Raw genomic sequence first — 288,358 nt, forward strand, 5'->3', positions numbered from 1 at the left:
CGGCAGGAGCCGGGTTCTTCTTTGTCAAAAAGAAAGATGCCTCTCTTCGTCCTTGTATCGACTACCGAGGTCTCAACCAGATCATGGTGAAGAATAAATATCTGTTGCCACTGATCTCTGAACGGTTTGATCATATACGTGGTGTCAAGATTTTTTCTAAACTAGACCTGCATGGGGCTTACAACCTAGTCCGGATTCGCCAGGGTGATGAATGGAAGACTGCATTTAACACCCGTGATGGACACTATGAGTATCTAGTAATGCCCTTTGGCCTGTGCAATACTCTTGCGGTCTTCCAGAAGTTTGTCTGTCAAGGTCTGCTATGTTTAAGGGAGAATCGTCTGTACGCCAAGTTGGAGAAGTGCGTGTTTGACAGAGATGCTCTACCCTTCCTGGGCTACATCATCTTGAATCGAGGTCTCGAGATGGATCCTGAGAAGGTAATGTCTGTTCTGGAATGGCCACGTCCTCAAGGCTTGAGGGCCATACAGCGCTTTTTGGGATTCGCAAATTTTTACAGGCAGTTTATTCCAAACTTCTCCTTACTGACTTCTCCCATCTCTAACCTCACTAAGAAGGGTATGAACGTCAAGGTGTGGACTCCCGAGGCAGAGTCCGCATTCTGTAGCCTGAAGAGTGCCTTCACGTCAGCCTCTATTCTCCATCATTCGGATGTCTCGCTGCAGTTCTCGTTGGAGGTGGACGCATCCTCTGTCGGTGCTGGTGCACTCCTGTTCCAGAGAGGTCCCAAGGGCAAGTCAAGGGTATGTGAATATTTCTCTAAGCTCTTTTCTTCAGCAGAATGCAACTACTTGATTGGGGATCGGGGGTTACTGGCCATCAAATTGGCCCTGGAAGAGTGGAGACATCTACTACAGGGCGCTGAACCCTCGTCAGGCCAGGTGGTCACTGTTCTTTACAAGGTTCCAGTTTGAGCTCCATTATCGCCCAGCCGACAAGAATGTGAGGGCCGAGGCCTTGTCCAGGTCTTTCGAGACGGAAGACACCTTGGAGAGTCCACAGAATATTATTGATCCGTCTTGCATTATCTCTGTCAATCCCCTGCAAGTTGGGGACATTCCTCCAGGGAGGACTTTTGTGCGCCTAGCTGATCGGGGACGAATCCTCCGCTGGTGACACTCCTTTAGACTGGCAGGTCACGCGTGTTTCTGTAAGACCCGGGATCTGATTACTCATCATTTCTGGTGGCCCACGCTGCCCAAGGACATTATGGACTTAGTTTCTTCCTGTTCTGTATGTGCAGCCAACAAGGCCGCTCACTCCAGACCTGCTGGTTTGCTCCAGCCATTGCCTGTGCCCAATGCTCCCTGGCAGCATATAGCTATGGACTTTATTACGGACCTGCCTCTCTCTGCTTAATGCAGTGCTGTCTGGGTGGTGGTGGATCGATTTTCGAAGATTGCCCACTTCGTTCCTCTGACCGGTCTTCCTTCTGCTCCTCAGGTGGCCAAGCTGTTCATCCAACACATCTTTCGCCTGCACGACTAGCCGCAGCATATTGTGTCTGACCGGGGGGTTCAGTTTACCTCGAAGTTCTGGAGAGCCCTCTGCGGACTCCTCGGTGTGAAGTTGGACTTTTCATCAGCCTACCATCCTCAGTCCAATGGTCAGGTCGAGAGGATCAATCAGATCTTGGAGAACTACCTACGCCACTTCATTTCTAAGCAGCATGATGACTGGGTGCAGTTGCTCCCATGGGCTGAATTCTCCTACAATAATCACACCAGCAAGGAATACACCGTTCTTCATTGTTTACGGCCAGCACCCACGAATTTCTCTCCCGGTGCCCGATACTTCTGAGGTTCCAGCGGCTGACTCCACTTTTAGAGACTTCCTACAGATCTGGCAGCAGACTCGATCCTCCATCCTAATGGCAGTCGACCGCATGAAATGGAAGGCTGACACAAGGAGAAGAGAACCTCCTCAGTTTCTTCCTGGCACAAGGGTCTGGCTGTCTTCCAGGAATATCCGACTAAAGGTGCCATCGTGAAAATTTGCACCCAGGTTCCTCGGACCCTTCGAGATCCTACAGCAGATCAACCCTGTCGCCTACAAGCTTCGGCGGCCTCCTACCATCAAGATCCCCAACTGCTTCCATGTCTCCCTCCTGGGTTTGGTCCTGAAGAAAGGTCTTGGGAGCCAGAGGTGAACCTCAATGCTCCTACTCTGCTGAAGAAGTTTCTCTCTCGCTCTGGTCCCAAGAAGAGGGGGCGTAAGAGGGGGGATACTGTAATGTCTGTGGCTGCGGGCTGTCAGCTCCAATCCCCTCCTGACAGCCGCAGCCACGAGTCGGCAAGCGCTGGCCCCAGTCTCCTCCTTAGGAGACACCAGCGCCCGCTTCAACTCACCTCAACCGGATCCCGTAGGGTGCGCGCACACGCTCATGCCCGCTCTTAAAGGGGCAGCGTGCGTTCCGGACTTTTGATTAACATTGACCCGTGAGTACCCTGGACTATAAGAGGGGTCCAGACCCCTGCTTCTATGCCTGAGTGTTGTTGTTTCCTAGTTTGTCTATGTGATGGCCTCCTAGTGTGTTCCTGTTTCTTGTTCCTTGCATTCCATACCATCCTGGTCGAGCACTGTGCTGTGCCAAAGTCGTGTCATGCTGTATTCCACGTCTGACCTGCTTCACCTTGCCTGACGTCTACCTGCTGCATAGTCCAAGCCGAGCCTGCCTTGCTGCTGTCTGAGCTGCCACAGGTACCTATACGAACTATAGACTTTCACCTGCGCCCTGTTGGCCAGCTGCCTTACCGCCAAGGCGGTACGGCCCAGTGGGTCCACAGACTCTTCGTGACAAGCACTAGATACAGCTGCTCTGTATAGAGAATACAGAGCAGCTGTATCTAAAAAAGTAAAAATCTATTATTTTTAATAAAAAGTTTTTACGTTACACAAAACACATTGATACACCTTTTTATTGAAAAAAAAAATGTTTTGCTGCCTTTCACACGTTTACATAGCCTTTAACTAATCAGTCAGTGGTTCTAGAGGAGGCCAAGTGCTGAGCAGAAAAAGCTTCTTCCTCCTCTTCTAAAGCCGTGACTACACAGTCAGTATGGACAGATCCCAATTAGAAGTAATGCATTGATATAGAAAAAGTGATTGTGGAGGGGGTGGGGCGACTGTCCGGTTACACTCTGAACCTGGATAAGACAGAAGCAATGTTACTGAAAGTCCCCTCTGCACCCCTGTGGTCACGCAAATTCCCATTTAAATGGAACTCTCAGGCCCTCACATATCTAGGAGTTCGAATCACGAAACGCCCGTCCGCACTCTATAGCACCAACATATCGCACTATATAACGGAACTGGAGAAGACGCTCCTCTCCTGGAAACACTTTACACTCTCTTATCTGGGCAGGGCTAACCTACTCAAAATGACAGAATTCCCACGCCTCCTGTACCTCTTCCACACTCTCCCAATTTACCTCACACCCAAAGACGAGCGCAGAATCAACTATCTCTATAGAACCTTTATCTGGGGCAGGAAAAGATCCAGAATAGCCTATATCATCCTGCAGCAGCCCAGGGGTAATGGGGGTATCAACTTCCCCAATATTAAGCACTACAATCTGGCAGCTTTATATCGGTATATCTCTGATTGGATCCACAACACCTCCGTATACACCTCCTCACCTCTAGACTCGGCATTGTTCATGGGGAACGCTTTATCAGGACTCCTGCATCTTCCTTATGGGAGCCTGACGAGGGAAACAAGGGCCAACCCCTTACTATTTACTACATGGAAAGCATGGCAGAAGATAAGATCTCTCTTTCATCTTTCTCCTCTGCTATCTCTTCATATGCCCTTGGTATGTAACCCTGACTTTCAGAGTGGTAACCCTGCTGCCGTATTCCACAGATGGTACAGGCTGGGGCTCACTTCTGTGGGGCAATTTGTGAACATAGAAGAGCGTAGGATGTTCTCCTTTACAGAGCTATGTTCTAAGTTTCCGGATCACCCGATTGATCTCTTTAGCTATATGCAAGTCAAAAGCTACTTAACAAAGATACTACCACTGCTACCTGACCAAGAATGGAACCCATGCCTGCGACATCATTTTTCAAAACAAAACTACCTCAGGGGTCAAATCACTTGTAATTATCAATTTATGCACGTTCCCTTAGATTATTCTCAAACCCAAACCCCCCTAACCAAATGGCAAACAGACGACCACACGCTCACCTACACAACCATTTTAGCGGCCCTGACACAGGCACATAGGTTTCTCCCTTCGGCTCGTTTCCTGGAGATGAGATTGAAGGTCTCCCATAGGTCATACCTAACACCGCATATAGGGCACAAAATAGGTGTCTATCCCACCTCGCATTGCTTCAAATGCCACACACCGGAGGCTAACCTCTATCATTGTCTATGGTCCTGCCCAAATATCCAAACTTTCTGGTCCAGAATACAAGTATTCACCTCTGAACACCTCACAAACTTTGTTCCTAACACAGCGTTATGGGCAATCTTTGGGTACCTGGACCCTGATACACACCACTGTTCCCCTGGGGCGCACAGACTATTGCACTACGTGGCGGCAGCGGGGGTAAAGGCCATCCTACAAACCTGGCTTCATGATCAGGCCCCGCCGCTCAAAATGTTTCTTGACAAGCTTTCCTATCTGATGAAGATGGATTGGATGGAGGCATCTCTCCACAAAGAGCAAAAGGTCAAGCAATTTTTCAATACTTTGGAATCCTTTATCTCACTCCTCCCGCGGAATGTGCAAATGAAAATAAAACACTGCTTTGACTCCACTATATGGTTTAACGAACAGCTACTTATGGGGGACGCACCTATAATGTAACGTGTGTTCACTGCGAGATGATGAGTTGTCGGGGATTCAGATTCTTATGATGCCTGCGGGGGTCACGCCTCTGATCTGCTTATTGGCGATCTCGCTTCTCGGAGAAAGCTTTTGGATAACATATCGGTGAGACTGGCACAGGGTATTTGGCTGGTTCCATACCCATGCTATCGTCACGCTGGGGTTGAAAACCCGACGAGAAGGGGAGAGCCTGCATTTGCTTGATATGTAGATCCCCTCACCTGACTTATTGGAATTATGGATATAATGAGCTTAATAGTAACGGTTATGACTGTTATGTTTTTGTTCACCTCCTATTTTTGTTTACTTCTCTTTAATTTTATTTAATATATATATTTTTTTATTTTTATTTTTTTTTATTTTTATTTTTCTCCTTTTTTTATTTTTTTATTTATTGTTTTATCCCATTATTTGATCTTTTTCAATGTCTTGTATATTTCTCAGCCCCCATCCTCCCCTTTCTACTTTTTGTACCCCTTATTGGAAAATGTTAACAAAAACAATTTTGAAAAAAAAAAGAAAAAGTGATTGGCACTACACATTGCAGTCCACAATCATAATAGGTCACCCTTCATACCCTTCGGAGGCCTTTTTAGAAAAAATATCAGCGAAGTCCTGAATAAACTCATGTAGAGTCTTCACCTCAGGGAGAGAGATAAAATTAACAGAAAAACATGACGTCATGCATTCATTACCCCATTTGGTAAGATCCCCAGTGTAACGTCTATGGCCACGGCCCGTCGATCGGTCGTTAACCCCGACGGCCGTGGCCATGGACAGCTTACCTGCCTGCAGCGTCGTCCCCCAGTCAGGCGCCAGCACTCTCTTCCGGATTTCGAGTGTCTCCTTGGGTGCGCGTGCCCCCGCGTGCACAGCCTTAAAGGGCCAGCGCGCGCGTTTTTGAAAAAACTGTAATCTGGCCCAGGATGCCCTGGGCTATAAAAAGGGCTCTGCCCTCTTGCCCTTTGCCAGAGCGTTGTTAGTTTTCCCATTGTTAGTCTTGCTTATGGTCTCCCAGTGTCTTCCAGCCTCCCAGTGTACCTTGCTCCTGTATTCCGTATCCTGTTTCCGTGCTACCTAGTGCTATTGCCGTGCTGTGCTACCTGCCTTGCTGTGCTACAGTCTACGCTACCCTGCTACGCCTCACCGAACGACTTCCCACCGCCTGGTTCTGGACGTGTCCGCCTCGCCACTGCCTACGATTGCCTCAGGTACTCTCGCTGAACCATTGAACTGTGTACCTTCCGGTTTGGCCAGCTGCCATCCCCGCTACGCGGTACGGCCCAGTGGGTCCACACCCCGCATTGTGACATCCACACCCCGCAGCGTGACACCCAGTATTCCAGTTAAACGTGGGATTATGTATCTGCAACCAGGGAAGGCCTAAAACCAAATCAGACGATAATCCCTGCATCACCAGTACAGAGCACTGCTCCAAATGCATGGAGCCAACAAGGAGTTCAAAAACAGGGGTATGCTGTGTAAAATAACTATTAGCAAGAGGAGTGGAGTCGATACCCACTACCGGGACAGGTTTAGGCAAGTCAATCAATGGCATAGCTAGAGACATAGCAAATTCCACAGACATAATATTAGCAGAAGACCCTGAATCCACGAAGGCACTGCCGGTGGCAGACCTACCCTCAAAAGAGACCTGAAAGGGAAGCAAGATCTTATTAGGTTTCATATATACGGGAAATACCTGTGTGCCCAAATGACCTCCCTGATGGTCACTTAGGCGCGGAAGTTCTTCCGGCTGCTTATTCTTACGCCTAGGACAGTTGTTCACTTGATGCTTGTCATCCCCACAGTAGAAGCAGAGACCATTCTTCCTGCGGAACTCTCTACGTTGTTGGGGAGAGACGGAGGCTCCGAGTTGCATAGGTTCATCCGAGTTTTCCGTGGAAGAATGAAGCAACGGAACCTCGGGAGCCATCATGGGGGGGTCAGAGGGGAAGGCACAAAGACGTTCCAGTCGTCGTTCCCTGAGACGTCGGTCAAGACGTACCGCTAAAGCCATAACCTGTTCTAGGGAGTCAGAAGAGGGATAGCTAACTAACAGGTCTTTCAGGGCGTTCGACAGACCCAATCTAAACTGGCACCTCAAGGCAGGGTCATTCCACCGAGAAGCTACACACCACTTCCTAAAGTCAGAACAGTACTCCTCAACGGGTCTCTTACCCTGACGTAAGGTCACCAGCTGACTCTCGGCAAAGGCAGTCTTGTCAGTCTCGTCATATAGGAGCCCGAGAGCGAAAAAAAAAAGATCAACAGAGGAAAGTTCAGGGGCGTCAGGAGCCAAGGAAAAGGCCCATTCTTGGGGCCCGTCCTGGAGCCGGGACATAATTATACCCACTCGCTGGCTCTCAGAACCTGAGGAGTGGGGCTTTAAACGGAAATAGAGCATACAACTCTCCCGAAAGGAGAAAAAAGTCTTCCGGTCCCCTGAGAACCGGTCAGGCAACTTGAGGTGGGGTTCAAGAGGTGAGGTGGGGGGCACTACCAGGGTAGCATCATGCTGGTTGCCCTTCTGAGCCAGTGCTTGGACCTGTAGGGAGAGGCCCTGCATTTGCTGAGCCAGGGTCTCAAGGGGGTCCATAGTTGTGTCAGGAACCAGGGTAGAAAAGGTATATGGGCCTGTGATTATGTAATGACGGGGTAGGGAGACAGACAGGTGAGCCCTAATCTACCCGCCACTCAGTCCCTTCCTACTTGCAACGGTCCGTCCTAGGCGACGGCGTACAACTGGGCAACGGTCCCTACTCTCAATAAGTGCACGACAGACAAACAGACAAGGGTACACAGAAGCTAAGGGAAATGGGGCAGTTGCCCACGGCAACACAGTGAGCAACAAGAGTAGTGAACGAGCCGAGTCAAACCAGGAGTGCACGAGGTACAAATCGCAGAGCAGGAGCGTAGTCAGTAAAGCCAGGGTAAAAAATGAAGCAAGGTCAATAATCATAGCAGGAGCAGCAGAGCCAGGAAACAGAAAAGAATCACAGGCAAAGGAGGAGCAGGAAATGCAGGTATAAATAGACAGAGGGCGGGAGCTAGCTCTGTCTGGCCAGGCTGTGATAGGCTCTCCCACTCCTCAGCCTCCCAGCCTGACTGGTAGAAGATCGTGTCACTCTCTCAGACTTAGGAGCAGGTGCAGACTGATTACCCACGGGCGTTGATACAGAAGCGGTGTCTGGCAGATCCTTTACAGCCCCCCTTGTAGATAGTGCCACACACAGCCCGCTTCCCGACCTAGTAGATAGCGGCACCCTCCCCAACCCCTTGTAGTTAGTGCCACACACAGCCCGCTTCACCCCCTAGTAGATAGCGGCACACTCCCCCCTTGTAGATGGTGCCACACACAGCCCGCTGCCCCTTTGTAAATAGCACAACACTCCCCCACCCCTTGTAAATAGCGCCACATTCCCCCGTTTTAAATAGCGCCACACTCCCACACCTTGTACTTAGCGCCACACTGTGAAAAGAGCGGTGAGCGGTAGCCTACCTACCACTCTCCGCTCTGCCTGGTGTGACTTACCGGAGGAGCCGAGGAGGTCATGCGGCGCAGGCAGCGGCGGAGTTCCTTCTGACTAGGGTTGGTGACAGCCAGGGCCGGCCTTAGCTTGGATGGCGCCCTCTGTGGGACTCTATTGCCGCCCCCTACACAAACCAAAACGTAACCACATATATGGACACACTAGAACATATATACTGTACATACAAAAATACAGATATTTAGACATACAGGCAAATATACATGCACATATTCTGGAATACATACATACATACATACAGGTAAATATATAGCCGTACAAACACATATACACACACACACGCACACACACACACACACACACACACACACACACAGAGATAAATACACAGACAGGAACATATACAAATACATAAAAAGCACATATATACAAGCACAAAAACACATTCACAAACAGACCCATATATACGCACACAGGCACATATGTACACAGCAGATAATGTAGTAGATGTTACCTGCAGTCCTATGTAACACCACAGATAACACAGTTATAACTCTCTGAGTACAGATAATGTAGTTGTGTCCCCTGCAGTCCTATGTAACACCACAGATAACACATTGTGCTAAATTACAATCTCAGCTCTGCTACACAGTACAGATAATGTAGTAGATGTTACCTGCGGTCCTATGTAACACCACAGATAGCACAGTGATAACTCTCTGAGTACAGATAATGTAGTAGATATAAGAGACAAACACATGCAGAGACACAGACAGACAGAGACACACACACACACACACACAGTAAGGTATGATTTACACGAGCGTGTGCATTTTGCGCACGCAAAAAAACACGGCGTTTTGCGTGCGCAAAAGACACTTAACAGCTGCGTGTGTCATCAGTGTAAGATGCGCGGCTGCGAGATTTTCTCGCAGCCGCCATCATTTTGACGCTCCGTTTGGATGTTTGTAAACAGAAAAGCACGTGGTGCTTTTCTGTTTACATTCAGAGTTTGACAGCTGTTGCGCGAACCACGCAGTTCGCACGGAAGTGCTTCTGTGCGACCTGCGTGGTTTTCACGCACCCATTGACTGCAATGGGTGCGTGATGCGCGAACAGTCCACAAAGAAAGGACATGTCGTGAGTTTTACGCAGCGCAAGAGCGCTGCGCAAAATTCACGCACTGTCTGCACTGCCCCATGGCCTAATATAGGTGCGCACGACACGTGTGAAAAGCACGCGCGTATATTACGCTCGTGTAAATGATGCCTAACATCTACACATACAAACACAGAGACACACACTGTATTCACATGTCTCCTTGCTGACAGCATCACAGGTCAGGACGGGCTGTGGGCGGAGCTTCCTCTCTGCTTCTCGGCGTGTGTAGCACAGAGTAGAGGCAGAGCTGGAAGGCTGCAGCACGGGAGTGGACCTGTCCCCTGACCTGAGTCATCTGACCTCATGTCACTGATGTGAGGTCAGGCGACAGGTAAGGTGACTGGACTGGTCAGTCAGAACGCCCTAATTTCCTGGCTCTTCCCAAGCTGCTGCAGGTGTCCGACATACGGGGCACCTGTCAGCAGCGATCAGCTGCTCTTCGGCGCCCCCCCCTTCCCTACCACCAGGTTGAGCCCGGGGCACATGCCCCGCCTGCCCCCCCTAGCTACGCCCCTGCCATATGTACTTATGTATTTCACTGTGTATGTGTACCTGTGTATTATGAGATTTGGTTGATTGCCTGTATATACTTACCCCTGTTGGGATGCATTTACAAAATATGTCCTTATATGCCCTATATGAAGGACCTTGACACCGTCCTTATACCCATCTTTACCCACTCGTTCTTTCTCCTTTTTTGGGATGGTTGTACACTTCATTTTACTTTTTTCTATTTTGTTTTATTTTGTAATAAAGTACATTTTTTACCTTTATGCCAAAAAGTCGTGCAGTTCCTCATTAGGTTTTCTTGGTTTTGTTGTACACTGACTAGTTATACTTATGGGTCATTTATCAGAAGATATACATTGTAAAATAACTGAATCTCCTGCAATGGACAGTTTTTTCCTTTTTTTTATTTTTTATTTATTTATTTGCAGAGAATATATGATCATGCAAGATCATAACATTTAGTTACCCATCAAATAAAGCTCTTTTACTTACAACAGCATAGACTATACAGCCTTTACAGTTGCGAAACAGAAAACATATTTGGAGAGATTTATCAAAACTAGTGCTCTGCGGAGGAATTGCCCACATGAACCAATCAGGTTGCAGCTTTTACTTTCCATGGCACTTGAAAAATGAGCTAGATCTTTTTTGTTGCTTTTTGCAACTCCTCTACCTTTCCCATGTACTACTTTTGATAAATCTCCTCCATTTTGTCTACCACATTCTTCTATGTGAATAAAGTTTTTAAGCTTGAACAACTCCTTATTTTTATTTTCTTAAACACCAAGAATTACACTAAAAAGAAGAATGAAACAGGACAATCTTCTCATATGCTATGCATCATCAATCAGTTTCTCTCCTTTCTCCTCTTCTTTCATTTTCTCCAAGTCTTCCTCTTCATCTATGAATAAATCATTTTGGCCATAAGCAAGAGTGGTGTGGGCCAGGTCCACTTCAATTGGGAAAATATCTGCCTCCTTCAGGACCTCATAGCACTGGTCATCATATTTAGACATGGCCGATACGAAACGCTGAAGCTGGAACACTATATCTTGAACTGAGGAGAAGAGGCATTGTAAGAACCGATTCTAAAATGAATACAAGTACAGAGCCCAAGAATATCCACAATTATATTATTCAAATGAAAATAAACCGTGCACATAGCCATATATTTAGAGCAAAGTAAGTGATTGCATCCAGTCCTGTGTGATTAGAAAAGCCTTTCGCAAAGCAAGATTTAATCCTCTCCATTAGCACGAACCGTAAGACTCCCATGGAGCTGCAATATGGCATTGGTACACTTTCCCTAGCAACCAGCTCTTATTGCCAGGTTCTTCACCACTTATTCACAAAGTTTTAAAGAGTTTAAAGAGTGTTAATACTTCGTGGGGCCACCTTTTGCCCATAGGTTGTACAGTGTACTGTACATTAAAGTATGACTTGCCCTATAATTCAGATTATGTGAGAAACTGCTACACGTCTGTTTGTTCGGTACCTGGGAACTCTGAAAAACTGCTGCCCTAAAAAAAAAAAAAAAATTCATATGCTGGGGTTTTGATTTTTTTCAAACAAGTCTTACACCCACAGTCATTCTACTTTCTAAATCTGTAAGATAACTTAATACATTTCAGATCAGGGACCTATACATTTCAGATCAGGGCCATTTTAATCATACGTGCACTGGGCCTCCTTTAGTGTTAGTAGCCCTGGGACCTGTGTTGCTAGACCACATTTTCTCTCCACCTCCTGCTCACTAAAAGGACTGCAGACAGGACCTGTGAAGGATCTGAACACTACACAGCAGAGCAACTCAGGCAATGATGGCTATAACCTCTAGAGTTTGTGTGTTTTTAATGTGTGTAGTGTGTTTTATACGTGTGTGTATATATGTGGTATGTGTGTATGTGCTGTATACACCAATCAGCCATAAAATTAAAACCACCTGCCTGATATGGTTTAGGTCCCCCTCATACCGTCAAAACAGCTCTGAGCCATCAAGGCATGGACTCCACAAAACCTTTTTAAGTTACGAGGTAGGGCCTCAATGTATCAGACTTGTTTTTCCAGCACATCCCTCAATCGACCAGGACATATTCTTCCATTGCTCCATGGTCCAGTTCTGATACTAACATGCCTACTGTAGGCACTTTTGGTGGTGGACAAGTGGTCACAATGGGCACTCTGACCGGTCTGTGTCTATGGAGCCCCAAACGTAGCAACCTGCAATGAACTGTGTGTTCTGACACCTTTCTATTATAGCCAGCATTAACTTTTCCAGAAACTCGTGCTACTGTAGCTCTTCTGTGAGATCAGACTGGATAGGTTAGCCTTTGCTCCCCACGCACATAATGAGCCTTGGGCCTCCATGACCCTGTCACTGATTCTCTTTCCTTGGACCACTTTTGGTAGGTACTAACAACTGAATACCGGGAACACCCCAGAATAAAAGGCTTTACTGATAATACATGACTGGATCTGATCCCATTCTTGGCGTACAGCATTGTCAGGCCTCATGCACATGAAAGTATTTTTTTCCTCCCGTAAATACTGGCGTAAATACGGGTCCTTGGTCACATGTATTCGACCCGTATTGCACCAGTATTTACGGACCCGTGCCTGTAAATACGGGTCCGGTGTCACCAGTATTCCACCCGTATTTACGGGAACGTTTTCGCTGCAAAATTGCACTGCACTAATCGGCCGCCCCTTCTCTCTATCAGTGCAGGATAGAGAGAAGGGGCAGCCCTTTCCGCAGTAAAAGTAAAAGAAATTCATACTTACCCGGCCGTTGTCTTGGTGACGCGTCCCTTTCGACATCCAGTCCAACCTCCCTGGATGATGCGGCAGTCCATGTGATCGCTGCAGCCTGTGATTAGCCTGTGATTGGCTGCAGCAGTCACATGGTCTGAATCGTCATCCCAGGAGGCCGGACTGGAGGAAGAAGCAGGGAGTTCTGGGTAATGGCCTGAAATAGGACATGTTCTATATTTTTCAACGGCACGGGCACCTTCCCGTAAGCATACGGGGAGGTACCCGTGGCCAATAGAAGTCTATGGGCCCGTAATTACGGGCCGTTATTACGGCCCGTAATTATGGGCGTTTTTACGTTCGTGTGCATGAGGTCTAACAGTATTATGTCCATCTGACCGTAGCCTTTAACATAACTCTGCTGTCACTAACACCAGACTCATTGTTGACACTTTTTTTTACCATAACCTTGTCAGTCTTGGAGCCTCAATAACAGTCTATAAGAGAAGCTTTATTTATTCATTATCCTTACCATGTTTCTGATCCAGAAGTTCTATCTTTTCTAGGACATCTTTCCTCATCTTAGCAAACCGTGCACGTGCTTCTTGTCGACATCTTAATATCAAGCGATATTCATAATTTCCTGTACTAACACGATACAAAGGTTCTCCTAATGCCTAGAAAAGAAAACTTTTTTCTTTTACAGTGAGCAATACATTGTATTACATGTGCTTCTGAAAAATGTACTGCATTTCATGTTGAACTATATAATTTAAAGGGGGTTTTCCAGCCCGTAAAATTTGATGGCCTATCCTCAGGAGAGGCCATCAATATCGATCAGGGTCCGACTCCAGGGACCCCCGCCTATCAGCTGTTTTGAAGGGGGTGCAGTGCTGGTATGAAGTGAATGGGAGAAAAGGCTGCAAAACCTGTGAATCACAACTACATGTGTGACAACAATTCACAGTAAGCAAGTACAAATGAAGGAGAAGCAGCGCTCGTAAGAGTGCTGCACCCCCTTCAAAACAGCTGATCGGCAGGGATCCCGGGAGTCGGACCCCGACCAATCAGCTATTAATGGCCTATCCTCAAGGATAGGCCATCAATTTTCAGTGGTTGGAAAACCTCCCTTAAGTATAACATAATAAGAATACTGAGAAAAATTTGAGAAAAAGGAGCCATAACGCCACAAATGTTTGAGAAAAAATTACAAAACTTTATTTATTTAGGACGCACAATATAAAATGACATGATTTAAAAATGAATGGATCTAAAATACCAGTGTGGTTACTTGAAACAAGGTAAATTAACCACGGGTATCCTGCATTAGAACGTCCCAATAAATATATATGCCCACAAAAGGAAACAAAGACCAGTATAAGTATTACGTCGTTCAAGCGTCGATGTGTCCCATAATGGTGAAAGTGGCAAAAGAAGTTAAGGACACACAAACTTGTGGTCCTAATGCCAGGAGTAAGAAAGATATTGGAAAAGACGCTAAATAGGAGACATAAACTTGTGACTGGTTCAAGTTCAAGGTAAAGTGCATAAGGGAAAAATATCCCGACATGTATGGTGCTATTGAAACGAACAAAAATCTGCCTCAAGTGGCAGGTATTAATGTAGGCTTACCCATGGAGATGAATGGTCAAATGACCCACACTGTATAGCCTGGTTGTACAGCGGTAAAATATCTTTTTTTGTTCTCACGGAAATTGGTCCTGAAAAAACTTCACGGTAGGGGTGATATTGATGTGGGTCTGAATAGCTCAATGGAACAAGAAACCTTGTCAGCTCTGGAAGAACTTTTGCAGGAGCAAATTCCCTCAGAACAAGGTGGGTTCCCAAACTCTATTGTTCCCAAATCTAGGAGGTTCCCCCCTTGTCCCTATGCCCACAAGTAGAAATCTTCACTAAACTAGTGATGGAGGATTTTAAACAAATCTCCATCAACAAAAAATATGATAATTTCACAGCTACACAGCGAGCAGCACTGAAGGTACTACAATCATTTGACGATGTGGTATATAAAGTAGCGGACAAGGGGGTAACATCGTGATTTGGCCAACCAAATTATATGAAAGGGAAGCATTCCGCCAGTTGCGAGACAGGGAGACATATCAAAAACTGAGCTATAATCCAATAGGTCCCTTTTCTTTGGAGCTAGAAAAAATCTTAAATATGGCCTTTGAAAAGGGGATTATCCCTAAAAAAGTGTTTGAGGGTCTCATAGTCAAATACCCCAAAATCCCCACTTTTTACCTTCTTCCGAACGTCCATAAAAATGTAAGGGATCCACCAGGTCGACCGATTGTGTCAGGGATTGGGGGACTGTGTGAACCAGCATGCAGGTTCATCGATTTCTATTTGAAACCTCTCGTGGAGTGCCTACCTTCACATGTGAGAGACACCACCGAGGTACTCAAAAGGATCGATGGAATATTCTTGGAGACGGATATGCTTTTAGTCACAGCGGACGTAGAGTCTCTTTACACGAGCATTAGACATCGGGATGGAAATAATGCGGTCCACTTCTTCCTGGGAATGAGATACCGGGACAGCCAGTTGTGCGATCTGGTGATTGAACTCTTGGAATACATCCTTACTCACAATTTGTTTGCTTTTAAGGACGCTTTTTATGTTCAGAAGCAAGGCACTGCCATGGGGGCGGCGTGCCGCGCCGTCATAAGCCAACTGGTTTCTTGGATTTTGGGAGAGGCAGGTTGTGCACGGTGACGGCGCCCGCGCCGCTGACCGTGTGCAGTGCTGGCTACGTTACATTGATGATGTGTTCATCATCTGGCAAGGTACAGAGATGCAACTCACCAGTTTTATGTAAGATCTGAACATCAATACTTGGAACATAAAACTCACGTGTGTCCATAACAAACAAAGGGTGGATTTTTTGGATATGTCCATTGAGGCGGATGCGGAGGGGAGATTACAGACCGACGTCTTTAGGAAAGAGACGTCGGTCAACTCTCTCTTGCACGCAAAATCAGCACATACTTATTCTACTGTCAAAGCTGTCCTGGTGGGTCAATTCCTGAGGATGAAGCGGATTTGCTCTTCAGACATCAAATTTGAGAGTAAAGCAGAGGACTTGAAAGAACGATTTAGGGAGAGAGGCTATAGTCAGAGATGCATAAAACAGGGATACAGTCGGGCCAAGAAATTTGAACGCAAACAATTATTAAATCCGTTAATAACCAATAAGAAGGATGAGACTAATGGTAAGATCAGGTTTATATCTACATATAATAATGAGTGGCAGACAATGACGGACATACTGCAAAAACATTGGCCCATTTTGCAATTAGAGCCAACCCTGACTCTAGCCCTACCACCTAACCCTCAAATGACGGCGAGAAGAAGTAGAAATCTAAGGGATATGTTAGTTAAAAGCCACTACATACCTAAACAACAAAATCCCTTCTCAACTAGAGGTCCTGTCCAGGGCTGCTTCCCCTGTGGGGACTGCGTGGCATGTCCGAATATTTTGCGTACGACATTCTTTGATTCCATCAAGAACGAAAGACGTTTCAAAATTTTGCAATACATCTCCTCTAGCACAACTCATGTCATCTATTATGCTACATGTGGATGCCCTAAGGTCTACGTAGGCCTAACCTCTAGGCAACTGAGAATGCGTGTTCGGGAACACGTACGGGATATATCCGCCGCAAAGGATATAGATGATCTGACGACCCTGAAAACAATCCCTAAACATTTCAAATTGTACCATGGATGTGATCCTAAAACGTTCCTAGTACGGGGCATAGATCGGATACATTGTGGTGTCAGAGGTGGAGATGTGAAGATGACACTTGCACAAAAAGAGTGCAGGTGGATTGTCAGATTGGGCACCATGACTCCACATGGTCTCAATGAGAATCTAAGCTTTGCTCCTTTTCTATAGAGCTATCTCTAATTTTGAGTATTGCCTAATAGTGGTTACGAACCCTCTCTCTTTTTTAAATGTCTTCCGCATTTTTAAATGTTGATAGTTGTTATTAATTGCCTGTTTTTATATTCATGTTTAGATATTGCTGGACACACCCTGCTTTCACTCTTTGATGTATCTTTGGATATATACTGGATAGAATGATCATCTAGCAATATCGAGAAGTATCCTGCTATATCCGAGATCCCGGTTACTTCAGTTCTGAATGATATATATGTTTTTACTACTTTTATTAGGATTGAATAAGTTGTCATCTTTCTCCCGGTCTATATAAAAAACAACATTTTTATATATATATATTTTTTGGGTTTGTGTTCACATTCGCAATTTTTTCATTGCGTCTTCCTTACATGTTTTTCATGTTCTTCTTTCACTTTTGTTTTTATTATCCCTTATTTGAGTTTTCTATTACACAATATTTCTTGACATGCTTTGTATTATATTCACTTGTGTTATTTTTTCGAACATTGTTATATTGTTCTTCTTTCACTTTATCACTTGTTCTACCCTTGATACATTAGAAGATATGAACAATAACTTTCACTATTAATGAATAATATTTCTTATTTTTCTTTTTCAATTCCCCTCTTTTTCTTTTTTGTTTTTTATCGTTTTCACTATGAAGCAAATGGGAGAGATAAATTGACATCTGCTAGCCATTAATTAACTACATTGTTCTATTGATTGATTACAGATATACTTACATTGATATCCTCCGTTCCGGGGCCCCGCCCCGTTCTCCTCTCTTCTATACGCTGGGACTGCGCTTGCTTTGTCTCCTTGGACACGAGTCCTTGGGGGCACGCAGGCGCGGTGTGAGCGTGACGACAGGCGACGGGGATCTCGCGGCTCAGGACAAACTTCCGCGCATGCGCCAGAGACCGGACCAGGAGAACACACCGGTACATCATTTTCTGCATATTGATCCTGACCCAGCTATATAAACATGATAATTTCACTTCTCGCACATTACCCCCTGAGGAAGCTACGTTAGCGAAATGCGCATCAAGGGGCGCCACTCAACCAGGCTATACAGTGTGGGTCATTTGACCATTCATCTCCATGGGTAAGCCTACGCTAATACCTGCCACTTGAGGCAGATTTTTGTTCGTTTCAATAGCACCATACATGTCGGGATATTTTTCCCTTATGCACTTTACCTTGAACTTGAACCAGTCACAAGTTTATGTCTCCTAGCGTCTTTTCCAATATCTTTCTTACTCCTGGCATTAGGACCACAAGTTTGTGTGTCCTTAACTTCTTTTGCCACTTTCACCATTATGGGACACATTGACGCTTGAAGGACGTAATACTTATACTGGTCTTTGTTTCCTTTTGTGGGCATATATGTTTATTGGGACGTTCTAATGCAGGATACCCGTGGTTAATTTACCTTGTTTCAAGTAACCACACTGGTATTTTAGATCCATTCATTTTTAAATCATGTCATTTTATATTGTGTGTCCTAAATAAATAAAGTTTTGTAATTTTTTCTCAAACATTTGTGGCGTTATGGCTCCTTTTTCTCTAATTTTTCTCATGATGTATCGGAGTTTTGCTACATTGTAACCTTATATTGGAGGTACCTTGACACTTGTTATCGGCACCTAACCTATGACTTGACCTGCGGAGTTTATATATTTAAATAATTAGAATACTATATTACTTTCCGCAAAAAATGTCTGAACTGTAAAAACCGACAGGAACAGGATCTGTTCTATAATTTGCGGGACAGACACACGGATCCGTGAAAATAACGAAAGAGTGCATGACCCCATAGAAATTAATGGGTCAGTGTGCTATCCGTAAAAAAAACAGATAGCACAATGAAGAAAATCAATGAAGTGTGCTTGAGGCCAAAGGATAGGCCATCTGTTTTAAAATCCGGGATAAACCTTTGAGCCATAAGCCTTTGGATCAAAAGGTCTATGAATCAAAAGAAACAAACATTCAGTCAGGTGTGTCCAAACTTTTGACTTGTACTGTATATATACATACACACATCTATCTATCCATCCATCTTGAAAGTTTGTGAACCCTGCAGAATTTTCTATACACCGCATTCCAAATTATTATGCAAATGTTATTTTTCGCTGATTTTCCTAAATAGTCGATGCAAATGACAGTCAGTATAATCTTCAAGCCATCAACCGTTGGAGTATAATGCAAATTTTATTGAACAAATCACCTAATTATAACAGATTTTTTTTTAGAAGTAAAAAACTCAAAATGCACTGTTTCAAATTATTATGCACAACAGAGATCAAAACATTTTAAAGGTTGTAAAGAGAACTAAAATGGTAATTTGTTGAATTTGCAACATCAGGAGGTCATATTTACAGAAATCAAAAGCTCTTTCAATAAAAAAAAACTTAGCAGGCCAAGTTACATGTTAACATAGGACCCCTTCTTTGATATCACCTTCACAATTCTTGCATCCATTGAATTTGTGAGTATTTGGACAGTTTCTGCTTGAATATCTTTGCAGGATGTCAGAATAGCCTCCCAGAGCTTCTGTTTTGATGTGAACTGCCTCCCACCCTCATAGATATTTTGCTTGAGGATGCTCCAAAGGTTCTCAATAGGGTTGAGGTCAGGAGAACATGGGGGCCACACCATGAGTTTCTCTCCTTTTATGCCCATAGCAGCCAATGATACAGAGGTATTCTTTGCAGCATGAGATGGTGCATTGTCATGCATGAAGATAATTTTGCTACGGAAAGCAGTTCTTTTTGTACCACGGAAGAAAGTGGTCAGTCATAAACTCTACGTACTTTGCAGAGGTCATTTTCACACCGTCAGGGACCCTAAAGGGGCCTACCAGCTCTCTCCCCATGATTTCAGCCCAAAACATGACTCCGTCACCTCCTTGCAGACGTCTCAGCCTTGTTGGGACTTGGTGGCCATTCACCCACCATCCACTACTCCATCCAGGGTTGCACGGCACTCATCAGTAAACAACACAGTTTGAAATTTAGTCTTCATGTATTTATGAGCCCACTGCAACCATTTCTGCTTGTGAGCATTGTTTAGGGGTGGCCGAATAATAGCTTTTTGCACACTTGCAAACCTCTGGAGGAACCTACACCTTGAGGTTCGCGGGACTCCAGCGGATTCGAATACCTGTTTGCTGCTTTGCAATGGCATTTTAGCAGCTGCTCTCCTATTCCTATTAATTTGTCTGGCAGAAACCTTCCTCATTATGCCTTTATCTGAAGGAACCCGTCTGTGCTCTGAATCAGCCACAAATCTTTTCACAATACGCCTAAATTTTCTTGAAATATCCAATGTTTTCATACCTTGTCCAAGGTATTGCACTATTTCACGCTTTTCGGCAGCAGAGAGATCCTTTTTCTTTCCCATATTGCTTGAATCCTGTGGCCTGCTTAATAATGTGGAACGTCCTTCTTTTTTTTTTGAAATTCTTTATTTTTGTTGACCTATGAGGTCCTTTTTATAACATAAAGGAAAACATACAACAAGGTAATGTACCTTTAGAATACATAATCCAAAGGCAAATGTACAGAAAGAACAATAAGTACATTGTTATCTAATGGCATACTGAATGAAAAAGAGGGAATAACGACAAGGGAACACGAATCAAGAAAGTGTGGATGGAGCAAAGCTCCCAGACCAGAGAATGAAGAAAGAAGGGGAGAGCGGAAAGAAGCAGGAGAGGGGGGGAGGGAATCCCCCACAGCACCCCACAGACCAGGATGCTATTGCGGCCGTCTTAGATGATGTCTTTATAGGAGTCCGAATCCTGAAAAACCATCCATTGGGCCCAAGTTTGGCAGAACCTGGAGCTTGAGTCATTGATAACGGATGTCAAGTCCTCCATATGCATGATGTCGTTAACCTGTGAAACCCAGAGGGATAGTGTTGGGGGAGATGGATCCTTCCATCTTAGTGGGATGCAATGACGAGCTGCCATCACTAGAAAGTGAAGCAGGGAACGCTTATACTTGTTCGCTGGGATGTCGCAATGATGAAGAAGAAAAAGGGCCGCATCCATGGTTACATTTGTGTTTGTAACTTCCATTATCACCCTCTTTACACCTTCCCAAAATGGGGTAAGGAGAGGACATGACCAGAAGGTGTGGAAGAGGGTACCACTGTCTTGCCCACATCTCCAGCACATAGGGGACACTGTGGGGAAGATGTTATGTAGGCGGACTGGGGTTCTATACCAACGTGAGAGTAGTTTGAAGCTTGCCTCTTGGTATCTTGAGCAGATGGAGGTTTTTTGAGCCATAAGGAATATACGCTGCCCCTGTGCGGGGGAGAAGGATATTCCCAGGTCCTCTTCCCATTTTGACATGTATATAGGATTGGGCATATCTGGGGGGTCCATGAGAATTCTGTAAATAGCGGACAATGTATGTCTAATCAGGTCAGAGCCTGTGCAGAGGGTCTCTAGTGGAGTTTTTCCCTCCTGGTAGGACCTAGGGGCTGGGATAGACGTCAAAAAGTGTCGCAGTTGCAGCGAACGCCATTGCCCCAACGTAGGGAGATCAGCAATCTGGGCCAGGTCTGCAACAGAAAGCCAGTCACCATCCTTTAAGAACCGATCTGCACGATAACATCCCAAGGATTGCCATATACGGAAAACTGGGTCCGTCAAGCCAGTGGGAAAGGATGGATTGCCCAGTATCGGAAACATAGAGGAAGGGACTGGCAAGCACGATGCCCTTACCGAGGGGAGGGAACAGCATACTAATGTTGGGCCTATAGTAGGGTGATGATGGAGATGTCTGAGTTGGCTACGGTGCAGCCATGGAAGGGCCGATATTGGAATAGAGTAAAAACTCTGCTCCAAAGACACCCAAGCCTTAACGGTCGCATGTCTGCACCAATCAACTACCCGAGCAAGATGAGATGCAATGTAGTAAGTGCGGACATCAGGTAATGATAGACCCCCCGATGCCCTAGATCGGCATAATAACGTTCGGGACAGACGTGGAGTCTTACCATTCCATATAAACTTAATCTGAAGAGAATTGACCGTTTTAAAGAACTGTGTTGGGATGGCTATGGGAAGGGTTTGAAATAAATATAGTAGCCTAGGGAGAGCATTCATTTTAAAGATGTTACAGCGGCCCAACCAAGTAAAGGTACCTTTGGCCCATCTGGCACAATCTGCCTTAAGCTCAGCAAGGAGTGGAGGAAAATTTAGATGGAAGAGATCTCTCAGGTCTGCTGTTAAGCGAACTCCAAGATATTTCAACGCTGTTGGGTTCCATTTAAAACTGAAAGATTGTTTTAAGGTTGTGGAAAGATGAGGTGAAAGAGAAATGTTCAGGGCCTCGGACTTAGTGAAATTAATTTTAAAGTTGGATAAGCTTGAAAACCGTTGGAATTCCCGCATGAGATTAGGAAGGGAGACAGTTGGATTCGTCAGGAAGAATAGCAGATCATCTGCATAGGCCGCCACCTTGTTAGTTGAGTTATTCGTTTCTAGTCCCTTCACATCCGCGTTTGCACGTATATGGCGTAAAAGGGGTTCTAGTGTCAATATAAATATCAAGGGTGAGAGGGGGCAACCCTGTCTAGTGCCGTTGTGTATAGCAAATTCGTCTGATAGAAGGCCGTTTACTCGAACTCGGGCGGATGGGCATGAATAAAGCGACATTATCCATCCCAGCATATGTGATCCAAGGCCCAGACGTGAGAGGGTTTCTTCCATAAAGGTCCAATTAACTCTATCAAATGCTTTTTCCGCATCTGTAGATAGAAGCATAAGAGGTATATTGGAGATTTTGGCCTTGTGGATCAGATTGATGGCTCTGGTTGTGTTGTCTCGTGCCTCTCTACCTGCCATGAACCCTGCCTGGTCATTATGTACGATTCCTCCCATCAGTGGAGCGAGACGTTCCGCTAGAATTTTAGCAAACAACTTGATATCTGTATTGAGGAGGGATATGGGTCTGTAACTGGCACATTGTGTGGGGTCTTTACCCGGTTTGGGGATCACCGCGATATGCGCCCTGAGGGCGTCAGGAGGGATAGGGGAGGAGGCCGAATATGAGTTAAAGGAGGCTAGAAAATGTGGACCTAGAGACGTCATAAACTTTTTATAATATTGAATTGTAAACCCGTCTGGGCCAGGTGCCTTGCCTGTTCTAGAATGTTTTAAAGCGTATGCGAGTTCTTGTGTGGTAAGTGGTTCTTCCAGGCTATTGATGTGATCTTCCGATAGGGCAGGTAGACCAGAATCCGCGATATATTTAGAAATTTTAGACCTGAATTCACTGGATGACACAGACGGATTGGTAGAGTCAGTATTATATAGGGCAGCGTAGAAATCCCGGCATGCGGAAGCTATGTCCAACGGCAAACGATGCCGCGTTTGTGAGGGGGATACTATGGAGGGTATGTAATTCTGGGTCTGTTGGGTCCGCAATGCTCTAGCCAGAGACCTACTACTCTTGTTGCCATATTCGTAATAATGACGTTTACATCTAGAAAGCGTAGCCTTGGCTCGAGCCATCAATAAGGTACGCAGTTCCTCTCTTTTACGTAGGAGGGCAATCCTACACTCCGGGTCATGGGAACGTTTATGTGAGATCTCAAGCACTTCAATTTCAGACAGCAAGCAGGCCGTGGCCACCGCCCTTTCTTTTTTCCGACGTGCACCATGTTTAATAAATATACCTCTGATTACGCATTTATGCGCCTCCCAGATAATGCGAGGGTTAATGGTCTCTGTGGCATTAGTTACGAAGTAGTCAGTGATATTACGTTGGATATCAGCAGTAACCACTGAATCCGAGAGAAGCGTTGGGTTCAGTTTCCACTGAGATTGACGGTATAGAGGGGAATGCAGAGAGAGGGTCAAGGTGACTAATGCATGATCTGAAAAGGAAATCGAGTCAATGTCGGCCGCACGTATAGAATGTAGCGAGTGATGCTTGACGAAAAAAAGATCAATTCTGGAATATTTGTCGTGTACTGCGGAGTAGAATGAAAAGTCCTTATCTGCTGGGTGTAGGAGACGCCATGTGTCCACTAATTGGTGTTCGTGAAATGATTTCATAATGCGGCGCAGATGTGCCCTCGAGAATGAAGAAGAACCTACGGACGTGTCTAGTGCAGGGTCTAACGCAACATTGAAATCCCCTCCCAGGACAATGGTACCCTCCCCAAACTCCTCCAGGGCATTCAGAAAGCCAACAAGGGCTGTGCATTGACCAGAGTTGGGTAGGTAAAAAGAGGCAAAAGTATATACTTGAGAGTCAATAACTCCTATGATCAAGAGCATTCGTCCCACTTCATCACTGCGAGACCCCCTGAACTCCCAAGGAAGAGATCTAGAGATCAAAATGCTTGTCCCCCTGGATTTCGTGTCCGGAGAAAGACTATGATATGCATTGGGGAACCATGCATTAGAGAGTTTAAAAGGTTTTTGCTGACATAGGTGCGTCTCCTGAAGGAACGCCACCTGTATATTTTTGCCTTTCAGCAAATTGAAAAGTATGGATCGCTTTCCAGGACTGTGTAACCCCTTGACATTTAATGAGCCAATAATCAGGTCCGTTTGTGTATGCTGTGACATATCTGTCCTGGGCTGTGGTGGAGGGGGAGGGGGAGGGGAAAGCAAAGTAAAGGGCAAGAGGAGGACAGATAAAGATGGGAGAGAAAGAGAATAAGACGATACCCAAGAAAGAGGCCCGCAGGCCGACTCCTATACGGTGTAAAAACCTGTAAAGGAAGGTTGTTAAATTTGTGGGGACCTGGAAAACCACGGGGGGGGAACCCCGCACCGCACACATAATCATCAACCAGTAAACCATTTCTTCCATCGCCTACCATTGGGGAGGCGACGGAGGCACAATCATGAATAGAACCGACGTGTATCTCTCAGTTACTACTAGGCAAGGGAGGTTAACCCAAAACCTGTGCTAATAGCCATGGCCTCTGATGGACAACCTATAGCGACGCCACATCCTTTTATTTAAGTATACTAGGCTGCTGTAAACGGCTATCAACCAGAAATTCGACCTCTTAGCTGCTAAGTGGATTTGGAATTTAACGCGCAACTAGTGTATGCCCGGCAAACATCGCATTTTAAAATTATCAGATATACCGACTAACAGAGTCATATGAAACTCCCCATAGCCCGCAACACAAACCTTTGTCTAATATATTTAACCAGCAAAAGGGTGCGGTTGGGGGAGGTATCAGTATGCTAAATGCCACCAGCGCTGCAGGTGATAATACAGCCTCTAAACAACCTCGGACCCAGACACCTCATGTGGCGATCTTCCATTAACTTTTAAACTAATACGGTATAAGCAGCACATATTTCCTGAGGACTAAGTGAAGGCCCCTTGCGGCCATTCTATCTATACACGAAACCTGAGTATCCTGTGAAAGAACTAGGCAAAACACTTATTTACAAAAAAGCCCTGCTAGATAACCATCAAAACATTATGTGAGCAAAATAACATTTGACGACCTCAAGTCCCTTGAGCAGCAATGCTACCGGCGGCCCAGCAACATATTGACAAATAAAAGGATATTAGCCGGAAAGTCCTCTTTAAGCCTCAGGCGGGACCCGGCGGGAGAGGTCGATTAACGGCAAATGTGGTACACCCGGGATGGATCTGCTTCGTATGGGCTGGTTAGTCCTGTTGAGGCGACGACGTTGAGGTTGTTCAATTCTGTCCAGGGCTAGCCAATCCGGGACTGGGAACGGCTCGATCTGAAGAAATCGAAATAGGCCCTCAAGATCCGAGGAGTGGCGCAGGAGATAGAAGCCAGAGTTGTTCTTCACAACAACATGGAACAGGTGTCCCCATCTATAAGTGGCGCCTGCGGCCTTGATTTTTTCAAGCAGAGGATGAAGGAGCCGTCTCATATAGAGTGTCCGTGGGGAGACATCAGGGTATATAGTAACCGTACTTCCTTCAACTGAGATCGGACCATGTGACCATGCTCCCCGGATAATTGCATCTTTATCGGTATAATAGTGAAGGCGACATAACACGTCGCGGGGAGAGGACAAATCAAGCGGGCCTGGGCGCGAAACTCTATGAATGCGATCTAGGAGAAAAGTCGCTTCTGATGGTCGGTTAGTGAGCTTGTTAAATATAATAGATACTCTAGACATCAGCTCATCTCGTGGGCCGAGGTCCGGAAGGCCCTTCAGACGCACATTGTTTCTGCGTCCTCTGTTCTCCTGATCATCTAATTGAAGCGCCAGGGACTGTAAATGTGTTCTAGTATCCGTGGCAGCTTTTTCCAACGCAGTTACTCTAGAGTCAATGGCCGACACAATATTCTCAGATGTAAGCGCCCTAGAGTCTAGTCTGACCACATCCTGACGCAGGTCAGTTATATCTTGCTGATGTGCCTGCTCAACCCTGGACACCAAAGAGTCAAGATCCTGTCGGGTGGGGAGGGCTTGTATCATCTCCCTCAGTAGTTGTAGGTCAGCATGTAAGCCCGATGGGCCAGCCTGAACTTCAGGGGCATATGTGTGTGGTATAATGGCGGGCAAATCTCTCACTAATGGCATGTTGAGGGGAGAGACAAGGCTTACCGCGTCCTGAGAGCTGCAGCAGGGAAGGCTCGTATCAGCAGACGTGGCCGCTTGTGTTGCCTGCAACAGGGGAGCAGGAAGAGAAGGAGCCAGAGTGTCTGAGGCCGGATGTGGCGGCAATGCGTCCGCCATTACTGCTCGTTCGCCCGCGGCCGCTTGTGAAGAGGAAAGAAAGCGCTCCATGCTCTTGCAACGGCCAGAGGAGCGAGGTAAGGACCGGGAAGTTCCAGGGCAGGGTCCCCTTCGTTTTCCTGGCATCGCCTGCCGGATTTACCCGGGAAAGATGGCTGTTATTCAGCTGCTAGTGCGGAGCTCCCCCAAAACGCGTGCTCACAGCTCCATAGCTAAGCCACGCCCCCCGGAACGTCCTTCTTAAGTAGTTTTCCTTTGATTGGGCACACCTGGCAAACAAATTATCACAGGTGTCTGAGATTGATTACAATGATCCAAAGAGCCCTAAGACACAATACCATCCATGAGTTTAATTGAAAAACTAATAAGTAAATGTTTATGACACTTAAATCCAATGTGCATAATAATTTGGAACACAGTGTATTTCTGCATAAATTTGACCTAAAACTACATCAGATTTTCACACAAGTCCTAAAAGTAGATAAAGAGAACCAAATCAAACAAATGAGTCAAATATATTAGACTTGGTCATTTATTTATTGAGGAAAATTATCCAATATCACAGATCTGGGAGTGGCAAAAGTATGTGAACCTTTGCTTTTAGTATCTGGTGTGACCCCCTTGTGAAGCAATAACTACATCTAAACAATTCCGGTAATTGTTGATCACTCATGCACATCGGCTTAGAGGAATTTTAGAACATTCTACTGTACAAAACAGCTTCAACTCTTATGTTGGTCGGTTTCCTCCCATGAACTGCTCCCTTCGGGTCCTCCCACAACATTTCTATTGGATTAAGGTCAGGACTTTGACTTGGCTATTCCAAAACTTTGACTTCATTCTTCTTTAACCGCTCTTTGTTAGAACGACTGTCACGTTGGGTTTGTGAACCCACTGGACCGTACTGCCTTGGCGGTATGGCAGCTGGCCAACAGGGCGCAGGTCACAGTCCACAGTTCGTATAAGTTACCTGTGGCAGCTCGGACAGTAGCAAGGCAGGCTCGGCTGGGATTAGGCAGCCGGTAGATGTCAGGCGTGGAGCAACAGGACAGGCGTAGATACAGCAGAGCACGACTACAGCACAGCACGGGATACAGGAACAGGAAAACACTAGGAGACCATTTGCTTAGACAAACTAGGATATGGCAAACAACGCTTAGGCAAGGATGAGACGGGCAGAGGCCTTCCTATAGTCCAGGAAATCATGTGAGTTGATGATTGTTTTCATGTGCGCGCATTTGCCCTTTAAGAGCAGGCACGAGCATGCGCGCGCACCCTATGGGGCACAGCGGACCGGAGCGGAAGTGAACACTGGCGTCTCCAAGGAAGGAGATGGGGACAAGCGCTCACAGATCCATGGCTGCGGGCGTCGGGAGGTAAGTAAACCGGACGGCCCGCGGCCATGGATGTTACAACGACTTGTGTGCTTAGGGTCGTTGTCTTGCTGCATGACCCACGTTTTCTTGAGATTCAGCTCACGGACAGATGTCCTGACATTTTAGAATTTGCTGGTATAATTCAGAATTCATTGTTCCGTCAATGATTGCAAGCCATCCTGGCCCAGATGCAGCAAAACAGGCCCAACCAGTATACTAACACCACCATGTTTCACAGATAGTATCATGTTTTTATGCTGGAATGCAGCGTTTTCCTTTCTCCAAACATAACACTTCTCATTTAAACGAAAAAGCTCTATTTTTGTCTCATCCGTCCACAAAACATTGTTCCAAAAGCCTTCTGGTTTGTCCAGGTGATCTTTAGCAAACTGCAGACCGGCAGCAATGTTCTTTTTGGAGAGCAGTGGCTTTTTAGTTGCAATCTGTAACCGCTGACCACCGGCATCCCCGTCTTACCGGCAGCCACGACCACAGGACTGTGCATCTCCGCCGGCATCTCCCTTCCCTGGGACGCCGGCCTGCTCTGCTCTCTGCCTCCTCTCCAGGACTGTCCCGTAGGGTGTGCGCTCATGCCAGTTCTTAAAGGGCCAGTGTGCGCACCAGTTAAAATGCCCCCAGCCTATTCCTACACACCCTGGTCCTTATAAGTGACCGTGCCCCTTTCCCCAGTGCTTGAGAAAAGTTGGACAAACCTAGTGTTATCCTGTCTTTTACCTATTGGTATCCTGATTCTGTTACCTGTCGGTATCCAGGGCCCTCTGGGTGCTTCCTGCAATCCGGCACCAGGGTGCTTCCAGCAATTCGACACCAGTCTGCTTCCAGTAATCTGTTTCCGGTCTACTACTACCAAGCTACCACTTGCCTGTCTCTACCTAGCTTCTGTTTGGCCAGCAACTACTTCACCAGGACCACCTCAAGTGGTAGCGACCTGGCAGTCTCCCCACAGTGAAGACCAGATCCCTGTAGAGGGGTTAAAGGGTGAAGACCGGTGAGGCTACATAGACAATACCCTTAGAGGTGGCCCTACGCGAATCCGGCGGAGTAGCCCAGTGGATCCACAAACCTGCTGGTCGTTACAGAATCCTGCCATGCACACTATTGTTGTTCGGTGTCATCCATTAACGCCTTCCCGCTACTTGACGTACTATTAGGTCATGATGAGCGCATCGTTCGTGCTCAGTGACGGAATAGTACGTCATGGGAGGAACGGCCATTCTGGCCCGCTCCCGGCACACCAGGAGCTGTCACAACTGCTGTCTCGTAAAGCAATTGCTGCATCTCCTTCAGAAGGGACCTATCGAGGTGGTCCCCGCTGATTAACCCCTTAGAAGCCGCGTTCAATAGCGATCGCAGCTTCCTAGGGGTTCAACCACCATCGACGTCCCACAACATGATCGCTGGCGCCGATGGTTGCTATAGCAATCTGAGGCCTAACAATGGCCTCCGGCTACGCCATCTACAGAAGCCTAGTGAGTCCTTACAGGACCCACTATGCTTGCTGTCAGTAAAACGCATGTAGTGCAGTGTATTAGAATAGCGATCAGGGCCTCCTGCCTTCAAGTCCCCTAGGGGACAAAAAAAAAAGATAATAGAAAGTTGTATAAAAATAAAACTTTAAAAGTAATAAAAGTAAAAATCCCCCTTTTTCCCTGATCAGTCCTTTATTATGAAAAAAATAAATAAATGAATAAACTATACATAATTTGTATCGACGGGTCCGTAACAGCCTAAACTACAAAAGTATTTCGTTATTTATCCCGCGCGGTGAACGCCGTAAAAGAAAATAATAAACCATACCAGAACCATAATTTTTGGTCACTTCACCTCCCAAAATATGAAATAAAAAGAACAAAACGGAGCATGTACCCAAAAATGGTACTGATCGAAACTAAAGTTGGTTACGCAAAAAACAAGCCCTCACACGGCTTTCTTGATGGAAAAATAAAAAGGCTATGGCTCTTAGAATAAGGCAACACAAAAAGTAAATGATTTTTTTATAAAAAGTATTTTATTGTGCAAACTCCATAAGACATAAAAAAAAACTATAAACATATGGTATCCCCGTAATCGTATCGCCCCGCAGAATAAAGTGAATATGTAATTTATAGCGCACGGTGAACGCTGTAAAAATAAAAAAATTAAAAAAAAGGGATAGAAAACAATAGTAGATTTGCGTTTTTTTAGTCCCCACGCCTCTTAAAAAATAGAATAAAAAATTATCAAAATGTCACATGCATCCCATGAAAACTACAATGAATTCCTCAAGGGGTCTAGTTTCGAAAATGTGGTCACTTTCAAGGTATTTCCCCTGTACTGGTACCTCAGAAGCTCTGCAAATGCGACATGGCACCCACAAACCAATCCAGCAAAATCTACATGCCAAATAGCGTTCCTGCCTTTCTGAGCCCTGCCGTTTGTCCAACCAGAAGTTTATGACCACATATGGGGTATTGCCGTAATCAGAAGAAATTGCTTTTCAAATTTTGGGGTGCTTTTTCTCCTTTATTCCTTGAAATATTAAAAATTTGCATGTTTTATCAGAAAAAATAAATGATTTTCAATTTCACAGCCCAATTCCACAAAATGCAGCAAAAAACCTGTGGGGTCTAAATGCTCACTATACCCCTCAATACATTCCTTGAGGGGTTTGGTTTGCCAAATGGGGTCACTTTTGGAGAGATTCTACTGTTTTGGCACCACAAGACCGCATCATATGTCAGCATCATATGTCAGCATCATACACTTCTATTCGCAACGCCCAGTTAGTAAAACAAGTAAACACGCCCAGATGTTACAAACACAATACACGGCCAGTTGGAAATAAGAGAAAACACACTCCCAGTTGTCCATTAGAAAGGCTCATTTGCATAAATATAAAATTGCTCATAACTTGGCCAAAAATGATCGTTTTTCAAAAAAAAAAACAAACGTTACTGTTATCTACATTGCAGTGCCGATCACATGCAATAGGAGATAGGGATTTGATAATATGGTGACAGAGCCTCTTTAATTAGTAACTATTTTGTGTGGTATTACTATCTGTTTTACAAGCAAATACGTTTAAATTTAGAAAAATGCTAATTTTGGCAAATTTTCTCTAAATTTTGATGTTTTTCAGAAATAAATACCAAATTTATCGACCAAATTTTTTCACTAACATAAAGTACAATTTTTCACAAGAAAACAATCTCAGAATCGCTTGGATAGGTAAAAGCATTCCGGAGTTATTACTACATAAAGTAACACGTTAGATTTGAAAATATCGGCTGCGTCCTGAAGGCCAAAACATGCTGGGTCCTGAAAGGGTTAAAGGGACGTCCTTATGACATTCATGACAGCAGCTGCAGCTTTGTCCCTGTACGTAGATCCACCACCCAAGTCCCCAAACCATTTTGTGTACAGGAGTACAATAAATACTTGGGTGGCATTGACCTGTCTGATCAGGTAATAAAACCATACAGTGCCATGCGCAAGACAAAGGTATGGTATAAAAAGCTTTCTGTCCATCTACACAGATTGCTTTATACAATGTCTTTGTTTTCTACAGATTTGCTGGCAGCAGGGAAACGTTCTTGCAATTTCAGGAAAAAGTCATTAAGGCCTGATATTTGCGGACCAGGAAGAGGAGGGCAGTTCATCTGGTCCTTCCGTCAGCAGGATAAGTCCCAGCCAGCATTTCCCCACAGAAATCCCCGCCCACTGAAAAAAACAGAATCCCCGAAAAAAATGCCGGGTGTGCGCTGAGCGAGGCATTCGGAAGGCCACCACATACCAATGCGAAACGTGTCCCACAAATCCCAGCCTGTGCATGAAACAATGTTTCAAATTATATCACACCCCCTTGGATTTTTTATTTTATTTATTCTTTATCCACCTTTTCTGTCTTCCTTATTGGCCATGGCAAATTTTTTTATTTTTTTTACTGACCATCCCCATTGCTCATTTAAAATTTGTAAAAAGAAAACCCTAGGTTGGTAGTGGGACCCGCCATTCCCTTTCCCTCCATTGTGGGTTTTCCAGGTAGTCTTCAGTTACTGTACAAATTAAATTCTTACTATACCCCTAAATGAATACCTAGAGGAGTGCCACTTCACAAATGTAAAATTCTCACTATACCCCGAGATGAATACCTAGAGGGCTGTCACTTCACAAATTAAATTTTTGCTATACCATTAGATGAATACCTTGAAGGGTGTTACTTCACAATCTAAAATTTCTCACTATACCTCTAGATTAATTATTTTAGGGGTTTTGTTTCCAAAATGGGCTCACTTTTCTGGGGTTTCTAATATTTTGACATCCCAAAGCCTGTTTTCACGACACAGGGCAGTAAATACTACCATAGTAGGCCTCAAATGTTGAATGGTGCTGTTTATGTTCTGAGCCTTGCCTCATAAACAGCAGTTTATGACCACATATGGGGTATTGTTGTACTTGGGAGAAACTACTCTACAAATGTTGGGGTGCTTTTTCTCCTTTAGTTCTTGTGGAAAGAAAAAAAAATGAGCTAAACCTACATTTTATCGAAAAGAATTTAGATTTTAATTTTCACGGCCCACTTCCAAAAATTTCCCCAAAAAACCTGTGGGGTCAAAATGCTCATTATACCCCTAAATAACTTCCTTGAGGGGTGTAGTTGCCCAAATGGGGTCTTTGTGGGGTGGTTTCCATTTTTTAGCCCCCAAAAGGCGCTTTGCAAATGCGACATGGCCTCTGCAAACTATCCCAGCTAAATTTGAACTCCAAAAGTCAAATGGCGCTCCTTCCATTCTGAGCCCTGCCATGTGTCCAAACAGACGTTTATGACCACATATGAAGTATTGTTGTACTCAGGAGAAATTGCTTTACAAATGTTGCGGTGCTTTTTCTCCTTTAGCCCTTATGAACAAAAACAACTGTGTTTTATTGGAAAAACTTAAATTTTTCATTTTCACGGCCCAATTCTAATAAAATCTTTGACACACCTGTGGGGTCAAAATGCTCACTACACACTTAGATTTATTTCTTGAGGGGTGTCGTTTCCAAAATGTGGTCACTTTTGGGGTGTTTCCTTTGTTTTAGTACCACAAGACTTCTTCAAACCTGACATGGCGCCTAAAATATAATCTAATAAAAAGAAGGCCCCAAAATCCACTAGTTGCTCCTTTGCTTCTGAGGCCTGTGCTTCAGTCCACTAGGACCACATGTGGGATATTTCTAAAAACTGCAGAATCTGTGCAATAAATATTAAGTTGCGTTTCTCTGGTAAAACCTTCTGTGTTATAGAAAAAAATTGATTAAAAATGAATTTCTGCAAAAAAAAAAAAAAATTTGTAAAATTCGCCTCTATATTGCTTTAATTCTTGTGAAACGCCTAAAGGGTTAAGAAACTTTTTAAATGCTGTTTTAAATACTATGAGGGGTGCAGTTTTTAAAATGGGGTGATTTTTGGGGGTTTGTATTGTATGGGCCCCTTAAAGCCACTTCAAAACTGAACTGGTCCCTGTAAAAATAGCTTTTGAAATTTTCTTGAAAATGTGAGAAATTGCTCCTAAATTTCAAAGCCTTGCAACATCCTAGAAAAATAAAAGGATGTTCAAAAAAACTATGCCAATCTAAAGTAGAAATGGGAAATGGTAATTAGCATTTATTTTGTGTGGTATAAATATCTGTCTTACAAGCAGATACATTAAAATTTATAAAAATGCTAATTTTTTAAATTTTTCGCTAAATTTTGGTGTTTTTCACAATTAAATACTGAATGTGTCAACCAAATTTTACCACTGAAATAAAGTCCAATGTCCCACGAGAAAACAATCTCAGAATCAATTGGATTCGGGAAAGCATTCCAAAGTTATTACCAGATAAAGTGACATATGTCAGATTGTAAAAATGGAGCTCTGTCATTTGGTCCAAAAGTGGCTGTGGTGGAAAAGGGTTAAGCAGTAGGTCATTTTCTCATAACACAAAATTACTTTTAAATACCTGAATGGGCATGAGTCTACAACGTATGAATGGATTTTTAGAAGCCCCTTTCTCATGTCGCAGTTGTAGATATTTCTGCACCAAACAGGTCAGGTTTGAACATACCATAAGCATAGTGACCCTTTAAAATTTACTGTAGCATTGCAGAGTATTCATCATAAGTGTTTTAAACTTCCACTAGTGCAACGGTAAACTCTGCAAAAAGAGCTTGCTGATGATTATCATCAACGTTAAGCTTTATTCAGATGAACGTGTGTGAAATCGGCCGATTTGCCGATGCGGGACCCGTTTTCACGGATCCCTCATAGATTTGAGTCTATTGAGAGATCCGTGAAGTCGGACAAAAATAGGACGTCCTATTTTTTCATGGGACCTTCATTCCATATAAGTGAACCAGTGGCATTAAATTAAAATAATAATTATGTACCTGCAGGTAAAGCAATCAATTATAATAGTTTTCAGTCAAAACTCAATGTGGAATAAGGTGGGTTCTGTGGTTGGAGTGAACTGTGTAGTGCACAATGATCATAATTAGAAGTGTCCATCTTCTCTCAACTTCACGTATAATTAAAGTAGCAAACAATGCACATGCCTTAAATTGGATAAGAAAGCACCCCTCCAAAGAGTGTTTGATTATCAGACTTTTAGGCTGTATTTGCATTAAAGGAACAGTGTCATCACAAATTATTTTTTTATATGTTAAAGATGTTAGTGCTTTATTAAAAACGTTTATATTTATTTGTGTGTTTGTGTTTTACTTTTTCTTATTTTTACACTTTTTCTTCCCTATGGGGGCTGCCATTTTTTGTTCCATTTCTGTATGTGTCGATTAACGACACATACAGACATGGAATACGGCAGCCACAGTCCCATAGGGACTGCGAACGGCTCCCGTCCCATTCACTTGTGTGTACGGCGTCTGTGTGGGAACTGCGCATGCGCCGCTCCAACACAGTCCAATTTGAAATTGGCGCCGTCCGGCGCCATTTTCCTGTGGACCGGAAGTCGCGGCCGGACAGTAATATTACTACTTCCGGTCGCGGCTTCCGGACTTGTGCACTTGGACCAGCGGCAGCAGACGGAGCGGACGGGCCGGAGGGAGCCGCGGCGGCAGGAGCAGGTAAGAGATTTCAATGTATGTTCGTGTTTGTGTGTGTTTACTACTGTATGTAAACCTACTACACTGTGTGTTAGCTCAAAAAATGGCGACACACAGTGTAGGAGGTTACACCGTTCAAACCCCTCGTTTATCCCGGCACTAGCCAGGATAAAGGAGGGGGGGATGCTGAGAGCTCACTAGAGCGAGGGCTTTTTACCCAATTTTGCAATGCTGCAATTTTGGGAATAGCTCCATCTAGTGACCAGAAATGGGAAATTTTATAAATTAGAATTAATTTATAATATTTCCTGACTCGTGAAAAAAATAAAAAAAATTTGAACAATGTTTAATCACCCACACACTAAATGTTTAATTTAAAAAAAAAACAACATGTTTTTCTGGCAACACATTGCCTTTAAACATTTTTTGGGCATTTTACCCACTGCAGTTGTTAATTTTTTTAACCCCTTAATGACCAGGCCTGAAAAGGCCTTAATGACCAGCTCCATTTTTGCCTCTCTGCCTTTCAGCAGCCATAACTTTGTTATTTTTTCATTGACGTGGCTGTATGAGGCCTTGTTTTATGCGGGAGACATTGTATTTTTTTCTGCATCATGAGTCATATCATTTATTTTTAAGGCGGGAATATAGGAAAAAAGCGATTCTCTGCATTGTTTTTTTTTGTTTATTTATTATCCTGTTCACGTTTCACGCTAAATAACCTGTTAAATAAAATGTGAAGGTTATTACGGTCATGTAGATACCTAGTAAGTGTAGGATTTTTTTAATGTAATGGATGGGCAATAAAATATATTCTATGCAAAATAATGACTTTTTTGCTACATTTTTTTAAAATCCCATTAAAGGATAACTTTACTTACAACTTTATTATTTTTTACTTAAAATGTATTAGCATACTCTTGTTTGCTAATACATTACACTGTGGCACAGGCTGCTGTTAGGGCAGCACAGTATTCTGGAAATGTAAGTTTGAGCGATTTTTCCAAGGCTGCTGGAGTCTGCCAGGAGAGAGCGTGCACGTAAAACCGCAACTTCAAATCCGTAATTATTCTGTTCGATAGAATCTAAGGCTACACTAAGGTGTTCGCCAGAGCCGGCCGCAAGGTGGGATGGTCTTTGCTGCTTAGAACCCAGGTTGTCTTAGCAGAGTACTGTGTTGGATTAGAGGTGCAATGCAGGCAAACCTGAGCTGGAAACCAGACAGCCAGAGGGTTAAATGAAAGTCCAAAACTAGAGCAAGGGATAATTAGGCAAAGCAAAAAGGTCAGAAATAGCCGGGAGCAGCAGATAATCAGAATCGGTAAGCAGAGGGTAAACGAGAGAGAAGCCGAGGTCAGTATTCACGAGGTCCAGAAGTCAGAAGTGCAGGAAATGTCAGGAGCTTGATCAAAACACCAGAAGATAGAAGAATCACAAGCAAGGGAGAGATGTAAGGTGGGATTAAATACTAATCCACACCTGACAGGTAGGAGGACAGACAAAAGAGGTAGGCTCAAGGTAAAACAGATACGCCCAGAAGCCAGAACCGCAGTCATGGTAATCTTAAGGGAACAGGCGTTTCCTAACACACAGAGTGCCATAGCAGCAGGCAAACTGAACAGACAGCTTTGGGGTCCTTTCTAGGTCCCCAGGGCTGACTGCAGAGGGATTACCCATCTTCGATCGTGTCACCAGGTTTCTGGTGACGCTATCAAAGACTGGAGTCCCCTTTGATCATGTTACAGCGCCTGCTTAGAGGATGAGCAGTCACAGGAGCGCACATCAGCCTCTTCTACAGCGACACCAAAAAAAGTCGCTGTAGACGAAGGACCTGCACCGCCTGACTTCAAAAGACTGTGGGGGGGGGGGGTGTTAAAGAAGTTAACTGAGACCATAGTGGGGGAATTTTACAAAATCCAGCTTTCACTGCATTTTAGGACCTGCTGCTTCTCCTCAGCATGTCCTATCCCTATTGTTTGGTGGCTTTCCCCCAACAGACTTCAATAGGGAAAATAAAGGTTTTAGGAACATCGGCTCTGCAAAGCATAAAACCATATGGCTTAAATCGGACCTCTAAAATGAATAAATAATATTTAATATTTGCATGGTTTACCAAATGTAGTCTTTTCATAATATACATATTTATCTAATGTCAGTGCACAGATTGTCCAGTGCCTTCGGTATGTTGCACATATAATGGAGAAAGTGAGCCTCTCTTAAGCTTCCGTAGGCAGTATAGGAAGAGTCTGATCATAGCTACTATTGTTAAGGAACCAGAATGTGGTCTTAGTACTGCACTCAGTAGCCATTTCTACCCATCTTCATAATATAAATTCATACCTCCCAACTGTCCCGGATTCAGCGACAGAGACCCGGATTCTGGGCAGTGTCCCACTGTCCTGGACGGCTGGTGGTTTTTCCCAGTTTTAACTGCATCTGTACTCTCAGGATGAAGACACGGTTGAAACCAATGCTGAAGCAGGGAACCGTCACCTACTTGCCTCAGCATTCACTATGTGACGTGGCCGTGGGCGTCTCGGCACAGACAGGTGCGATGCAGTGATGTCATATCGAGCCTATCTGCGTCGAGCCACTCATAGCAGAGCGGAGGAGCAGAGGGATCTCCTCCACTCGTCGTGGGAACAGGGATAGGAAAGTATATATATATATTTTTTTATTAGGAACTATAGGGCATTATACTGTATGGTGGCACCTGCTACGGGGGAATTATACTGTATGGGGGCTACCTGCTAAAGGGGCATTATACAGCATGGGGCACCTGCTAAGCAGGCACTATACTGTATGGGGGCACCTGCTAAAGGGTCATTATACTGTATAGGGGCACCTGCTAAGGGGACATTATACTGTATGGTGGCACCTGCTAAGGGGACATTATACTGTATGGTGGCATACTGTATGGGGCAGAATACTGTATGGAGGCAGCTATTAGGCATTATACTGTATGGGGGCATCTGTGTGGGCATTATACTGTATGGGGGGCATCTATAAATGCTTAATACTGTGTGGGGTCAGCTTCGGGGGCATTATACTCTGTGGGGGCAGCTATTTGCATTATACTGTGTGGGAGGCACTATGGGGTAATATACTGTGTGGGGGCAGCTATAGGGACATTATACTGTGTGTGGGGGCAGCTATACGGGCATTATACTGCGTGGAGCACTATGGGAGCATGATACTTTGTGTGCTGAACTGGGTGTGTATGGGAAGGAATTTAGTGGGGTTAGAGGTGTGGCTTAACTGGGAAAAATTTGCCATGGCACGCCACGCGAGCTGCAACGATTGTTCCTCTTGGCAATACTTGAAAGTTGGGTGGTATGTAAACGACACTCAGGACACTGGGCTACCTGTACTATAATATCACAGGAATTGCGGACAATTATGGTATTATATATTTATACATACAGAGTAAAATTAACATCCAGATGGCTGATGATCCTGCACACAACTGCAAAATTATGTGGAATTTGACATGACCAGAAGCAGGTGACTGAGCCGATATAACCAATTAGCAGCATAGATTGTCTAAAAGTTTGGGATCTCTTCCTGAAGATTATCTTCACTTATGAGTTTTAAATACTTTCCGATAATCGTCCGATTATGCAAATTTCCACGGTTCAGAGGCATACATTAAATGTCATATACCTATCTATCATACTTACTATGCTGCTGTACTCTTCATCATCCATTTCTTTTACTTTCAGACAGTATGACTGGAAAATATTAAATTGAATAAAATATATTATAACGGTTACGAACAGCAAATTCTATGTAAATTTTAGCAACAGACAATCCACAGATTACATGAAATGACAAACCCACAAAATAATGTTGATAACTTTCTGAATCACCTGAAAGCTGGTGTTAATACATAGGCAACAAGGCATTATTAGGGATTACAGTATATTAATAAGTGTGTAGAAAATGTATCATCGGTTCCAAAATTCAATCCACATTGGGGATTTTGGGAAACAGACTTTCAAGATTGGCTAGGCATGAACTGCTAGATTTTCTCTTCGTATAGAAACTAGATGCAATATTTTTAGGGAGAGGCTAAAAGCAGCAAAGGCAGTTTGGCCAAAAACTGCAACAGCATGCAGTTTAACAGCAACCTGTAAAAACGAAATGGCTAAAATCGACCCTTGTAAAACAGAGCGAATTTGTGAAAAAACGGCATAGTGTAGTAATTTTTTAAATATAGTGTGGCCGCACATGAGCTGAACCACTGCGCGTAGTCTCAACCTCAGTAGAGACATTTTTAGAGAAATTTCCTGCACAGTTCTACATTTCTCTCAGCTGTAGGGCAAGTTCACACATAGCATAAATACTGCAGGTTTTCCGCAACGTATTTTGTTGCGGAAAATCCGCAGAATAATACAGTAGCAGCAGAGTCAATGAGATTTTCTCATCCACACGCTGCGTAAATGATGAGCGGAAAAAACGCTCAGAAATTGACCTGCGGTGCGGTTTTTTAATCCACAGCATATCAATTATATTTGTGCAATCGCTGCCTTTATGTTGCAGGGTCTCCCCATTGAAATTAATGGGGAGGTAAAACTCGCAACAAATAGCAGATGTTACGTTTTCGGCATCGGAAAAGCTGCGATTCCGCCGCTAAAAACACATGTCAGTAAAAAAAAAAAACTTCTACTTTTTTTTTTTTTTTCAGGGCAGGATTTCAGCAAAACTACACCACAATTTGGTGTGGATTTTCTGCCTGAATTTCCCTGCGACGACCAGGGCGGATACCTTGTGTGCTTTTACACAGCGTATCCACACTGTGTGAAAATAGGCGTATAGTTACCATTTCAAATTTTTTTCTAGGGACACTTTGGTTATGCAGGTGGATTGAGGGGAAACTTGACAGGGGCGTGGCTTTGACAGGGCGTGGTATGTCAGAATACACATTTTTTTGCACATTTTCCCTGTATATTGCCATAACTATAAGGACCTTACAGTGAGGATAGTATAGAAGGAGGGGATTGCCTGCAGCGTTTGCTTTTAAAATTACACAGTTTTTATAAAGCCTGGATTATTAACCTTTTTTATCCAGACCAGATCCCAAAAATTCAGGCTCTCCTGACTCCTCTTCTGCTCCAGACACTGCCGAACACAATGTTCTGAAGATGACCAGCGTCAGAACCCTGTGGAACCGGAGCTGCGTGAACAGGAGCCAGGATCGGTGAATCAAATAGAACATTATGTGTTGGAATAATCGAATATAGAATAACCGATTTAAAAAATATATACAAAAATAAAAGGTGTAGACTTAGGGGCGGGCGAACCCCACATAATCCCCCCCTAAATCAACACCTCCATTTGCAGGGCAGCGTCCAGGACAAACAAAATCCAGGATTCAACCTAAAAAATAGGGACAGTCTCGGCGAATTACAGATTGTTGGCAACTTTCCTCCAAACCCACAGACTACAATATGCCACTTAATTATTTCTAAATGACATTACATGGTTTTAAAAGTCTTGCAGCAAATTTCAATAACAGACAATTATCAAAACATGAGATAGAAAGCGGGGTACACAATAAATGGACTAAAAATACATAACTCTTTCACTGCATGCAAATTACTATATACAACTACAGCATACATTATAGAGGTTCCCCAAATAAATGTAAATAAACCTTAAAAAATGATTCCCATCTTAGACATTTATGGGATGTCTGATAAATGAGGATCCCATCTATAGGATCGGCAACTAAATCAAGAACGGGGGTCACCCGACCCGTTTAGTTTCACCTGGTGCGGCTGCTGTAAAGTGCCAATTCCAGAAGGGGACTAGTGCTGCTCGGCTGTTTCCATACCTCCCATTGAACAAAGTGGGGAGACCAATCCCCACCTGGAATCGGCAGCTTGCGGCCGCCGCTCTCAATATAGGTGCGGGCCCCAGAGCTGGGACCCGCATCTATGAGATGTTCATGCGATATTCTGGGGATATGCCAAAAATGTCTAAGATGGGAACACGCCTTTAATTATTTTATAATGAAAAGTTCTGCAACTTTCTAATACACTATCAGCAGTAAGACACACATTGGGAGGAGATTAATAAAAAATGCGCTGGAGTAAGACTAATTTAATAAATTTGTCGGATCTCACACAATGCCCCCTGTAGACTGCGCCACACAATGCCCCATGTAGATCAAGCAACAGTGCCCCCATGTAGATCGTGCCACACCGCCCGCCCTTGTAGATAGTGCCAAACAGCCCGTCCTCGCAGATAGTGCCACACAGCCCGTCCTTGTAGATAGTGCCACACAACTCCCCCTGTAGATAGTGCCACACAGCCCCCCTTGTAGATAGTTCCCCCGAAACAAATTAAAAACCTGTACTGACCTAGCCCCTTTCCCACGATGAACGAAGATGTTCCACGGCCTACTCAGCCATGTTAGGTCTGCTGCCTGTGAGACGCCGTGATGGGACCCTTGTGTAGGTCAATGCGATGCAGTGATGTCATTGCGTTGGCCTGTGCAGGGATTCTGTCCCAGCATCTTACAGGCTATAGGAATAACGTGGCCTGTAGCCTAGTTGATGGCAGAGAAGGGAGCTTTGTATTCAATTGTGTCTGCGTCCTGAGGACGCAGATACAATTGAATAAGGCAGTCGCCCATGGATCTACCTGGCAACGCCACTGGTCCAGACAACTGGTGTCTGCGGTCCACCAGTTGAGGATCCCTGCCCTAATGAACATGGGAGTATAAATATGAGTACAGTGTATTCTTTTACAACTCCTATTAGCCCTTAGCCAATAGTGCTGTTTGAGCTAACGGGAGAGCAGATCTGTACTCACACAATATTTGCCCGTACATAGGGAAGCGATGATGAGACCACCGGCGTTCAGATATAATCTGTAAACTGTAAGATGTTACCTACCATTTCCCTGTAATTTCAGCATCACATGGTGCTTTATTTAAATAAATTTTTCTGTCCATGTAATGCACAGGTCCTTCACAAAAATTAATTACTGGAGTTTTCTTTCAAAACATAACTTTTACTGCAGAAAATTCATAAAAAATATGTTCGAACAATATATATACAAATCAGATTTTTCGTTGTGAAAACATTGCAACATTCCCTTTTCACAAGCAATTCCAACTGTAAAAGACTTTAGGTTCCATTTCTTATATTTATATAGTTCCCATCTCATGTATATTATTACATACACATATATATATATATATATACACACACACACACACACACACACACACGCACACACACACACACACACACACACACACACTACCGTTCAAAAGTTTACGGCACTTAGAAATTTCCTTATTTTTGCAAGAAAAGCACAGTTTTTTTCAATGAAGATAACATTAAATTAATCAGAAATACACTCTATACATTGTTAATGTGCTAAATGACTATTCTAGCTGCAAACGTCTGGTTTTTAATGCAATATCTACATAGTTGTATAGAGGCCCATTTCCAGCAACCATCACTCCAGTGTTCTAATGGTACATTGTGTTTGCTAACTGTGTTAGAAGGCTAATGGATGATTAGAAAACACTTGAAAACCCTTGTGCAATTATGTTAGCACCGCTGTAAACAGTTTTGCTGTTTAGAGGAGCTATAAAACTGACCTTCCTTTGAGCTAGTTGAGAATCTGGAGCATTACATTTGCGGGTTCGATTAAACTCTCAAAATGGCTAGAAAAAGAGAGCTTTCATTTGAAACTCGACAGTCTATTCTTGTTCTCAGAAATGAAGGCTATTCCATGCGAGAAATTGCCAAGAAACTGAAGATTTCCTACAACGGTGTGTACTGCTCCCTTCAGAGGACAGCACAAACAGGCTCTAACCAGAGTAGAAAGAGAAGTGGGAGGCCCCACTGCACAACTGAGCAACAAGACAAGTACATTAGAGTCTCTAGTTTGAGAAATAGACGCCTCACAGGTCCTCAACTGGCAGCTTCATTAAATAGTACCCGCAAAACGCCAGTGTCAACGTCTACAGTGAAGAGGCGACTCCGGGATGCTGGCCTCCAGGGCAGAGTGGCAAAGAAAAAGCCATATCTGAGACTGGCTAATAAAAGGAAAAGATTAATATAGGCAAAAGCACACAGACATTGGACCGAGCAAGATTGGAAAAAAGTATTATAGACAGATGAATCGAAGTTTGAGGTGTTTGGATAACACAGAAGAACATTTGTGAGACGCAGAACAACTGAAAAGATGCTGGAAGAGTGCCTGACGCCATCTGTCAAGCATGGTAGAGGTAATGTGATGGTCTGGGGTTGCTTTGGTGCTGGTAAAGTGGGATATTTGTACAAGGTAAAAGGGATTTTGAATAAGGAAGGCTATCACTCCATTTTGCAACGCCATGCCATACCCTGTGGACAGCGCTTGATTGGAGCCAATTTCATCCTACAACAGGACAATGACCCAAAACACACCTCCAAATTATGCAAGAACTATTTAGGGAAGAATCAGGCAGCTGGTATTCTATCTGTAATGGAGTGGCCAGCGCAGTCACCAGATCTCAACCCCATAGAGCTGTTGTGGGAGCAGCTTGACCGTATGGTACGCAAGAAGTGCCCATCAAGCCAATCCAACTTGTGGGAGGGGCTTCTGGAAGAATGGGGTGAAATTTCTCCCGATTATCTCAGCAAATTAACAGCTAGAATGCCAAATGGAGCATTTTCTGGGATTTTATTTACCCCGCTTGTATCGGCGCCTGGCAGAACGTGGGCAATGAACTCTGCCATGGACCTTCCCTTGCCACTTCAAGTTTGCTGATTTGGGAGCCACAGCTCAAATTTGGAACAACAAATCTTCCCTACGATGGAAGAGTTTAATGGTTTAAAGAGGCTCTGTCACCAGATTTTGCAACCCCTATCTGCTATTGCAGCAGATAAGCGCTGCAATGTAGATGACAGTAACGTTTTTATTTTTAAAAAACGAGCATTTTTGGCCAAGTTATGACCATTTTTGTATTTATGCAAATGAGGCTTGCAAAAGTCCAAGTGGGCGTGTATTATGTGCGTACATCGGGGCGTTTTTACTACTTTTACTAGCTGGGCGTTCTGACGAGAAGTATCATCCACTTCTCTTCAGAACGCCTAGCTTCTGGCAGTGCAGACACAGCCGTGTTCTCGAGAGATCACGCTGTGACGTCACTCACTTCCTGCCCCAGGTCCTGCATCGTGTCAGCCACATCGGCACCAGAGGCTACAGTTGATTCTGCAGCAGCATCAGCGTTTGCAGGTAAGTAGCTACATCGACTTACCTGCAAACGCCGATGCTGCTGCAAAATCAACTGTAGCCTCTGGTGCCGATGTGTCCTCGCTCGTCCGACACGATGCAGGACCTGTGAGTGATGTCACAGCGTGATCTCTCGAGAACACGCTGTGTGTCTGCACTGCCAGAAGCTGGGCGTTCTGAAGAGAAGTGGATGATACTTCTCGTCAGAACGCCCAGCTAGTAAAAGTAGTAAAAACACCACGATGTACGCACATAATACACGCTCACTTGGACTTTTACTTTAAACACGTCCACTTGGACTTTTGCAAGCCTCATTTGCATAAATACAAAAATGGTCAGAACTTGACCAAAAATGCTCGTTTTTTAAAAATAAAAACATTACTGTAATCTACATTGCAGCGCCTATCTGCTGCAATAGCAGATAGGGGTTGCAAAATCTGGTGACAGAGCCTCTTTAATCTCCCTTGATGAATCCAGGCCACGAGGAAAGGTGTCGGGAGAATAACAGTTAAATAGTGGTTCCGTTAAGTCCCCTGTTCTATTGCATTAGGAGCAACCTACAACAGGACGGGTAGGGGGGTAAATAAACCCACAGAAAAAGCTTTATTTTCTATATATGTAATACTATACATGAGATGGGAACTATATAAAATATAAGAAGTGCTTCCTCAGGCTTCCTGTTCCAGAGTTCTTGAGTCATGTGATGCGGCGTCAGTGAGGCGCGACCGTGCTCCAGTGTCCACCACTCTGAGCTCTTGCGGAGTCCCCTCCTCTTCAAGCACCTTCATAAACTGTGGTGCGCTGAGCTTGATCCTTGGTCTCCCTGCCTTCAATCTCCACCTTTATCTTCCATTTAAGTCGTGCTCTATCTGGTCTCTAGTCCCTGATGGCTACCTGACTAGCAGGGTCCGCTATTTCCCCAGAGTGCCTGTGGTCTCCCTGTTGCCGCTCAGCCCTACAGGCTCACTCGGTTCACTTGCTGTTTATCTGCTGCTACACTGTTGCTCCACAGTGACCACAGCACCTGGGGTCCCCCTGCTGTCCCAACAGGCTCACCTGCGGGTTCATCTGTTGCTGCAGTACTACTGTTACATTACTATTGGACTATTAGACTCACCGACCCAGTTGCTGCTGCTTCACTTTGCAGGCTAACCTGCTATTGCTGTGCTACTCTGCCAAACAGGTGCACCTGCTACAGGCCAACTCTACTACATTACAGGTCCAACTCCTGTCCTTTGGGCACCATAGGATCACATATTGCTGTCGCGGCTGCAGGATGATTGTGTAATAACCCTATTGGGTAATGCGGGGCAGAAGCTTTGAATGTAAATCTTCTACTGTGACATCAACTTTGAAAAAGCAACTGGAGAATCTAAGGCCTCATGCACACGACCGTAGCCATGTGCACGCCCGTGATTTTCGGGTCGGCCGGCAGCGAACTGTCAGCCTCAAGCCGCACGCAAATCGCGGGCAATGCACATGGCCGAGGCCATTATTTTCAATGTGCCTGGACCGCAGAAGACGGCCGTAATAAGACATGTCCGTTCTTTCTGCGGTGTGGGCTCCCGGGCCATGCACAGACCGTAAAAACTACGGTCGTGTGCATGGCCCCATAGAAATGAATGAGGCCGCAATTCTCCTGTGGATTTTCAGGGGAATTGCAGTCGCAAAAGCACAATCGTGTGCATGGGGCCTAAGAAGGCTATATACCAGATCGTATGAACTTTATGCTATTCTAATTGCTTCAACTTCTGAATTATATCTGGGCATATTATATATGACAAACTAGGTTAGTTTGTAATATTTTTTTATAGAATTAGGAATTTATATTATGACGATTTATGATAAAACGATAAAATTCAAGTACTCAAGTATTTCTCTCATCAATTATTTAAGTAACCTATGTCATTTAAGCCAAATACTATATTAAAATGCTGAGGGGTGGACAACCTTCTAGGGTTCCTAGAACAGCATAGCAGCGGAGAGAATCAGGCAAACTAGCCTCTATTGGGATGCGTCCTTATACAACAACAAACAATAATGCCTCTACCTCCGATAATGATACTCCAGAATGGCCACAGTGTAACACAAAACAAATAGCTGAAATGGTAGCACAGGAAATATTGCCAAAACTAATGGAAATAATAAATAATTCCATAACCAAAGGGCTTAGAGATGTAAAAAAGGCGTTAAATACCCATATTGGACCAACTAGAGCACAAACTCCTTACCATGGAAGAAGAATTAGAAGATATACACATTAAATGCAGAAGCCTAACAATAGAAAATGAAACGGACTGAAAAATTAAGTGACCTAGAAAATCATAATAGACACAATAAAATTTGACGTACTGGTATACCAGAGTCTATGTCCAATATGCAGTTACACAATTTTGTTATGGAATATATTCCGGCAGTACTTGGCATTCAAAACCAGACTAAGGCGGAAAGAGCCCATAGGATAGGCAGAGTATTGGAAACTTTAGATAATAAACGTCCCCATCCAGTCATTGCAAAAATCATTGACTACAATGACAAAGTTGAAATCATGAAGATGTACAGATTTAAATGGGGTCTGGAAATCAATGGGGCACGTATATTGGTGTTCCAGGACTTCTTCACTGAGCTGAGCAGTAACAGACGCCTGTTCGTTCCTATTTGTGTGAGAATAACGGAAATGAAACAATCCTTCAGACTCATTTATCCGGCAGTCTTGAAAATCTTTGAAGAAAGTGGAGACACATTTACATTTCCAGATCTGGAGGAATTTAGGAAGAAATATAAAATATGACTTTTCTATTTTTTTTTATGCGTTAGGGCACCCAACATTTGTCATTTATAAGGGAGTGACATTGTTTAATTGCTCTTTTTTTTTATTCTACTCTTTTTATGTGGTGGCATTATTCTACTCTTTTTTTTTTTTTCCTACGAGCATTGTGTGGGAAGATAAGGTTCATTGGTGCGCATTACTGTGTACTAGGTACTCTAAAATGTTGTTAGGGGTATTTGGGTGGGATCCGGAGCACATGAAATGTGTTGTTTTTTTGGGGGTTTATATCTTCTCAGTGCTTTTCCCTTTTTTAATTACGTGGCCTGGAGCGGATAGGACGCAGCCTGTTTTGGCCATGTGGACACAGATGATTTTTTCAAATCTGACATGCGTCACTTTATGTGCGAATAACTTTGGATTGCTTTAAAGGGTTATTCCCAACTTCATAAATGTAGCTAGGAAGCTCACCCATGTAAAGTTAAGAATTTTTATAATTACCTTTCTGTAGCTCAGCTATGTCGTTTTCTTGCGATTGTTGATTGAAGTCCATGTCAGTCCCTCTTTGTTTCTTGTTCGTTGTCTAGGTTCCCGGCCACCGCTATTTACCTTTACAGAAGAGCAAGCGTAATCTCGCTGTAACCTGTCATTTACAGCGTGATCTCGCGAGATTACGCTTGCTCTGCTGTAAGTACCACAGAAACGTTACCGAAGTGTCGGGATTGTGAATAGACATCCCGTCCTGGCTGGAAGGAATGTCTATTCACTGTCTAAACACTTCAGTAATGTTAATGTGTTAGTATAAGACAGCACATACTGATCTAGCAGGATCCCTATGCGCTGAGGAAATGAATGGAGAGAAGTGTATGACGCTGATTGGTCACTGATTGGTCAGTATCATACACTCCTCTGTACAACGCCCACTTGGTCTAAAGTAAAAACACTCCCAGTTGTCCATTAAGAAAGTAATTAGAATAAACCTAAAATCGCTAATGATGTGGTAAAAATAGTTTGTTTTTCTAAATAAAAAGCACTGCTGTCACCTACATTATAGCGCCCATCTCCTTATGTAGGAGATAGGGCACTTATAATGTGGTGACAGAGTCTCTTTAAGATAAATTTGTGGCCTGGTCCTAACCCAATCCTGAACTGCCAAGATTTTCCTTATATTTCTAACCCCATTCCTTCCCTTTATGAACCCATTTTGAGCATATTAAGCAGATTACTTTCGCTAACCTAGTCACCATTACCTTAGAATATATTTTAATGTCAGTGTTAATAAGGGAAATCGGGCGATATGATATAGGATCTGAAAGATCCTTATCTTTCTTTGGTATTAATTTTATATTGGCCACAGTTTAGTAAAGCATCTTTTATATTTGAGATGGAGAATTTAAAAAATTCATTTGTAAACTCGTCTGGTCCTGGACTTTTATCGTTAGCCAAACCAGCAATTGTTTCCTGAAGTTCTTGAAGGGTTATTAGTTTATTAATACTTGACCGTTGCTCTTCACTAAGTTTAGTTATTTTAAGTGAGTCTACACAAGATGCAAATTTTAAATGAATCTCTTCCCCTTTATATATAATTCCGAATAGCAGGTGGTCAGAATCTCTGAGATTTTGTGTATGTTATGGTGCATTGATCCATCTTTCTCTCTTAATAACTTTATATGATTATTTTTATGCATGCCTTTAGTTAACCCCCTCCCGACATCCGCTGTATATATATGGCGCTGTTAGGCAGGGGTTCCCGCAAACCGCAGTTCATTTACGTCGCAGTGCTAGTGCGAGCTCAGTCCGCACTATCACCACCGGGTGCCAGCTGTGTTACAGCTGACACCCTGCTATAACGGCTAGGCCGATTAACCCCATTCAATAGAGATCGCAGCATCTGAGGAGTTTTTAGCCACTGCACCCCAGCAACATGATTGCTGGGTTGCTGGTGGCTGCAATGGCAACCGGAGGCCTAATGTTGGCCTCCCGGTCTGCCAGATACGGAAGCCTCCTATGCCCCGCTCGGAGGCGGGGGCTTCAAAGGCTACCGGTACCAATGGCAAGATGGTGTCGGCTCAGCTTCCGGCTCAGAAGCATCATCAGCAGATATGCATAGGTTCACAGGATTTAGCGCCAAGTTGTTTCATTTATAAACTCCGTATTAGATCAACCGATAACTTTAAACCCACAAATTCTTGTCTTTAATGTAAACTTAGAACTACAGCAAATTGAAACCAAGAGGATTATTTCTTTATTAACATTGGCAGCTAAGGGGGGCGTGGCCAAGCGGTGAATGTGAGAGGACGTGTGTGTGACCGGAGCTCCTGCTGTCCCATCCTGTAAGCCCCTTATAACCCACGAAATTCAGGGAAAAACCTATTCCCAGTACTTTCCTTAGAGCTGGAGGTGGTGGTGCCAGAGTGCCCGGCTGTGATGACCCGCTCCAAAAAGCAGAAATCGCCGCCGGCGAGTCCCGGGTCCCGCTCCCAAGATGGCGCCGGCAAGAAGGACGGCCGGACCAGAGGCCTCAGGCAGGACGCAGCAGAGAAGCTGGAGCGCTAGGGGGTGCGGCTGCACTACAGGGAACATCGGCAAGGGATCAGGCTGCTGGCGGCTCCTCATATGGATCAAGGTATTCTCCCCTGGCAGGGGACACGAGGAGTGAGGATGAGGAAGAGGAGGAGGAGGGGAGCGGTGCCATGCGGGATCAGCCAGGTGTTGGAGGGCAGGATGGAGAGAGGAGGGGGGAACCCTCATTGAAGGACATATTTGCTGCAGTAAAACAGAATTCCATGGTTCTCACTGCCTTATCGTGTCAGATGGGTGGATTGAAGGAGGACATTTTGTTGCTTAGAAATGACCTGCAAAAAGTCGCAGAACGCACCACTACTGTAGAGGGGAGAGTCCCAGAGATGGAGGATGCTATACCTAATATACGGAGATATACCTATATATGGAGAATCGGCTGAGACGGAACAATGTCCGCCTTGTGGGGGTTCCAGAACGTGTGGAGGGGTCGAATCCAGACGATTTCTTCGAAAAATGGCTGATCGACACATTTGGCAGAGAAGAATTGACACCCCTATTTGCAGTGGAGAGAGCGCACAGGGTGCCGACCAGACCCGGTCCTCCGGGGCGACCGCCAAGACCTGTTCTCATCAAAATTCTACATTACAAGGATAGAGATAAGATCCTGAGGAAAGCGAGAGAACGTCAAGATATCTCCTTTAATGGGGTGAAAGTATCCTTTTTTCCTGATTTCTCTATGGAAGTGCAACGGAAAAGATCGCAATTTATGGATATAAAAAGGCGCCTCCGGGCGTTGCAAGTGCAATACTCCATGATGTATCCTGCTTGGCTTTGGGTGGTGGCCCTGGGCACGATGTCATTTTTTGAAACACCGAGAGAAGCGGTTAGATGGTTGGAGAGCCATGAGAGTCAATTGAGACCGGAGGATGCGGCGGGACGGCGCTGAGGTGGAGTGGACGGGCTGACATGGCCGGTGATCCGAGAATATGGAAGGTGCTGTAGCCTACTGCAAGAACTGGCACTGATGGCCCATGGCTGTGTTTGGCATCCTGGGTGCCTTTGCAGGCCTTTTTGAAGTTACTGCTGAGGACTGGGGGTGGGGGGGATTGTCTATGGACATTGAAGGGAATGCATATGTTGACGGGATGGTTGTGTATTTGCAAAGGGCAGTGCGAGGAATGGCCAGTTGAACCTGGAAAGTGAAATGCAGAGTATGGTTTCACTGATTGCGCGGTGGGCAGTGTTGGCCAGCCGTTGTTTGCTGCTCTGGGCTAGGACAGAAGATATCTGTCGCCCCAAACCTTTGACGGGGGTAGGTTTATTGGGTTGGTTAAAGGGGGAGGGAGGGACGGGGTGGGGGGGAGTTTGACCCAGCTGGTCAGTTATGCACAATTACAGTTACAGGGTACGGCGTATCAAGATATGTTTAGGGATGATGGGATCACTTAATTGCTTGTCTTGGAATGTTCGGGGCCAGCGAGACTCAAGGAAACGGCAGGCGGTGTTTGCACTTCTCAAGCAACAGGAGGCACGGGTGATTGGTCTACAGGAAACACATATGACGAGGGACTCTGTCTCCATGCTGCATAGGGCATGGATAGGTCAGAGTTTTCATTCTTACCACACTACCTATTCCAGGGGGTGAGCCTTCTCATACACAGAGCAGTACCGTTTATGTGTCACTCTTCTTTCCGAGATGGGGAGGGACGGTATGTTGGAGTGCACTGTACTCTTTACCATTGGGAATGTGTGTTGGTGGTGCTGTATGTTCCTCCTCCCTTTTCAAGTGGGTGTATTAGGAAAGTGGTGGAAGAACTGTCTAGATTCCCGGAGGTGCCTTTACTTTTGATGGGGAATTTTAATGCTGTGATGAATACTGATATGGATAAATTTGGCACGGTGGGGGGAGGGAGCACAGCGTTTGGGCGTCTTATTGCGGAGATGGGTTGGCGGTATATATGGCGGGATAAACATCCGAGTCAGCATCAATACTCTTGTGCCTCCACAACGTACCAGTCTCTCTCCAGGATCGACTTAGTTTTGTGCTCGCAGACAGCGGTGCAGTTTGTTGCCCAGATAGAGTACCTACCGAGAGCTCTATCGGACCATTCCCCCTTGTTAATGAAGGTAGTGACGGAGGGGAGGACAGGACGGGGTCAGGGGTGCTGGAAGCTAAATGCATTTTGGCTGAAGTTGTTAGACAATAAAAAGATTCTAGACTTAATACAGGAATATTTTCAATTCAACTCGGGCACAGTGCCACAGGAGATATTATGGGACGCAATGAAGGCATGGTTGCGAGGGGTGTTCATTCAGCACATTGCGGATGTAAAAACCAGGTCTAGACAGTTGGGAGACACATTATTGGAAAGGGTGGCGGAGACAGAGCGGCTACATGTTGCGAATAATACACCGGATACTTTGAGGCATTGGGTGGAGGCGCAGAGGTTATTAAAGCAACATCAGTTGGAAAGGGCAGACAACAAAAGGATGTTTCCGAGTCGCCAATATTATGAGGAGGGGGAAACTACGGGATGGTTGCTAGCCAGCATGGCACAGGCCCAGAGGGAGAACAATTATATCCATACCATAAGGGGGGCAGATTGGAAACAGACACGGGACGGCAGTCTTCAAGCGATTTTACTCAGATTTGTATGCCTCAAGAGCAAGCACACGACTCAATAGTTGGAGGGGTATCTAGGGGAAATTGGTCTTCCCAGGTTGGAAGGGGAGGAGAGAACGACTCTGGAGGAAGCTGTCTCTTTGGAGGAGATACAGGCGGCCATAGGAGCACTGGCTAACGAAAAGGCTCCGGGGCCGGACGGCATCCCGGTGGAGGTCTTTAAAGGGAATGTGTTGCGAGTTTTTTTTTTGTTTTTTTTAATTGAACAGTTAGTGTAAAAATGATTAAACATTGTTCTAATTTTTAACTTTTTTTCACTAGTCAGGAAATATTATAAATTAGATTCTAATTTATAATATTTCCCAGCGCTGGTCACTAGATGGAGCAATTCCCAAAATTGCAGCATTGCATGTGGTAAAGCAACCACATTGCTTTATGCTGCAAAATTTGGGAAAACTCACTCGCTCTAGTGATCCCCACCTCCTTTATCCTGGCTAGTACCGGTAGAAACGAGGGGATTGAACGGTCAAACCTCCTACACTGTGTGTCGCCATTTTTTGAGCTAACACACAGTGTAGTAGGTTAACATACACTAGTAAACACACAGTAAAACACGAACATACATAGAAATAACTTACCTGCTCCAGTCGCCGCCACTCCCTCCGGTCCGTCCGCTCCGTCTGCTACCGCCGCTCCAAGTGCACAAGTCCGGAAGTCGCGACCGGAAGTAGTAATCTTACTGTCCGGCCGCGACTTCCGGTATACAGGAAAATGGACTATGTGGGAGCGGCGCATGCGCCATTCCCACACAGACGGCGTACAGCATAGTGAATGGAACGGGCCCCGTTCGCATTCACTACGGGACTGTAGCTGCCGTATTCCATGTCTGTATGTGTCGTTAATCGACACATACAGAAATGGAAAAAAAAATGGCAGCCCCCATAGGGAAGAAAAAGTGAAAAAATAAAAAACAGTAAAACACAAACACACAAATAAATATAAAAGTTTTTAATAAAACACTAAAATCAAACTGATGTAAAAAAAATTTTTTTCGTGACACTGTTCCTTTAAGGAATATGGGGAGGAGCTAGCGCCTCAATTACTAAGTACGTTGCTGGATAGTTTTGAAAGGGGGCGGCTCCCGGATTCAATGTACGAAGCTACTATTGTGGTTCTGCCTAAGGAGGGGAAGGATATTCAGCTGCCAGAATCCTATAGACCAGTGTCCCTGCTGACCGCGGATATTAGAATCATAGCGAAGGTATTAGCGCTTAGACGTTCTAGAGTAGTGGCCGGGGTGGTACATGGAGACCAGGCCGGCTTTATGCCATCTAAGACAGCAGTGAATCTGAGACGGCTGTTCTTGAATTTGCAGGTACTTCTGGATAATCCTAGGGGGAGAGCCATTCTTTCATTAGGTGCGGCCAAAGCGTTCGATTGCTTGGAGTGGGATTACTTATGGTCAGTATTAGATAAAATGGGATTTGGTCCTAACTTTATCAAATGGGTAAGGCTGTTATACGTAGCCCCAATGGCAAAAATACGGGTGAATGGGGCCTACTCAGATCGGTTTGCACTGGCGTGGGGAACTCGCCAGGGTTGTCCCTTGTCCCCACTGTTATTTGCGCTGGTGGTGGAACCATTGGCATGTGCGGTCCGACAACATGCGGACATACGTTAAAATATGGGGGAGTAGAGTAGCGAATCGCACTGTACGCGGACGATATGCTGTTGTTCTTGGCGGATACCGAGCACACCCTGCCGATAGTTATGGCCCTGATCAAACGCTTTGGGAAATACTCTGGATTACTTATTAACTGGTCGAAATCGGCTCTTCTGTTCTTGGATCCGGGAGCTGTCCAGCCTAGGGAGGGAGAAGTGGTAGTACCGGTGGTCGCGCAGTTTAAGTATCTCGGGGTTCAGGTGACGGCACAAGTGCAGGACTATATGTCTCTAAATGTGGTTCCAATGCTGGCAAAGCTAAAGGCCAAAGTGGAGGCTTGGAATAAGCTCCCGCTATCTGCTCTGGGTAGGACAAATCTGATTAAAATGATCCTAATGACACAGGTGCTGTACGTCGTACATAACTCCCCGGTATCCCAAATATTGGTTCAGAAGGCTGCATAAACTTTTTAGAAACCTAGTGTGGAAAAGGGGGGTGCCCAGGATTAAACTAGAGAAGCTGCAATTGCCTAAGGAGGAGGGGGGTCTGGCCCTACCCAATGCATGGGTGTATTACTTGGCTGCTCAGTGCCAGCACTTCTGGGGGTGGGAGCGGGAGGAAACCTGGGGGTCAAGTGCACGTATTTTAGCATATCTGGTGGGTGGGGAAAATCCGCTGGCAGGACTGGAAGCACACAGTTATAAGAGGCTGGCGAGTAATCGACCCACCCTGCTTCTAATACATAAGATATGGTGGCAATGTAAGCAATTGTTGGAGATAGGGGAATGCAATAAATATACCCCACTTTGGCAGAACCCCTATCTGTGGGAATTGTACTCGTTGAAAGGGATGCAGGGATGGGAACAGCGAGGCATTATTAGATTGTGTCAGTTGTACGAGGGGGACACATTCAAATCCTTTCAACGACTAAGGGAGGGGTTTCAGCTGGACTCCCACATGTTTTATCAGTATCTGCAGATTCGGCATGCGGTACAAACTAGGGATGTCACGATACCAGAATTTGGACTTCGATACCGATACTTAGTTTAGTATTGCGATTTCGATACCAATTTCGATACTTTGCCAACAGTAATAAAAAAAAAATTCTTCCGTTTTCTGATGTGAGGCGCGACGTGTGATGAATTTTGAATGCGCCTCACATTAATAGCAATTAATCCCATCATGTTTCTCAGTCATAATGGGTTAATGTGCGAGGTACATGATGGGGTTAATTACTATTAATGTGAGGAACATGGAGGTTAAATTCATCGCACCTAGCGCCTCACATTAATAAGTGAATGAAAGCCGTGTTTATTTAATTTTTTTACAGCGTACACATCATAAATGATGCAAAAAAATTGTTGTGCGCGCCCTTACTGAATGTGTTAATATTTTATGTATTGAGACTTATTTTAATGCTTATTGTAAAAAAGGTGAATGTGTATTTTTTTTTTTAAATTTAACAATACTTTGTTTTTACTTTATTTTTAAACTTTCATGTACTGACATATATCAGATATGTGCCAGTACATTAGCCTGTGGACGGATAGCACACAGGCAGTTGTTAGGACATACTTGGGTATGTCCTAACAACATGAAATATGGTAAGACAGCCCTGGGGTCCGTCAATAGACCCTGGGCTGTCTGCCCATATATGGTATGGCCCTCGATCGCGTCACAGGAATTCCCTGTGACGCGATCCAGGGGCATCCCCCCTCCTCATTTTCTCCTGAATGCTGCAGTCAGCTTTGATCGCAGCATTCAGGGGAATAGCGGCGGAGAGGAGAGGTTTCTCTGATCTCCACCGTTATAGAGCGGGGCTGCGGCTGTGTAATACAGCCATTGCCCCGCTCCTGACAGGAAGTGCGCGCGCGGTCAGCATGAGGTGATGCGGCCGGCGCTGCACTAATTAGCGGCAGTTCGGGCACTGACGACAGAACATGGGGGGGTTTTGTAGAGCGCTCGCCATGTTCTGTCTTCAGTGCCGCCGCTCATTAGTGCAGCGCTGGCCGTATCGCATCATCCTGACCCCGCGAACTTATCATGACTCAGGAGCGGCTGAATTACACAGCCGCAGCCCCGCTCTCATACATTCATGTATTACTATACTGAGCTGTGCGGCTGCGCAGCGAAGTATCGAAATACAGGAAATAGCGGTATCGAACCGTTTAGGGATGCACAGTATCGAAACAGTATCGAAGTTTCGATGCACCATGCATCCCTAGTACAAACGCAAGCTGCAAGGGTAGACTTGATGATTCATGCAACGGGAGTGTTGGAACATGTCGCAAAAGCGGTTACATCACGTGGGTTGATTTCGTTGGTCTATCGCAGGCTACTGCCAGAACATCTGGGGGATCTTATGGCACCAGTCAAGGCTAAGTGGGAAAGAGATGTGGGCCCTATTCCCGAGGAACGCTGGGAGGCTGTCTTGGCGTCATCATATACTCTGTCTCTTAATGTAGCGCACAGGAGGTCCCAATTATTTTTTATACCTAGGGTATATAGGACCCCCTGGGTTCTGAAAAGCATGTAATTAAGGGCGGATGCCAGATGCCCTCGGTGCCCAGAGGAAAAAGCGGACTTCTTTCACATGTTCTGGTCATGTGGGATCTTGAGGAATCTATGGGCAGAAATGTCGGAGTTACTGGGGCGAGTGTTTCAGGTACAGATTCCGTTGGATCCCATGGTAATGTTGCTAGGGTATGTTGGAGATGCGGAACCACCCTCGAAACAGGAAATTATAAGTGCAATAAACCATCAGGTCCTGATGGAGTACAGGATATACTCCAAAAGGGGGTCCAAGAATAAATTTGAAAAGCAAAGGGCTAGGTGGATAGATCACTCTGGGTGTGCTTCCTCGGAACTCCTGACAATCCGCGCGACTATTCTAGGCTAAGCTGGCAAGAGGGTCAAGGGGACTACACTGACACATGGGGTACTGTAGAGGTCTAATGGGGGAGGAGGGGCTCCACACTAGGGTCTTGAAGTACGGAGGGAGGGGAGATAATAGGGAGTGGGAGAGAGGAGGGGATTGGAAATTTGCAAGAGTGGGGGATAGGGCATGGAAACCTGTAGCGAAAAGGACGGCTGGGGGTTGGGGGGGGGGGGGGAGTTGGGGGTAGGGAGTATTGTTATGAGGGAAATACATTCTTGGGTCTGTAAAGTACTGATGTATTAATTTGGTTGATTGCATAATGACCTGTAATGATATGGTTATTTGTTTAATAAACTTGAACTGATTAAAAAAACAAAAACATTGACAGCTAAGAAGACTAATTTTGAATGCATGGTTAAAATCGTACACACCAAGCTACAGAGAGTTTCTAAATGCACTTAAGTTTTTACTACTCTAGAATGGTCACATATATATCGGAAAGAAAGAGCTCAGAGAAAACACTTGGAAAAATTGATGAATCCGCCTGTTTTACAAACAGGACATTTACAAGTTTTTGGATTAAACAAAGGGCTTTTCCACATGTGCTCAGGAAGGGGTGGGGGTGATTTAATGTTATAATGCCGGGGAACCGAGGTTATTTATTTTCGGGACCCTGATACTGATATTTCTTGTTTTGAATTCTATAATAATAAAAAAAAGGAGGAAACTCCAGTTCAATCATCAAAAAACTAACAAACCCTGTTCATATATCCTGCAAAGATTTGGAGGAAATACGAAATTGCCATTAATTAGTGCTTCTGACAACGGAATGTTGCAATATATGCAGAACGAAAAATTTGTATATATATTGTTCGTACATATTTTTTATGAATTTTCTACAGTAAGGCTGAATTCACACGAGCACATTACGTCCGTAATGGACGGACGTATTTCGGCCGGAAGTCCAGGACCGAACACACTGCAGGGAGCCGGGCTCCTAGCATCATAGTTATGTACGATGCTAGGAGTCCCTGCCGGACAACTGTTCCGTACTAAAAACATGATTACAGTACGGGACAGATGTCCGGCAGCGAGGCAGGGACTCCTAGCATCGTACATCACTATGATGCTAGGAGCCCGGCTCCCTGCAGTGTGTTCGGTCCGGGACTCGCGGCCGAAATACGTCCGTCCATTACGGACGTAATGTGCTCGTGTGAATCCAGCCTAAAAGTTATGTTTTAAGATAGAACTCCAGTTCTACTCCAGTGATTACGTTTTCCAATTAATTGTGGACGATACTTTTTGGAATCAATCCCTATAGTGAAGGATCGTCACAATTTTTGATACAGGTCCTTCAGAGCAAGAGACACTTTGGAGCCGCTCTCCAATTTGGATTATAGATGTGGGTGCCGGAGAGAGAACATCTTTTTTAATGAGAAATCTCTCATGGTTTGTGAACACAACACATTTTCAAGTGGAAAAACCCAACGTGGATTTGCAAGAGAAATTTGAAGTTTCATCTGCTGCAGATCCACCGCAGATTATCCACATTCAATGAGGCTAATCCGGATGTGGCTACCTGACCCGTTTTTCGCACGTAAACCGCTTCAAGAAGTTACATGCCACTTTTTTTTTTTGCTATGCGGTTTTCAATTCCACGCCATATGATCAACACTACGATTTGCCATTGAAATCAATGAGATGCTATTTGTGGGTCATTTTCACGCGGGATTCATAGCAGAATACGCGTCAAAGTCTGTTGTGTGAACAGAGCATTTTATTGTGATTTTTCTAAATGGTCTACTTACCAAATATTCAAACTTAACATCAAGATATTTTTTGATTGTTAATTTCGTGTCGGGAATGGCTTTATTAAGGTAAGTATTTAAGTCATTCAGCATCTGTTGAAAGAAGGTTCATATCAGTATTGCAATCTCAATTAGTCTATTAACAGTAAGCACAGGAAAAAATGTCATCGATTGGATATTACTAGGATGAATTGGCCTCTAAGATTTTCTCTGAGATAGCCGGAGATATCTCCAGCCATATAACATCATTGTCTATGCTGGAATAAAACACTTTCTATGCTTTCTCTTAATAAAGATGTAAATTTAAAATTATAAGCTGCATTAACAGTGGTGTAAAAAGGAGAGGTACTTCTACAACAGGAGCTGTGCCAGTGCCACCCTCAGTGGGTTCCAGTTGTAATATACAGCCGACGTCGAACTGCAATTTCCATGATTGAAGTGAACTCCAAAACCGCTTCGGTTCACCATTAAAAATAAACATTTTTCCCATGAAAAGTGGATTTAAATTTGCAAAAGTGTAAGAGACTAAAAAAAAAAAAAAAAAAGATTTTATTTAAACAACATGGCGAACAGCTAAAAAGATCAACAACTTTTTTCCACCCCCAATAAAAATAAAATAATAAAAAGGTAATCAATAATTTATATGTACCCCAAAATGGTTCTATTAAAAAAAACAAAACAAGATTGTTGTACTCAATGTAAAATCTATTTCCAGTTGAATCTCTTGGGGGACAAGCAACAAGGTTATATGCTCCTGCCACTAGGAGGCGACTCTAGGTAGGGCCTTAAAACACTAAAAAGGAAAAAGTTCTGGCTCCACCCAGGCAGACTGTACCCTTCCCACAGACACTGACTAATTTAGTTTGTACAAAAGCAGCAGAAAAAAAAGAATACAAACAAGTCCACAGCCCCAACTAAAAAGAACTACAGGACCCGCACCTAGAATAAACAACAAAGAATAAGAGGGCGGGATCTGTGTCCCCCAACTGATTCAACGAGAGAGAAAGGGGAGTACAAAAGTCTTATTTTCTCGTTAATCATTGGGGGACACAGACCCATTGCACATTTTGAAGAAGTCCCAAAGGGTGGGAATAAACTCATTTAGAGTATAGCCATGCCACACAGCTGTGGAGGCCAAAGTATACATTTAGTAAAACGTGGTATGCACAGAAGCCCAGGAAGCAGACTTGCAGACCTGAGAAACTGAAGTTTGATGCCTGACCACCCAGGAGGCACTGACAGCCCTTGTAGAATGGACTGTAACCCGAAGGGGAGCAACTTTACCCTTGGACTGTTTCTAAAATCATAGCCCGCATCCAACACACAATACTGGCTTTGTATGTTGCCAAACTCTTGTGTTGGCCTTCAAGAGCAACAAAAAAAATAAGAAATCGGTGTACCGAGACAACTCCGTCCGCAGACAAATTCAGAGTGCTCTTACAAAATCAATGTAAAGCCCATTCCCTCGGATGAGATTGGGAGGAGCAAAAAGGGGAGCAAATAATGTCTTCATTAGTATGGAAAATAGAGACTACCTTCAGTAGAAATAACAGAACAGCTCAGAGAACCCCCTTATACTTATGAATGAACAAAAAAGGTGACTTGCAGGACAAGGCAGCAAGTTCCAAAACCCGCCTGTGATAGCCACCACAAAAACACATTACGCTTGCTCTGCTGTAACTACCACAGAAACATTAACGAAGTGCAGGGATTGTGAATAGACATCCCGTGAAATGTCTATTCACTGTCTAAACACTTCAGTATCGTTAATGTGTTCGTATAAGATAGAACATACTGATCTAAAAGGATCCCTATGCGCTGACTAAATGAATGGAGAGAAGTGTATGACGCTGATTGGTCAGGGTCATACACTCCTCTGTACAACGCCCACTTGGTCAATAGTAAAACACGCCCAGTTGTCCATTGAGAAACTCATTAGCATAAAGCTAAAATCGCTAATAAAGTGGTGAAAATAGATCGTTTTTAAAAAATAAAAAGCACTGCTGTCACCTACATTATAGCGCCGATCTCCTTATGTAGGAGATAGGACACTTATAATGTGGTGACAGAGCCTCTTTATAGGCTCGATTGCAGGATTGACAGGATTCTAGGTGTGAAACATTTCAAAGAATGGAAATTAGCCTTCCAGCGGAAATAAGCCTTCCACGTATGGTGGTACACCTTGGCTGATTAAGGTTTTCTGGCCTTCAACATTGTTTGGATGACTGGCTCGGAGAAGCCTAATCCCTCAGAACCTCGGCTTCAACAGCCAAGCCGTTAAATACATCGGAAGTAAAGTGGGGGGGAATAGTGGACCTTGGGAAAGGAGGTCGGGAAGAAGTGGAAGATGAGAAGGTAGATTATATCTGCGTACCAGGACCGACGAGGCCAGTCTGGATTCACAAGAATCTCTCCCTTTTGAGTCATTAGAGCGCTCTGGGCAAGAGTGAAAGTGGAGGGAAGAGATACAGGAGAAAGAACTCTCTCCATGGAGTGACCAGCACGTTGACTGTGATGGCCATGGGATCGTGTATCCTGGCCACGTAGGTCGGAACCTTGTGGTTGAGACATGACACAAAAAGATCCACATCTGGGTAGCCCTGGCACAGTTGATGCAATATCAAAACCCACATAGAAGGATATAACACCCAACAGATATATAAATTATATCTTTTTTACATATATTATCAAATAACAATCTTATCAAAAACACAGTTAAAAATATGTGAGGGAGCAATAGGGACAAGATGGAAACAGACTGTCCAAGGACACAGAAAAAAGTACATTTAACCATATATTCCAGAGACAATATCCCAATGTATATGCACATCTACGCCACATAATAGCAGTTATAACATATCTGGACACCAGCCCAACAGTACAAAATTTGCATAAAAAATCTATCTATAAAGAGCAACAGCTGCCCTACCAATGATCAGGGATACCCGACTAAGTGCATGCAAAGAGGCATCAATGAGGAATCTATATGTAAATGGACGTCATGTAACAAAAAGTAATAAAAGTCCCTATGATGACCTACATATGAGTAAAAGCTAATGTACCACAGTAAAAGGGAACAGACAAAAAATAATTTGCCCTAAAAGATCTAACTAAATTTAATAGCCCACCTGGTCTGTGATGCCAAGTCATTAGTGTGCTAGAAAAGACTATAAGTAATGCTCACATATAGAGCAAAGATAGGAATTGCCCAAGGACACTGAATAAATGCCACCCAAGCAATGCACACGTTAACAAGAATGTATGCCAGATGCCTATAAGTAATGAAAAATGGTCATAGAAACTGACAACATACCATTGGCCATAGTGTGAAGGTTCTAGAAAAAAATGGAGGGTGTACAAAAAGCACGACACGTGTTTCCTCTGTGGCTTCATCAGGAGCCTGAGAAAAATCTGCAGCCCAGCTGTCCATTGCTGGTATGTCTGGTGCTCACAGCGCTGGAATATGTTGCCTTACCCACAGTAACATCCAGGAGGCTTCCAACAGATTCACCCATCTACTGGTGCTGCCCTAGTGGTTCAGAGAAGCAACCATCGTGGAGTTGTCTGGATTATGACCGGCCGACCCTGAAGAAGAGTAGTCCAGTTCTAGAGGGCTAGGAAGATTGTCTCCAATTCCAACCAGTTAATCTGCAAGGACCTTTCTTCCTGCAACCAAGTACCATGAACTATTTGAGGAAAGACAAACTGCACCCCACCTGGACAGACTGGAATCCGTTGAGATGACCAGACACTGGAGGGGGAGAAAAGACGGACATATTGAGATGTTCGCTGAGGTCTACCACCATCGCAACTCCTGACGGGCAGAATTTGTCCAGCGAGTCCTGAGACTTGTCCCAGCATGAAAGGATGCCCACTGGAGGGACCTTAAGGCCCCATTCACACGAAACACACAGCAAAAAGCCCCATTGATTTCAATGGGCTATTCACACATGCGTGAGTTTTCACGCAGCTAGAGTCCGTTGCGTGAAACTCACTGCAGGCCCTATATTGGTGTTTTCACGCACCTACGCGGCCATTGAAGTCAATGGGTGCGTGAAAACCCACGCACAGCACACAAATGCACATTGTTGCATGATTTGCGCATCAATTCCATTGAAAAAAAAGTACTTTGCGTGTGCGTGAAAAATGCATGCCACTCGCAAAGCACACTGATGCAATAACATATACAGACAGATTTACACATGTTGTTTACGTGCGTAAATCTCTCACACTCGCGTGAATGTAGCGCCTAAGTGGAACGGTGCATACAGAACCACTTGCAGGCCCACACCATTCTGCCTAGCACTTCCATACAAAAACTGATAGATAAGGAGTGTGCTGGTGGAGAAGAACCACCTCGGTTCGAATGGAGGCCACTATATCAACTGGAAGAAAGACACTTGCTAAGACATGCGCTAAGTTGGGACATATAAGGAATTTTCCTAGTTTATGATCCATCCGAACTAAGTGTCCGAAAACATCTGGAGACTATGAAGATTGTACTCTTTGGAGGGTGCCCTCATCAAGTGGTCATCCAAATAAGGTATGACAGCGACTACCCTGGCCCGCAAAAGCGCCAAATGAATCTTTACAACCTTGGTAAAGAACCGAAAAGACGTGGCGAGACCAAAAAGGAGAGCAATAAATTGGATATGTAGAGAACCCACCCCGAAACTGAGGAAACGTTGATGGGTCCTTGCGATGGGGATATGGAGGTATACATCGCAAATCCCAATAGAAGAGAGGAATTCCCAGTTTCAGCAATGCGATGATTGACCATTAAGTATTCCATGAGAAACCGTCAAACGTGAATGAAGCAATACAACATCTTCAATTCCAGGATTGAACAAAGAGACCTATTCTTCTTGGGAATTGCAAAAAGATTTGAGGAGAACAGTTGAAATCGTTCAAGCTGAGGAACGGAGACAATAACTTTCCGTAGGAGAAGGGAACAAACTGCTTGGAAAAAAGCGACAGTTCGATTGTTTCAATTTCTGTCAAATGCCGATGGATCATTGGTACAGGGGGGAATTGCTCACCACAATGGATGATTGATTGAGCCTGCATGAATCGAATGCTACATCGCTTATGAATATATATGCCCCCTTTTATTCCTGATGGGACTAGTGACCTATAGAAGGTAATAGATGCAATACATAACATACATGATCGTGGTCACATCAGTGCTTGATATAGGGCGACTTTGGGACGTTGCCGGTCAGTTGAGGAATGCACTGATTATATTTCTACCTATTATAGGTGGCACGTATTTCGAGCGCAACCTTGTGCACTGGTGACACACCTCATATGAAGGGGAGGAGTGACACAGTGATCTGCTTTTCTCCCTCTGACCCGAATCTCTGAAAGTCAACTTTCAAAAGCATTATGTGACATTTGGCTAAGTCTAGTGTGTACAACTAGTTGCTAAGCGACCTGAACCTCCTTGAATATTGATATGTGCACTAGGGTCACGTGATACATGACACAATGACTGGTTTGCTAGGTCATAGCGTCTACAATTTGGAGAGCTGTAGTATTACAAAGTACAAAGATCTCCATAGTTATATATGTCCTGAATGTCCGTAGTGCCCACGTCTTTACCTGTATTTAAGGTTTTGACAGCCGAAGTGATGCAGGATGGATCAGGACATGGACAAGTTTGAAATGTATTTTAAATATGTTGCACTTTATAGTTATAGTATTTTTTTTGTACATAGGTTTAACTTTACTGGTTTGTCTAATTGACATGCATTTCATGTATCTGCGAGTTAACTGTTGCTAAACTTTTGACACAGTTGGTGATTCCGAGTCACATGATAATTCCCATTCACATATTTAAGAGGGTTTATTTAGACATAGTTTTAGGCATCAGAAAGACCCTATATGCATGATGGGTCGAAACATTGCTGTTCTGCTTATGCTTGACGAATAAATACCACTTTTTGTATATCATAGGAGATGTGTGCTGTTGTCCGAGCGCTGGTAAAACTATTGTAGTCGATAGGTAGGGGTTTATCCTGGCTAGGCCGACGTGATACCATCCCATATCCTGGGACCTCTGCTGCTTCACTCCTTTTTTTACTTTGAAGTAAACTTTATATTACAACTGCCACAGGCATAAAAAGTAGCCTTGCCCACCTGTATAGGCTCTTTGCTAACATCCTCCTGAGAAGAAGACACATAAAAAAAAACAAGCAGCAATATCTAAGGAAGAAACCGAACCGCTGGGGAAGTACAAGACACAGACAATAGAGAAAAAATGCTGGCCTGCCAGACCCTTAAAGCTATGTACTCCTGTGATGAGGACGGCAGTAGGATGGCACTAGAAAATAAGTTGCAGCAGAGCTGAAGTTCTCAAGTCATTTTTGAAAATGGCACCTGCATTCTAAAGACCTAAGCCCCGCCCCAAACTCAGTCTCCCGAAAAGGTCTTCCTCCAATCAAATTCAGGAAAAAGGAACACCTGAACGGCTTGGAGCAGAGCCAAAACGGAGGAAACAACCACGGCCTGGGCCAGACACAAGCTTAGAAAGCCCGGCCGCAACGGCTGGGGCGACCATACTGCAAAGTGCCAGAAACTCCAGAAGTAAGTAGGGACTAAACCCCTAGAAACGCCCCTAAAGGAGGATTTACTTCCCAGTAAAAAACAGGGAAGGCACAGAGAAGGGACTCACAGTACTTCCCTAAAAATAGAGGGGAATAGAAACATCAGACTTCTTCGGGTGCACGCAGGGGCACCTGCTCAGTAATCTTGCACAAACAGTGGGGCACTGGCACTCAGTCCGCAGAAAATAAACGTTAAGTGACCGGCGGAAAGTGAGAAAAAGAGCAGATGACTGCCTGGTTTCCCAACAACCGCAGGGAGCTGTAAATAGGCTGTAAACTCACCTGCTGCTAAGGTAAGAAAAGCATAAATAAAACTAAAATAAAAAATACCATCAGACCTGAGTATCAGGTCATGTCTGTCTCCTACGACACTAGGCTAAAACCTGAATTAGCCAATGTTTATAAGAAGAATATTGCCACCAAAAAACATTCCTGCTGCTCTAAGAGATAAAATAGGTTCGATGCTGAAGGGGTCAAAGGGGTTCCGCAGTAAACAAGTAAATTACTCTTTGTGGCTTCCTAGTTTCAGAAGCTTACTAAAAGGCTGTTAAAGAGGCTCTGTCATCACATTATAAGTGACCTATCTTCTACATAATGTGATCGGCGTTGTAATGTAGATAACAGCAGTGTTTTTTATTTAGAAAAACAATAAATTTTGACCAAGTTATGGTTTTACCTTTTGACCAAGTGGGCGTCATACACTTCTCTCTATTCATGTATTCAGCACATCGTGATCTTGCGAGATCACGATGTGCTGTCACTTACTCACACATTAACGTTACCGAAGTGTCTTGAGAGTGAATAGACATCACTACCAGCCAGGACGCGATGTCTAACACTCCCGACACTTCAGTAATGTTTGTGTGGGAGTTAATGACAGCAAGCATGATCTCGATGTGCTGTGTGAGTAATGACACACACAAACGTTACCGAAAGACAGCACAGCGTGATCTCGATGTGCTGTGTGAGTAAGTCACACACAAACGTTACCGAAGTGTCGGGATTGTGAATAGACATCGCGCCCTGGCTGGAGGTGATGTCTATTCACTCTCAAGACACTTCAGTAAAGTTAATGTGTGAGTAAGTGACAGCACATCGTGATCTCACATGATCACGATGTGCGGAGTACATGAATGGAGAGAAGTGTATGATGCGGAATGGTCAGTGTCATATACTTCTCTTTACAACGCCCACTTGGTCAAAAGGTAAAAACACGCCCAGTTGTTAAGAAAGTCATTAGCATAAATCTAAAATTGGTCATAACTTGGTCACAATTTATCGTTTTTCTAAATAAAAACCACTGCTGTTATCTGCATTACAGCGCCGATCACATTATGTAGGAGATAGGGCACTTATAATGTGGTGACAGAGCCTCTTTAAAGAGACTCTGTCACCACATTATCCTACATAAGGAGATCGGCGCTATAATGTAGGTGACAGTAATGCTTTTTATTTAAAAAAAACGATCTTTTTTCACAACGTTAGGAGCGATTTTAGTTTATGCTAATGAGCTTTCTTAATGCCCAAGTGGGCGTACTTTTACTTTCGACCAAGTGGGCGTTGTACAGAGGAGTGTATGATGCTGACCAATCGGCATCATGCACTCCTCTCCATTCATTTACACTGCACTAGCGATATAGATTAGAAACCATGAGAAAAAGGAGTCATAGACTATAAGTACACAAAGAAAAATAATTTTATTGTTACATTCGAAAATACACAAATATAAAAACACAAGTACACAACGAGGTGTTAAAAATTGAAAGTAGATAGGTGGATCAGGTATCAAAAACCCTCAACACGGGCATGCCATAAGTACAAAAACGTGAGAGGTTCCGTTAGTATATAAATGTATGGGGTAGAGAAAGCGGACGTTAAGCGGACGTTTGGTTCCCCTTCACACTAGGCTATAGTGGGCCGGCTCCTTTTCCCTTCATCTACTTCTGGGACCATGCATTTGAAGAGTTAGACGTAACTCTCTTGTTACTAGTTTGTAGACGTTATTTCATCTACTGCTTATGTGCATGTACTATTTGGTGGTGAGATGGCACAGATTCCGTTGCAGTGAACCAGCATTGTCTGTATGTGACGGCGATGTGCTTTCTCTCCCCCATACATTTATATACTAACGGAACCTCTCACGTTTTTGTACTTATGGCATGCCCGTGTTGAGGGTTTTTGATACCTGATCCACCTATCTACTTTCAATTTTTAACACCTCGTTGTGTACTTGTGTTTTTATATTTGTGTATTTTCGAATGTAACAATAAAATTATTTTTCTTTGTGTACTTATATGACTCCTTTTTCTCATGGTTTCTAATGTAATTGTGGAGTTTTCGCTAGTTTATAGTGACATTTTTGGAGGTAGAACATTTCGCCTTGCGGGTGATACCTAGCCAAATTACCATACCTGTGAGACTTTTTGGTTGTTAATTACTAGCGATATAGATATATCGCTATGTGCAGCCTCATACACAAACCCTAACATTACTAGTGTCCTGATAATGAATACACATGAAATCCAGCCTGGACGTCATGTGTACTCAGAATCCTGACACTTCTGAATCTTTTTTTGTGAGATTCCGGCAAGTGAAACCAAATCTCGTTTAGCTCCGTGATCTCGCGAGATTTCGTATCTGTTGCTGGAATCTCATAGAAAAGATTCAGAAGTGTCAGGATTCTGAGTACACATGACGTCCAGGCTGGATTTCATGTGTATTCATTATCAGGACACTGTAGTAATGTTAGGGTTTGTGTATGAGGCTGCACATAGCGATAGATCTATATCGCTAGTGCAGTGTAAATGAATGGAGAGGAGTGAATGATGGCGATTGGTCAGCGTCATGCACTCCTCTGTACAACGCCCACTTGGTCGAAAGTAAAAGTACGCCCACTTGGGGATTAAGAAAGCTCATTAGCATAAACCAAAATCGCTCCTAACGTTGTGAAAAAAGATCGTTTTTTTAAATAAAAAGCATTACTGTCACCTACATTGCAGCGCCGATCACATTATGTAGTTGATAGGGCACTTATAATGTGGTGACAAAGTCTCTTTAAATAATAAAATGGCTACTGCTAAGAAACCAAAATACTAATATCTAACTTAAAGGGGTATTCCCAAATTAGACATTTTTGGCATATCCACTGATATGCCATAAAAGTCTGATTGATGAAAAGAACATTTCTTATGTTGCTGCATTCCAAAAGCCATAACTTTTTTATTCTTCCATTAATGTAGCCATATATGGGCTTGTTTTTTGCGTGACGAGTGATATTTTTTATTAGAATCATTTTGGGTTATATACAAATTAACTTTATTATTTTTATGGGGGCGATGGAAAAAAGCAACACCGTTTAACACCATTCACCATGCGGTTAAAATAACATGTTAACTTTATTATACCTGTCATTACAATTATGGTAATACCACTTATGTGTATTGGTTTTTCTTTTAGTTTTTTTACACTTTTAAAAATTAAAACCACTTTTTATGAAAAAAATGTTTTTCATCTATTTTTAAAAATCACAAGATCTGTTAAGAAAACCACAGCAGCAACTCTTGCCTTACAGCCAAGTAGGAAATAGTAAAAAACCTTTAGGGTCCATTGATAAGTTGCGGTAAGGTTTGTATCGCATCGAAAAACAGCATCTAAAAACTGCATGTGGTTTCACTGCATTTTTGTGCGTCTTTTGTTGCAGTTGCGGTAAAAAAAACTAAAGGTCCATTCACACGTTACAGTTGAGGGCACTTAAAACCACATCGAAAACCGTATTCGAAAACCGAATGCGTTTTTACCGCAATTTGATGTGTTTTTGTAAAGGGTTCCGCAACCGCATTGAAATACGCACCAAATAATTGTAAAAATGCGGCGGGTTTTTGGATGCAGTTTTAACCACAACTCAAATGCAACATCTGAATGGGCCATAAAGAAGGCCTTCTTTTTTTTTTTTTTAAAGCTGCAGATACACGATTTGATTATTTCAAAAAGAAGTCTGGAATAGTATATGTACTAAATTCCATTCAGCTTTCTGCTTTTAAGATTGCATTCGGACTAGAAACAAAACTTCGGTATGCACCTGTGACTGTGGAACCTGCCCATTACTTCTAAGTCAACTCCAGGTCTCTTGCTTTAGTTTTTCTTTCAAAACACAACTCTAGAAACATATTCAAGATTTCAGTTTCATGACACAATGTCCTCCTAATATGATCACTTACTGGTTTAATTGTTTTCAAAAGACTAATTCCAAACTTTTCAATGTTTCGATGTGCATCAGCAAACTTGACGAAAGCTTCACTTGCCGCAGGCTGAGGCTCCCGGACACCAATCACCGAGAACACATCTCCAAATGCTAGGAAAGTAATTCTAAGTTTAGTATCAATATAACAAGTTTATTTTATTTTTGGTAGGACAGAAGCAGCAAGTGATAGCCAGCAAGGGTGATAAAATAAAATTGGAATGACCCGTGACATTGCCTTTCTTCTGTCTATGCCCCCTCTAACCAATGTAACAATGCACAATGAAAAAAGTTGTACTCACCTAATATTTTTCTCTCGAGCACTGGATACAGGCAGTCACTTCCCAATGTTTAAGCAGTAAATATTGTTTTTATTGATTTGCCTTCATTTGCACAACTTGAGTTCAAAAAATATTGAATACTAAGGCTGGAGCTAGACCTAGACTTTTTGTTTTGTAGTGAGCTATAAATCGCTGGCCATAGGAATGCATTAGACTAGTCTAGAAAGCAGTGTTTGGCCTTCCATATAATACATTGATGGGCCAAGCCTGACAGGGAATATAGACAGGAGTTGTTGTGATGAGACAACCCCTTTAACCATGAGTATATTAGTTTGTTTTATTATATAATTTCTTACAGGTTTGTACTCTTTATTAATTCGGAAATGACATAACTCAAACAACCCTACATTTTGTTTAAAAATCAGAGGCTATTCTTTGTGAAAAAATATGCAATACTAGATCATTTAGAAGGGGTCAAATACTTTTTCACAACACTTACGACAATCCATATGTTGGGGTAGCTGATACCAAGCTTGTACACATTCTTAACTACATATTAGGTACTGAATTAATTATTACCTCTGTGTGTCTGAGAGAGTTCAAAAAATGCTCTTAAGAGACGTTTGGTGTGTTCCATCATACCTTCAAAAAATAACAGGGAAAAGTCTGGGTACAATATTTTATTATTTTGAAATAGAATTATCTTGTAAGAAACATTGGCATATAGTGTCCATAGCAAAATATTTACCCCTTTGGACTATGGAATATTTGACACTTTTGATATCTCTATTCAAATCTCATCCACTGCTAATGTAATACGCTGCAGAATTCTGCAACATTTACACAACGTGTGCAGGAGCCCTACTAGGTGTGTCAAATCTATACCACCTGCCTCCTATTGTGCTGTTTTAGAAGGCATTATAGGTCACTTGGAATTTCATTAAAGGCTATGAAAACCTTTGAATGGCATTTTTTTTAAAATAAAAAGGTCAGTATGATTGGTGCAACTTTATATATAATTTTTATTCAAAATAATTTTTACTTTTTGAGCTACAGCTGTTCTGTATTCTCTAAACAGAGCGGCTGTATTATTCGCTATGACCTGAACCTGTCAGTCCCGCGGTCCTGATGGGTTCAGTGTCAGCGTGTCCTGCGAGTCTCTGACCCACCTGTAATCTTATCACATATAAGTTATGAACTTAGATGTGATAGATTACAGGTGGATACTCCGTGTCAGGGACACCCAGAACCCGCTTTCACTGAACCCGTCAGTCCCACGGACCTGACTGGAGCAGGATTTAGCGAACAATACAGCTGCTCTGTATAAAGAATACAGAACAGTTGTATCTCAAAAAGTAAACATTTTTTAAAATAAAAACTGTACATAAAGTTTCACTCACACCGACTTATTTAAAAAAAAGAAAAAAAAATGCAATTAAAAAAGTTTACATTTAATTACATTACTTTAATCAATTTATGAGCGACATATAATGTCTAAACCAGCACAATAATATTTAGGAGACAAGTTGTATAGATTTGACACATCTAGTAGGGCTCCTGCACACGTTGCGTAAATGGTGCAATATTCTGCAGAGTATTACATTAGCAGCAAAGTGGATGAGATTTGAACAAATCTTATCCACACGCTGTGGAAAAAATCAGCAAAAAACTTGTGTGGAAATTGATTTCTGGTGCGGATTCTCAATCTGGGTTGTCAATTTATCTTGCGTAAATGCTGCAGATTTTCACATGGAAATTCCGGATGAATATTCGACAGCATTACGCTGTGCGTGCAGGGGGCTGTACACACAGCATACTATCAGGAAATCGATTGAAATCAAACATTAATAAATATTAACAATTACTTGGTCCCAAAATCTAGAGAGAATGCATTAAGCCTTAGGGTCCATTCACATGTTGCGGTTGAGGGGAGTGCAGTTAGAACCACATCGGAAAAACGCATCGGAAAAACACACTAAATCGCGGTAACAGCGCATGCGGTTTTTGGATGCAGTTTTAACCGTACCTCAACGTGTGAATGGACCATTAAAGCGAACCTGTTGTTTCAGAATAAGCAATCATATGTGTGTACACGAGGAATAACTCAATTTCTGGCCAATATATGACTTGTATTCTGCATTTATTTTTAGCAGTTTTTCCCTCTGCAGGCTCTATCTCTAATATTCTGTTACCCCGAAGCTAGTGGGTGGAGATTAATTGCTTTCATGTCTGCCATACACAGCACACAAAAAAGGGGAGAAACCTGCTCTCCTATCACATATATAAAGCTGAGGCAGTATGGAAGAGATTATACAGCAGTAATGAGCAGTGTAGCTGTAAATCCAGAATTGGGGTGAGATAGAACACTCACTAGGGAGCTGCAGTAGCATCTGTGAATCTGTCTCTCTCTCTCTCTCACTTTGCTCCTGCTCCCCCCTCCCATCTATATAGACTCCTATGGGCAGCTGTTACCCTGATCCCTCAGTGAGCTGATAGTCCATCTTGTCTTGTAGCGATGGGTATAGCAGTAAATTCAGAATGCGTGAACAGTTAGGAGGAGGGTGGAAAGAAAGGAGCCTGATAAGTCGAGACAGAGGCACTATTCTCTAATAAGATATATTGCAAAGTTTCTTATATTTGCTTTACTATTGATTTATGCAAAGTTTGTGAAAAGTGAAGTGCCTATTTAACCCGTTAGTGACCGCCAATACGCCTTTTCACGGCGGCCACTAACAGGCTTTATTCTGATGCATATGCCTTTTTACAGCACTGCATCAGAATAAAGTAAACAGAGCAGGGAGCTGTCAAATCTCCCTGCTCTCAGCTGCCAGAGGTAGCTGAAAGCTGGGGGCGTCCCTGCTCGACTGGGTGAGATCGATATTAGTATCGATCTCACCCGTTTAACCCTTCAGATGCGGTGCGCAATAGCGTGCACCGCATCTGAGTGGTTTTTGGAGAGAGGGAGGGAGCTCCCTCTGATCCCACCGACACCCGGCGATCTTATTGCCGAGTGTCTATGTCTCCGATGGCAGCCGGGGGCCTAATAAAGGCCCCCAGGTCTGCCTGTAGCGAATGCCTGCTAGATCATGCCGCAGGCATGACCTAGCAGATGCCTGTCCGTGTTAAACGGACAGGCAGTAATACACTGCAATACAAAAGTATTCAAGTGTATTATAATAGCGATCGGAGAATCGCATGTTAAAGTCCCCTAGTGGGACCAGTAAAAAAGTTTAAAAAAAAGTTTAATAAAGTTAATGAAAATAAAATGTGAAAAAAATGAAAACCCAACTTTTTCCCCTTACAAACTGCTTTAGTATTAAAAAAACAAAATAAAGTAAAAAAGTTACACATATTTGGTATCGCCGCGTCCGTAACGACCCCGACTATAAAGATATTACATTACTTAACCCGCACGGTGAACGCCGTAAAAAATTAAATAAAAAAAGACGAAAAAATTGCTGTTTTCTGTGAATTTTGACTTTAAAAAAATTTGATTAAAAAGAGATCAAAAAGTCGCATCTACTCCAAAATGGTACCAATAAAAACTACATGTCTTCCCGCAAAAAAAAACCCTCATACAACTGCATCGGCAAAAAAATAAAAACGTTACGGCTCTTCAAATATGGAGACACAAAAACAAATAATTTTGAAAAAAAAGAGTTTTTACTGTGTAAAAGTAGTAAAACATACAAAATCTATACAAATTTGGTATCGTTGCAATCGTAACAACCCGCTGAATAAAGTTATTGTGTTATTTATACCACACGGTAAACAGCGTAGATTTAGGAAGCAAAAAAGTGTGGCAAAATGTCAGATTTTTTTCTATTCCCCCCCAAAAAAAGTTAATAAAAGTTCATCAATAAATATTATGTACCTCAAAATGGTGCTATTAAAAAATACAACTTGTCCTGCAAAAAACAAGGCCTTATACAGCTATGTCGACGCAAAAATAAAAAAAAGTTATAGCTCTTGGAATGCGACGATGGAAAAACGTAAAAAATAGCTTGGTCATTAAGGTCTAAAATAGGCTGGTCATTAAGAGGTTAAACATTTTGAACATTTAGTAGCGTCCCTATATTTTATTCTTAGGCTTTGTTCACATCTGCGTCAGGGTTCCGTCCATGGGTTCCATCAGACCTTTCCGTTAGGGGAACCCATAAACGGAAACCAACACTTTCCGTTTGCATTACCATTGATTTCAATGGTAACGATTCTGTTGCTAATGGTTTCCATTTTTCTCCGTTCCGTAAGGTTTCTGGATTTTTTTTTCAGCGGAATCAATAGCGTATAGTCAACTACGCTATTCAATCCGCAAAAAGAATGGAAACCTTATGGAACGGAGACAAACGAAAACCATTAGCAACGGAAGTGTTACCATTGAAATCAATGGTAATGCAACCGGAAAGCTATGGTTCCTGTTTATGTGTTCCCCTGACGGAACCCATGAATGAAACCCCGACACAGATGTGAACAAAGCTTTACCAACATCTTTGGAGTCAGATATAATCTATGGGTAATAAAAAGTTGTGCTTACTGATAGGTCAAACTAGATGAAAGTTTTAGAATTGTACGCAGAGAACTAGACCATACTTGAGCTGAAAGATTTCTCATATCATCTCTCCATTTCATATGTAGGAATCTAATCAAGAATAGATTACTAAAATTGGGTTATTATTTAGTCTTAAAAAAAATAAAAAAAAAAGACAGCTTAGAGGTGACCTATGTATTAAATCAAAGGTTAATACAGAGATCTCTGTCATGATCTATTTGAACCAGGTCTGTAACTATAACAAGGGGGTATCTACTACATCTATGAAGAATTCTACATCACAGAAGGGCAGCGAGACTACTGAACTCTCCGCCAAGAGATGTGGCGTTAGTGAGATATTTAAAGGGGTTTAATGCCTTTCTTAAAATAAATAAAATTACAAGTTGTTTGTATATGGGTATGTTCAGACAGGGCAGATACGCTGCACAGCATATCCACTCTGATCACCGCATGGAACTCCGGCCATAAAAACGTACCAAATTTTGGCGGTTTTTCAGCCGGAATGTCCACTGCAGAAAACTGAACGATAAAAGAAAACTGTTTTATACTTACCTGTAACCATGGCGACGCGTCTTTCTGTCGTCTTGCAGCATGGCCTCCTGAGATGACTTTTCATCCCATGTGACCGCTGCAGCAGTCACATAGGATGAGATGGGAAAGGCTACGGGAACAAAAGAGAGACACAGAGCGCTCCTCTAAAGTGATACCGTAGATTCAAAAACAGATGGCACAAACAAAGGTGTTTTAGGTAATAATTCTGTGGTTGTGAAAGAAGGTCGGCACAACACGATCATCTAGCATGTGCAGACCTTTGGCTCCATACATGGGCAGTCTGCTAGCCTTCGGAGTGGGCACTGGTGGCTGAAAAATCAGTGGGATCCGATGGAGGAAAACAGTCCAAAAAAACTTGAAAAAAGGATCACTCTTTACTGAAGGCGCTCCTGCACATGCGTTGAAAGTCGGCCGCGTCCCCAATGACGGAAGGACCTCTCAGTGAATGAAGTAAAAAACAGCTTTATTGCTTAAAAAGACGTGTATTGGAATAGCATATGTCTCTATAAATGGAACTAGAAGCTACAAGTTTCGACCTAGTACTTAGGTCTTCATCAGGCTTCATCATAAGCCTGATGAAGACCGAATTCTTCACAAGATCCTGTATTTTAACAGTGAACAAAAATAATCCGTTCCCTGTGACTAAATGCCTCTGAACACAGCGCTCATTTTGAGTGCTTCTGCATTCGGGCAGCTGTTAAAAAAGCCATTAATGACATCACAGGAATTTACAGTGCAGGGGGGCTCGCAGGCATGCAGAGAAGACGTGTTCTGCTTTTCTGCATATCACTGTTACCATTACATAACTATCATCATTATATATGGGGACAGAAGAAAAAGAGAGATAATTTATTCCCTGCTAACCTGTGCCCCCATAGTAAAAAAATTTCAAATAAAAAGTAAAATATAGCCCCTCTCCACCCAAAAATGTACACACATCTCCGAATCCACACACTCCTGAACCCAGGCGTCGTGCACATGAGCAAATGATGTCTGCTGAAGGGACGAACACCCACTAATCGGACAGCCGACACGAGTGGGGAGACCCTTTAGGCCAAGATGTCCTGGATGAGGGGGACCTCTGGGGCCTTGGGGCGATGTTGCTAAGTCTAATCTTTGAGGAGATAAGCTCTGGTAAGGAGTTTAGAAAAGACCGAAAACTCTGAGAACAGAGAGAAGAAAGACTGATGAGTGCTTTCTTAGAAACCTGTTTGGCCTCCCAGGTTACAGCCAAGCAGAATGCCGGAAGACCTCAAACTAGCCTATGTATGAGAATTGAAGCAGGTTGATTGCATGGAAGTCTCAAAAAGAAATTGAAATATTGATCACCTGAGACGCGAGAGCAGTCATATCCTGCTGCGGTGCTCCTTTTAAAAAACCACTGTGCAGCTGTTTACTCGAAACTGAACAAGTCTTACTCAACCAGGGGATGTGATGCACACAAAGAAGAACCTGCTGCCGTGGAATGAAGGCTTGGTCTGAAAATCAAACATCTTGTTAAGAGGGTCACCGAGTTAGACCACAAATCGACAGCTGCAGCGGTCACATATGACAAAAATGTCCTCCCAGGAGGCTGGCTGTACAGAAAGCAGCTGAGAGACCTGTGACACGTTGCTACCAAAGCACCAGTGGAGGGAAGTCTAGTCATTTTTTTCTTTTAAACTAAGAGAATAGTTGCATTGAACTCAATGGGGAATATATGCAACAAATCTGCAACCATTCCACAGCAGAAAGTGACAAGCTGTGGATTCAACCACTTCCCACTGCAGCCAGTTTTGACCTTTCAGACAGAACCTAATTTTTCAAATCGGACATGTCTCAATTTATACGGTCATAAATTTGGAATGCTTTCACCTATCCAAGCGATTCTCAGACTGTTTTCTCGTAACACAATGTACTTTATGTTAGAGGTAAAATTTGGTCGATACATTCAGTGTTATTTGGGAAAAACGCCTCAATTTTCTAGTATTTACACTCAAGCACAAAGTTCTTTATTGGAATTCATTTCTTGGCATGCTTCTTTTATGAACTGAATCATGTTATCAACCATCTGTGGTTTTCTTGACTATACTGAATTTACCTTATCTTTGATAACTCCCCAAAAGAAAAAAATTAATTGGGTAAAGTCTAGTGATCGTGGTGGCCATTCAACCTGGCCTCATCTACCTATCCACCTATTGGATAATTTTTTGTCAAGAAAATCATGCACCGCTAAAGCATAGTGAGAAGGGGCTCCATCTTGCTGAAAATATAAGTCTTCATATTCATGCTCCAACTGAAATTGTGGTATTGTAGAAGATAGGTCCAATTACCCCTTTACATGAAAGAGCCGCCCAAACTGTAACCCCAGGTTGATTTTACTGTTCTTCAATTGTTGTAAGGGGGATTTCTGTTGAGTAGTAAACACAGTTGTGCCTATTAACACCACCTGAAAGTTTGAAGTTGGCTTCATCAGAACAAGTTACTTTTCTAATAAAGCCGTCTCCCTGAGTTTAATAATTTAAAATTGCCTCACAAAATTGTAAATGCCGATATGGATCATCCTCTAATAATCCATGTATTAATATTGGCCGATAAATTTTCAGCCCTAAGCATTGCTGTAATGCCCATGGCCGCAGGCTGTCGGGTTCACTCACCTCCTGATGGCCGCAGCCATAGATCAGTGAGCGCTGGCCCGCATCTCCTCCTCAGGAGATGCCAGTGCTCACTTCCGCTTCACTCGGCCGGGTCCCGTAGGGCCAGCGAGCGCACCTGAGTTAAAGTACCAAATTAGCCCATGAGCACCCTGGACTATAAGAAGGGCCCAGCCCCTTCCTGCATTGCCTGAGCGTTGTTGTCGTTTAACTATGTTTGTCTCTGCAAATGGTCCCTTAGTGTTTCCTAGTTCCCAGTGTTCCCGTTCCTGCTACCTGTATCCTGTGTTTGAAAGAAATGCTCTACTCTTCCTAGGCTACATCATCTCATATCAAGGCCTCAAGATGGATCCTGAGATGGTAAAAGGCTGTCCTGGAATGGCCACGCCCTCAATGCTTGAGGTCCATACAGCGTTTCCTGGGATTCACCAATTTCTACAGACAGTTCATTCCAAACTTCTCCTCACTGACATCTCCTATCTCTACCCCACCAAGAAAGGCATGAACGCCAAAGTGTGGACTCCAGAAGCGGAATCCGCATTTAATAGCCTGAAGAGTGCCTTCACGTCAGCCTCTATTCTCCATCATCCAGATGTATCTCGACAGTTTTCGTTGGAGGTGGACGCCACTGTTGGTGCTGATGGACTCCTGTACAAGAGAGGTCCCAAGGGCAAGACAATGGTATGTGGCTATTACGCTAAACTCTTTTCTTCCGCAGAATGCAACTACTCGATTGGGGGATCGGGAGTTACTGGACATCAAATTGGCCCTGGAGGAGTGGAGACATCTGCTAGAGGGCGCAGTTCATCCCATCTTGATATTCACTGACCACAAGAATATTACTTATCTCCAGACAGCCCAACGACTGAACCCCCGTCAAGCCAGGTGGTCGCTGTTCTTTGCACGGTTCCAGTTTGAGGTCCTCTACCGCCCGGCCGACAAGAATGTGAGGGCCGATGCCTTGTCCAGGTTGTTCAAGACAGAGAACACTATGGAGTCTCCACAAAGTATTATTGACCCGTCTTGCATTGTCTCGTTCAACCCTCTGCAAGTTAGAGACATCCCTCCGGGGAGGACATTTGTGCGCCTGGCAGACCGAGGGAGAATCCTCCACTGGGGACACAGCTCCAGACTGGCAGGTCATGCGGGCACCAGTAAGACCCGAGACCTGTTTGCCCATCATTTCTGGTGACCCACACTGCCCAAAGACATCATGGACTGTTTCATCCTGCTCAGTGTGCGCAGCTAACAAGGTTGCTCACTCCAAACCTGCTGGCCTGCTCCAGCCGCTGCCTGTGCCCAATGCTCCCTGGAAGCATATAGTAATGGACATGGTTACGGACCTGCCCCCCTTTTCGGGATACAGTTCAGTCTGGGTGGTGGATTAATTTTTGAAGATGGCTCACTTCGTTCCGCTGACCAGTCTAACTTCTGCTTCTCGATTGGCCACCCTCTTCATCCAACACATCTTCCGCCTGCACGGCTTGCCTCAGCATATCGTGTCTGATCGGGGGGTTCAGTTCACCTCAAGGTCCTGGAGAGCCCTCTGTAAACTCCTCAATGTAAAGTTGGACTTTTCCTCAGCCTACTATCCTCAGTCCAATGGTCAAGTTGAGAGGATCAACCAAATCATGGAGATCTACCTAGGACACTTCATCTCCAAGCAGAATGATGACTGGGTGCAGCTTCTTCCTTGTGCCGAGTTCTCGTACAATAATCATACTAGCGAGTCCACAAGAAATACACCGTTCTTCATAGTCTACGGCCAACACCCACGAATTCCTCTCCCGGTGCCCGTTATGTCTGAAGTACCGCAGCTGATTCTGCTTTTAGGGACTTCCTGCAGATCTGGCAGCAGACCCGATCTTCCATTCTGCTGGCGGTGGACCACATGAAACGTAAGGCAGACACAATGAGAAGAGAGCCTCCCCAGTTTTCTCCAGGTACCAAGGTCTGGCTGTCCTCCAGAAATATCCAGCTGAGGGTGCCATCATACAAGTTTGCTCCCAGTTTCCTCGGACCTCTTGCTACAGATCAACCCGGTCTCCTACAAGCTTCAATTAATAATTTAGGAAAAACGGGAATAAGTGCGGCGCTGCTTCATCATATAGCTATATGGCCTGAGGAAGATGCCGGTGCGGCATTGAAACGCGTAGCCTGGATTGTTCAATAAACTTCATCATTCTACATCATTTGTACTTTTATTTTGAAGCAGCGCTGCACTTATTCCCGTTTTTCCGAAATTATTAATGGTCTTCATTGCGGTGGCCAATGGGCCTGACCGGTTGGGAATTCGGCAGCAGCACTCACTCCTACTAACAATTTCAACGCGATTGTTCTACGGCCCTGTGGTGAGCATTCATTTGTATTTTACTGACTGCTACTTCTGGGCTTACTTACACTATGTGGCGCCGTGCTTTTTCCTTTTATTTCTCCTCCTACAAGCTTCGGCTGCCTCCTACCCTCAAGATCCCCAACTCCTTCCATGTCTCCCTACTGAAGCCTGTGATCCTGAACCGCTACTCCAAAATTCCTACTCCTGCAGTGGCTCCCAGCATTTCATCAGATACTTTTGAGTTTAAGGAGATACTGGACACCAAGAGAGTGGGTGGGAAAAACTTTTATTTGGTGGAGGGGGTTTGGTCCTGAAGAGAGGTGCTGAGAGCCAGAGGAGGACCTCAATGCTCCTACTCTCCTGAAGAAGTTTCTCTCTCGCTCTGGCCCCAAGAGGAGGGGGCGTAAGCGGAGGGATACTGTAATGTCCATAACAGCGGGCCGTCAGGTGCACTCAACTCCTGACGGCCATAGCCATGGATCAGTGAGCGCTGGCCCGCATCTCCTCCTCAGGAGATGCCAGCGCTCACTTCCGCTTCACTCAGCCGAGTCCTGTAGGGTGCGCGCGCGCGCACGCTCGTGCCTACTCTGAAAGGGCCAGTGCATGCACCTGAGTTAAAGTACCAAGTTAGTCCATGAGCACCCTGGACTATAAGAAGTGCCCAGCCTCTTTCTGCATTGTCTGAGCGTTGTTGCCATTTACCTATGTTTGTCTCTGCAAATGGACCCTTAGTGTTTCCTAGTTCCCAGTGTTCCACCTGTATTCTGTATCCCATGCTATCCAGAACCAAGTGGCGTATAGAGTTGGAGTCGAGCTGCGCTAAGTACTATGCCTGTCCTGTTACACCGCGCCTGGTGTCTGCCTGCTGCCAAAGTCTCATCCGAGCCTGTCTTGCTGCAGTCCGAAGTTGCCATAGGTACACTTATTTGAACTATAGACTTTTACCTGTGTCCTGTTGGCCAGCTGCCATACCGTTAAGGCGGTACGGCCCAGTGGATCCACGCACCCAACGTGACAACTGCTTTAGACGACCCAAAGATCTATAGGGAAATGTCCAACTCTTTAGAAGCTCTTTTTAGGTTTTTTGGGGCTTTGAGTAATTGCCAGTGCAACTAACAATTCATTTTCATCAGTAGCAACACTCACTGGGCGACCACTATTTGGTGCATTACAAATGGATCCAGGTCTGTCAAATTTGTCACATATACAGTATATTGATAGTCTAGTTGGTGGAGGTGTTGCAAATTCTTCTTCCCATTTTTCTTGAACCTTTTTAGCATTCTCTCTCTTCCAATATTGTTAGATTATCCACTTTCATTGTTCATCTCTAAATTACCAGCCATACATCATTATCTGAATAATGGAATAGAAATGTTGGGGAAGATTTAGAATCAGAGCACAGCTTTCACTTCTGATTGTGATCTTCAGAAATTAAATAATTTTATAAAACTGTCCCCCTGTATATTACATTCCCCCATAAAACACCCCATCTTAAAAACTGCACCACTCAAAAGCATTCAAAACAGAAAGTTTCTCAACCCTGTAGGCGTTTCACAGGATTTAAAGCAAAGGAGGTGAAATTTACTAAATTTAAAATTCATTTTTTTTTACAGAAATTCAATTCGAATCTATTTTTGTTCTGTAACACAGAAGGTTTTACCTGAGAAACACAACTAAATATGTGTTGCTCGGATTCTGCAGTTTTTGGAAATGTGGCCCTGGTGTGCTACTGGACTCAAACAAAGTCCTCAGAAGCACCTAGTGGAATTTGGGGCCTTGCTTTTATTAGATTACTAGCCATGTCAGGTTTAAAGCACCCCTGCATTTGTAAAGCAATTTCTTCCGAGTACGACAATACACCATAATGCTGTTTGGGCACACCGTAGGGTTCAGAAGCGAAGGAACGCTATTTGGATTTTGGAGCGCAGATTTTGCTGTATTAGTTCCTTGGCACCATGTCGCGTGACAGGTATTTCTGGCCCACATACAGCCAAGATGTCCACCCCCCCCTCCATTACCGGGGGTGGGCAACGGAAAGTCTGGATTTTGATCTGTTTAGCCAAAACGTATCCGACTGTATGGCATACTGTGGGATACGTCGCCCGGGGAATAGCCCAGGGGAAACTACTGAAGTCACTGTCCATGAACAGGGCTGGAGTCTTCTACTAGCGCTCTGCCCAGGGACTATGGCGCTGTTCCCGATGTCCATATACATAAAGTGACGTCCGAAGCTTTGCAAAGCCTGAGTACACGGCCAGAGCGTCGGCAACGCTCTGGCCAGGGATTTCGGCCCGGGAGAATCCGTGACGTCACTTTACATATATGGACAGTGATGTCAGGAGCTTTCCCAGGGACATAGTCCACAGGTAGAGCACTTGTGATGCTCTGCCTGGGGACTCCGGAATAGCAAAGTCTACTACGCTATTCCATTCTTCAAAAATAAGGTATACCAACGTCTACCAGCCCGACGTAGGCTAAAAAGACTTAATGGAGCCCTGTGAATTATCGTCGATGAAGTTTATAGTGTACGTTAGGAGATTTCCTGGCCTACACGATAAACTTAGGGCAACAACATGATGTGAAGGGGGCGTTAATGGAGGGGGAAGCGCTTGTGAGGGTGTAAGGAGCTTTGTTCTTACGTTGCCATAAATGTGTTTTTTCCAGAGCAAAAATCTGAGGTTTACCCTTTGATTTCTGACGCAGATGTGCCACAAGCGTGTAGCAGATCCGCAAAAGAATAAGGCCCTGTTCACACAGTGTTTTGTCGCATTATTTGCAGTGGAAACAGCGTTGAAATCTGCGTAAAAAAAACAGCCGAAATTGGTTCTTATTGATTTCAATGGGAGGCGAAGGCGTTTTTTTCCCGCGAGCGGAAAGAAACCCTCGCGAGAAAAAGAAGCGACATGCCCTTTCTTCTGCCATTTCCGTCTCTCAATGGGAGGCAGACAAAGCCTGAAGGATTGTCGAGGCAGATTTTTCTGCCTGCAAAAATCTGTGTGAACAAGGCCTAAGTCTCATTGTCATTCAAAGTTGCTTATCCTCGGCTTTTCCATGCAAAATAATTAGCATGCTACTTATTGCTGTGGTGGATTTCTTTTCATGATGCGGACAAAAATAAGAGTGGAAAATTTTTCGTAGCATGTGAACTGGGTTGCGGAAACCTCATATGCATGGGCTGAAGAATCATTGGCATGTCATCGGAATCGGTATCAAATCCAACATGTGTGAACGGGGTCTTAGGGCAAGTTAAAAAAAACTCTGTTAGGCCAAATGCACACGATACTTATTACGTGCAAATTTGTCACGGGTATTTTTGTGCGGCAAATCCGCAGTGTATTACAGTACCAGCAAAGTAAATATGAAGAAATCTCATCTACATGTCACATTTTCTGCACAAAAATTGACATGCGGTGCGTATTTCAAAATATGATACATGTCAATTTATCTTGCGTTTCCGTTTTGGACTAGTTTAAAAAAAAATTAAAAAAATCTGCAGCATAAAACCTGCACCTATTTCCGCATAAAAATGTAAAATCCACACCTAAAAACTAATTAGGTGCAGATTTTACCTGCGGAATTACCTGCGGTTTTGATGCGGATTTTGTGCACCGAATTCCTCAATGTGTGCGTTACAGAATTTGCTAGGGATTTACAGCAAATTAACCCTTTAAATTGTAAAGGATGAAATACGTTACAATTTTGCAACATAATAGGCATGCAGCTGATTTAACCCATTCCCTCCTTAGCCATTTTTCAGATTTTCCCTTTTGTTTTTTCCTCCCCACCTTCCAAAAGCTATAATTTTTTTATTTTTCCGTTTATATACCCATATGATGGTTTGTTTTTTGCGGGACAAGTTGTAGTTTTTCATGGCACCATTTATTGTACCGCATAATGTACTGGGAAGCTGAAAAAAGATTATTTGTGGGGTGAAATGGGCAAAAAACAGCGATCACGCCATTTTTTTGGGGTTATGATTTTACGGCATCCATCAGGCGGTAAAAACGACATATTTACCTTATTCTACAGGTTAATGCGATTACGGCGATACCAAATTTATATGTTTTGTTTCATGTTTTACCACTTTTAAAAAAATAAAACAATTTGCTAAATTAAAAAAATGTTTTGTGTCTCCTGTCCTGAGAGCCATAACTTTTTCATTTTTCCATCAATTTAGCGATGTGAGGGCTTAAATTTTGCAGGACGAGCTGTAGTTTTCACTGATAGCATTTTGGGGTATATGCGACTTTTTTATCACTTTTTTGAGCGCTAAGGTGGCCAAAAACAAGCAATTTACGTGTTTTTTGTATATATTTTTTTACGCCATTCATCCAGAGGGTTAAACAACGCTATATTGTGATAGTTCAGACTTTTAAAGGGAATGTGTTGTTAGTAAAAAATGTATTTTTTTTTTTAGTTAAACAATTAGTGTGTGGGTGATTAAACATTGTTCTAATGTTTTTAATTTTTTTCACGAGTCAGGAAATATTATAAATTGGATTCAATTTATAATATTTCCCATTGCTGGTCACTAGATGGAGCAATTCCCAAAATTGCAGCATTGCATGTGGTAAAGCAACCACATTGCTTTATGCTGCAAAATTGGGAAAAAATCCCTCGCTCTAGTGAGCTCTCAGAATCCCCCCCTCCTTTATCCTGGCTAGTGCCGGGAGAAACGAGGGGATTGAACGGTCTAACCTCCTACAATGTATGTCGCCATTTTTTGAGCTAACACACAGTGTAGTAGGTTTACATACACTAGTAAACACACAGTAAAACACGAACATACATAGAAATCACTTACCTGCTCCAGTCGCCGCCGCTCCTTCCGGTCCGTCCGCTCCGTCTGCTGCCGCTGCTCCATGTGCACAAGTCCGGAAGCCGCGACCGGAAGTAGTAATCTTACTGTCCGGCCGCGACTTCCGGTCCACAGGAAAATGGCGCCGGACGGCGCGCATTTCAAATTGGACTGTGTGGGAGCGGCGCATGCGCCGTTCCCACACAGACGACGTACACCATAGTGGATGGAACGGGCCCCGTTTGCAGTCCCTATGGGACTGGAGCTGCCGTATTCCATGTCTGTATGTGTCGTTAATCGACACATACAGAAATGGAAAAAAAAATGGCAGCCCCCATAGGGAAGAAAAAGTGTAAAAATAAAAAAAAGTAACACACAAACACACAAATAAATACAAACGTTTTTAATAAAACACTAACATCAAACTGATATAAAAAAAAAAAATGTGGCGACACTGTTCCTTTAAAGGCAATGTGTTGCCAGAAAAACATGTTTTGTTTTTTTAAATTAAACATTTAGTGTGTGGGTGATTAAACATTGTTCAAATTTTTTTTATTTTTTTCACGAGTCAGGAAATATTATAAATTGGATTCAATTGGATTCAAATTTATAGTATTTACCATTTCTGGTCACTAGATGGAGCCATTCCCAAAAGCATGTGGTAAAGCAACCACATAGCTTTTCTGCTGCAAAATTGGGTAAAAAGCCCTCGCTCTAGTGAGCTCTCAGCATCCCCCCCTCCTTTATCCTGGCTAGTGCCGGGATAAACGAGGGGTTTGAACGGTGTAACCTCCTACACTGTGTGTCGCCATTTTTTGAGCTAACACACAGTGTAGTAGGTTTACATACAGTAGTAAACACACACAAACACGAACATACATTGAAATCTCTTACCTGCTCCTGCCGCCGCGGCTCCCTCCGGCCCGTCCGCTCCGTCTGCTGCCGCTGGTCCAAGTGCACAAGTCCGGAAGCCGCGACCGGAAGTAGTAATATTACTGTCCGGCCGCGACTTCCGGTCCACAGGAAAATGGCGCCGGACGGCGCCAATTTCAAATTGGACTGTGTGGGAGCCGCGCATGCGCAGTTCCCACACAGACGCCGTACACACAAGTGAATGGGACGGGAGCCGTTCGCAGTCCCTATGGGACTGTGGCTGCCGTATTCCATGTCTGTATGTGTCGTTAATCGACACACACAGAAATGGAACAAAAAATGGCAGCCCCCATAGGGAAGAAAAAGTGTAAAAATAAGAAAAAGTAAAACACAAACACACAAATAAATATAAACGTTTTTAATAAAGCACTAACATCTTGAACATATGAAAAAAAAATTTGTGATGACACTGTTCCTTTAAGGACGCGGCGATACCAGTTATGTTAACTTATTTTGTTTAACATTGATTTAGGGAAAAAATGTGAAAAGGTTTATTGTTTTTTTTTTTACTTTTAATACTTTATTTTTTTTGGAACATAAAAAAACCCCTTTTATTTAAATGTTTCTTACTTTTTTATTAGTCCCCCTAGGGAACTTGAAGCAGCGATCCACTGCATGATATACTGCAATACTAATGTATTGCAGTATATGGTGATTCTGACAGTCTCCCTTGAAGCCCTGCCGGAGGCAGAGCTCCAAAGGAGTACAAAGATGGCAGACCTGGGGGCTTTCATTAGGCCCCCAGGCTGCTATAACAACCGTTGTTAACAGTCGATTGTTCCGCGGGGGGGGGGGGGCACGATGGCTTGTTTCAGGGGATGCCCCCCGAGCTTCTAACACTTTAAATGCCGCAGTCACGATTGACCTTGGCATTTAAGCTGTTAAACGGGCGGAATGAAAGTGATCTTTGATGCCGCCCGTTGCAATGAGGTGTCGGCTGCGTAACACAGCAGTCACCCACTGTGTATGGAGCGACCTCAGCCCGTGAGCTCGCTCTATACTTCACATACATACGTAGCCCTTATCACGTAACGTTACGTGATATTGCGTTAAGGGGTTATAAATCAGCAGCACGTCCTAAATTCCATGCAGATTTTTTTCTGCTGCACGTACATGGGGTTTTGACAAACCCCATTCACGAGTTAGGGCTTATTCAGACTAACGTGTTAATCGTTCGTGTGAAGGACGTTTTTTTTTAATGGCCGTCACACGGCTGCATGTATTTCTATGGGGTTATTCACATGGTCGTTGCTTTAACGGACCGTGTGAAGGGCCTGTAAAAAAATAGGACATGTCCTATTTTTGTGCATTGTCACGGATCCCTCAATAGACTCAAGTCTATGAGGGATCTGTGAAAACAGGTCCTGCACGGGTGCAAATCGGCCGTGAAAAACGGAAGTTATTTACGGCTGATTTCACACACGTTCGTCTGAATATCGCCTTAATTGTAATTTGTAGTCAATTTTCAGTGCGCAATCCGCACCAAAAATAGGAGACAAGTGGCTTTATTCAGATGTCCATGTTCGTTTTGTGATATACGAACCGTGTATCGGCCATATTTCCCGGACCGACCACAGTTCAGGGAGCCGGTTTCTAGCATCACTGTTCTCTATAATCATAGGGGCCCCTCCCTTCCTGTGGGAATACGGTCTCCGGTACTGTACTGAAAACATCATTACAGTATGGGGCAGTAATCCCGCGGAGAGGCAGGGACTCCTATCATTATTGATAACTGTGATGCTAGGAGTCTGGCTCCATGAATTGTGGTCGGAATGGGAAATACGACCGATACACGCTCCGTATATCACGGACCAAACAGGGCTGTCTGAATAAGGCCTTAGGCTGGGTTCACACGAGCATGTTACCTCCGTAAAGGACGGAACGTATTTCGGCCGGAAGTCCCGGACTGAACACACTGCAGGGAGCCGGGCTCCTAGTATCATAGTTATGTACGACGCTAGGAGTCCCTGCCTCTCCGTTGAACTACTGTCCCGTACTGTAATCATGTTTTCAGTACGGGACAGTAGTTCCACGGAGAGGCAGGGACTCCTAGCATCATACATAACTATGATGCTAGAAGCCCGGCTCCCTGAAGTGTGTTCGGTCCGGGACTTGCGGCAGAAATACGTTCCGTCCTTTACGGACATAACATGCTCGTGTGAACCCAGCCTTAATCTAGTTACATAGCGTGGTCAAATCCCATGTTTTTGCCAGAATTTTTTTCAAAATCGCGGCAAAGATGTGAGAATATAGCCTAACAGCACAATTTTTTCATGTTTTGTATCCTTCTTGTTATGAAATTTTCGTAATCGCGGCACAAATCACGCGGTTTCACGGCGATTTTTATATAATAGCGGCAAAACTGCACCATTTTTGCCGGGATTGCGAAGATCACGGCAAAAAAACCTAGGAAAACGAAAAACAATTTAACATGCTTTATATATTCTACAAGTGGGGTCAAGAGGAATGGGAAGCAGGATGGAGAGGGGGGACACTCACCAGCCTGCAGGTCCAGTCGGCTGTGTAGAGAAGGAGCTGGCGTGAGAAGGGGGCGCCATGATAATACATAGAGCGGGCTGCCCTGCTTGCTATGCCAGACCGCAACACACCATGCTCTCCCAGCATTGAAGACCTGGCTGCGTCCAAAAAGTAGTCAAATATAAATTTTGCGTTCTTTTGGCTGAAATTAATACCAATAAATACCCCATGTATTTTCCATGTTTACTTGTATTATATTTACTACTTTTTGGACGCAGCCAGGTCTTCAATGCTGGGAGAGCATGGTGTGTTGCGGTCTGGCATTGCAAGCAGGGCAGCCCGCTCTATGATTTATCATGGCATTACAAATAGGCTGCTACCAGGCTGTATAGGCTGTGCATCATGATTTACGCATTATCCCTCCATGTTTTACACACTGCACCCACACTTCATGCATCACTCACATTCCTGACCCTTTCAGTACTGCCCCCCGATATTTTACACGTTATTCACCACTCACTATACTCAGTACTGCCCCCTATATTTCACACATATTATTACTCCTTGCACATTACACACAATTTATTTATATTTACTACTTATCCCATGCACCACACGCCACTCCCCTCAAGGCTAGTGGGAGTGGCTATTATTATTTAACACACATGAGCACTTTCCTTCAGCAGCATTGTTGACCTGGCTGCGTCCTGTTGGGATTATTCCTGCCCAATTTGTGAGTATGGCCATTTTTTGTGTTTTTAGTTCTGTATAGATGTTAAAGAGGCTCTGTCACCACATTATAAGTGCCTTATATTGTACATGATGTGATCGGCGCTGTAATGTAGATTACAGCAGTGTTTTTTATTTAGAAAAACGATCATTTTTGACAATTATGACCTATATTCGCTTTATGCTAATGAGTTTCTTAATGACCAACTGGGCGTGTTTTACTTTTTGACCAAGTGGGCGTTGTGGAGAGTAGTGTATGACGCTGACCAATCATCGTTATACACTTCTCTCCATTAATTTACTCTGCACATAGCGATATAGCTATATCGCTATGTGCAGCCACATACACAAACACGAACATAACTGCAGTGTCCTGACAATGAATATACATTATCTCCAGCCGGGACGGGATATGTATTCAGAATCCTGACCACTTCTCTGTGATTTACAGCACAGCGAGATCTCGCTGTAAATGACAGCTTACAGCGTAATCTCGCGAGACTACGCCTGCTTTGCTGTAAATCACAGAGAAGTGCAGAGAAGTGGTCAGGATTCTGAATACACATCACGTCCTGGCTGGAGGTAATGTATATTCATTGTCAGGACACTGCAGTAACGTTAGTGTTTGTGTATGTGGTATAATGAACATATAATAGCAGCAGGCATTACCAGAGTGGGTTGGGCCATGGTTGTTGGGCTTTCCCAGCCTAATAATACCAGCCTGTGGCCGCCCCAGTGCCCAACCATCACTACAGATGGTCGGATACTGGATCGTACCCGGCTCTTCCCGGTACCTCTGGTGGCGGTGGGTACTAGGGTAATAATGGGGGGGGGGGGTTAGTGTTAGCCTTTTCACCAGCTAACACTAAGCCCCTCCTTAGTAATGGACGCAAACGCCCCCTATAAATTCCAGAAGTTACGTAAACAGTGTAGCTCATTGAAATTGCGGCTAGGTAAGGTAAGTATAATAATCTCTTTGCTTTTTTATTCGTTACTAGTTTTTCTTTGTGTTTGTGTTTTTTTATAGGTTCGGTTGTTGGGCTACTTTGGATTCAAGGACTACTTTAATGACGGGTTTTTTTTAATTCTCAATAAAATGGCTGACAAGGGTTGTGTGTGGGGGTTTTTTAATTTAAAAATAAAAATCATTTTTTTTTTAGATTTCTTTTTAACTTTATTACTACCGCCTTAGTAATGAACGCTGACTGATTCACAGTGTCCATTACTAAGGAGGAGCTTAGTGTTAGCTGGTGAAAAGGCTAACACAAACCCCCCCATTATTACCCCAGTATCTACCGCCACCAGTGGTACCGAGAAGAACCAGGTACGATCCAGTATCCAACCATCTGTAGTGATGGTTGGGCACTGGGGCGGCCACAGGCTGGTATTATTAGGCTGGGAAAGCCCAAGAACCATGGCCCTACCCACTCTGGTAATGCCTGCTGCTATTATATGTTCATTATACCATAATACATAGTCAGCCTTATCACCAGCTAACACTAAGCCCCACCTTAGTAATGGAAGCTGTCAATCAGAAAGCGGCCATTACTAAGGCAGCAGTAATATAGTTTAAAAAAAAAAACAGATCCGTAGAAAAAATATTTTATTGAAATAAAAACCCACACAACCCTAGTAAACCATTTTATTAAAAATATTTGGAAAAAACGCCGTCATCAAAGTAGTCCTCAAATCCTCAACCAAACCTCTAAAAACCACAAACAAACACAATAAAGCAAAACAACTATTTTACGTCACTTTCCTGGTTCCAGCCCTGTAGCGATAGGAAACGGGTAGAGCGCTAGTAGGGGCTCTGCCCTGGGACTCTAGTCCAGGGAAAGATCCTGATGTCACTGTCCACATATGGACAGTGATGTCAGGGGCTTTTCTAGTGTTGAAATCCCCAGGCAGAGCTTCAGTAAAGACACTGCCCCTGAATTCCGGCCCTGGAAAAACTCCTTATGTCACATACCATATTTGGACGGTGACGTCAGGAGCATTACACGAGTCCCTGGGCAGAGTGCAAGCTGATACTCTGTTCGGGAACTCCAGTGAAAGGAAACTCCTGACGTCACTGTCCATATATGGACAGTGAATTCAGGAGCTTCCGTAGTGCTGGAACCACAGGGCAGAGAACTAGCTGATGCTCTGCTCAGGGACTCCAGGGCCAGGAAACTCAGGACGTCACGGTCCATATATGTACATAGTGCCACACAGCCCCCTGTAGATAATGCCACACAGTCCCCTTACCAACGTCAAAGATGTACTCACTACGACGATGGCCAAATCTCCTCCTCACATACACTTCGCTCTGTGAGTAGGATGAGAGAATGAGGGAGAGGGAAAAACCACGGCCATCACTCGGATGAAAGAAAAAAAATCGGCAGTGTGAATAGCCCCCTTGGAGTTAACAGATTTAAATGCAGCCGTGTGACGGCCATTAAAAAAAACGCAGTCAGACGGCCGTTAAAACTTGTTGTGTGAATAGGGCCTTAGTATTGATAAGTAAGTAACATTCAGCAAAATAATTCTTATTGGGAAACAATCAATACTAATTCATAAATACCTCTGTAGAATTCTGCGTTTTTTTCAAGCTCTTCCAGTTTCTTCACCAATCCATCTAAAAATATGAATATTAGTTTAGTTTTTATTTACCATTATTGCTAAAACCTCTTCAACATAGGTTGAATGATAAAACAGGCCTGCATTTATTCCATGTAACACCTTCAAACTACACAATCTACTAACTACTGCATTTAGAAGACAGCATTCAGTAGGGGAATATGAACTCTTGGTTTCTCCCCTGTCTCTCTATACACGGACAAATTGAAGGGTCTGTAGTTTCCAGTTTGTATAAGACAGCTAAATATATTCAACACTAGGTTACCGATAAAAAGGACTTATTACTTCATGAGGTTTCCCAAGAAGTGATAAGAGATCAAAAGTATGTGTGTATATTTAGAAAAATTTAAAAAATTATTCCTCTAATTTTAGTGATAAAAGCAGAGTTTCACCAGATTTTGATGCTCTGGAGATTTAGAAGCTAGGAGAGTCAACTGCGAGAGGGCAGACTAAGGGCTTGTTTACACGAGCGTGTTATTAGTCCGTACGACGCGCGTGATTTTCACGCGTGTCGTACGGACCTATAATAGTCTATGGGGCCGTGCAGACAGTCCGTGAATTTTGTGCAACCTGAGTCCTTTGCAAAAAATTCACGACCTGTTCTATATTTGTGCGCTGTTCGCGCATCACGCACCCATTGAAGTCAATGGGTGCGTGAAAACCACGCATGTCACACGGAAGCACTTCCGTGCGAACAGCGTGATTCGCGCAACAGCAGTGAAAAGGATGAATGAAAACAGAAAAGCAACACGTGCTTTTCTGTTTACAAACATCCAAACGGAGTGTCATAATGATGCCGGCTGCGCGAAAATCATCCACATAGCCAAGTATACATACACAAGGCAATAGTGTAAGATTAGCAGAATACACCACATTAACAATATTCACCACCTCCTGCCAGAAGACTTCAAGTTGCGAACATGACCACATCATATGCAAGAGATCTGCATTTTGAGCTTTACATCGGTTGTTTATGGTTTCTTGTTTCTTTAACACCAAGAGGAGATTTGGAATGTTCTTTGTCCAACAGATATTTATATACTAATGAAATAAGCCCTTTAGATTTTTCTGTGTTACCGACAATAGTAACAATAGGATTCGTGGTACATGTGAAGGCATCTCCAGGGGCGTAGCTAAGGGCTCATGGGCCCCGATGCAAAAGTTCTTATTGCCCCCCCCCGCAGACTTCTCATGGCCGATGGTCCGCAGCTTTCAGCTGCATCGCTGGGTCTCCTAACTGACCCAACAATGAAGCACTAGCAGCCAGGGGTGTCACTAAGGACTTAAAATGTCAGGGGAAATAGCAGCAATACATATGTGTCCGCCCCCAAAAAATGTGTGTGTGTATATGTGTGTATAGGAGGCAGCGTAGCATATCTATAGCACTACGACCCTATAAACTATTGATAGGATTACATACATTGGCTCAGCAGACAGTATCACACATGATAGGATTAGATAGTGGCCCAGCAGACAGTATCACACATGATAGGATTAGATACAGCAGCTCAGCAGACAGTATCACACATGATAGGATTAGATACAGTGGCTCAGCAGACAGTATCATAAATGATAGGATTAGATACAGTGGCTCAGCAGACAGTATCACACATGATTGGATTAGATACAGTGGCTCAGCAGACAGTATCACACACGATAGGATTAGATACAGTGGCTCAGCAGACAGTATCACACACGATAGGATTAGATACAGTGGCTCAGCAGACAGTATCACACATGATAGGATTAGATACAGTGGCTCAGCAGACAGTATCACACATGATAGGATTAGATACAGCAGCTCAGCAGACTGTATCACACATGATAGGATTAGATCCAGTGGCTCAGCAGACAGAATCACACATGATAGGATTAGATACAGTGGCTCAGCAGACAGTATCACACATGATTGGATTAAATATAGGGCCCAGCTCGCTGACATTGCGGCTCCAGCGCTGGACCCAGGAAAGGTAAGAATAATAATTGTTTGCTTTTTTGTGTGTTGCTAATTATTTTTGTGTTTGTTTTTTTCACAGGTTCGGTTGTTGGACTACGTCGGATTCGAGGACTTCAATGACAGCGTTTTTTTATTCTCAATAAAATGGTTAATGGGGGTGGTGTTTTTTTATTTCAATACTTTTTTAAACTTTATTACAACCTCCATTACTAAGGCGGGGCTTAATGTTAGCCGGTGCAGAAGCTAACACTAACCCCCATTATTACCCCGGTACCCACCGCCACCAGGAGTACTGGGAAGAGCCGGGTACGAACCAGTACCTGACCATCTGCAGTGACGGTCAGGCACCGGGGCGGCCGCAGGCTAGAAGTATTAGGCTGGGGAAGGCCAAAAACAGTGGCACCTACCACCCTGGTAATGCTGCCTGCTGCTGCTGTGTTGTATCTGGCTGGATATGAAAGTTGGGGAGGACCCCACATCGTTCTTTCCAATCATTTTTATTTTTTTTAAATTATGTGGGGTCCCCCCCATTTTTCATAACCAGCCAGATACAATAAAGCAGCAGCAGCCTAGCATTACCAGGGTGGGAAGGGCCACTGTATCTGGCCTTTCCCAGCCTGTTAATACCAGCCTGCGGCTGCCCCATTGCCCGACCATCACTACAGATGGTCAAGTACTGAATCGTACCCGGCTCTTCCCAGCACCCCTGGTGGCGGTGGGTACCGGGGTAAAAAAGGGGTTAGTGTTAGCCTCTGCACCGGCTAACACTAAGCCCCGCCTTAGCAATGGACGCTGTCAATCAGCCGGCGGCCATTACAAAGGCGGTAGTAATAAAGTTTAAAAAAGAAAACAAAGACATAGAAAATATATTTTATTGAAATTAAAAAAAAACCCACACAACCCTCATTGACCATTTTATTAATAAAAAAAGCCGTCATCGAAGTAGTCCTGGAATCTGACGTAGTCCAACGACCGAACCTGTAAGAAAACACACAAAACACAATTAGTAACACATGTGTTAGGCTTAGATACAGGGCCCATGTGTGATACTATCTGTGGGACCCCAATTTTCATAACCAGCCAGATACAACACGGCAGCAGCAGGCATCTGTTTTATAATGCTATGTAATTAATCTTTCACTAAGGCTTGGTTCACATCTGCACCAGGGTCCCGTTCCGTCGGAGCTTCCCGTCAGAACGGGACCCTGACTGAAACAAACGGAAACCACAGGTTTCCGTTTGCATCACCACCGATTTCAATGGTGACAGATCTGGTGCCAATGGTTTCCGTTTGTCTCAGTTGGGCAAGGGCTCCGTCGTTTTGTCAGAATCAATAGCGTAGTCGACGGAATCCTTACACAACTGAGACAAACGGAAACCATTGGCACCGGATCCGTCACCATTAAAATAGATGGTGATGCAAACGGAAACCTATGGTTTCCGTTTGTTTTAGTCTGGTTCCGTTCTGAAATCGCATCCCTTCTTTTTCACAGTAACCAAGCATAAATATTTTTGTTTTCTTTCTAGCTATATATCTTATATATTAATATTACACAGAGAAATGGAAAAAAACCGACAGAGAATGGGCAAAGAACCTTGGAAGCATTTATGCTATGCCACACCCCATCTCATTATAGTGAATAAACTAAAAATAAAATTAGGCAAGTTGCCCCATTTGAACCCATGAGGACGCTGCGGATGCAGCGAAACATGTCGGGGGGCTTCTCTTTACCTTTTAATATCATTGTCTCACTGACTGTTAGATACGGACACCACTGATCCGTGTGTCGCGGCGCTCTGCAGACACTGTGGGAGACGCAAAGTTAGACAGACTCCACTGTGTATTGATTGCGTCTGTTTGATGCAAAATATATTCCGGTCAGTGAGCTTTGGCTAATTTTTAAACATTGTTCGTCTTGTCTAGTTACCCTTGTATTTAATCATAATTAATAAAAGTTATATTTTAACATACACATACTCCTATAGCCGGCTGGGAATAAAGGCACTTTCCTTCTTTTGCTTAACCGCAAATTAGCATTCTCTTGTGAACTGGAGTCTGGCGCAACTGGAGCAGCTGCATAGGGGATGTACCCATTACTGTGTATGGTAAGAAAGGCACAATGGAGGCATAGTTGATGGGTTCTATAGCTTAGTTCTGTCCAGGCGGAGTAGTGTGTTATCCTCAGGATAGGCCATCAACATGTGATCGCTTGGAGGCCGACTCTCAGCACCCCCACCGATCAGCTGTTTTAAATGGGCCGTGTCACTCATACAGCTCATGAAGCGGCATTTCACAGTATTACAGCCTTTTACTATTCACTTTAATGAGAGAAGGCTGTAATACTGTGAACTGCTGGAACCGCTGGCAGGTTATACATTTGTTGCATCTTCGGCTGTCCGTGCATCACTGGATAAAATCAACGCTATAATTTAGGCCAGTTTCTAGTCATTTGCGGTTCCCAAAGTTTTATGATATAATTAGCAACCAATCATAAAGGCATAATGTTTGCAAGAATAAGTCACATCGAAGTTTGTGTCCTCCAGATGTTGTGTCATTAGAAAATTCAGAGAACAAAATAATTCACTAGGGGTGCCTAAGGTTCTAATACTATATTACTATAATACTATATATATAATACTGTATATGGCACTTTTATATTCCAAAAATAGTGGAAGACCTTTAAAAAAAAAAATAACAAAAATTTACATAATCATTTGACTTCCAGTAACTAGAAGAGATGGCTTCTTGCATGTTTCCTTATGATTAAGTAGATACTTTAAAGAGAAAATTACCATTGCACAGGATGGCACGGCTTAAGCCAAGAGCATCTGCTGTGCCTGAACTCATATTTTCTACCAGACGATGCTTTACTTTCTTCAGCACTGAAAAATATACAAAGATAAAAGTTAGGACAGAAACAGAACCACCTACCAAAGCAAGGCTGGCATATTTCTGCAATGGAAAAAACGCAATACTAGAGGTTACATGTAAGTGAATGGGATTTCTTTAAATTTTATTTACGTCTTGCATTTGAAAACCACAGCGCTGTGAAAAAAAAAAAAACAACACACCATGCCCCATTTGTTGCATTTTTACTCTGTTAACTTTAATGGGGGGGGGGGACAAAGACCATACCCGAATTGAAAAACAAATGTAAAAAATTTTTTTTAAATGAGATACAGGGAAATGTGGTTTTGCCTTGTTTTTTCCCTCAGCAGTTATCTGTACCACAATGTTAGGTGTAAACATGGCCTAAATTTTTTTTCTATTTCAGGGGGGGGGGGGGGGGTGGACAAATAACCTCTTACCAATATCAAGTGTTTTTCCCTGCTTAGGATCAGCCTGCAACTTGTTGTAGTGAATAGTCACTTCTCCCTAGTCAAGAAGAAAGGGATTTCTGTTAACTTAAAAACATGACAACAGTTTTAATTGCATAAGAAGCAAAAAGATGAGTGAGTTTATGTCTGCGTATAACAAAAAATGATGATTCTCAAGTCTGATGGCTACAAGCCGTGTTCTTTGAACACCACTGTGCCATACAAAAGGCTTGTTGTATCAGAAAAAAATGGTCCATCATATTGCTGTCCCACCGATGTGCTCTTAGTGTAAACACTGTGGACATCCAATAGTATATTTGGCTACAAATGCAGTTTTATTACGTTAACCTCGAATATAATATGTTTCATAAATGTTAAAGGGGTAATCCCATAAATAATTTTCATACCAAAATTCCTGTGATTCTAGAATAAAAACAAACCCAAAAAAAAATAATCTTTTTCTTCCATGTGTCCAGTGGCATAGCTGTAGGGGTCACAGCGGTCGCAATTGTGACCGAGCCCTGAAGCCAGGGGGCCTGCGGCCCATGTCTATCCACGGTTACTGTAGTAACTAGGGTCTATGTAATAAACTACGTGGTCCCCTATTACTACAGTAACTGTATACTTACCCTCCTTGCTCCTGAGAATTGTCTGTTCGCAGGAGCAAGGATCCAGGTTAGGAGCGAGGAGCATAAGCATACTGTCTGCTGGGGCCCACAATCTAAGCCGTTCATGTGGTAGGCTTAGATACAGGGCCCAGCAGACAGTATCACACCTGATGTGTGATACTACCTGCAGGGCCCTGTATCTAAGCCTAATGTGTCATCCTGTAGACTGTGCCCTGTATCCAAGCCTATCATGTGTGATACTGCAGCTGGACTGCTGTGTATAATCCTATCACGGGTGATACTGTCTGCTGAGCCACTGTATCTAATCCTATCCAGTGGCGGAGCTATAGGGATCATAGTCTTATAGATATGCGGTCTCCTTGGCTGCTAGTGCTGCATTAAAGGGTTAGTCCCAAATTGAGTCAAATTGAGTCATTAGCTCCAGACGTTGCTAGCTAATATAGCAATAGCAGCCTCGGGAGAACGATCGTCTCAACCAGGAATGGTAAGCGTGGTTGAGACTAACCCCACCCAATTCCCTAGATTGTTTTATACTAACACCTTGAATTTCAAGGCACCCACGCCACTCCTCACTGCAACCCCCCGCCACCCTTCTCTGTAACCCACTTCACCCCCTAGTGGAAAGCCACTTCCCCCTCGCGATAAGCTGCATACCCCCCCCCCCACCTCGTGGCAACACTTCCCCCATGCAGTACCTGGAGCCGACCACTGATGTGTCCACACGAGAGGTGGCTGGGCCGGCATCTAATGCGCATGCGCTGATATGCGCGTTCACTATAATGACATCCTCTCCTACGGACAAAGAGGATATCATTGCGCAAGCGCAGCCACCGCTATCAGAAAACAGTGGTGGCCGGATCCCTAGACAACGAGCAAACAAAGAGGGACTGACCGCGACATGGAGCACGGATATCAAGAAAACGACATTGTTTGGATAAAGAAAGGTATTTACAAAAATGTATAAAATTAACAGGTTGAGCTTAATAGCTACATTTATGAAGGTGGGAATAACCCTTTAATGAGTCACATAAGAGACCCAGCAACGCAGCTGAAAGCTGGGGGCCATCGGCCATGAAGAAAAGCTGGAGGGGGCACCAAGAACTATTGCACCGGGGTCCATAAGCTTTTAGCTACGCCCCTGCAGGTGTCTCCCTTGGTGCTGCTGCTGACGGAGGGGCTCTGAGCAGAATCAATCTCCTTCCCCCTCTAGCAGCTGACAATATAGTCCCTTCTTACTTTACAATTCAACTTTACAATTGTAACATGCTGAGATGGAGTCTTTTCAGCTTTACTGACATGCTACTGCAGAGGCTCTGCTCCTTCCCCGGCAAGCAGGGAACAAAGCAATTTTTTGGGGCTGCTCTGCAGTGAACAGAGGATCACTACACAGAGACCTCACTGTGAGGAGGGGGACTGAGAATGCGTGTACAGTAGGTAGACGTGCACATTGTTATACACTTTTAACACCAGGTGGCTCCATACTATGTAAGTAAATGTCATAACTCTACACTGAAACGTTTGTTTTAGGAGTCTAAAATAAGTTTTTAATTTGGTGCTTTATTTAAATAAACGTAATATTCTACATGGGAATACCCCTTTAAAAAAGTGATCAATAATCTAGAATACTAAACAATTTATCCATTATTTTTAGCATCCTCTATGTAGTAATCAATAGACCCATCACACGAATATGTAAAAATGTCATGTGATTATTTAAACTGGACCAGGATCATTTCAAGCAGTAACAAACGGAAAAAAAACTAAAGAAATTTTAATATTTACTGCATATCATTAAGTATTTTAAAGAGGACCTATCAATTCTGAGAAAATCTCAGTGACACTAAATTATAAGTTATTTTAAATACCTATCATTAGCAAAACAGAATTCCTCTCAATATATAGACAAGAGTTCTACTTCCTCATTTAAGCACAGTGAAGTCCAAATCTCATGAGATTCTGACTGCACTGACAGACAGAAGCAGAGAACGTCCCTGTGTACGCATGCTGCACACTAAGGCCCTGTTCACACAGAGTTTTCTTGCAGGCAGAAAAATCGGCCACAAAATTCCTGAAGTCCTGCCTGCACTTTCTTACCGCGGTTTTTGTGGCGTTTTTCACTGCATTTTTCGGCCGCGGCCATTGAGCGCCACGGGCAAAAAACGCAGCATAAAACGCTCTCTGCGTCTTGTTGATTTTAACGTGTGGCAGGAGGCGGATTGTGGCAAGAAAGAGCATGTCACGTATTTATCCCCTCCGGGAAAAAAACGCCTCCGCCTCCCATTTAAATCAACGGGAGGCGGTTTCGGCCGCTTTTCGGCACAGATTCTGACACGGTTTCTGCGTAATATTCATCGCAAAAAACGCAGTTTGAACTGACCCCAATAGGCACCCGCCCCTAACAGCAGGCTCCCGCAATTTAGAAGCAGGAAGCCTCAAAGCTTTTGTAAGAAAATATTATATATATATCTATATATAATGAGGAAAAGAGTAAAACAGCACAGCGACAGCAGTGGGTGCAGGCATCCTAGGTTGAGGCTAGGAACCCTTGTTAGTGGAATCCGAAAAAATGAAGAGGCAGCACTCCATATATATATATATAATTACATTTTTTCCCCCATATAAGTTTTATTTGTTGGTGTCCAATTACTCCATGAGGTTTCCCAGAAAGTGATGTCTTCTTTAACCAGTTCAGGACCGGGCTATTTTGCGCCTTCAGGACCAGACACCGTTTAGCCCTTTTTAGCACGCGTTCGTTAAATGGCTATAACTTTTTTAATTGTTGGGCTAATGACGTGATTTTTGCGTTTTTTTTTTTCCGTAGACAATGCAGGTTTCATTTTTTATCGTTTTTATACACACCTTTTTGCTATTTTAGAATTTTTATTCATAAAGTTTGAAAATAATAGTAAAAAAATAAGCTTTTTTACGTTTCAGCTATTTTTTTTTGGTAATAGTTGTACCCTAAAATAGACCTTTTATTTGTGATCGTCATTGTCTACCGTAAATTGTAATATATTACATGTCTATATTAGAGTAATTGGGTCAGCGCTAGCGTTACAACAATGATTGGCGGGGGGGAACTGTTTTTTTGGGGGTGGGTATTTTATGTGTATTTATTATTTAAATTTTTTTTGCACTTTACTTTATTATTTTTTTATTACTATGGTCTGTCCCTCAAAGGTCAGAAATGACCTTTGGGGAACTTTATATATTTTTTTTCTTTCCTTTACACCATGTTTTTCCACTGTAACTGGAGCTGCACAGCAGCCCCAGTTACAGGGGAAATCAGCCCTCTCATAGTGACGATTGTCACTAATAGGGCTGTGCTGGGTCTAGTTAGACCCAGCAGCAGTCTGTAAGTAACGGCACCCGGCGATCATGTGACCAGTCACATGATCACCGGGAGGAATAGAGACAGCGGCGCAGCCGCTGCCTCTATTCCTATACACAGCGTTCATTGAGCGCTGTGTAAAAAGACATCGGAGAAGACAGAAGCAGCTAAAGCTGCTTCTATCCTCTCCTCAGGGTCCCCGGCAGTCACTGACAGCCGGAGACCCGACATTCAGCTGCCCGATCGCGGGGGCAGCAAGTTAAAACCCGAGCCGTGAAAAGTCTATGGCTCGGGTTTTAAGGACCCTGACCGCAGGCCGTAAAAATACAGCCAGCGGTCGGGAACCAGTTAAGTCCAGTTAAAATCAATCGGGCACCTAATGGCTTAAACATTCAGGGTCAGTTCACACGTTGCGTAAATACTGCCGATTTTCCGCAACAGAATTTGAATTATCGAATTGCGGGTTTTCTCCATTGAATTCAATGCGAAGTTAAAACCCGCAACAAATAGCAGTTGTTGCCGCAAAAAACGCAACGCGAAAATAATGAATAGTCATAATTACCCAGAAGACTGTGTTTCTTCCTCCAGGCTGGCCACCTGGGATGACGTTTCATCCCATGTGACTGCTGCTGCAGCAAATCATCCTAGGAGGCCGGCCTGCTAGCAGGACGGCTAAATACTGCAGTTTTTCCGCAGCGGATATTTCGGGTAAAAAACTGCACCACAGTTTGATGTAGTTTTTCGCCTGGATTTCCCAAAACCACATTTTAATCAGAAAGTCACTTGATGGCTTGAAATTATCTCCTATATGCACAATTTTATTTGTGGAAAGGGTTCAGTCATGATGTCAAGCAAAAAATCATAACATTGTTTGTTGATTTTCTTGGATGCTAGAAGCTCCTAATAAAAATAAAAAATAGTTTAGCAACTTGCTGGCCAATATTCAAAATGTCCCTCTTTATAGATAATGATAGTAAAAAGTGCAATATAATCAAGGAGCAAGTTATTAATTTCGGGAAAACGCATCACATCCATCACATATCCCAAAAACAAGAGGTTTAACCCCTTCCCGACATCCACCCTGTATGTACGATAAAAGAAAGAGGGAAAGTATGGAGCGGGCTCACAGGTTGAGCCCGCTCCATACAATGCGGGTGTCAGTTGCAGGGGACTAATTAAAATGAAAAAAGTAGCTAAATAGGTTATTTTCTACATATCCCCAAAAAAATAAAAAAAAATCTTAAAGTAAGAAAAAACAAAAAATGCCTTTTCCTCCTAAAGCAATGTAAAAAATAAAATTATAAAAAATAAGCTTTAGGCTGGATTCACACAAGCACATTATGTCCGTAATGGACGGAACGTATTTCGGCTGCAAGTCCCGGACTGAACACACTGCAGGGAGCCGGGCTCCTAGCATCATACTTATGTACGATACTAGGAGTCCCTGCCTCTCCATGGAACTACTGTCCCGTACTGAAAACATGATTACAGTACGGGACAGTTGTCCCGCAGCGAGGCAGGGACTCCTAGCATCGTACATAACTATGATGGCCCGGCTCCCTGCAGTGTGTTCGGTCCGGGACTTGCGGCCCGAATACGTTCCGTCCATTACGAACGTAATGTGCTCGTGTGAATCCAGCCTTACTGGTATTGCCGCATTCGTAAAATTCAGAACTATTACAATATAACATTATTTAACCTGCACAGTGAACGTTGTAAAAAAAAAAAAAATACAAGACGCCAGAATTGCTGTTATTTTGATCACCTCATCTCCCACAAAAAATGTAATAAAAAGTGATCAAAAAAGTTCTATGTACCCCAAAATTGCCTTGCAAAAATCAAGCCATCACACTGCTCAATCGATGGTAAAATAAAGTTAAGGCTCTAAGAATATAGCGACACAAAACAAATAATTTTTTTAACAATACGTTTTTTCCTCGGAAAAGTATTAAAACATAAGAAAACTATATAAATTTGGTATCGCCATAATCACATTGACCCCCAGAATATAGTTAACATGTCGTTTTTACTGCACAGTGAACGCTGTAAAATTGAAACCCAAAAAACAATGGAGGAATCACTGTTTTCCCGGGGTATTAGGAAGGTGCAGGGGACACAGAAGATGATTAAGCTCTTTGAGTGTTGTAGGGGCACAAATGGTGGCAGAGGCTCTGTGGGGGGAGTGGCAAAGGGGCAAAAAGGTGGCAGAGGTTCTATGGAGGGCCAGAAGGGAGATAGACAAATGGGCCTGAGGGTGCCGGCAGGCAGGTAGACTCCCTACCTGAGACTCTTTTCTGCTCCACAGGCTGTCCTCACTGCTGTGCTCTGCTCTTATATTGGCAGGTCCAGGTACTCAATACTCCTGCTGCCCAAAAGAAAACTCCGTCTAACTCAGTCTCCTCACATTGATGCAGACGGACTTCGCAACACTGTGAGGAGGAGAGAAGGATAGGAGGAGAGAAGGATAGGGACCGGAGGAGCCGTGAGGAAACGAGGGCGGCCCTAACTGTTGCTTGGGGCACGTACAGTTTTACCAAGGTTAAAGGAACGAGAACCATAACGTTAGACACTATATGGGCCCCATCGATTCTGGTTTGCAGTGGCAGGGCCCTTTTCGTAAAAGTTGTGGCTGGGCCTCATATGGCAATACCACTGACTGCCCTACATTTGCATTCTGAATTGTACATCAAATCCTCTCCCCGATAGCGTGTCTAACATCATCACCCTATCCCGTTGGACACACACATGCACAGCTAGTAATTCTATAATGTTCTTCTGATGTTTAACATATGCCCCACCGGCAAAAATACAAAATGGATGCTGATCCGTCCTTAAGTAGCATCTGTCACCACCTTTTTCCTGCCATCACTGAGGGCAGCATAAGGTAGCAACAAAGACGCTGATTTCAGCATTTTGAGTGTTATGTCTCTGTGTGTTGTGTTTTTGTATAGCTTAAAGTTTAATCGTTGCATCACACTATGAGGAAGAGTCCTTTGTGTTCATGAGATGCCACTGATCATGCCCTCCCGCCGCTGATTAAAAGCTTTCTCGCTATGCACAGTAATAGAGAGAAAACTGTCAATCAATTTTAGGAGGGCGGGGTTAGCGGCAGCTTATGAATACGGAGGAGTCCTCCTCACATTGTGATGCAAGCGCTTCAAAGATTAAACTAATATTTTCAAACAATACAGCACAAGGAGACATAACACTCAAAATGCTGAATTCAGAGTATTTCACTACCTTATGCTGTCATCAGTGACGGCAACAAAAAGGTGGTGGTGACTGATGCTTTTTTTTTTTAAACTCGGTTTATTGTAAAAGTACATACAAAAATCATCAGCAAATGGAAACAAAATAATGACATTAACATTAACGTTCCTGCATACCATGAATACACATTAGAAACAAGAGTTTGCAATTTACATTTATACATGAAGGCGAGTCACATGAGACTCCAAATATTCACTGCACGCAGGCAGTTCAGTGTCTCACTTATTTGTGATTCTGTAGACATACAGGTCGCAGTTATTTACCAGATCCAAGCTCCATTCTCACACCTAGGGCATTAAATACCTGGTCAAGTAGATCTCAGATCCCTCCTACTTGAAGTGGTAAGGATTCTCTAAGGTCGCCCACGCTGAAGGAGGCAAGAGGTGAGGAGCACCACTCTCCCCAGATTTTCAAGAATTTATATTGACATCCTCTATGTTTATATACTATATTTTCATATGGGAGAATAGCATTGACCAGACTTTTCCATTGTGACGTATCCGGAAAAGTGTCCCCCATCCATCGGATGGCTATCGCTTTTCTGGCTAAGAACAGGGCTTCTCGCAGGAAGATACCCTCATAGTGTGTCCGGGTCCTCTCTCCCAACAGCCCCAATAAGCAGAGACCTGGTTCACATGGAATCGGGTTAGTCATAATTGAGGACAGTATTTGCGTCACTTCTTTCCAGAAGTTGGCTATGACTGGGCATAACCACATCATGTGGTCAAAGCCAGCCTGATCTTGAGAGCATCTAGGACATCGTGTGCTAGGTGCCCTTCCCATCCGATATAATCTGATAGGGGTAATATAACATCTGTGTATGATGTACAATTGCGTCAATTTATTGTTCGCTGCAGGCGAGACCAAGAGATGTGATCCCATGGCCTCCCCCCAGTCCTCACTGGATAGTGTGGGAATAAGACCCCTCCATCCAACCTCAACCGACATCTCAGCGTGAGCGACCCTCTGCGACAGGAGGTAAGTATAAAGGGCAGATACCATCCCCCTTGGTCCCTGTGTTCTCAGAATACCAATGAGTGGAAGTGAAGAAATGGATCTCTGATCTTCCCTGAACTGGGATTGTAAAGCATGCCTAATCTGTACACAACGGAATGCATCTTTCTCAGGGACCCGGAATGTATCCTGTATCTCTCTGGCTGATATCATATGTCCCTCGTCATCTATCAGGTTTTGCACCTGCGTTATACCTACTTCAATTCAAAAATCAGAATCCTGCATCCCCCTAAAATGAGACAGACCCTGATGAGACCAAAGTGGCAGCTCTGCAACTATGTCCTCCCATTCCAGAACTTTCTTAACATGTGACCAGACCTGTCTGGCTAGTTTAATTATTGGCAAGGAATGCCTAGGGCTATATCCATGCGGCTCAAGTATGGGCCACAGAGAGGGGATCCTAAGAAAATGGGCCAAGTGGAGTTCTGCATTAGGCATGCCACCCATGTCTTAATATATCTTAATTGGCCTGCCAAGTAATACAAGAACACGTCAGGTAGAGCAGCCCCCGCCTGTTCCTTGGGGCGTTGGAGCGTGCTAAGTTTAAGCTTGGGGCGACTCTCCCCCCATACAAATGAGGAAAATAAGGAGCTTACCAGGTTGAAAAATCGTTTAAGGGACCAGGGTGTCCGCATGTTCTAGGAGATATAACATTTTGGGCAGCACTATCATCTTAATTAAATTTATTCTTCCTGCTGTCGATATAGGGAGCGCCTTCCAGACAGCAAATTTATCTCTCAGATATGTTAACAGGGGATATATATTTAGATCATATGAAGCGCCACTATCCCTAACTATATGGACCCCTAAGTATTTAAAACAGGAAACCACCTGCAGGCCCTGGAATTCCGTATCCCACCCACAGTTATCGGGTCTAAGGGGCATAAGAAATGACTTACTCCAATTGATATATAGTCCTGAGAACCGTCCAAACTCTTCCAGTATTGTCATTGCTCTTGGTAAGGAGGCGTTTGGATTAGCCATATACAAGATCATGTCATCGGCATAAAGACCGATCCGATCCTCCCGTGGTCCTATGCGGATACCCTGAAAAGCCGCATCTAGACGGATGCGGATAGTCAGGGGCTCAATGGCCACTGCAAACAGAAGAGGGGACAGGGGGCATCCCTGCCTCGTGCCTCTATGGAGACAAAAGGAGGGAGACAAAATCCCATTGACCAACACCGATGCTTTCGGATCTTTGTATAGGATGTTAATCCATTTAAGGAATCTCTCGCCAAAACCAAATCTGCGAAGGACCTCAAACAAATAAGGCCACTCTACTGAATCAAAGGCCTTAGCCGCGTCCAACGAGGCCATTGCCCAGTCCTGCTGCTCCCACCACCCTATCTGGGTCACCACCTGAGCTCTGCGGATTTTATCCGATGTTGATTTGCCTGGGATAAAACCAGATTGGTCCGGATGAATAATATCTGTGATAGCGCCACGAAGTCTATTAGCTAAAAGTTTGGTTAGGATTTTATAATCCACATTGGAGTAGGGATATCGGGCGGTACGACTCACATTCCTCTGAATTTTTTCCTGGTTTCAAAATGACAACTATAGTGGCATCTTTCATCGAGACTGGTAATTCACCCTTCTGAAAGGCGTCCTCAAATACAGTTAATAACTGGGGATTTAGAGTATCTGCATATTTAATATACACCTCTAGAGGGAGACCATCCGGACCAGACGCCTTCCCTTTTGTCATGGAGAATAAGCATTCTTCAATCTCCTGTACCGAGAAAGGGGCCTCTAACTTGATTCTATTCTCCTCTGACAACCCTGGGAAGTTTGCCCCATCTAAATAGGAGTTCAACTCCTCCATCGAATACTGTGCCTGCGAAGTGTAGAGTTCCGCATAAAAATCTGCAAATCTATTCAGTATGTCTAATGGCGTAGTAGCCGTACCCTGGTTTGGTTGGGATATACGTAGCACTGGAGGGGACATGGTATTCTGCTTCGCTATTTGTGCAAGCAGCTTACTCGACTGATTACCGTGCTCAAAAAAGGATTGTTTAGAGAAGAATATCCTTCTTGCTGCCTTTTCCTTGACTAGAAGCAAGTATTGTCTGCTCGCTGCCAGCCACGCTTCTCTGTTAACCTGGGATGGGTCCCGTACGAAAGTATCCTCTAAACCCCTGCATTGTTGTGCTAAATCCATTTCTTGTCTGGCTGAGGAGCGTTTAACATAGGAAATAGAGGATCTCAAGCAAATACGCTTTTAATGTATCCCACACCAGTGCACTATTTTGTTCTTGTGAATGCGCTCCTAAAAAGACATCTAGTTGATCAGGTATTCTGTCACTTCCCGTAAACAATTGCAACCAAAATGGGTGTATCTTAAGAGCTCCCCTCCGCCTGTTGATGTAACTGTAAAAGAATCGGGCTATGATCCGACACCCCTCTGGGCAAGTGCTCTATAGAAGCCATGCTTGAGAAAATGGCGGGAGATCCCAACACATAGTCAATGCGAGACAGAGCGTTAAACTGCGGAGTATGGCACGTGTATTCCCTTATTCCCGGGTGGCTCACTCTCCATAGATCCAACCATCCTATCTCCTCTATCATAGATGCTAGCGGAGTGGGGCTCATGGGGTCCCGGGGGCCCGACCTAACAGTAAAGCGATCCAACAGAGGGTCTATGGTGAGGTTCAGGTCCCCCATTAGTATAACTCGCGCCTCCTGATAAGTGGATGCGAATGTGATGGCCTCTCTGAGTATACTCATTGAGCCGGGGGCGGGTTGTAGATACCAATTATGACATAAGGGACAGAGTTTACATTAGCATGAACCAGCACATATCTACCATCAGTATCTATTCTTGTATGTAACGCCTCCCAGCGTAAATTCCTATGTACTAGCAGTGATACTCCCCGCGATGCTGAGGATCTAGTAGCATGCCGCCCCCATTGAATCCAAGATTTACTCAGCATATGCACCTTATATGCCGTAAGATGCGTTTCCTGAAGGCATATAATATGAGGCATGTGCCTCCGTAGTATAGAAAAGATCACATTTCTCTTACCCGGCGTTCCCATCCCCCTCACATTCCAGGACATAAATTTAAGTGTCGCCATATTCCACTCTACACCATATCTCTATGTGAAGGCACCATCCCCCCACAATCAGCGAGCAGTGATAATGGGACCCTGTTCCCATGTCATCATGTAGCAGGCATGCAAAACCGTTTTGAACCTTAACCCCTTCCCGCTCCTTGACGTACTATTACGTCATGGCAGCTGTATCGTTCGCGCTCCATGCCGTAATAGTACGTCTCGGGAGTAACGGCCGTTTCGGCCGTCCTCCCGACACATACAGGAGCTGTGACGCTGCTGTCTTGTTCAGCAGCTGTCACAGCTCCTACAGCGGGGACCGATCGCTGTGTCCCCGCTGATTAACCCCTTAAAAGCCGCGTTCTATAGAGATCGCGGCTTTTTAGGGGTTAAGCTGCCATCGCCGGCCTGCTACGCGATAGCGGCCGGCGATGGTGACTATGGCAACCGGACACCAAACAATGGCGTCCGGCTATGCCATAGACGGAAGCCTAGTGGGTCCTGACAACGTCAGGACCCACTATGCTTGCTGTCAGTGAGTAGCTGACAGTTCTAATACACTGCACTACGCATGTAGTGCAGTGTATTAGAATAGCGATCAGGGCCTCCTGCCCTCAAGTCCCCTAGTGGGACAAAGTAATAAAGTAAAAAAAAAGTTAAAAAAAGATGTGTAAAAATAAGAAAATAAAAGTTTTAAAAGTAATAAAAGTAAAAGTCCCACTTTTTCCCTTATCAGTCCTTTATTATTAATAAAAATATATAAACAAACAAATAAACTATACATAATTGGTATCGCCGCGTCCGTAACGGCCTGAACTACAAAATTATTTTGTTATTTATCCCGCACGGTGAACGCCGTAAAAAAAAATATTAATAAACCGTACCACAATCACAATTGTTTGGTCACTTCACCTCCCAAAAAATGGAATAAAAAGAGATCAAAAAGTCGCATGTACCTAAAAATGGTACTGATGGAAAATACAGTTCGTTACGCAAAAAATAAGTCCTCGCACGGCTTTATTGATTGAAAAATAAAAACGTTCTGGCTCTTAGAATAAGGTAACACAAAAAGTGAATGATTGTTTACAAAACGTATTTTATTGTGCAAACGCCATAAGACATAAAAAAAAACTATAAACATCTGGTATCGCCGTGATCGTATCGCCCCGCAGAATAAAGTTAATATATCATTTATAGCGCACGGTGAACGCTGTAAAAAAAAAAGTATACAAAAACAATAGTAGAATTGCTGTTTATTAGTCACCACGCCACCTAAAAATGGAATAAAAACTGATCAAAAAGCCGCATGCACCCCATGAAAACTACAATGGATTCCTCAAGGGGTCTAGTTTCCAAATTGGGGTCACTTTTGGGGGGTTTCCAATGTTTTGGCACCACAAGACCTCTTCAAACCGGACATGGTGCCTAATAAAAAAGAGGGCTCAAAATCCGCTAGGTGCTCCTTTGCTTCGGAGGCCGGTGCTTCAGTCCATTACCGCCCGAGGGCCACATGTGGGATATTTCTCAAAACTGCAGAATCTGGGCAATAAGTATTAAGTTGCGTTTCTCTGATAAATCCTTTTGTGTTATAAAAAAAATGGTATAAAAAGAGTAAATTTCACCTCTACTTTGCTCTAAATTTCAGTGAAACACCTAAAGGGTTCATAAACTTTCTAAATGCTGTTGTGAATACTTTGAGGGGTCTAGTTTCTAAAATGGGGTGTTTGATAGGGGTTTCTAATATATGGGCCCCTCAAAGCAACTTCTGAACTGAACTGGAACCTAAAAAAATAAATAAATGAGGCAATACTTCGCTTCTTACATTATACTGATAATGAGCCGTGCCCACTCCGAGATGACCCCAGTTTTGACCGTTTGTATAAACGGAGACCCCTATTAGACCGTTCCAGTGCCCGGTTTTCCCAAGCATACACCCCTGAGAAGTGTATTTCTATTGATGAGTCCCTGGTACATTTTAAAGGGAGGGTTCAATTCCGCCAGTACCTGCCAGGTAAGAGGGCAAGGTATGGCGTGAAGATGTATGAGCTGTGCGAGAGTGCATCAGGGTATACCTACAGGTTTAGGATATATGAAGGAAAGGCCACCCCCAAACCAGACTGCATCCTGGACTACAATAGGTACATGGGAGGGATGGACTTGTCAAATCAAGTCCTGAAGCCCTACAGCGCCATGCGGTGTGGTATAAGAAGCTGGCCGGGCACATCATACAGAGGGCTTTGTACAATGCGTATGTGCTACGTCGATGTGCAGGCCAGAGGGGAACTTTCCTGGAATTTCAAGATCTAATCTTTAGGGACCAGGAAGGGGGGGCACCCAGTACTTCTGGAAGCGAGGCCACACGCATCGTACCAGGGCAACACTTTCCAGGAGAAGGTCCCCAAACCGGTGGAAAGGGAAAGAGTCAAAAGAGGTGCAGAGTCTGCTATAAGAGGGGGATAAGGAAGAACACAATATACCAATGTGACACGTGTCCCGAAAAACCAGGGCTCTGTATAAAAGATTGTTTTAAAATGTATCATACATCCCTTGATTTTTAAGTTACCCTGATGCACTCCGCACAGCTTACCCCCCTCATCTTTCCCTTCTGAGCCCTGCCGTATGCCCAGGCAGCTGATAACAGCCACATGTAGGGTATTGTCGTACCCAGGAGAACCCACATTACAATTTAAGGGGTGTATATCTCCGGTGGCGCATGCTGGGCACACTATATTGGACACTGAAATGGCATATACATATATAAAATTGCAAATCTCACACTGCACCATCTGCTGCGCATTATCTTTTACACAGTACCTGTGGGGTCAAAATGCTCACTACACCTCTAGATGAATGTCTTAAGGGGTGTAGTTTTTAAAATGGGGTCACTTCTCGGGGGTTTCAACTGTACTGGTACCTCAGGGGCTTCTGCACCAGAAAAGCTCCAGTAGGCCAAATGGTGGTCCTTTCCTTCTGAGCCCTCCCATGGGCCCAAAGGGCAGTTTATCACCACAAATGGGGTATTGCCGCACTAAGGACAAATTGGGCAACAAAATGGGGTATGTTGTTCCCTGTGAAAATAAGAAATTTTGATCAAAAATGACATTTTATTGGAAAAAATATAATTTTTTTCATTTCACAGCCCAATTCAAATAGGTGCTGTGAAAAAACTGTGCGGTCAAAATGATAACAAAAACCATAAATGAATTCCTTGAGGGGTGTAGTTTCCAAAATGGGGTCACTTCTGGTGGGTTTCCATTGCTTTGATACCTCTGGGGCTCTGCAAATGCGACATGGCACCCGAAAACCAATCCAGCAAAATCTGGACTCCAACAAACACATAGCGCTCCTTTCCTTCTGAGCCCTCCCATGGGCCCAAACGGCAGTTTATCACCACAAATGGGGTATTGCCGCACTAAGGACAAATTGGGCAACAAAATGGGGTATGTTGTTCCCTGTGAAAATAAGAAAATTTGATCAAAAATGACATTTTATTGGAAAAAATATCATTTTTTTCATTTCACAGCCCAATTCAAATAGGTGCTGTGAAAAAACTGTGCGGTCAAAATGATAACAAAAACCATAAATGAATTCCTTGAGGGGTGTAATTTCCAAAATGGGGTCACTTCAGGTGGGTTTCCATTGTTTTGATACCTCAACGCCTCTTCAAACCTGGCATGCTGCCTAAAATATATTCTAATAAAAAAGAGGCCTCAAAATGCACTAGGTGCTTCTTTGCTTCTAGGGCTTGTGTTTTAGTCCACGAGCGCAGTAGGGCCACATGTGGGACATTTCTAAAAACTGCAGAATCTGGACAATACATATTTAGTAGTATTTCTCTGGTAAAACCTTCTCTGTTACTAAAAAAAAATTGAATAAAATTGAAATTCAGCAGAAAAAATGAAATTTGCAAATTTCATTTCCACTTTGCTTTAATTCCTGTGAAATGCCTGAAGGGTTAAAAAACTTTCTATATGCTGTTTTGAATACTTTGAGGGGTCTAGTTTTTAAAATGGGGTGTTTTATGGGGGTTTCTAATACATAGGCCCCTCAAATCCACTTCAGAACTGAACTGGCACCTTCAAAAAAAGGCTTTTGAAATTTTCTTAAGAATATGAGAAATTGCTGTTTATGTTCTAAACCTTGTAACGTCCAAGAAAAATAAAATAATGTTCAAAAAACGATGCCAATCTAAAGTAGACATATGGGAAATGTGAACTAGTAACTATTTTGGGTGGTATAACCGTCTGTTTTTCAAGCAGATGCATTTAAATTCTGAAAAATGCTTTTTTTTGTAAATTTTCTCTAAATTTTGCAATTTTTCACAAATAAAGACTGAATATATCGACCAAATTTTACCACGAACATGAAGCCCAAAGTGTCACGAGAAAACAATCTCAGAATCGCTTGGATAGGTTTAAGCATTCCGACGTTATTACCACATAAAGTGAAATATGTCAGATTTGAAAAATGGGCGCTGAGCCTTAAGGCCCAAACTAGGCTGCGTCCTTAAGGGGTTAAACCAATAACTTTGAACAATTAAGCTCATCAGGAGCTGCTTAAGCCTACAAGGCATAAAAAATGCAAAGTGTATAAAAACGGGGGAAGTTTCCACTGCTTAGGTTGGTAACACAGAGGAATCAAGATAAGCAATAGTACCTTTTTCAATGGCTTCACCCTTTGTTAAGCTGTATTTCAGCCATATAAGATTCCATGTTTCCTTCCTTATAACTTAGATAAACGTGAGGGTAATTAATCCAGTTATTTAAACTATAACATTTTCCTCCTATGCCGCCTCCATATATCTGCCCCTCTCCCCTTATCTTCTTCAAGGTTTAGTACATACATATACTCAGTACATCAAGAACACTTCCATGTATATAACCCAAGTGTGTGCGAGATCAAACATCCACTGCATAGGGACCCCTCATAAAATACATATTGCAATCATGTAAACTCACTGTCCCCTTCATATAAAACATGGTCCTCAAGTCAGCGTCGAGGAGATCGTCCATGTCTGGTGAGCCACTCATCTGCCGCCTCAGGGGTAGTGAAAAACACGGATCTCTCTCCATCCACAACTCTCAGTCGCGCAGGGTACGCCATAGAATATGGGATCTGACGCTCCCGAAGTCGTCTCTTGACGTGCATGTACGAGGCCCTCTGTCGTTGTAGCTCCGGGGAAAAATCCGGGAAAATGGACACCGTCGTGTTCTCCACTCTGATCTCTCCTTTGCGCCTTGCTGCCTGCAGCACCAAATCTCGGTCCTTGCAATTTAGCAATCTCGCCAGCAATAGTCTGGGATTCGCCCCGGGTGGTGGTGGTTTCGCTGGCACTCTGTGCGCCCTTTCAACTGCAAAGGCCATTGAAAATACTGTATCCGGAAATAGGTCTTTCAGCCACTTCTCCACAAATTCATCTGGTCTGGGTCCCTCCGACCTTTCAGGGAGGCCTATTATCCTCAGATTATTTCTTCTCAGTCGATTCTCGAGATCATCTGCTTTTTGGCGCCACAACTCCACTTTCCCCGACAGGTCTCTCAGCGTGCGCGGTACTGCTGCCGTTACATCTTCCAGGTCCGAAACCCTTGTCTCAACTTGAGTTACCGGTCTCTCAGATTATGGAGGTCCTGCCGCATCAGACCGACATCCACCTTCACCTCCTCCACTTTCGTTGTTACCGAGGTACGTGTCTCCAGAATCGCCGCCAGGAGCGTCTCCGTCACCTGCTTCAACGTTAACTCGGGGGGCACCGCTTCCCCTGCCTCGGCGAGTGCAGCAGGCCGTCTCTCCTGAACATGTGCCGACGAGGACTGCTCCCCCCGGGCGCCATCTTGTCCCGAGTTCCTGGCGAACTCTTTCAGTTTTTCCACCGCTCCCGATGTCTTGGAGGGTCCCATATTGTGCCAAGTGGGTTTCCTACCCTTCTTTCTCAACAGGTAAGGAATTTTGGCTGAAATACTTTCTCCACAGGATGAAATACAGGGTTCAGCACACGGAGCTAAGGTTCAGTGCGACCGCTCACATCCGTGCCTGGCCACGCCCCCCGACTGATGCTTTTTAAAGTATACATGCAATGCCAGATTAAAATTGCAAGCAGGGAGATATTGTATTAGTAAATATGCGATATTTCGACCCGTTTAATCACAGAAGCAGTGTCTATGCAAATATTCAGACTGTGTGCTCCTTCAAGGAGTTCACTGAGGGGGTTCCTATTGACTTAAATGGACACTAACTTTCAACAAACAGAGAGACAGAAGAGACATAGATGCTGCAGCTGCTCCTAATAAGAGTTATGTATCACCACAGTGCTGGATTCATAGATACACTGCTCATTACTGCTCTATAATCTCCTGCATGTTGCTGCTGTAGCTTCTATATATGCAATAGATAAAGCTAGAAGAGCAGGACTCTCCTCCTCTCTGTGTGCAGTGCATAGAAAACATGATAGCAGTTAGATTCCACCCACTAGCTCAGAGAAAACTAAGAATTAGAGATAGAGCCTGCTGAGGGGAAAACTGCCTAATGTACACACATTCCTCATGTACACACATATGACATCTTAGGCTTTGTTCACATCTGCGCCAGGGTCCCGTTGTGTCGGAGCGTTCCGTCGGAACGGGACCCTGACTGACACAAACGGAAACCAAAGGTTTCCATCACCATTGATTTCAATGGTGACGGATCCGGTGCCAATGGTTTACGTTTGTCTCCGTTGTGCAAGGGTTCTGTCGTTTTGACAGAATCAATAGCGTAGTCGACTATGCTATTGATTCCGTCAAAATGACAGAACCCTTGCACAACCGAGACAAACGGAAATCATTGGAACCGGATTCGTCACCATTGAAATCAATGGTGATGGAAACGTCTGTGTCTGTCAGGGCTCCGTTCCGACGGAACATCGGAATGGAGCCCTAGCGCAGATGTGAATGAAGCCTTAGTCTAAAAAATCACCTGAAAGGTTAGGTACGCTTTAAACTATTTGCTTGCCATAAGGAGCCTTTAAAGTGAATACAGATTCTGATAAATTCTGATAATTCTAATAAGTTAATTTCTGTAATAATCGCCTTCCACATTTAACCAGAAGATGTGGGGATCTAAAAGCTTTGTTGAAGCTCATAGACCCTCACCAATGAAAACCTCTCAATAGTCTCTGACTCTTAAGAAGTTCTTTACTTGGAGGTACATTTCAAAGTCTCACCTTAACAGTCTGGATCACTTTGGCCACCTCTACTTTTGTTTTCCCCTTAACGGATTTTCCACTCACACCAGTAATTTCATCTCCTGATGCAATGGTTCCATCATGAGCAGCAGGGGTGTTGTCAAATACCTGCAGAAGAAGATCATAGATTACATGCAGCATAACAATATAAATTTAAACAAATGAAGCAACTTTTGCAAACAGTCTTAATTAATAATCTCCTACCACTTATTATCTACAGCTCAAAAGCAAACCTATGCATCTCCATTGTAAACAGATGGGAGGGAGTATGAGAGCAGGATCAGACTACACAGGGTTTGTTTGTAGTCTAACAATATAGACAGAAAGATCTGCATAGGAGCTGTAGACACAAAAAGCAAGAGATTTTGAATTAACAAAATTTGCAAGGCTGCTTCATTTTCTATTTTAGATACATTGGATCAAGGTTTAACCTCTTGCCGCGCTGCTCCGCAATAGTACGTCCTGCAGAGGGGTTAGTTCCCGCATCCAGACGTACTATTGCGGAGTAGTTCCCGGAGCACACTGTCCGGGAACCGGGAGGTCAGCTGTCCCTGACAGCTGACACTCCAGCCTTGCCGGTCAGCGGACCATCGCCGCTGATTTCGGTAATTAACCCCATAAATGCGGCGACGGATTGCCGTCGCTGCATTTAAGTGGTTTGAAGCGCATCGGCAGCCCCCACGAAGTGATCGTGGGGGCTACCGATGCTTGTCGTGGCAATCGGAGGTCAGACAATGACCTCCGGGTTGCCATGTACGGAAGCCTTGGAGGAGCAGCCTCCTGCCGCTCCTCCGAGACTTCCTGTCAGTGTGACTGTCACGTCACAATGACAGTACATTACACTACGTGTATAGTGTAATGTACTCTGCCATTGAGCGCCGCGGGCATAAAACAGCGAGATATACGCTTTCTCCTGCCTCCCATTGAAGTCAATGGGAGGTCGGAGGCGGAAGCGCCCGAAGATAGGGCATGTCGCTTCTTTTTCCCGCGAGGCATGCCGTTTCTGCCGAGTTTTGCGACGCGGTTTCCGCGTCAAAAAACTCGGCAAAATACCCCGTGTGAACATAGCCTAAGTGTCCCCTAGTGGGACAAGTGAAAAAAGTAAAAAAAAGATAATAAAAATGTTTTAAAAAAGTGTAAAAATAAAAGTTATAAGTTATATAAACAAACACTGCATTTTTTTCCTATAATAAGTCTTTCATTATAGGAAAAAAATGAACACGTTAAAAAAAGTACACATATCTGGCAACACCGCGTTTGTAACGACCCCAACTATAAAACTATAATGTTGTTTTTCCCGCATGATGAACACCCCAAAAAAAATCAATAAAAAACGACACCAGAATGGCTATTTTTTGGTCACCACCCCTCCAAAAATAGAGAATAAAAAGTGATCAAAAAGTCGCATGTACCCGAAAATAATACCGATAAAAACTACAACCCGTCCCGCAAAAAACAAGCCCTTACACCGCTTTTTTGACTGAAAAATAAAAAAGTTACGGCTCTCAGAATATGGGGACACAGAAAATAAATTATTTTATAAAAAAGTGATTTTATTGCGCAAACGCTGTAAAACATAAAAAAACCCTATATACATCTGGTATCGCCGTAATCGTACCGACCCGCAGAATAAAATATAATTGTCATTTATAGTGCACGGTGAACGCCGCAAAAAATAAACTAAAAAACATTGTCAGAATTGCTTGTTTTTGGTCACCCGGCTTGCAAAAAAATGTAATAAAAAGTGATTAAAAAAAAATAAAAAATCGCATGTATCCCAAAATGGTACCAATGAAAAGTACAGATTGTCCCGCAACAAATAAGCCCTCACGCAGCTCTGGTGGTGAAAAAATAAAGAAGTTCTGGCTCTCAGAATATGGCGATGCAAAATGTGCAGAGCGTTCTAAAAGTGGATAAGATCCGACACCATTTATCAGTGTGACACCGGCCACACATCTATGAATTATTATTTATTTACCGCATTATTATACCCTCTTATTATGCCCTGATGTTCTCCGCACAGATTACATATACCCTGATGTACTCCGCACAGCTTACATATACCCCCACATTATAAACTGAAATACCAGCAAAACCCAAAACAGAAAAACTACCAAGCAAAATCTGCGCTCCAAAGGCAAAATGGCGCTCCCTCCCTTCAGAGCCTTGCAGCGTCCCCAAACAGCAGTTTGCGCCCACATATATGGCATCGCCATACCCGGGAGAACCCGCTTAACGTTTTATGAGGTATTTGTCTTCAGTGGCACAAACTGGGCACGACATTATGGACTAAAATGGCACATCAGTGCAAAATTGTAATATTCACACCATCCGCTGCGCATTAACCCCTTTGAGCACTATGACTTAATAGCACGTCATGGTGCAGGGGTGATGTATGGAGCGGGCTCACGTGCTGAGCCCGCTCCATACGCTGCGGGCGTCGGCTGTGTATTAGAGCTGACACCCAGGACTAACGGACAGGAACAGCGATCGTGCGGTTACAGAAGCCTGTAAAAATAACAAAATATTGCAATACATTAGTATCGCAGCATACTATACCCACGATCCAATGATCGCTGGTACAAGTCCCCTAAAGGGACTAATAAAATGTGTAAAAGAATTAAAGTTATTAGTAGTGAGAAAGAAAAAAAAATTTAAAAAACAAACCTTTTCCCATTTTTCTTCAAAAGTAATGTAAAAAAATAAACAGAATTGATATCGCTACATCCGTAATAGGCCGAACTATTACAATATACCATTATTTAACTCGCACGGTGAACACCGTAAAAAACTTAAATAATTTAAACCGCCAAAATCGCTGTAGTTTTCGTTTTTACCGCACGGCGAAAGCTGTAAAAACGAAAACCCCAAAAAATGGAATCAGATTTTTTTCCTATATTCCTATATTTTCCAGTTTTTTTTACAGTTTCCCAGTACTTTTTATGGCACTTTAAATGGTATCAATAGAAACTACAATTCCTCCCGCAAGAAATAAGCTCTCACATCACTCTACTGACGGAAAAAGTTATGGCTCTTGGAAGGCGGGTAGTGAAAAACGAAAATAAGAAAGCAAAAAATGGATCAGTCCTGAAAGGGTTAATTCATTTCTAATGAAAAAAAACGTATGACCACATGTGGGGTATTTCCGTACCCGGGAGAAATTGCTTTATAAAAATTGGTTGTTTATTTCTCCTTTATCCCTTGTGAAAATGAGAAAATGCAACATTTTAGTGGAAAAAAATTGTGATATTAATTTTCTCCGCCTAATTCTAATAAATTCTGCAAAAGACCCGTGGAGTCTAAATGCTCACTATACCCCTAGAAAAATTCCTTGAGGGGTGTTTCCAAAATGGGGTAACATGGGGGGCTTCCACTGTTTTGGTCTCTCCAGGGCGTTGCAAAGGCGGCATGGCACCGAAAAACAATCCATCAAAATCCGTGCTCCAAAATCCAAATGGCGCTACTTCCCTTCTGAGCGCTGCCATAGGTCCAATCAGCAGTTTATTACCACATATGGGGTATTGCCGTAATCAGGAGAAAATGCTTTACAAATGTTGTGGTTCTTTTTTTCCTTTATTCCTTGTAAAAATGTTAAATTTCTATGCTTTTTCAGAAAAAAAGTTGATTTTCATTTTCACTGCCTAATTCCACTAAATTCTGCAAAAAACCTGTGTGGTCAAAATGCTAACTATACCCCTAGATAAATTACTTGAGAGGTATCGTTTCCAAAATGGGGTCACTTTTGGGGGGTTTCCCCTGTTTTGGTCTCTCCAGGGCGTTGCAAATGCGACATGGCGCCGAAAACCAATCCAGCAAAATCCGTGCTCCAAAATCCAAATGGCGCTCCTTCCCTTCTGAGCCTTGCTGTGGGTCCAATCAGCAGTTTATTACCACATATGGGATATTGCTGTAATCAGGAGACATTGCTTTACAAATGTTGGGGTGATTTTCTACATTATTCCTCGTAAATATTAAAAATTTCTATGTTTTTTCGGAAAAAAGTAGATTTTCATTTGTACAGACTAATTCTAATAAATTTAGCGAAAAACCTGTGCGGTCAAAATGCTAACTATACACCTAGATAAATTCCTTGAGGGGTGTAGTTTCCAAAATGGGGTAACTTTTGGGGTGTTTCCACTGTTTTGGCACCACAAGACCTCTTCAAACCTGACAAGGTGCCTAAAATATATTCTAAAAAAAAGGAGGCCCAAAATCCACTGGGTGCTCCTTTGCTTCTGAGGCCGGTGCTTCAGTCCATTATCACACTAGGGCCACATGTGGGATATTTCTAAAAACTGCAGAATCTGTGCAATAAATATTGAGTTGCATTTCTCTGGTAAAACCTTCTGTGTTACATAAAAAAATGTATTAGAAATTAATTTCTGCAAAAAAAATAAAATTTGTAAATTTCTCCTCTACTTTGCTTTAATTCCTGTGAAACGTCTAAAGGGTTAAAACACTTTGTGAATGCTGATTCGAATACCTTGAGGGGTGCAGTTTTCAAAATGGTGTGACTTCTGGCGATTTTCTAATATATAAGGCCCTCAAAGCCACCTCAGACTGAACTGGTCCCTGAAAAAATAGCCTTTTGAAATTTTCTTTCAAATATGAGAAATTGCTGCTAAAGTTCTAAGCCTTGTAACGTCCTAGAAAAATAAAAGGACGTTCAAAAAACGATGCAAACATAAAGTAGACATATGGGAAATGTTAACTAGTAACTATTTTGTGTGGTATTACTATCTGTTTTACAAGCAGATACGTTTAGATTTAGAAAAATGCAAATTTTTGCTAATTTTTTCTAAATTGTGGTGTTTTTCAGAAATAAATACCAAAATTATCGACAAAATTTTTTCACTAACATAAAGTACAACATGTCACGAGAAAACAATCTCAGAATCGCTTGGATAGGTAAAAGCATTCCAACGTTATTACCACATAAAGTAACACGTCAGATTTGAAAAAATCGGCTGGGTCCTGAAGGCCAAAACAGGCTGGGTCCTGAAGGGGTTAATGAACAAAAATTAAGTCAATGTAATAAATAAGTAAAATAGGAAAGTAGAAAGAGAGTGAAGTAGTAAAAACAATCAAATCCTATGTTTAACCTCTTCCCGCCCAATCACGTACAGTTGCGTAGTCAGCGCTAATGTGTTAGCGCCTTCTCACGTAACTGTACGTGATGGTGATGGAGAGGGCTCAGAGGCTGAGCCAGCGCCATCACCAGCAGGTGTCAGCTGTATATTACAACTGACATCTCGCTGTAACGGCCAGGACTGGAGCACTTTGCCGATCCTGCTGATTAACCCCTTTAAAGCAGCGATCAAGCAATCGCTGCATCTAGGTGGATTCCAGCCTGTTGGCATCCCTTTGTCACGGTCGCCGGGATGCCGGGGCAACCGGAGGCCTAACAATGGCCTCTTGGTCTGCCAAGCACGGATGCCTTTTACTATCAGGGACAAGAAGATGGCGCATGCTCAGAAGCTGAGCCTACGCCATCATACGCGGGTGTCAGCTGTATATTACAGCGGACATCCCGCTGTAACGGCCAGGAACAGAGCTAGCCTCCGATCCGGATGATTAACCCCTTCAATGCAGCAATCAAAAGAGATCCCTGCATCTAGGTAGTTAGATTGCACCCGAAGGTTGCTATGGCAACGATCGTGATCCGCGGAGGTGCCGATGGTTGCTATGGAACAATTGCCTCCTGGTCTGCCTAGTACGGATTGCTGTCAGTGAATAACTGACAACTCTAATACACTGCACTATGTACGTACTGCAGTGTATTAGAATAGCGATCAGGGCTTCATGCCTTCAAGTCCCCTAGTGGGACAAAAAAAAACAAAAGTTAAAAGAACGTTAATAAAAATGTTAAAAAGTTAAAAAGTTTAAAGTTAAAAAACAATAGCTGCCTTTCTTTCCATAATAAGTCTTTTATTATAGGAAAAAACTGAAAACATTAAAAAAAGTACACATATTTGGTATCGCCGCGTCCATAACAATCCAAACTATAAACATATCACATTATTTTCCCTGCACAATGAATACCGTAAAAAAATTTAAATAAAAAACAATTCCAGAATCGCTGTTTTTTGTTCACCACCCCTCTAAAAACATGGAATATAAAGTGATCAAAATGTTGCATGGTTCCAAAATTGTACCAATAAAAACTAAAGCCCGTCCCGCAAAAAGGAAGCCCTCCCACAGCTTTTTTGACGGAAAAATAAAAAACATATGCAGGGGCGTAACTAGGAAAGACTGGGCCCCATAGCAAACTGTGGGGGCTGTATGGCGTTCTCTACAGTGGGGGCTGTATGGCGTTCTCTACAGGGGGGGCTGTATGGCGCTCTCTACAGGGGGGGCTGTATGGCGTTCTCTACAGGGGGGGCTGTATGGCGTTCTCTACAGGGGGGGCTGTATGGCGTTCTCTACAGGGGGGGCTGTATGGCGTTCTCTACAGGGGGGCTGTATGGCGTTCTCTACAGGGGGGGCTGTATGGCGTTCTCTACAGGGGGGCTGTATGGCGTTCTCTACAGGGGGCTGTACGGCGTTCTCTACAGAGGGGGCTGTACGGCGTTCTCTACAGAGGGGGCTGTACGGCGTTCTCTACAGTGGGGGCTCTACGGCGTTCTCTACAGTGGGGGCTGTTCGGCGTTCTCTACAGTGGGGGCTGTACGGCGTTCTCTACAGGGGGGGCTGTACGGCGCTATCTACAGGGGGGGCTGTACGGCGCTATCTACAGGGGGGGCTGTATGGCGCTATCTACAGGGGGGGCTGTATGGCGCTATCTACAGGGGGGGCTGTATGGCGCTATCTACAGGGGGGCTGTATGGCGCTATCTACAGGGGGGGGCTGTATGGCGTTCTCTACAGGGGGGGCTGTATGCCATTATCTACAGAGGGGGCTGTATGGTGTTCCCTTCAGGGGGGGCTGTATGGCGTTCTCTACATGGGGGGGCTGTATGGTGTTCTCTACAGAGAGGGCTGTATGGCGTTCTCTACAGGGGGGGCTGTATGGCGTTATCTATAGAGGGGGCTGTATGGCGCTAACGCCATACAGCCCCCCTGTAGAGAACGCCATACAGCCCCCCCTGTAGGGAACGCCATACAGCCCCCCCCTGTAGAGAACGCCATACAGCCCCCCCTGTAGGGAACGCCACAAAGCCCCCCCCCCTGTAGGGAACGCCATACAGCCCCCCCCTGTAGGGAACGCCAAACAGCCCCCCCCCTGTAGGGAACGCTATACAGCCCCCCTGTAGGGAACGCCATACTGCCCCCCCCTGTAGGGAACGCCATACAGCCCCCCTTGTAGTGAACGCCATACAGCCCCCCCTCCCAAAAAAGTCTGACCTACAGTGTGTCCTACTAAAAGACATGTATCCCCTCTCCACAGGATAGGGGATACATGTGTGATCGCTGGCAGCGATAGGGAGAACGGGGGACCGAAAGTCCCCTGAAGTTCTCCATGACTAACCTCTGACTTCCGGCGTCTGCGCAGCTCAATAAAAATGAAAGGAGCGCTGGTCACGCATGCGCACAAGCGCGACCGGCGCTCCATTCATTTCTACGGTGCTGCCGACACAGCCCCGGAAGTCCGAGGTTTGTGATGGAGAACTTCAGGGGACTTTCAGTCCCCCGTTCTCCCTATCGCTGCCAGCGATCACACATGTATCCCCTATCCTGTGGATAGGGGATACATGTCTTTTGTTTAATGGCAGAGCGGGGAGATAACTCCCTGCTCTGCCATAGTGTTAAGTGGCGTCGTGCTGTAGCAGCCATAGCGGTTGCTATCGGAGCCTCCGGCCATGGTGGGGGCCTGTGCCGGCGGGCGACATGGGCCCCCTCATGCCGCGGGCCCCGTAGCAGCTGCTACGGCTGGTATAGTGGTAGTTATGCCACTGAACATATGGCTCTCAGAATATGGTGATACAAAAAAAAACGGTTTGTTTTTTTTTAAATGGCGATTTTATTGTGCAAACGCTGTATAATACAAAAACTATATACATTTGGTATCGCCTTAATCGTATCGACCCGCAGTATAAAGTAAATATGTCATTTATAGCGCACGGTAAACGTCGTAATAAAAATCATTGTCCGAATTTTTGGTCACCTTGCTTGCCAAAATTTTTTATAAAAAGTGCTAAAAAAAAATAAAAATATTGCATGTACCACAAAATGGTACCAATGAAAACTGGATTGTCCTGCAACAAATAAGCGCTCACACAACTCTGATGGAGAAAAAATAAAAAAAGATCTGGCTAATGTGCAGAGCGATCCAAAAGCAGATAAGATTGGGCACCATTTATCAGTGCGACACTGGCCACCCATCTATGAATTATTATTTATTTACAGCATTATTATACCTTATTATTATGCCCTGATGTACTCCGCACAGATTACATATTCCCCCACATTATAAACTGAAATACCAGCAATACCCCAAACAGAACAAAAACCGAGCTAAATCGGCACTCCAAAAGCCAAGTGCCGCTCCCTCCCTTCTGAGCTCTACAGAGTGACCAAACAGCAGTTTACGTCCACAAATATGGCATTGCCATACCCGGAAGAACCCGCTTAACAGTTTATGAGATATTTGTCTGCAGTGGCACAAATTGAGCACCACATATTGGGCACTAAAACGGCATATCAGTGGAAAATTGCAATTTTCACTTTGCACTATCTGCCGAGTGCTCATTTCTAATGAATTTAGAAAAAACACTGTGGGGTCAAAATGCTCACTACACACCTTAAAAAATGCCTTGAGGGGTTCAGTTTCCAAAATAGAGGTCACTACTTGGGGGTTTGCTTTACTATTTGATCTCAGAGCCCTGCAATTGTGGGTCAATGCTGTGAAAATCTGCAAAATAAACCTCAAATGCACATGGTGCTCTTCACTTCTGAGCCCTGTCATATGTCCAGGCAAATGATAAATGCCTTGAGGGGTGTAATTTCCAAAATTGGGTCACTTCTCAGGGGTTTCTACTGTACTCTGGTACCTCAGGGGCTCTGCAAACATGGCATGGCACCCGTACACCAATCAAGCAAAATCCAAGTTCTAAAAGCCAAATGTCGCTCCTTCCATTTTGAGCTCTGCCATGTGCCCAAACTGCAGTTTAGGGCCACAAATGGGGTATTGGCACACTCGGGAGAAATTGATTAACAAATTGTGTGGTGTTTTTTCTATTACACTTCGTAAAAATACAAAATTGGGAGCGAAAACGACAATTTAAAAAAAAACTAAAATTTTGTTTTCATTTTCACTGGCTATTTCTAATAAAATCTATGAAACACCTGTGGGGTCAAAATGCTCAGTACACCCCTAGGTGAATGCCCTGAGATGTGTACTTTCCAAAATGGAGTCACTCCTCAGGGGTTTCTACTGTACTGGTACCTCAGGGGCTCTGCAAATTCGACATGGCGCCCAAAAACAAATCAAGCAAAGTCTGCATGCCAAGTAGCGCTCCTGCCATTCTGAGCCCTGCCATGTGTCCAAACAGAAGAAGTTTATGACCACACATGCGGTATTGCCATACTCGGGAGAAATTGCTTTACAAATGTTGGGGTGCTTTTCGCCTTTATTCCTTGAAATTTTTTTTAAATAAATAGATTTTCATCTTCATAGACTAATTCAAATAAATTCAGCAAAAAACCTGTGGGGTCAAAATGCTAAATATACCCCTAGAAAAATTCCTTGAGGGGTGTAAATTCCAAAATGGGATCACGTTGAAAAGGCGACATGGCACCAAACACCATTCCAGCAAAATCTGTGCTCCAAAATCCAAATTGCGCTCCTTCCCTTCTGAGCTCTGCCGTGAGTCCAAACAACAGTTTATGATCACACATAGAGTATTCCAGTAATCAGGAGAAATTGCTTTATAAATATCTTTTTCTCCTTTATTCCTTTTTCAGAAAACAAATACATTTTAATTTTTACAGACTAATTCAAATAAATTTAGCAAAAAAACTGTGGGTTCAAAATACTAACTATACCCATAGATACATTCCTTGAGGGGTGTAGTTTCCAAAATGGTGTCACTTTTGGGGGGTTTCCACTGTTTTCACACCACAAGACCTCTTCAAACTGGACATGGTGCCTAAAATATATTCTAGAAAAATAAGGAGGCCCCAAAATCCACTAGGTGGTCCTTTGCTTTTGAGGCCTGTGTTTCAGTCCAGTAGCACACTAGGACCACATGTGGGATATTTCTAAAAATTGCAGAATCTGGGCAATCAATATTGAGTTGCGTTTCTCTGGTAAAACTTTGTGTTACAAAAAAATGGATTTAAAATGAATTTCTGCAACAACAAAAAAAGAAGTTTGTAAATTTCACCTCTACATTGCTTTAATTCCTCTGAAACGCCTGAAGGGTTAAAACACTGTCTGAATGCGGTTTTAAATACTTTGAGGGGTGCAGTATTTAAAATGGTGTGTTTTAGAAGAGTATCAAATATATGGGCCCCTCAAAGTCACTTCAGAACTGAACTGGTCCCTGAAAAAAATTGCCTTTTGAAATTTTCTTGAAAATGTGAGAAATTGCTAAATTGGTAAAGTTCTAAGCCTTGTAACATCCTAGAAAAATAAAAGAAATGTACTAAAAATTATGCAAACATAAAGTAGACATATGGGAAATGTTAATTAGTAACTATTTTGGGTGGTATTACTATCTGTTTTACAAGCAGATACATTTAAATTTAGAAAAATCATAATTTTTGCAAATTTTCTCAAAATTTTGGAGTTTCTCACAAATAAACAATGAATTTATCGACCACATTTTTTCACTAACATAAAGTCCAATATGTCACAAGAAAACAATCTCAGAATCGCTTGGATAAGTAAAAGCATACCAAAGTTATTACCACATAAATTGACACAGGTCAGATTTGAAAAAATGGGGCTGGTCCTGAGGGCCAAAATGAGCTTGGTCCTGAAGGGGTTAACCCCTTAGTGACCACCAATACGCCTTTTCACGGCAGTCACTAAGGGGCCTTAGGCTAGGCCGCCGCTTTTTCACGGCGGCCCAGTCTAAGCCCTGCATGGGTGTCCCGTGCAGGCTGGAGCTCCACTGTCTGATGACAGCCGGGCTCCTGCTCCAACGCCCGGATTGCGGCCGTTTAACCCGTTAAATGCCGCCGTCAATAGCGACCGCGGCATTTAACTTGTTTACAGACGGAGTGAGCTCCCTCTGTCACCCATCGGCGGCCCACAAATGCAATCGCAGGTCTCCGATTGGGTGTCATGGCAGCCGGGGGCCTAATAAAGGCCCCCAACTATGCCCTGGGCATATGCCTATTAGGACGTGACTAAGTATACCAAAGCATTATAGCAGCGATCTGAAGATCGCCTAGTAAAGTCCCCTAGTGGGACTAATAAAATAAGTAATAAATGTGAAATAAAGATTATTAATAAAAATGACAGTAAAAAAATAAAACCATTTTTTTTCCATAAAGTCTAAAGTGTAAAAAGTAAATAAAAAGTACACATATTTGGTATCGCCGCAACCATAATGACTCAATAAAGTTAATACGTAATTTGAACCGCAAGGTGAACGTAAAAAAAAATGCAGAAAACAATGGCAAATTTTTTTTCCATTGCCCCCCAAAAAAGTCATAAGAAAAATCAATCAATAAGTCCCATGTACCCCAAAATAATACCAATCAAAACTATGTCTTGTCCAGCAAACAACAAGCCCAAAAAATCACTACATTGACAGAAAAATAAAAAAAATTACGGCTCTTGGAAAGAGACGATGCAAAAACAAATAATTTTAGTTCAAATGTGTTTTTATTGTGCGAAAGTCATAAAACATAAAAAAACCTCTACATACAGTATGTGGCATCGTCGTAATCATACCGACCCATAGAATAAAGGCAATGTGTTATTTATGCCGCACAGTGAACGGCGCCAATTTAAAACGCATAGAACTGTGGTGGAATTTCAGTTTTTTTTTCAAATCCCCCCAAAAAAAGTTAATAAAAGTTAATCAAAAAATGATATGTACCATAAAATGGTGCCATTAAAAAGTACAACCAAACCTGCAAAAAACAAGTCCTCATACAGCTATGTCGACGAAAATATAAAAAAGTTATAGCTCTTTGAATGCGACTATAGAAAACAAATAAAATAGCTTGGTCATTAGGGCCTAAAATAGGCTGGTCACTAAGGGGTTAAAGGGAGTCTGTCACCTCTGCAGGAGGCATTTGTTTTTCTAGGGACAGCAGCGATACCGGTTTCTGACTTGACTATACCTGGAACAGCAGCTCATCCCTTATTTGAAAGAAGAAGAATCGTTTGGAATATAGGTTCTGTCACCCTTGTAGGGGGTAGCCAATAGAATTCGTTGACATCGCCTTAACATGAACTGTAGCTAGTTTAACCCTACAACAAGCGGGGATTGGCTTTAAATGATCGGTTGTGAGTAATAGTGTGCATATCTGTGAAGTTATTTTATAAATCTAAAATTGTATATGTAAACATAGACAGAAGGTAAAGAAATTACAGGGGACGAGGGTAAAATAACATCGGCATTTATATTAGGTGAGAAAGGACGACAAATGTGGAAGACAGAGTGATTAGGGAGAAAAAGGGGAAGAACAGGAAGGGAGAGCAGGAAAAAGAGAAGGGTGAAAGGTAGAAAAGATGATAAAAAAAATGGAAAATTAAAAAAAAACACCAAAAGAAAAAAAAAAAGGAAGAAAAGGGAAGGGGGCGATCGTTATCAAACTTAATTGAGAAAACGGCATCTAAAAATTAGCAGATTACTTATGATAACATTTACTTTGTTGTCTGTGTTGCTCCGTAATGCCCTAGAATTTTAATCAAAGATCTGCTCTGCGGAATTTATGCTGGTACACTTAGAATTTATATGGGTACGCCTAAAGTGTTTTTCAATGTCTGCCGTTGCTACTTCTGTAAGAGAGTGTTTAGACTGGTAGTGAATCAACCTATCACAGAGAGAAAATTCATTATCCGTCTATGACGCTCATTAGTATGTCACTATGGTAGAGGATATAGTCTCTTAGTGGGATATGGGGAAGTAAAGTGATGGAGGGGTATTTGGTTTTCCTATTATAATCGGCATACTGCTGGCGCTTATAAGGGTTGCAGTTTGCGATAATAGATATGAATTATGGGAACTGTGTAAATATAATTAGTTTCTCTTTTTTTTTTTTTTCCTTTCTGGATAGGTTTACCCTCCCCTACAGGTTATGTTGGGGGGTGGTTGCTATTGCGGTCTTCGTTGCCGGCCCTTTGGACCGGAGCTAGGGGTGGATCTAACAGGAAGGGGTTGAATAAGTCCATAATTTTAAATTTTCTATCTTTTCCTGGACAATGGTCACTACTGTGAAGTCACAATCATCACTGTTATGTCACACTGGTTACTGTTGTGATGTCACAATAATCACTATTCTGATGATAAAATAAGTTTCTATGTTTTCCGGGTCCACCCCGGGCTTTGGGTCTAAGTGCTGCATCAGAGACTACTGGGGGTGTTTCTCAGAGGTTATTGTGAGTGAAATATCCCCAAGAAGGTAACAATCATATGCCAATAGGATATTACTGATCTTTTGTCTCAGTAAAATGTTGCTGCCTGTATGTTCCAGTAATCTAGGCTGTAGGATCGTACCATATTGTGGATACAGTCTTGGGGAATATGGGACATAAAAATATGGGTTTACCATGAAGATGAGATGGCCGCATAGAACTTACAGATAAGAAACCGCTTTGCTGGAGTTCAACAGGAGGCTCTCGCAAACTCTGGAGTTTTTTTTTTTGAACCCCTGAAGGATCTATTAACCCCTTAATGACCACCGATACGCCTTTTCACGGCGGTCATTAGTGGGCTTTATTCTGATGCAATAGCCTTTTCACGGTGCTGCATCAGAATAAATAAACAGAGCAGGGAGCCGTTAAATCTCCCTGCTCTCAGAGGTAACTGAGGGCTGGGGGAATCCCTGCTCGAACGAGTGAGATCGATATTAGTATCGATCTCACCCGTTTAACCTCTCAGATGGGGCGCTCAATAGCGAGCGCCGCATCCGAGTGGTTTTGGAGAGGGAGGGAGCTCACTCTCATCCCACCGACACCTGGCGATAAGATCGCCGAGTGTCTGTGTCTCCGATGGTAGCCGGGGACTAATAAAGGCCCCCAGGTCTGCCTGTAGTGAATGCCTGCTAGGCTATGCCTGTCCGTTTTAAACGGACAGGAAGTAATACACTGCAATACAAAAGTATTGCAGTGTAATATGAGATCATCCGATCGCTTTTATAATAAAGTCCCCTAGTAGGACTAGTAAAAAAGTAAAAAAAATAGTTTAATAAAGTTAATTTAAAAAAAATGAAAAACCCACCTTTTCCCCTTACAAAATACTTTACTATTAAAAAAAACAAAATAAAGCAAAAAAGTTATACGTATTTGGTATCGCCACGTCCGTAACGACCCAAACTATAAAGCTATTATATTATTTAACCCGCACAGTGAATGCCGTAAAAAAAGAAAATAAAAAACAATGGAAAAATTGCTGTTTTCTGTGAATCCTGAAATTGTACCAATAAAACTACAAGTCGTCACGCAAAAAAAAAAGCCCTCATACAACTACATCGGCGAAAAAATTTAAAAAAAGTTATGGCTCTTCAAATATGGGGACACAAAAACAAATAATTTTGAACAAAAAGTGTTTTTACTGTGTAAGTAGTAAAACATACAAAATCTATACACATTTGGTATCGTTGCAATCACAACAAACCGTTGAATAAAGTAATTGTGTTATTTATACTACATGGTAAACGGCGTAGATTTAGGATGCAAAAAAGAGTGGCGAAATTTCCGTTTTTTTCTTTACCCCCGCAAAAAAGTTAATAAAAGTTAATCAATAAATAATATGTACCCCAAAATGGTGCTATTAAAAAATACAACTTGTCCCGCACAAAACAAGACCTTATATAGCTATGTCGACGCAAAAATAAAAAAAGTTATAGCTCTTCGAAAGGGACGATGAAAAAAAACGTAAAAAATGCCTTGGTCATTAGGGCCCAGAATGCAAGAAGGGGGAAGGGGTTAAGAGTAGAAACTTATCCGCCAGTTTGGGGTTTATTGGTGGGTCTCTTCTAACATAGGTAAAATTACCTTGTGGGGATTTATTTTGTCCTCTGCCACCCTCCCCACTTTAACCCTCTTTCTACGACGCTTGGACCATTTGAGAAATTACTAGGGTCTCCCTGAATGTACAGGAATTAGACGTCCCTGAGAAAAGATCCTCCCTGCTTCAGCCTATCTGGACAAAGACCGTCAATCGCTTTTTTACAAGAAACAAATTTTGGTAGGGACCAAATCCCCAAACTTACTAATAAAAGGTTTTCCGATATGTAGCACAGTTGCTCACGAATTTGAAAAGAGTCTCAATTTTGATTGCTCAGTCATTACAATCGGAATACTTAGACAGTCAGATAGACGAACAGGGGCAAAATATATTAGTAAAAGGAAAGGTGGAAGATACACTCTGTACATTAGGGACAATATACATTGCATTCGGAAAGTTTTCAGACCCTTTCAATTTTTTCACATTTTGCTATGTTGAGGCCTTGTGCTAAAATAAAATAAAAATTACGATTGTCCCCCATCATTCTGCATTCAATACCTCATAATGACAAAGTGAAAACAGAATGTTAGTAATCTTTGATAATTTATTGAAAAGGAAAAACTAAAATATTGCATTGATCCAAGTATTCAGACCCTTTACGCAGTACTTAGTTGAAGCACCTTTGGCAGTGAGAATAGCCTCCAGTCTCCTTAGGTATGATGCCACAAAGTTTGCACACCAGGATTTCGGGATATTCTGTCATTCTTCTCTGCAGATCCTCTCAAGCTCTCTCAGGTCGGATGAGGACCGTCGGTGGACAGTTATTTTGAGGTTTCCCCAATAGGGATAGCAGCTGGCCAAACAGGTACAATACAATGTCTATAGTCCAGAAAGGGTACCTAAGGCAATGTAGACCGTAGCGGTGATTCAGGCTTAGGGCGGATTTACACGAACGCGATATACGTCCGTGCCACCCGCGTGTTTTTCACGCGGGTCGCACGGACCTATGCAAGTCTATGGGGCAGTGCAGACTGTCCGTGATTTTTGTGCAGCGTGAGTACGCTGCGTAAAACTCATGACAGGTCCTATTTTTCTGCGTTGTTCGCGCATCACGCACCCATTGAAGTCAATGGGTGCGTGAAAATCACGCGCACCACACGGAAGCACTTCCATGGGACGCGCGTTATTCTCGCAACAGCAGTCAAAAGTATGTTTTCTGTTTACAAACATCCAAACGGAGTGTCATAATGATGGCGGCTGCGCGAAAATCATGCAGCCGCACATCCTATGTGATGACACACGGAGCTGTTAAGTGCCTTTTGCGCACGTCAAACGCAGCGTTTTTTGCGTGCGCAAAAACGCACACGCTCGTGTAAACCCGCCCTAAAGATGAGGCTCCGGGAGTAGACAGACACCCGGCGGGGTGTGACACAGTAGTTGCAGCGGAAGACACAACTCGACTCGACTCGACACTAGGAGACCATTTGCAAGACAAACTATAGGTAACACAACGCTCAGGCAATGATCAAGAGGGCAGAGCCCTTTTTATAGTCCAACAGCATTCTGGGCTAATTGCAATTTGTCCTGAGTGCGGCAATACCCTATTTGTGGTGATATACTGCCGTTTGGGCCCATGGGAGGGATCAGAAGGAAAGGAGCGCTATGTGTTCTTTGGAGCCCAGATTTTGCTGGATTGGTTTTCGGGTGCCATGTCGCATTTGCAGAGCCCCAGAAGTATCAAAGCAATGGAAACCCACCAGAAGTGACCCCATTTTACACCACTCAAGGAATTCATTTATGGGTGTTGTGACCATTTAGACCCCACAGTTTTTTCACAGAACTTATTTGAATTGGCCTGTGAATTCAAAAAAATTTAATTTTTTTCCAATAATATGTAGTTTTTGCTAAAAAGTTCTTATTTTCACAAGGAATAAAATACCTAACTTTATTGCGCAATTTCTCCTGAATGCAGCAATATCCCATTTGTGGTGATAAACTGCTGTTTGGCCTCATGGAGGGCTCAGAAGGGAAGGAGCGCTATGTGTTCTTTGGAGTCCAGATTTTGCTGGATTCGTTTTCGGTTGCCACGTCGATTTGCAGAGCCCCAGAGGTATCAGTACAGTTGAAACCCCCGAGAAGTGACCCCATTTTAAAAACTACACCCATTAGGGCATTTATCTAGAGGTGTAGTGTGCATTTTGATCCACAGGTATTGTGTAAGAGGCATTGCGCAGCACATGGTGCAGAGTGAGAATTGCAATTTTCTATACATTTATGCCAATTCAGTGTCCGATATATTGTGCCCACCATGTGCCATCGGAGACATACACCCCATAAATTGTAATGTGGGTTCTCTTGGGTATGGCAATACCCTACATGTGGCTGTTATCTGCTGCCTGGGCACATGGCAGGGCTCAGAAGGGAAAGATTAGGGGGATAAGTTGTGCAGAGTGCATCAGGGTAAGTAAAACTGGGGAAATATTAAAAATGAAGGTTTTTTCGGGACACATGTCGTATTGGTATATTGTGTCCTTCTTTGTCCCCCTCTTATAGCAGACTCTGCACCTCTTTCCCTTCCCACTAGTTTTGGAACTTCTCCTGGAACGTGTTGCCCTGGTACTATGCGTGTGGCCTTGCTTCCAGAAGCACTGGGTGCCACCCCTTCCTGGTCCCTAAACATTAGGTTCTTGATAACCATTTTGGAACCTAACCAGACTTTGACTCTGGGAAGATAATGAGGAGGAAATCTTCTCTTCCGATCAGCATATTTCTTCATGCGATCCACTGCCTTCAGGATCGCAGACTTGGTTTGCTGCCAGATGTGAATAAAGCTTCCAAAAGAAGAATTGGCTGCAGGCACTTGAGATGTAGCTGGTACAGGAAGAGTAACACGTGGAAGTTGGCTGTAAACAAGAATGGAGAAGAAGCAGTCACAGTCAGAAGCATCTCACTCGTGTGATTGTTATAAGAGAATTCGGTCCATGGAAGAAGATGCACCCAATTGTCATGTTAAACAGATATAAAATGACAAAGATAATTCTCTAGTACTTGATTAATCCTTTCAACTTGGCCGTTAGATTGTGGGTGACAAGTAGAAGAAAAGTCCAATTTCACATCCAAAATTTTACATAGGGCCCTCCAGAATTTAGATGGAAATTGTATACCCTGATCAGACACGATATGGAGGGGTAGTCCATGCAGACGAAAGATATGTTGAACAAACAAATTTACTAAACGAGAAATAGAAGGGAGGAGTTATGAAATGTCCATCCCTTTAAGATTACCATGACTACTAGTCTAGCTTCTGGGCGGTTCTGGTTTTAGTTGTTGAGCCTATTCCACTCCTCTGTCTTTCTTCCTATCAGATTGAAGGGTAGAGTATTTAAAGCTGGGTTGGTTCAGTTTTCTTTGCTTGTGACATTCCTTGTTTCCATGTGTTTGATCAAGCTACTGACTATACCCTGTACCTTTGACTATTTGCACTTTTTGGAACTGGACCTCGGTTTGTCTCTGGATTACCCTTTGCTTACTGATTTGGACTTCCTGCTCCCGGCTGGTTTTTTACCTCTGCAATCTCCGTTATCCACTAGCTTTGTGATTTGGACTGTTTACCCTCGGGCTGTCTTGTTATCTGCTCTGGTATTTCCTGCATTGCACCTCTTATCCAACACCGAACTCTGTTAAAATAACTTGGGTTCAATGCTGCAAAGTCCAACCTGCCTTGTAGTGGGCCCTGGCGAAAACCCATAGAGAAGCCTTAAATTCTGTTCATCAGAGTTGTGACGGATTTGGGGTTGAGTGTTTTTTTGCACGCTCATTCCTGACAGTATCCAGCAGCTCCCTAGCAATTCCATAAACTTCCACCCTGGGAATTTCTGAACTTATGATTCAATAACAGGAGGCCAGACAGAAGAAGGAAATGTGCCATTTTAGAAAAAAAGATACACCACAACTCAGACAGTGGTACATACAGCAGAAGGAGGAAGGTCGGTAATAAAATCCATGGCAATATGTTGCCATGGACCACCAGGAACAGGCAGAGGTTGAAGCAGACCAGCAGGCTTGGAATAGGTAGCCTTGTTTTGGGCACAGTTGGTACAAGAGACATAGTCCACAACGTCTTTAGGCAGCGTGGGCCATCAGTAATGATGAGACAAAGTCCGGAGTCTTATGGACAACAGAGTACACAGCCAACTTGGAATTATGAGACGAGAATTTTTTTTCTGTCAGCAGGACGAACAAAACTTTTTCCAGGAGGAATGTTTTTAATCTGCAGGGGGTTAACAGAAATAATTCTAGACGGATCAATGATATGTTGAGGGTCCTCTTCTGAGTCATCTGTCTCAAACGACCGAGACAGGGCATCCATCATTATATTTTATCTGCAGAACGGAAGTGAAGTAGAAACTGGAATCTGGCAAAGAACAGTGACCATCTGGCTTGATGAGGGTTCAGTCGTTGTGCAGACTGTAAATAACTGAGATTCCGATGATTGGTGTAGATGATAATAGGATGAGAAGCCCCCTCTAGCAGGTGCCTCCACTCTTTTAAGGCTAAGTTGACAGCCAGTAACTCACGGTCCCCAATGGAGTAGTTGCGTCCTGCAGGAGAGAAGAGTTTAGAGAAACCACAGGATACTGCCTTACCCTTGGAGTTTCTTTGAAACAGAAGCACTGCAGAACTAATAAAAGAAGCGTCAATCTCGAACGAGAGCTGCCGAGACACATCAGGATGGTGAAAAACGGAAGCTGAAGTGAAGGCTCTCTTGAGGTTGGTGAATGCAGACTTTGCCTCAGGGGTCCAGACCTTAGCGTTCGCTCCCTCCTTGGTGAGAGCTTAGATTGGAGCAGTAAGAGACGAGAAGTTTGGGATGGATGGACTATAGAAATTTGCAATACCAAGAAATCTCTGTATGGCTCGGAGACCTTGAAGACATGTCCACTCTAAGACAAACTTCACTTTCTCTGGATCCATCTGGAGTCCACAATATGAAATTATATAGCCCAGAATGGACAAGGATTTTTTTTCGAATACGCACTTTGAGTTTGGCATAGAGGCTATTCCTCCTTAACAGCGACAGGACTTGGCGGACATCCTTCCGATGCGTTGTCAGATCTGGTGATTAAATCATTATGTTGTCCAGATATACCACCACACAGACATACAGTAGTTCCGGAAGACGTCGTTCACAAATTCCTGGAACACAGCTGGAGCGTTACACAAGATATTCGCAGTGACCTATGGTGTCGAATGTGGTTTTCCATTCGTCACCTTTGCGGATACGGATCAAGTTATAAGACAGCTTTGTGAAAATCTTGGCACCGCAAATTCTGTCGAAGAGCTCCGAGATTAGCGGCAAGGAGTATTTGTTCTTGACAGTGATTTGGTTTAAACCACGGTAGTCAATACATGGCTGGAAAGATACATCTTTCTGGTCTACGAAGAAGAATCCCGCTCTGGCTGGAAAAGTAGACCACCTGATAGACCCCCACTCGAGGTTCTCCTTGACATATGACGACAGGGCCTGGGTTTCAGGCAAGGAGAGAGGATAAACCCGTCCACAAGGAGGTGAATCTTCAGGGAGCAATTCAATTGGACAATCGTAGGGACGATGGGGAGGAAGGATCTCAGCCTCCTTCTTGCTGAAGAAATCCTCAAAACCGGCATACTGTGGAGGCAGTCCGGAGAGTGACCAAGGCATCGGGGACAGGACGAACCTGAGGCAGGTAGCGGTGAAGACATCGGGATCCCCACTGGAGGACCGCTCTGGAATTCCAGTCAAGGACAGGAGCATGTTGGCGAAGCCATGGTAGTCCCAGCAGGATAGGGTTAATAGATTTTGGCAGAACATAAAAAGCTATTTGTTCCGATTGACTAGCTCCCACTTGGAACTTTCAGTGATGGAAAGAACTGGATCTGCCAGAGGTTAACTATTCAGAGAAGTGACCGCCAGAGGTTTCTCTAGAGGAATTGTGGGCAAGTGGAGACGGTCTACTAAGGTCTCTTGGATGAAATTCTCAGCCGCTCTAGAATCCAGATAAGCAGAAATAGACTGCAATTCTTCACCAGTGGAGGTAGTCACAGGAATTTATCGTTTGGGAGAGAATTTTGCAGTTGGCGTCGATCCACTTAGGGTAGTCTCTCCTATCGACCCTAGTTGCTGGAGTTTGCCGGCTTTTGAGGACATTGACGCAAAAAATGACCCTTGCGGCCACAGTACAAACATATTCCTGCTGAATGTCTCCGCTGCTGCTCATGGTCAGACAGTCTGACTCTGTCCACCTGAATAGGCTCTTCAGGGGGAACCACCGAAGGAAGCAGTAGGTGTCTCTGGAACTTGAACGCCAGTCTGTAGGATCTTTTTTCCCTGAAAATCTTCCAGGGTGTGTTCTTGGAACCTCATGTCGATCCATGTAGCCAGAAGAATTAGGGTATCCAAGGTAGACAGAAGATCATGAGACGCCAGCTCATCTTTTATTTGAAGAGCTAATCCTTGCCAAAAGGTTGCCACCAAGGCCTCAATATTCCAGGCAAGCTCTGCTGCCAAAGTACAGAACTGGATGGTGTACTCCCCTACCATTGATTCCCCTTAACGGAGAGTCAGAAGTGAGGCAGCTGCAGAGGACGTTCGACCCGGTTCTACAAATACAGTACGAAAAGTCTCCAAAAATAATTGCAGGTCTGATATCTCCCAGATATGGTTCGCCCATGCTATGGCTTTGCCAGAGAGCAGCTAGACAATAAAGGTAACCTTGATCAAATCGGAGGGGAAGAGATGTGCGTGCAACTGGAATTTGATCTTGCACTGGTTGATAAAGCCTCTACAGGTTTTTGTACCTCCACTGTAACTAGGTGAAATTCCGGACCCAGAAAAGACTGGAGTGATATTGGATGGAGGAGTAAATGGAACAGCAACAGAATAAAAATCCAAACGAGTGGCAATAAAATTAACTGCTTGCAGAAGATGATCGTTTTGTGCTCGGAGGTCACGCATGTCCGCTTGCATGAATTGGACCGGCGTCTTGAATTGACCGGCGGGATCCATGGCCTGAGCAAACTGTCACGGCTATGGGGTATGTGGACCTACTGGGCCGTTCCGCTGGAACGGAGTAGAAGCTGGTCAAACGGAAAGTCAATGGCAGACACTAGGATGAGAGGTTCCTTGTTTGTACCGGACTATCGGAAGCAGGCTTGTGCTGGATTATCGGAAGCAGGCTTGTGCCGGACTATCGGAAGCAGGCTTGTGCCGGACTATCGGAAGCAGGCTTTGCTGGATAACTGGATTTGAACACAGAAGTCATCTCGGACATTTGACTAGGCACAGGCACCGGATACAGATACTGGTTACATCTAGGGAACCATTTGCATGACAAACACTGGGAAGAAACAAAATTGCTCAGGCAATGAGTAAAGGGGCAGGATTTCTTTTAAGGGCCAGGGTGCTCACTGATAGGTTGGGGATAATTTTACTGGTGCGTGCGCTGGCCCTTTAAGGCTTGGCGCGAGCATGCACCCTATGCAACAGCAGGTGAGAGAAAGCAGAGAGCACAGTGTGCTAGCGTCTCTGGGAAGGGGGATGCCGGTGAAGGGACACAGTCCTGCGGTCACGACCGTTAGTAAGAGGGGGGTGCCGGCGGTCAGTGGCCGCTACAAGAGGCATTGAATCGCGGGACAGGGATATGATATTACCACTTTACAAAGTATTAGTGCAGCCTCATCTAGACTATGTAATTCAGTTCTGGGCACCAGTTCATGGAAAGGATGCCGTGGAGTTGGAAAACATACAAAGAAGAGTAACTAAACTACTAAGGGGCATGGAGAATCTTAGTTATGAGGAAAGATTAAAACAATTAAACCTATTTAGCTTTATCCACACTCCCCAGACATGTATTTTGTGTATTATAAATGAGGTTGTAAAGGGCTACTATGACAAAATCTTCTTTAGATTTGTTATTTTCTGTGCTAGGAAAATTCTGATTATGGCTTGGAAGGCCACTGGGTGTCCAAGTCTATTACAGTGGATGCAGCTGGTAAATAAATATGTCCCTATGTATCAGAAATTGTATCTCAACAGAAACTGTCCTGATCAATTTGGAAAGATATGGTCCAGGTGGTTGGAGATCTCAGAAACAGCGCTTTAATCATGTTTATATTATTAGGTTGTGGTGTGAATAACTCGGGATATTGGAGCATTTGGATGAATGGAGGGTGAATGTGTGTTTCTATGTTGGGTAATGGATGTTGGCACCGTAATACTCCTGTTTAACAGTGTCTTATACCAATGGGTTGCTATTAAGTAGCTATATCCTACTGAGGACTGTCATTGTAATAGAGGTATCAGTGCCTTATTTGTTACCTGTACTTTGTGGATTGTTTCTTTATACTTGTTTTTGTACTACTAAAATTTAAAGTAAAGCCTTTTTTAAAAAACAAAACTATTTAGCCTTAACCCCTTCAGGACTGAACCACTTTTGGACCAAATGACAGAGCCTCATTTTTTAAATCTGACGTGTGTTACTTTATGTGGTAATAACTCGGAAATACTTTTACCTATCCAAGCAATTCTGAGATTGTTTTCTCGTGACATATTGTACTTTATGTTAGTGAAAAAAACTGGTCGATATATTCAATATTTTTGTGTGAAAAGCACCAAAATTTAGAGAAAATTTGCAAAAAATTAGCATTTTCTAAATTCAAATGTATCTGCTTGTAAGACAGATAGTTATACCACACAAAATAGTTACTAGCTAACTTTTACAATATGTCTACTTTAGATTGGCATCATTTTTTGAACATGCTTTTATTTTTCTAGGACGTTACAAGGCTTATAAGTTTAGCAGCAATTTCTCACATTTTCAAGAAAATTTCAAAAACCCATTTTTTTAGGGAACAGTTCAGTTGTCAAGTGGCTTTGAGGGCCTTATATATTAGAAACCCCCACAAATCACCCCACTTTAAAAACTGCACCCCTCAAAGTATTCAAAACAGCATTCAGAAAGGTTTTTTTAACCCTTTAGGCGTTTCACAGGAATTAAAGCAAAGTAGCGGGGAAATTTACAAATTTCATTTTTTTTGCAGAAATTCCATTTTAATCAATTTTTCCTGTAATACTGAAGGTTTTTACTGGAGAAGCACAACTGAATATTTATTGCCCTGATTCTGCAGTTTTTAGATATATTCCACATGTGGCCCTAGTGCACTACTGGACTGAAATACCGGCCTCAGAAGCAAAGGAGCACATAGAGGATTTTAGGGCCTTCCTTTTCTTAGATTATATTTCAGGCACCATGTCAGGTTAGAAGAGGTCTTATGGTGCCGAAACAAAGGAAACACCCCAAAAAATACCCCATTTTGGAAACTACACGCCTTGAGGAATTCATCTAGGGGTGTAGTGAGCATTTTGACCCCACAGGTGTTTCATAGATTTCATTAGAATTGGGCAGTGAAAATGAAAAATTACATTATTTTCCAATACCATGTAGCTTTACCTCAAAATTTTAAATTTTTTTCAACAAATAAATGATGAAAAGCACCCCAACATTTGTAAAGCAACTTCTTCAGAGTACGGAAATACCCAACATGTGGTCATAAACGGCTGATTGGGGAAGCGGCAGGACTCGGAAGGGAAGGCACGCCATTTAGCTTTTGGAGCGCTGATTTTGCTGGTTTGATTTCTCGGCACCATGTCGCATTTGTAAAGCTCCTAAGGTACCAGTACAGTGGAAACCCCCCAAAAGTGACTCCATTTAGGAAACTACACCCCTTGAGGAATTCAACTAGGGGTGTAGTGAGCATTTTGACCCCCCAGGTGTTTCATAGATTTCATTAGAATTGGGCAGTAAACATGAAAAATGTAATTTTTTTCCACTAAGACGTAGCTTTAGGTAAAAATGTTTCATTTTATCATCAAATAGAGAAAAATCACCATAACATTTGTAAAGCAACTTCTCCAGAGTACGGAAATACCCCATATGTGGTAATAAAGTACTGTATGAATACACATCAGGGCTCAGAAGGGAAGGAGCGCCATTTGGCTTTTGGAGAGCAGATTTTGCTGGATTGGTTTTTCTGCGCCATGTCGCTTTTGCAAAGCCCCTTAGGTAGCAGTACAGTGGAAGCTACCCAAAAGTGACTCCATTTGGCAAACTACACCCATTGAGGAATTCATCTAGGGGTGTAGTGAGCATTTTGACCCCACAGGTGTCTCATAGATTTTATTAGAAATGGGCAGTGAAAATGAAAAATTACATTATTTTCCAATAAGACGTAGCATTAGTTAAAAAAATTTCATTTTCTCAACAAATAAAGGAGAAAAAGCACCATAACATTTGTAAAGCAACATCTTCAGAGTATGGAAATACCCCACATGTGGTCATAAACTGCTATTTGGACACACAGCAAAGCTCTAAAGGGAAGGAGCGCCATTTAGTATTTGAAGTGGAGATTTTATAAGATTTGTTTTTTGACACCATGTTGCATTGAGCTATAGTACCAGTACAGTGGTACCCCCGAAAAATTACCCCATTTTGGAAACTAGATCCCTCAAAGAATTGATCTAGGGGTGTAGTGAGCATTTTGACCGCACAAGTGTTTTGCAAAAATGAGTAAACAATAGATGTTGCAGATTGAAAATGGCGGTTTTCAACAAATATGCCATTTCAGTGCCCAATGTGATGTGCCCAGCTTGTACCACCGTAGACACACATCCCATAAATTGTTAAGCGGGTTCTCCAGAATACCCCATATGTGGTCATAAATTGCCGTTTGGGTACACTGCCAGGCTCAGTTGGACCACCATTTGGCTTTTGAAGCGCAGATTTTGCTTGGTGTATTAGTGGTATTTCAGCTTATAATGTGGGGGCATATGTGAGCTGGGCGGAGTACATCAAGGGTATATGTAAGCTGAGCGGAGTACATCAGGGTATATGTAAGCTGGTTCATTTTACAACAGCTTGACTCTCCTAGCTACCTTCTTTCATGGGTAAGTTACTTTAGGAGTGGGCGGATAAGTGGTTTACTTAGGTCTTAGACCGACCACTTACCTTTTTGCATAGGACTTATGCTTTACTCATTTTCAAGGTCTCTGTGTTAGTACTTGGTTTTCTATCGTCACCCGATTCCATGCCATTAACTTCTATAGGCTTTAGCTGTACCTTTACCGCGGTATGGTATCGGGTGTATTCTACCTTTCTTACCACCCCTATAGTCCATCCACTGCCTCTATTAACCCTATATTACCCTGTATTATGTAGAGAGTCTTTCAGCTATGTTACATTGAAATTTTATAGAGTCCTCTTGTCCAGCTTTGTACCTTCTTAATATCCCTTGTGTATGTCTCTATATGTTTAATAAAGCTATTCCTTTTTACCTTTGGCTATTATGCTCCATTTTTCTCCAGTGTATATAAGTATATATAGGAGTTGCCTTTTTCTAGTACCAGGGTAGTATGCTATACTTCAAGCACCTAGCCCCACACTTGCTGTACGAGTTGTTTTGTGTATTCATATATGTAAGCTGTGTGGAGTACATCAGGGTATATGTAATATGTGCGTGTACATCAGGCTATATGTAAGCTGGGCGGAGTGCAACAGGGTATATGTAATCTGTGCGGAGTACATCAGGGTATATGTAAACTGGGCGGAGTACATCAGGGTATATGTAATATGTGCGGGTACATCAGGCTATATGTAAGCTGGGCGGAGTGCAACAGGGTCTATGTAATCTGTGTGGAGTACATCAGGGTATATGTAAGCTGGGCGGAGTACATCAGGGTATATGTAAACTAGGCGGAGTACATCAGGGTATATGTAAACTAGGCGGAGTACATCAGGGTATATGTAAGCTGGGCGGAGTACATCAGGGTATATGTATGCTGGGCGGAGTACATCAGATCATAATAGGATGATGTAATAATGGGGAGAATGAATAATCCATGGATTGGTGTGGTCGCTTTGAACCAATCCTTTATACACAGGCCGGGTTTATTGGGTATTATACAGAATATCTGCGCTCCAGTGTTGCCTTATATTTGACTTCTTCACTAGCCCTATAAGCTGCACAAGGCTCTAAAGTTTCCTCATCTCCGCTGCGTCTACGGGGTCCACCTGTGGGGTCCAGCAGATGACGATGTGGGGTATTTAGTGATCTACTGGACCTAAAAATGAGTCTGGGCCGTCATTTAGAATCATTTTGCATCATTGCGTTTTGAGAGTCATAACGTGTTATTTTTCCGTTGACGGAGCTGTGTGAGGACGCGCTTTGTGTGGAACGAGCTGTCATTTTTATTGGTTCCATTTTGGGGTACATGCGATTTTTTTTATCACTATTTATTCCATTTTTTGGCAGATGAGGAAACCAAAAAACAGCCATTCCAGCACGTTTCTTTTTTGTTTGTTTTTTACAGTGTTCACCGTGCAGTATAAACAACATGTTAACTTTATTCTGCGGGGCGATACGATTACAGCGACACCAAATTTATATAGTTTTTTTTACGTTTCACTACGTTCCCACAATAAAAATACTCTTTTCTAAAAAAAATCATGTTTTAGTACCGCCATTTTCTGACAGCCATAACTTTATTTTTTCGTTGCTATCGCTGCGGGATGGCTTGTTTTATGCGTGACGAACTGTAGTTTCTATTGGTACCATTTTGCGTTACTTGCAACTTTTTGATCACTTCTTATTAAAAAAAATTTGAGACGAGATGACCAAAAAATAAAACGCTGTCATTGTTTTTTATTAAAAAAATTTACGATGTTCACCGTGCGGTAAAAATAATGTGATATTTTTATAGATCAGGCCGTTCCGAACGCGGCGATACCTATTATGTATAGTTTTTTTTTCATATTTTCATTTTTTTTCTAATAATAAAGGAGTTGATCAGGGAAACAGGGCAGGTGTTGTTTTTATTATTTATTTATTATTTATTAAATTTTATTTATTTATTTTTCTTTCACATTTTTTACTTTTTCTTTTACACTGACCTGGGGACTTGAAGATCTGGTCTTCTGATCCCCGCTACGATGCACTGCACTACTTATGTAGTGCAGTGGATCGTAACTGTCATTCTTCATTTGACAGTTAGCGTATTAGGTCCTGCCTCGGGCAGGACCTAATAGGCTACTGTACCTTGGCAACCAGGAAGCCTAGTAACGGCTTCCTGGTTGCCATAGCAATCCCTCCCTCTGCAAACCACTTCAATGCGGGGGACGTCATTGACAGCCGCATTGAAGGGGTTAAATGGCTGCGATCGGCGGTAACAGCCATCGCAGCCATTGCAGCGGCATGTCAGCTGTGTATAACAGCTGACAGCCGCTGAAGATAAAGCGCGCACAGCTCCTGTGCTCGCTTTATCTGCCGGACGTAACTGTACGCCTGTCTGCGGCAAGTCACTTGGTTTTCGGACGTACAGTTACGCCCAATAGCGGGAAGGGGTTAAAAAGAGATGACTATGGGGGATTAACTTGTATGAATATATGAATTGCCCATACAAAAAATATAGTGAAAACCTGTTCCATGTAACATCTCCTCTAAAGACACAAGTGGGCCATACCTCTGTCTGGAGAAAAAAAGGTTTAATCTCCATAGACGACAAGCCTTCTTTACTGTGAGAACTGTGAATCTAAGGAATAGTCTACCGCAGGAGCTGGTCACAGCAGGGACAGTAGATGGCTTAGATAATGTCTAACAACAAAAAATATAAGCGCCTATGTCAATGTATATAACTATCTTTTGGAATGTTGATTCAGTCGTATTGTCACTTGGGATCAGGAGGGAAGTTTTTCCTTTATAGGAAAGATTGGTTAAAGACTTATGGGTAATTTTACTATTTAACACATTATATATATATATATATATATATATATATATATATATATATATACACACACACACACACACACACACACACACACACACACACACACACACACACACTACCGTTCAAAAGTTTAGGGTCAATTTCTTTATTTTTTAAAGAAAAGCACAGTTTTTTTCAATGAAGATAACATTAAATTAATCAAGAATATACTCTATACATTGTTAATGTGATAAATGACTATTCTAGCTGCAAACGTCTGGTTTTTAATGCAATATCTACATAGGTGTATAGAGGCCCATTTCCAGCAACCATCACTCCAGTTTTCTAATGGTACATTGTGTTTGCTAACTGTGTTAGAAGGCTAATGGATGATTAGAAAACACTTGAAAACCCTTGTGCAATTATGTTAGCACCGCTGTAAACAGTTTTGCTGTTTAGAGGAGCTACAAAACTGACCTTCCTTTGAGCTAGTTGAGAATCTGGAGCATTACATTTGTGGGTTCGATTAAACTCTCAAAATGGCTAGAAAAAGAGAGCTTTCATGTGAAACTCGACAGTCTATTCTTGTTCTTAGAAATGAAGGCTATTCCATGCGAGAAATTGCCAAGAAACTGAAGATTTCCTACAACAGTGTGTACTACTCCCTTGAGAGGACAGCACAAACAGGCTCTAACCAGAGTAGAAAGAGAAGTAGGAGGCCCCGCTGCACAACTGAGCAACAAGACAAGTACATTAGAGTCTCTAGTTTGAGAAATAGACGCCTCACAGGTCCTCAACTGGCAGCTTCATTAAATAGTACCCGCAAAACGCCAGTGTCAACGTCTACAGTGAAGAGGCGACTCCGGGATGCTGGCCTTCAGGGCAGAGTGGCAAAGAAAAAGCCATATCTGAGACTGGCTAATAAAAGGAAAAGATTAATATGGGCAAAAGCACACAGACATTGGACAGAGGAAGATTGGAAAAAAGTGTTATGGACAGACGAATCGAAGTTTGAGGTGTTTGGATCCCACAGAAGAACATTTGTGAGACGCAGAACAACTGAAAAGATGCTGGAAGAGTGCCATCTGTCCAGCATGGTGGAGGTAATGTGATGGTCTGGGGTTGCTTTGGTGCTGGTAAAGTGGGAGATTTGTACAAGGTAAAAGGGATTTTGAATAAGGAAGGGTATCACTCCATTTTGCAACGCCATGCCATACCCTGTGGACAGCGCTTGATTGGAGCCAATTTCATCCTACAACAGGACAATGACCCAAAGCACACCTCCAAATTATGCAATTACTATTTAGGGAAGAAGCAGGCAGCTGGTATTCTAGCTGTAATGGAATCAATTGTCACTGATATTTTTAGGAAAACGACATCAGTTAATTCCTTCCTTTATGCTAAATCATCTCATCCCCCACAGACATTGAGAGCAGTTCCAACGGGACAATTTTTAAGAGCACGCCGGATTTGCTCCACCGAATTCTGACCTTTCAAAGAGGTTTCGTGCTAGAGGTTATAAATCTATGGATATTGAGCAAGGATATATGAGAGCTAAAAATACGCAACAAAGCGATCTACTCATACCCAAACCTAAGAAAAAGAATAGCAATGAAGAGGTAAGATTTATCACTGGATATCATGCCCAATGGAGAGAAATTAAATCTATTTTTGAGAGGTTCTGGCCGATACTCCATACTGATACAGACTTGAGTGTAGTGTTATCAGATTATCCCCTTATGACTTCACGTAATCTAAGGGATATACTAGTCAAGAGCCACTATGTAGCTCCTACCTCAGGATTTATAGTTAATTCCAAAGGACCTAAGTGGGGATCGTACCCTTGCGGTGACTGCGGGGCATGCGCTCTAATGATTAGGTCTAAAAACTTCAGTGACTCTTCTGGGTCAAGAGAATATAAGATCTGTCATAATATCACGTGTCGCTCAAATATATGTGGGTCTCACTTCTAGAGAACTTCGTGTGAGAATCCTTGAACATATAAGGGACATAAAGGGAGCCATGAAAACTGATGATCCTGAAAAACGAAGCAAATTAAAATCAATACCTCGTCATTTTCGCGACCACCATCAAGGTAATTGGAGACTTCTCACTTTCAAAGGAATTGACAAAATTTCTTTAGGACATAGAGGGGGTAATGTTCAGAGAATCCTTGCCCAACGTGAATGTAAATGGATTGTGAAACTACAGACCGTTTTCCCTAAGGGGTTAAATGAAATGGTTAGTTTTGCTCCGTTTTTGTAATAATAATCTCTAGTAGGTGCCAACCTTTGTTATGTTTTATCCCTTTGTGTGTAGGGAGGATTTTGAATCTATTTTTTGCTTGTAATTTCAGGGCGGACTTTACTTGGTGATATCGAAGGCGCATGAGGAGCATGGTTATATCAAGGCGCATGGTGGTACCGGAGGCGCATGAGGATAGTTCTATTACATGGTCTGATGAACATGAGGTTTTTGAGACTATATCATCTGAAAACATTTGAATGCAGTGATTGGCTTTCTTAACCTGTTTTTATATGACTTTGTCGCTATGTGATGTTAGATTAGGCGGCAACAATAATATGTTTGCTTTTGACTTGTTATAGTTATCTTTTGAGTGAATTATCTCTATATCTTGGCATTTTGTAGATGCATTGTAACAGGGATGGATGTTCTGCTTTATCACGGTTTTAATTATCATATGCTATTTTTTTTTATCCATATGTCTTATCACATTATTATTTTTTGCTGTTTGGCAGCTCTGCACATTTGTGCTTTAACCCCTTGCGTACCTTCGCCGTAATAGTACGTCGCTGGCCGCATATGCCAGCGTACCTTCGCCGTACTATTACGTCGAAGGATCAAACTGTCACTCTGTGAAATCACAAAGTGATAGCGACATGGCGGCAGCTGTCAGTGATAGCTGACCGCCTCTGTTGCCGTGCTGGGGACAGATCTGCATGCCCCGATGTCGGCGATTGCTGTGATTGGTCAGTCTTTAGAGACTGACCAATGACAGCTATCTATGACGTAGGAAACCGGAGAAAGCTCCTGTCAGCGTCTCTGATCTCCTCATTTCTGTGAGAACTGTGAGGAGATCGGAGAGTGACAGAACTACAGTTGAAAACAGTGGAAAAACAGCGTTTTTAGTGCCCATCTGCCCTTTATAGTGCCCATCTGCCCTTTATAGTTCCCATCTGCCCTTTATAGTGCCCATCATCCCTCAGAATATAACTAATAATATTCTTTAGTGCCCATTAGGGCCCAGCAGCCCTCTCCAGTGCCCACCAGCCATCTTTAGTACCCACCAGCCATTTTAGTGCCCACCAGCAATCTTTAGTGCCCACCAGCCCCCTTTGCTGCTCATTATAGTGCCCATCAGTCCTCCCTAGTAACAATCAAACCTATATAATACTCTTCTTTAGTGCCCATCAGTATATTAGCCCCCTTTAGTGCCCAGCAGCCCTCTCCAGTGCCCACCAGCCATCTTTAGTACCCATCAGCCATTTTAGTGCCCACCAGCAATCTTTAGTGCCCACCAGCCCCCTTTGCTGCTCATTATAGTGCCCATCAGTCCTCCCTAGTAACAATCAAACCTATATAATACTTTTCTTTAGTGCCCATCAGTATATTAGCCCCCTTTAGTGCCCATCAGCCCTCTTTACTGCCCTATCCTTTAGTTCTTCATAAAAAAAATATAAAAAAAAAAAAAAAAAAAATACAAAAAAAGTTTTAGTAATTTAGTAGTAATTTTGTGTGCTACTTTTGCACGTCACAGTTTCCTTGCCAATACTGTTCAGGAATTTAGTTTTGCACGTCAGGGTTAGTGCAGTGTTATTACACACCCGTAATGTCTCGTCTATTTAGCGTGGAGGAGGCATATGCCATTTTATGTTCAGATACAGATAGCGCCAGTGACGGTGGATCTGAGTTTGTGTTATCCTCCTCCAGTGATGAGGAACCCCCTCAGAAACGAAGCAGGGCTAGTGATCCGAATGAGCCCAGCACAAGTGACCCCAGCACCAGTGACCCCAGCACCAGTGACCCCATATGGCTACCGCCTACCTCTTACACACCTGAAATTCCTGCGTTTACCTCTGCCCCTGGCATAAAAATAAATCCAACTGACTTTCAGGAAATAGATTTTTTTAAATGTTTTTTTTCGGATACTTTAGTTGACCTAATGGTTGTGCAAACAAATTTATATGCACAACAATTCTTAGGCAAAAATCCGACATCCCATTATGCCAGAACCCAAGCTTGGCACCCAACCAATGCAAATGAAATTGCAACCTTCTGGGGGCTGTTGCTCCACATGGGCCTTGTAAAAAAGCCCACCATCAAATCGTATTGGTCCACAGATATTTTGTACGATACACCTGTATTCCGTGCTGTGATGCCGCGAAAACGTTTTGAGGCCCTTTTAAAGTTTTTGCACTTTGCTGACAATGAGCAGTGCCCCCCCCCCGGATCATCCAAATTTTGATAGGCTGTTCAAAATTAGGCCCATCATCACATATTTTAATTTGGTTTTTGCAGAAGTTTATGTTCCTGAAAAAAACATAGCCATTGATGAATCGTTAGTCCATTTCAAAGGACGGCTTCATTTCCGACAATACTTGCCAAACAAAAGAGCCAGATATGGCATAAAAATATATAAACTGTCCGAGAGCCAGTCTGGATACACACACTCCTTTCGTGTGTACGAGGGGAAAGACAAACAGATTAGTCCCCCAGAGTGCCCCCCAGTTCTTGGCACAAACGGTAAAATAGTGTGGGACCTGCTGCATCCTCTGATGGATAAGGGGTACCACCTATACCTCGACAACTTTTATACCAGCGTTCCGCTTTTTAAGTGCCTTGTTGAAAGGAAAACAATGGCCTGTGGCACTGCTCGCAGGAATCTAAAATACCTCCCAAAGCCTTTTCTTGCTGAGAAACTGTCAGTTGGCGAAACCAGGGCACGATATGATGAAAATGTGCTCCTGGTAAAATTCAGGGACAAAAAAGAGGTCCTCATGCTCTCCACCATGCATGGCAACACCACAAGCCCAGTTTCAGTGCGTGGAACAAGCACCACTGTTTCAAAGCCTGTATGCATACAGGCCTACAACAAGCCATACTGTGCCATGCGAAAGACGAAAGTATGGTACAAAAAACTGTCCGTATATTTAATTGAAATGGCCCTCCTCAATTCTTTTATTTTGTACCGAAGTGCTGGCAATCGTTCTAGGTACCTCGAGTACCTTGAAAAAGTAATTAAAAAATTAATTTTTAAAGACCAAGAGGAAGGAGCGAGTAGCAGGGCTTCAGGAAGTGAGGCAAATAGAATTGTCCCTGGCCAGCACTTCCCCAGTGAAGTCCCCCCAACCGAAAAAAAGAGCCATCCACAAAAACGATGTCGCGTGTGCGCGAAGAGGGGTATCCGAAAGGATACAATATATCAATGCAGCACTTGCCCCTCCAAACCAGGGCTTTGCATGAAAGAATGTTTCAGAATTTACCATTCTTCAGTGGACTACTAATTTTTTTCATGCCATTTTCAGGATGTCCATATAAACTTCATCTTAAATTTTATGTCACCTTCATTTAAAAATTGTCCACTTGTGCACCAATTGGATATATAAAACAAAACAAAAAATCATTATACCCCTAGATGAATACCACCATGGTGGCCCAAAATCACCCAAGCAAAAACTAGGCCTTGAAGAGGCTCATGGTACACCTTCACTTCCGGGCCTCACCGTGTGCCTCAATACAAAAAGGTCCTATATAGGGTATCAATGAACACAGGAAAAAAAAATGAATGAATTGTGAGTTCTTTTTTTTCTCATTGGTGCTTGATACATCCCCAAAATGTTTCATCAAACCCACGCGTTTGTAAAATAAATAAAAATTAAAATTCTACCAATTTTGTTTTAATTCCTAATCTGAAAAGTAAAATTTCTCACTATACCACTAGATGAATACCTTGAGCGGTGTCGTTTTCTTAATTGGGTCACATCTTGTGAGTTTCCTCTATATTGGTACCTCATGGGCTCTGAAAACACAATATGATGCCTGAAAAATATTCCAGCAGAATCTGTGATCAAAAACCAAATGGTGCTCCCTCCTTTCTGACCCTTGCCATGTGCACATATAGCAGTTTACAGCCACATATGGGGTATTGCTGTAATCAAGAGAAAATGGGTAACAAATTGAGCAGTGCTCTTTCTCCTATTGCCCCTTGTATAAATGAAAAGTTTGGGGCTTAATCAACTTTTTATTGGAAAAAATGCAAATTTTCACTTTCACTGCCCAATGTTTATGACTTCTATGAAACATCTGTGGAGTCCAAATGCTCACTACACCCCTAAAACAAAATCCTCAATGGGTGTAGTTTCCAAAATGGGGTCACTTCTTGGGGGTTTCCACTGTACTAATACCTCAGGGGCTCTTCAAATGCAACATGGCGCCTGAAAACCATTTCAACCAAATCTGCGCTCCAAAATCCAAATGGTGCTCCTTCCCTTCTGAGCAGAAGTTTATGACCACATATGGGGTATTTCCGTAATCAGGAGAAATTGCTTTACAAATGTTGGGGTGCTTTTTCTCCCTTTTTCCTTGTAAAAATGTGAAAATTCTATGTTTTTTCAGAAAAAAAGTATATTTTCATCTTCACAGACTAATTTCAATAAATGCAGCGAAAAACCTGTGGGGTCAAAATGCTAACTATACCGCTAGAAAAATTCCTTGAGGGGTATAGTTTCCAAAATGGGGTCACTTTTGGGGGGTTTCCACTGTTTAGGTCCCTCCAGGGCATTGCAAACATAACACGGCACCGAAAACCATTCCAGTAAAATCAGCACTCCAAAATCCAAATGGCGTTCCTTCCCTTCTGAGCCCTGCTGTGGGTCCAAACAACAGTTTATTACCACATATGGGGTATTGCCGTAATCGGGAGAAATTGCTTTACAAATGTTGGGGTGCTTTTTGTCCTTTATTCCTTGCAAAAATTCGAAATTTCTATGTTTTTCAGAAAAAAAAGTATATTTTCATCTTCACAGACTAATTGCAATAAATGCAGCGAAAAACCTGTGGGGTCAAAATGCTAACTATACCGCTAGAAAAATTCCTTGAGGAGTATAGTTTCCAAAATGGGGTCACTTTTGGGGGGTTTCCACTGTTTAGGTCCCTCCAGGGCATTGCAAACATAACACGGCACCGAAAACCATTCCAGTAAAATCAGCAGTCCAAAATCCAAATGGCGTTCCTTCCCTTCTGAGCCCTGCTGTGGGTCCAAACAACAGTTTATGACCACATATGGGGTATTGCCGTAATCGGGAGAAATTGCTTTACAAATGTTGGGGTGCTTTTTGTCCTTTATTCCTTGCAAAAATTCGAAATTTCTACGTTTTTCAGAAAAAAAAGTATATTTTCATCTTCACAGACTAATTGCAATAAATGCAGCGAAAAACCTGTGGGGTCAAAATGCTAACTATACCACTAGAAAAATTCCTTGAGGGGTATAGTTTCCAAAATGGGGTCATTTTTGGGGGGTTTCCACTGTTTAGGTCCCTCCAGGGCATTGCAAACATAACACGGCACCGAAAACCATTCCAGTAAAATCAGCACTCCAAAATCCAAATGGCGTTCCTTCCCTTCTGAGCCCTGCTGTGGGTCCAAACAACAGTTTATTACCACATATTGGGTATTGCCGTAATCGGGAGACATTGCTTTACAAATGTTAGGGTGCTTTTTGTCCTTTATTCCTTGCAAAAATTCGAAATTTCTAAGTTTTTCCAGAAAAAAAGTAGATTTTCATTTTCACAGACTAACTCCAATAAACATAGCAAAATACCTGTGGGGTCAAAATGCTAACTATACCCCTAGATAAATTCCCTGAGGGGTGTAGTTTAAAAAATAGGGTCACTTTTGGGTGTTTCCACTGTTTTGACACCACAAGACCTTTTCAAACCTGACATAGTGCCTAAAATATATTCTAAAAAAAGCAGGCCCCAAAATCCACTAGGTGCTCCTTTGCTTCTGAGGCCTGTGTTTCAGTCCATTATCACACTAGGGCCACATGTGGGATATTTCTAAAAACTGCAGAATCTGGGCAATAAATATTGAGTTGCGTTTCTCAGGTAAAACCTTCTGTGGTACAGAAAAAAATGTATTACAAATGAATTTTGTAAAAAAAAAATGAAATTTTCAAATTTCAGCTCTACTTTACTTCAATTCCTGTAAGACGCCTAAAGGGTTGAAACACTTTCTGAATGCTGTTTTGAATACTTTGAGGGGTGCAGTTTTCAAAATGGGGTGTTTTATGGGGGTTTCTAATATATAGGGCACTCAAAACCACTTCAGAACTGAACTGGCCCCTGTAAAAATAGCCTTTTGAAATTTTATTGAAAATTTGAGAAATTGCTGCTAAAGTTCTAAGCCTTGTAACGTCGTAGAAAAATAAAAGGATGTTAAAAAAACGATGCAAACATAAAGTAGACATATGGGAAATGTGAAATAGTAACTATTTTGTGTGGTATTACTATCTGTTTTACAAGCAGATAGATTTAAAATGTGAAAAATCATAATTTCTTCATATTTTCTCTAAATTTTGGTGTTTTTCACAAATAAGCAATAAATTTATCGACAAATTTTTTTCACTAACCTAAAGTACAATATGTCACGAGAAAACAATCTCAGAATCAATTGGATAGGTAAAAGCATTCCGGAGTTATTACCACATAAAGTGACACATGTCAGATTTGAAAAAATGGGTCTGGTCCTCAAGGCCAAAATGAGCTGGGTACTCAAGGGGTTAAATGCACTTCTAATTGTATTTATTTTAGCACTCGACTGTTTTCGGTCTCTCTTTTTGACCTATTCGGTCTTCTTATGCACATTTATTATATTTTTATTTTTTCACTCATTTTTATGGGAGCATGTATGTGGGTGTATATATACATGATTATGTGTATGTACGTATGCATGCGTGCCTGCATATTTTTATGCATATATGTATATTTGTATACATATTTTTTCATATATATTTATCTACTTTTCACATTTATTTTTCAACCACATTTTGTCATCTTTTTATTTTTCTTTATTTTTGGTCCATCTATCTAATGGGGCTTGAGTATGACGCTTTGTCATACAATACTATATATATATATATATATATATGGTGATATTTCACCTTAAATTATCTGCTATATATGTGCACAGTGGGCTCCTAGGCATGAATGTGGATCCCCCTCTGCACATTCTTGTTGCAAAATCTAATGTTGATTTGTTATTGCCATGGCTGTACCTGTCAGAATAAATTATCGGCCTATTCTATATATTCACAATGCCGGAGTAGGTTCTCATCCATAATACTTTGCTATCCTGGAAATGCATTCCTCTAGTTTTAAATGGTGCTCCTGTATATATATACCGCTTTCTATCGTTGGATATGGGCAACTGCGACGGCCTTGCCCTTGTCCAAGATGGATGCGGTGGTCCGTGGGTGTTGTGCGCATGCACGGGGCCGTTCATGACGTAGTCCGCGGCGCAACATGGACTTGAGCTCTGTGCAGCTGCGCACTGCTCACTTCTGGACGCCGTGAACTGCGTGATTGAAGTGCCGCGTCTCCTCGTGCATGCGCCAGCTGAACATCCTATGGACAAGTAAGTGAGGTACACTTCCAGCTGTGTACCTCCTATTTAAATCCTCCGGTCACACTCTTTCTGCACCCCCTGACGAAGCCAGGTGCGAAACGCGCGTTGGGGTGTTCTGACAGTGTTGTGGCAGTGGAATGGCTCATGGTGGGTTCTGGTATGCGTGTCATGTGGTTTTAATGGTTTCCCTATGATTGTTACCATACATGTCTTGTGGTCATACTTTAGGTAATAGGTTGTGCAATATTGGTACAAGTATATTTATACCCATGGTACATGCTTCATATTTAATGATATAGTATGCATAGTACCACCATTGTTTACCCTGCCGTATATTCAACACTATCTGTTTCCTTGTACTGATTGTACATTGTTTTTATGGGTTAATTTTTAAAGTGTCTTGATCAACTGTGTTGTTTGTCTTCAATAAAGTATTTTTGTATCTTTCTACGATACGTTTGATTTGGTCTTATTGTAGCATATAAGGATAACTTTTTGGTGTTCATATTTAGGGAAGAAGCAGGCAGCTGGTATTCTATCTGTAATGGAGTGGCCAGCACAGTCACCAGATCTCAACCCCATAGAGCTGTTGTGGGAGCAGCATGACCGTATGGTACGCAAGAAGTGCCCATCAAGCCAATCCAACTTGTGGGAGGGGCTTCTGGAAGCATGGGGTGAAATTTCTCCCGATTACCTCAGCAAATTAACAGCTAGAATGCCAAAGGTCTGCAATGCTGTAATTGCTGCAAATGGAGCATTCTTTGACGAAAGGAAAGTTTGAAGGAGAAAACTATTATTTCAAATAAAAATCATTATTTCTAACCTTGTCAATGTCTTGACTATATTTTCTAGTCATTTTGTAACTCATTTGATAAATATAAGTGTGAGTTTTCATGGAAAACACAAAATTGTCTGGGTGACCCCAAACTTTTGAACGGTAGTGTATGTGTGTGTGTATATATATATATATATATACACATACATATATAAACCTTCCTCTGGATCAATCGGGGTAAGACAAAGTTCAACAGCATCCCCCATGCCTTGGTTAAACTTGCTGGACATATGTTATTTTTCAACTGTACGAACTATGAAAAAGATGCTAGATGTAAGGGCAGGTAAAGGAACACATCTTGGCCACAACATATCAAGGATTATGAAATGCTTTGCCGTTCAATTAAACCAAGCTTCTTTGTGGTGGGTGTAGGAGTAGGAGTTCTACCATGGTAAAAAGTATTGGAATCACTGCTGTAACAAATGCAATTGATAACCAACAAAAAAAGTTTCTCTATAAAATGACATAGGAGTTTGTTATTAGCGGGTCTGGTTACCTAAACAAAGTTTCTGTAAATAAAGTATTTTGATCTAATCTAAATAAAGTAAAGGCCCTTCAACACTGGCCAATTATCGGTAAACGAGCGTTCACAAATCACTCGTTCCCGATAATTGCCCTGTGTAAACAGTGAAACGATCAGTCGATGGACGAGCAAATGCTCGTTCATCAGCTGATCGTATCGTTTTAAATACTGAAAATATCTCCTTGTCCAAACGGAGATGCGCTGCCGACATGATAAAAATGTATGGGGACGAGTGATCGGACTAACGAGCGCTCATCCCCATACCAGCTCTTTGTGGAAAGAACAAATGAGCGCCGATCAACGAGCGGTCTTGTTGATCAGCGCTCGTTTACACGACCCAGTTTGGGCAGTGTAAAAGTACCTTAAAACCTCAAATCTTCTCCTGATTCCTCAGATTTGGGACAGAGATTGATAAAGTATGTCTGTGTAAATGCTCACAGCGACGTAGCAAAGTGTATGGACCGCGTCGGTTTTTAATACATTTACAGGAAGAGGGAAAGCATTTATTTACATATGTACTTTCGTAATATATATTAGTGTACAAAGTATAATATTTAAAATTTGTATAACTTTCTGTAAAATGACCATTTGTACGTGCCCCATATGTACATATGTATAAGCGATTTATAAAATAGTAGTTCCATTTTTTTTCAGGATTTGTTTGAAGGAATGTCATTTTTATGCAATACCCTAATAAATTCTTGGTAACAAAATCCCTCTTTGAAACCAGAAGCGTTCCAATAAAACAGCAGGGCAGCATCAGGAAATTGAAATTTTTCAGTGTTGCCCTGTGAACCTGTTAGCAGGAGTTTCTAACAGATACAACGTCTCTCTAAGTAGCAGCAAACTCATGAAATGGTGATTTGTATCATATGTGACTTTTAGTTTTTGTAAAAGATGCTACAACCTCTTTTTCATTTTAAGATTATAAATTTTTGTATTTTTATCTATTTTATGAATTTAAGAAAATAAAATATTTTACACATACTGTAGCACCAGCCAAAGAGCAAGTAACTCAAGGTACTCACCTGTACAATGTAAAGACAAGGGCAATGCTGAGCTCCACCACCTATGCTTATTCCAATTACATTTTGTGAGTCTTTCTTTAGAGTTACTGTGCCTGGGACTGTTGGTATCCCGCTAGACAAAAAACAATGTTGCAGATAAATACACAACAGGGTAGATCATTTTACTTATAAGCTCACTATACAAATAGATGGGTGATAACTACCACATGTGTAGACTATACTTCTATATACAGTGATGCGATAGAATTAAGGGGCGTCTCGAGGGAAAATAAGCTTTGATACCGGGATGTCACAACCTTTTTACTCTAGACACATTAAGGGAATTTTCGACCTTCAAAGACTTTATGCTAAAAAGTCTTCAGTTTTATGTGCAAATTCAGATGGGATTTTATCTGCACCATGCCTTTCCACAACAAAAGCACTGCTTTGCCCATTTTCTTGTGATATTTTATGGAAGTTCAGGTTTGTGCCAACTCAACTGTAAGGTAAAAAGATGGAAGATCAATTTGCTGATGAATTCTGTGATTAATCCCTTTACACAAAGCCAAATGCCTGCTATACTTTCTGCAGCTGTTATTATAAACTGCAGGAACCAGTCAGATTAAAGGGGACCACAGACAACCCCTGCCATACGGGAGCTGTCGGTGAGATCAACTGACTTTTCCGGGGGCAATGCAGCCGGACATTCGTTGCAGGGGAAATATAGAATTACAAGGCAGCTATTTAGATGTCAGGTAGAACTACTGCTTGTTAGCGGCTCTTTGCTCCGGCTCATAGATCCACATGGGGGATCCCCTTTATTACGTCCACTTGCCCTGGACAGGGGTCGTCGTCATGAAATAACCACTTTAAAGTACAAACATTAAAAAAGGTTTAGTGCATTTTGATACTATAACATGTACCTGTGGGGAGATCCACTTGCCGAGGGACATGCACGTGGAAAAGGATGTATACAGGATCTATACTGTTTGATTTGTCTGTCAACTGAGTTGTTAGTTGTAACTGGACAGCTTTTAATTTAGGACATCTATAAGATAGTGGGTATACTTATTTGTGCTGTGAGCTAATGTGAGCTCTCGGTGAGCTTCTTACTAGAGGGGCTCGTTCCAGCTGCTAAGATTTAGCAATTTTTTTTTGTATGCATTACTTACAGTTTGTCTTCGTCAAGATCATAATCGTATTCTGAAAACATTTTGAGCGATTGTTAGCCTTTCTGTAGAAAGAGAACATACAGCAACTAAGAACTCATGTGCACATACCAATAGGTTCATGATGATTTTATCATAATCAAAGTAGAAATTCATTAAACAGTATTAAAGCATTAAGTGACTAAGGTCTTTAAGAGACTAAATGTCCACAATAAAATCTCATCCAGGCTTCGCTCACATCTGCGTTCGGGAGTTTCCGTTAACCTGCTCCATTATAGGAGCAGAACAGCAACAAAAAAACCGCAAGTGTCGGATCTGTAAGGCTTCGTTCACATCTGCGTTTGGGGTTTCCGTTCAGCTCTGTCATAGGAGCAGTACGAAAAAAAACACGGAAGTGCCGGATCCGTTGCATAACGGACACCAATGGCGCTCGACGGAACCTATTAACTTTAATGCGTTTTGACTAGTTTCCATAATTTTGGACCAGAACTGTGAGGAAGGCACAGACACAGATGTGAACAGAGGTGTTTTTTTTTTATTTCATAAAATGCTACCAGAACAGTACCAGTAAAATGTTCTATAGGTCTTCTATAGTAGGAATTTTTTTTTTTTATATAGGGACACATTTTTCTAAAAGTTTCATATAGGGAAGGACAGGCAAAAATAGAAAAAAAAACACTTTTTCATTTTTTCCCTTAAGCAATGTAATTTTTTTTCGAGTCTTTCTTCACTTCATATAAAAGTGGAGTAAGCTACAGAATTAGTAATAACCCTCAGCACCATCTGTGGGATTTATTTGTGCATCATATGCTCCTGGTTCCACCAGCTCCCGGAAAATCACTTCCACCAAGAATTGCCACTGTATGAGATCTCCAATAAAATATTCTCTTTATTCCATCAATGAATGCATATACAGTGAAGGTGATGTTTAAGCCATACAATGGCCTTGAGCATGCGATTGGGCTTGAGAAAGGCCATTGTATGGTAAAAACGTTGCCTTCACTGTTTATGCATTCGTTGATGCAATAAAATAGATTTTATTGCAGATCAGGTGCAGCGGCAATTCTTAGTGGACAGTAGAGAAATCTGCGGTTTTCTGAGGGTGAAAAAGAAATAGAAACGGGACAGAATAGAACAATTAGCATACACTTTTTTTCTGGTGCCAGTGATATTTATTTTTTTTCCCCCATTCAACAGAAATCCGTAAGCAGATGGGTCCAACCATATGGCATCATACCCATGCACATCTGTGGGGGCTGTAGAAAATACATAGCATGTAGAAAGCTCATAAACACCTTTTGGTTTCAACTGTGTTTTTATTGAAAATTTTTCAACAATATACATATAACTTAGAGCAGCATGAAGGGCCATGCAATTCACATAGTAAGACAGTAACTTTCAATAGACAGACAAAACATCTGGGAAAAAACACAGGGGTTTAAGGGGGTGAGGAGGGGGGGGATAGTCGGAGCTCCACCTACCACCTAATCTTGAGTTCCCTGTATCCAATACTTGTCCCACGGGTCCCACACCACCTTGAACCTGTCCAGTTCATTGTCAATAGAGGCCGTCATATGCTCCATTGTACGTATTTCCCTAATTCTAGTTACTAAGTCGATGTGGGAGGGAGGGGTTGTCTGTCTCCATTTCCATGCTATCAACGTCTTAGCGGCTGTAAGAAAGTGTCGAAAGAGTCGAGCTGGTGATTTCCCCAAAGACCTAGGGGGAACATTTAGGAGGTAATGAAGAGGGTCTAAGGGAATATCCTGCTGCAACACCGCCAATGCCAAGTTCTTAACTTCCAACCAATACTGTTGTACCAGTGAACAGCTCCAGAAAATATGGAACAGATCACCTCTCTGACCTCTACATCGCCAGCAATCCGACGGAATACCCGGATTGAAGCTATGCAGAAAGGCAGGGGTATGGTACCAAAACATAAGGATTTTATATTGGTTTTCCTTATATGCAGTGCAGATGGAGGTTTTAGCTGCTTGCGACCAAATAATCTGCCACAATGAGAGCGGGATGGATTTATTCAGTAAGGCCTCCCACTTCAACATGTATCTATGCCCAGGCGGAGGGGAACCCTCCGGGGATAGCAATAATGCATAAATGGCTGAGATAAGCCCCCTAGTGGTGGTAGCATACCGACATAACCTTTCGAAGCTTGTAGGTGCAGTAACCCGCGTGGATCTAAAAGTTTGCTGCATGTAATGTCTAACCTGAAGATAGTGAAAGAACGCAGCGGAGGGAATATTATGATGTTTTTGAAAGTATGAAAACGGGTGAAGCTCTTGCGTGTGGGGATCAACCATATCAGCCAGGTGAAATACCTCAATTCCCGTCCACAATCGGACTATTCGGGAGGTAGTGCCCCCCGGGATAGTGGGAGTGTAGAGTACCGAAGTCAAGGGCGGGCAACCCGATGCCAAATGGAAGCGGTTTTTACAGGTTTCCCACACCTCCCTTTGAAATCTCATGGGACCCAATAAAGATGCAGTCGGCATTACTAGTGGGTCACCCCATAACAGGGAGTTTGGGTGGACCGGGGCCATCCATAGCTTCTCTATTTCGGTCCATTTATTGTACGCCCTTAAAGACACCCAGCTGGGTATGCGACGGAGGTGTGCCGCCCAGTAGTACTTCACCACATCAGGGACCGATAGCCCACCCGCAGATCGACCCGATAATAAAACTGATTTCGGAATTCGATGTCTGCCGGAGTGCCATATGAACCTGAGGATAGAAGACTGCATAGCCCGCAATTCCTTCATAGGTACTGCTACCGGCAAAGTCTCAAAGTAGTACAGTAATTTAGGGAGCAAGGTCATTTTGACCGCTGCTATGCGCCCAAAAAATGACATGGGAAGAGGATCCCACCTGGCCATTAGCTGACGTAGCTCTACAAACAGAGAGGGGAAATTAGCCTTGTAAACCGACGTATAGGAGGGAGTGAGTTGAACTCCTAAATAAGTCAGGGAGGTTTCCTTCCAGTTGTAGGTGTAGTTGTGTTTGAGTAGCTGGAGCTCCTGGTGTGGAACATTAAGAGGGAGCGCTTCCGTTTTAGATGTATTAGTTTTATATCCTGACAGCCTCCCATACCTACGGAGAACTGTAGTAAGGTTAGGGAGGGAGGTATGAGGTTTAGTGATAGTCAAGAGGACGTCATCTGCAAACAGGGAAACCTTAAACTCTTTATCTTGTATCTGGACCCCCGCTATATCCCTGGATTTCCGTATTTGAGCTGCTAAAGGTTCTATGCATAGCACAAATAAAAGTGGGGATAGGGGACACCCCTGACGTGTACCATTCCAGATTTGAAACGGAGGGGAGGTGGAGTGTGGGAGTTTAATTGCCGCTGTTGGTTTGGAGTAGAGACCACGCAGTGCTGTCAAATAAGGGCCCGAAATCCCAAATGAATTTAGAGTTTCGAACATAAATGGCCATCCCAAGCGGTCAAACGCCTTCTCTGCATCTAGACTAAGAAGGATCGCCGATTCCTTTTGCTTTTGGAGGGCATCAATGAGGTCAAGGGCCCTTCGTGTGTTGTCTCCTCCTTGCCTAAGAGGCACAAAGCCCACTTGGTCTTTGTGAATCAAAGAAGGGAGCCAAACATTGAGTCTATTAGCTAGAAGACGGGTGAAAATTTTTAGATCCGAATTCAGAAGGGCTATGGGTCTGTAATTGGAGCACTCTGCGTGGTCTCTACCCGGTTTAGGGATCAGCGTGATATGAGAATGCAGGAATGTTTGAGGGATGGGAGAACCCTGTAGGAATTCATTAAATAACGAAGCCATCCGTGGAACCAAGATCTCTGCAAAGGTCTTATAATACCCATATGTAAAGCCATCTGGTCCAGGGGCCTTACCACTAGGGAGGTCCTTCAATATATCAAACAATTCCTCCGCAGAGATCGGGGCATTCAGGGATGAAAGCTCCTCATCTTTCAGTTTAGGGAGAGCACAGGAAGAGAGATATGCTTGCAGCGTTTCCCTCCGACGAGCCGGATCAGGTGGTAAGGTATTTGGCAGGTGGTATAAGGATTTATAATAGTCATGAAAAAGTGTGGCTATCGTGTCTGGGTGATGCTGGAGTATGCCCGCCTTATCCCGAACCGCCTGTGGAGTACGAACAGTCGCCTGATCCCGCAATAGTCTGGCCAGAAGCGAGTGCGCCTTATTACCTTTGTCGTAATATTTCCTTTTTGTGTATAGTAATGACTTTTCTACCCCCTTCATAGCTAAGTCCTTGAGTTGTGCTCTAGCCTCTATCAATTTCCGTAGTGTCGGGACCGCCGGTTTAATCCCCATTTCTCTCTCCAACTTAGTAATTGTCCGATGGAGAGCCACCCGCTTGGCCCGAGAGTCTCTTTTCAATCTAGATCCCATTACTATGCATTGCCCTCTCATCACCGCCTTATGCGCCTCCCAAAGAGTGGATACTGAAGGAACCGATCCCTCATTAAGTGCATAAAATTCCCGCATATGCCCGGCCAGGCTGTCCCTAAGAGAAGGGGACTTAATCAAAGTTTCGTTTAAGCGCCAATGACATACTCTCGTATTTGGTTTCCCTATCTGTAGGGACACAGAAACTGGTGCGTGATCTGACCAAGAGATGGGGTCTATATTCGCCCCCTGGAGCGCACGGAGGGCAGGGACATTACCAAAAAAGTAATCTAAGCGTGTATGAGTGCTGTGCGTATGGGAGAAGAAGGTATAGGACCTATCACCTGGGTGATCCACTCGCCACAAATCATAGAGCTGGTGCTCTCTAATTAGTTGCCTAAAACGTGTAGAAAGTCCTGTAAGGGTGGGCGTCGGAGTAGCGTGTGTAAGAGAGACCCTATCCATGGACGTGGAGAACGGGACATTAAAATCTCCTCCCACCAGCCATGCCCCCCTAGGAAGCTTCTGGAGTTTAGAAAGGAGTCTACGTAGGAATGGAATCTGTGCGGTATTAGGAGAGTAAACGTTACATAAAACGATGGGCTGTCCAAGCAAAGTCCCCTCTATTATAACATATCTGCCTTTCGGATCTAGATGTGAGGTGTGAACTTGTATGGGGCAGGAAGCTGCTATCAAAATGGCCACCCCCTCCCTTTTGCGACCTGACGAGGCAGAGTACACAGCAGGATACGCCCCTCGGGCAAATTGGAAAGTTCCGGATGAATCTAAGTGTGTTTCCTGCAGAAAAGCAACTTCCGCTCCAAGCGATTTCAACTCCCTGAGAAGCAAGCGTCTCTTCACATTGGAGTTGAGACCCTTGACATTAAGTGTGACAAATTTAACCATGGTCAAAGATGTATGAAAGAGCAAAGAATGATGTGGAAAGTGCGGATGTATACAGCTCACAGTTATGTCGGGGCCAGTCCCATGTCGGTTTCAAAGCAAGCAGTGTTCTACGGCGTCCTTCTACCTTGGAGGTTCTTGGAGGATTCACTGTCGTCTCAAGTGTTATTTCGGATGAAAGTAGGAGGGGAGGGAAAGACACTGGGGTAAAGACGTACCAGGGAGACAATACACATATCTGCAGTGAGAACAAAGAGAAATGCATGAGATCAATGAATTTCAAACACACTCAGAAAATACTACCAGGGAGAATACTATACCCTGGGGCGGGTGATATTAAAGCAAAAGAAAACTGGTAATACAATATTACCCTTTGCAACTCTCTCTAAAAACAGAGGGAGAACTGCAAAACAAATTACCCCTATCAAAAAAGGAGGTCGGGTCTCAACAGTCGAGGAACCTAGTACAAAAGTACGTATAAATACGTACAGGCCGAGAAAAAACAAAAAGGGGGTGAAAGAGCCAAGTGTATCCCGGGCAATCGCGCCCTGCCACAATTTACGTTAACGAATTAAAGCGAAACAACATAAAATCAGAAATATAATCCTAAATGCATTTTTAGCCTAGGATAGTGCAACTGGCGAAGGGAGCAGCTGGTATGGGTGACCAGGCTCCTTCACATATATTACGGAGGTGCCGTGTATCTGCGCAGCGTCAATCAATTCAAATCAGGTCTTGGTGAACTTCGGGTAGACTGTCGTCTTGGAGAGGTCCTCCGCTTATTTCGGACCGACTGCCAGACTGGAGGTGGAGACGAAGGCGGCAAAGGAGTCTCCCAATTCTGCATCTTGGGCGTTGGTATACCAAGGGAGTCACAGAAATGAGGCAAATCCCCTGGGTACCTCAGGGTTGCAGAAACACCATCTCTTCGGGCTGTAAGGGAGAACGGAAACCCCCATCGATAAATAATATTGTGGTCCCGTAGGGCTGCGAGAAGTGGACGAAGCAGACGTCTTTTCTGTAACGTAATCCAGGAGAGATCCGGGAATAACTGAATCGGCACACCGGCATACTCCAGGTCTTTACGCTGACGGGCTTTAAGCATAATGTCCTCCTTAGTGCGGAAATCCTGGACACAGCAGATGATATCTCTGGGCTGAGATGTAATGGATTTTGGTTTCAGTGCTCTATGCGCTCTGTCAAGCGGTATCCGATTAGACGGGGGTGCACCCAAAAGGTCGTTAAAGATAGTCTCTAACACGATGGGAAGATCTTCAGACCCCGAGGGCTCCGGTATGCCCCTTATCCTTATATTATGACGGCGACCTCTGTTATCCAAATCCTCTAGATGCAGTTGCATATCTCTAATGGACGCCAGCTGGGAGGACACTGAAGACTGTATCACAGAAACATGGCGCCTAGTGGCATCGTGGTCATCTTCTAAAGCCTCCACCCTCGTAGCAATCTGCTGTATATGCTGCGACACCCCCGCCAATTCTGAACGAAAAGCTGCCTTCACTTCTTGTATCATACTCTTAAAGTCCTCTTTAGTGGGCAACTGTGAGAAACATTCCCTCCACATAGGGGGCACATCTGAAGGAAGTGAGGCTGAATCCTCCAGGTCAGAATCTGAGGCATATGCAGGGGCCTGGGCATAGGGGGTCAAAGATGGTGTATCCCCCAGATCGTCTCTCCTCCCCGGCTGCTGGATCGTGGGCCGTTGGGGTTTAGGTGCAGGCCAAATCTGTAGGGCCATTTGTGCTGAGGGCTGTGACATTGGTGGTTCAAGCAGGTGTACTGGGGCCTCTGACTGAGCTGATGCTCCTCGTGGCCTGGCCTCCATTGCTCCTGGGATAGGGGACCCCCTTCCCTGCTGTTCACAGGACGAGGTGGAGGACAGCTTAGGGGAGCTGGGAGGGTGAACTTTAGCCATCCGGCTATTCAGCTTACCCTGTACGTGGGGCACTGTCTCCTCTCCCTGCTCGGACATCTCCCCTTCCTTCTGACACGAGGCTGTCCAAGATGGCTGCGGCTGAGGGAGCGGCGTGGCTTGCCGCCGAAGAAAGTAGCCGTCGATCGTTGGTGGAGCGGCGGCGACCTGGTGCTGTGCTGCAGGGGTGAGTCTAGACCCTTGGGGTCTTTTTTTCCCCATATGAGGCACCTTTCCCCGCTGTAGGCTGCTGGATCTGCGTGGCAGGGCGCGGAGCTCTCAGTTTATGCGACCGGCGCCATCGACTGCTGGCCACGCCCCCTCCATAAACACCTTTTGAAGAAGAGTCTACAAATGCAGATAGAAGTCAAAAACGAGGAAACCGCAAAATTGATTACCCCCATCGACTTGTGGGGATCTTAAAGGGGTTTTCTGGTGACATAAAACTGATGACCTATCTAGACCAATATTTCATTGGCGGGGGTCCGACTCTCGTCACCCCTGCCGATCAACTGCGAGCGCTTCTTCCCCTTCATTGCTTACACAGCTCCGGACTGCACAATGCCTTCACATTTGTAGCAAGTGAATAAACAAAGCTGTAATACTGTGCACAGACGGCGTTGTGAAATACGTCCGTAAATACGGTCCGTATTGCATCCGCATATACGGATCCGTAAAAATACAATGGTGTCATCAGCATGTTGTACAGCAACGCTTCCGTAAATATGGACGGTATACCATTCGTATTTACGGAAGCACCCATAGACTATGGGAAAGTTCTTGCCGTAATTACTGACAAGAATAGGATAGGTTCTATAATTTTTTCAGCACGGACACCCATCAGTAAAAATACTGAAAGGTGTCTGTGGCCAATAGAAATTAATGGGTCTGTAATTACTGCCAGTACCTACTAATGAAAAATACAGTTGTGTGCATGGAGCCTTAATGCTACCTATCATTTATACTTTTTCAAAGGCCTTTCTTTTTTTTCCTTTTTATTTCTGTAACTGAAAATTTCCTTTCAATAAATATACAGTTGAAAAGAAAACTTATGGCATGTCTCTGTGACATGATCTGCATCCAAATGTCCTTGTAATCTGTTCACATAAGTTAACATCTCAAGTATGTCACACAAGACTGGGACAAATCAGAGGAACATTGGCTTTCCGGAAAAAGCCAAAACAGAAACTAAGCGGCTCAGCGCTCACACCAGCGCTTCTGCAGCTTCATTTTAGCGATTGGTGGGGGTCTCAGTGCTCAGACCCCCACCGATCAAAACTTCTGACATGTCACTATGACATGTCAGAAGTTTGTTGAAAGTTTAGTTACCCTTTAAATGACTGTCAATGGAGGAAACGCAGTGCAGGATACTGCCTGGTTTCAGGACACCCTTAGGGGTTGACTAAGCTATTCACCAGACTAACCAACCTGAACATAGAAAGAAAGAGAAATAAAAACGTGCATCAAACCTGGAGAAGCAGGTTGTGTCTGCCTTCGAAGGACAGTAGGCTAAAACTGAATAGCTCAGTAAAGGGTCTATACCCATGGTGCGGTGTCCCTCAATGATATTAACGAGAAAGGCTAAGTTCACTTCTCTGATGTGGATATGGTCTTGAAATATGCAAAAAACTCCACATTCTTGGATACATAGTCTTCCAAATGGATTGTGGTGCGAATTTCTACCTATGCTTTGAAATAGGAGAAATCTGTGCCAAAAATCCAAAAGAAATACATGAAATATAGACTATTTCCACAGTGTGTAAATGTACTATGCTTCAGGGAATGGTAGGTTGGGGGTGGCAGCCAGTGGCTCTAGAAATAATGTACAGATAGTTGTTTAAGAGTGGATAGAAGAATGGTTTTAACCATGTTATGTTTAATTTTTTCCACTATGATAAATTTTAACAAAAAATGTAATGGTGCATTATATTTAGGCTTCTTCCCTGTATTAAAGGGGCTTTCCAGTCCCTAAAAATGTATGGCCTATCCTCAGGATAGGCCATCAATAGCTAATCGCTCAGGGACCGTCTGCCGGGACCCCCACCAATCAGCTGTTTTGAAGGGGCCGCAGCGCTCGTACGAGTGCTGTTTCCCTTTCATTCCGGTTACTGCTCGTATGGTGAATCGCCGACACAGCAGTAGCGGCGGTTCACATTATTACAGCCTTCTCCCATTCACTTCAATGCAAGTCAATAGGGCTATTCAGACATGCGTGATTTTTCACGCAGCGAGTGTCCGTTGCGGGAAACTCACTGCATGTCCTATATTGGTTTGTTTTTGCAGACGTTGTCGCCCATAGAACAGTATAGTTGCTAAAGTACTGCAGAGAAATTTAAAAGAGGAAGAGTAGGAAGAGGAGGAAGAAAAAAGGAAGTACTTGCAGAGGATAATCTCAGATGTGAAAACGGATGCCACACGCAAAGCACAATGATGCCACACAGAACGAACACGGACATGAAATGCAGGAAAAACGGTCCGTCTTGCTGCGCACGCAAATCGGACACGCTCGTGTGACTGTAGCCTTATTCCGCAGGAATCGACCAGATGTGCTGAAGTTTATCTAACACTAGCTGCTATACCCAGCGTTGCTCGGGAGGTTAATTTACAGTATAGATAGAGTAAAAGCTCACTACTTAAATACCTCTCAGTATGAATTTAATTGCTAACTCTCGATATGAATTTAATTGCTAGAGAATGTAAATCATGTTATTGGAAGCATAAAAGAAATTAAATGAAGCAATATATTCATTACAGATTTATATAGTGTTGATTTAGGACTGCATGTTTCTATTCCAACGCTTTCTTGTAAACAATGTTTTTTGTCTTTTGATCCGGTGCCAAGATGTACAGATTCTTTGGGATTACCATCGGATTACTCACCCCCCGACGGCCGCAGCCATGGATCTGCAAGCGCTGGCTCCCATCTCCTCCTCAGGAGACGCCAGCTGTCAAGTTGGGTGCGTGAACCCACTGGGCCTTACCGCCTTAACGGTATGGCAGTTGGCCAATAGGACACATGTCAAAATCTATAGTTCAAATAGGTGTACCTGTGGCAACTTCAAACAGCAGTAAGATAGGCTCGGATGAGACTTTGGCAGCAGGCAGACACCAGGCGCGGTGTAACAGGACAGGCATAGTACTTAGCGCAGCTCCACTCCAACTCTATATGCCACTTGGTTCTGGATAGCACGGGACACAGGATATAGGAAGCAGGAACGGGAACACTGGGAACTATGAAACACTAAGGGACCATTTGCAGAAACAAACATAGGTAAACGACAACAACGCTCAGGCAATGCAGGAAAGGGTTGGGGCTCTCTTATAGTCCAGGGTGCTCATGGGCTGATTTGGTCTTTAATTCAGGTGCGTGCGCTGGCCCTTTAAGAGTGGGCACGAGCGTGGGCGCTCACACTACGGGACACAGCAGAGTGAAGCGGAAATGAGCACTGGCGTCTCCTGAGGGGAAGATGGGGTCCAGCGCTCACTGATCCATGGCTGCGGCCGTCAGGAGGTAAGTAAACCTGGCAGCCAGCGGCATTACAGTATCCCCCCCTCTTACTCCCCCTCCTCTTGGGTCCAGAGCGAGAGAAAACTCTTTAGGAGGGTATGAGCATTGAGTTTCTCTTCTGGCTCCCAGTACCTCTCTTCAGGACCAAACCCCCTCCAATCCACCAAATAAAAGTTTTTTCCACCCACTCTCTTGGTGTCCAGGATCTCCTTAAACTCAAATGTATCTGATGAACCGCTGGGAGGCACTGCAGGAGTAGGAATCTTGAAATAGCAGTTCAGGACCAGAGGCTTCAGAAGGGAGACATGGAAGGAGTTGGGGCTCTTGAGGGTAGGAGGCAGCCGAAGCTTGTAGGAGATAGGGTTGATCTTTTACAAGATCTCGAAGGGTCCGAGGAACCTGGGAGCACACTTTTATGATGGCATCCTCAGCCGGATATTTCTGGAGGACAGCCAGAGCTTGGTACCTGGAAAAAACTGGGGAGGTTCTCTTTTCCTCGTGCCTGCCTTACGTTTCATGCGGTCCACTACAAGCAGAATGGAGGATCGGGTCTGCTGCCAGATCTGCAGGAAGTCCCTAAAAGCAGAATCAGCTGTGGGCACTTTGGACATAACAGACACCGGGATAGGAATTCGTGGGTGTTGGCCGTAGACTATGAAGAATGTTGTATTTCTTGTAAACTCGCTAGTATGATTATTGTACAAGAACTCGGCACAAGGAAGAAGCTGCACCCAGTCATCATGCTGCTTGGAGATGAAGTGGAACTCCATGATTTGGTTGATCCTCTCGACTTGACCATTGGACTGAGGATGGTAGGCTGAGGAAAAGTCCAACTTTACATTGAGGAGTTTACAGAGGGCTCTCCAGAACCTTGAGGTGAACTAATCCCCCAGATCAGACACGATATGCCGAGGCAAGCCGTGCAGGGAGAAGATGTGTTGGATGAAGAGGGCGGCCAATCAAGAAGCAGAAGGTAGACCTGTCAGCAGAACGAAGTAAGCCATCTTCGAAAAGTGATCCACCACCACCCAGACCGCACTGCATCCCGCAGAGGGGGGCAGGTCCGTAACAAAGTCTATTGCTATATGCTTCCAGGGAGCATCGGGCACAGGCAGCGGCTGCAGCAGGTTCGGAGTAAGCAACCTTGTTAGCAGCGCACACCGAGCAGATTGAAACAAAGTCCATGATGTCTTTGGGCAGCGTGGGCCACCAGAAATGATGGGCTATCAGGTCTCGGGTCTTACGGGTACCCGTGTCACCTGCCAGTCTGGAGCTGTGTCCCCAGCAGAGGATTCTCCCTCTGTGTGCCAGGCGCACAAAAGTCCTCCCCGGAGGGATGTCTGTAACTTGGAGAGGGTTGACAGAGACAATGCAAGATGGGTTTTTTAAATGAACTATATGACCTGACTGACGGTCAAGTCACTCACAGGGTAGGGGGGCACACACTATTGTACTTCATTGTATCCGTATCCTTAGGACGCGGATACCATTGAAAACGGTAGCGAGGCAAGGAAACCATCAGTCCCCTGCCTCACCATTCAGCGATTTTCTTGTGATGCAGGGGGCGCCATAATGTCATCACACCACTTGCGTTGTTCTGCTGGAGCAGGACGGGTCAGAAGAGACCAGGCCTGCATCACTAGATTAGGGGAAGGCGCAGGAACGCCAACAACTAGGTGAATGATCACTAGTAACCTGGATACTAGCGATCATTTACTTACTTTATAAAGTAGGTGAATGACCACTAATAACTCCTAGCGCAGGGACTCCTTAGTATCTAAGGCAGTCCCCCCCCCCCAAAAAAAATTATGGCGCATCTCGGGTTATCCTTCGCCTCTTACAAGTCTTAGTAAACTAAGCAGTGATAGCTCTAAAATGTCATTAATGACTTTACATCAGGTAGTGCCCGGTTACCTCAGTTCATTGGCCTACTTATACAAGTAGGCCAATGACCCGGGGATAACCTGGGACCACGTGATGTAAACCAAACAGGGGAAGTATAATAATTGTTTTGCTTTTTTATGTTTTGCATGTTTTTTTTACATGTTCGGTTGTTGGACTACTTTGAATTTGAGGACTACTTCAATAACAGCGTTTTAGTTTTTTTTAAATTTTGCATAAAATGGTTGACGAGGGTTGTGTTTTATTTCAATTAAAAAAATAATTCTGTGGGTCTGTTTTTTTTGTTAGAACTTTATTATTACTGCCTTAGTAATGGCTGCTGTCCAATTGACAGCGTCCATTACTAAGGTGAATTAGTGTTAGCTGGTGGAAAGGCTAACCCTAACGCTCTATTATTATGCTGGTACACATCTCCACCAGGGCAGAGCCTGGTACGATCCAGTATCCAACCATCTGTAGTGATGGTCAGGCACTGGGGCAGTCGCAGGATGGTAGTATTGGGCCGGGAAAGCCCAAAAACCGTGGGTCTTTCCACCCTGGTAATACTAGCCTGCTGCTGCTGTGTTGTATCTGGCTGGTTATGGGGGGGGGGGGGGGGGGGGGGTTAGCCCACATCATTTAGAAAAATAATAAATTACTTCCCAGCCTAATAATACCAGCCTACAGCTGCCCCCGTGCCCGTCCCTCACTTTAGTGGTGGTGGGTACCGGGGTATTAATGGGGTGTTAGTATTAGCCTTTTCACCGGCTAACACTAAGCTCTGGTTTAGTAATGGACGCAGTCAATCAGACAGCGGCCATTGCTAAGGCAGTAGTAATAAAGTTAAAGAAAAAAAAACAGACACGTAGAAATAATATTTTATTGAAATAAAAAAAATAAAAAACACACAACCCTCGTTAACCATTTTATTTAAAAAATGAAAAATTTCATAGAAAGAGTCCTAGAATCCAAAGTAGTCCAACAACCAAACATGTAAAAAAAAAACATTAAAAAAAAAATAATAAAAAAGCAAAACAATTTTAAGGCCCCATTCGCATCACGGTTATTAGCCTACGTGTAATGACGGGGTAGGGAGACAGACAGGTGAGCCCTAATCTACCCGCCACTCAGTCCCTGCCTACTTGCAACGGCCCGTCCTAGGCGACGGCGTACAACTGGGCGACGGTCCCTACGCTCAATAAGTGCACGACAGACAAGGGTACAAAGAAGCTAAGGGAAATGGGGCAGTTGCCCACGGCAACACAGTGAGCAACAAGAGTAGTGAACGATCCGAGTCAAACCATGAGTGCACGAGGTACAAATCGCAGAGCAGGAGCGTAGTCAGTAAAGCCAGGGTCAAAAATGAAGCAAAGTCAATAATCATAGCAGCAGAGCCAGGAAACAGAAAAGAATCACAGGCAAAGGAGGAGCAGGAAATGCAGGTATAAATAGACAGAGGGCGGGAGCTAGCTCCGTCTGGCCAGGCTGTGATAGGCTCTCCCACTCCTCAGCCTCCCAGCCTGACTGGTAGAAGATCGTGTCACTCTCTCAGACTTAGGAGCAGGTGCAGACTGATTACCCACGGGCGTCGACACAGAAGCTGTGTCTGGCAGATCCTTTAAACTACGTTTATGTAAAGGATCTGCCAGGCACAGCTTCGGGGTTAACGCCCATAGGTAATCAGTCTTCATCTGAGTCTATGTCTCTGAGACGGACTCCAGCTTCCACCACTCAGGCTGGCAGGCTTAGGAGTGGGAGAGCCTATCGCAGCCTGGCCAGACTCAGCTAGCTCCCGCCCTCTGTCTATTTATACCTGCCTTTCCTGTTCCTCCTTGCTTGTGATTCTTTCCGTGTGGTTTCCTGGCCCAGCTACAGCTCCTACTATTTGATCCTGCTCCATACTGACCCTGGCTTACTGACTACTCTCCTGCTCTGTGTTTGGTACCTCGTGCTCTCCTGGTTTGACTTGGCTCGTTCACCACTCTGGTTGCTCACGGTGTTTCCGTGGGCAACTGCCCCTTTCCCTTTGCTTTGTATTCCCTTGTATGTTTGTCTCGTGCACTTACTGAGCGTAGAGACTGCCGCCCAGTTGTACCCCGTCGCCTAGGGCGGGTCGTTGCAAGTAGGCAGTGACAGAGTGGCGGGTAGATTAGGGCTCACTTGTTCATTTCCCTACCCCCGTCGTTACAGTTTATCTTTTATGTCGGGAAAGCTCCCGAAGTACACAATAAACGTGTTCATAGGACTCAATTATCTCAACAGAAAACAATATTGTGTCCTTTTGGTCTCCGTCTGGATGGTATATGTCGGTATAACTTTTTTTTTTTTAAGGATGGAACAGCGTAGTAGACTACGCTACTCCATCCGAAGGGGTTTCCCATAAAAGAAACGTATACCACACGGTATACGTTTTTTTTTTTAACATGAAAGCCTCTGGGTGACTGATGCAACTGTATGGCATCAGTCACAGGTATACGTTAAACGTATACCTCTGGGAGCTCCCGACATCATTGTCCATATAAGGACAGTGATGTCAGGGGCTTCCCAGAGCCAGAATCCTCAGACTGTGCGCTAGTAGAGACTCTGCCTATACTAGCACTCTGTTCCGGGATTCTGGGGAAGCCCCTGACATCACTGTTCATATAAGGATAGTGATGTCAGTGGCTTCCCCAGAGCCTGAGTCCCGGAGCAGAGTCTATACTGGAACTCTGCTATGGGAGTCCTGCTCTGCTCCTGACATCACTGTCCACATATGGACAGTGATTTCAGGGGCTTCCCCACAGCCGGAGTCCCAGAACAGAGCCTATACCAGCATATACGGACAGTGATGTCAGGGACTTCCACAGAACCAGAGTACTGGAGCAGAGCCTCTACTAGTGCTCTGGCTGGGACTTTAGCTCTGCTCCGGACATCACTATCCATTTATGTGTGTGTGGGGGGGGGGGGGGGGGGTGCGTGTGTGGGAAGGGTGCGTGATATATTGCTAACTATATTTTTTGTTTTGTTTTGCAGGTTCCGCTGGACCTATTAGACAACCCCATAGATTTGTTGAACTACATCGTAGATTCGGTGGACTACTGTGATGATCTACGTTGTTTTGTTTTTTTTTATAAAATAGTTAACGAGGGTCTTGTGGGGGAGTTTTAATTTCAATAAAAATATTTTCTTATGTCTCTGTGGTTTTATTTAATACTTTATTAGTGTCTTGGTAACGGCAGTTGTCTGTTTGACAGCGTCCATTACTAAGACGGGGCTTAGTGTTAGTCAGTTAAACGGCTAGCACTAACCCCCCCATTATTACCCCACAGTACCAACCGCCACCAGGTAAGAGCCGGGTACAATCCAGTGTCCAACCACCTGTAGCGATGGTCTGGCACTGAGGTGGCCGCAGACTGGTATTATGAGGCTGGGAAGGGCCAAAAACCGTGGCCCTTCCCACCCTGCTAATGCTAGCCTGCTTTATTGTATCTGGCAGATTATGAGAAATTTAGGGCACCCCATGTCGTTCTTTTTTTTTTTTTTTAAGAGAAATGTATAAATATTTGACAACTATGACGTAAGGGCCCCCCATTTTCATAACCAGTCGGATACAATAAGACAGTAGAAGGCTAGCATTACCAGGGTGGGAAGGGCCCCCTCAACCTCATAATACCAGCCTGCGGCCGCCCCAGTGCCCAACCGTCACTCTAGATGCTCGGGTACTGGATTGTACCCGGCTCTTCCCGGTATCCCTGGTAGCAGTGCGTACCGGGGTAATAATGGAGGGTTAGTGCTAGCCTTTTTACTGGCTAACACTAAGCCCCGCCTTAGTAATGGCCGCTGTCAAACAGGCAACTGCCATTACTAAGGTGCTAATAAAGTATTAAAAAAAACCAGAGGCCTCAGAAAATATTTTTATTGAAATAAAAACTCCCCCACAAGACCCTCATTAACCAATTTATTTAAAAAAAAACAAAACAAAATACGTAGATCGCAGTAGTCCACCGAATCTACCACGTACTCCAACTAATCTATGACGCAGTCCAATAGGTCCAGTGGAACCTGCAAAACAAAAAAAATTAAAGTTAGTAATATGAAAAATTGAAAATCTTATAGTCCACGACAGCAGCCTTTTTTTTTCTTCCCTGCACTCAAATAGGAACCAGAGGTAACTGAAAAATAATTGAGCCGAGACGCATTTTTTAAAACCGCTTGCGTAAAACAGCGCATTGTATGTACTAACGGCTCACTTTCCCATTTATGTAAATGAAAAGCTTAATCAAGCATTTTTTTAAAGCGTTTTTCGTCATGTAAAATGCGCCAAAAACACGTCCAATACATGCAGTGTGAACCTGTCAACTGAAAAGTCATTTACCGCTTCCGTCTTGACTTTCATCATTCTCAGCCTTTTGGTGTGTCCTATAGCTACTGGCAGCTGCCATTTGTAAAATCACTACAAAAATGGGAGATGGACAATATTTGGCAATTTGTAGATACCTCTTCCTGTCTTGTAACTGAAAATAGGGAGAGGGTGAGTATCCCTCACACATTTATAGCAGCTGTAAGTCAGGTTGCTTTGCCCGATTCACCTTGCTGTAATTCTGGGAAGTGCTTCATCTGGTGGCCAACATAGGAAAACATGGCAAATTATTATTGAATTTTGAATACTTCCCACCTTGTGGAAGAAAAAAAACAAAAACACCCAAAAAATAAATAAAAAAATATAATAAATATATGTAACTTACTAAAAAAAAAATTCGTTCACGGCATTCCCTTTAAGGGAAAAAAAAGTCGGTTGTTGGTTTTTTTTTAACTTTAAACTTTTATTTTGATACAACAATTTTTATTTTGGTACAACAATTTTTACTTTTTTTTTTTTTAAGTCCCACTAGGTGGCTTGAAGGCATGAAGCCTGAATCGATATTCTAATACACTGCACTACCTACGTAGTGTAGTGTATTAGTGCTGTCAGTTATACACTGACAGAAAGCCTATTCCGTACTTGGCAGACCAGGAGACCATTGTTAGGACTCCGGATGCCATGAGGACTAACATTGGCCTCCTAATCTTCCATTACGGAAGCCGATTAGGCCCCGCCCAGGAGCGGGCCTAATCGGCTTGCTGTCAGTGCCTGACTGACAGTTCTAATACATTGCACAATGTGTTAGAACATAAATCAGACATTTAGACCTACAAGTCCCATAGTGGGACTTAAAAAAAATAATGTAAAAAAAAGTTGGAAAAAATAAAAAGTTTCTAGTAATAAAATAAAACAATCGTCTTTTTTCCCTTACCAAGTCCTTTATTATTGAAAATAATATATAAACTATACATATTTGGTATCGCCACATCCGTAAAGGCCTGAACCATAAAAATATTATTTTATTTATTCTGCATGGTGAACGCCGTAAAAAAATAAACACTAAAAAAACAATGCCAGAATTGTTGTTTTTTGGTCACCTTGCATTCCAAAAATTGGGAAAAAAAAGTTGCATGTATTAAAAAATGGTACCTATAAAATCTATAGCTCGTTTTGAAAAACACAAGCCCTCATTCAGCTCCGTTGAAGAAAAAATTTAAAAGTTATGGCTCTCAGTGCATCGCGACAGAAAAAAATACACTTTTTAGAAAACAAATTTTATTGTGCAAAAAGTTGTAAAACATAAAAAAGTGCTATAAATTTGCTATCGCCAGAATTGTACTGACCCGCAGAATAAAATTAACATGTAATTTATAACGCATGGTGAGCGCTGTATAAAAAATAAAAAAACGATACCAGAATTGCTGTTTTTTGGTCACCTTGCCTAAAAGTCACACCTACCTCAAAACAGTACCAATAAAAACTACAGCTCGTCCAGCAAAAAACAAGCACTTATACCACTACGTCTATGAAAAAATAAAATAAGTTAAGGCTCCACTTTGTCAGGAAAGAAAAAATATGCAGACCCAATGGGAAGATTTCTTCTGTTTCAAGAGGCGATTTATCAAAGCCCTAAAATTAGGGAACCAGGAAGGGTAGGACTCAAACATATCTGCTGGAAGAGAGGGTGCCCATATTATACCAGGACAACACTTTCCCAACAAAATTCCCCAAACTGAAAAGGTGCGGAGTGTGGACCAAAAGGGGGATAAGTAAGGACACCATTTATCAGTGCGACACTGGCCTTTGCAGAAAGGATTGCTTCACAGCATAGCACACTTCTATGGATTATTTATTTTATTTACTCCATTACCTGATTATGCCCTGATGTACACTGCACAGCTTACATTAGGGCTGGGCGATTTTGGCCAAAAATAAAATCTAGATTTTTTTCAACATTTTGGCAGATTTTCGATTGGAATCTCGATTTTCTTATTTTTTTTCTGTTTATTTAACAGTAATAAAAAGAGATAAGTAAATAAATTTTCTTTATATAAATAACTTTTTAGCATATATTGCTATAATTATTGTACGTAAATCCACAACTTTTAACCTCTGCAAATACTTTATTTTATCATAAATACAATTGGAAAAATGTACATCTAATTAATTATAGCTTCTGTGTTCCCCGGCAGGGAACAGGTTAACAGAATCTATAATCAATGAGGCACTGCGTGCACTAACATCACCCTCTGCCCGTCACCACCTTAGCCGGGTCTCGGACATTGCCTGATTCACACGACCGTGATTGGACTGTGAAAAATGTCCGTGTGTCAGCTGGATTTCCCAGCCCACTGAACATGTAAACGGGACTCCTGGCATTAGCCATTTAGGCTACAGCCACACGACTGTGAAAAAAAAATGGCCCTTAAAAACTGATCAATGGTCAGTTTTTCATGTCCATTTTGCATCAGTGTCTTAAAATTCTCATCCATTTCCAGTCAGTCTTTCATGGCCGTAAAAAAATAAAAATGGATTTCATTTGTCAGGGTAGATAGTGCCCCAGTGCCCACATATAGTGACAAAGTGCCACAATGGCCACATGTGACAGTGCCCACATGTAGTGACATAGTGCCACAGTGCCCACATATAGCGACAGTGCCCAAATATAGCAACAGTGCCACAGTGCCCACATGTAGTGACAGTGCCCCAATACATGGGGGTGCTATCTACAGGTCGGTGTCGCCATGTACTCTGTGTCTGCTTCTGTGCTGTATCATTTTGTTCAGTACAGTACAGCAGTTCCATGAGGAAGTAGAGACAGAACGGGGCGGACCAGAAAGTGACGAGGTGTCGGGGCGGAGCTTCCCCTTGCAGCACGGCATCACTAAAGAATCGATTCTACTGTTAAAAAACTGAATCGTGAGAGTCCTTGAGGGCGAATTAATCAAATTAATTTGATTAATCGCCCAGCCCTAGCATACATATGCGCCAACATTATAAACTGAAATACCAGTAATACTCAACCAAAACTCCAACCAAGCAAAATCTGCTCTTCAAAATCCAAGTGACGCTCCCTCCGTTCTGAGTCCTACACTGTGCAAAAACAGCAGTTTACTGCCACATATATGGCATCAATAAACCAGGGAGAACCCTTTAAACAATTTGGGGGGGGGGGGGTGTCTACAGTGGCACAAGATTTGCCACTTAAATGGCATAACTAAGGAAAAATTGTAGTTTTTACTTTGCACCATTCGAAGCGTATTTATTTATGAAAGAGACGTGTGGGGTGAAAATCCTCACTACACCCCTTAATAAATGCCTTGAGGGGTTTAGTTTCCAAAATGGGGTCACTTCTCAGGGGTTTCTTTTATTATTTCACATGGGAGCCTCTGTAATTGTGAACCAATACTTTGTAAGTCGCCAAATAAGGCCTCAATTACGCATGGTACTCTTTCACTCCTGAGCCATGTCGAATGTCCAGGCAAAAGATTAGGGCCACATGTAGGTGATTCTAAAACCGGGAATCACAGCACAATAATTAGAGAGCGGTCTTGTTATGGTGGCACAAGCTGGGCACCACATATTGGCATATCCATGGAAAAATTGCCACTCTGCAACATAGAGTGTACACTAATTTTCAGAAAACACCATGCACACTGCACCCCTAGGAGAATACCTTGAGGGGCGTAGTTTCCAAAATGAGGTCACTTCTGGGGGGTTTCCACTGATTTGGTTCCACAGAGGCTTTGCAAATGCGACATAGCGCCCAGAAACCAATCCAGCAAAATCTGCACTCCAAAAGCTAAATTGTGCTCCTTCACTTTTGAGCCCTACCGTGTGCCCAAACAGCACTATATGACCATAATACCGTACTCAGGAGAAATTGCTTTACGAATCTTGGTGTGCTTTTGCTTCTTTATTTGTTGAGAAAATGAAAAACGTTGCACTAAAGCTATGTCTTATTGGAAAAAAAAATGACATTTTTATTTTCACTGCCCAATTCTAATAAAATCTATGAAACACCTGTGGGGTCAAAATGCTCACTACAGCCCTAGATTAATTCCTTGTGGGAGTAGTTTCCAAAATGGGGTCTTTCCTTTGTTTTGGCATCACAAGACCTCTTCAAACCTGACATGGCGCCTAAAATATATTCTAATAAAAAGGAGGCCACAAATTCCACTAGGTATTCGATTGCTTCTGAGGCCGCTGCTTCAGTAAATTAGCACACTAGGGACACGTGGGATATATCTAAAAACTGCAGAATCTGGGCAAAAAATATTGAGTTGCATTTCTCAGGTAAAACCTTCTGTGTTGAGGCGTGGCCTAGCAGCGGATGTAAGAAGCAGCAGGATCCGGAGCTCCCGCTGCCGTTATCCTTCATTAGTATCCTGTCAATGAGATTTGCACAAGGTCCTGTCACAAGAGGAGAGGTGGTGGAGACCCTGGGGAAGGTATTCCAGTCCATTTATGGCGCATAAAATGACCCGATCCCGGAAATCTAAGGCGGCGGAGGACGGGAGCTGAAAGACCAAGATTGTGCCGACATGTGCTCCTTCATGGAGCGTAGAGATGTGAGAGGGGCGGCAGCATCCAGGTTGGAGCGCTTTGCCAGGCAAACTCCTACAAAGCATGCTGTATCCAGGGGGCTGACAGGTGGTAGAGAGAGGATGGCTGAAGGCTCAGGCTCACGGTTTGAGCCGCTGCGGACTCAGATGGAGTCAGATGAGGAGGAAAATGGAGAGACGATGCACCGGATAACCCGGGAGGCGGATTGGAAGGAGACTCACAAGGTCTGGACAAACCTGGACCCACCTTGGCAGATGTCTTCTCAGCGGTAAGCCAGTGTAACTCTACGCTTGCAAAACTTACCTGCCAGGTGGGGGGGGGGGGGATAAAAAAAGATATTTCCATCATACACCATGATTTGCAGAAAGTGTCTGAGCGTACGACGGTGGTGGAAGGCCGGGTCAGTGAGTTGGAGGATAGAATGCTGCCCATGCGGAGGGATGTTAATGCAACGGCTGTGGATGTTAATTACCTTCTGTCAAAAATGGATGACTTAGAGAATCGTTTGCGTCGCAACAATGTGAGGATGGAGGGGATCCCTGAGAAAGTGGAAGGGGCCCACCCGTATTCCTACTTTGAAAAATGGCTGCTAGAGGTTACATAGTTACATAGTTAGTACGGCTCAAAAAAAGACACATGTCAATCAAGCTCAACCAAGGGACGGGAAAAGGGAAGGAAAAATTTCTACACATAGGAGCTAATATTTTTTTGTTCTAGGAAATTATCTAACCCTTTTTTAAAGCCATCTACTGTCCCTGCTGTGACCAGCTCCTGCGGTAGGCTATTACATAGATTCACAGTTCGCACGGTAAAGAAGGCTTGTCGCCTCTGCAGCTTGAACCTTTTTTTCTCCAGACAGAGGGAGTGCCCCCTTGTTTTTTGAGGGGGTTTTACAAGGAACAGGATTTCACCATATTTTTTGTATGTGCCATTAATATATTTATATAAGTTAATCATGTCCCCCCTTAGTCGTCTTTTTTCAAGGCTAAATAGGTTTAATTCTTTCAATCTTTCCTCATAACTTAAACTCTCCATGCCCCTAATTAGCTTCGTTGCTCTTCTTTGTATTTTTTCCAACTCCAGGGCATCCTTTCTATGAACTGGAGCCCAGAACTGAACTGCATATTCTAGATGAGGCCTCACTAATGCTTTGTAAAGTGGCAATATTACATCCCTTTCCCGTGAGTCCATGCCTCTTTTAATACACGACAATATCCTGCTGGCCTTTGAAGCAGCTGATTGACACTGCATGCTGTTATTGAGTTTATGATTTACAAGTACACCCAGATCCTTCTCAACAAGTGAATCTGCCAGTGTAGCTCCCCCTAGGACATATGATGCATGCAGGTTGTTGGTACCCAGATGCATAACTTTACATTTATCTACATTAAACTTCATCTGCCAAGTGGACGCCCAAACACTTAGTTTGTTTAAATCTGCCTGCAATTCATGAACATCTTCCATAGACTGAACTATATTACATAGCTTGGTGTCATCTGCAAAAATAGAAATAGTGCTATTAATCCCATCTTCTATATCATTAATAAATAAGTTGAATAATAGTGGTCCCAGCACTGAACCCTGGGGTACACCACTTATTACCGGGGACCATTCAGAGTAGGAATCATTGACCACAGGTGTTTGGAAAGGAATCCTTGACGCCATTGTTTGCAGTGGAAAGAGCCCATAGAATGCCTACTAGACCTGGCCCGCCTGGCAGACCGCCCAGACCAGTTCTGGTGAAGTTGTTACATTATAAAGATCGGGATTTGATTCTTCGGCAAGCCCGGGAACGGCAAGATATAAGTGTGAACGGGGCAAAAGTTTCCTTCTACCCGGATTTCTCTGCTGAGATTCAAAAGCGACGGATGCAATTCTTAGATATCAAGAAACGACTGAGGAATCTCCGGGTTCAATATTCTATGCTGTACCCAGCGAAGCTACGGGTGGCGGCGCTGGGGACTGTCCAATTTTTGGAGAACTCAAAAGACGCGCTAAGATGGCTGGACAGCCATGAGGATCGTCTTCGTCAGGAGCGGGAGGAAGCTGCTTTGTGAGCCTGAGATAGAAGGTTCCTGCAGGGACGCTTGCTGTTGTGGGGAGAGGAGATTCTGCAGAGGGAAATGATGTTATATGCACAAATGTTGGTCTGTCTAATTGGGAGTTGTAGTCTCTCTCTCTCTGATATAGGGAAGGGGGAAAGTATTGTCAGTTTAATGTGACATGGTTATTTAGGATGTGAAAATGACATAGATATGATGTATTCTGGTGGCGGGAGGATCGGAGCTCCTGGGGTACATTGTATGAGATATTGTACATGTGTTTTTGCATTGTAATTGAGGCGCTGAAGTGTCCTAATGATGGCGATTTGTTCGCCAGCCCTGGCCCTCTTAGGAGGTTAAGTTTATGGAAAGTTGGGGGGATAAGGGAACTGAAGGGGGAGGGGAATGTGCTGTGGGGGGGAGGGAGTTAAAGGCGCGGTATATTAAAAATTGCATTGCAGTATATGGTGTATATCATTGTCAAATACAAGTCATGATGGGATGGGGGGACGGGTAAATTTTATGTCCTGGAATGTACGGGGTATGGGGGAGGCTACAAAACGTAGGGCTATCTTTGATTTCCTGAAGGGCCAGTCTGCTGGGGTGATGGGATTGCAGGAGACGCATCTTACCAAAGACACGGCTCGCCAGACGCATAGAGTTTGGATCAGACACAGTTTTCATTCTTTTCACTCCACATATTCAAGAGGGGTCAGTCTCCTGATTCATAAGAATTTACCTTTTAATTGCTTAGATTCCTTCAGTGATCGGGAGGGCAGATATGTGGGGATACATTGTAAATTATTCAACTGGGAATGTATTATAGTGGTAATGTATGTGCCTCCCCCGTACTCCGTGGTTCCTATACGAGAGGTGTTGGAGAGACTGTCTGGTTGGCCTGTGGTTCCGACTATACTAATGGGAGACTTCAATAACATAATGGATAAGGCACATGATAAATTTCCGAGGGTGGGGGGAACTGGATTGACACAATTCGGGAAGTATATGACTGAGGTTGGGTTCACAGATGTGTGGCGAGAGAAATGGCCGTCTACTATACAGTACTCTTGTGTGTCCTCTACATACGGTTCATTGTCCAGATTGGATCTGATGTTCAGTAATAGTTTGGGAGTCTTGTGTGTGGAAGGGGTGGAATATTTACCGCGCTCGCTGTCTGATCACTCTCCGATGTTATTGAAAGTCAGAACTAGCCCGCAGGGGGGAGTACTCAGAATGCACTGGCGGCTGAATCCGTTTTAGATTCAACTGGTTGGGGTGGAAAAAATAGCTCTGAGCCTGCAAGAGTATTTTGATTTTAATTCCGGTACGGTTCCTGCGGATGTTTTATGGGATGCAATGAAGGCGTATATTAGAGGGGTGTATATATGGGAGATCACGGCCATTAAGAACAGGTCGAAGCAGGGAAGCATAGACCTGACGGGTAGGGTGACATTGACGGAAGAGAGGCATGTTGCAAATTGCACGGCAGATACGCTTGCTCAGTGGAAGGTTGTCCAAAAGTTATTAAGGGAACATTTGTTGGAACAGGCGGCTAATAAAAGGCTTTTTATACAGCAAAAGTATTATGAGGAGGGGGAGATGACGGGCCGACTGCTGGCCGCTATAGCTAGGCCTGCTCGAGATAGTGCGTTTGTCCATTGCTTGCAGAATAGAGAGGGGGTGCTGGTTCGGGAAACAGGGGATGTGCTGAAGGTGTTGCAATCCTATTATACTGAATTGTATAGCTCAAAAGTTACTACTCGAGTGCACTCTTAGCAGACTATTTGGAGGGTATGACATGGGTCACATTGGGGGCAGAAGATAGAGATGAGCTGGAGGCACCACTAACTGGAGGAATTGCAACTAGCGGTGAGTTTTATGGCAAATGAAAAAGCTCCTGGGCTGGATAGCATACCAGTGGAGCTATATAAAACCTGCAGTGATGTGCTTTTGCCAGAGTTACTGGCGGTGTTCCAGGATAGTTTTGGGAAGGGACATCTGCCACAGTCAATGTATGAAGCTGCGATAGTAGTTCTTCCTAAAGAGGGGAAGGACCAGACACTACCTGAGTCTTATCGACCAATCTCCTTGTTGACCTCCGATGTTAAAGTTCTAGCAAAAGTTCAAGCTAATAGACTGACGAAAGTAGTGACCAACATTGTTGGCCCAGATCAGTCGGGATTTATACCATCGAAATCTACGGCAGTTAACCTAAGGAGATTGTTCCTGAAAATACAGACAGACACTGATGACACGCTGTCTAGAGCAGTACTGTCCTTAGCTGCAGCTAAGGCATTTGATAGTGTGGAGTGGGGGTATATGTAGGCGGTATTGGAGCGCATGGGGTTTGGAAGGTACTTTATTACCTGGATACGATTACTATACATGCAACCAGTAGCTAGGATTAGAGCTAACGGAAGGATGTCGGAGACCTTTGCTTTGAAGAGGGGGACGCGTCAGGGGTGCCCGTTCTCCCCGCTGCGGTTTGCTCTGGCAATAGAGTCTTTAGCGAATGTCGTGAGACAACATCCGGATATAGAAGGATTTAGGTATGGTGACATGGAGGAACGTATAGCCCTATATGCGGATGATGTGTTGTTATTCTTAAGGGGGATAGACCGGTCGCTACCAGCAGTTATGACTATGTTAGAAAGCTTTGGTAGGTTCTCGGGGTTACGAATCAACTAGAATAAGTCGGTGCTACTGACACTTACCCCTCTGAGCTCGCCGCTGGTGGTGAGGGGGATAACTATATCCTGTGTGACGGAATTTCGATACCTAGGGATTACAGTCTCGGCAAAGGTGCAGGAATTTGTTGCCTTAAACGTGAAGCCCTTATTGGAAAAAATACGAGATAGGTCCAAAATCTGGCTTGGGTTGCCGCTTTCAGCACTGGGACGTGCAAATCTAATAAAAATGATTTTAATGCCTCAGGTTCTTTATGTGGTGCATAATGCCCCAGTGTGGTTGCCTAAATATTGGTTTAGGAGGATACATAACTTGTTTAGGAACTTGGTGTGGAAAAGGGGGATCCCTCGGATCAAATTGGAAAAATTGCAGTTACCAACGGAGCAGGGAGGTTTGGCTATTCCGAATGCGTGGATATATTATTTGGCGGCACAACTATAACACTTTACAGGCTGGAAAGATAGAGATGACTGGGACTCCAGAGGGAAGCTGCTGTTTTACTTGGGTCAGCACATGGATATACTAGAGGCCTTGGAATCCCATAAATTGAAGAGGGAGGCGAGGGGAAAACCGACCTTGTTACTGCTCCATAAGGTGTGGTGGGAATGTAAGGGAATACTGGGAGTTACAGGATGCTCCAATTACATGCATATTTGGAATAACCCATACCTATGGGAATTTAACACTTTGGACGGGTTCCAGGAATGGGAACAAAAAGGAGTTCGACTGGTGTGCCAGCTATACGAAGGGGGAATTTTCAAGTTATTCTCGCAACTGCAGGAGGAGTTTGGCCTCCCACATAGGCTGTTTTATCAGTACCTGCAGCTGCGACATGCGGCACAAGCCCAGGCTCTATTGGTGGATTTGAGCTGTTCCAGTATGGGGGTGGTGGAGCAGATACTGGGGGCAAGAGACACGAAAGGGCTTATATCTTTGCTATATGGCACGCTGCTTCTCAAATTCCTAGGAGATCCGATGGCAGAGGTCAAATGTAAATGGGAAAGGGATGTGGGAACATTGACGGAGGATGAGTGGGAGGAAATACTGGAATTACCGAAAGTCCTTTCCATAAGTGTAGCACATAGAAGGTCGCAACTCTTTCTTATACATAGAGTATATAGAACCCCTAAGGTGCTTTGGCAAATGCGGCTTAGATCAACGATGGAGTGTCAGAGATGTTCGTTGGATGGGGCGGATTTGAAACATATGTTCTGGAGCTGCCCGAGGCTGCACGGGTATTGGGGGGAGTTTAGAGGAATGGTGGCCCGGGTGTATGGTAGAGACTTTCCGCTGGACCCCAAGATATTTCTGTTGGGCTGTATGGGTGGGGTGGAAGAGGATAGAGCTGAAATACTGTCTATTAAAAAGGTATTATATCACGCAAGGAAATTGATTGCAAAATACTGGTTACAAATGGATCCCCTGGAGGTTTCTGAACTAGTGAGTTGTGTTAATCGTACGGTATCTTTGGAACAAAGAATCTATATGAAACGTGGGGCACTACACAAATATGATAAGCAATGGGGCAAATGGACACACTACTATGGATCGGCAGGTCATTAGGTGACTTTTCAGAATGAGGCGGCAAGGGAGTCTGCTACGTGGGAGGATTGTAGAGGGGAAAGGAGTGTGAAACACCAAGGAAAAGGAAGAAGAACGCGGGGGGGGGGGTGGGAAGGGGAGTTTATGTTCGGAGGTAGAAATTTTAGTGAAGATGTGTTCATAAAGCGTATAATGTATATACTGAGACCAAAGAGATGTTGTTTTATATAATGTATATTTCATACCAGTGATGTACAATATCGGCTAATGGATGTATGTTATGTACTTTTAATAAACAGTTGTTTGATTTTAAAAAAACAAAAAACCTTCTGTGTTAAAAAAAAAATAAAAAATAAAAGGATTAAGAATGAATTTCTGAAAAAAACAAACAACGCATAAAGGGTTAAGAAACTTTCTAGATGTTGTTTTGAATACTTTGAGGGCTGCAGTTTTTAAAATGGGTCGATTTATGGGAGTTTGTAAAGTATGGGCCCCTCAAGCCACTTCACACCTGAACTGGTTGCTGTAAAAATAGTCTTTTGAAATTTTCTTGAATATGTGAGAAAGGGCACTTATAATCTGGTGACAGAGTCTATCTCCTACATAATGTGATCGGCGCTGTAATGTAGATAACAGTGGTTTTTATTTTGAAACACAATCAATTTTGAGCAAGTTATGCACAATTTTAGATTTATGCTAATTAGTTTCTTAATAGAAACGCTGTGCAGTCAAATACTCCCAAATTAACTTTACCGAGGTGTCTTGAGAGTAAATATACCTCCAGCCAGGACATGATGTCTATTCACACTTCCGACACTTCGGTAAAGTTTCTGTGAATAACAGCACAGCGTGATTTCTCGAGATCACGCTGTGCTGCCCCCAAGAAACTTTACAGAAGTGTCGGGAGTGTGAATAGACATCGCGCCAGGCTGGTGGAGGTGATGTCTATTCAGTCTCAAGACACTTCGGTAAAGTTAATGTGGGAGTATGCGAGACCACGCTGTGCTGCGAGTACTGCTAAAAATGAATGGAGAGAAGTGTATGACGCGGATTGGTCACTGATTGGTCAGCATCATACACTTTTCTTTACAACGCCCAGTTGGTAAAAAAGCAAAAACACGCCCAGTTGTCTATTAAGAAACGAATTAGCATAAATCTAAAATTGTGCATAACTTGCTCAAAATTGATCGTTTTTAAAAATAAAAAACACTGTTATCTATATTACAGCGCCGATCACATTATGTAGGAGATAGGGCACTTATAATCTGGTGACAGAGCCTCCTTAAGTTCTAAGCCTTGTAAGGTACTAGAAAAATAAAAGGATGTTCAAAAATCGATGCCAATCTAATGTAGACATATGGGAAATGTTAATCAACTATTTTGTGTGGTCTTACAAAGCAGATACATTAAAAGTGTTAAAACTGCTAATTTTTGCAATTTTAACATAAGGTCCAATGTGTCACGAGAACACAACATCAGAATCGCTTGGATAGGTTCAAGCATTCCGAGGTTATTACCACATAAAGTGGGACATTTCAGATTTGAAAAATGAGGCTCTGTCAGGAAGGGCAAAAGTGGATACAGCGGGAAGGGGTTAAAAATAAAATTTGTGTTTTGACACCACATTCTGAGAACCATAACTTTTTCATTTTTCCGTTGATTGAGCGGTATGAAAGCTTATTTTTTTGCAGGGCAAGCTATAGTTTTTATTTATTCCATTTTTGACTTTTTAATCACTTTTTATTTCATTTTTTTGTGGGATATGAAGTGACCAAAAAACAGTGATTCTGACATTTGAATGTTTTCTTTTTTTACAACGTTCACTGTGCGGGTTAAATAATGTTATATTGGAATAGTTTGGACTTTTCCGGACGCGGCAATACCAATTTTGTTTTGTACATTTCTTTAGAGGAAAAATGGGAAAAGTTTTTATTTTTTTTACTTTTTGGATAAGAACACACACAACGTATTCAGTGCGGATACACTGCATTGAGCTGGGCAGCGTATCCGCCCTGAACACTGCAGGAAATGTCGTCTGGAAAATGGAACCACATTGTGATGTGTTTTTCCAGCGGAATTTCTGCTGCGGAAGGGCACCTTGAAAAAAACCAAAAACGTTCATACTTACCCACTCCCTCTTCTCGGCGCGTAGTCCGGCCTCCTGGGATGACGTTGCAGGCCATGTGACGCTGCAGCCTGTGATTGGCTGCAGCGGTCAAATGGCCTGCAATGTCAATCAGGGAGGCCAGATGGAGAAGAAGCCGGGACCTTTGGGTAAGTATAACTTTATAATTAAATTTTTTCTTTATTGCGATTTTTGCGGCGCATCGCTGTGATTCCGCCGCAAATATCGCAACACACATTGCTTTGTTGCGGGTTTAAACACCCCATTGAATTCAATGGGTAAACTCGCAAAAGAAGAGTTGCATATCTGCAGAATTAGTTGTCATGCTGCGGTTGAAGTAACCGCACCGCAGGTCAATTTATGTGAGTTTTTTTGGGCGGATATTTACCGCAGTGTGGGGGTGAGATTTGTTGAAATCTCACCCACACCGCTGCTACTGTAATATGTTGCGAATTTTCCGCAATTAATCCGTTGCAGAAAATCCGCAGTGTTTATACTGTGTGTGTTCCTACCCATAATAAAAAAAAATTATGCTACTTTAACTTTTTTACACATTTCATTAGTCCCCCTAGGGGACTTGAACCAGTGATCGTAATGTATTGCAGTATACTGTAATTTTTATAGGATCCTGTTAAGCTTAACAGGAGATCAAGAAAGGCAGTCCTGGCGGCCTTCATTAGGCCCCTGGACTGCCATGACAACCATCGGCAGCCCCCGATCGGGTCACAGGGGGGGGGGGGAGATGAGCTGTCGGAGGGGGACGCCGCCCTCTTTCTAACGCCTCAGATGCTGCGATCGATCACAGTATTTAAGGGGTTAAACAGCCAGGAACAGCACGATCGCTGTTCCTGGCCGTTAGTACCCGGTGTCAGCTGTAATACACAGCTGACACCCACTGCATACGAAAAAGGCTCAGCGGAAGAGCCTGCTCCAAATATCTATGGTGGTGCGTGAACAGGTTAATAGGCCAGATCGGAGACTAGCTCTGGCCCCGGCCTTACAGCAGGGTGACAGCTGCAATATACAGCTAACACCCGCTGGTGATGGCGCCGGCTCAGCATCTGACCTCGCTCCATCACTCTCGCGTACAGTTACGTGATGTTGCGCTAAGTCAATAGCTGTAATGACGTAACTGTATGTGTCAGGTCGTTAAGGGGTTAATAAATATATAGACCGACAATAGATTGTGCAATGGGTTCTAGAATCGCACCAGACCATGCTAACCTCTATATGGGATATTTTGAGAATCAGTACGTATATAACCCGCATGGTTTTAGCAGTAACCATTTTATATTGTAGATACAAAAGGATTAGGAAGAATTTCGCCAGTAACGACACATATGGAGCACATCTCTGCAAAACTCTCACCACTCGATTCCATGAGAAACATTTCCCAGAGAGCCTGATCCAAGGGTCTATTAGAAAAGCATCCACTTTATACAAAACAAGCGGCCGGCTAAAAGAACCAAGAGAGAACCTAAGACAAAGCATCATTTTATCACTACCTATAAGGTTGGGCATAAATCGAGGGAAAATTACGTAGGCATTGGCATATACTACTCAAGGACCCGCATCTTAAAGGGTCTTTACCCAATAAACCAAAAATGACATTCCGGAGATCAACCACACTCAAAAATTTCCTAGCCCCTAGCAGACTCCGACAGGTAAAAATGAGATCAATCAAATTATTCCGTAGTCTCGTCGGCTCATTTAAGTGCAGTAAGCCGAGATGCTTATGTTGCCTGAATATCATCCATAGAACAACATCCTTCCAATCCTTGGTGGCTCAGAACATTTATAAATTGTGAGTCAGATTTTGTGGTGTATCGTTTGAAGTCCCTTTGCAACCTACAATATATTGGGAGTACTATTCAACATCTTAGGAGCAGTATCAATAAACATAGATCCAACGTAAGCAGTGGTTTTTTAAAACATAGCGTGTCCCGGCATTGTGCAGCCATTAATAATGATTTTAAATGCATCAAAATAATGCCCATTGAGCAAATCGCCAGTGTTACTCCAAATAGATTTGCCAAGCTTAGGCAGCGTGAAAACTATCAGGGTATGTTCACACAGAGTTTTTCGCAGGCAGAAAATTCTGCCCGGAAAAATCAGCTCCGGTTTTTTTTAAGTGGTTTTGCACCACACGCGTTTTTTTTGCATAGTTTTTTTGCTGTGTTTTTTTTTTGCTATTTCTTCAACAGACAGAGGAAATAAACGGGAGCAGAAAATATCTCAAGATAGGGCATGTCGCTTCTTTTTCCCGCGAGCGTTTTCGTTTGCTCGCGAGAAAAAAACGCCTCCACCTCCCATTGAAATCGATAGGAGGTAATTTCGGCCGCTTTTTGCAGCGGTTTTTGTGTGAACAGGGCCTTAGATATACAAATTGTCAAGTCTACAACCGCATGGTCTAAATCAGTACATAGAGACATCTTTTAAATAAAACCCCTTCCTATATTCAGGGGTCCTCTGTTTAACCCCTTTCCACCGCAGCCATTTTTCAGATTTTCACTTTCGTTTTTTTCTCCCCACCTTCCAAAAGCCATAACGTTTTTATTTTTTCATCGATATAGCCGTATCAGGGCTTGTTGTAGATTATAACACCATTTATTGTATGATATAATGTACTGGAAAAAGTTTATTTGTGTGGAATGGTAGAAAAACAGCGATTCCTACATGTTTTGGGGGTTTTGTTTATATGGCATTTACCATGTGGTAAAAATTACGTTAACTTTATTCTGTGGGTCAATACAATTACAGCGATACCACATTTATATATACGATATATATTTTTTGTTTTGCTAGATTTACAAAGAAAACTGGTTGTAAAAAATAACATTTGTTTTGTGTCACCATATTCTGAGAGACATAACTTTTTTATTTTTCATTCGATTAAGCGGTATGAGGGCTTATTTCTTGCGGGACAAGATGTCGTTTGTACTGGTACAATTTTGGGGTACATGAGACTATTTTATCACTTTTTATTTCATTTCGTGTGGGAGATGATGTGACCAAAAAACAGCGAATCTGGGGTTCTCATTTTGTTTATTCTGGGTTTAACGTGCGGGTTCAATAATGTTATATTGTAATAGTTCAATCTTTTACGGACATGATGATACCAGATATGTTACGGTTTTATTTTTTTTTACATTGTGTTTGGGGAAAATGCGCAAAGGGGGGTTTTTGAACTTTTAATATTTTTTATTTTTTTATGTATTTAAAAAACTTTAACCGTATTTAACTTTTTTTATTAGCCCCCTAGGGGATTTGAACCAGCAATCGCTGGCACTATATACTGCAATACTAATGTATATCGTTATTTTGACAAGACTCCTCTGAAGCCCTTCATAGGAGTAAAAAGATGGCAGACTTAGGAGCCTTCATTAGGCCACCAGGCTGCCATGACGACCATCGGCACCCCACGATTGCGTAGTGTGGGTGCAGATGAGCCGTCGGAGGGTGTTGCAACCTCTTTCTAACTCCTTAGATGCCGCGATCATAACTGAATGTGCCACTTAAGGAGTTAACACAGGTGAAATCAAAGTGAACTTTGAGTCCGCCTGTTGCAGTGAGGTGACGGCTGTATTACACAGCCGTCACCCGCTAAGTATGGAGCGAGCTCAGCCTGTGAGCCCGCTCCATACTTCCCTTTAGCGCTTATCACGTACAGTTATGCGTTAATTCCTATATCCCCTGGTAACTTCAGTACTGGGTTTCCTTATTTACTTATGGTCAGTTTGGATTAATTGTGAACTACTCTCTATGTACTCTTTCATTACCAACACATACATACAGGGGGAGATTTTTCAAACCGTCTAATTAAAATTTTGTGAGGCAATTCTGAATGAAGAAACACAAGGAGACGGGATTATTAGAAAAATAGCTGGGTCCGATGAAGCCAACTACTAACTTTCAGGTGCTGTTAATAGGCACAACTGTGTTTATTACTCAACAGAAAACCCCCTTGCAACAATTAAAGAACAGGTCAATCAACCTGGGCTTAGAGTTTGGGCGGCCCTTTCATGTAGAGGGGTAGTTAGACCTATCTTCTACAATACAACGGTTACCTCAGACCTGTACCTTAACATGCTCCAAGAAAATGTTATACAACAATTGCAGTTGGAGCATGAAAATTAAGATTTCTATTTTCAGCAAGATGGAGCCCCTCCTCACTATGCTTTAGCGGTGCGTAATTTTCTTGACGAAAAATGACCCATTGGGTGGATAGGTAGACGAGGCCCGGTGAATGGCCACCACGATCAGAAGACTTTACCCCGATGGACTTTTAGTTTTGGGGAGTTATCAAAGATAAGGTATATTCAGTATAGTCAAGAAAAGCACACACGGTTGATAACATGATTATCACCAAATACAGATTTTATGTATATTTGTAAACATATACTTTTGAGGTTCAGTTTTTTTCTATCAATACGCCTTTAATCTACATATGTACATTCATTATGTGATTTTTCTTTTAATTTTTAAGCATGTTATATATATATATATTTTATATTACACTAGAAAAAGTACCTGGCAGTGCCTGGGTATACTGTGTCGGTCTATCGGTTTGTGTGTTCATTGGATTTGTTCCAAGGGTGCCCAGGAGGCCAATCCCTGCCCTCATATTTTCTTGGCTTACAGGGAAACGCTAGTAGCCCCATATACCCTGGCAGTTACACACTGTGTATTTCAATTTTAACTTCCTAAACACCTAACAGCTAAACTGGTAGGAAATGGAGTCATAAGATTGTCACAGAGCTTGTTGCTTAACAAGAATGGCAGTTTTATTACGAGTTAGCCATATAGACTATGGTTGGATCATAATTGAAAACAGCATCATGCATGAAAGCCCACTCATTAGAACGCTGAACATGATGTGCTCTATCAGCTTGCTTTCAGGCTTGTGTTCGGGAGGGAGTCTCTGTATTTCTCAGCGACAGAGAAGACAGGTGTCTCTCAGAAGCGCAGAGTATACTGAGGAGTTTCAGCAGCTCGAGCAGCAGTATGACGCATTTGATCAGCTTGCAGTTGGGCAAAAGTCTCTGCAGCTAGTAATGCAGCTTTCCTCCTGGCCATCAGTAATCTGATTGGTTGCTATGGGTAACCGCTCCACTGTACCTTCCCATCTAGGACGATCTTGTAAAGTTCAATACCTGCTACTGCCAGATAAAAACATCTTTACTCTGAAAGCAAACGTCTGTATTCGCTTTTATAGTATTGTATCGTGATTATGTGATAATGGCTGATAACAGAGAACAACGGCAAGGTTGGGACATTTACGAAAACCTTCCCGGACACCCGATCTACCTATGTGCCAAATTTGGGGTCAAATAGTTCAGTCAGTACCGACAGGCATACACAGCGAAGGAGACTTGTTTTGTCGGCATCTCCGGCTCTGACAAGCTCATTTCTGTCAGAGAGTTTGTCAGAGTCGGAAGGACAGTGAAAGATTGTTAAAAAACAAACAAAAAAAAACAGCGATCTGCCCCTGTAGTGCCCACTGATCACCCCCTTTGGTGCCCACTGGTTATAAAAGATATAATTATATAATTTCAGTCACCCACAGTGTCCTTCTGCTGTGTGATCTGTGCCCAGCTATCACCTGTCGCCAGTACCTGGTCGCCATCACCCTGCTGTTTCCCTAGATTGCCCACTGCCCGAGTTCCATGTTAGGTAGCAATGTCACGTCTCATTTAGTTGTCCCCCTGGTAGGTAGGGTACGCTTACTCTTTGAATACAGCAGGGTCGTTGGTCTGTTCTTACTCCGCAGTTGAGAGTACCGCTGTTTATTTTTTGTTAAATAACGTTTTTTAAAAAGAAGTAAAAAAAAAAAAAAAATGTGCTAGTTAGTAGCTGAACTAAATTATGGCCAAATGAGTCTTCACAGCCAAGGAAGCATATGAAATGCTGTGTTCCGATATGGACAGCGCAAGTGAAGGTGAAGCACAGTTCGTGCCGTCATCTTCATCCAGTGACTGAGTCTGCACACCCCCCTCCCGTCGGCGCAGAAGAGCCTTAGGTCCTGCTCTGCCTGAGCGGACATGGGAAGCTGCAGACAATTATACCCCCCAGGTGCCCGAATTTACAGCCCCCTCAGGCATTCAAATTGACACTGGGGATTTCAGCCACATTGATTAATTGAAACTTATTTTTTCAGACGCCCTTTAAGAGATTTAATGGTCCAGCAGACCAACATATATGCGGAACAATTTATCTCCCAGAACACAGACTCTTTTTATGGGAGAGGCCAAAATCGGACCCCCACAAACGCAGTGGAATTGCGGAAGGTTTGCGGCTTTTTTTTAAAGTTTTGGACTCATAAAAAAGCCCAGTATTCGAGACTATTGGTCCCCTGATATTTTATATAATACCCCCCTTTACCGCACAGTAATGACAAGGATGCGATTCGAAGCCATCCTAAAGTTCCTGCAATACAATGACAATGGTCACTGCCCACCCCCAGAGGACCCAAATTTTGATATGCTGTATAAAATAAGACCATTGATTGCCCACTACTCCCAAAGTTTTTCCCAAGTTCATACCCTAAACAAAATATTTTGGTGGATGAGTCATTGGTAAGCTTCAAGGGTAGACTGCACTTCAAGCAGTATCTACCCAATAAAAGAGCCCGGTACGGCATAAAACTGTACAAACTGTGAAAGTGCCACCGGTTACACCTACTCTTTTAGGGTTTATGAGGGGAAAGATTCCCATATAGATCCCCCAGAATGCCCTCCCCTTCCTAGGAATTAGTGGAAAGATCATATGGGATCTTATCGATCCTTTACTTGGCAATGGATATCATCTTTATCTGGACACCTTTTATAACAGTGTCCCATTGCTAAAGGTTCTGTCATCCAGATCCACATTGGAATGCGAAACAATCCGCAGAAATCAGAAGGACCTCCCCAAAATTTTGCTGGGTCAGATTCTAAAATTAAGAGAGAGCAGAGCTGTCTGTAGCGACGATCTGCTCCTCCTGAAGTATAAGGAGAAAAGGGATGTCCTTATACTGACCAGCATTCATGAGAGCAGAGGCAGCCTTGTCCCTGTACGCGGATCCACCACCGAAGTTCCCAAACCATTTTGTGTACAGGAGTACAACAAAATATATGGGTGGTGTTGACCTGTCTGACGAGGTTATAAAACCATACACAGCGCCATGCGCAAGACCAAGGAATGGTATAAAAAGCTGTCTGTGCATCTTACACAGATGGCTTTATACAACGCCTTTGTCCTCTACAGATATGCCGGCAGTGGGGATATGTTCCTGCAGTTTCAGGAAAAGGTCAAGTCCCAGATATTTGATGACCAGGTAGGAGAGGGCAGTTCATCTGGTTCTTCCATCAGCAGGTTAATTCCTGGTCAGCATTTCCCCACAGAAATCCCCCCCCCCACTGAAAAAAAACAGAAGCCAATGCTGTGTGTGCGCCAAGCGAGGCATTCGTAAGGACACCACATACCATTGTGAGACGTGTCCCACAAATCCCGGCCTGTGCATGAAACAATGTTTCAAAATATACCATACCTCCTTAGATTTTTTATTTATTTATTCTTCATTCACCTTTTCTGTCTCCCATATTGGCCATGACCAATTATTCATTTTTTACTGACCAGCCCCATTTAAAATGTGATCATTTAAAATTTGTAAAAAAAACACCTATGAAATGTTAAATACTTTTGTGTCAAAAAAGACAAAAGTATAATAGGTATGATACCTTTATTGGCTAACCATAAAAGTTCTATATGCAAGCTTTCAGAGCACAAAGGCTCCTTCTTCAGGCAGTTTACAAATGAATGACTTAGAAAAAAGCACAACATTTAGATGTTACAAAAAGACAATTAGTACATGAGGTGATACATCATTAAGATAAGCCGGGGCAATAAAACTGAGGTTATAGGGGTGATGACTTAGGACTTTACAAATGCGACATGGTGCAGAGAAATCAATCCAGCACTCCAAAAGCTAAATGGCGTGACTTCCTTTCAGAGTCCAGTCGCTTGCCCAAACAGCCGTTTATGACCACATGTTTGGTATTTCTGTACTCTGGAGAAGTTGCTTTACAAATGTCGGGGTGCTTTTCCTCATTTATTTGTTGAAATTTTTTTTAGTTTTTAGGTAAAGCTACATCTTATTGGAAAATAATGTAATTTTTCATTTTCACTGCCCAATTCTAATGAAATCTATGAAACACCTGTGGGGTCAAAATGCTCCCTACACCCCTAGATTAATTCCTCAAGGGGTGTAGTTTCCAAAATGGGGTATTTTTGGGTTGTTTCCTTTGTTTCGGCACCACAAGACCTCTTCTAACCTGACATGGTGCCGGAAATATAATCTAAGAAAAGGAAGGCCCTAAAATCCACCAGGTGCTCCTTTGCTTCTGAGGCCTGTTTTTCAGTCCATTAGCACACTAGGGCCACATACGGTATATTTATAAAAACTGCAGAATCAGGCCAATAAATATTCAGTTGTATGTCTCTGCTAAAACCTTCAGCATTACAGGAAAAATTTATTCAAATGGAATTTCTGCAAAAACAAATGAAATTTGCTAATTTTCCTTCCACTTTGCTTTAATTCCTGTGAAACGCCTAAAGGGTTAAAAAACTTTCTGAATGCGGTTTTGAATACTTTGAGGGGTGCAGTTTTTAAAGTGGGGTGATTTGTGGGAGTTTCTAATATATAAGGCCCTCAATGCCACTTCGCAACTGAACTGATCCCTAAAAAAATTGCTGCTAAACTTATAAGCCTTGTAACGTCCTAGAAAAATAAAAGGATGTTCAAAAAACGATGCCAATCTAAAGTAGACATATGGGAAATGTTAGCTAGTAACTATTTTGTGTGGTATAACTGTCTTACAAGCCAGTACGGCTCAGTGCCCGACGAAGGTCCTACGACCGAAACGTTGACGTTGCACATATAGCCTCTGGCATTTATCAAATAAATATAATTTTTGAAACACAATCAAGGTGTGCCGGCTACAATTCTTAACCTACATCCGGGTTGGGACCCTACCTTGAGCACCCAAAGATACCGGTGCTATCTGAACACAACCATAGATGTCTTACAAGCAGAAACATTTGAATTTAGAAAATGCAAATTTTCTCAAAATTTTGGTGTTTTTCACACAAAAATATTGAATATATCGACCAAATTTTTTCAACAACATAAAGTACAATATGTCACGAGAAAACAATCTCAGAAATCGCTTGGATAGTTAAAAGCATTCCCGAGTTATTACCACATATAGTAACACACATCAGATTTAAAAAGTGAGGCTCTGTCATTTGGTCCAAAAGTGGCTGCGTCCTTAATGGGGTTGTCGGAGATACCATCATATTTTCAAAAACCCCTTTAACCCTTTCACGACCAAGGACGAAAATGAACGTCATGGTCGGCTGCTAGTTCCCGCACCATGACGTTCATTTTCGTCCGCATTTCAAACTGTCACTCTGTGTAAACACAGAGTGACAGACGCGCGCTGACAGCTGTCCTAGACAGCTGAGACAGTCTCGCCGGACAGCGGACCATCGCCGCTGCTTTTGGCAGTTAACCCCTTAAGTGCGGCGACGGATTGCCGTCGCCGCATTTAAGTGGTTTGAAGCACATCGGCAGCCCCCACGAAGTGATCGTGGGGGCTACCGATGCTTGTCACGGCAATCGGAGGTCAGACAATGACCTCCGGGTTGCCATGTACGGAAGCCTCGGAGGAGCAGCCTCCGGCCGTTCCTCCTCTGCTTCCTGTCAGTGTGACTGTCACGTCACAATGACAGTTAGAGTACATTACACTACGTGTGTAGTGTAATGTACTCTAGCAGCGATCAAAGCTGCAAATCTAAGTGTCCCCTAATGGGACAAGTAAAAAAAGTAAAAAAAAGATAAAAATGTTTTAAAAAAAAGTGTAAAAATAAAAGTTATAAGTTCTATAAACACTAAATGCTTTTTTTTCCTATAATAAGACTTTTATTATAGAAAAAAAATGAACACGTTAAAAAAGTACACATATTTGGTATCACCGCGTTCATAACGACCCCAACTATAAAAATATAATGTTGTTTTTCCCGCACGATGAACACACCAAAAAAAAATCAATAAAAAACTACGACAGAATCACAATTTTTTTGGTCACCACCGCTCCCTAAATAAAGAATAAAAAGTGATCAAAAAGTCGCATGTACCCGAAAATAGTACCAATAAAAACTTCTATCCGTCCCGCAAAAAACAAGCCCTTACACAGCTTTTTTGACTAAAAAATTTATGGCTCTCTGAATATGGTGACACCGAATTTTTTTATTTTTATAAATAAGTCATTTTATTGTGCAAACGCTAAAAAAAAGGACCAAACCTATATACATATGGTATCGCCGTAACCGTACCAACATGCAGAATAAAGTAAAAATTTCATTTATAGCATACGGTGAGCGCCACAAAAAGAAAAACTAAAAAACGGTGTCAGAATTCCTGTTTTTTGCTCAGGATTGCAAAAAAATTGAATAAAAAGTGATCAAAAAAAAAAAAAAAATTAAAAAACGCATGTACCCCAAAATGGTACCAATGAAAACGACAGATTGTCCCGCAACAAATAAGCCCTCACAGGGCTCCGGTGGTGAAAAAATAAAGACGTTCTGGCTCCCAGGAATATGGCGATGCAAAATGTGCAGAGTGTCCAAAAGTGGATAAGATCGGGCGGCATTTATCAGTGCGACACCGGCCACACATCTATGAAATATTATTTCTTTACCCCATTATTATACCCTCTTATTATGCCCTGATGTACTCCGCACAGATTACACATACCCCCAAATTATAAACTGAAATACCAGCAAAACCCCAAACAAAACTATTACCAAGCAAAATCTGCGCTCCAAAAGCAAAATGGCGTCCCTCCCTTCTGAGCCCTGCAGCGTGCCCAAGCAGCAGTTTGCGCCCACACATATGGCGTCGCCATACCCGAGAGAACCCGCTTAACGTTTTATGAGGTATTTGTCTTCTGTGGCACAAACTGGGCACAACATATTATGCACTAAAATGGCGTATCAGTGGAAAATTGCAATTTTCACTTTGAACCATCCGCTGCGCATTAACCCCTTTGCGCACTATGACTTAATTGCCTATCATGGTACGGCGGTTGATGTATGGAGCCGGCTCACGTGCTGTGCCCGCTCCATACGCTTCGGGTGTCAGCTGTGTATTACAGCTGACACCCGGGACTAACGGACAGGTACAGCGATCGCTCTGTTACAGAAGCCTGTAAGAATAACAATATACTGCAATACATTAGTATTGCAGTGTATTGTACCAGTGATCCAATGATCGCTGGCTCAAGTCCCCTAAGGGGATTGATTAATAAAATGTGTAGAAGAATTATAGTTATTAGTAGTGAGAATTTTTTTGTTTTAAAGTTAAAAAAACAAAACACCTTTTCGCATTTTTCTTCTAAAGTAATGTAAAAAAATGAACAAAATTGGTATCGCTACGTCCGTAAAAGTCCGAACTATTACAATATACCATTATTTAATTTGCACAGTGAACACCTTACAAAAATTTAATAATTGAAACCGCTAAAATCGCAGTTTTTTTTTTTTGTCACCTTCGCTCTAAAAAAAAAAAATGTAATACAACTTTTGAATCCCTTTTTATGTACCAAAAAATGGTACCAATAAAAACTGCAGCTCCTCCTGCAAGAAATAAGCCCTCACACCACTCTATTGATGGAAAAATAAAAAAGTTATGGCTCTTGGAAAGCGGGGAGTGAAAATCTAAAATATGAAAGCAAAAAACGGATCAGTCCTGAAAGGGTTAATTCATTTCTAATGAAAAAACTTTTGACCACATGTGGGGTATTTCCATACTCGGGAGAAATTGCTTATAAAAAATGGTTGTTTTTTTCCTCCTTTATCCCTTGTGAAAATGAGAAAATGCAACATTTTAGTGGAAAAAATGTTGATATTAATTTTCGCGCCCTAATTCCAATAAACTCTGCAAAAGACCCGTGGGGTGTAAATGCTCACTATACCCCTAGAAAAATTCCTTGAAGGTTTTTCCAAAATGGGGTCACTTTTGGGGGGGTTTCCACTGTTTTGGTCCCTTCAGTGCATTGCAAATGCGACATGGCACCGAAAACCATTCCAGCAAAATCATAAATCCAAATGGCGCTCCTTCCCTTCTGAGCCCTGCTGTGGGTCAAAACAGCAGTTTATTACCACATATGGGGTATTGTCGTAATCGGGAGACATTGCTTTACAAATGTTGGGGTGCATTTTCTTCGTTATTCCTTGTAAATAATAAAAATTTCTATGTTGCTTCAGAAAAAAAGTACATTTTAATTTTTACAGACTAATTCCAATATATTTAGCGAAAAACCTGTGTGGTCAAAATACTAACTATACCCCTAGATAAATACCTTAAGGGGTCTAGATTTCGAAATGGGGTCGTTTATGGGGAGTTTCTATCGTTCTGGCAGCTCAAAGCTTCTCCAAATGTACAGTGGGGCCTAAAATATTTTCAAGCAAAATATGAGTCCTGAAAGCCTCCGGGTGCTCCCTTCCTTTGGGGCCCTGCCGTGTGTTCAAACAATGCATTAGGGCCACAATGTGGGTATTTTTGAAAACAGGACAAAGAGGGTGATAGATTTTGGGGTGTGTTTCTTCATTTTCATGTTGGCTTTACAAAGAAATCGGTCTTCATACAAATACTTTTATGAAAAAAGTGAAATTATTATTTTTTTCACCTGATATGCATTAAATTTAGCAAAGAACTGTGGGGTCAAAATAATTACTATACACCTAAATAAATACCTTATGGGGTCTAGTTTTCTAAATGGGGTAGTTTATGGGGAGTTTCTATCGTTCTGGCAGCTCAAAGCCTCTCCAAATGTACAGTGGGGCCTAAAACATTTTCAAGCAAAATATGAGTCCTGAAAGCCTGCGGGTGCTCCCTTCCTTTTGGGTCCTGCCGTGTGTCCAGGCAACGCATTAGGGCCACAATGTGGGTATTTTTGTAAACAGGAGAAACAGGGTGATAGATTTTGTGGTGTGTTTCTTCATTCTCATGGTCGCTTTACAAAGAAATTAGTCTTCAAACTGATACTTTTATGAAAAAAAGTGAAATTATTTTTTTCTTCACCTGCTATGTATTAAATTTAGCAAAAAACTGTGGGGTCAAAATACTTACTGTACCCCTAGGTAAATACCTTAAGGGGTCTAGTTTTCTAAATGGGGTCATTTGTGGGGGTTTCCATCACTCTGAGACCTATGAGCCTCTGAAAACCTGGCTTGGTGCAGGAAAACAAAATGTACTTCAAAATTTATCAAATTATTATTCAATTTGTAAGTCCTCTAAATTGCTGAAAATTTATTTTATTTTTTCAAAAGTGCTGCCAAAATAGAGTAAAGAGATAGAAATATATATTTAATTAAAAAAAATTGTACAGTGTGTGTGTACATATGTGACATATTGCAGTTAAAAATAGGGGAAAATGGTAATTTTTACAAAATTTCTTCCATTTTTCTATTTTTTTATTAATTTCCGCAAATCGTATCAGTCTACTTTTACCACTAAAATAAAGTACAACATGTGACGAAAAAACAATGTCAGAATTACTTGGATATTCAAATCTTTCACAGAGTTATTCTCTGATAAAGTCAGACATACCAGATTTGACAAATCTGGCTTGGTCATTAAGGTACAAACATGCCCGGTCATTAAAGAGGCTCTGTCACCAGATTTTGCAACCCCTATCTGCTATTGCAGCAGATCGGCGCTGCAATGTAGATTACAGTAACGTTTTTATTTTTAAAAAACGAGCATTTTTGGCCAAGTTCTGACCATTTTTGTAGTTATGCAAATGAGGCTTGCAAAAGTCCAAGTGGGTGTGTTTAAAAGTAAAAGTCCAAGTGGGCGTGTATTATGTGCGTACATCGGGGCGTTTTTAATACTTTTACTAGCTGGGCGTTGTGTATAGAAGTATCATCCACTTCTCTTCAGAACACCCAGCTTCTGTCAGTGCAGACACAGCCGTGTTCTCGAGAGATCACGCTGTGACGTCACTCACAGGTCCTGCATCGTGTCAGACGAGCGAGGACACATCGGCACCAGAGGCTTCAGTTGATTCTGCAGCAGCATCGGCGTTAGCAGGTAAGTCGATGTAGCTACTTACCTGCAAACTCTGATGCTGCTGCAGAATCAACTGTAGCCTCTGGTGCCGTAATCGGGAGAAATTGTTTTACAAATGTTGGGGTGCTTTTTCTTCTTTATTACTTGTAAAAATTAAAAATGGCTACCTTTTTTCAGAAAAAAAGTAGATTTTTACCTTTACAGAATAATTCCAATGAATTCAGCAAAACAACTGTGGGGTCAAAATGCTAACTTTACCCCTAGAAAAATTCCTTGACGAGTGTAGTTTCCAAAATGGGGTCACTTTTCAGGGGTTTCCACTATTTTGTTCCCTCCAGTGCATTGCAAACGCGACACGGCACTGAAAACTATTCCAGCAAAATCAGAATTTCTAAATCCAAATGGTGCTCCTTCTCTTCTGAGTCCTGCTGTGGGTCCAAACAGCAGTTTATTACCACATATGGGGTATTGCTATAAATCGGGAGAAATTGCTTTACATATGTTGGGGTCTTTTTCTCTTTTATTCCTTGAAAAAATTACAAATTTCTACGTTTTTTCAGAAAAAAAAGTAGATTTTCATCTTCACATACTAATTCAAATAAAAGTAGCAAAAAAACTGTGAGTTCAAAATGCTAACTATACCCCTAGATAAATTCCCTGAGGGGTGTAGTTTCCAAAATAAGGTCACTTTTGGGGGTCTTTATTGTTTTGGCCCCACAAGACCTCTTCAAACCTGACATGGTGCCTAAAATATATTCTAAAAAAAAAGGAGGCCCCAAAATCCACTAGGTGCTCCTTTGCTTATGAGACCGGTGTTTCAGCAAATTAGCGCATTAGGGTCACATGTGGGATATTTCTAAAAACTGTAGAATCTGGCCAATAAATAATGAGTTACATTTTTCGGGTAAAACTTTCTGTGGTATAGAAAAAAAATGAATTACAAATTAGTTTTCAAAATGGCGTGATTTATGGGGACTTTCTAATATATAAGGCCCTCAAAGCCACTTCAGAACTGAACTGCTCTTTGTAAAAATCACCTTTTGAACTTTTCTTAAAAATATGAGAAATTGCTGCTAAAGTTCTAAGCCTTGTAACTTCCTAGAAAAATAAAAGAATGTTCAAAAAACTATGCAAATATAAAGTAGACATATGGGAAATATAAACTAATAACTATTTTGTGTGGTATTACTATCTGTTTTACAAGCAGATACATTTAAATTTAAAAAAATGCAAATTGTGTTTTTTTACAAATAAACATTTAATTTATCGACCAAATTTTTTCACTAACATAAAGTACAATATGTCACGAGAAAACAATCTCAGAATCACTTGGGTAGGTAAAAGCATTCCCAAGTTATTACCACATAAAGTGACACATGTTAGATTTGAAAAATCGTCTTTGTCCTGAAGGCCAAAACAGGCTCAGTCTTGAAGGGGTTTTTGAAAATATGATGCCATCTCGGACAACCTCTTTAATGAGAATGCTGAAATCCACAGGCTTGGTTCTGTTGAGAGATTTCAGCAGCTCGGGCAGCAGCCATGCACTTTGCCACGTGAGTCTTTTGTTTAAGTGCAGGGTTGCTTATCGGAGGCATGACTGGCATGAAAGGGTTTAAATTTATGAGAATGCTCAAATCCAATATAGGTACAGTTCGTTTACGGCGAGTAACACGTCGAGTAAAGAAAATTGGCTTGGTTGTTATGGAAACCTGGTCTAAAACTGTGTATATGTGAGTGAGGCTAAGAATTAAGGACATGCGAGCTTCTATTGGCTAATACGGGTCATGTGATATGGAGGAAGGTCCATGATGTGGAAGCCAGTGGTGACATATCTGCTTTTGTGAATATGTCGAGAACGGTACGCCCTAGAGAGCTGAAACAAATTTGGTGCAGATTGGTCCAGTCGTGTGGCTGTGCATAAAGAACATGCAGCAGACATCAGAAATTCATATATCTATATACATACATAATAATTTTATAATCTATGTGGGTGTCGTGGTCCAATAAAGAATATGGGCACACTACAAATATCCTAATACGCCCATAGACATAATATGTTACTCTTCCCATTCCCCCTTGAGCTGCCTCTGCCACTCTCTGCATTCGTAATTGTTACAACGAAGAGCTCTGACCCTGGCCAGGTAGGCGTCTCTTCACAATGACGACCTGGGGACGACCAATCGCCAGCTCCTGATTGGTTGCCTCTATCACATTACCAATTGTTAGGGAAGGCGTCTGGTTCTCGGCTTTCTTATCCGGAGAAATGTTTGATGTGTATTGCATGTATTGTCCTTTTGCCTGAAGATTATATTATGCATTCTTTTAAGTGGCTAATGCTACTGCCACTCATGACGTCATTTAATGTTTTGCTGGTGTTTTTTTTGTGTTTATAAATCACATTGATTTTTGTTTTTACACATTTGGTCTGATGAAGACGCTGGTCTGATGTCGAAACGCATCACCCAAATAAAGGCTGGATTATTACTTAAAAGCATTGCGACTATTTAACTGTGAGGATGAAGTAGCGCTATCTTGCTTCCTACTTTTTACTTCCTTAATGCAAAACTATGCGGTGGAGCCCCGTTGAGCTGCCGGCTATGAAACAGCTGTGAAATCTTCACTTCTATGCGCTTAATCAGAGTAGCGCCTGGACGTCGCAAAACCCTCTCAGATAAGATCGTTTCTTACACCTGTTCCTGTTAGTACAGGGTGGGCCATTTATATGGATACACCTAAATAAAACACCGCAGAAGAAATGCCTCCCGATCTGACCCCCTTAGACTTTTATCTTTGGGGTCAGCTGAAGGCAATTGTCTATGCTGTGAAGATACGAGATGTGCAGCAACTGAAACTACGGATACTGGAAGCCTGTGCTAGCATTTCTTCTGCGGTGTTGCCATCAGTGTGTGAAGAGTGGGAGAAGAGGGTTGCATTGACAATCCAACACAATGGGCAGCACTTTGAACACATTTTATAAGTGGTCAGAAACTTGTAAATAACTCATGAAAGAATACAGTAACGTTAAAACCAAGCACACCATTGTTTTTCTTGTGAAATTCTCGATAAGCTTAATGTGTCACATGACCCTCTTCCCATTGAAAAAACTAAAGTTGGATACAAAATGTCCGACTTCAAAATGGCCGTCATGGTCAACACCCAGCTTGAAAAGTTTCCCCCCTCCAATATACTAATGTGCCACAAACAGGAAGTTAATATCACCAACCATTCCCATTTTATTTAGGTGTATCCATATAAATGGCCCACCCTGTATATTAACCTTTGGGATTTCTGTACTATGAGGCGCTTTTTTCTTTAATTTCTTACATATAACCAGTGAATCCCAGGGGGGGTCTCTGTTGCATCATGTGACTCAACGGACAAAATTAAAAGCCGTTTTTAACCCCTTTCCACCCTAGTCATTTTTGCTGTTTCTCATTTTCGTTCCCCACATTCCAAGAATTATAAATGTCATTTTTCGTTGTTTTGCGGGAACAGTTGTACTTTTAAAAAAAATTTTGCACCATTTATTGTACTATAGAATGTACTAACTAACAAATAAAATTCCTTGTGGGGTGAAAAAAATAAACAATTTCTCAATTGTATTTGGGGTTTTGCTTTTAACTCGTTGCAGTAAAAATGACAAGTTAAGACCCCATGCACACAACTTTAGAAATCGCCCGTAATTACGGGCCCATTCATTTCTATGGCCGACAAACACCTTCCCGCATGTCTATGGGAGGGTGTCCGGGCCGTAGAAACCGGCCGAAACAAATAGGACATCTCCTATTTTCTTATTTTACGGACTGTGCTCCTATACTTTATAATGGGAGCACGGCCCATAAAAACGTCCGGCTGCCCGTGGCCGTCCGCTGCCGGCTGTGCCCGTAATTGTGCCGCCATATTCTGAGACCCATAACTTTTGTTTATTTTTCCGTCTATGGAGTTGGGTGAGGGCTTGTTTTGCGGGGGTGAGCTGTAGTTTTTATTGGTACCATTTTGGGGTGCATATGACTATTTGATCACTTTTTACTCCACATTTTGGGAGGTGATCAAAAAACAGCACATCTGGCGTTTTTTGATGTTTTTTTATAGCCTTTACCATGCGTAAATGATAAATAATGTTATATTGTAATAGCTTGGACTTTTAGGGAGGCAGCAATACTAGCTTTATTTAATTTTTACATTACTTTGAAGGCAAAAATAGGAAAATCAGGGTTTTTGAAACTTTTAATATTTTTTTCTATATATGTAAAAACGTAACTAATTTGGAATTTTTTTTGCCTTTTTCTAACGGCTTAGATGCCACGGTCGCTATGGACCCCGGCATCTAATCGGTTTAATGGTTGGGATTGAAGTTATACCTGATGATGACCGTTACAGTGAAGTGTCGGTTTTAATAAACGTGAGCTAATTCTGAACTTCCTGACTATGGCGTACAGTTACGTCAAAAGTCGCAAAGGTGTTAAGAGGTAGCAACAAGAAAAAAAAGGTAATAGCACAAACTGAACTATTGTTCGGTGTACATTGCATGAATACATTTTTACCTGGGAATGGGATGGGAATACCCCTTTAATGCCAGGGCTACATCTAGACTTTTTGTAGTCTTTTGTAGGCTTTTAACTATTGAGTGACAGCTGCAGTCCAAGATTGCATGCAACTCAATGGACTCATTTGGACTTCTGCTGTAGCTCAATAGTTAAAATCAATTTTGTAGTACTGTAAAAGGGTTTTATTTATTTATATCTATATAGGTGTATATGTATAGATCTATTGTCCCATCAGACATAGGTGTGTATTCACACATATGCCCATGGGAAAACGCCCCAGGTGTAACAAGGCAGGATGTCTGGCTCCAGCTAGTTGGCTGGTCTTGTTTACAATCTGGGAGGAGATCATCTCCTTTGATCCTCTTGTATCCTACCCTCCGGGGGAAAGCCATAAACAGTGGACTCATCCTATGATATGTTCTGATATGTTCCCACGTCACAGAATGTTCCCACGGCCTGCCCCTCACGTGCATGAGTTTGGCACAGTGATGTCATAAAGGAGCGCACAGACTGGGCTTAAATAGTCCAGTGCTAGTGAACTCCTCAGGCCTGTACCCCACCCCCCACCTAAGGAGACCAGGACATCAGCCCCCACCTTAGAAACTGGCTATCACCAAAGCAGGCCTGCTGAACGCACTCTAAGGGTATGTTCACACGGCCAAATTTCAGACGTATACGAGGCGTATTTTGCCTCGTTTTACGTCTGGAAATACGGCTCCAATACGTCGGCAAACATCTGCCCATTCATTTGAATGGGTTTGCCGACGTACTGTGCAGACGACCTGTTATTTACGCGTCGTCGTTTGACAGCTGTCAAACGACGACGCGTAAAAATACAGCCTCGTCAAAAGAAGTGCAGGACACTTCTTTGGACGTTTTTGGAGCTGTTTTCTCATAGACTCCAATGAAAACAGCTCCAAAAACGGACGTAAAAAACGCCGCGAAAACGGCGTGAAAACGCCACGAAAAATGCGAGTTGGTCAAAAAAACGTCTGAAAAGCAGGGTCTGTTTTCCCTTGAAAACAGCTCTGGATTTTCAGACGTTTTTGTTGACTACGTGTGAACATACCCTAAAAGAGACTCGAGCACCACCAACTATTGAAACCGCTAATAAGCTATAGGCCCTGGACAAGACTGCCAGTCTAAGGCCGGGTTCCCAAGTAGAGTAAGTGCTGCAAAATTTCCGTAACAGAATTTACTACTTTTACACCGTAAAAACACTTTTTTTTCAAAATTATTTGTTTTTGTGTCTCCATATTTCAAGAGCCATAACTTTTTTATTTTCCCGCCGATGCAGTTGTATGAGGGCTTTTTTATGCGGGACGACTTGTAGTTTCTCTGGGTACCATTTTTGAGTAGATGCAACTTTTTGATCACTTTTTATCACATTTTTCTTAAGGCAGGGTTCCTAGAAAACAGCAATTTTTGAATTGCTTTTTATTTTGTTTTTTTTTACGGCGTTTACCGTGCGGGTTAAATAATGTAATAACTTTATAGTTGGGGTCGTTACGGACGCGGCGATACCAAATATGTAACTTTTTTTGTTTTTTTAATAAGGCATTTTGTAAGGGGTTTTTTAATTTTATTTTTTTTCACATTTTTTTTATTAAACTTTTTTTTTTTACTAGTCCCACTAAGTTTTATAATACACCGCAATAAATTAGTATTGCAGTGTATTACTTGCCTGTCCGTGTAAAACGGACAGGCATTTGCTAGGCCATGCCTCCAGCATGGTCTAGCAGGCATAACTAGTGGCAGACCTGGGGGCCTTCATTAGGCCCCACGGCTGCCATAGAAGACTCCGGCACTCTGCGATCACACGCAGGATGCCGGTGGGGTGAAAGAGAGCTCCGTCCCTCTCTCCAAAACCACTCAGATGCGGTGCTCGCTATTCCGCATCTGAGGGTTTAAACTGGCGCAAACGATACTGAAGGTAGCTGAGAGCAGGGAGATATAACGGCTCCCTGCTCGATTTATTCCGATGCAGCGCTGAGAAAAGGCGTATGCATCGGAATAAAGCCCATTAGAGGCTGACGTGAAAAGGCATATTGGCGATCATTAACGTGTTATAGGGAACCTGCCACCAGCATTTCACCTATTGAACTCTAACCACCCATCGCTGGCCGCTGCTGTCAAAAGTTCATTGCCGTCACCCCCTCTCCAAAACTCCTTCTCCGACCGTAAATAACGATCGGCAAACATTTTAAACCTTTAATGTTAATAATACGGTAGACACGTTATTTCCTCTTCTTATGCCTGCCCACCGCCAAAAACTGGCCAGCCATGAATGCCGAAATCTCATTTAATCACGCATGTGCCCGTCATGTATGGTCCGACACCCCTACCTGCTTTGTCCAGGCCTCAAGTCTAGTTACAGCGCATGTGCCACTATGGTGTCCTGTAGTACGCACGCACCAGAACAGGACATCTATGCGCAAGCGTGTGTGTGATGGGAGGAGGCGAGGAGCTGTCAATCAAAATTAAGGAGGAGGGGTAAACTCGGAAAGGCTTGAGGAACGAAGATAGGACTTTTCTGCTCTTTAGCATACGGATCGGGAACAATAAGGGTATGTTCACACGCAGAGTCAAAAACGTCTCAAAATACGGAGAGAAAACAGCTCCTGATTTTCAGACGTTTTTTGTGCCACACGCGATTTTCGCTGCGTTTTTTACGGCCGTTTTTGGAGCTTTTTTCAATAGAGTCTATGGAAAACGGCTCCAAAAACGTCCCAAGAAGTGTCCTGCGCTTCTTTTTCGCGGCCATTTTGTTACACGTAAAAAAACGCTGTGAAAAACGCTCCGTCGGAACGTTCTACTTCCGATTCTACTTCTACGTTCTACTTCCGATTTTTCAGCCATTTTTCGGGCGTTTACGACCCGAAAAATGTCCGAAAATAGGCCGTGTGAACATACCCTAAAAAGGTACAGAAGATAACTATAGGTTACATAAAAATGGTTTTTTTTTCACCCACTTCCACCAGGTATTGCTGGTTTAATAGGTGAAATGCTGGTGACAGGTTCCCTTTAATAAACTTTGCTTTATTGTACAAACGTAATAAACAATTATATATGTCTACAGTTGTTACACACACTTATTTAAAAAAAATGGGGTCGGAGCAGGCAAAGTTAGGCGGGATTCACACGACAGGGTCCCGCCCGAGCCCGAGTGTCGGCCGGTAAAATCGCCCATTTTGCCCGGCCGGTTTGCATAAAGTTTTGCATCCGTTCCGGGCCGGGAAGATCTGGACAGTGACATCAGCGGCAACTCCTGAAGGGGAATCCCCATGTGTTCGGGGATTCCGCTTCAGGAGTTTCCCCTGATGTCACTGCCCAGATATGGACAGAGACATCAAGCGCTCTGTCCGAAAACACGGGGATTCCGCTCCTTCAAGGAGCTAAAGTGGGGCTAGCACATAGCAGAGCGGGGAGATACCTCCCTGCTCTGCTATAGTGGCGTCGCTACAGTAGTAGCAGCCGCAGCAGCAGCAGCTGCTAGCGGCGCCATGGAAGGTGTCGCCGGGCCAGGGCGCTTTTAAAACAAGCAGGGGAAGGGAGCCAGCGCAGTGCTCCCTTCCACCTGCGGTACACCCCGGCCCCGCCACACAGTGTACAGCGTACAACCATTCGTCCGAATGGCATCAACAACTCCTCCTCCTCACATGCACTCTGCGCTGTGAGGAGGAGGAGATAGAGCGCAAGCGACGGAAAACGCGGCCATCACTCGGGACACATTCCGGTGATGGCCGTGTATTACCCGGCCCCATAGACTTCTATGGGAGCCGGGCGGCCAGGTACCCGGCCGAAAATAGAGCATGCCCTATTTTTTGACGGCCGGTTTTCCCGGCCGTCAAAAAATCGGTTGTGTAAATAGCCCCATTAGGGGTCTATTATTCCTAATGCAGCCGGGTGCCGGGCGATTTATGAACGGCCGGCACCCGGCCGGGAAACCCTGTCGTGTGAATGAGGCCTTAAGGCCTCATTCACACGACAGGGTCCGAGTATCGGCCGATAAAAACTGCCGTTTTGGGCCGTTTTTCCAGGCCGGTTTGCATCCGTTCCGATTCCGTTCCAGGCCGTGTTGCCGTTTTTAACTGCCGATTTTGACCCGTGTTGCATCCGTTTTTTTCCCTGTCCATTTTAAAATCGGATGAATTTCATTTAAATTTGTTGCCACACACAGCCCTCTGTAGATAATGCCACAGCCCCCCTGGTAGGTAATGCCACCCAGCCCCCTGTAGGTAATGCCACCCAGCCCCCTGCAGGTAATGCCACCCAGCCCCCGGCAGGTAATGCCACCCAGCCCTCTGCCGGTAATGCCACCCAGCCCCCGGCAGGTAATGCCACCCAGCACCATGTATGTAATGCCACCAAGTCCCCTGTAGGTAATGCCACACAGCCACCTGTAGGTTGCACCCATCCCCCCCTTCCAGGAGAAGTCACTGACTTCAATGTCCATATATGGACAGTGTAGTCACTCACTTCTCCTGTAGCGGCATCCCCGGCCATAGAGTCGGGGATTCCGCTTCAGAAGTGAGTGACGTCGCTGTGTCCATATATGGACAGTGTAGTCACTCACTTCTCCTGTAGTAGAATCCCCGGCCACAGGTCTGGAATTCCGCTTCAGAAGTGAGTGACGTCACTGTGTCCATATATGGACAGTGTAGTCACTCACTTCTACTGTAGCGGAATCCCCGGCCGCAGGGTCGGTGATTCCGCTTCAGAAGTGAGTGACGTCGCTGTGTCCATATATGGACAGTGTAGTCACTCACTTCTCCTGTAGCGGAATCCCCGGCCACGGGGTCGGGGATTCCGCTTCAGAAGTGAGTGACGTCGCTGTGTCCATATATTGACAGTGTGGTCACTCACTTCTCCTGTAGCGGAATCCCCAATCCCCGGCCGGGAATTGTGGATTCCGACTCCTAAAGGGAGCAAAAAAAGACCCTCCTCCTCCTCACATGCATTCTGCACTGTGAGGAGGAGGAGAGAGCGCGAGCGACGGAATACATGGCCATCACTCGGGACACATTCCGGTGATGGCCGTGTATTACCTGGCCCCATAGACTTCTATGGGAGCCGGGCGGCCGGGTAAACGGCAGAAAATAGGGCATGTCCCATTTTTTGACGGCCAGGTTTCCCGGGCCGTCAAAAAATCGGTCGTGTGAATAGCCCCATTAGGGGTCTATTGTTCCTAATGCAGACGTGTGACAGCCGATTTATGAACGGCCGTCACCCGGCCGGGAAACCCTGTCGTGTGAATAAGGGCTAAGAGTTTGTCCTAAAAAACTCTTTAGCAAAGATACATATCTTTTTATTATACACTTGTGCCGTGAATCATCACGCACACACACTTCGCTAATAAGGCAAATAGAAAGCGTTAGGGTATGTTCACACAACCTATTTTCAGACATAATTCAGGTGTTTTACGCCTCGAATTACGCCTGAAAAACCAGCTCCATTACGCCTACAAACATCTGCCCATTGCTTGCAATGGGTTTTACGATGTTCTGTTCAGACGAAGTGAAATTTTGATTTTGTTAAAACGGACGCTGAACACACTCGTGTGAATGAGCCCTAAGTGTTAGGCTAAGTTCACACTAGTGTTAATATACGTTTACGTCTCTTCCGTCAGAGGAAGAGAGGATCTAAGGATTAAACGGAAAGCAACGGTTTCGTTAGAATTACCATTGATTTCAATGGCAATTCTTTATTTCAGTTACTTTTCGTTTGTCTCCGTTCGCCAGGTTTCAGCATTTTTTGGCGGAAGTAAAAGTGCAGTCTGCCGAACTTTTGTTTCCGTGAAAAAAAAAACTAAAACCTAGCGAACAGAGACCAACGGAAAGCAACTGAAACAAAAGAATTACCATTAAAATCAATGGTAATTCTAACGGAACTGTTGCTTTCCGTTTAATCTTTCGATCCTCTCTTCCTCTGACGGAGGAGACGTAAACGTATACTAACACTAGTGTGAACTTACCCTTATTTGCATAAAATCGGAAAACCTACTGTTCAATAGTATAATGTTAGAAATTATTCTAAAATTCAGAAGAGCTCAATACAAAAGAGTAACATTTCCCAGAGAGTAGTCTTCCTCGTACAGTACTGCACACAAGGAGGCAGCTCTGGGAGCGTTCCCGTGCAGTCACACGCAGCATTGCGATTTCCCTAGCTCATCCCTGCGTTAAAAAATATAAAACAGACGCCCGGTTATCAACGTCGTAATATAAATACAGCACAATGGTGACCGGGAAGGACGAATGGCAGCGTCCTGTAACGTATCGGGACACATAGGTTACGGATTTTTTTTGTTGTTATATAATAATCACTATCACAGAGAATCGGCACCTGCCGGAACTTACCTTACGACCACGCATGCGCCAAGGGATCTGACGTTGAAGAAGCACTGGTGACGTGTATGATTCGTCTGCGGGTCTTTCGGTCCGACTATGTGACGATATCAGGAAGCAGAGCCATATTCTACGCATGCGCCCTAATCATACAGCAGAAGTACTGCGCATGTGTAAGCTTAGAAACTGCTTCCGGTATAACAATGCCAGTTGTTTTGCGTTGTTTTGCGTTGTTTTATCACTTAGGTCGTACGTGGAAATGTCTGTAGGTTTGTGTGGTGTCAGCAGTGGCGTAGCTATAGGGGTCGCAGTTGCGACCGGGCCACTAAGCCTGAGGGGCCCACGGGCCCCTCTCGCCACACTTAGAGTGTCCGTATCATTCATTATCGCTTAGCTAAACTTTACACAGCGCAGGTGCAGCAGCGTATGTAATCCCCCCTCCCTTCTTGTGCTCTGAGGCACTGGATTGGAGTAGACAGGGGAGGAGGAGTCTAGATACACACACTGCTGCACGCTGTGTAAGGAGAAGCTCATGTCTCATCGCAGCTCCTTTCCCCCACATCCATGTGAGTTCTGGACAGGCGTTACTCATACAGTTACATGGTCTTTCTTTAGTGGTATTTCCCTATACTGTGTCTGCTTTGCTGTCTCTCTCTGTTCTTTCTATCCTGCAAATAGAGGACAGAACGGGAGGATTCAGCAGTGAGAGCAGCGCAGACAGGACACTGATAACAGAGGATACTGGGGGTCATAATTCATTACAGGACAGCTCCAGCCTCCAGTTATGGGGAAGACACTGATAAGGGGGCTAGAGGTTACTGTGGGTCATGAATGATTGCACATTACTGGAGGTCTGGAGCTGTGCTGTAATGTGAAGCACACAGCTCTGCTATGCCAGTGTCCATTAGGAAACTAAAGATAATAAAGAGGCTGCTCCTACAGGTTTATTAGATAATATCTAGTAAGGGGCATTTTCTTAAAGTTTTTTTTTGCTAGAATCATAAATTACCACCTATCCTTAGGATAAGTGATCATTTTGTTATCGCTGGGACCCCCACCAATTATGAGAACTGGGGTCCCGGACCCCCCATTCCTCCTCACTGTAAGCAGGACATTGAATGGTGCAGCGGTCGTGCATGCACTCTACTTCTCCATTCAAAGTCTATGGGAATGACAAACAGCCGAGTACAGCGATCGCCTGTTTACGTCATTGTCATAGACCGTGAATGGTGCGGTGGGCGTATGCTCAACAGCCGCTCCATTCAAGCTCCTCTTTACTGCAGGGGTGCAGTGAGGAGGATCTGAGGGTTTGGGACCCCAGGTCTCTTGATCACCTCCAGCAATAAGAAAATGATCAAATATACTGTGAATAGGTGATAATTTATGATTCTGGGTTTTTTTAAAAAAAATATGTTGCAATTAATAAAATTATTAACTGCCCAGGTGGAATTTATCCTGTGTAGGAGGACATAGGGGGCAGCAATCCCTTTGTGGGGGCAAAAAAGTTGGTATTATTACTGTATAAGACACAAAGGCGGGTATTACTGTGGGGCACAAAAAAGGCATTATGATTTTGTGGTGGGGGCACTAGTACTTTGTAGGGAACAAAAGGGGGCTCTAGTACAGTTTGGGGCACAAATGGGGCCACTATTAAGGTGGAGGGGGCACTAAGAGGGCTATTGGGGCTAGCAGCATAATTTGTAGTTTGTGTGAAGAGACAAGTTGTGGCTGGAAGAAGTCATGCCGGTCTGGCCTGGATAGAGTAGATACAACTGTAGTGTATTCATTTTTCACTGTGTAGAGCTGGTATATGACCATTATTTGGTGACTTCATTATTTAGGTATACTATCATACATAGAACTGCGCCGCTTTAAGCCTGCCGTGTTATAAAAGTTGTTTTATTCGTCTCTGATGTATATATTATTGTTTTGAGGGGTTACTTTAGAGACCCAGTAATGCAGCTGAAAGTTAGAGAGAAGATGCGTAGGGGGGCCCAAACTGAAATTTTGCACCTGGGCCCATGAGCCTTTAGCTACGCCCCTGGGTGTCAGGCAAATATATATTATCAAATGTTCTGGATGGCGGGTAGTTTTATTTAGTTAACTCTTCTTTCACGTGCATTATTGGGGACCTGAGCGATTATCTAGAGCAGAGAGCTGCTCGTTCCGCCACAAAGGCTATTAACCAACAGCTACACACTGCCCTGTAGATAGTGCCACACACTGCCCCCTGTAGGTAGGTTCAGACCCTTTCACTTTTTTTCACATTTTGTTATGTTGAGGCCTTGTGCTAAAATAAAATAAAAAATGCATGTTTTTTCCGATCATTCTGCACTCAATACCCCATAATGACAAAGTAAAAACAGAATTTAAAAATTAAAAACTCAAATTTCGCATGGACATAAGTATTCAGACCAGAGGCGTTGCTAGGGTCTTAAAAGATTAGGGGCACAAGCCCTGAGACATATTTACCCCCCTCCCCCGAAAAATATATATGTTTTACATACATATCAGAGATAGCATATCTATAAGTCTAAGGGCCGGTTCACATCAGCGTTCGCTTTCCGTTCAGGGGTTCCGTCGGAGGTTTCCGTCGTGGAACCCCGCAATGGAAAGTGAAACGGAAACCACAGCTTCCGTTTGCATCGCCATGGATATCAATGGTGACTGAAACATTGCTAATGGTTTCCGTATGTCACCGTTCCGGCAGGTTTCTGTTTTTTTCGACGGAATCAATAGCGCAGTCGAAAAAACGGAAACCTGCCGGAACGGTGACGTACAGAAACCATTAGCAATGTTTCCGCCACCATTGATATCCATGGCGATGCAAACGGAAGCTGTGGTTTCCATTTGACTTTCCGTTGTGCGGTTCCACGACGGAAACCTCAGACGGAACCCCTGAACGGAAAGCGAACGCTGATGTGAACCGGCCCTAAGGCTCCTATTGCTACACCGCTGGATAGAATTGGATGCATTGTCTCAGCATACAGTATCATACATGATAGGCTTAGATACATGACCCCAGAAAACTATCATACATGATAGGCTTAGATACATGGCCCCAGAAGACAGTATCACACATGACAGACTTAGGCTGGGTTCACACGACCTATTTTCAGACGTAAACGAGGCGTATTATGCCTCGTTTTACGTCTGAAAATAGGGCTACAATACGTCGGCAAACATCTGCCCATTCATTTGAATGGGTTTGCCGACGTATTGTGCAGACGACCTGTAATTTACGCGTTGTCGTTTGACAGCTGTCAAACGACGACGCGTAAATTGACTGCCTCGGCAAAGAAGTGCAGGACACTTCTTTGCAACGTAATTGAACTCAATGAAGAGCAGCTCAAGATATACGAGCGTCACAGACGCCTCGTATATTACGAGGAGGAGCATTTACGGCTGAAACGACGCAGCTGTTTTCTTCTGAAAACAGGCTGTCATTTCAGCCGTAAAAGCCAGCTAGCGTGTGAACATACCCTAAGGGCTCATTCAGACAAGTGTCAAATATCGTCCGTGGGCTGTGCGTTGAAATAACGCACAGCACACGGACCCGTTGATTTCAATGGGGCTATTCACACATGCGTGAGTTCTCATGCAGCGAGTGTTCGTTACGTGAAACTCACTGCATGTCCTATATTGGTGTATTTTCATGCACCTAGTCAGTTGCCCATTGAAGTCAATGGGTGCGCGAAAATCACAGACAGTACACGGACGACATCCGTGTGCTGTCCGTGTTTCACGCATCAATTACATTGAAAAAAAAAGTGCTTGCAAGTGCATGAAAAACACATGGCACACGCAAAGCGCACTGGTGCAAAACGCAACGCACACGACCAGATTTAGGTGCGTTTTTTATGCGTGTAAATCTGTCATACTCGTGTGAATGTAGCCTTAGATACAAAGCCCCAGTAGTAAGTATCCTTGTACTAAGGACTTATTCAGACGAACGGGATATACATCCGTGCAACGCGCGTGATTTTCACACGCGTCGCACGGACCTATATTAGTCCATGGGGCCGTGTAGACAGGTGCGTGATTTTTACGCTGCGTGAGTCCGTAGCGCAAAAGTCACGACATGTCCGTTCTTTGGGCGTATTTCACGCATCACGCACCCATTGAAGTCAATGGGTGCGTGAAAATCACGCGCACCACACGGAAGCTCTTCCGTGGGACTAGGGTGATTTGCGCAACAGCTGTGAAAAGGATGAATGAAAACAGAAAAGCACCACGTGCTTTTCTGTTTACAAACATCCAAACGGAGTGACATCATGATGGCGGTGGCGCGAAAAGCAAGCAGCCGCGCATCATACGGGGCTGTCACACAGAGCTGTCTAGTGCCTTTTGCGCTCGCAAAACGCCGCGTTTTTTGCGCGTGCAAAACGCACACACTCGTGTGAATCCGGCCTAACCCTCAGGGGCAAATTTGTCATTTCTGGACCCCAAGCAAAGTTATGTCTCGGGGCTCTAATCAAAGACACCTGTAGAGCGTTCCCCACACAATGCCCCCTGTATATATTGTCACAATCCCCCTGTATGGTTCCACACACAGTCCCCCTGTCATACATTCCCCTTGTAGACAATGCTATGCAGTCCCCTGTAGGTACCCCCACATACCCTCCTTGTCTCAGCAGACAATATCATACATGATAGGCTTAGGGTATGTTCACACGCAGTGAGCAGAAACGTCTGAAAATGCTTCCGTGAATACAACGGCCTCCGGTCTGCCATTCATGGAAGCCTATGTCAGTGTGACAGTTTATAACACGTTACACTACCTAGGTAGTGTAATGTATTATAGCAGCCATCAGTGCTGCCAGTCTTCAAGTAAAACAAGTTAAAAAAAATGCTTTTTTTCCTATAATGAGTCTTTTATTATAGGAAAAAAAAATACAACGTTAAAAAAGTACACATATTTGGTATCACCGCGTTCGTAACGACCCCAACTATAAAACTATAATACTTATTTTCCCGCACTAAACACAAAAAATAATTAAAAAACAATGCTAGCATCACTATTTTTTTGGTCATCACCCCTCCCAAAATATAGAATAAAAAGTGATCAAAAATTTGCATATTACACAGCTTTTTTGACTGAAAAATAAAAAATTATGGCTCTCAGAATATGGTGACACAAAAAATAAATAATTTTATAGAAAAGTGGTTTTATTGTGCAAACGCCACAAAACATAAAAAAAAACCGATATACATCTGGTATCACCGTAATCGTACCGACCCGCAGAATAAAATAAAATTGTCATTTATACCACACATTGATTACTGTAAAAAAAAAGAAAAAGGCCAAAAAACATTGTCAAAATTTATGTTTTTTTTGTCACTTTGCTTGCCAAAAAATAGAATAAAAAGCGATCAAAAAAATCACATGTACCCTAAAATGGTACCAATGAAAACGACAGATTTTAACGTAACAAACGTTAGAACGTTAGACGTTAGAACCTCGAGGTTTAAATAGGGAATACGAAGTCAGTAGCTTCCTATAGTATCTAATGTACCGTTGATCCGAATATGATATCCATAATAACGAATGCCTTTTTTACTCCATAACAGACACGCTGATTTGTCATATGGTATACCACACACCTTCATCCGGTCCTTCCAGACTACGGTATCCTTGAAAATACTGAGTTTAGGATTAAGTATTCTAGACAACTGTGTAATACGTAGTGGTAATAAATTTTTTCAGCAATATATTGATTATATAGATTTGTAATATCGTACACTATACCCCAGCTGCATCTACACTAATACATCCAGCACCACTACCCATATACAGACTAGTTATATCCGCCTTCACGTTACTCTATCTGCCCCTCTATGTCCATGTTAACTGGCGTTATTAACCAGAGAGCCAGATCTATGAGAGCGCATTGCCTATAGCTAGACACGCCCCCAACAACGGCGTTATACGTTGTGATAGTAACATACAGTAAACATGGTCAGCTATCAGTAACATATCCTTAATATCAGACGCAGTAATGGTGCACATTCAAGATCAAGAGACACACATCTTGTAATACCGCTCAAACATATGTTATCACTGCTAGATCCGATAGCCTTAACTACATCTGAGCGGCGATGCAGATCTAACATGGGAGCGAGATGCATGGGAACACACTGAGTTCGACCAGGCACGCCCCTGACAACGGCGTCACACGACACACCCCTGTTTGTCATGGTAATTCCCTCTGAGTAGCGTGCAGCCAATCATGCACTCAGAAACGCCCACTAAGTTACGAGCGGCCAATCACGTTCATGGGGAACCTCCCATGACCCGCCCCAGGCACAGGACATTTAAACTGCAAGAGTAATTACTGCAGTTAGCGCCAAAAACGAGCGGTAAGCCGTGATATGAACAGCAGCGCTCATCAGCAGGATACATCCACGCCAACAGGGTTCTAGGTAAGGTTATTATAATCCCTTCACCCTTTACAGCCTCTCTCCTGACACCACTAAGCATCAGATACAACGTGCACACTGATAAGGGTAACTAGTGTTTATGTTAAAGGGGTTGTCCGAGATATATTTTTATTTTAAATTTAAACACACAATGCACACATTAAGTATTCCATAATATACTTACCTGTGCAATCTTGCTTCTGTTCTCCGTTCTGGCAGCTCTTTTCTGCCGATCACATGTCTTCTGACGTCACGTTTTCTTCCTCCTCCACTGTCGTGTCGTATCCCGATCACATGGTCTCGCCCCAGCGAGACCTCGGATGGGACACGACACGTCACTGGAGACGTGACGTTTCTGCGGGTGCCCGCCCGCCCAGCCTATGCATCTTTTCACTGTGAGCGCGCCTATGCGTGTTCACAGTGAAAAAAGTGAAGAGGGCATCTGTACTTTTAGTTCTTCCCCTATCAAAGCCTACACATAGTAGGCTTTGATAGGGAATTATACAACACGATGCAGCACACAGGTTGCATGCAGCCCTTGAGGCTGTTATCTGCGGCCCGCGGGACACCGTTGCGCCGTAGTACACTGTTTAACAACTGGTTCCCGACCGCTGACTGTATTTTTACGGCCAGCGGTCAGGGACGGATCCTTAAAACCCGAGCCATAGACATTCTACGTGACCGCTGCAGCCAATCACAGGTCAATCACAGGCAGCAGCGGTCACATGGACTGCCGCGTCATCCAGGGATGTCGGGCTGGATGTGAAGAGAGGGACGCGTCACCAAGACAACGGCCGGGTAAGTATGAATTTCTTTAACTTTTATTACAGAAAGGGCTGTCCCTTCTCTCTATCCTGCACTGATAGAGAGAAGGGGCTGCCGATTAGTGCAGTGCTATTTTGCCGCCAAAAACGTGCCCGTAAATACGGGTGGAATACGGGTGACACCGGACCCATATTTACGGGCACGGGTTCGTAAATACTGGTGCAAAACGGGTCGAATACGTGTGACACCAGACCCGTATTTACGCCAGTATTTACGGGTGGGAAAAAATACGGTCGTGTGCATGAGGCCTAAAAGAAAGAAAAAAAATATATAAAGTTCCCCAAAGGTCTTTTCTGACCTTTGGGGGACAGACCATAGTAATAAAAAAAATAGTAAAGTAAAGTGCAAAAAAAAATTAAATAATAAACACATATAAAATACCCACCCCAAAAAAATACCGTTCCCCCCGCCAATCATTGTTGTAACGCTAGCGCTGACCCTAGTACCCTAATATAGACATGTAATATATAAAAATTTACGGTAGACAATGACGATCACAAATAAAAGGTATATTTTAGGGTAAAACTATGTTATTACCAAAAAAAAATAGCTGAAACGTAAAAAAGCTTATTTTTTTACTATTATTTTCAAACTTTATGAAAGAAAATTCTAAAATGGCAAAAAAGGTGTGTATAAAAACGATAAAAAATGAAACCTGCATTGTCTACGGAAAAAACATCGCAAAAATCACGTCGTTAGCCCAACAAATAAAAAAGTTATAGCCATTTAACGAACACGTGCTAAAAATGGCTAAACGGTGTCTGGTCCTGAAGGCGCAAAATAGCCCGGTCCTGAACTGGATAAGATCTTCTGGGTTCCTGTATCTAAGCCTACATTGTTAGGGTATGTTCACACGAGGGCGTCCATAACGGCTGAAATTACGGGGATGTTTCCGCCTGTTTTTTTTTAAGCGGAAACAGCGTAGCAAAACTTGTAAAAAACGGCCCGAAAATGCGTACCATTGATTTCAATGGGAGGCGTCGGCGTCTTTTTCCCGCGAGCAGTAAAACTGCCTCGTGGGAAAAAGAAGCGACATGCCCTATCTTCGGGCGTTTACGCCTCTGACCTCCCATTGACTTCAATGGGAGGCAGAGAAAGCGTATTTCCGTTGTTTTATGCCCGCGGCGCTCAATTGCCGTGGGCGGAAAACGACGCGAAAAACGCAGCAAAAAAAGCCGCAAAAACAACGCCAAAAAGGCTACGATAAACATCGCAAATAAAGCCGCGAAAAAAGAGGCAAAGAACGCCACGAAAAATGACAGGTAAAAAACGCCACGAAAGACGCAACGAAAAACGCAGAAAAAAACCTGCAAACAACGACGCAAAAAAAGACGCGAAAAACGACGCAAAAAAGGCTACGATAAAAGCCACGGAAAACGTTGCAAAAAACATCGCGGAAAAAGACGCGAAAAAAGCCGCAAACAAAGAGGCAAAGAACGCAGCGAAAAACAACTGGGAAAACGCCACGAAAGAGGCAACGAAAAACGCAGCAAAAATAGCCGCAAACAACGATGCAAAAAAAGAAACGATAAACGATGCGAAAAAGGCTATGATAAAAGCAACGGAAAACACAGCAAGAAAAGACGCAAACAAACAGGCAAAAAACGCCAAGATAAACTAAGCGAAAAACGGCCCGAACAAAGCGGCAAACAAAACCGCAAACAGCGCACAAAAAACTCCGGGAAAAATGACGCAAAAATCAACGTGCAGGGAGAGGTAAATCTGCCGCAAACTTCAAGACGGAATTTTGAGGCAGATATTCCTCCGGCAAAAAAACTCAGTGTGAACATGGCCTTAGTGGAGAGAGACATGAGATAGAAGAGGGTGGGCGAGGGTGAGGGAGACACGAAGAGGTTTATAGACCTGAAAAGAGAAAGAAAACATAAATGTGAAAAACATAATGGGAGGGGGAACATTTGCTCACCATCCTTCAAGAATGTCAGCAAGGAGACAAGTCCAGTGAAGGAGGTCAGCGGGGAGGAGCAAGGACAGCTCACGTGAACTCTTGGAAGGTACGTGCACGCTCATTGCAGCCTGCAATGAGCGTGCACGGGAAAAAAGTTTCATAACAAGGAAAGATCAACAAACCAGACCTGAACTGCATGTAAACAAACCGTGCTAAATTCAAAGAAGAAATGTGCTAAGTAGAATTTTTTTTTAAAATAATGCTTTATTTAGGTTGTCTGTATAAGGGGTAATGTATGACACAGTTTTTGAAAAAATTTTGGTATCTGGGACAGCCCCTTTAAGTACACATATGCAACATCTGACTGAGTAGCACGGATGGGACAGTCTCCTCGAGCCACATAGGCTCTCCATGTTATGAGGATACTGTCAGTACATTAACAGCACAACTACTTTACATTATGTGGTGCGTTATGTTTATACTGTTTATATTATTTCCCACGCTACGATATTTAAGTAATTTTTCTGAATATGGGAACCAGATTGAGGGAGCGTCTACAGGATCACTGGATTGCACTATACACGTGTCACTGTGTACTCCACAATACTGTTTCCAGTCACAGAATGTGTTGACTTTGTTTGGATTACTGCTGTTACACTACAAGTATACCCAGATGTATTTCTTTATACGATTTACGCTTGTACTATACCTCTAGCCTTGGATACGGTGCCACGGATGTGATGTCTTCCGTTTGGCATATACATGCACATGCTTTTGATTGTTTATATCTTTTCTGCATCAAATGTAATGCCCAGTATACATAGATATTGATGAAGTATGAACCATGTATGTGTTTTGCATATAAATTCTGTTCTTGTCTTAATTTGAATTTTATTTTATTTTAACTCTTATTTATTATTTTCTCTTTTCGATAAAGTGCTATTTTTTCATTTTGTGTTATGAGAGATGATATACATATTGTGCCAAAATGATGCCTAGATATTTACGTGTAAAATTTTGTACACATCTAGTGCCTGACGAAGGTCTTCTTGGACCGAAACGTTGCACGCACTCCGCCTATGGCATTTGAATGCAATACAAATAAAACGAAATAATTTTTGAATCATATTTGTCTGTGTGCCGAATACTTCTCTACATACGATTGGGTTGGGACCCTATTCGTGCACCTCCTATAGGTCTAGTGCACTCTGAACCAATACCAACCTCTGAGGTATGCCTGGAACGAGTCCCAGCGTAATGTATGTGTTAGTGACGAATCATTGATTTGTAGAAATTGATCAATCTGATCTGGTATGTGATCCGACGAATCAATTAGTTTTAACCAGAAGGGATGGAACTTCCAGTTGGTCAGTATACATCTGTCTGGAAATGTTAAATGGAGTAATATTGGGCTATGGTCAGATGTACCCCTAATATCATGTGTAATCTGAGAGACGTAAATAGATACATTAGGGGAACCAAAACAATAATCTATCCTAGATAGTGTGTGTCGTCCTGTCGAATGACAAGTGTACTCCACCTCTCCCTGGTGGTGAGTTCTCCAGAGGTCGATCCACCCCACACTATCCATCAGCCGACATAAAGGAGTAGGATTAGGGGTGGGCGGGGATGGGGAAGCTCCAAATCTATCTGGAGATAATTGCATAACCTGGTTGAAATCACCCATACATAGTATAAAGGAGGTCGGGAATTGATGTGCAAAGGTTATAGCCGCTTGAATTACGTACAGATTCGCCTGCGGTGGGTTGTAAAGACATATAAGCACATAAGGTTTGGTATCTATCTCCGCATATACAAAAACAAATCTTCCCTCAGGGTCTCTACGGGTCTGAATGGGGTTCCATCGTATAGATCTATGTATAAGAATTGATACCCCCCTGGAATAAGAGGTATGGTATGAATGGCAGGACCATTGCATCCAGGGTTTCCGTTAATAATCTGATTTTTCGGAGGTGAGGTGGGTCTCTTGTAAACCAATGACATGGGGGCTGGATCGCCTCAAGTGGGAGAATACTGATGCACGTTTATGGGGAGTTCCCAGACCACGTACATTCCATGATACACATTTTATGGTTTGAGCCATGAAAACCAATAGAAACAGTAAGTGTATATATAAAGGACATTAAAATGACCATAAGAGACATTAAGTTGACTTGCGACATAGGCTAATAATATTAGAACATAATACCATATCAGAGTATTACTGAGGAACAAAAACAGAAGAACCCTAAGAAGGTGTTGCATCAGGGTTGAATTTAAGATAAATGGGGAATGTCTGACCATAATTTTGTCAGACATGTGACAGAGCATATTCGGTGAGAGTAACCGTGAGACCTTAACCCCTTCCCGCCGGATCACGTATATAAACGTCATTAAAATCGGTGGCTTACCGCCTTTTCACGTAAATGTACGTCATGGAGATGAAGCTGGCTCAGGAGCTGAGCCAGCGACATCACCACCGGGTGACAGCTGTATGTTACAGCTGGCACCCTAAGGTATCGGCCAGGACCGGAGCTAGCCTCCGATCCGACCGATTAACCCCTCACATGCTGCGTTCAATAGAGATCGCAGCATGTGAGGAGTTTATAGCCACCGGCACCCCAGCAACGTGATCGCTGGGTTGCCGGTGGCTGCAAAGGCGATCGGAGGGCTAATGCTTACCTCCCGATCAGCCTGTAACGGAATCCTCCTATGCCCCGTCGTCGGCGGGGCCCAGGAGGCTTCCGGTAACATCGGCAAGATGGCGCCGGCTCAGCTTCCGGCTCAGAAGCTGAGCCGGCGTCATCAGCAGTGGGTGTCCGCTGTATGTTACAGCGGACACCCCGATCTATCGCCAGGAACCGGAGCTAGCTCCGATTCCTGGCATTAACCCCTTCGATGCAGCGATCCATTGTGATCGCTGCATCCTAGAGGTTTGTAGAAAATCGGCAGCCTTGCCATGCGATGGCAAGGCTGGCGACTGCTACCATGGCAACAGGAGCCCTAACAATGGACTCCTGTCTGCCATTACGTAAACTGATTAGGCCCCGCCCAGAGGCGGAGCCTGATCGGCTTGCTGTCAGTGAACAACTGACAGTTCCAATACATTGCAATACATAGGTAGTGCAATGTATTAGAACATCAAACAAACAGTTGGACATTCAAGTCCCCTTGTGGGACTAAAGAAAAGTGTAAAAAAAGTAAAAATAAAAGCTGGAAAACATACAATAAAAGTTTCAAATAATAACACAAAACACAATCGCCCTTTTTCCCTTATCAAGTCATTTATTATTGAAAAAAATAATAAAGCCATACATATTTGGTATCGCTGCGACCGTAACGACCTGAACTATAAAAATATTATGTTATTTATCCAGCGCAGTGAACGCCGTAAAAAAAAACCTCAAAAACACTGCCATAATTACTGTTTTTTTGGTCACTGTCTTCCAAAAATTGAAATAAAAAGTGATCAAAAAGTCGCATGTATCCAAAAAATGGTACCGATAAAATCTATACCTCGTCTCGCAAAAAAACAAGCCCTCACACAGCTCCATCGATGAAAAAATGTAAAAGTTATGGCTCTCACAACTTGGCGACAGAAAAAATACATTCTCTTTCCAAAAGTAATTTTATTGTGCAAAAAGTTATAAAGTTCTATAAATTTGGTATCGCCGGAATCGTACTGACCCGCAGAATAAAGGTAACATGTAATTTATAACGAACGGTGTATATAAAAAAAAAGTAGCACAAGCTGGTCACAACATATTTGACACTGAATTGGCATATCTAGGGAAACATTTTAATTTGTACCTTCCGCAGCGCAATCATTTATGGAAAAGACACGTGGGGTGAAAATGCTCACTACACCTCTTAATAAATGCCTTGAGGGGTGCAGTTTCCAAAATGGGGTCACTTCTCAGGGGTTTCTTTTATTATTTCACATCAAAGCCTCTGCAATTGTGAACCAATACTTTATAAGTCGCCAAATTAGGCCTCAATTTTACATGGTACGCTTTCACTCCTGAGCCCTGTCGAATGTCCAGGCAAAAGATTAGGGCCACATGTAGGGTGATTCTAAAACAGGGAAACACCGCATAATAATTGAGAGCTGTCTTGTTATGGTGGCACAAGCCGGGCACCACATGTTGGCGTATCTAAGGAAAAATTCCCATTTTCATTCTTCCACATCGTGTGCACACGAATTTCTGCAAAACACCTGTGGGGTTAACATGCTCACTACACCCCTAGGTGAAAACCTTGAGGGTGTTGTTTCCAAAATGGGGTCACTTCTGGGGGGATCCACTGTTTTGGTCCCACAGGGACTTTGCAAATGCAACAAGGCGACCAGAAACCAAATGCAGCAAATCTGTACACCAAAAGCAAATGGCGCTCCTTCCCTTCTGAGCCCTGCCGTGTGCCCAAACAGCATTTTACGACCACGTGTGGGGTATTGCCGTACTCCAGAGAAGTTGCTTTACAAGCGTTGGGGTTCTTTTTTTCCTTTATTTGTTGAGAAAATTAAAAATTTGGAGCTAAAGCTACGTCTTATTGAAGAAAAAGGATTTTTTTTATTTTCACTGCCCAATTCTAATAAAATCTATGAAACACCTGTGGGGGCAAAATGCTCACTACACCCCTAGATGGATTCCTCAAGGGGTGTAGTTTTCTCAATGGAGTCACTTTTTTGGCGTTTTCACTGTTTTGGTACCTCAGGGGCTTTGCAAATGCGACATGGCCTGCGCAAACCATTCCTGCTAAATTTGAGCTCCAAAAGCCAAATGGCGCTCTTTCCCTTCTAAGCTCCGCCGTGTGTCCAAACATCCGTTTATAACCACATGTGGGGTATTGTTTTACTCGGGAGAAATTGCTTTACAAATGTTGTGGTGCTTTTTCTCCTTTAGTCCTCGTGGAAATTAGAAAAAATTAGCTAAACCTACATAATCTTTGAAAGAATGACGATTTTTATTTTCACGGCCTACTTCCAATAATTTCTGCAAAAAACCTGCGGGGTCAAAATGCTCACTATACCCCTAGATAATTTCCTCAAGGGGTGTAGTTTCCAAAATGGGGTCACTTTTGGTGGATTTCCACTGTTTTGGCACCGAAAGAGCCCTTGAAACCTGACATGGTGCCTAAAATATTTTCTAATAAAAAGGAGGCCCAAAATCCACTGGGTGCTCCTTTGCTTCTGAGGCCGGTGCTTCAGTCCATTACCACACTAGGGCCACATGTGGGATATTTCTAAAAACTCCAGAATCTGGGCAATAAATATTGAGTTGCTTTTCTCTGGTAAAAACTTCTGTTACAAAAAAAATAGAATAAAAATGAATTTCTGCAAAAAAAAATGAAATTTGAAAATTTCACCTCTACGTTGCTTTAATTCCTGTGAAATGTTTAAAGAGTTAAGAAACTTTCTAAATGCTGTTTTGAATACTTTGAGGGGTGAAGATTTTAAAATGGGGTGACTTTTTGGCGGTTTCTAATATATAAGGCCCTAAAAGCCGCTTCACAACTGAACTGGCCCCTGTAAAAATAGCCTTTTGAAATTTTCTTGAAAATGTGAGAAATTGCTGCTAAAGTTCTAAGCCTTGTAACGTCCTAGAAAAATAAAAGGATGTTCAAAAAACGATGCCAATCTAAAGTAGACATATGGGGGATGTTAATTAGCAACAATTTTGTGTGGTATAACTGCCTGTCTTACAAGCAGATACATTTACATTTAGAAAAATGCTAATTTTTGCAATTTTTCACCAACTTTTGGTGTTTTTCACTGGTAAATATTGAATTTATCGACCACATTTTTCCACTATCATAAAGTCCAATGTGTCACGAGAAAACAATCTCAGAATCGCTTTAAAAGGGAAAAGCGTTCCGGAGTTATTACCACATAAAGTGAAATATGTCAGATTTGAAAAAATGGGTCTGGTCCTGAAGGCCAAAATGAGCTTGGTCCTGAAGGGGTTAATGCAGGCACCAAGTTGATTTGGAGCGTGTAACTGGTCTGGAGGAGGCTGAACTCTTAATGGTTGGTAGGGGATCAAATACTTATTTCTCTATGCACAATGCAAATAAATATATATAGTTTTGACTATGTGATTTTCTTTTTTTTTTTTTTAAATAATCTATCTCTCACTGGTAAAATTAACCTAGCCTAAAAATTCTAGACTGTTCATGACTTTGACAGTGGGCAAACTTACAAAATCAGCAAGGGATCAAATACTTATTTCCTTCACTGTACATGAAAACATACAGTGAAGGAAATAATTATTTGATCACTTGCTGATTTTGTAAGTTTGCCCACTGTCAAAGACATGAACAGTCTAGAATTTTTAGGCTAGGTTAATTTTACCAGTGAGAGATAGATTATATAAAAAAAAAAAAAAAGAAAATCACTGTCAAAATTCTATATATTTATTTGCATTGTGCACAGAGAAATAAGTATTTGATCCCTTTGACAAACAAGACTTAATACTTGGTGGCAAAACCCTTGTTGGCAAGCACAGCAGTCAGACGTTTTTTATAGTTGATGATGAGGTTTGCACACATGTTAGATGGAATTTTGGCCCACTCCTCTTTGCAGATCATCTGTAAATCATTAAGATTTTGAGCCTGTCGCTTGGCAACTCGGATCTTCAGCTCCCTCCATAAGTTTTCGATGGGATTAAGGTCTGAAGACTGGCTAGGCCACTCCATGACCTTAATGTGCTTCTTTTTGAGCCATTCCTTTGTTGCCTTGGCTGTATGTTTAGGGTCATTGTCGTGCTGGAAGACCCAGCCACGAGCCATTTTTAATGTCCTGGTGGAGGGAAGGAGGTTGTCACTCAGGATTTGACGGTACATGGCTCCATCTATTCTCTCATTGATGCGGTGAAGTAGTCCTGTGCCCTTAGCAGAGAAACACCCCCAAAACATAATGTTTCCACCTCCATGCTTGACAGTGGGGATGGTGTTCTTTGGGTCATAGGCAGCATTTCTCTTCCTCCAAACACGGCGAGTTGAGTTAATGCCAAAGAGCTAAATTTTAGTCTCATCTGACCACTGCACCTTCTCCCAATCACTCTCAGAATTATCCACATGTTCATTTGCAAACTTCAGATGGGCCTGTACATGTGCCTTCTTGAGCAGGGGGACATTGTGGGCACTGCAGGATTTTAATCCATTACGGCGTAATGTGTTACCAATGGTTTTCTTGGTGACTATGGTCCAAGCTGCCTTGAGATCATTAACAAGTTCCCCCCCGTGTAGTTTTCGGCTGAGCTCTTACCTTCCTCAGGATCAAGGACACCCCACGAGGTGAGATTTTGCATGGAGCCCCAGATCGATGTCGATTGACAGTCATTTTGTATGTCTTCCATTTTCTTGCTATTGCACCAACAGTTGTCTCCTTCTCACCCAGCGTCTAACTTATGGTTTTGTAGCCCATTCCAGCCTTATGCAGGTCTATGATCTTGTCCCTAACATCCTTAGAAAGCTCTTTGGTCTTGCCCATGTTGTAGAGGTTAGAGTCAGACTCATTAACCCCTTAAGGACGCAGCCTAGTTTTGGCCTTAAGGCTCAGAGCCCATTTTTCAAATCTGACATATTTCACTTTATGTGGTAATAACGTCGGAATGCTTAAACCTACCCAAGCGATTCTGAGATTGTTTTCTCGTGACACATTGGGCTTCATGTTCGTGGTAAAATTTGGTCGATATATTCAGTGTTTATTGGTGAAAAATTGCAAAATTTAGAGAAAATTTTGAACAAATTGCATTTTTCAGAATTTAAATGCATCTGCTTGTAAAACAGACGGTTATACCACCCAAAATAGTTACTAGTTCACATTTCCCATATGTCTACTTTAGATTGGCATCGTTTTTTGAACATTCTTTTATTTTTCTTGGACGTTACAAGGCTTAGAACATAAACAGCAATTTCTCATATTTTTAAGAAAATTTCAAAAGCCTTTTTTTAAAGGTACCTCTTGAGTTCTGAAGTGGCTTTGTGGGGCCTATGTATTAGAAACCCTGATAAAACACCCCATTTTAAAAACTAGACCCCTCAAAGTATTCAAAACAGCAGTTAGAAAGTTTTTTAACCCTTCAGGCATTTCACAGGAATTAAAGCAAAGTGGAGGTGAAATTTGCAAATTTCATTTTTCTTGCTGAATTTCAATTTTATTCATTTTTTTTTCTGTAACACAGAAGGTTTTACCAGAGAAACACTACTAAATATGTATTGTCCAGATTCTGCAGTTTTTAGAAAATGTCCCACATGTGGCTCTAGTGTGCTCGTGGACTAAAACACAAGCCCTAGAAGCAAAGAAGCACCTAGTGCATTTTGAGTCCTCTTTTTTATTAGAATATATTTAAGGCAGCATGCCAGGTTTGAAGAGGTGTTGAGGTGTCAAAACAGTAGGAATCCCCCAATAGTGACCCCATTTTGGAAACTACACCCCTCAAGGAATTAATTTAGGGTTGTTGTTACCATTTTGACCGCACAGTTTTTTCACAGCACGTATTTGAATTGGGCTCTGAAATGAAAAAAATTTCATTTTTTCCAATAAAATGTCATTTGTGATCAAAATTTCTTATTTTCACAGGGAACAAAATACCCCATTTTGTTGCCCAATTTGTCCTTAGTGTGGCAATACCCCATTTGTGGTGATAAACTGCCGTTTGGGCCCATGGGAGGGCTCAGAAGGAAAGGAGCGCTATGTGTTTGTTGGAGTCCAGATTTTGTTGGATTGGTTTTCGGGTGCCATGTCGCATTTGCAGAGCCTCAGAGGTATCAAAGCAATGGAAACCCACCAAAAGAGACCCCATTTTGGAAACTACACCCCTCAAGGAATTCATTTATGGTTGTTGTTAGCATTTTGACCACACAGTTTTTTCACAGCACCTATTTCAATTGGTCTGTGACATTAAAAAAATGACATTTTTTCCAATAAAATGTAATTTTTTTACCAAAATTTCTTATTTTCACAGGGAACAAAATACTCACTTTTGTTGCCCAATTTCTCCTGAGTGCATCAATACCCCATTTGTGGCAATAAACTGCCGTTTGGGCCCATGGGAGGCCTCAGAAGGGAAGGAGCGCTGTGTGTTCTTTGGAGTACAGATTTTGCTGGTTTGGTTTTCGGGTGCCATGTCGCATTTGCATAGCCCCAGAGGTATCAAAGCAATGGAAACCCACCAGAAGTGACCCCATTTTGGAAACTACACCCCTCAAGGAATTCATTTATGGGTAATGTGACCATTTAGACTCCATAGTTTCTTCACAGAACTTATTTGAATTGGGCTGGGAATTCAAAAAATATATATTTTTTCCAATAATATGTCATTTTAGCTCAAAAATTCTTATTTTCACAAGAAATAAAATACTCCATTTTGTTGCCCAATTTGTCCTGAGTGCGGCAATACCCCTTTTGTGGTGATAAACTGCCGTTTGGGCCCATGGGAGGGCTCAGAAGGAAAGGAGCGCTGTGTGTTCTTTGGAGTACAGATTTTGCTGGATTGGTTTTCGGGTGCCATGTCGCATTTGCAGAGCCCCAGAGGTATCAAAGCAATAGAAACCCACCACAAATTACCCCATTTTGGAAACTACACCCCTCAAGGAATTCATTTATGGGTGTTGTGACCATTTTGACCCCATAGTTTTTTCACAGAACTTATTTGAATTGGGCTGGGAATGAAAACAAAATTATTTTTTTCAAATAATATGTAGTTTTGGCTGAAAATTTCTTATTTTCACAAGAAACAAAATACCCCATTCTGTTGCGCAATTTGTTCTGAGTGCCGCAATACCCCATTTGTTGTGATAAACTGCCGTTTGGGCCCATGGGAGGGCTCTGAAGGAAAGGACCACCATTTGGCCTACTGGGGATTTTCTAGTGCAAAGTCATGTATGCAGAAGCCCCTGAGGTACCAGTACAGTTGAAACCCGCAAGAAGTGACCCCGTTTTAAAAACTACACCCTTAAGGCATTCATCTAGAGGTGTAGTGAGCATTTTGACCGGAGACCTACACCCCATAAACTGTAATGTGGGTTCTCCCGGGTATGGCAATACCCTACATGTGGCTGTTATCAGCTGCCTGGACACACAGCAGGGCCCAGAGGGGAAAGACGAGGGGGGATAAGCTGTGTGGAGTGCATCAGGGTAAGTAAAATTGGGGTAAATTATAAACCAAGGGATGTATGATAAATTTTAAAACACTTTCATACAGAGCTCTGGTTATTCGGGACACGTGTCACATTGATATATTGTGTCATCCATTATCGCCCTCTTATAGCAGACTTTGCACCTCTTTTGACTTTTTCCCTTCTTGCCAGTTTCGGGAACTTCTCCTGGAAAGTGTTGCCCTGGTACGATGCGTGTGGGCTCGCTACCAGAAGTACTGGGTGCCCCCCCTTCTTGGTCCCTAAAGATTAGGTTCTTGATAATCACCTCTTGAAATTCCAGGAAAGTTCCCGTCTGGCCTGCACATCGACGTAGCATGTACGCATTGTACAATGCCATCTGTATGATGTGCCCGGCCAGCTTCTTATACCACACCGCATGGCGCTGTAGGGCTTCAGGGCTTGATCTTACAAGTCCACCCCTCCCCATGTACCTATTGTAGTCCAGGATGCAGTCTGGTTTGGGGGTGGCCTTTCCTTCATATATCCTAAACCTGTAGGTATACTCTGATGCACTCTCACAGCTTATACATCTTCACGCCATACCTTGCCCTCTTACCCGGCAGGTACTCGCGGAATTGAACCCTCCCTTTAAAATGTACCAGGGACTCATCAATAGAAATACACTCCTCGGGGGTGTATGCTTGGGAAAACAGGGCACTTGAACGGTCTAATAGGGGTCTCCGTTTATACAAACGGTCAAAACTGGGGTCATCTCGGGGTGGGCACGGCTCATTATTAGTATAATGTAAGAAGCGAAGTATTGCCTCATTTATTTATTTTTTTAGGTTACAGTTCAGTTCTGAAGTTGCTTTGAGGGGCCCATATATTAGAAACCCCTATCAAATACCCCATTTTAGAAACTAGACCCCTCAAAGTATTCACAACAGCATTTAGAAAGTTTATGAACCCTTTAGGTGTTTCACAGAAATTTAGAGCAAAGTAGAGGTGAAATTTACTTTTTATTTTTTGTCAGAAAATCCTCTTTATACCATTTTTTTTATAACACAAAAGGATTTATCAGAGAAACGCAACTTAATACGTATTGCCCAGATTCTGCAGTTTTGATAAATATCCCCCATGTGGCTCTCGGGCGGTAATGGACTGAAGCGCCGGCCTCAGAAGCAAAGAAGCACCTAGCGGATTTTGAAGCCTCTTTTTTATTAGGCACCATGTCCGGTTTGAAGAGGTCTTGTGGTGCCAAAACATTGGGAACCCCCCAAAAGTGACCCCAATTTGGAAACTAGACCCCTTGAGGAATCCATTGTAGTTTTTTTGGGGTGCATGCGGCTTTTTGATCAGTTTTTATTCTATTTTTAGGTGGCGTGGTGACTAAAAAACAGCAATTCTACTATTGTTTTTTTATTCTTTTTTTTTTACAGCGTTCACCGTGCGCTATAAATGACATATTCACTTTATTCTGCGGGGCGATACGATTACGGCGATACCAGATGTTTATAGTTTTTTTTTATGTCTTATGGCGTTTGCACAATAAAATACGTTTTGTAAACAATCATTCACTTTTTGTGTTACCTTATTCTAAGAGCCATAACGTTTTTATTTTTCAAGCAATAAAGCCGTGCGAGGACTTATTTTTTGCGTAACGAACTGTAGTTTCAATCAGTACCATTTTTAGGTACATGCGACTTTTTGATCTCTTTTTATTCCATTTTTTGGGAGGTGAAGTGACCAAACAATTGTGATTGTGGTTCGGTTTATTATTATTTTATTTTACGGCGTTCACCGTGCGGGATAAATAATGAAATAATTTTGTAGTTCAGGCCGTTACGGACGCGGCGATACCAATTATGTATAGTTTGTTTGTTTATATATTTTTATTAATAATAAAGGACTGATAAGGGAAAAGGGGGGATTTTTACTTTTATTACTTTTTAAATCTTTTATTTTCTTATTTTTACACATCTTTTTTTAACTTTTTTTTTTACTTTATTACTTTGTCCCACTAGGGGACTTGAGGGCAGGAGGCCCTGATCGCTATTCTAATACACTGCACTACATGGTCACCTGTATAAAAGACTCCTGTCCACAGACTCAATTAATGAGTCTGACTCTAACCTCTACAACATGGGCAAGACCAAAGAGCTTTCTAAGGATGTTAGGGACAAGATCATAGACCTGCATAAGGCTGGAATGGGCTACAAAACCATAAGTAAGACGCTGGGTGAGAAGGAGACAACTGTTGGTGCAATAGCAAGAAAATGGAAGACATACAAAATGACTGTCAATCGACATCGATCTGGGGCTCCATGCAAAATCTCACCTCGTGGGGTGTCCTTGATCCTGAGGAAGGTGAGAGCTCAGCCGAAAACTACACGGGGGGAACTTGTTAATGATCTCAAGGCAGCTTGGACCATAGTCACCAAGAAAACCATTGGTAACACATTACGCCGTAATGGATTAAAATCCTGCAGTGCCCACAATGTCCCCCTGCTCAAGAAGGCACATGTACAGGCCCGTCTGAAGTTTGCAAATGAACATGTGGATGATTCTGAGAGTGATTGGGAGAAGGTGCTGTGGTCAGATGAGACTAAAATTTAGCTCTTTGGCATTAACTCAACTCGCCGTGTTTGGAGGAAGAGAAATGCTGCCTATGACCCAAAGAACACCATCCCCACTGTCAAGCATGGAGGTGGAAACATTATGTTTTGGGGGTGTTTCTCTGCTAAGGGCACAGGACTACTTCACCGCATCAATGAGAGAATAGATGGAGCCATGTACCGTCAAATCCTGAGTGACAACCTCCTTCCCTCCACCAGAACATTAAAAATGACTCGTGGTTGGGTCTTCCAGCACGACAATGACCCAAAACATACAGCCAAGGCAACAAAGGAGTGGCTCAAAAAGAAGCACATTAAGGTCATGGAGTGGCCTAGCCAGTCTCCAGACCTTAATCCCATCGAAAACGTATGGAGGGAGCTGAAGATCCGAGTTGCCAAGCGACAGCCTCGAAATCTTAATGATTTACAGATGATCTGCAAAGAGGAGTGGGCCAAAATTCCATCTAACATGTGTGCAAACCTCATCATCAACTACAAAATACGTCTGACTGCTGTGCTTGCCAGCAAGGGTTTTGCCACCAAGTATTAGTCTTGTTTGCCAAAGGGATCAAATACTTATTTCTCTGTGCACAATGCAAATAAATATATATAATTTTGACAATGTGATTTTCTGTTTTTTTTTAAATATAATTTATCTCTCACTGGTAAAATTAACCTAGCCTAAAAATTCTAGACTGTTCATGACTATGACAGTGGGCAAACTTACAAAATCAGCAAGGGATCAAATACTTATTTCCTTCACTGTATGTATGTTGTCATGTTTGTATGTGTATATGTGCATGTATGTGTGCATGTATATTGTCATGTATGTATATATGTGCATGTTTGTATGTATGGTTGCATGCAAGTATGTATGTTTGCATGTATGTATGTATGTTTGCATGTATGTATGTTTGCATGTATATATGTGCTTGCTTGTATGTATGTATGTTTGTATATATGTTTGCATGTATGTATGTTTGTATAAATGTCTTTATGGCCATGTATGATACGGTCTGTTGGCACCCTGTATCTAAGCCAACTTTGCGGCAGGCTTCTATACATGGTATAACAGTCAGTATCACACATGAAACTGAAACTAAGCATACGACATGTTTTATTTCATTTTTTTTTATATATATTTTTTTTTTACAGGTTTGGTGTTTGGACTACGTCGGTTTCGAGGACTACTTAGATGACGCTTTTTTTCATCAATAAAATGGTTAATGAGGGTTGTGTTGGGGGTGCTTTATTTCAATAAAATAGTTTATCTATATCTTTGTCTTTTCTTTTCAAGTTTTATTACTACCACTTTAGTAATGGCCGCTGTCTGAGTGACAAGGTCCATTACTAAGGGGAGGCTTAGTGTTAGCCGGTACAGAGGCTAACACTAAACACCATTATTACCCCGGTACCCACCACCACCAGGGGTGCCGGGAAGAGCTGGGTACGATCCAGTACCCGACCATCTGTCGTGATGGTCGGGCTCTGGGGCGGCCGCAGGCCGGTATTATGAGGCTGGGAAGGGCCAAAAACAGTGGACCTTCCCACCCTTGTAATGCTAGGCTGCTGCTGCTGTGTTGTATCTGGCTGGTTATAAAAATGGGGGGGACCCCACGTTATTTTTTAAAATTATTTATTATTTTTATTAAAAAGACATGGGGTTCCACCCAATTTATCATAACCAGCCACAAACAACAGTGTTATTAGCCTGGGAATGTACTAAACCAGTGGCCCTTCCCACCCGTGTAATGCCAGGCTGCTGCGGCCTTGTATATGGCTGGTTATTAAAAATGTGAGGGACCCAACGTCTATTGTTAAATTTAAAAAAAAAACTACGTGGGGTCCCCCCCATTTTTATAACCAGCCCGATACAACACAGCAGCAGCAGCCTAGCATTACAAGGGTGGGAAGGTCCACTGTTTTTGGCCCTTCCCAGCCTCATAATACCAGCCTGCGGCCGCCCCAGTGCCCGACTATCACAACTGATGGTCGGGTACTGGATCGTACCAAGCGCTTCCCGGCACCCCTGGTGGTGGTGGGTACCGTGGTAATAATGGGTGGTTAGTGCTAGCCTCTGCACCGGCTAACACTAAGTCCCGCCTTAATAATGGACGCTGTCAATCAGCCAACTGCCATTATCTAGGCACTAATAAAGTTTGAAAAAAAAACACAAATACAATTTTTTTTTATTGAAATAAGAAATCCCCAACAAAACCCTCGTTAACCATTTTATTAAAATTTGCAAAAAAAGGTAGATCTACGCAGTAGTCCAAAGAATCGAAGACGTAGTCCAATCGGTACATCAAAATCTGCAACAACATAAAAAAAAAGTTATCAATGTGAACAATACTTATACTCCCCTACACACACACAAACAACCACACACAAACATATACACAAACACATATAAACACACACCCATATATTACACAAACACACACATAAACACACAAACACACATATACACACAAACATATACACAAATACACCCATATATACACAAACACACCATATATACACAAACACACACACACACAAACATATACACACAAACATACAAAAACACACACACATAAACACACATACACAAACACACACATATACTAAAACACACACAAACATATACACACAAACATATACACAAACACACCCATATATACACAAACACACCCATATATACACAAACACCCACATATCCAAAAACACACACAAACATATACACACAAACATATACACATATGCACAAACACACCCATATATACACAAACACACACATAAACACACACACATATACACACAAACATATACACAAACACACCCACATATACACAAACACCCACATATCTAAAAACACACACAAACATATACACACAAACATATACACATATGCACAAACACACCCATATATACACAAACACACACATATATACACAAACATATACACAAACACACACATATACACAAACACATGTACACAAACACACCCATATATACACAAACACATACACAAACACACACATATACTAACACAAACACACCCATATATACACAAACACACCCACATATACACAAACACCCACATATACACAAACACCCACATATACACAAACACCCACATATCCAAAAACACACACAAACATATACACACAAACATATACACATATGCACAAACACACCCATATATACACAAACACACACATAAACACACAAACACACACACAAACATATACACAAACACACACATATACACAAACCTATACACAAACACATGTACACAAACACACCCATATATACACAAACACACACATAAACACACATACACAAACACACACATATACTAACACAAACATATACACACAAACATACACAAACACACCCATATATACACAAACACACCCATATATACACACAAACACACCCATATATACACAAACACACCCACATATACACAAACACCCACATATACAAAAACACACACAAACATATACACACAAACATATACACATATGCACAAACACACCCATATACACACAAACACACACACACACACACACACATATACACAAACACACAGATATACACCAACACACACACACACACACACACAAAAATATACACACAAACATATACACATACACACAAATACACCCATATATATATACACACACACAAACACATATACACAAACACACCCATATATACACAAACACACACATACACAAACACACACATACACAAACTCACACATACACAAACAAACACACACACACATATATACTTACCTTTACTGGAGCGCAGACTTCTCCACGCGATGGGTGTCTTCCTCTGCATCTCCTGCGCATGCGCCGAGATGCGCGTTCACGAGTAAATGACATCCTCTGCTCAGGACGCAGAGGATGTCATTACGCATGCGCGGCCACCGCTAAAGATAAATAGCGGTGGCCGGGAACCTAGGCAACGAGCAGGATACAAAGAGGGACCGACGTGAACTTCAAGCAAGAATCCCAAGAAAACGACATCGCTGGACGACGGACAGGTAATTAGAAAACTTATTAACTTTTCATGGGGAAGCTTCCTAGCTACATTTATCAACTTGGGAATAACCCTTTAAGGTCTTAAATAGGCTGGTCACCAAGGGGTTAAAACCAGGAGTAGAGACCAAAACTATGTCCAAAACCTTGGACAATTGCTTATTGGGTTTATTCATAAAAAGAATGATGTCATCCGCAAAAAAAACGCAGCTTGTAGTGTTTTCCCTATTGGAATCTCATCAAAAGTCCCAGGATCAGTCAACAAAATGCAATCAAAAGAGAGCAAACAGACCAAAAGTAGCAAAATAGTAAATTTTTAATATATATATACATATATGTATATATATATTAGTTAACTACAATACATAGTAGTCCAAAAACTGTTAAAACTGGACCATATATGGTGGCTTACGCATCAACCTGACTGGCCGCACTTCTATGGAGCTCTGCTCTGCCCAACAGATCCAGCTCCATCCCTGATGCTGAACTCACCTGCTTCTCGCCAAAATTACCTGGGACACATCTGCAGCTCACCTGCTATCGGGGGATACAAAAAATACCCGGACCGGAGCTTATTGGCCGATGCGGCCTACGGCGGGCTCTGAAGCTGGGGCCCAGATCTCCGGACCATATTAACCCCGTTTCTTGACCCATTAAGTTGTGAGTGGCTGGCGACTGAGGACTGGAGACTACAATGCTCACCCCCGCACCCTCTGGAGCTAATACGAGGCAGTACAGCACAGCCATCCGGTGAGTCAGGGCCTACTGAGCATGCCGGATGTCCAGCCTAAATTTTGGGAGCTGCCTTGGACAAGGCGCCTTACTTCCACGGCTGCGAAATGCAGACTTTCAGGGCTGATAGCTCCGGGTCAAAACTTCTGTAGCGTCTCTGTGATTTACAGCACAGTAGGCGTAGTCTCGCGAGATTACGCTGTAAACTGTCATTCACAGCGAGATCTCGCTGTGCTGTGCTGTAACTCAGAGATGCTACAGAAGTGGTCAGGAGATTGAATACACATCACGTTCTGGCTGGAGGTAATGTATATTCATTGTCATGACACATGAGTAGCGTTATAGTGTGTTTATGTGACTGCACATAGCGATATAGCTATATCGCTATTTGCAGTGTAAATGAATGGAGAGAAGTGCATGATGCTGATTGGTCAGCGTCATACACTCCTCTGTACAACGCCCACTTGGTCATATAGTAAAACACGCCCAGTTGTCCATTGAGAAACTCATTAGCATAAAGCTAATATAGGTCATAACTCAGTCAAAAATGATAGTTTTTCTGAATAAAAAACACTGCTGTAATCTACATTACAGCGCCGATCACATCATGTACAAGATAGGCCACTTATAATGTGGTGACAGAGCCTCTTTAACTGCAGCCCTTGCAATCATGTGGCACACCTCATTTCCTTCTCATCAGACATACTAGATGGACATAAGCTGGTGACACTATTTGTGGGATGCTATTGCCATCTAGTGGACTTTCTCTGCTACTTCAACTAAATATCTCTCCTGACACACGAGGAGATATACCACATTTTGAGATACTACTTCTCGATTTCTCTAATTTATCTACAGCCCTTTGCTTTAACACGGAGAACATTTTTTCTACCATTATGATTGTTTATTAACTCCTATCTCACTCACTGTTACACTGGTGTAATGACTTGGGCTTGCTGAACTGCGGCAATGCGTAGCTGATGAAATACAATATGCTTCTATCTAACTGAAAAATATCACAATTTAAATTCAGCAGAAAATGGTCAAAATTGGTCAACAGAAAAATAGAGAGTCAACTAACAATCCCAAAGGTAATAGCCTGGATATCTTTCTCAAGAAAGCATCAACGGCCCATCAAAACACTGCAACTATGAGCTCACAACATGAAAGGCCAGCGCAAGTTAAAAGTAAGGACACAACGTTTAGAGATGATGAAGCATAACGCTTACGAAAGCACTACACTCTTTGGTCACTGAACTACAAGAAATAAAGCAAGATGTCCGTCAAATAGGACAAAGAATAGAACAAATGGAGAACATTCAGACTCAGCATTTTCTTCTACTTTTGCGACTTGTCAAGACCACATGAATAAAGTGATTGACTGGATGGAAGATCAGGACAATAGGGGTAGGCGCAACAACTTGAGAATTAAAGGAGCCCCCGAATCTCTCCCGCGTGAATCCCTTCACATCTCCATCAAGCAACTCTTCATACAGATCCTCGGAACCAATTACATGGGTGAAATCACCATTGAAAGAGCTCACAGAGCTTTTAAACCAAGACCCACACCGCAAGAGGCTCCTAGAGATATTGTTTGTCTTCTATTTAGCTCAAAAGTCAGAGATGATATCCTGAAAGCTGCTAGGGGACTAGAGCCGATCTTCTGGGAAGGAACTCAAATACAAATTTTTCAGGACTTAGCAAACATTACGTTGTCCAAAAGACGCATCCTCAAACCACTTACAGACACTCTTAGGAGGAAAAACATAGCATATAGATGGCTATTTCCATTTGGGATCAGCTTCATGACAGGAGGGAATTGATGGATTATCCGCAAACGTACAGATCTACCAGAGGCCATGGAGTTGCTTGCCCTAACAGATTTGGCCATCCCAGATTGGTCCATGGTGCAGGATCTTACAGACCTTCCATCTATTGCTTCTCCTACTCCGTGGGAATTGGCAGGCCAAGGAAAAACTACCAAGACTCGGAGACGTACGGGCAAAGTCACACCGAAGAAACTCAACATAGAACCGGACTGAACTTTATCAGAACACGTGAGAGAATCTTTATAATGTTGTTTTCAGGCTTTGCTTCTCACATATTCTTGAGAAGTTTTTACATAAGAGACTGATTGCCTTACCAAAATTTTACAGATTGCATACATTCTTGTGGTTTAGTATGTTTTTACCTAATTACTGTTTTCTCTCCCTACACATTGCAAAAAGTGAACCTAACTGATTGCATAATACTGTTTTTCATCACGTTTAGAATATATACCCGCTCTATAGATTATGGTAAAGTGCTTTATATGTTTTGCTATCTCAACAGCACTACGTACCTCCAGTTGAGACTAATTATCTATAAGCAAAGAGGCGCGTTTGTGCAATTATTACACCATAATATTCACTACCATATGTGAATTCTTCATTCGTAAAGAATTTGAATTGATTCAACGGGAGGAAAGATCTACTACTCTTACCTGTTATGTGGGTATATGTACATAAATTTTTATTTTTTTTTATTTTTTTTGGCCATACGGTTGTTTTTTACAGTTACTATATCTATATTTTAGAACTACTGTTACACCAGTGTACACCTCTATGATGTATATCATCGCACCTCTTTTCAGGTTTTCATGGCTTGAAGCCATAGTTTTGTTCTTTCGCTACTTCCTAGATAGGAATAAAATTGTCCCTTTCCAGGTATACCTGGCCTACAATGATGAGTTTACACACAGTTACAAAATTATAGGTGGTTTCAAGGACAGTCCTTGCTGCATTCTCTCAGAAGTGAATGATCCTGACGTTCACTTTAACTCTCACATTCCATTATGACACACAATGTTATAAAGGTTACATCCTACAACGTTAAGGGTCTTAATGAGCCCAGAAAGCATAGCCAAATCCTGTCTCTCCTACATAAATCCAGTAGTGATATCTTATTTCTTCAGGAAACACATTTCAAGCTGAACCATATTCCGGACCTTTCCAGATCCAAATACTCCAAATGGTTTCATAGTGCACACCCTTCATCAGCCTCCAAAGGGGTAAGCATAGCGTTCAAAGCATCTGTACCATTTGTGCACACACTTTCACATTATGATTTAGACGGGAGATTCTTGTTTCTCAAGGGGTCCATTGCCGGCTCAAAAGTCTCAATAGCCAATATATACGCACCTAACAACCAACAGGTCGACTGGTTGCTGAAAATATTGGAAAAATTCAGAGACTTGTATCCAGATTGTATCCTATTGGTGGGTGGGGATTTCAATTTGGTGTTTGATCCGCTACTAGATACATTCACGCAAAAATCTCATATAAATTATGCAGCTTTGAAGAAATTTAAAACTTACCTACACCAGCTTGATCTTATTGATATCTGCCGTTTGCCACACCTTCAGGACAGGTACTACTCCTTCTATTCCCAAATCCACAATTCATATAATAGATTAGACTATGTATTGGTGTCGGGAAGAGCTCTGTCTAGTGTGCATACACTCCATCACCTTATATGATTATGCCCCTGTTTCAATGTCCATAAATGTTGTAAATATTCCACATAGGTCTTGGACTTGGACGCCCAAAGAGACTTTGATTAATAATGCTGCCAACTCTGAGGCCTTGCAGTCCTCTCTAAAGGAATTAGTTTTTCCACAATGCTATTTCCTCCCCATCTTGTGGGAAACTCACAAGGCATTTATGAGAGGAGAGCTCATCGCTCTTGGTTCCAAAGTTAAAAAGCAGAGGTCTGCAGAGCTTAACTCTACTAGCCCAGATTTCAGCATTGGAGAGAATTGGGAAGCGCTCTAGAGCTTTAACCACACAAAACGATCTTCTAGAACTTAGAAACAAGTTAAAAGATGCTCTAAATATCAAATCCGCCAAGCTATATCAGAGAGCTAAATTTAAATACTACACTCATGGAGATAGGTGCTCTAAGGTAATGTCAGCTTTAACTAAGAAAAGAAAAGAGAAATCCTTTATACAGGAGATTAAAACACGTCAAAATAACATAGTATCAGATATCAGTGGTATTACTGAAAAATTCCTAGCATTTTACTTTTCTCTATATAATATACAGAAACCTTCACAAGTTGGCGAGGCTACCAGACTTTTCTTGATTCTATTCACCTCCCTTCCCTTTCTGAAGCAGACAAGAATAATATTATACAACCCTTCACATTATTAGAAATTACCAAGATACTTAAAACAATCCCCAACAGGAAGGCTCCCGGGCCGGACGAATTTCCCATATGTTATTATAAAAAATGCAAAAATATCCTCCACCCTCATTTTCTTAATTTATACAATGACCTTTTGAAAGGAGCCCAATTACCACGGCAGACCTTAGAAGCTTATATTACATTATTGCCTAAAGAGGGGAAAGATCCCATGTCATGTGCCAACTATAGACCTATTTCGCTGTTGAGCACAGATGTTAAATGGTGTGCAAAATTATTAGCCTCTAGGATTAAAGAGGCTCTGTCACCAGATTTTGCAACCCCTATCTGCTATTGCAGCAGATCGGCGCTGCAATGTAGATTACAGTAACGTTTTTATTTTTAAAAAACGAGCATTTTTGGACAAGTTATGACCATTTTCGTATTTATGCAAATGAGGCTTGCAAAAGTACAACTGGGCGTGTTGAAAAGTAAAAGTACAACTGGGCGTGTATTATGTGCGTACATCGGGGCGTGTTTACTTCTTTTACTAGCTGGGCTTTCTGACGAGAAGTATCATCCACTTCTCTTCAGAACGCCCAGCTTCTGGCAGTGCAGATCTGTGACGTCACTCACAGGTCCTGCATCGCGTCGGCCACATCGGCACCAGAGGCTACAGTTGATTCTGCAGCAGCATCAGCGTTTGCAGGTAAGTAGCTACATCGACTTACCTGCAAACGTGGATGCTGCTGCAGAATCAACTGTAGCTTCTGGTGCCGATGTGGCCGACACGATGCAGGACCTGTGAGTGACGTCACAGCGTGATCTCTGGAGAACACGGCTGTGTCTGCACTGCCAGAAGCTGGGCGTTGTGAAGAGGAGTGGATGATACTTCTATACACAACGCCCAGCTAGTAAAAGTAGTAAACACGCCCCGATGTACGCACATAATACACGCCCAGTTGTACTTTTACTTTTCAACACGCCCAGTTGTACTTTTGCAAGCCTCATTTGCATAAATACGAAAATGGTCATAACTTGCCCAAAAATGCTCGTTTTTTTTAAATAAAAACGTTGCTGTAATCTACATTGCAGCGCCAATCTGCTGCAATAGCAGATAGGGGTTGCAAAATCTGGTGACAGAGCCTCTTTAAGCCCTTCTTACCTAAACTAATTTCTTCACAACAAGTAAGCTTTGTTCCTATGAGGGAGGGCAGACACAACACCACCAGACTTATAAATTTAATCCATTTTGCCTCATTAAAGAAACTTCCTCTTGTCTTAATAGGGACAGACGCTGAAAAAGCTTTTGTTAGAGTAAAGTGGTCCTTTATGATGGTAGCCCTCCAAAAATTTGGCTTTCCTGAAGTATTTGTTTAGACCATTTTTTTCCCTATATGCCTCACCCTCTGATAGGCTAAGATTGAATGGCACACTCTTCCCTACGTTCAACATCGGGAATAGCACGAGACAGGATTGCCCACTGTCACCTGCCCTGTTTGTCTTGTCGATGGAGCTCTTTATACAGAGGTTTACTCAAACAACCGAAATTCAAGGCATACAGTTAGGTTCTCATCACCATAAAACTGCAGTGTTTGGAGATGACCAATTATTAATCGTTACTAACCCTCGCCAAGCATTTCCTCACATGTTACGCATTTTTGAAACGTTCGGTTGGATCTCAAATTTTAAAATTAACTATGCGAAGTCTGAGGTCCTAAATGTCTCTTTTCGTGGTAATGACATTGACGACCTGAAAAAACTAGCCCCTTTTCTATGGCCTAATCACCAGATTAAATATCTGGGCATGCAACTCCCTAATAACCTTTCCACCCTTTTCTCTGCAAACTTCCTACCATTAATTCGTAGGATACAGCTCCAACTAAAGGCTCTTAATGTTCCCTTTATGTCCTGGATAGGAAGAAAGAATTATTTAAAATCCTATATACTCCCCCAGCTGCTGTATGTCCTTCCAACAGTACAGATTTTCAACCCACAAACATTTTTCAATACAATTCGCAGAATTTTTTCAAACTTTCTGTGGAACACTAGAGCTCCTAGACTTCCTTATAGACAATTAACTCTAAAACCCTCCTTGGGAGGTATAGGCTTACCTGGTCCGCTGCTTTACTATAGGGCAGTCCATTTGATCGGATAGGTGAACCTGATGAAGCATAGCGGTGGAAAAGGCCATGATGGGAAAACATGGACTAGTGCAAATGTGGTGCTCTAATGTTAAAGAGGCTCTGTCACCAGATTTTGCAACCCCTATCTGCTATTGCAGCAGATCGGCGCTGCAATGTAGATAAGAGTAACGTTTTTATTTTTAAAAAACGAGCATTTTTGGCCAAGTTATGACCATTTTTGTATTTATGCAAATGAGGCTTTCTAAAGTCCAACTGGGTGTGTTTAAAGTAAAAGTCCAACTGAGCGTGTATTGTGTGTGTTACATCTGGGCGTGTTTACTTCTTTTACTAGCTGGGCGTTCTGACGAGAAGTATCATCCACTTCTCTTCAGAACGCCCAGCTTCTGGCAGTGCAGACACAGCGTGTTCTCGAGAGATCACGCTGTGTCGTCACTCACTTCCTGCCCCAGGTCCTGCATCGTGTCGGACGAGCGAGGACACATCGGCACCAGAGGCTACAGTTGATTCTGCAGCAGCATCGGCGTTTGCAGGTAAGTCGATGTAGCTACTTACCTGCAAACGCTGATGCTGCTGCAGAATCAACTGTAGCCTCTGGTGCCGATGTGGCCGACACGATGCAGGACCTGGGGCAGGAAGTGAGTGACGTCACAGCGTGATCTCTCGAGAACACGCTGTGTGTCTGCACTGCCAGAAGCTGGGTGTTAACGAACAGAAGTGGATGATGCTGATTCGTCAGCATCATACACTCACATTCCTAACGCCCAGCTAGTAAAAGAAGTAAAAACGCCCCGATGTACACACATAATACACGCCCAGTTGTACTTTTACTGTAAACACGCCCAGTTGTACTTTTGCAAGCCTCATTTGCATAAATACAAAAATGGTCATAACTTGGCCAAAAATGCTCGTTTTTTAAAAATAAAAACGTTACTGTAATCTACATTGCAGCGCCGATCTGCTGCAATAGCAGATAGGGGTTGCAAAATCTGGTGACAGAGCCTCTTTAAGCTTCACAGTACTTTTAAACTGAGCCCTACTGCCAGAGGGATGATTTCGGTCTTCCAAAATTATTTAAATTCCCTCACCTCAACTAGATTGATCTCTTCTTTGGCTCCCTTGCAACTATTGCCTTATTTTACAAATACCATGAATCCTCCTCCGTGGTTATGGGAAAAATTGCCAGAACATAATATATCTGAAGCATTCAGGGATGCAGATTCACTAGATTTACGCGATTTACTGACATCTCAGGGTTTGCCAGTTCCCACCTTTCTACACACCATTCATTTTCAAAAAGTCTGTACTCTGTTTAAACAAAAGTTCACGAATATCCAGGAACCATTCTGGCTTGAAACTTATATTTTACTACCTAACACAATAAGGGGCCTACCCTCTAAATTATATTCTGGTCTACTCCTGAACAGAGAACGCCCTAGACCAAATTTTGTTCAAGCTTGGGAAAAGGAACTTGATCTAACTTTTACTAATTAAGAAGTCTCTCGCCTTCTAAGTTCCTCCCATGGCTTTTCAAGATGCGTACGGGTACAAGAGAACTATTATAAGACAATCACCAGATGGTATAGGACTCCTGAGTTTTTACCAAAAATGTACCCGACATTATCAGATGGATGCTGGAGATGTAAATCATATAAAGGTTCTCTATCTCATATCTGGTGGTTCTGTCCCCGCATACAACCCTTTTGGACAACAATTGAATCTTGTTGTAGATCGATTACCAAGCAACAGAATGCCTCTATTCATTTAAATAGCCCTTTATATAGGATTTTCACCACCTGCTTAAGCTTAATTTTAATTCTAATTTTCGTTGTTATACAATTACTGTGTAGACATATTTCATTTACTCAGATCTCTTAGAATGCTTTACATAGAAAGGGACTCCTGTATATAGTTTCCTAGTTCATTCTTCCATGTTATCAGAGGCAGAAATCTTTGAAAACTTTGCACCATTCTATTCTGCATATTGACATATTAAGACAATAAGGACTGTATTTTATTTTTTCGCTGTTAATGATAATGTGTTATGGAAAAGTACTGTCGCAGAATGGTGTAATTTTGTTCTTGTATCTTTCATATGACTCTGTATTTTGTGATTTCAAAAAATAAATAGAGATTTACAAAAAAAACAACAAAAAAAACTGGACCATATATAGAAAAATATACATCAAGGGCAAGATGGAAAAAATGCCAGGTGACATACAGAACAACCACCTATAAATACTGCTATGTCACTAGAGTAGAATGCAATAGGCTAAATGTAAAGATAAATATCAGTTAAATAGACAAAATTGCACAAAGACCAACACATGTGAAAAATATGTTTATGCATAGATCTAAAATAGTAAGAAATGCAAACTGCACATTATAGGAGGATCACTAATACAGAGGTCAGATAAATGCTGACCAATACGTGTAAAGACCTCATACAGGATTGCATACCCCAGTTTATAAATGTAAAAAATAAGGTCAGCAAAAACCAAGCCCTCAAAATGGCAAGGAAGTTGACATACCCTGAGACATGATAGAACAGTGAAAGCGGCGATATAGGTCGGCAAAGAGAAACTTGATGCACGTTTAGCCAAAGGAGACTGGCTTCGGCAGGACGCTGACTTGCAATAAAAACGGCGGGTTATAAAGGGAGAAATGGATAATTAATATGCCTCATCTGTACACACAAACAAATCATCACGAGACCCGCATGACGCACTTGCCTCATCCCTAGAGAACTGCGTACTAACGTCACAGTATGAGGTGAAAAGTCACACGTAAAGATACATAGACGCCGACGCTAAGCGCCACCCAGGGATGGAGCGCACACAGGCCATGCGCGAAATCGCATCTGTGCCCGAAGTACAGATGAAGTGCCTCCTAATGGAGAAAAGAAGAAATGATGCCAAGAAAATGACTGTGTGCCGCTAAAAATATGTATGCAGCGTCGCATATAATTTAATGCATATTAGTGTACATTGCTGGTAGCCACATTTATACAAAATAACTGATCATATAACATAAGATAAGATCTATAATAAAAAAAAAGGTCACATGACATCTATTATGTGACAATGGGCGCAATAGGTAGCAATATTACATGAAAATATATTAAGAGGTCACTTGACATGTAGTACAATGCACACTAGTGTAGAAAAATAGTGGCCATATTTAAGCATAAGAGAACACCCAAAATAACAAAGATAACTATTAAAATGGCCCATTACATAATATAGTGCATGTACATAATTAAAGAGGCTCTGTGACCACATTATAAGTACCCTATCTCCTATATAATGTGATCAGCGCTGTAATGTAGATCACAGCGGTGTTTTTTATTTAGAAAAATGATAATTTTTGACGGAGTTATGACCTATTTTATCTTTATGCTAATTTGTTTCTTAATGACCAACTGGGCGTTTTTTACTTTTTGACCAAGTGGGCATTGTGGAGAGAAGTGTATGACGCTGACCAATCAGCGTCATACACTTCTCTCCATTCATTTACACAGCAGCATCGTGTTCTTACTAGATCACTATGTGCAGCCACATACACACACATTAACGTTACTCAAGTGTCCTGAAAGTGAATAGACATTACCTCCAGCCAGGACGGGATGTCTATTCAGAATCCTGACACTTCACTAACGTTTGTGTGAGACTACAGCACAGCACAGCGAGATCTCGTTGTAAATGACAGTTTACAGCGTAATCTCATGAGACTACGCCTGCTGTACAGTAAATCACACACAAACGTTAGAGAAGTGACAGGATTCTGAATACACATCCCGTCCTGGCTGAAGGTAATGTCTATTAATTGTCAGGACACTTGATTAACGTTAATATGTGTGTATGTGGTTCCACATCGTGTTCTAGTAAGATCACTATGTGCTGTATAAATGAATGGAGAGAAGTGTATGATGCTGATTGGTCACTGATTGGTCAGCATCATACACTTCTCTCCACGTCACCCACTTGGTCAAAAGTAAAAACACGCCGAGTTGATTATTAAGAAAAGTCATTAGCATAAAGCTAAAATAAGTCATAACTTCATCAAAAATGATGGATTTTCTAAATAAAAAACACTACTGTAATCTACATTACAGTGCTGATCACATTATGTACAAGATAGGGCACTTATAATGTGGTGACAGAGCCTCTTTAATAAACATATTATACCAAAAAAAGTAGTACATTAGAATGTCAAAAACATAAACTACTCAACGTACAAAGTTAATAGCCACATTGTGCCCAACATATGACCGTATAGAATGGCATATACAGTGGATATAAAAAGTCTACACACCCCTGTTAAAGTGCCAGGTTTTTGTCATGTTACAAAATTAGTCCAAGATTAATCATTTCAGAACTTTCTCCACCTTTAACCCCTTCGTGTACCTTTGGTGTATATGCACGTCCAGGTGAGCAGTATTTTCGTGAACCTGGGTGTGCAGTTACATCCTTGCATTAACAGTTAACCGCCGCGCGGCGCTATACTGCAGCGGTTGTTAACTCTGCAGGGTGTCTGCCCTGCTGTCCCCATTGCCGATCAGTGGCCGATCGCCACTGAATTTGGCTGGTCCTCATAGGCTTCCTGTCAGTGTGACTGTCACGTCACAATGACAGTTACAACACATTACACTACGTAGGTAGTGTAATGTATTCTAGCAGCGATCAGAGCTTCAAGTCTTCAAGTCCCCTAGTGGGACAAAAAAATAAAAATAAAAAAAAGGTAAGAAAAATGTTTTATAAAAGTGTAAAAATAAAAAAGTTATAAGTTACATAAACAAAAACAGCTTTTTTTCCTATAATAAGTCTTTTGTTATAGGAGAAAAATGAAAACGTTAAAAAAGTACACATATTTGGTATCAACGCGTTTTTTACGACCCAAACTATAAAACTATAATATTAATTTTCCCACACGGTGAACACCGCAACAAAAATACGTAAAAAACAATACCAGAATCACTATTTTTGTTCATCACCACCCTCACAAAATATAGAATAAAAAGTGATCAAAAAGTCGCATGTACCCCAAAATAGCACCAATAAAAACTACAACCCGTACCGCAAAAAAAAGCACTTAACACAGCTTTTTTGACTAAAAAATAAAAAAGTTACGGCTCAGAATATGGTGTCTCAGAAAATAAATTATTTTATAGAAACGTAATTTTATTGTGGAAACGCTGCAAAACGTAAAAAAAACTATATGAATATGGTATCGCCGTAATCGTATCGACCCACAGAATAAAGTCAAATTTAAATTTATAGCCCAGGGTGAACTCTGTAAAAAAAAAAAAAGAATAAAAAAACGTCAGAATTAATGTTTTTTTTGTCACTTTGCTTGCCAAAAAAATTGAATAAAAAGTGAACAAAAAAATTGCGTGTACCTCAAAATGGTACCAATGAAAAGAACACATTGTCCTGCAACAAATAAGCACTCACACAGCTCCGGTGGTGAACAAATAAAGAAGTTCTGGCTCTCAGAATATAACGACAGAAATTGTGCAGTGCCCAAATGCGGATAACATCTGGCACCAGTGGGGTAACTACCACAGTAGCAGCCGTAGCAGCCCGCGGCATGGGGGGGCCCGTGTCGCCCTGACAGACACATTAGATTTTATGTGCCAGGCCTGGCGGCACGGGCCCCCTCATGCCTAGTAGCATCACAACACTAGGCATGAGGGGAGGCAGGGGGCCCGGGGCCGGTGATAGCCGCTACACTGCACTGCCAATCTGGCACAGATGAATAGGACAGGACGGCGATGCCGGTGGTAGGATGAGCGCTCAGGCAGGGGAGAGGAAAGGGGGCGGAGCGACGCGAGACTTCGGGCGGAGCAACGCGAGACTTGGGGCGGCTGGACAGTACAGTCAGGACTGCCGGAGTACTCATAGGACGAGCGGAGGACAGACACAGGACGCGTGGAGGACGTGCAGACTGCAGAGGACAGGTAGATGAAGTTAAAAAGTTCATGTCAGAAGGGAGAAGTTTTTAGGTAGAAAAATCTGCCTCATAATTCCTTCCGGAATTTTGAGGCATATTTTGACCTGCCGGCAGAACACTTCCCGCGTTTTTCGTTGCGTTTTTTTGTGGCGTTTTTCGGCCATAGGGGCCGTGGGCAGAAAAACGCAGCAAAAAACGCATTTTCTGGCTGCCATTGTTGTCAATGGGAAGTCAGAGACAGAAACGCCCGAAGAAAGGGCATTGCGCATCTTTTTCCCGCAGGCGGTTTTTACTGCTCGCAGGAAAAATTTCATGGATTTCAATGGGAGGCACTTTCTGACGTTTTTTGCCACAGTTTTCGCGTCAAAAAACTCAGTGTGAACTCCCCCTAACACCTATACTGAAGCCTTAAGGTCCTGTTCACACAGAGTTTTTTGCAGGCAGAAAAATCTGCCTCAAAATTCCTTCTGGAATTTTGAGGCAGATTTTCACATGCCTGCATGTCGTTTGCTGTGTTTTTTGCTGCGTTTTTTAGCTGCGGACATTGAGCGGCGCGGGCAAATTTTTCTGCCTCTTATTGTCAATGGGAGGTCAGAGATGTAAACGCACGAAGATAGGGGCAAGTCACTTGTACCCGTGAGCTGTATTTAGCGCTCGCTGGAAAAAAACGCATCCATTTTTGTCTGTTTTTTGACACGTTTTCCGACATGGTTTCGCGTCAATAAGCATGCTGAAAAACTCAGCCGGATTCAGACGAACGTGAGCTTTCTGCGCGCGCACAAAACGCATGCGTTTTGCGCGCGTGGCAGCAGCGTGACAGCTCCGTGTATCATGTTCATATGGATGCGCGGCTGCGTGGTGCTTTTCTGTTTACATTCATTCTTTTACTGCTATTGCGCGAATAACGCGCGTCCCACAGAAGGACTTCCGTGTGGTGCACGTGATTTTTATGCACCCATTGACCCATGTCATGAGTTTTACGCAGCAGACTCACGCTGCGCAAAACTCACGGACTGTCTGCACTGCCCCATAGACTTGTATAGGTCCGTGCGACCCGCGTGAAAACCAAATCACGCAAATCACGTTCGTCTGAATCCGGCCTAACACAAATACTGAAGCCTGCCTGGCCCTGCCCTCTGCCACGTTATATCACTTCAAACGTCACACACATTACATTAAAGAAAGGGGTCCTCTGGGCATTTTATATTGATGGCCCATCCTTAGGATAGACCATCAATATCAGATCAGTGGGGGTCCGTGATTGATGGGACCATAGCGTTCGTCTGACTTTTCCCAGTTGGCAAGCACAACACCGTACACACATGGGGCGACTGTGCCTGGGATTGCATTCAAGTGAACGGGACTGAGCTGCAATCCAAGGCGCAGCTGCTACCGATGTGTACGGCGTTGTGCCTGGTAAACACTGAAGAGGCCAAGGCGACGAGTACTACGGCCCCTTCAAAAAAGCTGATCGGCGGGTGTTCCGGGAGTTGGACCCCCGCCGATCTAATATTGATAACCTATCCTAAAGATAGACCATCAATAAGAAATGTCCAGAGGACCCCTTTAACACCCTAACGACATGCCACGTACATGTACGATCTAATAAATCGCTGGTTCAAATCCCCTAGGTGGACTAATAAAATGTGTAAAAAAAAAGTCAATAAAGTTATTATTAGTGAAAAAAATAATTATAATTTAAAGTCCAAAAAAAAGCCCTTTTCCTATTTTTTCTCTAAAGTAACGTAAAAAAAATGCACAAAATTGGAATGTAAAGAATTTAAAAGACCAAATTTTTTTTATAGAAAGTGCTCAAAAAGTTGTGTGTACCAAACAATGGTACCAATAAAAACTACAGCTCTTCCTGCAAAAAATAAGCCCTAACACAAAATGTGAGAAATTGCTGCGAAAGTTCTAAGCCTTGTAACGTTGTAGAAAAATAAAAGGATGTTCAAGAAACGATGCAAACATGAAGTAGACATATGGGATATGTGAAATACTAACTATTTTGTGTGGTATTACTATCTGCTTTACAAGCCGATCCATTTAAACTTTGACAAATGCAAATTTTTGCAAATTTTCACAAAACTGTTGTTTTTCACAAATAAATGTTGAATTTAAAAAATCAACCAAATTTTTTCACTAACATAAAGTAAAATATGTCACGAGAAAACTGTCTCAGAATCACTTGGATAGGTAAATGCATTCCAAAATTATTACCACATAAAAGAACACGTCAGATTTGAAAAAAATCGGCTTCGTCCTCAAGGCCAAAACACGCTCATTTCTGAAGGGGTTAATGTCACCTATAATATGTACAATTGTATTGAAAAACAAACTGAAATGTTTTAGGGTGGGAAAAAAAAAAAGAGAACAAAAATAATGTGGTTGCATAAATAAGCACACCCTTAAACTAATACTTTGTTGAATTACTCTGTGATTTTATGACAGCATTCAGTCTTTTTGGGTAGAAGTCTATCAGCATGGCACATCTTGACTTGGCAATTGTTGCCCACTCTTCCTTGCAAAAGCGCTCCAAATCTGTCAGATTGGGAGGGCATCTCCTGTGTACAGCCCTACTCAGATCACCCCACAGATTTTCAATGGTATTAAGGTTTGGGCTCTGGCTGGGCCATTCCAAAACTTTGATCTTCTTCTGGTGAAGCCATTCTTTTGTTGATTTGGAGGTATGCTTTTTAGTCATTGTCGTGCTGAAAGGTGAAATTCTTCTTCATCTTCAGCTTTTTAGCAGAGGCCTGCAGGTTTTGTGCTAATATTTCCCATTCATAATTCCCTCCACCTTGACTAAATCCCCAGTTCCAGTTGTAGAAAAACAACCCGAAAGCATAATGCTGCCTCCACCAGGCTTCACTGTGGGTATGGTGTTCTTTTGGTGATGTGCAGTGTTGGCTTTGCGCCAAACATACCTTCTGGAATTATGGCCAAAAAGTTCAAACCTTGGTCTCATCAGACCATAACACGTTTTCCCTTTTGGCAGACTTGATGTAGGTGTTTGCAAAACATAGCCAGGCTTGGATGTTTTTCTTTGTTAGAAAAGGCTTCCATCTTGACACCCTACCCCACAGCCCAGACGTATGAAGAATACGGGAGATTGTTGTCACATGCACTACACAACCAGTGCCTGCTGGAAAGTCCTGCAGCTTCTTTAATGTTGCTGTAGGCCTCTTAGTAACCTCCCAGACCAATTATCGTCTTGTCTTTTCATCAAGTTTTGAGGGACGTCCAGTACTTTGTAATGTAAATTTTGTGCCAAATGTAATCACTTCTTGATGACCATCTTCACTTTATTCCATGGTATATCTAATGCATTTGAAATTCTTCGGTACCCTTCTCCAGCCTGATGCCTTTCAAAAATTAGATCCCTTTGATGTGTTGTAAGCTCTTTACGGACCATGGCTTTTGCTGTTACATGCAACAAAGAAAATGTCATGAAAATCCTAATAAAACAGCTGAACTTTATATGGGGTTACTCAGAATCACTTTAAATAATGTCAGCTGTGTACTGACTACTATTTAACATGAGTTTAAATGTGATTGGCTAATTCTGAACACAACCACATCTCCAATTATAAGAGGGTGTTCACACTTATGCAACCACATTATTGTAGTTCTGTTATTTTTATTTTTCCTCTCTAAATTAATTCAGTTTGTTTTTCAATGGAATTGTACAGATTATGGGTCACATTAAAGGTGGAAAAGTTCTGAAATTATTCATCTTGCACTGTTTTTTTGACATGACAAAAACCTGGCATTTTAGCAGGGGTGTGTAGAGGTTTTATATGCACTGTATATTAAATGGTCACATGACATATTGTACACACAGTCAGTAGCCAAATTGTGCTTACGATATAGGTCATAAAGTATAAACACATTAATATAATTTATATAAAACATAGAAAATGCATAAATAAAACAAAAAGTGACAATAATCAAAAGTGACACACACACACACACACACACACACACACACCCACGTGTATATATATATATATATATATATATATATATATATATATATATATATATAAATAAATAAAAAAACACATCCAGATATGAATAGGGTGACCAATAAAGTCGCAAAAAAGTATGTGAAAAAAAGACAAGAAAAACTTGCACAAAATAAAAAGTGACAAGAAAAGTTAATATAATGGAATATATAATACATACATAGTGCTAGTCATGTAAGTGATAAGAAAATGCATCAAACATACAGCGAATATAGAAAATAGAATAAATAAAAAGATAGTAAATTCATATAGTGATAAAATCTATTAATATATACAACAGGCTATATAGCATATAAAAAATATATAAATCAATTAATACAGGAATAACAATATTGCTACAAATGTTGAAGACAATTTGTTGATATTGACGGCAAAAAAAATGGAATCAAAATATTCCAAAATGAGGGGGAACCACAGGTAATAGCTGTAAACAAAAACAAACATACATAATTAGAGAAACCAATAAAAAATAAAATAAAATATCAAACACAAAAACCTCCGTGGATTTGCGCTAGTTGTAAATTCCAAAAAAGACTTGAAGCTAGTGGCCTCATTAAGGCTTTATGGCGCAGTAGTATCAAGTAAAGTAATCCATTTAATTTCCTTGAGCAAAAGGGCTTGGCATATATTACCCCATCTCCATGAGGAGAATATTCCAATGCTTCTGTAAGTAGTGATAAATCTTACGGAATGATCAGCACTACCTAACCTTTTAGGATTACTCACCAACAATTCTTCCCGAGGATAATGCTTAGCTCTTAACCCCTTCCCGCTCCTGGACGTACTATTAGGTCATGGCAGCTGTATCGTTCGCGCTCCATGACCTAATAGTACGTCTCGGGAGTAACGGCCGTTTCGGCCGTCCTCCCGACACATACAGGAGATGTGACAGCTGCTGTCTCGTACAGCAGCTGTCACAGCTCCTACAGCGGGGACCGATCGCTGTGTCCCCGCTGATTAACCCCTTAAAAGCCGCGTTCTATAGAGATCGCGGCTTTATAGGGGTTAAGCTGCCATCGCCGGCTTGCTACACAATAGCGGCCGGCGATGGTGACTATGGCAACCGGACACCAAACAATGGCTAAGTGTATTAGAATTGCGATCAGGGCCTCTTGCCCTCATGTCCCCTAGTGGGACAAAGTAATAAAGTAAAAAAAAAAGTAAAAAAAAGATGTGTAAAAATAAGAAAATAAAAGTTTTAAAAGTATTAAAAGTAAAAATCCCCTTTTTACCTGATCAGTCATTTATTATTAATAAAAATATATAAACAAACAAATAAACTATACATAATTGGTATCGCCGCGTCCGTAACGGGCTGAACTACAAAATTATTTAGTTATTTATCCCGCGCGGTGAACGCCGTAAAAGAAACTAATAATAAACCGTACCATAATCACAATTGTTTGGTCACTTCACCTCCCAAAAAAATGGAATAAAAAGAGATCAAAAAGTCGCATTGACCTAAAAATGGTACTGAACGAAACTACAGTTCGTTACGCAAAAAATACGGCTTTATTGATTGAAAAATAAAAAAGTTCTGGCGCTTAGAATAAGGTAACACAAAAAGTGAATGATTTTTTACAAAACGTATTTTATTGTGCAAACGCCATAAGACATAAAAAAAACCTATAAACATAGGGTATCGCCATAATCGTATCGCCCCGCAGAATAAAGTGAATATGTCATTTATAGCGCACGGTGAACGCTGTAAAAAAAATAGAATAAAAAAACAATAGTAGAATTGATGTTTTTTAGTCACCATGCCACCTAGAAATAGAATAAAAACTGATCAAAAAGAAAACTACAATGGATTCCTCAAGGGGTCTAATTTCCAAATTGTGGTCACTTTTGGGGGGTTTCCAATGTTTTGGCACCACAAGACCTCTTCAAACCGGACATGGTGCCTAATAAATAAGAGGCCTCAAAATCCACTAGGTGCTCCTTTGCTTCAGAGGCCTCTGGTTCAGTCCATTACCGCACTAGGGCCACATGTGGGATATTTCTCAAAACTGCAGAATCTGGGCAATACGTATTAAGTTGCGTTTCTCTGATAAATCCTTTTGTGTTATAAAAAAAATGGTATAAAGAGGATTTTCTGACAAAAAAAATGTAAATTTCACCTCTACATTGCTCTAAATTTCTGTGAAACACCTAAAGGGTTCATAAACTTTCTAAATGCTGTTGTGAATACTTTGAGGGGTCTAGTTTCTAAAATGGGGTGTTTGATAGGGGTTTCTAATATATGGGCCCCTCAAAGCAACTTCAGAACTGAACTGTAATCTAAAAAAATAAATAAATGAGGCAATACTTCGCTTCTTACATTATACTGATAATGAGCCGTGCCCACCCTGAGATGACCCCAGTTTTGACCGTTTGTATAAACGGAGACCCCTATTAGACCGTTTCAGTGCCCGGTTTTCCCAAGCATACACCCCCGAGAAGTGTTTTTCTATTGATGAGTCCCTGGTACATTTTAAAGGGAGGGTTCAATTCCGCCAGTACCTGCCAGGTAAGAGGGCAAGGTATGGCGTGAAGATGTATAAGCTGTGCGAGAGTGCATCAGGGTATACCTACAGGTTTAGGATATATGAAGGAAAGGCCACCCCCAAACCAGACTGCATCCTGGACTACAATAGGTACATGGGAGGGATGGACTTGTCAGATCAAGTCCTGAAGCCCTACAGTGCCATGCGGTGTGGTATAAGAAGCTGGCCGGGCACATCATACAGATGGCATTGTACAATGCGTACGTGCTACATCGATGTGCAGGCCAGAGGGGAACTTTTCTGGAATTTCAAGAGGTGATTATCAAGAACCTAATCTTTAGGGACCAAGAAGGGGGGGCACCCAGTAATTCTGGAAGCGGGGCCACACACATCTTACCAGGGCGGCAACACTTTCCAGGAGAAGTTCCTTAAACTGGCAAGAAGGGAAAAAGTCAAAAGAGGTGCAAAGTCTGCTATAAGGGCGATAAGGGATGACACAATATATCAATGTGACACGTGTCCTGAATAACCAGAGCTCTGTATGAAAGAGTGTTTTAAAATTTATCATACATCCCTTGGTTTATAATTTACCCCAATTATACTTACCCTGATGCACTCCGCACAGCTTATCCCCCCTCGTCTTTCCCCTCTGGGCCCTGCTGTGTGCCCAGGCAGCTGATAACAGCCACATGTAGGGTATTGCCATACCCGGGAGAACCCACATTACAGTTTATGGGGTGTAGGTCTCCGGTCAAAATGCTCACTACACCTCTAGATGAATGCCTTAAGGGTGTAGTTTTTAAAACGGGGTCACTTCTTGCGGGTTTCAACTCTACTGGTACCTCAGGGGCTTCTGCATACATGACTTCGCACTAGAAAATCCCCAGTAGGCCAAATGGTGGTCCTTTCCTTCTGAGCCCTCCCATGGGCCCAAACGGCAGTTTATCGCCACAAATGGGGTATTGCCTCACTCAGGATAAATTGGGCAACAAAATGGAGTATTTCATTTCTTGTGACAATAAGAATTTTTGAGCTAAAACGACATTATTGGAAAAAATATATATTTTTTTAATTCCCAGCCCAATTCAAATAAGTTCTGTGAAGAAACTATGGGGTCTAAATGGTCACATTACCCATAAATGAATTCCTTGAGGGGTGTAGTTTCCAAAATGGGGTCACTTCTGGTGGGTTTCCATTGCTTTGATACCTCTGGGGCTCTGCAAATGCGACACAGCACCCGAAAACCAAACCAGCAAAATCTGCACTCCAAAGAACACACAGCGCTCCTTCCCTTCTGAGGCCTCCCAATGGTAACAACAACCATAAATGAATTCAGTAAAGAAGGGAGGAAACCTCCAGCTCACCAGTTTGATGCGTCTCCAGACTCTCCGCTCGGATCCCCGCTACGGCTTGCGGTGTACAAATAGAAGAAAAGAAGAAATGATCCAGCGCTGAGTCGTAATTTGGATTTAAAAAGGAAGCAGTATTCCCACCTTTATTGGGGTATTGAAATAAAATTGAAGGGAGACGCAGTCCCAAGACGTGTGTGGATAGTAGGCGGTTTGCCCTGGCCTACGCGTTTCAAGCACGAGCTGTGCTCTTACTCATGGCAAAAAGTAAGAGCACAGCTCGTGCTTGAAACGCGTAGGCCAGGGCAGACCTTTTTAAATCCAAAGTACGACTCAGCGCTGGATCATTTCTTCTTTTCTTCCATAAATGAATTCCTTGAGGGGTGTAGTTTCCAAAATGGGGTCACTATTGGGGGATTCCTACTGTTTTGGCATCTCAACACCTTTTCAAACCTGGCATGCTGCCTAAAATATATTCTAATAAAAAAAAAGAGGCCTCAAAATGCACTAGGTGCTTCCTTGCTTCTAGGGCTTGTGTTTTATTCCACGAGCGCAGTAGAGCCACATTTCTAAAAACTGCAGAATCTGGACAATACATATTTAGTAGTGTTTCTCTGGTAAAACCTTCTGTGTTGCAGAAATAAAATTGAATAAAATTGAAATTCAGAAAGAAAAATTAAATTTGCAAATTTCACCTCCACTTTGCTTTAATTCCTGTGAAATGCCTGAAGGCTTAAAAAACTTTCTAAATGCTGTTTTGAATACTTTGAGGGGTCTAGTTTTTAAAATGGGGTGTTTTATCAGGGTTTCTAATACATAGGCCCCTCAAAGCCACTTCAGAACTCAAGAGGTACCTTTAAAAAAAGGCTTTTGAAATTTTCTTAAAAATATGTGAAATTGCTGTTTATGTTCTAAGCCTTGTAACGTCCAAGAAAAATAAAAGAATGTTCAAAAAACGATGCCAATCTAAAGTAGACATATGGGAAATGTGAACTAGTAACTATTTTGGGTGGTATAACCGTCTGTTTTAGAAGCAGATGCATTTAAATTCTGAAAAATGCTATTTTTTCAAAATGTTCTCTAAATTTTGCATGAAGCCCAATGTGTCACGAGAAAACATTCTTAGAATCGCTTGGATAGGTTTAAGCATTCCGACGTTATTACCACATAAATTGAAATATGTCAGATTTGAAAAATGGGATCTGAGCCTTAAGGCCAAAACTAGGCTGTGTCCTTAAGGGGTTAAATACCCTCCTCGGATAGCACTCTCATGAAATCTCTCTGTCATGTCAAAATTACTAGCACTGGAGCAGATACACCGTGCCCTCAAAAATTGGCCCACTGGGATAGCTTTCTTGACTTTCGGATAATAAGAAGAGGTGGCATGGAGGAGGGAATTGGTGGAGGTCTTCTTTCTATAGATATCAGTGGAAGCCAGACCATCATTATCACATTCAAATCAAAATATCCAAAAACGGTCATATTTCCCAGTAAGCTGGATGTTAAAGTGATTAATGTCAAGTGTGGCCAAAAACAAATTCAAGTTGCGACGTGAAGCCCTACAGAATGAAAAGAATGTAGTCCATATGCCTCGACCACTGCAGCACAGCCTCATAACCAGGAGTGTGTTGGACAATTTTTCTCTCCCACAGCCCCAGGAACATATTCCCATATGAGGCAGCACAGGTCGCCCCCATAGCTGTACTCTAGAGCTGTAGGAAGAGACTGTCCTTAAACGTAAAAAAAAATTAGATGTGTCAAAGCAAATTGAAGTAAACACAGCAACAAACTCGATCAAGGCTGGATCATAATTAGTCATCTCCAAAAAATATCTAGAAGCGCATAATCTGTGGCTGTGGCATATAGACTTATATAGGGACTCCACGTCAGAGGTCACCAAAAGCATGTCATCATCAAGATGTAAACCATCGAGATGCTGTAACCAGGGCCGGTATTTTGGGTGCGCAACCTGTGCCATCGCACAGGTCGCATCACTCCAGCAGGTGGAAGGGGGCGCTGTGCTGGCTCCCTTCTCCTGCTTGTGAAGCGCACGGTCCCAGCGACTCTGCAGCTGCCTTCCCGCCCGGGCGCTCCTTCTCTGCTCAGTGGTGTAACTACCACTGTAGCAGCCATAGCGGCTGCTAGCGGCGCCACCAGGCATGAGGGTGCCCGTGCCGCCTGCCGGGACAGACTCCCTAATGCCTGGTGGCGCCACTAGCAGCCGCCATGTCTGCAATAGTGGTAGCAATGCTACATTCAATAGTATCTTCAGACACAGATATTGTTGAATCCTATGATAGAGCAGGGAGGTATCTCCCTGGTCCGCCATACCCTACAGGCCATTCGGCCTGCAGCCTATCAGGCGCAGGGACAGGATCCCTGCACAGGCTGGCGTGATGATGTGTATGGCACTACCTACAAAGGGGAGGTGTATGGTGTGGTTTACAGCGGGAGGTGGGGGTTATATGGCGCTATCTACAAAGGGGAGATGGGGCTGTATGCCACTATTTAAAAAGAGGAGGTGGGGGGCTGTTTGGCACTGGTTACAAGGGGAGGTGGGGGCACTGTGTACAAGGGGGAGGTGGGGCTGTATTGCACTATCTACAAAGGGGAGGTGGGGGGGCTATATGGCACTATCTACAAAGAGGAGGTGGGGGGCTGTATTGTGCTGTTTACAAGGGGGATGTGAGGGGCACTGCCTACAAGGGGAATGTTGGGGCGTATGGCACTACCTACAAAGGGAAGGTGGGGGCTGTATAGCACTGTTTACAATGGGAGATGGGGGGCACTGTCTACAAAGGGGAGGTGGGGGGCTGCATGGCGCAGTCTACAGGGGGGCTTTATGGCACAGTCTACAGGGGGCTATATGGCACAGTCTACAGGGGGGCTGTATGGCACAGTCTACAGGGGGGGCCGTATGGCACAGTCTACAGGGGGGGCCGTATGGCACAGTCTACCTGGGGGGCTGTATGGCACTGTCTACAGGGACACTATATGGCATAGTCTACAGGTGGGCTATATGGCACAGTCTACAGGGGGGCTGTATGGCATAGTCTGTAGCGGGGCTGTATGGCACAGTCTATAGCGGGGCTGTATAGCACAGTCTACAAGGGGGCTGTGTGGCACAGTCTACAAGGGGGCACTATCTACAAAGGGGGGCTGTGTGTGGCACCCAGGGGAGGGGGATATTATACTGTGGGGGGTCACTAAAGGGACATTATACTGTGTGGGGGCACTATAAAGGGCATTATACTGTGGGGGGGGGCACTAAAAATGGCATTATACTGTGGGGGGCAATATACATTTAATGGGGCATTTTTCTATGATGGAGTGGGGTGCTGAAAGAAAATTTTGCATGGGGCGCCATCTGTCCGAACGCTGGCCCTGGCCACAACATGTCTATGGTATCCTTAGTAATTGATGGCAAGATCTCCACATATTTTTGCAGATAAGTCAACAAATCTGCATATATTTTCACAAAGTCCGCCAATCCTCCAGACTATAGGACGGCCCGGTGAATTGGTGGAATCTTTGTGGACTTTGGGCAAAAAATAAAAAGTAGGCTTAACTGGAAAATCATCCATGAACCCCTCCCTCATCTTGGGAGTAATAATCCGTTCATCTACCGCCTGTTGTAGAAGTGAATCCAACTCATTTACTGCACAGTAGGGTCACAGGGTAGCTTACGATAACCGTGCTGGATGTAAAGTTGACGAAAGGCCTCACACTCATATATCTGCGCTGGCCAGATCACAACATACCCCCCCTTGTCGGCTGGTTTTAGGACAACAGATTCTTTATTTGTTGAATTGCCTGCCTTTGGTTAAAGGTAAGATTGGAGTGAGATCTCTTATCAGAAATGGATTCAAGATCTATTTTAACCAAATTTAAAAAAATGTCAACCGGGGGACATAATGTAAAAGGGGGAAATGTTGGGAGCGGCAGCACAGATGCATGGACAGTCTAGAATCAATTTTTTCCTCTTGTTCATCAAGAAGCGATATAAGATCACTCAGGGCCTGCCTTTCAGAGGGTGAGCAAAGTAAATGTTATATAAACTATCCAACCCTTATGCTAGACACTTGCAATTATTTTGACGTTACATCGACGACATATTTATTGTGTGGTCTAGTACGTCAGATGAATTCTCTGAATTTGTGTGTTATCTTAATAATATGAACATGAATTTTACATACAAGTTTGGGGATCAAGAGATAGAATTTTTGAAAGCACAGTGTAATGACGGGGTAGGGAGACAGACAGGTCAGCCATAATCTACCCGCCACTCAGTCCCTGCCCACTTGCAACGACCCGTCCTAAGCGACGGGGTACAACTGGGCGACGGTCCCTACGCTCAGTAAGTGCACGACAGACAAACAGACAAGGGTACACAGAAGCTAGGGAAACGGGGCAGCTGCCCACGGAGACACCGTGAGCAACGAGAGTAGTGAACGAGCCGAGTCAAACCAGGAGTGCACGAGGTACAAAACGCTGAGCAGGAGAGTGGTCAGAAAGCCAAGGTCAATAACAAGCAGAGGATCAGTAGTTCAAGCAGCAGAGCCAGGAAACAAGCAGAGCAGAATCACAGGCAAAGGAGGAACAGGAAAGGCAGGTATAAATAGACAGTGGGCGGGAGCTAGCTCCGTTTGGCCAGGCTGTGATAGGCTCTCCCACTCCTAAGCCTGCCATCCTGAGTGGTGGAAGATGGAGTCAGTCTCACAGACATAGGAGCAGGTGCAGACTGTTTACCCACGGGCGTAGACACAGAAGCTGTGTCTGGCAGATCCTTTACAGTACCCCCCCTTTTATGAGGGGCCACCGGACCCTTTATAGGTGGACCTGGTTTATTGGGGAAACAAAGGTGGAACCTCCTGAACAATACCCCAGCGTGAACATCCCGGGCGGGTACCCAAGTCCTCTCCTCAGGCCCGTATCCTCTCCAATGGACCAGGTACTGGAGGGAGCCTTGGACCATCTTGCTGTCCACAATCTTGGCCACCTCGAATTCTACCCCCTCAGGGGTGAGAACGGGGACAGGAGGTTTCCTCGAGGGAGCCAAGGACGGGGAGCAGCGTTTAAGGAGGGAGGCATGAAACACGTCGTGTACCCGAAAAGATGGGGCAACTCAAGTCGGAAGGAGACAGGATTGAGGACTTCAATGACCTTGTACGAACCTATAAACCGGGGAGGAAACTTCTTGGACGGGACTTTAAGGCGCAAGTTCTTTGGCGATAGCCACACCAGATCCCCGACCATAAACAAGGGGTTAGCAAAACGTCTTCTATCTGCCTGAGTTTTTTGTATGCTCTGGGACGCCTTTAGGTTCTTCTGAACCTGGGCCCAGACTGTGCACAGTTCCCGATGAACGACCTCTACCTCGGGATTGTTGAAACTACCAGGTGAAACGGAGGAGAACCGTGGATTAAACCCAAAATTACAGAAAAAGGGGGAGACCCCTGACGAGTTACTAACCCGGTTATTAAGGGAAAATTCGGCGTGGGGAATGAATGAGACCCAATCATATAGACAGTCAGAGATAAAACACCTTAAATATGTTCTAGAGACTGATTAGTCCTCTCAGTTTGGCCATTAGTTTCAGGATGGAAGGCAGAGGAGAAGGACAGATCAATCTCCAACTTTTTACAGAAGGCTCTCCAAAACAAAGAAACAAATTGTACCCCTCTGTCAGAAACAATATTGACAGGGACCCCATGGAGACGCAGGATGTGTTTGACAAACAAGGTAGCTAACGTCTTAGCATTGGGTAGTTTTTTGAGGGGCACAAAGTGGCACATCTTACTGAAGCGGTCTACTACAACCCACACCACCGACTTGCCTTGAGATGGAGGCAAATCGGTGATAAAATCCATGGAGATATGGGTCCAAGGTCTCTGGGGAATGGGCAAAGATTGTAGTAAGCCCGCTGGTCGGGACCTGGGAGTCTTGGACCTAGCACAAACCTCACAAGCGGCGACGTAGGCCTTAACGTCTTTAGGCAACCCAGGCCACCAATAGTTTCTGGCAATGAGGTGCTTGGTACCCAGGATGCCTGGATGACCAGATAGTGCGGAGTAATGATTTTCCCTAACTACCCTTAGCCGGAATTGCAGGGGAACAAACAGCTTGTTCTCAGGAAGGTTCCCGGGAGCTGAACCTTGATCAGCAGCAATTTCAGAGACTAAATCAGAGTCAATAGAGGAAATGATTATACCTGGAGGCAAAATACAAGCAGGATCTTCCTCCGAAGGAGGGCTGGCCATGAAGCTACGCGACAGTGCATCAGCCTTAATATTTTTAGACCCAGCCCTATAGGTAACCAAAAAATTTAATCTGGTAAAAAATAACGCCCATCGAGCTTGTCTCGGGTTAAGCCTCCGGGCAGATTCTAGGAAAACCAGATTCTTGTGGTCGGTAAGGACCGTTACCTGGTGCCTAGCCCCCTCCAGGAAGTGGCGCCACTCTTCAAATGCCCATTTAATGGCTAAGAGTTCGCGGTTGCCAATATCATAGTTACTCTCAGTGGGCGAAAGCTTCCTGGAGAAGTAGGCACAGGGACGGAGATGGGTGAGGGACCTGGTACCCTGGGACAAGACAGCCCCCACTCCCACCTCGGACGCGTCAACCTCCACGATAAATGGCTCCATTTGGTTGGGCTGAACCAACACCGGGGCCGAGATAAAGCACTTCTTAAGGACATCAAAAGCCTGGACAGCCTCAGGAGGCCAGCGGAGGAGATCAGCACCCTTGCGAGTGAGGTCCGTAAGAGGCTTAGCGATGACCGAGAAGTTAGCAATAAATCTCCTGTAATAATTAGCGAACCCCAAGAAGCACTGTAACGCCTTCAGGGAGGCAGGTTGGACCCATTCCGCCACAGCCTGGACCTTGGCGGGGTCCATGTTGAATCTATGAGGAGTGAGGATTTGACCCAAAAATGGTATCTCCTGCACCCCAAACACACATTTTTCGGTCTTCGCAAACAGTTTGTTTTCCCGAAGGACCTGGAGCACCTTCCTGACATGCTCAATGTGGGAGGACTAGTCCTTGGAAAACACAAGTATGTCATCAAGGTACACTACAAGAAATACCCCCAGGTAATCTCTTAAAATCTAATTTATGAAATTCTGGAAGACCGCGGGAGCATTACACAACCCAAAGGGCATGACGAGGTATTCGAAATGACTTTCGGGCATGTTAAACGCAGTCTTCCACTCATCCCCCTCTTTGATGCGGATAAGGTTATACGCCCCCGTAGATCAAACTTAGAGAACCATTGGGCCCCCTGAACCTGATTAAAGAGATCAGGAATCAAAGGAAGGGGATACTGGTTCCTTACAGTGACCTTATTCAAGTTACGGTAGTCAATGCATGGCCTAAGGCCACCATCCTTCTTCCCTACGAAGAAGAAGCCAGCACCTACCGGAGAAGTAGAGGGGCGAATGTAACCCTTGGCCAGGCATTCCTGGATATACTCTCTCATGGCTTCATGTTCGGGACAAGAGAGATTAAATATCCTACCCTTAGGGAGATTAGCTCCTGGTACCAAATCGATAGCGCAATCATATTCTCTATGAGGAGGTAACACTTCGGAGGCCTCCTTAGAGAAAACATCAGCGAAGTCCTGAACAAACTCAGGTAGCGTGTTCACCTCCTCAGGGGGAGAAATAGAATTAACAGAAAAACATGATGTCAAGCATTCATTACCCCATTTGGTAAGATCCCCAGTATACCAGTCAAACGTGAGATTATGCAACTGCAACCAGGGAAGGCCTAAAACCAAATCGGACGATAATCCCTGCATCAACAGTACAGAGCACTGCTCCAAATGCATGGAGCCAACAAGGAGTTCAAAAACAGGGGTATGCTGTGTAAAATAACCATTAGCAAGAGGAGTGGAGTCGATACCCACTACCGGGACAGGTTTAGGCAAATCAATCAAAGGCATAGCTAGAGACATAGCAAATTCCACAGACATGATATTAGCAGACGACCCTGAATCCACGAAGGCACTGCCGGTAGCAGACCTACCACCAAAAGAGACCTGAAAGGGAAGCAAGATTTTATTAAGTTTCAAATTTACGGGAAATACCTGTGCGCCCAAGTGACCTCCCCGATGATCACTTAGGCGCGGAAGTTTTCCGGCTGCTTATTCTTACGCCTAGGACAGGTGTTTACTTGATGCTTGTCATCCCCACAATAGAAGCAGAGACCATTCTTCCTGCGGAACTCTCTACGTTGTTGGGGGGACACGGAGGCCCCGAGTTGCATAGGTACCTCCGAGTCTTCCGTGGACGAACGAAGCAACGGAACCTCGGGAGGCATCATGGGGGAGTCAGAGGAGAAAACACAAAAACGTTCACGTTGTCGTTCCCTGAGACGTCGGTGAAGTCGTACCGCTAAAGCCATAACCTGGTCTAAGGAGTCAGAAGAGGGATAGCTAACTAGCAGGTCTTTCAGGGCGTTCGACAGACCCAACCTAAACTGGCACCTTAAGGCAGGGTCATTCCACCGAGAAGCTACGCACCACTTCCTAAAGTCAGAGCAATACTCCTCAACAGATCTCTTACCCTGACGTAAGGTCACCAGCTGACTCTCGGCAAAGGCAGTCCTGTCAGTCTCGTCATAAAGGAGTCCGAGAGCAGAAAAGAAAAGATCAACGGAGGAAAGTTCAGGGGCGTCAGGAGCCAAGGAGAAGGCCCATTCTTGGGGCCCTTCCTGGAGCCGGGACATAATTATACCCACCCGCTGGCTCTCAGAACCTGAGGAGTGGGGCTTTAAACGAAAATAGAGCCTACAACTCTCCCGAAAGGAGAGAAAAGTCTTCCGGTCCCCTGAGAACCGGTCAGGCAACTTGAGGTGGGGTTCAAGAGGTGAGGTGAGGGGCACTACCATGGTAGCATCAGGCTGGTTGACCCTCTGAGCCAGGACCTGGACCTGTAGGGAGAGACCCTGCATTTGCTGAACCAGGGTCTCAAGGGGGTCCATAGTAGTGTGAGGGACCAGGGTAGAGTAGGTATATGGGCTTGTGATTATGTAACGATGGGGGTAAGGAAACAGACAAGTGAGCCCTAATCTACACGCCACTCAGTCCCTGCTTACTTGCAACGACCCGCCCTAGGCGACGAGTTACAACTGGGCGACAGTCCCTACCCTCAATAAGTGCACGACAGACAAACAGACAAGGGAACACAGAAGCAAGGGAAAAGGGGCAGTTGCCCACAGCAACACCGTGAGCAACAAGAGAGGTGAACGAGTCGAGTCAAACCAGGAGTGTACGAGGTACCAAACACAGAGCAGGAGAGTAGTGAACAAGCCGAGTCAAACCAGGAGTGTACGAGGTACCAAACGCAGAGCAGGAGAGTAGTCAGTAAGCCAGGGTCAATATGAAGCAGGGTCAAATGGTACAAGAAGCTGCAGCAGGGCCAGGAAATAAACGAGAAGAATCACAAGCAAGGAGGAACAGGAAAGGCAGGTATAAATAGACAGAGGGCGGGAGCTAGCTCCGTCTGGCCAGGCTGTGATAGGCTCTCCCACTCCTAAGCCTGCCATCCTGAGTGGTGGAAGATGGAGTCAGTCTCACAGACATAGAAGCAGGTGCAGACTGATTACCTATGGGCGTGGATACAGAAGCTGTGCCTGGCAGATCCTTAACAGATTTACTTATTTCTAAAGAAAAAAACAAGCAGGGACGTGACATAATTAGAATGTTTACTACTTTTGATAATGGAGCACATCTGGTTAAAAAAGTCTTTAATAAATATTGGAATATCCTTAAAATGGATAATGACATCAGGTTTGTTTTGGGCCCAGTCCCTCAGATCACATTTAGAAAGGGCCGATCATTATGGTACAGATTGGTTCATAGCCATTTCTCCCTCAATACCAAAGGCACATGATTGGATAGAAAAATTAAAGGTTGCTTTAGGTGCAGTGGATGCATAGCTTGTAAATTTGTGACATGTGGCAAAAGCTTCATTAGTTTGGTTAATAATAAGACCTTTTTTTATCAATGACTCCATCAACTGCAGATCGCATGGTGTAATCTTTAAAGCAAGCTGTACATGTCAAATGGAAGCATAGGTAAACAAAAGACGCAGGATTCTTCTCATCACCGGCTCCAACAAGCTAATTTCTGTCAGAGAGCTTGTGAGAGTCGGTGTGTGAAGCCCTGTCAGAAAGTAAAAGTAAAAGAACAGTGAATAAAGATCTCTTCTAGATCTCCCCAGGTCCTCCCAGATCTCCCCAGATCTCTCCTGTCCCAGTAATTAGAGAATAGCCCCGAAATCGCCCACCCATTACCCCAGTGAAATTACTGCGCCATATTACTTTTTATATATATATAAATTATAACAAAATTATTTTTTTCTTAGGGACAGTTAAGGTTTAAAATGATATCTGTAAGGCCCCATGCACACGACCGTAAAAAACCTCCGTTTTTGCGGACCGCAATTGCGGTCCGTAAAAACTGAGCCATTCACTTTCATTGAACACTGACACCTTTCCGTAGCACTACGGAAGGGTGTCCGTGCCGCGGAAATGTTCCGGGAATTATGGAACATGTCCGTTCTTTTGCATTTTGCGGGCCGTGCTCCCATGCTTTGTATGGGAGCACGGCCCGAAAATGCGGCTGTCAGTGGGGCCTTACATTGTAGTGTGCATTACTGCAATATGCCACAGAAATGTTATAGCCCAGAGGAGGCATACGCTATGCTATGCTATGCTCGGATACAGACTCTGCTAGCGAGGATGAAATGCAGTTCGTGCTGACATCATCTTCGTCTAGCGAGTCTGATGAGCCACCGCAGCAGCGCAGAAGAGTTGCTGGTTCTGACCAGCCCCCCGATAGTGAGGCGATATGGATGCCTGCTACAAATTATGCCCCCCAGGTTCCCGACTTCACCGCATCCTCGGGAATCCAAGTAGAGACCACGGGGTACGGAGAGTTTGATTTTTTCAAATTATTTTTATCTGCTGAATACATAAATTTAATGGTCAAACAGACTAATTTATATGCGGAACAATTTTTCGTCCACAATCCCACATCCTACTATTCCAAAGGCAAAATTTGGACCCCTACAAACTCAGAGGAGCTTTGCAAATTTTGGGGCCTGTTACTGAATATGGGCCTCATAAAGAAACCCAGCATTAGGGACTACTGGTCATCAGATGCCCTTTATTGCACCATTATGACCAGAAAAAGATTTGAGGTCATCCTCAAATTTCTGCATTACGAAGATAATACTTGCTGCCCACCCCCCAATGATCCAAATTATGACCATTTATATAAAATAAGGCCCGTCATCAACCATTTGAATTTAATATTTGCCCAAATTTACACCCCAGGTAAAAATATTGCTGTCGACGAGTCTCTCGTCAGTTTTAAGGGAAGGCTCCACTTCCGTCAATACCTCCCAAATAAAAGGATCCGGTATGGAATACAGCTGTATAGATCTGCGAAAGTTACACCGGATACACACATTGTTTCCGGATTTATGAGGGAAGGGATTCCAAAATTGATCCCCCACAGTGCCCCCCTTCCCTTAGTTTCAGCAGAAAAATTGTGTGGGATCTTATACACCTGCTACTTGGCCAGGGATAAAATGTCTATATAGACAATTTTTATAATAGCATCCCTCTCCAAAAGTGCCTTTTGGCAAGAGCAACAGTGGCCTGTGGCACAATAAAAAAAAAATCTAAGGGCCTCCCCAAAACCCTCTCAGGTCAAACTTTGCCAAAAGGAGAAAGCAAAGCAATGTGCAGCGAGAATATGCTGCTAGTGAAATATAGGGACAAGAAAGATGTCCATATTCTATCAAGCATCCATAAGGATAGCAGCATCCATGTTCCAGTTCGTGGCTCCAGCACCACAACTGCCAAGCCTGCCTGCTTACTGGATTATAACCGCTTTATGGGTGGGGTGGATCTATTTGATCAGGTCATAAAGCCGTATAGTGCCATGCGGAAAAGTAAGACCTGGTACAAGAAGCTGGCAGTCCACCTCACCCAAATAGCAATGTATAACGCATTTGTGGTGTCCAGATACGCAGGCAATAGAAATACATTTCTCCAATTTCAGGAGACAATTATCAAGGCCCTTTTGTTTGACAACCCAGAAGGCGAGGGCACTTCTTCGCGTGATTACAGTTGCCATATAATCCCAGCCCAGCACTTTCCCTCTGTAATACCCCCCCCCCCCCCCCCCACTGAGAAGAAAACAAGACCCCAGAAAAGATGTCGGGTGAGTTCCAAAAAAGGCATTAGAAAAGACACTATCCACCAGTGTGAGACATGCCCCACAAAGCCAGGCCTATGCATCAATGAATGCTTTAAAGTTTACCATACCTCCACCGAGTTTTAGATTATTTTATTTATACACCTGTTCATTTTACAAATTGGCCATTCTAAATTGATTTTTGAAGCTGAGTAATTTTATTTTCATATATTTTTGTCCACTTACTAAAATTTAAAAGAAGCCCAAACAAAACTAAAATTTTTTACTACACCCCTAGATGAATACCTAAAGTGGTTTCACGTTATAATTAGTCACACCAAATTAAAAAATGTTTGAAACACCCCTAACAAAATTCTCACTATACCCCTAGATGAATACCTACGTGGTTTCACGTTCTAATTGGTCACACAAAATTTAAATATTTTTGAAAAACCCCTAACAAATTTCTCACTATACCCCTAGATCAGGGGTCTCAAGCACGCGGCCCGCGGGCCGCATGCGGCCCCCTGGGCTGTCATCTGCGGCCCGCGGGACACAGAGCCGCTAGTATCGGCTCTGCTCCGAGACTCTGGAATTCCCTGACATCGCTGTCCACATATGAACAGCGATGTCTGGGGCTTCCCCAGAGCCGGAGTCCCGAGCAGAGCGCTGGTGTCGGCTCTGCTCCGGGACTCTGTGGAATTCCCTGACATCGCTGCCCATATATGGACAGTGTGTCAGGGTCTTGCCCAGAGCGGAGCAGAGCGCTGGTGTCGGCTCTGGTCCTGGACTCTGTGAAATTCCCTGACATCGCTGTCCACATATGAACAGCGATGTCTGGGGCTTCCCCAGAGCCGGAGTCCCGAGCAGAGCGCTGGTGTCGGCTCTGCTCCGGGACTCTGTGGAATTCCCTGACATCGCTGCCCATATATGGACAATGTGTCAGGGTCTTGCCCAGAGCGGAGCAGAGCGCTGGTGTCGGCTCTGCTCCGGGACTCTGTGGAATTCGCTGACATCGCTGCCCATATATGGACAGTGTGTCAGGGTCTTCCCCAGAGCGGAGTCCCGGGCAGAGCGCTATTATCGCCTCTGCTCCGGGACTCTGGGGAAGCCTCTGACATCGCTGTTCATACATCGACAATGATGTCAGGGGCTTCCCCAGAGCAGGAGTCCCAGTGATGTCAGGAGCACAGCTGGAGTCCCAGGAAGAGCCTACTAGCGCTCTGCCTGGGACTCCAGCTCTTGGCAAGCCCCTGACATCACTGGGGCAGCCTCTACAGAGGGCACTGGGGCAGCCTCTACAGAGGGCACTGGGGCAGCCTCTACAGAGGGCACTTTGGCAGCCTCTACAGAGGGCACTGTGGCAGCCTCTACAGAGGGCACTGTGGCAGCCTCTACAGAGGGCACTGTGGCAGCCTCTACAGAGGGCACTGTGGCAGCCTCTACAGAGTGCACTGTGGCGTTATCTACAAGTGGGTGTGTGACAGTATCTGAAGAGGACACTGGCATTATCTAGGGGTGTGTTGCATTATCTACAGAGGGCACTGTGGCAGCCTCTACAGAGGGCACTGTGGCAGCCTCTACAGAGGGCACTGTGGCAGCCTCTACAGAGGGCACTTTGGCGTTATCTACAAGTGGGTGTGTGACAGTATCTGAAGAGGACACTGGCATTATCTAGGGGTGTGTTGCATTATCTACAGAGGGCACTGTGGCCTTATCTACAGAGGGCACTGTGGCCTTATCTACAGAGGGCACTGTGGCCTTATCTACAGAGGGCACTGTGGCCTTATCTACAGAGGGCACTGTGGCCTTATCTACAGAGGGCACTGTGGCCTTATCTAGGGGTGTGTTGCATTATCCACAGAGGGCACTGCGGCAGCATCCACAGAGGGCACTGGGGGAACATCCACAGAGGGCACTGCGGCACTATCTAAAAAGGGGCTGCCCAATCTTGACATGTGTGCTAACTGAGCCGCCGGACATTTAGCGACACTTAAACTGGAAAGCTGGATTGTTGAAATAAGCACGTGGAGAAATATCTCAAATTTTAAACCTAGCGCTATTATTATAGTAATGTCATGTTATTATTCTAGTAATATAGTGTTATAGTAGTTCAAATAACTAATTGATTAACAATAATTTTGTATTTTATCAAATTTGAAAGTAATGCGGCCCGTCAACTTCCCATTTTTTCTATATGTGGCCCACTTACCCGGCCGAGTTTGAGACCCCTGCCCTAGATGAATACCTTGAAGGGTAGAGTTTTCCAAATAAGGTCAGTTGGAATCACTGAAATAGCATACTTGAGATAAAAAAAAATGTTTTATTTGACAGCATCATTTCATATAAATGTAATATTCCTTCAATACATATTTTTTTTATAATTTTACTGAGTTTGCCTATTATTATAACTATGTCCTGCCATATAAAACTGTTATATTAATTCTTATAAACTGTTTGGCGAAATGGGCATAGTTCTTTATATTTGGAGGTTACTCAATTTACCAGCTGTTCCTGATCAATACATTATGGGCCTTTTTATTGTTTTGTTCGGGTTTTTGCACAACCTGTTAAACCCGAAAATACTTCCAGGAAAACTGACAATATCTTAGGGGATTAGTGATCCTTTACTGTCCATAAAGATGGGGTTGGACACTGCCCTTTTATATATTCTGTAGGTGATTGGTTGTTTTGCGCACATTACGGTTCCTACTTTGCAAGGCAGGGATCTGTAATGGTGGGCCAACGTCCCTTGGCACGTTCGTCTCTGATATAGAGATTGATGGGGCTAAAGAGACATTGTATGACCAGTTCCTTTGAAAAAAAGAAGTGACATAATAAAGCCCTGTTCTTTCATCCTGTGAACATGCTGAAGTTCTACAATTTTTCCTCCAGTTCTTAAATATATTGCCCTTCAGTCCAATACAGTTCTAATTTTAATTCTCCCTGCTTTAACTGTGGTTAACAGCTGTGGACTGACACATTTGTTGGTCATCTGCTTTGTTGGCACGACATAGTTACATACACTGGTAAATGCACTTCTACGGGTTAATATGCTGTGGAAGGCAACCATGCCCCAAAAATAATAGATTTGATTAAAAAAAATTACCACCTAAATACCATGATTCCGACTATGAAAACCTAGCGGTACAAACACTCATAAAACCACTAGGTTAATACCTTAGGGGTGCAGTTTTCAAATGGGGTCACTTCTAGGGGTGTCAGATCGTTCTGCCAGCTCAAATCCTTTATAGCACCTATAATACCCCTTGGGTAGCACTATAGTCATAAGACATAAACTACAATAAGAAAACCTATATATGTCTCATGTACATGTATACAAAAGAAAAATTACCATTCAGACATATGTGAGTCCAAAATGATTTTATTGTTCCACAATTGGAATACCCTCCCAAAGCCGTCTATACAAAAAACATACTGTTAGGGATCTGCCAGGTACCACGTCTAGGTATACTCCTGGGATTAATCAATCCACACCTGAGGCCAGACCAGTTCGACTGACACCATCTCCCACCAACCAGGGTGGCAGGCTCAGGAGTGGGAGAGCCTATCGCGGCCTGGTCAGTCGGAGTTAGCTCCGCCCCCTGTCCTTTATTACCTGCCGTGTTCTCTTCCTCAGTGCTTGTAATTCTTCTGCTTCTGCCGTGCTTCTGCCTTGCTGCAGTTCCGCTTAACCTGCTTTGCTTTGCCCCTGGCTTGCTTCCTTCTCCGTGCTCACTTTGGTATACTCCCTTTCATCCTGGTCCTGACTACTCATTCACCGCTCCTTTTCCTCGCGGCGTTCTGTGGGCTACTGCCCCTTCCCTTGCGTGTTCCCTGTTTGTTCTCCCGTGCACTTAGACAGCGTAGGGACCGCCGCCCAGTTGTACCCCGTCGCCTAGGGCGGGTCGTTGCAAGTAGGCAGGGACAGGGCGGTGGGCAGATTAGGGCTCACTTTCCCTTCACCTCCTTCCTGCCATTACATAATTACAAGCCACTACCTAGTCTACCATTTCTCCTACGCTGACGCTATCATGGACCCCCTTGAGACCCTGACCCAGCAGATGCAGGGCCTCTCCCTACAGGTCCAGGCCCTGGCCCAGAGGGTCAACCAGGGTGACGCTGCCTTAGTAGTACCCCTCACCTCACCTCTAGAACCCGACCTCAAGTTACCTGACCGGTTCTCAGGGGACCGTAAGACGTTTCTCTCCTTCCGGGAGAGTTGCAGACTGTATTTCCGCCTAAAACCCCACTCCTCAGGTTCCGAGAACCAGCGGGTGGGTATCATCATATCCCGACTCCAGGAAGGGCCCCAAGAGTGGGCCTTCTCCTTGGCTCCTGACGCCCCTGAACTTTCCTCTGTTGATCGTTTTTTCTCTGCCCTCGGACTCATTTACGACGAGACTGACAGGACTGCTTTAGCCGAGAGTCAGCTGGTGACCTTACGTCAGGGTAGGAGACCGGTTGAGGAATACTGTTCTGATTTTAGAAAGTGGTGCGTAGCTTCTCGGTGGAACGATCCGGCCCTAAGGTGCCAGTTTAGGTTAGGATTATCTGACGCCCTGAAGGATCTGCTGGTTAGCTACCCCTCTTCTGACTCCCTTGACCAGGTTATGGCCCTAGCAGTACGACTTGACCGACGTCTCAGGGAACGTCAGCTTGAACGCTTCAATGTGCTCCCCTCTGACTTTTCTGCGATCCCCCCCGAGGTCCCGTCTCCTCGCCCCTCCACGGAGGACTCGGAGGTACCTATGCAACTCGGGGCCTCCATGTCCCCTCGACAACGTAGGGAGTTTCGCAGAATGAATGGTCTCTGCTTCTACTGTGGGGACGACAAGCATCTACTGAACACCTGTCCCAGGCGCAAGAATAAAAAGCCGGAAAACTTCCGCGCCTAAGTGATCATCGGGGAGGTCACTTGGGCGCACAGGTATTTCCCGTTAATGTGAAACGCAATAAAATTTTGCTTCCCTTTCAGGTCTCGTTTGCTGGCCGGTCTGCCACGGGCAGTGCTTTCGTGGATTCTGGCTCATCTGCTAATATCATGTCTGTGGAATTTGCTATGTCTCTAAAGATGCCTTTTATTGATTTACCTTATCCTATCCCTGTAGTAGGTATCGACTCAACTCCCCTTGCTAATGGTTATTTTACTCAGCATACTCCTGTTTTTGAACTCCTGGATGGCTCCATGCATTTGGAGCAGTGCTCTGTACTGGTGATGCAGGGATTATCGTCTGATCTGGTATTAGGTCTTCCCTGGTTGCAGTTGCATAATCCCACGTTTGATTGGAATACTGGGGATCTCACCAAATGGGGTAGTGAATGTCTTATGTCATGTCTTTCTGTTAACTCTATTTCTCCCCGGGAGGAGGTAAACACGCTTCCTGAGTTTGTTCAGGACTTCGCCGATGTGTTTTCTAAGGAGGCCTCCGAGGTGTTGCCCCCCCCATAGAGATTACGATTGCGCCATCGATTTGGTGCCTGGTGCCAAGCTTCCTAAGGGTAGGATATTTAATCTTTCATGTCCTGAACGTGAAGCTATGAGGGTGTATATCCAAGAATGCCTGGCCAAGGGTTTCATTCGCCCCTCGACTTCTCCTGTAGGTGCTGGCTTCTTCTTCGTGGGGAAGAAGGATGGTGGTCTTAGGCCGTGCATTGATTATCGTAACCTGAATAAGGTCACCGTAAGGAACCAGTACCCACTTCCTTTGATTCCGGATCTTTTTAATCAGGTTCAGGCATCCCAATGGTTTTCTAAGTTTGATCTACGGGGGCATATAACCTTATCCGCATCAAAGAGGGGGATGAGTGGAAAACTGCGTTCAACACACGCGAGGGTCATTTCGAATACCTGGTCATGCCCTTTGGGTTGTGTAATGCCCCTGCTGTCTTCCAGAATTTTATTAATGAAATCCTGAGAGATTACCTGGGTAATTTTCTTGTTGTGTACCTTGATGACATACTGGTGTTTTCCAAGGACTGGTCCTCCCACGTGGAACATGTCAGGAAGGTGCTCCAGGTCCTTAGGGAGAATAATCTGTTTACTAAGACTGAAAAATTTGTCTTTGGGGTACAGGAGATACCATTTTTAGGGCAAATCCTCACTCCTCATGAATTCCGCATGGACCCTGCCAAGGTTCAGGCTGTGGCGGAATGGGTCCAACCTGCCTCCCTTAAGGCGTTACAGTGTTTTTTAGGGTTCGCCAACTATTACAGGAGATTTATTGCCAACTTCTCGGTCGTCGCTAAGCCTCTTACGGACCTTACTCGCAAGGGTGCTGATGTCCTCCATTGGCCCCCTGAGGCCGTCCAGGCCTTTGAGACCCTCAAGAAGTGCTTTATCTCGGCCCCCGTGCTGATTCAGCCCAACCAAGAGGAGCCATTTATTGTGGAGGTTGACGCATACGAGGTTGGAGTGGGGGCCGTCTTGTCCCAGGGTACCAGCTCCCTCACCCATCTCCGCCCCTGTGCTTACTTCTCTAGGAAGTTTTCGCCCACGGAGAGTAACTATGATATTGGCAACCGCGAACTTCTAGCCATTAAATGGGCTTTTGAAGAGTGGCGGCACTTCCTGGAGGGGGCCAGACACCAGGTAACGGTCCTTACGGATCACAAGAATCTGGTTTTCCTAGAATCGGCCCAGAGGCTTAATCCTAAACAAGCTCGGTGGGCACTATTCTTTACCAGATTTAATTTCTTGGTTACCTATAGGGCTGGGTCCAAGAATATTAAGGCTGATGCTCTGTCACGTAGTTTCATGGCCAATCCTCCTTCCGAGAAGGATCCTGCTTGTATTTTACCCCCTGGTATAATCGTTTCTGCCACGGATTCTGATTTAGCTTCTGATATCGCGGCTGATCAGGGTGCAGCTCCCGGGAACGTCCCTGGGGACAAACTGTTTGTTCCCCTGCAATACCGGCTAAGGGTACTCAGGGAAAACCATGACTCCGCTCTATCTGGTCATCCTGGCATCTTGGGCACCAAACACCTCATTACCAGAAACTATTGGTGGCCTGGGTTGCCTAAAGACGTTAGGGCTTACGTCGCCGCTTGTGAGGTTTGCGCTAGGTCCAAAACCCCTAGGTCCCGACCTGCGGGCCTACTATGTTCCTTGCCCATTCCCCAGAGACCTTGGACCCATATCTCCATGGATTTTATCACCGATTTGCCTCCATCTCAGGGCAAGTCGGTGGTGTGGGTGGTAGTAGACCGCTTCAGCAAGATGTGCCACTTTGTGCCCCTTAAGAAGCTACCTAACGCCAAGACGTTAGCTTCTTTGTTTGTGAAACACATCCTGCGTCTCCATGGGGCCCCAGTCAATATCGTTTCTGACAGAGGGGTACAATTTGTTTCCTTATTTTGGAGAGCTTTTTGTAAAAAGTTGGAGATTGATCTGTCCTTCTCCTCCGCCTTCCATCCCGAAACTAATGGCCAAACGGAAAGGACTAACCAATCCCTGGAACAATATTTAAGGTGTTTCATCTCTGACTGTCAATTCGATTGGGTCTCATTCCTTCCCCTTGCTGAATTTTCCTTGAATAACCGGGTCAGTAACTCGTCAGGGGTCCCCCCGTTTTTCTGTAATTTCGGGTTTAACCCAAGGTTCTCCTCCGTTTCCCCTGGTTGTTCCAATAATCCTGAGGTAGAGGATGTTCATCGGGAACTGTGCACTGTCTGGGTCCAGGTTCAGAAGAACCTAGAGGCGTTCCAGAGCGCACAAAAGATTCAGGCGGATAGTAGACGTTCTGCTAACCCCCGGTTTGTCGTCGGGGATTTGGTCTGGTTGTCGTCCAGGAACTTGCGCCTTAAGGTCCCGTCCAGGAAGTTTGCTCCCCGATTTATTGGACCTTATAAGATCATTGAAGTCCTCAACCCTGTATCCTTCCGTCTGGAGCTGCCCCCATCCTTTCGCATACATGACGTCTTCCATGCCTCCCTCCTTAAACGCTGCTCCCCGTCCTGGTCCCCCTCGAGGAAACCTCCTGTTCCCGTTCTCACCCCTGAGGGGGTGGAATTCGAGGTGGCCAAGATTATGGACAGTAGGATGGTCCAGGGCTCCCTCCAGTACCTGGTCCATTGGAGAGGATACGGGCCGGAGGAGAGGACTTGGGTACCTGCCCGTGATGTTCACGCTGGGGTATTGATCAGGAGGTTCCACCTTCTCTTCCCTACTAAACCGGGTCCTCTTAGTAAGGGTCCGGTGGCCCCTCATAAAAGGGGGAGTACTGTTAGGGATCTGCCAGGTACCACGTCTAGGTATACTCCTGGGATTAATCAATCCACACCTGAGGCCAGACCTGTTCGACTGACACCATCTCCCACCAACCAGGGTGGCAGGCTCAGGAGTGGGAGAGCCTATCGCGGCCTGGTCAGTCTGAGATAGCTCCGCCCCCTGTCCTTTATTACCTGCCGTGTTCTCTTCCTCAGTGCTTGTAATTCTTCTGGATTCCTGGCCCCACTGCTGCTTGCTCCAGCCTGCTTCTGCCGTGCTTCTGCCTTGCTGCAGTTCCGCTTAACCTGCTTTGCTTTGCCCCTGTCTTGCTTCCTTCTCCGTGCTCACTTTGGTATACTCCACTTCATCCTGGTCCTGACTACTCATTTACCGCTCCTTTTCCTCGCGGCGTTCCGTGGGCTACTGCCCCTTCCCTTGCGTGTTCCCTGTTTGTTGCACTTAGACAGCGTAGGGACCGCCACCCAGTTGTACCCCGTCGCCTAGGGCGGGTCGTTGCAAGTAGGCAGGGACAGGGCGGTGGGCAGATTAGGGCTCACTTTCCCTTCACCTCCTTCCTGCCATTACACATACAATTTAAAACATACTTAAAAGCAGACATTCCGAGATGGTCAATAAACCACCATAGCCTATATGTTGTAGCAATGCATGATAACAGGTAAATAGTACCACAAGATAGGAATAGTTAAGAAGTCTACAAACAAGACCTGAGTATAATATAGTCTATCTACCCACTATCCAAGTATAGGCGTATCGCTGTTTGTTACACTAATTAACATACATCATTGTAAGACATGGTTGTCGAGCATTTACCTGAGGCTGGCATGGTGGCTGTTGACGGTCTCAGAGCAGAAAACACCTCGATGCGCGTTTCGCACCCTTCGTCAGGAGGGGATGCTAATGTGCAGAAATGTGGTAGAAGTAATATACCTGTATATTGGTAGCCAATGGCGCATGATGATTAATTAGGTCCCCCCACGTGTGTCTTCCACGTCAGGAGCGTACCGTGCAGAGATGTATTCCCCCATCTCTGCACTTCCGCCCTCACTACGACAACTTCCGGCACCACGTGTGGAGGGCCAATCAAGAACATGCGCACGCTACCCTATGTGTCAAGTCGTCTGGCGATATAAATCAGCCATTCAGACTGTTTACAATGTGTTTTTTGCGGAGAAAGTTTTTTAAAAATCCATAGCATCCGTCAACAACCATCAATGCCTTATTATAATTTATTATTTATTATATTCGCCATGCACATGTATATATAGTGAGAATTTAGGTCCCCACTCTCACATTTAAAATGCACAGAAATATGAACATAAATGTGTCACTAGATGTTCTGAAAAGCCAAAGGGTGCTTCTTTGCTTTGGGCCACACTGTGTGGGCATGCAGCAGATTACGGCCTAAGTGGGGGTATTTAACTAGGTAATAAATGTTGGCGTGTGTTTCATCAGTTTCATGTAGGAACAATATGTCCTAGAAATGACACATTTGTGAAAAATGCCAGATTTCCACAAGATTCTGCAAAAACACTATTGGGTTAAAAAAGTGATCACACCCCTAGAAAAATTCCTTGAGGGGTGTAGTTTCCAAAATGGGGTCACTTTTGGGGGTTTCTACTGTTTAGGTCACTCCAGGGCATTGCAAACACGACATGGCATCGAAAACCATTCCAGCAATATCTGTGCTCCGAATGGCACTCCTTCCCTTCTGAGCACTGCCGTGGGTCTAAATAACAGTTTATTATCAAATATGGGGTATTGCCGTAATCAAAAGAAATTGCTTTACAAATTTTGGGGTGCTTTTTCTCCATTATTCTTTGTAAAAATTAGAAAATTCTATGTTTTTTTCAGAAAAAAGTAGATTTTCAACTTCACAGACTAATTCCAATAAATTCAGCAAGAAAACCTGCTAACTATACCCCTAGAAAAATTTCTTGAGGGGTGTAGTTTCCAAAATGGGGTCACTTGGGGGGGGGGGGGATTTCCCACTGTTTTGGCACCACAAGAGCTCTTCAAACCTGACATAGTGCCTAAAATATATTCTAAAAACGGAGGCCCCAAAATCCTCTAGGTGCTCCTTTGATTCTGAGGCCTGTGCTCCAGTCCATTCGCACACTAGGGCCACATGTGGGATACTTTAAAAAAAAAGCAGAATCTGGGCAATAAATATTGAGTTGTATTTCTTGGGTAAAACCTTCTGTGTTACAGAAAAAAATGTATTACAAATCAATTTGGGCAAAAAAAACACCCAGGTCGTTCCCCCGAACGTGAAGCACCAAGACATCCAGCGCCCTATCCAGACCCGCAGAATGATGGTACTCCGGTAAAACCCTTCCCCACTACATGCCCTGGAATCCGAGCCATCGCAACGTAGCCACCGAACCCGCAAAACCCAGCTGGCGCCCGTCTGGCCGAACCTCCGCCCAAACCGCATGGGGAATTAACTGAAAGAAAACCAAAAAGGTGTTAAACAAGAACACAAGCCAGCAGCACAAACCAAATCATTAAAGAATTCCACCAACCACCCATCCCTACACAAGCAAATGGGAGCGAATGTATAACTGGAAACGCCGAGATTCCCACCACCCGATATAACGCACCACATCAGGTCCCAACCCCCAGCTGGCCACCTCTGTGGCCGCTCCAATCTGAAAAGAATGCGGCGCAAAAGACCCACCCTCCAGGCCAATGGACATTAAACAGTTACGGAAAACAGCCGTGAACTGAAACAAGACAGAAAACCCCCGTCCGCATGACGCAGCAAAGGACCGGACACTACATCAGTACCCCGTAAGTAAATCCTCAAGGAGCGAACAGGACACATGATCGCACCCGGCACTGTTCCCAACAACACTCGTTTGCCCCTTCCGGAGTGATCCGTTTTAGAAAGGCGAATCCAGAACTCCACTCGCCCTTCAAGCTGCGTAACATTCTCAGCCAACAAACCGACCGGTCTCGACCCACTGGGAGAACACCAATTCCCCCACATGAAGCCCCCCTGAAAAAAGCCCACGAAAAAGCCAACCTAAACCAATTCGACTCATACACGGAGGTACACACCACATCCACTGCAGACCCCAATCGTTCCAACAAAGCAAACTACACCGGGCGACGTTTATCAGGCACCACCCACCCTCTTCTAAACCCCCTCAGGGTCTGGCCATCCAGAAAATCCTTAGTGACATCCCGCCGTCCCCGCCATTTGCAACTGAAAGCCAAGGCCGCCACAAAGCCATTAACCTTAGCGACCGACCAACCCGAAGCCCACACATAGCCCAGGAAAGCTAGCAAGGCAACCATCCAATCATCATCAGTAACCACCCCATCCATTTCACTCAACCACTCTTCCCAATCCCGCCACTCTGCCTCGTAAGCAATCCACGTCCCTGGAGCCAAAGAAGAACGGATCTGCCGATTCGCTCCTTGCAGACCAGATCCCACAAGTGAGGAGGACAAGCGAGACCCTCCGTCTCCGCTTCTGGGGCCAAAAGCCAGAACCGATATCACTGTAAACGAGAAAGAGAATCAGCAATTGAGTTTCTGACCCCCGGGACATGCACAGCAGTAATCCAAGCATTCAAAGACAAACACAAGAGATAACGCACCTTCCGGTTCCTAAAACACTCACCCCATATTGTAACCGCCACGACAACGGGGAACAATTCCAGGAAAGCGAGGTTACGAACCCAGCCCTCCACAACCCAGGTATCAGGCCACTGACCCACACACCAATGCCCTTCGCAATAGGCCCCACAATCCACACTACCAGACGCATCGGTGAATTAGTTCCAGTCAAAATTATCAACAACCGGCGCCATGATGATGGATCGGCCATTGTACTTTCCCAGGAATTCTGACCACACCTCTAAGTCGTCACAATGTTCTCGGACCAAGCGAACAAAATGATGAGAGGCCATCATGGCTGCCATCGTACGAGCCAACCGTCTACAGAAAATACGACCCATAGGCGTAATTCGACATGCAAAATTAAGTTTCCCCAGGAGAGATTGCAACTCACGCAACGTGATTTTCCGCAAGTGACGCGTTCTGCCCACCAGCAATTTCAAATCTTCCAAGTTCTCCGGGGGAAGGCGGCACTCCATACGTACCCAGTCAAACACCATCACCGACCCGGGCCCTCGGTTTTGCAGGCGCAAGCAGAACCTCGAACCTCCTAGACACCGACTCTACTGTCGACAACAGATTACCACACACCGGGGAACCCACCGGCCCAACACAAAGGAAATCATCCAAGTAATGAATGATTGAGGCCATCCCTGCCACCTCACAATCAACCCATTCCAGGAACGAACTAAAGGCTTCAAAATAGGCGTAGGAAATCGAGCAGCCCATCGGAAGGCATCTATCAATAAAATAACACCCCTCCCAATAGCAACCCAACAGCCAGATGCTCTCGGGATGAATGGGAAGTAAACAGAGATTCGATATCCGTCTTCGCCATAAGCGCACCCTTGCCATACCGCCTAACCCAATCAACTGCCACGTCAAAGGAGGCATAAACCACAGAACAGAGGGGCGGATCAATGCCATAATTCACCAAAGCCCCCTTTGGATGCGACAGTGGATGGATAAGCCTGAACTTGTTACGTTCCTCCTTAGGGACCACCCCGAGAGGGGAAACCACCAAGTCAGAAAAGGGAGGTAAAACAAACAGACCCACCATTCTACCCAGCCGCACCTCTTTGCTCAACTTCTCAGCCACTATTAACGGGAAATCACAAGCAGACTTTAGGTTACACAATGAAAAGTGTACCTCATGCGGAGGGGGCGGAATACAAAAACTGACCCTAAACCCTAACTCCAGTAACTTTGCCTTTTCCCTATCCGGGTACCTATCTAGATAAGGCAACATCTCTGCCAGCTTCACCGGCGTCTCTCCCATGCCCACCTGAACTGCCCCCTCTTCCTTTTCCCTTCTTAAAGCAACAGGACAACCCGTGGGATGCTCCTCCGCAAACTGAGCAGGAGTGCTTGAACTTGCAACCCGGCCCAAATTTACATTGGTCATCATTAAACTGCCAGCATAAACCCGATTTGCTGCTTGCAGCCCCTCCCAAATGTCCTCCCCCTCCCTGTTGTTCATACTGGCCGGAACCCCCGGCCCCGCCTGGAAAGAACTAACTGCGAAACCACATCGGCGCCATGACTCTCAACCATAGGCCAATATCCCACCGTATGCTCGGCGGACTGCCTTACGCTGTCTAAACGGCTCATCGTATCTGAGCCAAGTCATCCCTCCGTAAACCCTGTAAATCTCCCCTATGGCATCTAAATAGCAAAAAAGCCCAGAGCAATAATCCGGCGCCTTCTCCCTGATAACACTTGCCAATATGGCAAATGCTTGTAACCAGTTAGGAAAGGTTTGGGGTATCAATCTGTGCCTATGTTTTTCCTCCTCCTTCTTCCTACTCTCCACCCTTTTTGGCTTGTCTAAATTAAACTTTTCTAAGGGCAATAGTGAAAAAATGTCGACGTACTCATCCCTCCATATTTTTTCCTTATGCTTGGTTTTAAATGTGCTCCCAGGGGGCCTTCGAAACAAATGAAAGCTCCCCCTTTGCCTTATCGTCTAACCGCACCCAATCGACCTCTCCATCCTTATCTGTCTGAACCGACACTGCCACCCCGGACTCCTGAACTATAGCCCCTTGTCCCCCAGAACCATTCCCGTGGCACCTGCCCACGCAGAAACTGTTTACTGAGTCAACACGACATTCTTGCACCGTGACAACAATTCCCGCACACTACCCAACAAATCACGGAAACTATTGTCCTGCCCCTGACCCATACTACCAGCAACGGATTCCCTAACTATCCCCCCCAAGGGACACCCCACCCCGCCCTGGGGACCTAAAGATAGCGGGAATCGAGTAAGGAAATGAATAAGACTCACCGGGCTGCGCAGGAGCTGTGATCCCACCAGCCGGAGGAGCAGGATCATCCAGTCGACCTCCGCGAAGCACATCATCATCACCAGGATCTTTTTCCGCCTGTGTCCCGCATCCAGAAGCCGAACCTGGGGTGCCGCTCCCGCTGCCCTATGCCCAAGCTAGAAAAACGCCCGTTGATGAAGCTCTCGCTGGCCGTCGACCTTCCACCGTCGAGTCAGCAGTGCTCCGCCCATTGCCGTTGCCCCACATGACCACCGACTGTGGCCCTCGGGAGATCATGATGCTTTCCTCATGGGAACAGGCAGGCCCCATGACTGGAGCATTGCCAGGTCGGCCTGCCGCAGATCCGGGTAAAAATTTAGTACTGGAGCCTGAGGACCCCCTGACCCCGCTGGATCCGGCCGGGAAACGGGATTCCTGCCAGACCGGGGCCTGCAACCAGGATGAGAGGGTACAAGGCCCCCAGCCTCCAGGGTCCCTGCAGGGGCTCCCAACCCTGTGCCAGACCCTGGGAGTAAGATCAGTGCTTAGTCCAGCTGGTGGCCTAGCCCTCCTGGACCGCCGTGGATTCACCATCTAGGGATCGCGGTCCTGCGATCCCCAATCTGCCTCCCCTCCCTGGCCTGCGTGTCCTGTGCTCTACTTTTGTGTCTGTGTAACTGTCAGTCTTCGCAGTATTTATGGCCCTCTATCAAGATGAATAATGCAACAGGCCCTACCCAGACTGAATAATGTTTGAAACTATGCTGTTGTCAAGTTCTAGAGGCAGATTATGTGTCTAGTGACTCAAACAATCTACAAGGTGGGTGATAATATCAAGAGTAGTAAAATAACAGTCCAGGTTCGATACACAGATAAGCGGCAACTGTTTGTAGCGTAAGGCAGGGACATGGCCAGGAAACAATCCAAGTTCGGAAAGAACGCAGATAAGCGGCAACAGTTTGTAATGTTAGGCAGCTATGTGGTCAAGAAACAATAGATTCGGTACTGGAGCTGTCCAGCATCACAAGTAGCGAAACAAGAAGGGCTTCTGCCTTGGACACAGGAGTTTTAGGGTTTGAATCCAGACTCCTGCACAGCATGGTAGGAGAATGAAAAAAAGCTATTTGAAAACTATGGGGGCGTCCTGGAATAAGTCTTTAATATTCCAATTAATACTAACCTTTACACATATAGCACCAACATATTGTGCAACTGAAAGCAGTAAACATTAAAAAAAATACAAATAATGAAAACAAATTAAAATTAACAAAGTTGCAGTTCACACATTTTCCTATAACCTCTTCATTGGCTCTATTTCTGCTTTGGGCTTAATAAAAAATTATGCAAAATCGGAACAGGCTGCAGAGGCAATGGATGACAATTATCAGAACCGGTGCAAAGCAAAAGTAGAGTAGCTGCCTATGACAACCAATCAGGTTTCTGCTTTCATTTTCCAAAGGACCTCTGCAAAATAAAAGGTGGAATCTGATTGGTTGCAAAGACCAACTTCTCCACTTTTTCCTTTGCACTAGTTTTGATAAATTGCCCCCAATATGTACACCCCTGAATAACAATGTCCGAGTCACAAGTTGGCCTACCACTCTATGGCAGAAATGGATGTGCCATTTACTTCTAAAGTTTATGCATATCCATCTTTGAAAAATATCTTAGGGATTAAATATGAAAATTAGCATAGACAAAAAGTGGAGGTGGTGACCCAGAGACCTATACCTGGCTTTCATGTTCTAAACCATCAATGGCAGAATGACTCCTGAAATCTGAATTTATGCCATGAGCAACATCAATGTTCTTTTATTGAACTAGAACAAACACTACGGGGCACAATTTTGAAAACTAGTGTAAAAAAACTGTGTTAACCAAAGCCACTGTTAACCATTGTTTTTGTTAACCACTTACGAGGAAGAATTGTTACATCACACTTGAGTGTTCAATAGAAAGATGAACAAATAAAAACAAAAGGGAATTAAAATACAATTTATTTTGACAGTATGCCAAAGAACTTAGTCTTTGCTAAGGGCTCGGTGGCCTACTTTGGGTTGAAACCTGTAACATGGTATTTAATGGTACATGGTTACATATAGTTACATGCTTTGTATTGCAAAAAACATGTATGTCTATACAGGTGACCCAGAACAAAAAAAGTAGGAAAGGATAAGGGATTCCTTGTAACTATTGTAAATCCAGAGGAAGTCAAAACTATTCCCTGGATCAGACTGGATCAACATTTAACTAAGCTCTGTTCACATCTGCATTGTGGATTCTGTTTACAGAATGGTGTATGATAAGATGATGATGTAACATCCCGAGGCAAGGGCAAGTGAGAATCCAGGACATGGGGAGTGGTGAAAAGAAAAAACATATGGAGGAGGGGATCGGAAAACGTACCCACCACAGTGATATTTGTGCAGGCGAGCAGGAAGCAGGTGACCAAAATGTAGCATACTGGTCCAAGCACTGAAGCGCTCAAGTAAGACGAAGCAGGGCACTAGAGGGCACCAGAGGAACAAGGAAGAAGAGGAAAAGAGGAGTAAGGAAGCTGTGGGCTGTCGGAAGACGCTGGGGCAGCAGAGAAGTCTGGAGTGATCTGGCAGGCACAAACCTCAAGGATTTACTGAGGGAAAGAAATATTGGAATAGCCCGCAAACAGATTAGATTATTGGAGGACTGTAACCCCCTGGATTCGGAACAGTCAAAGGAAACTTCAGGATTGTTGCGGAGTGGTGAGCAGAAGGGGTAGGTGGTATTTTTGTGCTGCCGCTCCTAAATATCTACATTTGTGATTGTTTAGCACATTACATATATAATGGGGAGCAGAGAAGTCAGGAGTGATCTGGCAGGCACAAACCTCAAGGATTTACTGAGGGAAAGAAATGTTGGAATAGCCCGTAGCAGTCGGATACCCACCGAACAGATATTTATCCCCTGTCCTGTGGATAAGTGATAAATAATGATTATGGAAAAACCCCTTTAAAGAAAAGTTTATCAGAGCTTCTAAGCCAACTATACTGGAAAAGTATAATCATTTTATTATTCTCACAGACCTCTCCTCAGCCATGCTGGCAAAATGGAGAGAATTTAAAGATGTTATGGCCATCCTTAAAGAAAAGGATGTACAATATCGCTGGGGCTTCCCACTGAGATTCAATTTTACTAAATCTTGATATGACAAATTGTCATGATGCGGGGTGTGGACCCACTGGGCCGTACCGCGCAGCGGCGTGGCAGCTGGCCAAACAGGTAAGTACAGAGTTAAATTAGTTCAGCGAGGGTACCTGAGGCAATCGTAGGCAGTAGCGAGGCAGGCACGTCCAGGACCAGGCGGTGGGAAGTCGTTAGGTGACGCGTAGCAGATCAAGCGTAAAGCATGGCAA

General features: G+C 43.4%; 1 protein-coding gene and 1 long non-coding RNA gene across 2 annotated transcripts; one reads left to right on the forward strand and one right to left on the reverse strand.

The window, feature by feature from the left end:
• Positions 1-10,425: 10,425 nt before the first annotated feature.
• On the reverse strand, positions 10,426-212,018 carry PICK1 (protein interacting with PRKCA 1). The gene is made up of 13 exons (XM_075832285.1): positions 211,890-212,018; positions 156,962-157,023; positions 155,811-155,922; positions 114,891-115,019; positions 96,384-96,450; positions 95,868-95,957; positions 91,062-91,115; positions 70,071-70,133; positions 69,191-69,324; positions 58,369-58,461; positions 38,550-38,600; positions 13,302-13,446; positions 10,426-11,078 (listed from the first exon to the last, which is right to left on the reverse strand). Exons 2-13 carry the CDS (start codon positions 157,000-157,002, stop codon positions 10,855-10,857), a joined length of 1,203 nt encoding a protein of 400 aa, XP_075688400.1. The 5' UTR covers positions 157,003-157,023; positions 211,890-212,018; the 3' UTR covers positions 10,426-10,854.
• A 315-nt stretch (positions 212,019-212,333) lies between these two features.
• Positions 212,334-222,154, forward strand: LOC142657237 (uncharacterized). Its single transcript, XR_012849850.1, has 3 exons — positions 212,334-212,443; positions 217,449-217,506; positions 221,570-222,154. It is a non-coding gene; the product is annotated as an uncharacterized LOC142657237 (long non-coding RNA).
• Positions 222,155-288,358: the final 66,204 nt, after the last annotated feature.

Source organism: Rhinoderma darwinii, chromosome 7, assembly GCF_050947455.1.
Source record: "Rhinoderma darwinii isolate aRhiDar2 chromosome 7, aRhiDar2.hap1, whole genome shotgun sequence".
NCBI classification, from domain to species: Eukaryota; Metazoa; Chordata; class Amphibia; order Anura; family Rhinodermatidae; genus Rhinoderma; species Rhinoderma darwinii.

Excerpts from the sequence above, each read along its gene's own strand:
- PICK1 (XM_075832285.1), bottom strand. The coding sequence starts at position 157,002 with ATGTTTTCAGAATACGATTATGATCTTGACGAAGACAAACT. Across the intron at positions 155,923-156,961 it reads GATCTTGACGAAGACAAACT|CGGGATACCAACAGTCCCAG; the intron begins GTAAGTAATGCA and ends TTTTTTGTCTAG. Across the intron at positions 38,601-58,368 it reads ATGTTAAGTTTGAATATTTG|TCATACTGTCTGAAAGTAAA; the intron begins GTAAGTAGACCA and ends AATATTTTCCAG.